General features: G+C 40.6%; 23 protein-coding genes, 1 long non-coding RNA gene and 1 other non-coding gene across 59 annotated transcripts in view; 13 read left to right on the top strand and 12 right to left on the bottom strand.

Moving 5' to 3' along the window:
- The window catches only part of cpdb (carboxypeptidase D, b), a 9,040-nt gene extending 179 nt beyond the window's left edge, over positions 1–8,861 (top strand). Inside the window, exons 1-21 of the mRNA XM_035526905.2 lie at positions 1–414; positions 595–842; positions 926–1,068; positions 1,470–1,636; positions 1,719–2,071; positions 2,309–2,500; positions 2,581–2,769; positions 2,853–2,935; positions 3,048–3,138; positions 3,645–3,790; positions 4,018–4,187; positions 4,575–4,850; positions 4,964–5,159; positions 5,787–5,925; positions 6,077–6,208; positions 6,455–6,550; positions 6,905–6,966; positions 7,684–7,815; positions 7,967–8,152; positions 8,312–8,408; positions 8,610–8,861. The exon at positions 1–414 is cut by the window's left edge and continues 179 nt beyond it. Coding sequence (XP_035382798.1) covers positions 1–414; positions 595–842; positions 926–1,068; positions 1,470–1,636; positions 1,719–2,071; positions 2,309–2,500; positions 2,581–2,769; positions 2,853–2,935; positions 3,048–3,138; positions 3,645–3,790; positions 4,018–4,187; positions 4,575–4,850; positions 4,964–5,159; positions 5,787–5,925; positions 6,077–6,208; positions 6,455–6,550; positions 6,905–6,966; positions 7,684–7,815; positions 7,967–8,152; positions 8,312–8,408; positions 8,610–8,821 — 3,724 coding nt within the window. The 3' untranslated portion in view covers positions 8,822–8,861. The remainder of the gene's footprint in view (positions 415–594; positions 843–925; positions 1,069–1,469; positions 1,637–1,718; positions 2,072–2,308; positions 2,501–2,580; positions 2,770–2,852; positions 2,936–3,047; positions 3,139–3,644; positions 3,791–4,017; positions 4,188–4,574; positions 4,851–4,963; positions 5,160–5,786; positions 5,926–6,076; positions 6,209–6,454; positions 6,551–6,904; positions 6,967–7,683; positions 7,816–7,966; positions 8,153–8,311; positions 8,409–8,609) is intronic.
- A 2,981-nt stretch (positions 8,862–11,842) lies between these two features.
- On the bottom strand, positions 11,843–21,213 carry trarg1b (trafficking regulator of GLUT4 (SLC2A4) 1b). The gene is made up of 4 exons (XM_027019398.3): positions 21,115–21,213; positions 13,721–16,351; positions 13,391–13,514; positions 11,843–13,255 (listed from the first exon to the last, which is right to left on the bottom strand). The coding sequence occupies exons 2-4, from the start codon at positions 14,102–14,104 to the stop codon at positions 13,248–13,250; spliced, it is 516 nt and encodes a 171-aa protein (XP_026875199.1). The 5' UTR covers positions 14,105–16,351; positions 21,115–21,213; the 3' UTR covers positions 11,843–13,247.
- A 10,295-nt stretch (positions 21,214–31,508) lies between these two features.
- Positions 31,509–33,617, top strand: LOC113583086 (uncharacterized). The gene is made up of 2 exons (XM_027019202.3): positions 31,509–32,077; positions 32,967–33,617. The coding sequence occupies exons 1-2, from the start codon at positions 31,876–31,878 to the stop codon at positions 33,347–33,349; spliced, it is 585 nt and encodes a 194-aa protein (XP_026875003.2). The 5' UTR covers positions 31,509–31,875; the 3' UTR covers positions 33,350–33,617.
- Positions 33,618–39,178: 5,561 nt separating this feature from the next.
- On the top strand, positions 39,179–42,964 carry ccdc92bb (coiled-coil domain containing 92Bb). Its single transcript, XM_027019290.3, has 5 exons — positions 39,179–39,481; positions 40,290–40,437; positions 40,762–40,809; positions 41,201–41,559; positions 41,845–42,964. Exons 2-5 carry the CDS (start codon positions 40,308–40,310, stop codon positions 42,172–42,174), a joined length of 867 nt encoding a protein of 288 aa, XP_026875091.2. The 5' UTR covers positions 39,179–39,481; positions 40,290–40,307; the 3' UTR covers positions 42,175–42,964.
- Positions 42,965–43,172: 208 nt separating this feature from the next.
- On the top strand, positions 43,173–57,006 carry cluhb (CLUH binding protein of NUMT mRNA b). Of its 6 annotated transcripts, XM_081719973.1 has the most exons (29): positions 43,173–43,484; positions 43,565–43,933; positions 44,201–44,324; positions 44,436–45,990; positions 46,415–46,584; positions 46,802–46,973; positions 47,302–47,445; positions 47,648–47,775; positions 48,037–48,191; positions 48,371–48,496; positions 48,626–48,773; positions 49,094–49,186; positions 49,354–49,748; positions 50,146–50,445; positions 51,807–51,847; positions 52,112–52,212; positions 52,380–52,532; positions 52,642–52,704; positions 52,845–53,089; positions 53,341–53,425; positions 53,719–53,872; positions 54,215–54,354; positions 54,486–54,566; positions 54,650–54,775; positions 55,204–55,346; positions 55,463–55,556; positions 55,879–56,013; positions 56,128–56,201; positions 56,392–57,006. In XM_081719973.1, exons 4-29 carry the CDS (start codon positions 44,460–44,462, stop codon positions 56,429–56,431), a joined length of 5,037 nt encoding a protein of 1,678 aa, XP_081576099.1. In that variant the 5' UTR covers positions 43,173–43,484; positions 43,565–43,933; positions 44,201–44,324; positions 44,436–44,459; the 3' UTR covers positions 56,432–57,006. The 6 variants fall into 6 exon arrangements, with proteins under 6 accessions (XP_081576099.1, XP_026875062.2, XP_026875078.2 ...); XM_027019261.3 differs by having other exon boundaries at positions 43,173–43,933; positions 44,222–44,324; XM_027019277.3 differs by having other exon boundaries at positions 43,173–43,933; positions 54,650–54,736; positions 55,225–55,346.
- A 6,762-nt stretch (positions 57,007–63,768) lies between these two features.
- Positions 63,769–77,390, top strand: pafah1b1b (platelet-activating factor acetylhydrolase 1b, regulatory subunit 1b). Its single transcript, XM_027018398.3, has 11 exons — positions 63,769–63,922; positions 68,122–68,403; positions 70,422–70,506; positions 70,716–70,790; positions 71,184–71,390; positions 72,532–72,700; positions 73,400–73,502; positions 73,845–74,073; positions 74,333–74,434; positions 74,606–74,762; positions 74,931–77,390. The coding sequence occupies exons 2-11, from the start codon at positions 68,372–68,374 to the stop codon at positions 75,002–75,004; spliced, it is 1,233 nt and encodes a 410-aa protein (XP_026874199.1). The 5' UTR covers positions 63,769–63,922; positions 68,122–68,371; the 3' UTR covers positions 75,005–77,390.
- Positions 77,391–83,900: 6,510 nt separating this feature from the next.
- mntb (MAX network transcriptional repressor b) lies at positions 83,901–99,114 on the top strand. Its single transcript, XM_035527378.2, has 6 exons — positions 83,901–84,194; positions 87,412–88,069; positions 88,387–88,428; positions 89,289–89,400; positions 95,666–95,858; positions 96,178–99,114. The coding sequence occupies exons 1-6, from the start codon at positions 84,122–84,124 to the stop codon at positions 96,849–96,851; spliced, it is 1,752 nt and encodes a 583-aa protein (XP_035383271.1). The 5' UTR covers positions 83,901–84,121; the 3' UTR covers positions 96,852–99,114.
- Positions 99,115–99,627: 513 nt separating this feature from the next.
- septin4a (septin 4a) lies at positions 99,628–105,503 on the bottom strand. Its single transcript, XM_035526906.1, is given in 16 exon segments — positions 99,628–99,687; positions 100,111–100,168; positions 100,170–100,193; positions 100,226–100,270; positions 100,272–100,380; positions 100,675–100,771; positions 102,287–102,335; positions 102,337–102,386; positions 102,516–102,636; positions 102,638–102,679; positions 102,826–102,946; positions 103,132–103,184; positions 103,186–103,210; positions 103,317–103,413; positions 105,234–105,320; positions 105,375–105,503. Coding segments are annotated over 16 exon segments (1,167 nt in total).
- A 3,561-nt stretch (positions 105,504–109,064) lies between these two features.
- Positions 109,065–118,475, bottom strand: limk1b (LIM domain kinase 1b). The gene is made up of 15 exons (XM_027018322.3): positions 118,149–118,475; positions 116,763–116,901; positions 114,147–114,256; positions 113,582–113,758; positions 113,374–113,479; positions 113,114–113,292; positions 112,703–112,892; positions 112,516–112,602; positions 112,230–112,361; positions 112,069–112,128; positions 111,797–111,862; positions 111,511–111,682; positions 111,351–111,406; positions 111,086–111,243; positions 109,065–110,996 (listed from the first exon to the last, which is right to left on the bottom strand). The coding sequence occupies exons 1-15, from the start codon at positions 118,190–118,192 to the stop codon at positions 110,813–110,815; spliced, it is 1,860 nt and encodes a 619-aa protein (XP_026874123.2). The 5' UTR covers positions 118,193–118,475; the 3' UTR covers positions 109,065–110,812.
- Positions 118,476–119,312: 837 nt separating this feature from the next.
- Positions 119,313–148,980, bottom strand: elnb (elastin b). 6 transcript variants are annotated; one of them, XM_027018285.3, is made up of 56 exons: positions 148,827–148,980; positions 146,536–146,736; positions 146,167–146,361; positions 146,003–146,029; positions 145,604–145,864; positions 145,138–145,164; positions 144,840–145,019; positions 144,224–144,253; positions 143,619–144,107; positions 143,296–143,322; positions 143,050–143,112; positions 142,398–142,760; positions 142,224–142,310; positions 142,078–142,125; positions 141,920–141,997; positions 141,757–141,834; positions 141,299–141,340; positions 140,861–141,211; positions 140,712–140,738; positions 135,338–135,502; positions 135,211–135,240; positions 134,832–134,999; positions 133,317–133,529; positions 132,835–132,864; positions 132,503–132,733; positions 132,093–132,227; positions 129,949–130,026; positions 129,681–129,767; positions 129,515–129,547; positions 129,223–129,330; positions 129,091–129,120; positions 128,873–128,974; positions 128,559–128,612; positions 128,325–128,348; positions 128,191–128,244; positions 127,959–128,042; positions 127,060–127,086; positions 126,887–126,913; positions 126,674–126,688; positions 126,462–126,491; positions 125,515–125,562; positions 124,991–125,338; positions 124,608–124,793; positions 124,322–124,366; positions 123,987–124,028; positions 123,668–123,829; positions 123,308–123,346; positions 123,051–123,209; positions 122,600–122,659; positions 121,831–121,959; positions 121,686–121,745; positions 121,443–121,484; positions 121,180–121,239; positions 120,956–121,012; positions 120,725–120,781; positions 119,313–120,597 (listed from the first exon to the last, which is right to left on the bottom strand). In XM_027018285.3, the coding sequence occupies exons 1-56, from the start codon at positions 148,900–148,902 to the stop codon at positions 120,551–120,553; spliced, it is 5,916 nt and encodes a 1,971-aa protein (XP_026874086.2). In that variant the 5' UTR covers positions 148,903–148,980; the 3' UTR covers positions 119,313–120,550. The 6 variants fall into 6 exon arrangements, 5 of the variants coding, with proteins under 5 accessions (XP_026874086.2, XP_026874095.2, XP_026874104.2 ...); XM_027018294.3 differs by having other exon boundaries at positions 129,681–129,764; XM_027018303.3 differs by lacking the exon at positions 132,835–132,864.
- Positions 148,981–156,682: 7,702 nt separating this feature from the next.
- Positions 156,683–158,777, bottom strand: LOC145659108 (uncharacterized). Its single transcript, XR_014125119.1, has 4 exons — positions 158,585–158,777; positions 157,893–157,968; positions 157,354–157,439; positions 156,683–157,196 (listed from the first exon to the last, which is right to left on the bottom strand). It is a non-coding gene; the product is annotated as an uncharacterized LOC145659108 (long non-coding RNA).
- A 2,385-nt stretch (positions 158,778–161,162) lies between these two features.
- mrps17 (mitochondrial ribosomal protein S17) lies at positions 161,163–164,768 on the top strand. 3 transcript variants are annotated; one of them, XM_027018704.3, is made up of 4 exons: positions 161,163–161,421; positions 161,523–161,670; positions 162,061–162,380; positions 164,440–164,768. In XM_027018704.3, the coding sequence occupies exons 2-3, from the start codon at positions 161,548–161,550 to the stop codon at positions 162,358–162,360; spliced, it is 423 nt and encodes a 140-aa protein (XP_026874505.1). In that variant the 5' UTR covers positions 161,163–161,421; positions 161,523–161,547; the 3' UTR covers positions 162,361–162,380; positions 164,440–164,768. The 3 variants fall into 3 exon arrangements, with proteins under 3 accessions (XP_026874505.1, XP_026874498.1, XP_081575661.1); XM_027018697.3 differs by lacking the exon at positions 164,440–164,768 and having other exon boundaries at positions 162,061–162,428; XM_081719535.1 differs by lacking the exon at positions 164,440–164,768 and having other exon boundaries at positions 161,163–161,670; positions 162,061–162,428.
- Positions 163,018–169,671, bottom strand: fam114a2 (family with sequence similarity 114 member A2). 2 transcript variants are annotated; one of them, XM_027018676.3, is made up of 14 exons: positions 169,414–169,671; positions 168,653–168,871; positions 168,202–168,301; positions 167,886–167,987; positions 167,535–167,635; positions 167,235–167,369; positions 166,905–167,060; positions 166,309–166,435; positions 166,081–166,166; positions 165,896–165,994; positions 164,462–164,601; positions 164,305–164,377; positions 164,088–164,141; positions 163,018–163,852 (listed from the first exon to the last, which is right to left on the bottom strand). In XM_027018676.3, exons 2-14 carry the CDS (start codon positions 168,836–168,838, stop codon positions 163,754–163,756), a joined length of 1,458 nt encoding a protein of 485 aa, XP_026874477.2. In that variant the 5' UTR covers positions 168,839–168,871; positions 169,414–169,671; the 3' UTR covers positions 163,018–163,753. The 2 variants fall into 2 exon arrangements, with proteins under 2 accessions (XP_026874477.2, XP_026874469.2); XM_027018668.3 differs by having other exon boundaries at positions 168,653–168,899; positions 169,414–169,670.
- Positions 169,672–170,086: 415 nt separating this feature from the next.
- pgrmc1 (progesterone receptor membrane component 1) lies at positions 170,087–172,247 on the top strand. The gene is made up of 3 exons (XM_027018153.3): positions 170,087–170,401; positions 171,105–171,260; positions 171,455–172,247. Exons 1-3 carry the CDS (start codon positions 170,110–170,112, stop codon positions 171,547–171,549), a joined length of 543 nt encoding a protein of 180 aa, XP_026873954.2. The 5' UTR covers positions 170,087–170,109; the 3' UTR covers positions 171,550–172,247.
- Positions 172,248–172,759: 512 nt separating this feature from the next.
- On the bottom strand, positions 172,760–172,873 carry trnal-caa (transfer RNA leucine (anticodon CAA)). The gene is made up of 2 exons: positions 172,836–172,873; positions 172,760–172,805 (listed from the first exon to the last, which is right to left on the bottom strand). It is a non-coding gene; the product is annotated as a tRNA-Leu (tRNA).
- A 294-nt stretch (positions 172,874–173,167) lies between these two features.
- On the top strand, positions 173,168–174,517 carry cox7b (cytochrome c oxidase subunit 7B). Its single transcript, XM_027018163.3, has 3 exons — positions 173,168–173,326; positions 174,037–174,161; positions 174,297–174,517. Exons 1-3 carry the CDS (start codon positions 173,290–173,292, stop codon positions 174,369–174,371), a joined length of 237 nt encoding a protein of 78 aa, XP_026873964.2. The 5' UTR covers positions 173,168–173,289; the 3' UTR covers positions 174,372–174,517.
- A 1,399-nt stretch (positions 174,518–175,916) lies between these two features.
- pgk1 (phosphoglycerate kinase 1) lies at positions 175,917–184,957 on the top strand. The gene is made up of 11 exons (XM_027018445.3): positions 175,917–176,072; positions 178,052–178,102; positions 178,212–178,367; positions 178,519–178,663; positions 180,459–180,562; positions 180,681–180,800; positions 182,179–182,293; positions 182,538–182,717; positions 182,834–183,011; positions 183,593–183,691; positions 184,309–184,957. The coding sequence occupies exons 1-11, from the start codon at positions 176,008–176,010 to the stop codon at positions 184,347–184,349; spliced, it is 1,254 nt and encodes a 417-aa protein (XP_026874246.1). The 5' UTR covers positions 175,917–176,007; the 3' UTR covers positions 184,350–184,957.
- Positions 184,958–185,829: 872 nt separating this feature from the next.
- amot (angiomotin) lies at positions 185,830–209,472 on the top strand. 11 transcript variants are annotated; one of them, XM_035527463.2, is made up of 13 exons: positions 185,830–185,932; positions 186,137–186,187; positions 196,444–196,587; positions 198,547–199,543; positions 200,701–201,214; positions 201,306–201,450; positions 203,088–203,180; positions 203,358–203,503; positions 204,820–204,969; positions 205,762–205,952; positions 207,219–207,592; positions 207,709–207,960; positions 208,223–209,472. In XM_035527463.2, exons 1-13 carry the CDS (start codon positions 185,845–185,847, stop codon positions 208,348–208,350), a joined length of 3,273 nt encoding a protein of 1,090 aa, XP_035383356.1. In that variant the 5' UTR covers positions 185,830–185,844; the 3' UTR covers positions 208,351–209,472. The 11 variants fall into 11 exon arrangements, with proteins under 11 accessions (XP_035383356.1, XP_081574813.1, XP_081574815.1 ...); XM_081718687.1 differs by lacking the exons at positions 185,830–185,932; positions 186,137–186,187 and adding exons at positions 187,206–187,559; positions 193,597–194,785; XM_081718689.1 differs by lacking the exons at positions 185,830–185,932; positions 186,137–186,187 and adding exons at positions 187,207–187,559; positions 193,597–194,653.
- Positions 209,473–211,209: 1,737 nt separating this feature from the next.
- LOC113582153 (transmembrane gamma-carboxyglutamic acid protein 3) lies at positions 211,210–215,826 on the bottom strand. Of its 7 annotated transcripts, none has more exons than XM_081718697.1 (8): positions 215,647–215,826; positions 214,747–214,875; positions 214,391–214,506; positions 213,883–213,977; positions 213,128–213,307; positions 212,714–212,779; positions 212,276–212,351; positions 211,210–212,012 (listed from the first exon to the last, which is right to left on the bottom strand). In XM_081718697.1, the coding sequence occupies exons 2-8, from the start codon at positions 214,859–214,861 to the stop codon at positions 211,881–211,883; spliced, it is 780 nt and encodes a 259-aa protein (XP_081574823.1). In that variant the 5' UTR covers positions 214,862–214,875; positions 215,647–215,826; the 3' UTR covers positions 211,210–211,880. The 7 variants fall into 7 exon arrangements, with proteins under 7 accessions (XP_081574823.1, XP_026873597.2, XP_026873605.2 ...); XM_027017796.3 differs by having other exon boundaries at positions 214,630–214,875; positions 215,647–215,825; XM_027017804.3 differs by having other exon boundaries at positions 214,660–214,875; positions 215,647–215,820.
- A 2,825-nt stretch (positions 215,827–218,651) lies between these two features.
- Positions 218,652–222,912, bottom strand: prrg3 (proline rich and Gla domain 3). Of its 2 annotated transcripts, none has more exons than XM_027019543.3 (4): positions 222,841–222,912; positions 221,808–221,848; positions 220,938–221,098; positions 218,652–220,701 (listed from the first exon to the last, which is right to left on the bottom strand). In XM_027019543.3, the coding sequence occupies exons 2-4, from the start codon at positions 221,815–221,817 to the stop codon at positions 220,156–220,158; spliced, it is 717 nt and encodes a 238-aa protein (XP_026875344.1). In that variant the 5' UTR covers positions 221,818–221,848; positions 222,841–222,912; the 3' UTR covers positions 218,652–220,155. The 2 variants fall into 2 exon arrangements, with proteins under 2 accessions (XP_026875344.1, XP_026875337.1); XM_027019536.3 differs by having other exon boundaries at positions 221,808–221,853; positions 222,841–222,906.
- Positions 222,913–224,013: 1,101 nt separating this feature from the next.
- ripply1 (ripply transcriptional repressor 1) lies at positions 224,014–226,488 on the bottom strand. The gene is made up of 4 exons (XM_027018231.3): positions 226,189–226,488; positions 225,827–225,905; positions 224,815–224,888; positions 224,014–224,619 (listed from the first exon to the last, which is right to left on the bottom strand). Exons 1-4 carry the CDS (start codon positions 226,290–226,292, stop codon positions 224,409–224,411), a joined length of 468 nt encoding a protein of 155 aa, XP_026874032.1. The 5' UTR covers positions 226,293–226,488; the 3' UTR covers positions 224,014–224,408.
- A 9,395-nt stretch (positions 226,489–235,883) lies between these two features.
- On the top strand, positions 235,884–236,992 carry cldn2 (claudin 2). The gene has a single exon (XM_027018218.3). The coding sequence runs from the start codon at positions 235,956–235,958 to the stop codon at positions 236,778–236,780; it is 825 nt and encodes a 274-aa protein (XP_026874019.1). The 5' UTR covers positions 235,884–235,955; the 3' UTR covers positions 236,781–236,992.
- Positions 236,993–237,895: 903 nt separating this feature from the next.
- Positions 237,896–245,566, bottom strand: rbm41 (RNA binding motif protein 41). Of its 3 annotated transcripts, none has more exons than XM_027018197.3 (8): positions 245,373–245,566; positions 244,018–244,105; positions 241,578–241,694; positions 240,728–240,929; positions 240,424–240,628; positions 239,729–240,237; positions 239,210–239,357; positions 237,896–238,161 (listed from the first exon to the last, which is right to left on the bottom strand). In XM_027018197.3, the coding sequence occupies exons 2-8, from the start codon at positions 244,023–244,025 to the stop codon at positions 237,992–237,994; spliced, it is 1,359 nt and encodes a 452-aa protein (XP_026873998.2). In that variant the 5' UTR covers positions 244,026–244,105; positions 245,373–245,566; the 3' UTR covers positions 237,896–237,991. The 3 variants fall into 3 exon arrangements, with proteins under 3 accessions (XP_026873998.2, XP_026874007.2, XP_026873990.2); XM_027018206.3 differs by having other exon boundaries at positions 244,018–244,086; XM_027018189.3 differs by lacking the exon at positions 245,373–245,566 and having other exon boundaries at positions 244,018–244,705.
- Positions 244,741–269,139, top strand: klf8 (Kruppel like factor 8). 3 transcript variants are annotated; one of them, XM_035526912.2, is made up of 6 exons: positions 244,741–245,011; positions 255,892–255,996; positions 260,483–260,948; positions 262,968–263,079; positions 265,549–265,691; positions 265,894–269,139. In XM_035526912.2, the coding sequence occupies exons 1-6, from the start codon at positions 244,985–244,987 to the stop codon at positions 266,073–266,075; spliced, it is 1,035 nt and encodes a 344-aa protein (XP_035382805.1). In that variant the 5' UTR covers positions 244,741–244,984; the 3' UTR covers positions 266,076–269,139. The 3 variants fall into 3 exon arrangements, with proteins under 3 accessions (XP_035382805.1, XP_035382808.1, XP_035382806.1); XM_035526915.2 differs by lacking the exon at positions 244,741–245,011 and adding an exon at positions 252,197–252,962; XM_035526913.2 differs by lacking the exon at positions 244,741–245,011 and adding an exon at positions 255,264–255,441.
- Positions 269,140–276,106: 6,967 nt separating this feature from the next.
- The window catches only part of klf5l (Kruppel like factor 5 like), a 10,479-nt gene continuing 4,949 nt past the window's right edge, over positions 276,107–281,636 (bottom strand). The window contains exons 3-4 of the mRNA XM_027019221.3: positions 281,622–281,636; positions 276,107–278,375 (exon numbers count right to left, since the gene is read on the bottom strand). The exon at positions 281,622–281,636 is cut by the window's right edge and continues 45 nt beyond it. Coding sequence (XP_026875022.1) covers positions 278,197–278,375; positions 281,622–281,636 — 194 coding nt within the window. The 3' untranslated portion in view covers positions 276,107–278,196. The remainder of the gene's footprint in view (positions 278,376–281,621) is intronic.

Raw genomic sequence — 281,636 nt, 5'->3', positions numbered from 1 at the left:
CATTGGAAAGTCGATTGAAGGCAGAGAACTTTGGGTCATGAGGGTGACAACTCACTCTATTATGGATGTGCCTGGAAAACCACGAGTCAGATATGTGGGGAACATGCATGGAGATGAGGCGGTATCCCGGCAGGTGTTGGTTTATTTAATTGAATATCTTTTAACTCAGTATGGAACTGATCCGAGAGTGACCGCACTGGTCAATTACACGGATATTTATATAATGCCTAGTATGAATCCTGACGGTTTTGAGAGGGCCATAGAGGGTGATTGTAAGGGTAACAGTGCGGGTCGAGATAATGCAAAACACGTCGATCTAAATCGAAGTTTTCCTGAGCAATTTGATGCCACAAGTACCTTGGCAAATGATGCACCTGAGATTACAGCTGTCATTAAATGGATTTTACAAAGAAAGTAGGTGTTTAATAATTGTTCTAAAACTATTTTTATTGTGTTTGCTCTGCACTACGTATGTCAATTTATGTCCTTGTTTTCAGATAGATGGGCTGTATGTACCAAGAATATTCATTCAGAAGAATTAATTTTTAATGCGTAATTTTCCTCTAATCTTCCAGTAATCCCTCTGTTTTTAAGATTTGTTCTCTCAGGGGACTTGCATGGAGGTTCTGTCTTGGCCAGCTACCCCTTTGATGACACCATTTCGCATATAATGCTAGGGGTGTACAGCCCAGCTGATGATGCTGCTCTCTTCCGCTATTTGGCACAGACCTATGCTCAAAACCACCCCATTATGAGAGAAGGCAGGGCTCAGTGTCCAGATGACCCAAATGAAAAGTTCAAAGATGGCATTACAAACAGAGCAGAGTCTTATGATGTGAAAGGTAAAGCGCAAGCATCTCCCAGATCCATTTGTTCCTGATGTCAATTTCCATCTAGATGTTGTAGACATTTATTTAAATTGCAGGAGGCATGCAATACTTCAGTTATCTCAGGGGAAACTGCTTTGAAGTCACTTTTGAGTTGAGCTGTTGCAAGTACCCATTGGCTTCAGATCTGTATACTGAGTGGAACAATAACAGGGAAGCCCTGCTCACATACATGGAGAAGGTGAGAAAAAGGCAGAAAAAGATAAGGATATAGCTCCTTACAGGTTTTGGATATCTGGTTCTTCATACATCAAACTTTTGTCATTGAATTATTAATGATTGGCTCTTTTTCATCTTTCAATCAAACTACTGTTACAGTGAAACTTTTTGCTATCTTTAAATAGTTTGCATAGTTTCAATAATGTTTCAATGATATCCACAGTATGTACAATATAAATATGCTGCTGAGTCATATGATTGATCACTATCTGTAAATAACTTCTAGGGTCTTATTAAAAAGAAAGTTGTTCAATACAGAGAGTAAGCATCTGTGGTGAACAACAGTATATGTGATGAAGATTTCCTGGTGCATGAACTTGTAAAGTTCATTGTTGACTGAGCTTTCATTGTTCCTTTTTTAAGGTACATATTGGCATTAGAGGTTATGTCATGACAAGTGCAGGAATAGGTCTGCCAGACTCGAACATCTCAGTCGCTGGGATAGACCACAGCATCACAACATGGATATTTGGCGATTACTATCGCTTGCTGCTGCCAGGAACATATAACATCACGGCCAGCTCTCCTGGGTGGTTATGCTATCATAATTGCTATCAAGCTGTGTCTGAATACTTTTAGTTATCTTAACTTTCAGTGGCGTGTCTTTCTCAGGTACCATTCAAAGACTGTACACAATGTGAAGGTTAATGAAGGCAGAGCCATGCTTCTTAACTTCATCCTGAAGGATTTGATTGAAGAGATGCCTTTGCTAGAGTCTCCCGCTAGTGCTATACCCACCACAGCAAGGCATCAAGTCCTCAGCAGCCAAGGGGTTTCCACCCTTCTGTCCAAAGTCCAGCAACATGACTCCAGTTATCACAGTTACTTGGACATGGAGCAGTTCCTGCATCGGATCAGCACAGTTCATTCTTCCGTTGCCCACTTCTACTCTATTGGCCAGTCGGTGCGGGGCAGAAAGCTCTATGTCATGGAGATTTCCACTAATCCTGGCACTGATCAGCCAGGTGCAATTTGCTGAACTCTGTTGCAGTAGGAAAAAAAAAATCTGCCCCTCAACATATAAATAATTAGCTGTTTTTTTTGTTTAAACAATAGTATGTTTTAAGATGTTTAAAACAAACTGCATGCCTCATAGTGTGGTATTCCCTTTGAGTAGAACAAAGCCAAAGCAAATTTGTTAAAGCTGAGCTGGTGATTTCTTTCTCTTTTCTTTTTTTTATTCGTTGGCCACTCTTAAACAGGTAAACCACAAGTCATGTTTGTGGGAAGTATGCATGGCAATGATGCTGTAGGTCGAGAGATTCTCTTGAACTTGGTGGAATACTTGTGCCTTAATTATGGCAACGAACCTTTAGTCACACAACTGGTGAACACCACAAGAGTTCACATATTGCCTTTCATGAACCCAGATGGCAATGAAGGAGCAGTAGACGGTAAATGAAAAAGAAATGGACAAAATTTGTTATTTTCCATATTCCTATAATTTAATTAAATTCCCTTCTATATTTTTTAGCTCAAAAATACTTTGCAGTAAATGAAGATCTGGGTGGAGGTATGAGATACAGCATTGATCAAAACACTGACTTGAACCTGAACTTCCCTGAACTTTCCTATGCAAGGGATTTTGTGCAACCCGAGACAACTGCAGTTATGAATTGGATCAAAGCTTATTCCTTTGCCCTGTCTGCTAGTATTCTTGGAGGTAAGTAATAGAATTAAAGTCTGAGTGCTTCACTTTTAACAGAAAATTCAGGCTCTCAACATGAAGCTTTTTATGATCTCTAGGAATGATTGGAATAAAATATCCTAATTCAGTTGGCTCCCTTGATGAGGCTGTATTTAAATCAATTACAAATGCATATTATATGGTAAGTGCTGAATTGGTGCCATCAGTGTCTGAGTGATAGCTGTGGACTAATTGACTTTCAGATGCATTTATTCTTCTTGATTTTTTTTTTTTTTTTTTTTTCCTCCTCCAAGGAAAACCCATATCTAGCGATTTCCCAGCCATGTCAGGAACCAAGGCCTTTAGACAGAAATTACATTAACCCTGACTTCTCAGCCCCCAAACGTAAGATCTTGTCATAATTTCTGCCAACATTTTGTAAACATTGTTTTATGGCCTCAGTGCTGATTGGAATTAAAACGGCGACAGCGTTACATTTAAATATGGTTTAGTTTTAATATGGTTTTTTGATTTATTGTGAATGGGTTATGCATGTTTTTAATAACTCTGTGGTGAGACCAAAGAAAAAATATTCAGCCTTGGACAATAACGCTCTGTTGAGTTGTATGGTTCAGAGGTGCGTTCTATTCAGGTACAGTAATTGTCTACTTTAGGCTTCTTGAGATCAAAACAAAACACTGATTAATGCATTGACACAACAACAAAAAAAACTGGGGGGGCGGGGTGTATGTATGTGTGGTTTTTTTATTTAATTATTTATTTTTAAATGTGTATATTTATTTATTTATTTATTTATTTATTTATTTATTTACTTATTATTTCATCATACATGGAGAAAGCTAATTTGAAAATTGACTATTTCTGTTTTTTACTCTTCTTCCCAGGATCAGGGATTGATCTGCAGACCTGGGCCTACCGTAACACAGATACTCTGGGAGTTAGCATTGGCATGAGCTGTGATCGGAGTCCACCAGCTGAAGACCTCCTTGCCTATTGGAAACAAAATCATAGGGCCTTGCTAAAATATATTCAGCAGGTTCTTCTATCTATAGACCTCCTATAATCCCCTCTCTCTCTTTCTCTCTCTCTGCCATCCTCAGAGGTTCACAGTAGAGTTTGTGTCATTGCATGAACATTCTGTGATTATAAATACCCTTGTTAGTCCTTTGTTGAAAAAAAAAAAGATTGCATGTTGCATCACTTTCTAATAGAAACTGTTCCTTTCCATTATTTTCCATCTTTAGAGCTGTTATTTCTTGTCAGGTTCATTTTTCTGTCAGGGGCAGAGTGACCGATATCCAGTCTGGTCAAGCCATTGCTAATGCTACCATAGTGGTGGAAGGCTCCAGGCACCAGGTCCATGCGACTAGCACAGGGCGATACTGGAGACTCATGGCACCTGGTATATACCAACTCCATGCCTTCGCTCCAGGGTGAGAATGAAAGTGCCTTAAATTTTTTTTAAACATATAGAGTATTCTTCATTTACAGCTCAGTTCCTTCCCTTTTTGTATTTGTATTACATTTTTTGTTGTGGCTTTAAACATGGTGATGCTGATCAGTTAACCTGTATTAACACTAGCAGAAGCAAGCCCTCATTTTTCATATCTTAATTACATTAGTGCTTCTGTGAAACATGAATCATAACTATGCTTAGCTGAGAGATCTGGGGGTGCTTCTCAGAAAATGTTAGATGCAGATGAGCTGTGAAACATATTCTCATTAATGCATTTTTTTTCCACTCTCACAGAACTTAAATGGATGGCCGGCCTTGATGTGTTCTGATTTCAGTGTGATCCATCACTGTATTTTCTCACCAGATATGCTGCATCCGTGATGACAGTAAGGGTGTTGGAGACTCAGGTTGAGCAGGTGGACTTCTGGCTCACTCAAGAGCAGCTCCTGCAGTCTGAAGGCCAGATGGAGGAAGAAGAGTTCAGGAAGCTGGTGGAAGGCCTGTCTTCTGCTCTTAGCCTTGAACAGTTGGTCCAAAGCCTTCTTCCAGCTGGGACGTTGCTTTACAGGAACTACAAGGAGCGGTCAGAGTTTCTGCGTGGACTTGCCCTGAGCTTTCCTCATATCACTCGTCTCTATGGGTAACAGTTTCTAAAGATAGGCATGACTTAACAAAAGCCAGCATGTTATACAAGAGCTTACAAAATACCCTGCATCTATCAATGTGTGAACAAACTGTTGTTCTTTGTACCAGTCTCGGTCACAGCTGGGAGTTCAGGACCATCTGGGCCCTGGAGATCTCTGGAAGTCCTGAGTCACTTCGGCCCACAGAGCCCAAGATGCGCTATGTGGCGGGTGTCCATGGTAACGCTGCTGCAGGCCCAGAGCTGCTTCTGGAGTTTGCCTCAGTTCTCTGCATAAACTATGGGTGGAATCCTACCATCACCAAGGTGGGCATCATGAGTCGGCACACCACCTCCCTTTTTTCCTCAATACTTCTTCGCAACTTTCTTTTTTTTTAGGCAATCGATTTTTATTTGTTGATTTTTACTCTCATCCTGCAGTTTTTGTCTTTTCATCTCTCTTGTTCTTCATGACATTACATTGTATAGTCTACAGTGTTTTTCCTAGAAAATATTAGTGGCTGGTATTTAGTTGCTGATTTGACAGCGGATTACAACAAAAAAATACATAAGATGGTTTGTTTTAAACCATTATTATATTAAAACCTTTACATATAGATCCCATTTTTAATTAAAACTTTTTAAAAATAGTTGAATCAAACACATACTACAAGGTTAGCCTCATTTTGCTAGCCATCTTAGAGTGGAGGAATAAGAAATGGAGGTCCACACAAGTGAACACTCAACATGGACAGCTGTTGGTGCTGTGCTGTTGTAGCAGTGTGCCTTTCTGTTTGCTGAGGAAAGAAATGGGGATGATGCGATTTCGTAGGCATGTGATCCAGATTACTGGGCATCCTGCCCCCTAATTCCTGTGGTAGGGGAACCACTACTGTATGCAGCATGAGCATATACATGGCTGAAATGAATTAATTCAGCCCTCTGGTCTTTAAGCTTATCGACAGGAGCAGGATCGTGATTGTGCCATGTGTGAATCCAGATGGGAGAGAGTTGGCCCAAGAGGGCAGGTGTTTCTCCACTGCAGGGCTTACCAATGCCCACAGCGTGGACCTCGACACAGACTTCCTTTATGGTCAGTCAGCACAATTCAAACTGTTTTTGTCATCTTAGGCTATAAAGGACATTTTTGTGTGTCTTTAAGCTTGCAGACCCAAATCAAAGGTTTATTGGACCTGAAAAGGGCTACACAGCATAGTAAACTACATTTCTGTAAATGTGTTTAGGAAACATTTCTGTGCAGCCAGAGACACATGCCATGATGGATTTGATAGAGGGAGGAGGCTTCACTCTGTCTGTAGTCTTGGAAGGAGGCTCTCTGATGGCCACTTATCCCTATGACAGACCCACCCAGGCTGGTAACTAAAAACAAAACCATAGCTAGCACATTTTCAGGCTTATTTAGTGTTACGTGGAGCACTGATACTGTTACACTTCCCACTGAACCACTAATCATGTTGATTCCAAATGTACCATGAAATGGGGAAAGGCATAACTTGCCAGTCTTTCCACTTGCAGGACAACAGTATTTTAAGTAATTTTGAAAGTTTTCATTTCAGCAAATGAAGATTAACAAAGTGTTTGTCTTTCTCGCATCTCTCTAGTACAAAATGAAGAAACGCTGAGATATTTGGCCTCTGTGTATGTCAGCAATCACCCTCTTATGCACTTAGGGTACATTGGATGCTCAGATGGACTAGGTAGGAATGAAAGTAATTTACACATCAACTCTGTGATGATGCTTAAGTATCTTAATATATCAATTTGAGAGGACATGATCTTCACTTCTGAAGAGCTTCAATGCAGTGCAAGTAGTATGAATGCTAGAAGCCATGATGGTATACTCAATATTGTGTACTGTACGTGAACAGCATAATCCATGATGTCAATCTATAGTGTGTGCTCAGTCTGAATGTCATAATCAATATTGTATGCTTAGGCTGAATACCACAATTCCTGTTGCCATAATAAATGATGTATGCTCAATCTGAATGTCATAATCCATGATGCCATAATCAGTTGTGTGTGCTTAGTCTGTTTGCCATAATCAACAGGGTCAGTCCCACAAGGGGTTCTGAGGGGTGCAGAGTTCAACAGTCACACAGGCAGCATGAAGGTACATTGGATGGGTATTCTTAACTCATGTCTCCCAAATGCAAGTCATGCCATATACAGTACATAAAATGTTATAAAACTCTGTTTCATATTACACTTAAATAGCTCATTAACATTTATTATAATTTGTATAAGTCTTTTTGTATTAGAATTGTTGTATTAGAATTGTATGTATTGAACACTGTGTAAACAATTTATACTCTGTAAACAAAGCAAGAACCTTCAGTGTAGTTGGTGCATGGTTACATTAGTTTACACAGACGAAGAATGCAAGTCCTCAAAAGGTAATCTTATATTCTGTATTTATTTACCAGGAAATAACTTCACTAATATTAGACATTAGCATTTAAATAAATATGTACTGATGATAAAAAAGGTAGGAATACAGGGAGTCAGGAGATGGTGGTGGTGAGAATATAGATCAGTCACAAAGGTGCTTGATTATATACAAAGATAACACTTCAGGTTTTAAAATTTTGATTAGCTACAACCAATCTACAGATATGGTTTGATGATGGTCTTATTGATAGACATTTTGCATAAGGGGGTCATCGCCTCATGAGGTCACTTAAAGTATTATTTCACTTTTAGTTTTAATCGTGAAATATTTTCTTGTGCTCTTCCCTAAGGGGAAGGAGAGTTGCTTCCAATAATGTCCTGTTGGTTCTGACATGTTTGTTGAAAATGTGATTCGTACATGTCTCTGCGGTGTTTGCAGGATTTTAGCATGGATGTGGACGCGTGTCCAGAGGTAACGGTGTACGTGGGCTGTTGTCTGTACCCACCTCTACAGCAGCTGCTCCCTCTCTGGACAGAGCACGCCATGCCTCTGTTTGCCATGCTGTTGGAGGTCAGCCCTATGGACACACAGCACTCTTTGAAATAGCCCTGCGTGCACATTAACTGTGTGACCTCCTATAGGGACACTATTTTTTTTTTTAATAGGTGTGGAGTTTCTCTCTCTTACCTTGTTTTTGTTTGTTTGTTTTTAATCTTGCCAGATTCATAAGGGGGTCAGCGGTGTGGTACAAGACAGGGAGGGCCAGCCAGTGGCCGGTGCTGTGGTTAGGGTGAACGGCTCTCTTCTGGTGCGCACGGACACACGTGGTTATTTCCACACGCTGCTGGCTCCAGGCACACACCAGCTTCAAGTCCAGGCTCCGGGCTTCCAGGAGCAGCTCACACAGGTCGGAGACTAAACCGTTTGTTGTGATTTCTGGTTTCTAAGTATAAGGCAGGTACCTCCAGTGCCCAGCAAATGGGAATAAACTATATGAACTATACTCTTTTTCTGTAACTCTGCTGGACCTGTACTGTGGTGCTCTGTTCTTTTGGCTCATCTTCAGGTGAATGTATCCTCTCATCAAATGGCAAGTCCTATCATGATCCAGTTCACTGCAAATAGTAGTCGCTTTGCCCAGAAAGTGGAGTTGGCTGCTGCTAGTAAGGACATTCAATAGCATAAAAATAACTTGTGCTCAGTGGTAATACACACTGAAATTGCACAGTTTGCATTTCTGTTCAAATCAATGTGAAATACTATCAACACAGCAATTTTATTTATTTATTTTATAAATGCCCTATTATCTTCAATTTATGATTATCCCAGAATGACTACATTGTGCCTTGTTTCTTTGCTGACAGTCTCAATAGCTACAGTGATCCTCTGCTCCTTGTTGGTCTGGCACTTCCGCTCCTCCAAGTTTAGACGAATCCGAGACCACGTTCGATGGCTGCATCGTCGACGAGATGACCTTCACCTGGAGGCTATTTTGTCAGAGAAGTCGCCCCTGCGTCGGGTGTTTCTGGAAGAGAGCGAGAGTGATGATGACACTTTCTACCTTGAGCACCACTGATGTGAATCTTATTAAAAATGTTAATTTACATCAATCTGAGTTAAACCACATATTTCTCCAGTTTTCTTGGTATGCTCAGTGTGTTTGATACAGTAATTAATTAAACAGAAGCTTTCTGTGCAATTTAATTTAACTTGTGTCTTCTGTGATTACAATTACTGCTGGTGATTTCAGTCCAGAAAAATAAGGTTTGTACATTAGCTATGTGCTGTCATGGACTAATTTCAGTGCAATTCAGTCTTATGTCCACTGTAGTACAGCAGGTGTCACTAAAGTGCCAATACCTCAGAGACAGGTTATTGAATAAGGCTTAGAGCTTTAGTGTTATTTCTTTGTAGGTTTGCTGGCCCAGACTTCCAAAGGATCGTAGTATAAAAACTGACCTAGGATCAAATTTCTTAAGTTATTTAAATGCTATAGTTTTAAATCACTATAGTTTTAAAAAATGCTACACTGATCCAGAAACTGCACTGCTAAGCTGAGGTGTTCTGTCTATAGAGAGGGGTGTTTCGATGTCTTGCTTTCTCTCATATTCATTTTTCTTCTTCCTCTGGAGAATTCTCTAACCTGCACAGCATCTCTTCTTTGTTCAGTTCTAATAACCAGAGCTGCTTTGGTGTGCTGTGAGAGGGCATAGCTCGCATAAGAGTCTACATACAGAAAGCCTTAGGAGAATAAGCACTGATTAAATCACCAATATATTATGGCACTGATTTAGCATAATTTAATTCCTTATATTTCAGCTTTTGATCACATTCAAAACTATAATTTCAGAATAAAGACACTTTGAAGTAATTTGACTGAAAGAAGGACAAAACAATTTGTCCAGTTTCTTACAGATATGCTGTGTTACCTGTACTGCGTTCTACAAATATATTTCGGGGTGAAGCACCCTTATGTTTCTGTGTAGCTTTCTAAGTGCAGACAGGAGCAAGATTAGGCTGGCGGGTGATCACCACAGTAACAGGATGTCCCAGTGGTGCTCTCTTCCAGTAAAGGTGAAGGATGAGGAAATGGTGGGGAGGGAGCAGGGATGTGTGTGTGTGTGTGTGTTCATGTGTCCGTGCATGCAGTTAGAAGTACTTACTATATGGTGAATCAGAGCAGTTATCTTTTTTTCTATACATTTGTACTTTTGTATGCTCACATATAGAGAGAGGAGAGACTCTAACTTCAACTATTTGTGCTACACACAAATAGTATCACAATTTTTGTTCCTTATGATATCATTTATGCTGCTCTTGCATCAACAATGATCTTGTGTAAAAAAAAAAAAGCTTTCCAGAAATCAATGTGTATAAGCTAACAGCTTTATGTAGCAATCTATTAAAAGGCCTCAGCACTGTGAGCATGATATCAAATGCTTGAACTGAGACACTGAAGCTGGCTTTTGTCTTCAGTCAAAATAGCATTTATGTGACAAGAACATGAAACCAGCATAGCGTAATATAACAGACAAGCAGAAGAATACACTTGTGAATACATGATAAAATGATGAATGCACACCCATACTTCCCTTCTCCTGGCTGAGGCTTTGTTCTCAGGAGGAGGATGCAGGAACAGTGTGCTATTGATTTCTAAACTTCATTTGAGCTGAGAAGGATCTACTCTGTGCCAAACCAGCTCACACTGCTCCATATAATTGAGCAGAGACCTGTAATTCAGTCACTGGTGTGGCAAATCAGGTTTTCTGCAATAATGTAGTTTTACATCGTTTAAACAGCCTGGTGATATACCTAAAATAGGATGACTTGATATGACTGGAAGGTTTAGCTACACTACTGAGATGGGTTGAAATGCCCACACTGGATTTATTAATGTGAAGATAATACTTGAAAGTAGTATTCAAAGAAAGATTATGTCCTGTGAGATGTAGTTCAGAGCTTTGAAAGCTTTTAGATTCAGCATAAAATAATTGTAAATTGGTTTTGTTTTAAGTCAGAATTGGTACTGAAGTGAAAGCCAATCCATGTGTCTCTGGTAACTATCAGCAAAGCCATTTATACCAAGGCAGATGCTTTTTTGCTCTCTTATGGCCCACATAAGCACTAGAAAAGATGAAGATTCTTTATAGATAGTGATGGATGAAATGCTCTGTGGTTCATGGAGATACTGCAAAATTCTGCCCTGTCATATAGTGATATTGACAAAAGAATGGAATATAAGGAAAGTTGCAGGACTGATTTCTATATTAAGCATCCAAGACCTCCCCCTAATTTCTCATATCCCTTTCCAAACTTACTGTTGTTAGCTCTTATTGCTATTTATTGCTTATTGCTTATTGTTTGGTCTCTTATATAGCATTAAGGCATTAAGTGAGGAGTATATCCACTGCATCCATAACCAGCCTTCTTGTGAGAGGCATATATTTCTCCTGACTGTACTGTGAATTTACTGACAAATCTCAGTCTTATGAATCCATTGCGTGCTTTGTGTATGGTCTGAAATTCACATCACCAACACAACACATCTTCTAACTGGGTCTCAGAATGCAATACCAATAAAAAATAATAATCACAACGATAATTTCTGTGATAATTGTGCAGCCCTAGCACACAGTTAGTGGTCATGATATTTGTGATTTCCGGTGAGAGAGTTCAGTTTTGCAATGCCACTGCCCTTCACTTTGAAACTAGTAACGACTAAATGCACAGACATATGAAAAGAGTGCACTTATGGAGACAGCTTATCGATTACTAGAGATGCCTCTGTCTCCTCTGATCTCTGTTTCTCAGAGCCTCCCTGAACTCTGCCTGTTTCCTTAGCTCTGGAAGGCTAATTGATACCAGAGCAGAAAGCCATTTAGTCTAATGTCTTCCCACCCCTACTCATGTGCACATTAGATAGGTTGTGCACATTCAGTGGTTGTTTGTAGCACATCTTGGATTGAATGCTAATCTGTGAGGGGTTTTTTTCTATTCATATCCTTAGATATGATTTACATTTATAATAAAAACAAAGATGCAACTTTAAGGCATAGTTACAATGAATACACTTAATCTATTAACCAGGCATGTTTACTTTAATTCAGGACATGCAAAGTGTTAATATGGCACCTTGTCTGTCAAGGTCACATTTGCACAGTGCATGGATATCAAACATACATAATGGCTTTCATGCATTTCAGACAATTCACTGCATACAATATGAACACCCCATTTGCATATATAATGATCAAAACTGAAAGGAGTCAACATTCAACTCCTTGTTAAGGAGGACTTTTTAAATGGCACAGGACTGTTTCACTGGAATGCTATGCCAAGGATGCGGACCAGCCACCTTCCTATTACTGAGCTCTTTAACATGTCAGCCTCCACATAATACATCATGATAATGCAATATGACCTTCTGATCTGTTTCAAAACAAAACAGAAACAAAACAAACAAACAAACAGTGATGACTGAGTTGGTCTTCGACCTTAACCACACTTTTGGCATTAGTCAGTTAGTCTTTAGTATTAAATTAATCTTAATTGAGTTATTTAAATACAATTAATGAATAGGTAAGTAAAAGATAACAATACTCTATTTCAATTTAGTGTGATCTTTGTATGCAGTTATACATTGTCTAAATAAAGGTTATAATGACACCTTTAAATATTACCATTGCAAGTCATTTTACAAGGAACTAATTCTACTAATAAAACTGCAACATGTGGATATTTTGTACAATATTAAAATAAATAATATTTAAAAATATTTCCCTCATGAGTTTTCAAAAGCAATATTTAAATGCATTGTTGCTTAAGCATTTTTTCAAGTGGGTTGTTTTTGAACATTTACATAAAAAATGAAAGATTATTAATTTAACTAGACCTATTTTAAGAAAAATAGTGCTTGAAATTATTTGAATTATTTTCTACCTTTTTAAAATTTATTTCAATATACAGAAGTAAATATGAATGAGGCCTAAAATATTTTTAAATGAGAAAATGTGAAAATATAAGGGAAAATTTTACTTCAGAATTATAGAAAGAAATGTTAATAACAAGTGCATATAGATTCAGTTTATATTTTATATCAATCTCTTTTTTGCTACAAATGCTTGTATTTTTTATTTCTATTTCTATTTTATTAAGTTTAATCAGCACAGTTCTACTCATGAGTGCATTTGGTCATATGATTATAAAATAATAAAGTTTGATAACACTGATCTTTATCAAGGTGTCAACACAGCCATGAAAATGAAACAAGATAGCCCTGAAGTAGACTTTCTCTGATACCTCAGAGAACACAAACTGAGGCACACCATGCATTAGAAATCCATATTGATAAGTGTATTCTGTGCATTGTCCAGAATATGACTTGATGCTTGACATCTGAATGATTTTTCCTTTAGGTTGAAGATTCTGCTACACCAGGTCACCTCTTCATAAGACTATTTAATGTCCAATAGATCCTCCATGGTGTTCTATACAACAAAATATCAACTCCCTAGGGAACACAATAAAGAGAAGGAAATGAGAGTACAAGGGACTTTGTTTGTTTGTTGTGTGTGTGTGTGTGTGTGTGTGTGTGTGTGTGTGTGTGTGTGTGTGTGTGTGTGTGTGTGTGTGTGTGTGTGTTTACCTGTGATCGCCAAATAAAGAATTACAATCAGACCCAAAGTAATCGCCATGATACTGAAGATCAATGCACGCCGTCCCAGTTTTTTTGCTCCCTCAAAATCATTTGCCTGTATCATGGAGCGTGACTGAATATCACAGATAGAGACAGATCATACATACCGACATAATTTAAGCGATACATAGAGATAAAGTACAGTATTAATAAGTTACAGATTTCAACTAACACTTCAGATATCCTAAGCCTACCATTATAGCAAAAATAAATGTAATTAAACAAATTTCAAATTGTTAGATTCTATTATTGTTGCGCTTAGGTTTCGAGCAAACTTACCACATGCGCAAAATAAAGCGCAAATATGTTCAGTGGAACGGAGGGACAAAAACATGAGATTAAGGCAAGCCACATAAAGCTTTGGGGTTCCGGCACGTTTGGTGCTGGTGATGACGCACGGCTAAAGCTGAGAGGAGACGGAGAGCGTGACGCCGTAGTTACATTTCCAGCAGATCTTGATCTAAATGGCGACCTGTGTCCATTCTGCTCCGCATTTAACGATTTCGCACTCCCCCTACGCGAGTCAGAAGTTTTGAACCCGTCTTTTGACTCTGTGGCTCTGACGCAAAGAAGTTTCTGAGTATCTCCAAATTCCCCCGACTGCGACGCACCAGTCTCGCCTAAGGTGCTTGTAGCAAAATTGGCATCGGTATTAATGGCCATTTCTTACAGATAACCGATAATAAAACAGCAAAAATATTTAGATCGGAACTGTTCTACATGAAACTTATGATGTAAATATTTTTAATTAATGCAGTCAAGCGCATAGGGGTTAGGGCGATGATTTCTTCCAGGAAATAGATCCAACTGCTTCATCAATATTTGAACAGACGTACATTTAGGAGAGGCTTTAAGCGGAGGGTAAATCTATGGTCAGATCTGAATGCTTTGTAGCGATCAATCAGTACATACTGAGTTCGCTTTAAACCATCCTTTCCAGCATCTTATTGGTGGAGTTACGCGCGTTAATTGACGTTATGAACGGGGCAAGGAGTTTGTTTTTAAGGAGCGAGCGCCCCTTTTTGCTTGTTTACACTAGGCCGTAAACTATTTTTTGACCGCACTCTTTCTGGAAGTCGTTCTCCTGAACAACGACGGACTGACATTTCAGCAGGAACAAGACAAGGTATTCGTAGTGTTTGTTTGTTTGTTTGTTTGTTTGTTTCAACTGACAGGAAGTATGTTATGCTTTTACAAAAGCAAGGTGTCAAGATTTAGGTGCAATAGACAACAAGTTAAACGGTAAGCAGTTTTATTTCCCAATAATAAGCAATTACGGTGCTTTTCATCTTTAAACTGATATGTGATAAGACCTGTATAAAGACATACTATCACTATTATAAGACAACTTTATTTAGCCTATATACTCTTTAAACTGTATTTGAACGGATCCACTATAAAGGAAGTTTTGAAAGGATTACTATGGGTTATATTAATTTTGCACCGGTCAATATTCCAAATGTTATGCTGCCTCTGACCATAAACGCGGTGCAGCGTACTGTATGTAACTGGTTTTCGTTACTGTGTATTATTGTTAATCAACGGTGCCCCCTCAAGGACACACCGCTACATTGCCCTGAACTCCATTAAACATGAGAACGTATTATTTCGAGAAACTTCTTGCTGCTATCTGTAGTTCTACTAACGAGAAAAAAAAACAGTTTATTCATTTTATTATTCCATTTTTAAACCACTGAAATTTTAAATAGTGTTAGTGATAAAATCAAGGTTTAAATATTGTACATTAAAAAAAATCAATTTTAAAATGCTACCTTACACATGCTTGACAAATTTCTCCAAGAGTTGTTAAAGTGGTATAAAAAGATGTTAAAGCAATTGTGGTGATCTTTGGTGTGTAATCAGACTGTCTGGGGCAGAGAATACTTGTCCTGGAATCCTCACCTACATTAACACAAATTTGTTTTTTAATCCCAGATATATAATCCCATCTATCCTGAAGGTCTTTCACTCCCCTTCTCCCATTCCTCTGATCTAATGGGGGTGTCTAATGTTAAATCATAATATCTCATATGTGTTAAATCATAATATGTCATAATAGTATTTTGCACATATCTTAAATTGCACTGTAACCTGCAAATTTATATGTAAAAATTTTCATTTTCAAAGGCAAGAAAAGTCAACAGAATTATAGGCAGGTGAGTAATATGAGACAGAGGCCTTTTTTTCAAGAAAGTTATTGGCTGCTGTATCTTATGGCAGCAGCAAAAATATTAGTTATAATTAACTATGTAGGTAGCTATTACTATAGCTATTACTATGCACATTTAATCTCTGAATCACAGGTCAACAAAGAAATCAAATATTTTATGGTGTGTAACAACACATAAAAACAAGTCTTTTTAAAGTTTTATTCCTGCAAAAACAGACAAAATACCCCACTCCAGTGTTTTACTTGCAGTTCACAGTGCACTCCAGCTCCCTTTCAAAAAATATAATTTACATTTTATGCATTTGGCAGATGCTTTTATCCAAAGCAACTTACAATTTTCAATCATGTTACAGAAGCAGGCAAGGGTAATTATTGGAGCTTTGCCCAAGAACTCTTATTGGTATAGAATTTGCCCACAACACCCCACAGGTGTTGCAGCATTGTTACCTACTACACTCTACCAACAACATGCGTAACGTTACATTTTCTCATCACATTTTTGAAATAGTTATTTTCAAACTGCCAAGAAAGCTCAGGCAAAACATACTAGTTTAGAGGGTAAACGCCTGAGATGGTTCCAGTTGTGAAGGGCCAATGCAGGGCAGAGCTGACCACAACAGTTCTTCAGCTGGCAGCTTTAGCACGGGGACAGGAACATAAAGTTTGCCAGAGAAGAACTGCTGTAGGTTAGCCAACAGTTCCATGCAGACTCACACTCTCCCTGGCTCCTGCCTGCACTCCTGGAGAAGGGGAGAGAAAAGGTGTCATGTTAGGTATAGTACGAAGGACGCAGACAGATCTAGTTCTGCTATGCTAACAATAGCAACTTGTGGTTTTCACCATCCTTCTAGATAACGCTTATGCTAGTATGGAGGATAGCATGAGTCTTCCGTGAACAAGAGGAATGCCTGCTGATGTAAGTCAGAGGAAGTCTGATCATGCTGGGAATGCTCAGTTCTTGCTGGGAGGAGCCTTACTAGTATGGGAGTGTAGGAGATTTTCCTGTATGGTTAGAGTAGTGAGGACTTAGATCGTTTCAAAAACACATAAGAACCTCACAGCTTAGCTATAAAACCACTGACTACATTAATATGGTTCCGGTGATTCTAAACTGCATTACTTGTATGCAATTACACAGATAATGTAGTTATTTAGCTAAGCCAGACAATATCCCTGCTCTTGCCCTGTAACAAATGTTATTCATCTGTCAAAATAATATGTATAGATAACCATTAATAAAGGACATCAATGTTCAGATACCAGGCATATGTTTATTTTCTGCTTTATATCCATCTGTTTTATTCTCATCACATACCTATGAGCCAGGAGCGACATATTATTTAGCAAAATACTTCGTCTATGAAAATACTGCAATGTTGATTAGAAGAGGACACGCAGTCTTACACGAGAGTGCCTCATTATACATGTGTGCCTGCCTGTTTGTGTGTGTGTGTGTGTGTGTGTGTGTGTGCCTGTTTGTGTTCTCAGCATGTATGTGACCATATTTCCATTGCCTTTACATCCTATTGTCATGGGCCTTTCTCTGACATTCCAAAGCCTGGGTGTGAGAAAGTGCCACAGGTGTGTTCACAGCCATCCCATATGACATGCTTTGATATTTAACAGGTGGAATGCAAAATTTTCAAATGCAAAATTGGCTTGAGAGACATGAGAAATCGTGACTCCCTAAATGCCAACAAACTAAAACGTAGGCCTCGCTTCCAGACACTTGCCTCTGACACTTATCTTATGCACAGACACCCAAGCTGATGCAAAAGAATCGTTATGACCCCCCCCATACACACACACACACACACACACACACACACACACACACACACACATTAAACTGTATTATCTTACAGTCTGTCTGTAAGCCAAAATAATGCCCTCCCTCCCTCCCTTTACTCAGGCGTATGGCTTAGGTCAAAATGCCCAGCATTCTTCCCATTCCTCCTGCACATGCTGGAAATTCCTCACACTCACTGTTTGCATAGAGCTTCCATTCGTTCTAGGAACTAAGGACCAACTCAAACCACACATTCCCCCTCTCTGCCACACCCTCCTCGCCACTGAAGGCCATCACTGTTTAGAAATAGTTTTTAAACACATTAAGTCTTCTTGCTGGTTAACCAGAAGGTCCAGAACAAGGACCCGGGCAAGTTCTGATCAGCATTCTTCTCCGGCGAACAAAAAGCTCTCTGCACTGACTGCACTGGTGGGTGAACACTATGTCTCGAACTTACAATCTGCACTGTGGTTGCAGTGCCATGTAGACCATCCTAATCTAACACGTGGCTGCCTCCCAACACACATTAATCAGTCCATCAAAGAAAGCAAATCGAATTTGCTGAATCATTTTATATTTACAGCCAGAGACAGGTCACCCTCCAAACCCCCCACCCCCACTAACTTATTTCCTCCTCGATGGTCCATTTGGTAATGATCTTCCGTTCCCTTACTCACTCCTCCCTTCCTTGGTGTAGACATGAATCAGCAGACTGCCGGGGGGGGGGGGGGGGGGGGGTAAGGCTGCCTGCGTCATCATCACCAGTGTTTACGAAAAGCACAGCAGCACAGCGCACAGTCTCAGACTGGCGCTATCTGGATCTGGCATTGAGTCACAAGTGTTACAGACTAACTGAGGCATTCATTAAACATACTTCAGAAAATCTTTCAGATGTGCATTATATCTCCTCAGGGGATGTATTCACAGAGGTAGGACATGGGGGCGCTCAGATTGTGTCCCAGTTTGATATGATTTTATAGTCCAGATTATGTATGATGCATATATGTCTGCAAACTCACAGCATATTTTCCTGATGTTAAAAAAATGTAAAAGTATTAATATGCATTATTTGAACTTTGTGTACATAAATCATGTACAACTATGTTAAAAATGTCAATATATTTCAGTATTGATAAAGCATGCAGAATAGCTGACATCAGTTTGGAGGGGAAATAATCAGCTCAGGAGCATAAATCGAGATTGTTCGAATACATAAACTGCGCTCTTCCATCTCAGTGCTCCTGTTGTGAGTCGACCTATTGATCTGGGGTGGCATATGGCTATGTGGAACACTGCAATGCGTGAGCCCAAATGAGGGAATACTGTGGTAAGAGAGCTAACTGCTAAATGCTAAATGGACAACTTGCTAGCTTTTAGCCACAATGATGCTAGCCCCATACCCTCGGTGGGAATTCAAAGAAAGCCCATTTCAAAGGAAAAGCTGGCAAGGTTTCACGCCTTGAGCCAGCGTGCAGGAGACGGTCACTGGCAGCCACGCCCAGAGCCGCTGCCAGTGCTGCAGGAGTGAGAGAAGGAGCGAGCGAGCAGAGAACGGAGCCAGCGTTCGGGGGCAGTGAAATGGAAGGGCGCCAAGACGTCCCCATCAATCCTCGCCATTTGAGGGAGATCACGACATCAGCTTGCCAGAGGCTGAATCACAGCAAGGACGTGACAATGCTGACTTACCATGGGTTCCACACAGGCCAATGACGCCAACACCCTGGTGTGGCTTTCTGTTCAACAGATGCTGTCCGGCTGCATCTCAAGAATGTGTGCATGTGGGTTGCCCTACATTGGTAAACCACCAGTGGGCCTTAGAAATTTGTTAACACAGAGCAAGGATGTCATCCTCTGAGGTGTTGCGTCTGGATTTTACTTGCATTTTGCTCGCCTTACAATTGCACCCATTTTATTTAAGAAAGCTGTAGGATACATATTTATGCATCACCTAAAATCAGGTTAAGGGGATTTTTGATTAAAAACCTCGTTCCTATGCACAGTTTATTCTTGATAAAACCTGAGCCACCTGTTCCTGCTCAGGCCCACTTGCTATTATGAGGTGAATCTCAGGCAGCTGATTAATTCCTGGCTGCTCAGTCTGGTGACCTAAGTCAGACAAGGCTGGGCTTGTGACGGAGCTAGTGGAAAGCAGGAGGGAGGATAGATAGCTGGTACTATAGTACTAGAGTGCTATAACCAACCCACTATGACTGCTTGGTCAGAAGGCTTTGGGTCTGAGTCGTGGAAAGTTCTACAAGATTTCGTATTACAATGGAACAGTTACACCCTAACTGTGTGAATGGCTCCTATTTAAAATTCTTACATATATGAAAAACCCTCATGAAAAGCGAATGAAGACAATATATGTACAGTTTATGTTTTTAAGCCTGAAGGATCTAGTTCCTCATACTGCAGGTCTATTGGGTAAAGAGGCTTTTATAGAGCTTGACAAATCTCCCCAAAATGTGGGATCGCTCGTCCTACATGTAGCAGGGCGTGGTCTTTAAGAATTCTACCCACAGTTAAAGGCTACTTTAAATGCAAGAAACGCTGTTAAAGAAAAAAAAAAAAAACAGGTTTAGTCCCACATCCGGAATTCAGTTTAAACATAACTTTCAGAAGGCTGGCATGAGGATTGAATTCGTATTGCAAAGGGACAAAAGAAACAGCATTTTGAACTGTGAACACGTAAAGCATTTCTCCCACATGTAGACAGACGTGATTACGTGATGGGGAAAAAAAAAGATCAGAGTGACGCGAATGAAAAATTATTCAAGGGATCACTGACATCTACGGTAGCCACATGATAACCATTTAAAGTTTGCATTGAATGTACATTTCAGTGTAACCTACCGGTCATGGTCTTCCTTTGGCATAGCTGTGATCCACTTACGGTACTCCTAACTTTGTAACGATATTCAGTGATACATTTTATTCCATCTGAACATTAGTAGACGACATTTTAAACAGCACTACGGCTTAAGGCCCCGACAACGGAGAATTGAAAGCAAGCCTCTAACAAAATGGCATTCCTCCTCGACGGACTACTAGATTGAGAGAATTACATAAGGACGTCCTCACCCGATTCTCCTAAACCAAATCAGGAAACATGGTTAAGCAGACACGTTGGCAACTGTGCAGCAATACAGTGAGCTAGCATTATTGCGCGAACTTTGCCTTCATATCAGCAGGCTCGATTCAGTCACGACTCCGTTATGTTACATTACATCTTAAGAAAGAAGACGAACAATAAGAACACCGATGTTTTAACTACCGCTTAATGTATAGTTTGCTCTTGGTATTGTATTAACCAAGCCTACTTCTAAGCAGGTTAGCTACTCCTGAACAGAGTTGGTAGGATACGTTTTGTGCCGTCTATTACTAGGCTATTTCTAAGTTTGATCACTATGTTAGAATCTAGATTATATAATGATTATCAGACTGATTACTGACTGTTTAAGAAATGAGCAAGGTCTACTCGAATGTCTACGTTTACCTTCAGCTGTCATGAGATCAGTCTGACTCGTTTACGAACGTTTTTTTTTCTTTCACCAACGCCCCACACGTATCGGCTCGATCCAGAGTAGGTTAAATGCCTCGCCTTTCCCAGAGGCACTAATCGGTCTTATTTCTAAACTGGGTAATGCGTAAAAGTATTTATTAGATCTACTAAAAACTGAGATTAATCAAAGTTGTTTTATCAGAAAACCTCACCTCACGGGCAGGCTGCTTCTTTATCGTCTCTCACTCTACCGGTGTCTCCGATCAGCTGGCAAGAGAGTGACGCGATTTGTAACAGCTGGCTATTGGTACTCCAACGTCAAAGGTTATGTATGACGATTGTATACCGTAGCGTCTGAAAGCCTACAGTTTTACCCAATGCCTAGCCTCTACTCCCAAGTAAAAGGGAGGGATGAAGCACTATTAACCAATTACAATATGTTCTTTTCAATGACGGTTCACTTCTACCCAATAAGATATGTGTAAAAGTTTCAGAACGCAAAGTTGTATTTGCTACCGATTTATAGCGTTTATGCTACCAAGCTGTAAAGGCCTAAACAAACGAAGAAATATAATGAGGCAATACTAAAATACATCTTGAAGGAACGCTTTTTAACCAGACAAGCAGGTCTTTAGACACTCCTCCTAGTAATGTCCCATAAGTATCATATTAACCTGAAGAGGATCCATGACATTTTCTTTCATAATGAGTCCAGAGTAGAGAAAAGAGTTGGAACTAATTCTACCCTGTAGCCTTATTAAATTCTCATGTAACCCATCTAGACCCTTTTAATTATTTGGAGGAATAAATGTCCTTATAATTGTCAATTTACAAATAGGCTTGTGTCTGCTTGAATACTGTATAGTGAAGTTATCGGGAAGTCTCTGTTATATAAGATTATATTTAATTTTATCATATGCCAGACAGATTTAATTTTCACAATAAATAGTCTATATGAGCTACATGAATAGAAGAGATGCTTAAAGTAAGACTGACAAAGTTATTTAAAGGAAGTAAGGCTTTAACATTTAAATGTATTTTAATAATCATTACAAAATCCTCGTAAATCACCACACATGAATTATTAACTGACATGTCACTGTAGCTCATTTATCTGGTTTTAAGACCATCTTAATTCAAGAGTAAAAGCCGAACTGCTTTTTTTGTGCCAAATGGGAAAGGATGATCATGCAGGCTCCAGCTTTTGCAAGATGCTTTATGTATAATTGCCAGCAGTGACATGCTCTGCAAGCAAAAGTCCCACCTGTTTAATCATTATAAACTATTTAATGTACCTCCTGTAAATGCAGGAAATACTGCCCTTACTTCATATTCATCCTTTGTTTGTTATTATATTATTTTGTAAACATTCTCTGTTTTGATTAAGTTCTAGTCATCTCAGACAGTAAAGCTCTAAATAAATTTCTGTAAAAACAAAACAAAACAAAAAACACACATATAGCCAGCACTTCATACTCATTGCATTCAGTCTCCCTATACTCCTCTGCGCTGGACAGCTAAACTTTGCCCATGGAGAAGAGACAATAAGATTGGGGGCATCCCCGTCCGAAACTCTGAGTGGGTAAATTTAGCCTGTCTCTTTACCATGGACTCCCCACAGGTTTAGCCCTCATCTCTCTGCTCCCCACTCTGCTTACAAAGCATTTGGCAGCAAAGGGAACTTCATGAAGGGACTAAGCTTAGTCATGATCACATCACTGCTCAACAGAAACCAAGACTGTCCACAGAAAGTGGAAAAGCAAATATGCAGCTTATCAAATAAGTTGTAAAGATCTGTCATTGAAACTTTTAAGTGTGTTCAGAACAAATTTTGTTCATTGATCTTGTGTCACTTCAGAGATCCCACAAACATAGTCACTAGCAGACTGTTGTAATTCAGATGCCCCCTCTTTGATAAAAATCTGTAGTATGTTTTCTGGATTTTCTCTTCCCATTTGCCTGCATAGATTTAAATGGTGTCTGTATACCGGACTGTAACCTTTATCACGGCTGCTAAATTTGGCTGCCTGGCACAAGTTATGTTTCAGCTCTCCTGATCCTGTTCTAAGTATAGGGTCAGTTTCCGAGCCAAATCAGATGTTATGTCAAAGGATTTAGCAGCATTTTTCATTGGAGTAAGAGAAATATCATTGGTCTGAGACAATCTTCAAGTCTTGGAACTACATATTTCATACTTAATGTTGTTCACTGAGCAACACACAGTCCCTAGCCACAATTGATATGAAAAATACCTAGATTTTACTTGCACTCAATAGTGCTTTATTAGGTACACCCATGTAATATATTCATTTTAAATTATAGACTTCATCTCATTTGCATGTACAAATCATCCGCCACTTCATATTTTGTTCATCATTAGTCAGTTGATTTGTGTGCTAGAATATACAAACACTGGTATTATGCTAGTGACCTGACATTGCTGTGGTTGTTGAGTGGGTATTACAAGTTTAGTAAAAGTTAGTAGTACAAGTTTATCAGGCAAAACAGTGTTACTTTTTGGAGTTGTTGTTGTATTTATACATGTCAGTGTTACTGCTGAGTTGAATATCCATCCAAAAGCAGTCTGGTGGTCAGAAATTGCGCATTTATAATGAACTAGAAAATGGCGGACATAAATGGGCTGCTGTCATGGTTGGCCAGCCAACAGCCAGGAGGGACACGCCCACTCCTGAGAGGAGCCGTACTTTATTTCTGCCGCGTTCCCAATCACCAAAATATTATTGCAATACACCAGTTTTCATAATTGACTCCACTATTTAGTCCTGCAGGTCCCGAGAGAGGACATTGACGGACTACTGCCGTGAGACTAGCTGCATATTCCACTGCTACAAGTATCTTTTGTTGTTTGTGGATTTTCGTTGGTTATTATTAGAATGGATAATAAAGAACACTTTACCTCAGACTTACCGTTTGCTTCATCTGTGTCGCCAGCGTCACAGCTGCACTACTCTAACTGGACACCTAAAGTAGTTTATGATATACTCGTGTTTCTAATAACACAAAAAAAAGTGTCTCAAGCAATAAAGTATATTCGTGTATTTGTGTGAATATACTACTAATATTGAAAGTAGTATATTTACATATACAAATATACAGGATATACAATACACTGCATTTACTATAGCAGGTGACATATTAAGGTAAGAAGTAATCAGGTCACAGCTTGTCACGGTTAGTTCCTCCCAGCTTCCATGTTCCATGTTTTCCCTGTCTTGTGTATTTGAGTTCCATGCCATAGTTTCGTTTTCTCCACCCCTCATTTGATTGCTCACACCTGTCCCTCGTTTCTACCTTGTTAAGTTCATGTCTTTAAACCATGTCTGAGGCCCTGTGTTTTTGCTGTTCATTGCATTTATGTGTTTGGTGAATGTTTTTGAAAGCCTGTATATGCATGTATTTGTTTGTACTTGTGTTTATGCTAGCCTTCGTGTTTCCCAGCCTTTGTTATAGCCTGCTTCCCCTGTTTGCCTTTGTGTGTTTTGTTTGTTTGAGCATGTATCCCCGTAATCTCCGTATTGGCTCAATGACCCTGGACTACCCTTAAGACTACGACTCTGGATTTGCCCTTAATAAATCTCGCTCTTCTCCGCACATGCATCCGCCTCCTTACTGCTCACCATTACAGAATGAACAACCTACTAAGAACACAGTGAGTGCGCACCTCTCTGGTCAGTGGTCACCTTGCTGTGAAGACCAGTTCTCTCAGCAAGACCACACTGGGTAGAATAACTCCTGTGGCACTACCACTCCCCTGGGTACAAGGAGTTCTTGATGTAAGTCCAAAAAGTCCACCAAGGTTAAACAAACATCAGACACTAAGGCTTCCGGTAAGTGCTTACACCATACGGATCTCAATACTAGCATTAAGGATGCACAGCGTGTAGGGCAGGACCTAGAGGGACTAGGAGATGCGCTTACTGCAGAAGTCTTTGACAGTGTTCATGTTTCTGGCATTGTAGGTGCCACTCAAGGAATGGATGTTGGGGCTATGGACCCACAGATATTTTATCAGGACTTGTTGAACTGGCTAAAGACTGGTGAGCATTGGTCTCTCCCTTCTGCTATGGGTCCTCCACATGAGTACAATGGGGAAGGTTCATTAGAGAGGTTCATATTACAGAGCAGGTTATATTTCCAATACCTCCTCTGTCCAGATCCTCCAGAATTCCTCAAGGTACATTTCTTGTTACAGTTTTTAGAGGGTAAAGCCTTACAGTGGGCAGACCTTCACATGACCCACAGGCCCAGAGAAGTGGGTACCTTGAAGGGGTTTTTTGGCCAGCTGAGGGCCAGGTTCTCAGGAGCTAGACCCAGAGACTCCCATGTAACTCAAACCAGCACGGTACCCCATTACCCAGCCTCACAGCTACCCAGACTACGGACTATTGTAGCACTAGTAAGCAAAAGCCACCAGCCCACAAGTGTGCTCTCTACCGGGCTGCTAGATCCTGTTACAGGCACCTCAGCCAGGAGGAGCAGCTTCGTACCCTGCTGCATGCTCGAGTCGTCTCCAGCAGTAGTTGCACCTCAGGACGGCCAGCCAGTCCCTGCCTCTGGCGTGGAGGACGCAGCCGAGCCAGTCCCTGCCTCCAGTGTGGAAGACGCCGCCCAGCCAGTCCCTGCCTCTGGTGTAAGAGACGCCCTCTGTCCTGATCTGGTTCCTGTTCCCGGCGTGAGAAACACCGTCCATCTTGATCCGGTTCCTGTTCCTGGTGTCAGAGACGCCACCGGTCCTGTTACCAGATCTGTTCCTGTGGCCAAGCCTCCAGACACCTCAGACCCACTGCCGCTGAATGCCGCAGCCACTCCTCTGGATCCACCGCCGCTGGACGCCACAGCCACACCTCCAGACCCGCTGCCGCTGACCGGTGCAGCCCCGCCTCCAGACCCGCCGCTGACTGCTGCACCCCCAGACCTGTCACTAACTGCTGCACTCCCGGACCTGCCGCAAAACGTCGCAGCAGTACCTCCGGACCAGTCTGATCCTACTTCTGATGCTAAGGACACCACACAGCTTGTTCCTCTTCCTGGAGTGGAAATAGCCAGGCCTGTTCCTATGCCTCGTGCCAGGCATGTTCCTGGAGTTGTTCATCATGACTCTCCTGTGCCCAAGGAGGCTGCTACTGGTGGACTCCCTGAGATGCTTAGGACTCCTCTGTTCCCTGATGCTGCTGTGCCAGCCCCCATGTCTGCCCCAGTGATTACTTCTCATGTTACCTCATCTCCTGTGTTGCCTGCTCCTGTTCCTGGTTTTGTCCATATTCCTGTTCATACGTCTATGTCTGTTTGTGTTACCATGCTTCAACTCGTTACCCTGCCTTGTGTACCCCTGCCTGTCCCAGTTCCTGTACCCATGCTGGTTCTATGTTTCATTCCTGTACCCATGTCAGTCTTAGTTCACATAATTTCCTGTCTTTGCTTCTGTCCCTGTACCCATTCCCACAGCTATGACCCAGTCCAGCAATTCTCCTCAAATCAAACCCTGCCTGTAGTCGTGCCCCAGGACCTGTCTCCACTCCTGTGTCTGCCTCTTGCTTTGTCTCAGCCCCTATGTCTACTTCTAGTGTTGGTCCTTCATTTGTACCTCTTTTTTCTGTTCTGGCTTCTGGTTTCTTTTCTGGTAACTCCGCTTTGGATTGTTTCGTGCTTCAGGAGCCATGGGTTAAAGGGGGCGTACTATCACACCTGCAGACCTGAGTGTTCCCCGTTTCCCTGGCAACCTAGTCACTTCCGGGTTTTCGTCTGTCTCTATGGTTCCCTGTCTCCTCCCCTTTATCCCCAGCTGTTCCTAGTTTGTCCCTAATTGTGGCCCTATGTTATCCTTGTTCCTGCATCTCTTGTTTGTCAGTCATTGTTTTGGTATATCTCACTAGATTTCCATTCCTTGTTCCTCTGTACTTTTCTTCCCTCATGCCATGTTTAGTTACCCTCTCTATCTATGTTACTTTCCCTATTCATGCTGGCCAGTTCTCTGCTGTTTGTTATACTTTCTGTGTTTTAGTCTGCGTTGTTTTTCCCGTGAGTATTCATCTAACTTATTCCACTCTGCTTTCCCATTTGGTGTTCTCTCATCTCTTCACTTTGTTTAGGTTTATCTTCCCCTTTTCATGTACACAAGTGTTGTCTGGTTTTCCTTTTTAGTTCTACCTACCTGTATTTCTGTTGGTTAATCATACGTAGCCCAGTTTTGTGTATTCCATACTAGTTAGTTATAGTCCTCATCGTTATTCTTCATTAGTCTTCCCTAAGCATTTGTCCCTTTTACCCAGTTCCCATACTCACCTTGTTAGCCTGTTATTCTTATGTTAACCTGTCTTTTTTTATTTTGTTCTGTGCTGGTGTGTTTGTTATTAATTTTATTATTCATTTATTCTATCCTGTCTGTCTGTCATTCACATTATGGCTTCCTCCATTAATTCTGTTCTTCATAACATCCAAGGCGCCGGCACTTAGCAAGTGTGCTCGCTCATCACCTCTCCATCGTTACACAGCTATTATAAAATTGGAATTTTTCCTTTTGCTTTTTCAGATTATTATCTGGCATAGATTCCAAATTGGAAAATGTCAACAATAACACATAAGACAACCAAATGATGACCGAGCCATTGTTGCAGAAGTGCATGTGCTTGGTGAAATGTCTCGTAATGGTGAAATGCCTGATATGCTCATGTAAACATAACATCTCCTACCAGGCAGGCAAGGAAGAGAAACAGGACCTGGGAGAAATCCGTGGGATCCTCAGGAGGAAGCTCATTTCTCTATGTGGGGCTGAAGGACACAGGAGACAAGCAAGAGAACAGGTCAGGAGACATGCAGCCTTCATTTCAAACCCATCTGGATTTCCAACACAGCTACAAGTGCAGAAGCACAGTGGCCACTTCACCTGCTTTAAAGAGGAGATAGACCATCATCTCCTATAGTCATGCAACATGGAAGGTCCTAGGCGAGTCCAGTGCCTTGATTAATCCAACTCAGCCCATCCTTGATTTTAAAAATAATGATCACAGGTGGGGGGAAGTACAGGCGAAGTCCAGGCAGCAAGAACCAGTTCAGCCCTAGGACCCAGTGGACTGCCCTACAAAGTGTGCAAGAGGTGTCCAAGAATCCTGCTCTGACTGTGGAACAATACACTGCACTTATGATGGTTATCTGGAATAGGGGAAGGTAGCCCAAGAGTGGAGATGTGGGAAAGGAGTGTGGATTCCTAAAGAGGAGAATTCGAGCAAGATTGAGCAGTTCAATACTATTTCAATGCTCAGCATCAAGGGGAAGATATTTTTCATTGTCACGGTGTGACACCTAAGTGCTTTCTGAATAATGGATACATTGACATCTGTTCAGAAGCTTGTGATCCCAAAATGACCCAGGATGCCTTGAACATACAGGAGTCATGAAACATCTTATCAGAGAGGCATGAGAAGAGGTGTCTTGACAATGCTGTGACTGGACCTCACCAGTGCATATGGATCCATATCACACGACTTGGTGGAGACAGCACTGGAACAACAGTGTTCCAAGTAAGGTCAGGGTAGTGGGAGCTCATTGGTTATGGTGTTTGACGTGTGCTCAGAAGGTTACCGGTTAAAATCCCATGACTGCCAAGTTATCACTGTTGCTGAGCAATGCCCTTAACCCTCAATTGCTCAAGTTGTATTCAAACATAATTGCAAGTTGCTTTGGATAAAAATGACCTCATTTTGGACTATTATCATAGTTTCAATCTAAGAGGGATCATCACTGGATGGATTATTTCAGTGATGCTCTTTTCCTTGGTCATAAACATGATGAACAAGTCAGCTGAGGTGGAATGCAGAGGCCTTCTGACAATGTGGTCTTACAGCCCCCCATCAGAGCCTTTATGATGATCTAACAGTTACAGTAACCTCAGTGACGGAAGGTGGATTCTCTAGGGTTTATAGAAGCTCATCACGTGAGCACAGATGTGCTTCAAGCCAAGTAAGTCCAGGTCCTTGGTGCTGAAGACAGGAAAAATGTCTCACCACTATTGTTTACATCTAGGAGGTACAAAGATTCCATCAGTCACAGAGAAGCCGATCAGGAGCCTCAGAAAGATCTTTGACAACACTCTGAAGGATGCTGCCTCCGTTAAGATAACAAGCCAAGAAATGGAGGCATGGTTGTCAGCAGTTGACAAGTCAGGGCTACCAGGAAAATTGAAAGCCTGGAACCATTAGCAGGGTTGAGGGGCTGTATGTAGGTCAAATGGTAAGTATAAATCAACAGGGAGCACAGACAACATAGGATCAGAGAATGGACCGGAAGATGTCCTGGTCTGAGATATGGCAGGTTGAGCTCTTCCACATAAAGTATTTAATACTACCCACTTATGACATGCTTCCCAGTCCCTATGACCTCTTTAGTATGGGAAAGGTCGCTGTACCAGCCTCTTGTGCCTCAGGAAAGGAACAGTGGAGCACATCCTTAGTTGTTGCTCCAAGGCACTATGTGAAAATTGGTACCATTGGCGGCATGACCACATGCTGAAGGCTATTGCTGATATCATCTGCAGTGCCAAAGACTGAGTCAATGCTTCCAATCATCAAATGCCAGCAGTGGTATTTGTCAAAGCTGGGGAGCAACCACAACCTCAGCCAAAGGCACCAGTAGGAACAGCACATGAATGGCAGACAAGGGTTGATCTTGGTAAGCAACACAGATTTAAAGAGAGCATTACAGAGACCATCCTGGCAGTAGACATTGTGTTGGTATTATAAACATTCAAACAGGTAGTTATACTGGTGCTCACTGTTGTAACATAGATCAATCATGAGAGAGTTGTAAATGCTGAGAAGAGCAAGATATATTAAGGATAAATACAGAATCACAGTCATTACCACAGTCCAAGGTCATAGAGCCAACATCCAGAGTCTGAGAAAACATAGTAAACACAAATACACAGCAACAGAAATTGGAAGCAGGCTATAACAAATAACACTATTTACATAAACAGGGGTATTCACAAATAACTATGATAAGCAAACATAACAAAGGTTAGGATAATATATGCAGCAAAAACACAACCGTGTTTTGAACAAAACAAAGGTTTGGATTCACAATGTCCAGCAACATGACTGAACAGGGTATATATACAAGTACTAATGAGAATTAAACAAGAGATAGGTGATACAAATGATACAGTGAAAACCAAAACAAGAACCAGAACAGGAACTTAGAAAATGAAACAATAACACGAGACAGAGAAACAATGGAGACAGGACACTAGGAATGGGCCAATCATGAAAACTATGTCCTGGTAAGAGAGGATGGATGAATCCAACAAAAGGAAATGAGCCAAGTACACAAGTATGACTTGGTGAACAAGTGCCACAGAAAGGGGTGGTGAAATCAGTGTAAGCCAAGAGAGGTGGGCTGCAGAGGATTAGATGCTCAGTCTCTGTGTAAATCCTACTGTCACTTGGGCATCACAGTCACACACAAGAGGAGGGCAATCAGGGCCAGCACAGAATCAGCAGAAAAGGATTCTAGATGGTTGTAGATCAAAAGGAATGATCCATGGGTGCATGCTACTGGGACACAAGCTGCGAATTGATTACTCCCGGCTGGGTTTCCTGGAAAATGGTGTATGATGTTTTTATAAGACCTGAAACACCCAGAGTGACTCTAGGGAATATCACTGGTGGTGTGTCTAAGTGTATCACTAGATGTATTTAAACTGTCCCCTCGTTTTGAAGGCAGTTTTGTGGGTATACAATTGGGTATTCAAAATATATATAACAATTTGGTGCTTTATAAAGGCACATCCTAAAGACATCCAATGTCAATTATATCATTTATATCTATTATATCATTGCCCCCCCCCCCCCCCCCCCCCAAGATACAGTTCATTTTCCTCTCATTAGGAAAGTCTGTGCACAAACCTATATGAAGGCCCTGCTAGGGAAAAACAAAATGGCTTTCATTAACAAATTAATAATCCTTAGCCAAATCCAGAAATTAGTCAATTCAAGTACAGCTTTATTTGAATTAAGGCTTTTCACTATTAGAATGTGACTAATGGCAAACCACTTAAAAGGTCTGAATTGTGCAGAAACTATAGGCTAAATTTAAAAATTGATGTTAGGCTACGTTCTGTTATGGCTTTCATGTATGTCAGTTGACTTGATTCTTATTTAGCCAACCAAAGAAACGATTACGGTTTTTAAGTGTAAGATAATACTTAAATTTAATAATAATTTAGCATTGAAATGTCTCATCTGATGCAAAACTTTAACTTAGTATTGAAAATGTTTTAAATCGCCATTACTTATATACTTCCCGATTGTTAATTATTTAAAAATCTTATTAAGTAACCTGACTTTAATTCAGTCTGATTATTGTGGTTCCTGTACTTAAACATTAGAAACCAGATTTGACTTGAATTATTAATCAGTAACATGTTAGTTCTATCTTCACGTTCACATAGTGATATCAAAAAACGTGATTTCATATAGCGTATTTAAAGCCGAGGATGCATGCAGCCCACCACGGCAGTAGCTTCCGTTTAAAGGTTTAAACCTGCAAATCTTCCAAAACAGCAGCATAGGAGGAGCTCGGTTACCATAGAGAGGCGTCCCTTTGTGCTTTTCGTTTCGACCCCGAGGACTCAGTCAATCGTCGACGAACAGTTTTTCACATACCGAACTTCAGGCAGCAGGATGACTTAGCATGAACTTCTTCAAAATCGTTTTAAATCTGGAAATTATTTTACAGCTCTGTATTTTTTAGGCTCTCGTGGGCCATTTAAACTTACTCTCCGTACCAAAACAACGAACGAACAAAGAAAAATTAGGGGTTGGAGAAGAGTAGCTTCTAGCAAGAGCATATTTTGTTATTAGTTCAGTAAATGTACTAAGGCTTTTGACCAATGGATTGATTAGCCTTTAAAACAACAATGAGGTAACACATAGTCACAATTTAAATGAATTCATACAATGGAAACTTTGGCAGTTCCCAGTAGGGTTTCTGAGCCCACAACGAATAACCTGCGTGCAGAGAATTCAACGAGGAAAGGTCATCGCATTGCACCCTTGACTGGGACTATTGTGAAAGAAAATAAAAAGAAGAGGAGAAACACAGCAAAAGGGAACAAGAAAAGATTACATGTTAGTACGCCATTAAACTCAGATGATTCAGGTTAGTAGCTTCTTATTTTAAAGTTTTGTTTTGTTTGGAACTTCACCCAATAAGTATTCGTCTGTAACAGATGCCTTAAGCTGTGATCATAATGCATTATGTCAGGCCTTGTTTATACTTGTATATAAGTATGTGTTATGTAGTAAAAATAATTTGAGTGTTTCATTGTTTTAATACAGATAGCTAGAAAAAAAATCTATTCTACGGTTAACTGCTGTACTGCAGTTAACCAAATAAACATCCCAGTTCTTGACTTTTACCCCAGTGTGTTCCTCGACCCTTTTTAATGGTTATGTTTAACCATTTGTTCCAATACTGGGTGAAAGCCTACAAACATTAGTGTGCCAGCTGAACTGCACCTGTTCAGGCTGATGTAGCCTACTCATGTATTCACAGATGTGCCTGTCCTTATATAAGGTACCACAAATCTGAGTCTATTTTAAAGGTTTTGTAAACTTTTAAGGGGGAATCCAGGAAATACTACAGGCTTAGCATAGAAGTGCCACATTTCACACCTCAGTGTCTGGTGAAACTCCCATCAGCAGGAAGTGAGAAGTACTCTGAGATAACAATGATTTGACATGAGTTTTTGTAGATATTTACTGGCTGGAAAAATCAGGATACTAAATTCTAGCACAGTTAGCCATAGTCTATAGTCCTTTTTGGATGGTGTGATGCTAGCAGCACAGATGAAGTGACAGGCAAGTCCGAGCTGAAGTGTTCTTTATTTTCCATTCTGACAATAACGAATGAATATGTTGGTGATTGGGAGCGTGGAAGAACAGAAGTACAGCCCCTCTCAGGAGTGGGCGTGTCCTTCCTGGCTGATGGCCAGCCAACCCTGACAGATGGTGGTTTAACCTGTAATGTTTGTTTCTCTGCATCCTAGAGAAACCTCAGGCAGACCAGTGGACCAATTCTAAGAAGAGCGGTAAACCAAATCCTGACAAAGGCAGCACCAAAGAGGGCGGTGCCAGGAAAAGCCACAAATCCAAATCCAAACCGCCTACAGTGGAGGAGGCCCCAGCACTGGCTACAGAGGACCAAGAACAACTGAGTAGCCATGCCAAGGAGAGTGTTAGGTGGGAAGGGGTTCTGGAGGATCCTGGTGCTGAAGCAGAGAGGCTGGAGATCTACCGAGCAAACCGGCGCAAGCGCTATATGGCCTCTAGACAGATGCTCTTAGAAAGCATCCAGGCAGGTTTAGGTCCAGACCCACATTCTAAGATAGGCAGCACACACAAGGTCGGGCCAGCAGCAAAGGTTTTGTAGTCCTGTGCTTGTCAGTTTTAACCTGTGATTTATAGAAATGTTTATTCCTATCAGTAACCACAGCCTCATGTAAAGTAAGCCTCTTTTCTAGTGTACCTCCAGTTTAATTTGCCACTAACTTTGTTTCAAACTACAACATGGCCCAACCCAGCTGCTCAACCCATTCAGAGGGAAATACTAAGCACCTGACAACCCTTGAGCAAGCAGACGCCTTAAACCTTCTCACCTAAAATTAGAATGTAGACATCACATGGCAGAGTGTGTGTGTGTGTGTTTATATATATATATATATATATATATATATATATATATATATATATATATATATATATATATATATATATATATATATATATATATATATATATATATATATATATATATAAAACTTATTGATAGTTAAAGCTTTAGGGATGGCATACCATTGGGTCCTCCGTAACATAATTTATTTTAAATTACTATTTTAAATGACTATTTGATACATGAAGCACTGAGGCAGTGTTCAACAGCTTGAGTTATTCTACTTCTTTTTGTGGTGACATGAGCAATGGTGCAGTGAACATGTCCATCCCAGATTTTCAATTACTGGCAGTTTGCCTTTTATTTCTGCTAACTCACCTACAACAATTCATCCTCAACAGTCTACAAGCACTGAAATACTTCACAATATGATTTCCTAGAGAAAAAAAAAATCTTTGTCAAATTTTGTGCGATTCTTTTTGAAAATGTCAGGTTTTGAAGCCCATTGTAGCAGTTAAAAAGATCAAGGATATTTCATATTTGGATCTGAGGTTGTTGGTTTTTTTCTATTTTGTTAGTAAATATTCTTTGTTTGTTTGAGACATCATGCTTATCAACAAGATTTATTTTCTGATCTGGGATCAGATTTTGTGTTTAGCCTACATTGATGTTTTGATGCAGCCTCGACACTGTGTAGAATTGTAGTAAAAACAGTAAAACTGTAAATATAAAAAGTGAGCACAAACTAGTTTGAAGTGGTGGGTAAATACTAGGAGCATAATCGATAACCTTTGCTTTAATACAATTTCAAAGTGTAAGGCAACAATTCAGTATATGGTGGTTTTTCACTACAATGTGATTTGACACAATTCCGCTGAGCAACATGACTGAGACATCTAATGAATAAAAACTACATTTCATGCATATTCTGTTTTCATAGGAAAACTTGATCTTATGATTAGATGGCAATACAAATCCATATTTAAAAACTCTCTAATACCATTGTAATTATGTGAGTGATGTTTTTCTTGAGAATGTCTCACTATGCAAAATAGAGCACCAGCTGTTTGCCTTGGATATATGGTGCACAAACTAATGTTCCTCTGTTCTTGTCACACTCACGGACCGGAGCGTCTCCCATTTCCCTGGCTTCCTGATCTCTTCCGTGTTTTCCAGTTTTTGCCTGTTTCCATGGTTTCCCTGTCTTGTGTGTTATTTTGGTTCCAGTCATCAATTTCATTTTCTCCTCCCCTCATTTGGTTTTCCACACCCATCATTGCTTTCACCTGCCCCTCGTTTTTAGTCTTGTTAAGTTCATGTATTTAAACCTTGTTCCTGCGTCTCATGTTGGTTGGTCATTGTCTATTACTATGTCTATGCCATTTTCTGCCTCTGCCTCGCTCGCTTCTGGTTACGCTGTGCTTGTTCTCTTTGTCCCAAGTTAAGTTGCTCACTCTGTTTACACTCACCTTTCTCCTGTTGTTTAGTTATCTCTCTCATTCTAGTTCCTATGCATTTTCTGTCTGTTCTCCAGTTTACGTTGCCATCCCAGTTTATGTTTGTCAAGTTTATTCTGTTCTCCTGTGCACTGTACGTTATATTGGTGCTTTTTTCTACATTGCTTTCATGATTTGTAATCGCCAGTCTTTGTCTAGTTTTCTTCCTCATCGCTTTTAGGTTCCATTCCCCTTGTTCAGTCATGCAAGTATTGTTTGGTTTTTAAATCTGTTTCCTGTATTTTAGTCTTCGTTATTGTTTCCCTCATTAAGTAGCCCAGTTCTATGTACGCCTTCCTTGTTTTTCTACCCTGTTTGTCTTAGTTTCATGCTTCATTATTTTCCTGTATGTCTTCCCTTAATATTTAGTTCCCTTATTTATCTAGTGTTCATCTTTACCTTGATTAACCTATTATCCTTTTGTTTGTTCCTGGGTTTTGTTCTGTATTGTGTTCTCCTGGTGTTTCCATTATTAAACATGTCTTTCATTTACGCTGCCCTGTGTATAGTTTTCATTATGGCTTCCCCTGTTTTAAATTCTGCCCGCTCTCATGTCCAAGGCAGTGGTACTTCGCACGTGTGTTCTTTCCCACATTACAGTTCTCAATAGAGCATCTGTGTTAAAATGCATTTAGACTAAATAGTTGTTCATAGTTTCACACCAGTATAAATAAACAACAGTGGCAATAAGAGCTCAACTGCAACTGTTACAGAGTGTCCAAGAAATACATCCTCAACCACACAGGGGGTACTTTTAAGATTACTGCTTAGCAGTTTTGGTATTTGGTGTTGTCTGAGTAACATTCAGCTATAAAGAAAGTGTCATTAATCAGTTTTATAGCAGCACAAAGTAATTAAAAGATATCTCTAGTTTTCACTTCCCTAGTTGCTCCCAACTGTTGTGTAAACTCAATCTGCTGACATAAATAATGTCTAATTTGGAATGCTGTACATGTCCTGAATACTGCTTAAACCAACTTGTGTACATAAGGATATACAGAAATTTGGAAGTATGGTGAGCTGGTGAGTAAATATGGGAGATAAAGGGTGCAATGAGAAACCACAAAATGGCATTCATTTAATTAAACAACTCGTAATTTAAACATGTTCTTTTTGTGTTCTCATTACACCCCATTCACTTCCAACTACTACCAGAATCCTTTGGTGATCTCAGAATAATTAAGCATCTCTTCCAAGATACTGCTTGGTGTTCACATAATCCCTTTTCCCCAACCTCACCATCACACACTCCAGTGGTCCACTCCACCCAGAGGTCTGGTCAGTGGTAATCTGTATTGTTATGTCACAGGTGCTTTTCTGCTCAGAGCCAGACAACTATCTAGCTACACCAGATTCATCATGTGTCGAAACACCACATTGACAGTCATTTTCTGATCAGAAAATTGCTAGTAACTTCATCCTTTTTTTTACTGAATTTTGTTTTTCAGTTAAGATGTGATATGATAATACTGCATATATGGGTGATAGGTTCTGTGAAGTTATGATAATGCCACATACATGTGTGCTAAATACGGTGCTGTGTACTTTCTGATTATGATGTTTATGAATTGTTTATTATACTGTTCCTGAATTTAACTACATTAAAAAATCATGTATGTGTTACATTCTGCAAAGTCCAGACTGCAGTAGCCTTTTGTACAGCTGTCCTCTAGTATTAGTTTTCGTCTAAGAACAAATGAAGGTAAAGCACTGAGGAGCCTGAGTAGCAGGAGAAGAGCATTCCGGAAGTGCATATCGCTGTCAGTGTTCATCAGGCACCAGCTTCAGCCGGCTCAAGCCATCTAACCCTAAAAAAAGAAAAGAAACATTCGAAGGAGCTCCCACTGGTAGTGGCCCTCCCTCATAATCACCTAAATTAAGCTGTGATGTGCTGGTCCATGTATTCTATAACCTATATATTTTCATCATGCTCAGCAAAAGGAGAGGCAGCACATCTATCATCTAACTCTGCCTCGTATGGTGTTTCAGACAGCTATTAATGGACACAAACACTTTCGTCTTGTGACGGGCTGGTGATGCAAGTGTCCTTGGCTCACTAAATCTGCTCTTGACTTTGTAAGCACTTTCCCTGCTGTTAACCTCTCATTCAGGAAACCTCATGGTCAAAGTTCAAGCCTGCTGCACCCCCCACCCTAGCACCACAAGAGGTAAATGTTAAAGATATCTGTTCTTATGGCATAAAAATCATTTTTGGTAAAATGTCATGAAAAGCACTGGCATTCTGCAGTTCAGCTAATTACTTACATTGATGGCATTTAGCTGATGTTTTTATCCATAGCGACTTACTATCATGACTGGACACAACTTGAATAATTGAGGGTTAAGGACCTTGCTCAGGGACCCAAAAGTGGCAATATGGTGGTGGTTTGGCTTGAACTGGCAACCTTCTAATTACAAGTCAAGTACCTTGTAGTAATTAATGCTCCCCTTTAAGACTTATTTACTTACTTGAGGTAAAATGCCAAGAACCTCATAGTCTATCCATACTAAGTCTGAATGCCCTTACTATACTCTGTATGTTATGGTAACAGATGATAGAGTCACATGCTGTTAACATCCTAAAAATGTTCAGAGGCAGTCAATGAGCAAAGGCAGGATTTGCATTCATATGTGACTATGGTTTTGCAGAAGGTTAACTGTAACTTGTAATAATAGTCAGTAGCCCCAGTTATAATGACAAAAATTCCATGTCCAAATAATGACTTTTAATATAAATAATTTAAATGAATAACATTTAAAGATAAATCCAGCAATAGTATAGCAACTGAAAGATATTTTTGAAATTAGCATTATTAGAGCATGAGTAGGTACATGTTTATATAGGATCACTTCATTTTGCTATTAATGATCTTATAGCTCTAATGGGAAGAAATAAAAGTTTTAGCTTAAAGCCTTTCCTACTTTATTAGTCACACCTGGGTGGGGGGGTGGGGGGGGGGCATTTTAAATCAAACTATGCCTTTATCCAAAGGACTGGCTATTCCTACATATCCAATGATCTTCACCAGCAGAGCGGTCCAGTAGAATGAAGTTGATGTACTGTAGGATGCAAATGTGTGTCTAAACTTTAGTAGTTCCATAGTTTGGAGTAGCACTAAATGATTTTCTCCCACAGTGGACAGTTCAGTATCTAGAATGGAAAGCAAGCCAGTGCCAGAGGATCAAAATGAATGGGATGGTATGTAGGGATCAGTCCCCTATATGTCATTTTTTTGTTTGTTTGTTTTTTTGTTTTTGTATGAGTGTAGCTGATTTGCTAAATGTTGAGGATTTTAGTGGGAATACCATAAAATAAGTAGATTCACTTATCAAGACAATGTGATGAATGCAGGGACTTCTGAATTTCTGAATTGTTAAAACTGAGAGAGGGATGTAGACAAGCAATGTTACTCAGGTGGAAGAATACTACGTTAGTAAAGAATATTACTTTAGTTAAGGAGGTAATATTTGTTTGGAAAGAGAGTGTAGGGTAACGTTACTAAGTGCTTTAAAGGGGACTATACATCTATATATTATGTATAAGAGGTTTAAGGTTTAAGATTAATTTTAGTTATTGATACTTTCAGACAAACAAAAATAATTTTAATTTGTCTTTTTTCCAGCCTGTGCTGGCAGAGAGCATTTTTTGAAAATCATAAATGCTTTTGTCCAAGCCAAAATTTTGTAAGAAGGTAACATGTAAGCTATAAATTATATCTATATAAATTGTATCACTTTCACTACACGTGCTGGGACGTGTGGTAATTAACTGGTGTAATTAAGTCAGTGTAAACTTTCTATATCATGTAATAAAGATATGATACAGATGGCTGTAGGAGATCTCATTTTCCTCCTGATGAATACGACTTAAATAGACGCCTTTTAGATCATTCAGTAGCATAACACTATTCAGGTGCTACCGGAATCCGTCGAAGAGTGAACTTTCAACCTAAAATCATAACCGCTATAAACCTGACCACTAGAGAGCAGTATGTCCCTGTCCAAGGTACTGAAATTATAGGGACACGATTTCTAAAAAAAAAAAAAAAGTAAACTAATGACACATTTTTGGCCTGTGTTTCAGTATCTGTGCTCGTCTAATATAAACATTCCTCTATAGGATCAACAGTCTATTTGACTGTCTTAGTTTCGAAAACAATTATTCAAACAACCTAGTTTGGATACCCCTGCACATTAGAGTAAATTATGGGGAGTGAATAGACTCTTTAACGAAATCGACCTAATTTGTCACTTCATCTCATTGGCTAAACGTGTCCGATCCTTAACATCATGGCAGAGAGCAAACCCTTTCCTGTCACGGCGCCTTGACGCGCCGTCCTGGCGGCGATGCTCTTGTCGAGAGCCGTCTTGCACCATTCATCTGTTCATCCAGATCGTAAGTAACGCTTTTCACAACATTGAAAAGCATTCTTTAACGTTTTGACCTCATTATTCAGTCGCACGTAAATCGTTATGAAAATGTCGATTTCTTATAACTTAATTATTGGAGTGCTTGAAAGACAAACTTCAGGTCACCTAGCATAGCTGCAAAGACATGCCATATTTGCGATTACATCACTGTCAACAAATGCGGCGCTCTTTGGATTATGCCAGAACTATAGGTTAGATAAAAGGAAATTAACTACATTGTTTGGATGATCGGGACGGGAAAGCTGAACGGTTGGATAAAAATTAACATCTTTAGAGAAGAATGTTGTAAATGAATCATAAGACAGCACTGGGTCAGAGTGTCATAAGAACGTGGACATAATTTGTGATTCTTGGTACCTTTGGCTAACGTTTACACAAGCATGTTTAAACGAAAGTGTAGAATTTGTGGCTACGTGGGTACTTCGAAATTGTGATGTTTATAAATGACTGCAGTTGTTACGCAGTTCCTATTCCTAGTTCACCATGCCCCGGCTGTAAAGATGACGTATCTAATGTTGCATTATACTTACACGTGGTTTCAAAAAACGAGGCATAAAGAAGTTGTTGTTTTTTTCCCTAGACTGTTACCGTATATGCTTAATCTTCTAAAAGTTAGATCTTCTAACGTGAAAATCGCAGCTTACTGTATGTATCCTGCATTTATATGGTACGGGAACTTGGTCAAGTAAAGGTGTTTATTTTCTATGCACATGGCACATTGTCACATGGCCTCCTGTATCTTGTATATTGAGATCCTCTACCCCTCTGTTTAGAGTAAACGTGGTGTTTCCATGGATACTGGCCCCCTAGCCCTTCAGGTGGAGAGTGTTGAGCGTAACATAGCATTCCTGCAAAAGGAGCATCAGCTCCTACTGACTGGCCTGCGCCTGGAGATCCGACACCTGAAGAAGCGATGTAACGGTCTGTCATTTCCTTTCCCATCACTCGTCCTCTCTGGGCAGCTGTGTCTGTTACTGGCGTCATGTACTTACATGTAACTGAATGTCAGTTCCATCATATGCAACATTGTGATGAAAGGCCTTGAACCTTGTGCGGCTCGTTGGTCTTTGTAGATGTGCTAGCAAGTTGGGGGGTAACATCTATAACTGCAGAAAGTTTTCTTTCAAATCAACCTCAGCACATTCCTTGCGCATCTTATCTAAAATGTGTAGCACACAAATCTAGCAGCAGGTTGTCACCTGTGCTGTTAGATTCTTTCATTTGTGTCCACCTCCCTCTGTGCAGATCTGAGCTGTGAGCTGAGCAAAAGACCTCCTGGAAGAAGTAGTGAAGGTGAGGACACAGCTTAAAACATTTTACAAACTATTTTACATACTGCACCAAGAATTCTGTTCTCATAATGACAGGTGATTGAGTCCAGAAACCCAGCTGTCTAGATGTAGTGGATGAATTGCATTGTCAAACTGGTGTGGGAAGATGGGAAGATTATTTAAAAGAAAGGAATGAATCTGGAAAGGAGCAAGAATGTGATTTGATGTAGAAAACAAAAGGAGATATTCAACAGTATGCATGGGCAGAGTCATATAAATCTTCTAATGAAATCACTACCACAGAGCTCTAATTACTGTACCTATGCAGGCTATGGACAAATATTGTACTTACATGAGTCACCTTGAACCCTCCTGTGAGTATTAAGAGTGTAATATTTCGGTATGTTGATCAGACATAGAAGCTGAGGAGGAGCAGATGCAAGCTCAGCTGCTGGAGACCGAACAGCGGCTGGCCGAGCAGGAGTGCACGCAGGCGGAGCTGAAGGCCAAACTGCGACTCAAGGGGGCGCAAGCGAGTGCCCTGCAGGTGCGACTGCGCGACGAGGAGCGCCGCTGCCTGGCCGAGCTGAAGCGGCGCGGCCACAAGATCACGGTGCTGGGCCGAGACTTACGCAGGCAGACCGACATCGCCGCCCAGCTCACCTTCAAGCTGCACTCGGCTCGCTTCCGCCTCTATCACCAGACTGAGGAAGACGAGGAGGAAGAAGAGGAGGAGGACAACGACAATGACAACAATGAAGGGGACATGCAGGTTAGAGAAAGCGCACAAACAATAAATACATTAATAAATACATGTATGACACAACTTGTAAGATTTTTTTTTTATTGCACATTGTCATAGGTCTCTACTTGACAGTAATATAAACATTTTAGCATTAACATTATTGTCATACCTCACTGTATCATTCGCTAGATACTATACTATCATACCTATCACTAGATACATTTATTTTGTGAAATAGCTGAACAGTAAAAAGTGCTTTCAGTCATTTTATTTCAAAGTCACTGTGCTCAAAAGCTATTGTTCTCTGCACAGGGGCCAAGCTGCTCAGCTAGCTCTCACCAGGCATCCCTTGTCAGAGCAGAAGCCAGACATCATAGTCACTCCTCAGTGAGGACAAGGCGGTCAGAACGAGCGAGGGAGTGTGTACCACAGGAAAGAGTGCTGGGACCAGAGGAGCCTCACCCCATGCCTGATCCTGCCCTCTTCCTATACCCCTTCAGACATAGGCTCCTCCCACTTCACATGTCACTGGGTGGCCACTGGAGGGAGGGGAACCTATCAGAGAGGTCAGACAGACAGTTAGGTAGACTAAGGACCCAATCACTGAGAGAGGATACTGGACCAGAGACTACAGAATTATAGGGAAACATTAGGGTAAATAAATCAATCATGCTTTTAAGAGAGTTATAAGTTACACTATTTTTCAACTCTGCAGTCTCTTATTCCAAAGTTAGTCTGCTAATGAAGACCATATCAACTGCCCAGCAAAACCAAAATTATTTCTAATCCTGCAATTCTTAGTACACCTCTGAATGTTAAATAGAAACAGCTAAGTATGTTGAGTCTTATTGCTGGTGGTCTCACTGGATGCAAAGAGTTGCTTAGTTATTTTTTGCTGCTGGCCAGTTGAGGGTGTCCACACTCACATGCATAACTAAGTAATTAGTGCTCCCTTCCAAGAGTGTTCAGCTATTCAGCCATGTTTGGAATGTTAACTGGCTGCATTTGTTAGTGAAAGCATGCTTCACCCTCCCAGCCTGGAAGCTGTTGTGTACAGGGAGAAATTGATGCAGTAGGGTTATAACTGGCAGAAAATGTAGTTAATGTCTTTAACCCTCCCCTCAGATAAAGACATTCTGGACTCTCTGACCTCACATAGTTCAAATGGAGAATGTTGATCTTCTGTTCGAGTAACGTGTAGACATAATTTATATGGTTTTCAGCTCAAAAAAAGAACCAGTGTGGAGTCTTAATAAAGTTGTCAGAATGCAAATAGATGCTGTAAAGGGAAACCCAAAACCTCACTCTGAGTTCACACTGTAAGTTTTTGTTGTTTTTCAGCTCGATGAGATATAGAACTATTAGAGCTATATGTCTTTACAACAACAGTGATGTGGTTTATTTAAGACAGAATAAAATCATATTTATGTTATCTCTTTGATTTGTGCCATTGTTTTGCCATTGTTTTGTTGTTTATTTTGTTCTGACAAAAGTGTAATGGAGCTAAACATTAACAACACTTGCTGGTTCATAACCACTGGTCTTTTGTAAAGGATTCTGGGACCCCAGAATATTACAGTTAAAAGATCTCCCACTGAAAAAGTGTGCCCTTGAATGCAAGCATACCCTTGAATGTGTGTGTGTGTGTGTGTGTGTGTGTGTGTGTGTGTGTGTGTGTGTGTGTGTGTGTGTGTGCGTGCGCGTGTGTGTGTGTGTGTGTGTGTGTGTGTGTGTGTGTGCATTCCGGGAGAAGGTAGAAATGACATAAAGACATTTCACATAAAATTTCATTCACCCTTTTTGCTTAGATTTATTGCATTGTTGCTTAAAAAACCTTACATATAACTGGAGCCTTGCTGGCTCAGCATTCTGCATTACTGCAGCGCTCTGTCATAGCAACCGCTCGGGAGCAGGCATGAGCCAGCAGTCAATTCAAAGGGGACAAAGAAGAGGTGTGTCTAACTCGAACCTCCCCCTTCTGCTTGATAAGCACATCGCATTAGCAGAACACTTACCCTGGCTATTTCTGCAGGCGATCACGCCGAACAAGCAACTGCACGTGGTGGATGTAATGAACTGGATCCAGGAGGTTATATCACATGGTCCAGTGCTTCTTTGAATGGTCACTGCCTGTGTCTGGAGATGAGGGATGAGAGGATTTTCACTGCTGGGAAAGAGAAATGGACTAGGGAAAGCACTGGGGCCCAGACTCCTCCTCCCTGGGAAAATGTGTGTGAGTGCCTGTGTGTAAAGGAGAGTGGAGAGCATGAGAGAAGTGCACAATGAAGGGCAGAAGAGGATACAATACGAGGTTGCATAACCTGAAAATAGTGCTCTGCTTTCTCATGCTACTGCAGATATCTGTGGACTCTTAAGAAGCCATGCTGAGGAACACACAATGGTGAGATCTGGTTAATTTTTTGTAGCACTGCTTGTAAGAATCTGCAGTTCTGTAGGTTTCTAGACCATGAAAATGAAAGTAGACCTATGATTAACTTTTTAAAGTCTGGTTGTGCCAGCCTACAGAAAGTTTTCATTTTTTGAAGAAACATTTACAACCTTGTGTATACTTCACAAGAACCTTCCAGATTTAAACCAACTTCTGTCTTACAGAATTTGTGCTCTACATGTAACAACATTCCAGTCATGTTTATGTTATTGCATACAGCCATGTGCTCTCAAACCTCAGAATTGATACATCAGCTGCTAGCTTGATCTGCTCTGCAATAGCTCCTCAGACACCAAGGAGAGCACAACTGTGAAGGACACACGCCAAAGGATTACAGTGATTGGTAGTGGATTAGAATCCTCAAATTAAATATTCACGTGATTAGCAAGATCTTTTTTAGTTCACATTCCGTGAACATAATACTAATTTCATGCTTGATGTCATAATTTTACAGATTGAGTAGTAATTCACTCACAACATGGGAAGTGTACTTCAGTGCTGTTACAGAGTGTCACATTTTATCTGGCACAAAGATGTTCCTGACCAGACTGAGGAAGGATCACCTCTTTTGTCATGGGAGAACAGTAACACCGAAAGCCTCTCTCCATCAAGAACTTCCACTGACATGCTGGATTCTCCTGCCCTGGACCAGGGCCACCTTCTTTACCCTGACATAGTCCTGAGCAGTAATCTTCGAGCTGCCCAGTACAGAGAAGGTGTAACCCAGCAACAGGAGCTCATGTTAGAGGCGAGAGGACAAAATCAATGGAGAAGAGAGGGGAAGGGTGAAAACCATGAAGAGCTTGCAGGAGAAGAGGACATAGAGGGAATGCCAAGCACAAATATCATTCAACAGGAGTTCCAGTATTTAGATAGAAATCAGTTATGCACCACTGAGAATGAATGGCCCTTACTGTCTTCCTTCCACTCATGGCCTACAGAGCAATCAAATATTGATAGTTCTACCTCTCAGACCCTGATATACACCCAAGGCCTGGGAACTGGCATTTGGAAGTCTTCCCTCTGTCAGGGTGCGCAGTTACTAGCACAGGGTTATGGGAGGAATGGACTTATTATTTCAGAGCCACAACCCACTGGTACCTCCAGCACGTCTTCACAGGGCAAAGTTGTGAAGGATGCTACAAAGACTACTTTTGATGCCACTCAGGCAGGAGAGATTGGGATTCATAATGAGCAGAGAGAACGAGGTGCCACCCAGTCAGCCAAGGGCATAGAACAGATAGAGCTAAACCTGGCACACAGGGACCCAAGTCTAGCACAAAAGGTACAAGGAATGGAACAAAGAGCAAAATGCATGCTGCAAGAAGTGCACAGTGTTGTTAGGCATGAAAAAAGGGTTGCATGTTCAGGCAAAAATGCAGCTCAGATAGATGAAAATACAGTAGTGAAAATGGACCTTGAGGACAGCAAACAGATGGAACATTGCTCAATTCAGATAGAATATAGAGAAGCACAACATAAAGTGAACATATCACAGCTAGATGAAGATGAAATGAAGAGTGAAACAATTATTATGGCTCGAGATAGGGAAAGTAGAGAACTAGATTTAGAACTTACAGACCAGGATACATTATCTGCAGAAGATGCCGTGCTAAATTTATCAAAGACAGACCAGCTTGGTTTAAAGTGGGAAACCACTCAGACAGGGGAAGACATTACACAGATGGCAAAAGCCATGAACCAGACGGGCAGGACATTAGCAGAGATGGAAGAGCCAGGGTTAGCAATACATCAAGACGTGATAGAACTAAGTTTTGTTCTAGAGGGAAAGAATGGCCCAAATTCAGATATGCTGCAGTTAGAACAAGCACAGGCTAAAGAAAATGTTGGCCAGACAGAAGGAAATGCAGTGCAGATCCAACAAGAGATAAATGCATCACTAAGACAGCAGGGTGCTAAGAAGACAGCCCTGGCCATGGACCAAGGCTCGGAACAGTTTACCCTGTTTGTGGTTGACAAGCTGTTCCTGGATACCCCAAATATGACAGGTGTGTAAAAGATAACAGAAAGAAATCTTATTGAATTTCCTTGCAAATATGTGGAAATGTTTGAAGACCTGGATAAAATATTATACATTATTAAAATATTATACAGAGATGTCTCAGAAGACATCAATATATTTGTATTTTAAAGTGTAACTAAATCAGTTAAATCATTTACAGGAAACGCATTTCTTTGCCTAAAAGAATATATTATATATATATAGTATTTGTGCAATTGGTAAAACAGGCACTTTTGTCACACCTTCAACTACCTTGCATTTTAGTTTATTACATCATCCTATACTACACTATGACATTTTGAAATAAATATTCTTCACAAAAATTACATGAGTATAAATATTTTATCCAAACCAATGGTTTACATCGTATTTCTCACTATGCATCATTTCTCCCGTTCACCTCATGCAAGGACTTGGGAATCTAGATCGTGCGCTTAGTGACCAAGAGATGTTGGAGCTGGACAGTTATGGTGACAAAGCACAGCAGGAGGATCCTGCTGCACTAGAACCAGATGCCTCTGATGACATGGGGTTCACAATCAAGATCCAAGCCCCTGGCATTGAGCCCACTGATTTCCAAGTAAAGGCTTTTTTCCTGTATAGAAATACCAGAGTAGCTGTACATTTTGTGTTAAATGATAAAACATCTATTATTCCCTTTTAGAATGCTTACAAGATAACTTAGCTAACCTGACCTAATGCAGCCTCATATCTAGTTACTTTCCAATGAAGAGTGCTTAATTGACAGAGAGAGCACTTCCTCTTATAATCAATTTGTTATTCTTCATGGCTTCCAGGTGTCACCTTTAGCAATGGTACAGGAAATCAAGCAGGTGTTGATGGACCACGAGGAGACGTGCCACCGTACCTGCTTCTCCCTGCAGTTAGAGGGGAACACACTGGATAACTTCAGCTACCTGAAGGCTATCACCAGCCTACAAGAGGGTTCACTGCTTAAGATAGTGGAAGGTACACTTCTAACATCTGACACCAATTTTCTCAGCTGGATTTTTTCTCTGCGCCTTTCTAAAAAAGTCCAAAGTGTCATAACTCATTTTATGTTCAGGGATACCATAAGCTAAATTAGTTGTATTATATAAATAACATTTTGGAGAAAATACTGAATTGAGGTATGCATTTTGCAACATTCAAAGCTGCAACAATAATAATGTTTTAATAACAAGATTCAGCTCTCCTAAGGGTAAGCTAGCACTGTGTTGGTTAACCAGCTATGTTCCAATAATACTACCTGATATGACTTACTAGTATGCTACCTTTGCTCCTATATACATTTCAGAGCCATATACAGTTCGAGAGCTTCGTATACATTTGCGCCACATCAGAGATCTGCTGAAGAGCATGGACCCCACAGATGCTTATAATGGTATGGAGGGTAGCTCATTGACGTTCCTCAGGTTCTTCAGTGAAGAACACATAGAAGGTGAGAAGAGCACAGTTATTGCAGCAGAATGTGCTCAAACCCTTTATGACAGCATAAGTTTTTATGGGCTTTAATCATCCTTCTCAGCATGCAGCGAGAACACATAAATATATTTCAGTTTGTTGATAATATTATAAAGGACTGGACCACTGATCAGTGGTTTTACTGTCTTGCCATTTTAAGCTATGCCTTCTTTTCTCAGAGAGCAGCAGGGTCAGTAAGAGGGGTGATGAGCTTAAACTATTCAACTGCAGCCCCCCGGAGTATATTCTCCCAGGAGCTAAAGAATGCTTACTTAGACCTCTGCAGCCTCAAACCAAGAACTTAAAGGTATGGGCTAATTAACTGGTTTAATTGACAAAGGATATCACCCTTGGCCGTTCAGTAAAATAAGTAAACTTAATTGTATTGGGCTCACTTTGGAGAAAATATCACACAATGGTGGCAAATCCAATATATAACTAACAAAGCATTTATTTGCTGTACACAATGTTGACTACATCAGTAGAATTGTGAAAAAATTGCCTATGTTGTCTTCATCTTGAAAGCTAAATTTTAAGTGCCATTGTGTCTGGGTGCTTATGTTGATAGCCCACTGAATGCCTGAAGGTCCTGACGACCAGTAACTGGAACCCTCCTCCAGGAAACAGAAAGATGCATGGCGATCTCATGTATCTTAACATTGTTACCATGGAAGACAGACACTTCAGCATTACAGCATCTACTCGGGGCTTTTACCTCAATCAGTTAGTAACCAAAGATTGTTATAAAAATCTCTTCAAATAAGGCTCCAGGTCTGGAAATTGAGCTTAATGAACAGAGACTGAAAAATTAAAAATGTGTTGAAAGACACATTATGCAACATTGCCTTATGTACCATCTTGTCATCTTATTGGTATGGATGATGGTGTTCTGTCTTTACTAGATCCACCACTTACAGATTCAACCCAAAGCCAGCAAATCCCAGTCTGCTTAGTCATTCTTTGATGGAGCTCCTGAGTCAGATCAGTCCAATTTTTAAGAAGAACCTCAGTGCTTTACTGAAGAAGAGGTAAATGGTTAATAAGTTAAACATATAATGTCAGTTTAGTGCTGTTTCATCTACATTAATAAGTTTATGAAAAGCTGTGGCTAACAGGATTTTTTTTTGGGGGGGGGGTTCTTTTTGGTTTCTTTTCAGAACATCTACGCATCCCTTTGAAAGGATAGCCACACCATTCCAGGTGTTCAGCTGGACTGCCCCAGCACTTGACCATGCCATGGACTGTGTTCGGGCTGAGGATGCCAGCCCCTCCTGTTTGGCCTATGAAGAACATGTGCCTGGACAGGTAAAGGTCTTTGAAGATTGCCCTCTAACTAAAACAATGTAATACAAAACACTTTGCTGGACTACAAATATCCACATGGTTGGGACACCAGTCAATGCTGAAATCCTTCCATGGTTTTTATGGAGAAAGGACTCTAAGCAGTGGTCTCAAGCTGTAAAATGCAGATATAAACATTGCTTTCATAACAGAGCAACAAGCTAGAAAATATTATTAAAATGTAAAGAATGTAATAGTTTGAAGCGTAATAATCAAAGTCATTGCTAAATTCCAAAGTTTGTAATGAATGCCTTTAATAAATATGTTAAATATGATAAATGCAGATTCGTGACTGGAATGAAGAGCTTCAAAGCACCAGAGAACTATCACGCAAGAGCCTGAAAGATCGTCTGTTGAGGGATAGGGCCATCTTTAAGGCAAGCATGTCCTTCTCACAGAATGTCTGTAGAAGCATGCTACTGTCGAATTAGGCTTCTTCATGCAAAGTAATATAAGTAATGCTATTTGTTTCCTAAGTAGCCCAGCAATCAGCTTTTTCAAACAGTTTATTCATAATCATAGTCCCATAACTGACTCTCCCTAGGCTAACAGTGACTTTGTGAGCATTGCCACAAAAGGTGCCATGGCGGTGGTCGATGGCGACGTGATGCCTATCAACCCTGGCGAAGAGCCGTGCAATCAGATGTACATTTGGAACAGCATCTTGTTCAGCTTGGGCTTTGACACACGTGAACACTATCAGGCATTGGGTGGTGAGGCCGCTGCCCATGCCGCCTCAGCCGTCGATCTATGTGGCGTTAGGGCATACAGCACAGTCGATGCAGATGGACTATATGTGCTTGGCACTGTGGTGGTGGACTACCGAGGTTACCGTGTCACCGCTCAGTCCATCGTTCCAGGCATTCTAGAGTGTGGCCAGGAGCAAGCTATGACCTATGGCTCCACTGACTTTGGAAAGACTGTCATCTCTGATGAAACGTAAGTTGGTTCATTAAGCTTTTACATACATCAGTGTTGGCTGTCTTAGATTTTAGATTCTTCAAAGTAGCCACCCTTAACTTTACTTTTAGCCTTGTCTGCTCTTGGTGTTCTTTTAACCAGTTTCATGAGGCAGCCATCTATGATACTTCTCCATCATAGTTTTCTTACATATGCTGAGCTAAATTCTTACATATGCTGAGCACTTGTAGGGTGAGGGACTAAACCTGTGAAGGAAATTATTTGCTGAGAGGGCATTTAATTTCATGATTTTTTTTATTTTATACATTTTTTTTTTTTTCCATTTTAGAAATCAATTGATGTACAGGTCATATATGGTTATGATTTCATAGGTTGTCAAACACAAAATAAAAGTAAGCACTCTAAATATCCCAAGGTACCTGAAGTTGTTGGAGAAACCCAGCAAACACCTGAGAGTGCAACGACACCATGTGCTTAATGAAGACAACATGGCTGTAGAGTTATGCTCCTCAGTGCAATGCAAGGGCATTGTGGGTAACGATGGCCGGCACTACATTCTGGACCTGCTGTTCACATTCCCGCCAGACCTCAACTTCTTGCCAGTGGAAGGGGAGGAGCTAAACCCTGAGTGCCAGCTGCTAGGTTTCCCACAGCAACACCCACATCGCTTAGCCTATCTGAGGCAAGAGATGACTGAGGCATTTGTGAAGCACAGGTGAATGTCTTTTATACATATTTATTATACACTGCCTGTATAATAGGTCACCACCTGGATTTAACTAAGCAAATAGGTAAAAGCCTCCCATTGCATAATTACTGCATGAGTGATTGTTTCAGGGGGCAACAAATTATTTAACCCTAACTGATGCAGTAAGTAGCTTCTCATTTGTTAAACAACCGTTGAAAGACACATCCTGTGGTCATGGAAAAGATGTTAATCTGTTTCAGAAGGGTCAAATTATTGGCATGCATCAAGCAGAGAAAACATCTAAGGAGACTGTTGGAACTACTAAAATCGGGTTAAGAACTGTCCAACGCATTATTATTAAGTGGAAGGACAGTGAGGAAACATCATCTTCGAGAAAGGAATGTGGTCGGAAAAAAATCTGGAATGATCGTGATCGGTGATCACTTAAACGTGTGATGAAATCAAATTGTAGAAAAACAACAGTAGAACTCAGGGATATGTTAAATAGTGAAAGTAAGAGCAGTTCCACATGCACAATGCAAAGAGAACTCAAGAGATTGGGAGTACAGAGCTGTGTAGCCTTAAGAAAACTACTTGTCAGTGAGGCTAACTGGCAAAAACGGCTTCAATTTGCTAGGGAGCATAAAGATTGGACTCTGGAGCAATCGAAAAAGGTCATGTGGTCTGATGAGTCCAGATTTACCCTGTCCTAGAGCGATGGGCACATCAGGGTAAGAAGAGAGGCGGCTGAAGTGATGCACCCATCATGCCTAGTGCCTACCATACAAGCCTATGGGGGTGTGAGCTAAAATACAAGTGTTATGATCTGGGGTTGCTGCAATTGGTCAAGTCTAGGTTCAGCAACATTATGTGCCCAAAGAATGAGGTCAGCTGACCACCTGAATATACTGAATGACCAGGTTATTCCATCAATGGATTTTTTCTTCCCTGATGGCACGGGCATATTCCAAGATGACTATGCCAGGATTCATCGGGCTCAAACTGTGAAAGAGTGGTTCAGGGAGCATGAGACATCATTTTCACACATGGATTGGCCACCACAGAGTCCAGACCTGAACCCCATTGAGAATCTTTTGGATGTGTTGGAGAAGACTTTGCGCAATGGTCCAAATCTCCCATCATCAATACAAGATCTTAGGGGAAATATTAATGCAACACTGGACAGAAATAAATGTTGTGACATTGCAGAAGCTTGTGGAAACAATGCCACAGCAAATGTGTGCCGTAATCAAAGCTAAAGGTGGTCCAAGGAAATATTAGAGTGTGTGACCTTTTTTTGGCCAGGCAGTGTACATGACACATGTTATGATCATTTGCCCCATTAGAAAATATGGTCATTTTGTCCTAACTATGTCCTCTTTCTTCAGAAACGCTGACATTTTCTTCAACCCTAACATTTTCTCACCAGGTATGTTGATTAGTGTATAGTTGATGACAGAATATTTCTTATTGTACAGTCAGCTGACACAAAAATGTGTATTGAAATAGGAAGCTCCATAAAACGTGTCCAGAATCAATACAATCATGAAGTAAAATTTGCATAAGTAGCGACATGAGACATACATAGTCTTATATTATTATGTTTTGAGGACCAAATAACATCTAGATAAAACCAGAATAATTGTCTATCTGCATATATCAGTCTTAGATCCAGAATATATTCATATTCCAGGTGTACGTTTTCCAGTGGAAAGCTCTAAGGACATCCAGGAACAGAAACAGCTTTTAAAGGATGCTGCAGCCTTTCTGATTTCCAACCAAATCCCTGCCTTAGTGAGTATTTTAATTTGGTCTGAATTGCACATGAATCCATTTTTTATTAACAATGATCATCTACAGTATGTTATACATATATAATGCTTGGTCTGAAGAGAGTCAGTGAACAGAGTGGGATATTTCCTAGATCTGATAGCTAATAGAACACTCATGTGGTCATACAGATTCAGAGTTGTCTTGATCACACTTCAATGCCCATGGATGGTGGCACACTGACCGAGGCTCTGCACCAACATGGCATTAATGTCCGATACCTGGGCACTGTGCTGGAGTATATTGAGAAGTCTCCCCAGAAACTCAGACTGGATCACATTTATGTGAGCCTGTCAGCAATTTCTGCTCTTCATTATGACTCATAATGTTTTCATGGCATATATGTTAAACATCTCTCAAAATGACAGTGACCACTAGATTATCTTCCTGCAGAGAACTGCACTGTGTGAACTGATCACCCGATGCACAAAACATCTGTTCAGGACATACTTACTAGTAAGCATCCAAGCAGTTTTAAGATTTTAGCCCTGAGATCCATAATGGTCAATGCATTCTTTAATGTATGTCTTTCGCATGCCTTTCAGACCTTTTTTAACTTAGTGCGGTAATATCATTTTTGCATATTCTGCTGTCAGGCGGTGGAGCCATCTGCCCTCTCTGCTTCAGTCAGCCATTTCCTCAACTGCTTCCTCAGCTCTTCACCTGATGGGCTGGGTCCCCAGCAGGTCGATGGACTAGCAGCCAAGCGCAGGAGCCGGAGGAGAAGGAGTCGCGGCTCCGTGGGGGGAGCCATGACCACATGGGCTGTCATGACCTCCAGTGACCTCTGGAGAACCATCCAGGCTGAGACTATGGAATACTATCATTACTGCCTGCCGTGGTGAGAGCTGTACTGACACCATTTTAAACAGTAGCTCATGAGTGTGCGCTCATAAAGTAGTGTGTGTTCACAGGGTCACGTAATATGTTTCCTCATTCTCATAATGTGTGATGTCTAGACCTGTTCTGAGCTACATTCCTCCAAATAAGTCTATTGATAGCCTGGGCACTCTGCCCTCTACAGCTATGTAATCTTCATGCATGGTTCATCTGTCACTTTCTTCAACATGATGTCTCATCTGTGTCTGGCAGCGGCAATGTAGAGCAGGCAGTGGGCAGGTGCGGTCTACAGAGATTAACCCTGCTCAGAGAGCATTCCATCAAAACTGGCATACAGGTAATACAACATCTGTCTGCCATTCATCTTACCAGCAAGACATGTTGACAGGTAATATTCTTTCTCTGGCAGCATGGTAACTCTTCTTCTCTACATCTACCCAAATGTTCCTGCTGCCCGGTCTGTCCCTACCACACACACACACACACACACACACACACACACACACACACACACACACACACACACACTCACTCACACACACACACACACACACACACACACACACACACACACACACACACACACACACCCGCGCACACACATGAACCCTTCTGCCCCACCCATTTCAGATGCTTATCAGAGAATACCACTTTGATGCTAAGCACAAACCAGTGTTCACTGAGGAAGACATCCTCAACATTTTTCCTGTATTGAAGCACATCAGCCCAAAGGCCAGTGATGGCCTCTGTCTCCTGCACTGTGGTCAGGCAAAGGTCCAGCAAGGTATGTATTAGAATTTACCATATATTTAATGGGATTATGCTTACCAAAATCCAAAATATATAATGCTAATTATTCATGTAATCTTTAAATCACTTATAATTGCATTTTCATGAATGAAAAAGGGAGTTATCAATATTGTTTTATGCATTCCACATATTGTGTTATTTCACAACTATTTCATCACTTTTTCACATACTTAAGATAAGAAAACATAAAAACACAAACTACATCTTTACTAAATATAAATCTGCAGGAAAGCACTGGGCTAATTATTATATTAGCACCTGATAATTATGCTACATACTCTATACCCAAACACTTTTTGTCTACACATCTCATCAGGTAGCTTGAAAGAGGGTTGTGAGCTGATCAGTCAGGCCCTGGGCCTGTTCACTAACGTGTACGGCGCTCTGCACCACGATGTCTGCACCTGTCTGCGCCTCCTGGGCCGCATTCACTACATCCTGGGCGAATATGCTGAGGTGTGGATCTGTCACTCTCTACTGCCTGACTCAAGGGTGTAGATCTGCATTATCTGTGGAATCTACAGCCCCCCACTCCCACCCCCCATGTGTTTTTTCCTGCTAGGCACTAACGTGTTTTTTCTCCCTAGGCACTAAGTCACCAGCAGAGGGCTGTACTGATCAGTGAGAGAGTGTTGGGAATAGAGCATCCTAACACCATAAGGGAGTATGTGAGTACTGGAGAACTTTTCTTTTGTATGGGGTATTTAGTTGCATGTAAGTACTACTAATTCCTATCTTCATTCATTTGTAGAAGCACCTGGGCCTCTACTGTTTTGCGGGTGGCCGAGCGGCTACTGCTGTGAGGCTGCTGTACCGGGCCCGCTATCTCATACTGCTGGTGTGTGGAGAGGATCACCCAGAAATGGCCCTACTGGATGTGTGTAATGATCTTAAGGGTCAAACTCTGTACAATAAATAAAAGCTTGTTTTCCAGACACAGATTCAGTCTAATCTTAGTCTTAAACTATATTGTCAAGACTGTGTGCTTCTAGTTAATAGCCTAGATTGCGCTTTTGTGCAGGAAAGTTTCTGGTGGCTGAAGAATGCAAAGTTTCTTTATAATGTAGAATTATGATGCTTATTCTATATTGTCGAAAAATATATTTAAAAAAATATTTTAATAAAAAATAGTGGAGCTGAAAGCAAAGCATAAAAGTGAAAATTCATTTAACATGACTTAGCAAGTAACCATTTTCCTCCATTTGTACAGTTAAACTGTATGTCAACTCTTCTGTGCAGTCATTGTCAGTGTATCAATGTGAGGCCCAAGTGTTGCTTAACTGTTTCAGTTTACCACTGTTTCAGAGTCCTCTCTCACCTGTTCAGAGTAAGATTGGCCTCATGCTGTACAGCATGTTGGAGTGTGACCTCGCCCTGAGCTTTCTGGGGAATGCCCTGGCCATGACTTCCAAATACCATGGGCCTACTTCCCTTAAACTGGCCCACAGGTGAGCAACAAATCAAGACAAACATGTTAACAGTCTGTCTAAGAAATATGCCAATGATGCCAATGATGTGTTGCTCATCTTCAACAAAAAGCTTCTCCTCTGATTGTCCTTTACAGTCATCACTTAATGGCAAAGGTGTTTGAGAGCAAAGGAGAGTTCCGTTCAGCTCTCAGGCATGAGAAGGAACGCTATATGATCTACAGGAACCAGGTGATCTCTTAGACAAACAAAATAACACAAAACTTTCCAATGACATGACATGATTAATTACTGTCTTGAAAGCACAGGATACATTTTCTTGCTTGAGTTTTTTCATGGAGCCTAATACTAAAAAGCTTCCACTGAATTCATTGAGTTCCAATGCTTCATTTAGTAGAAATGCTTCTCAATTGTAGTTGAACCCCAGATCCCCAATACTCCAGAATGATTTACCAAAGATCAGCCTCAAGATTCATCTTTATAAATCCTTGAGATTATGGGAATAATCTTTTTTTGGCATCAGCATCAGCATAATGATTGTTGTTTTCTACAGGTTGGAGAGTCACATGAGAAGACATGTGAGAGCTCAGAGTACTTGAAACACCTCACAAATCAGGCTGTGATTCTGCAGAGGACCATGAACATGATCTGCAAAAACAATTCGGAGGCCAGTATTGCTTCTCTCAAAGTGAGTACCACACTGTGTGTCTTTTTGTGTGGATGTTGTATACACATGTCTGCAATGTATGTGTATGTGTGCGCCTGTTCATTTACACTGCACTTGTCTTGGCAATCTCTGAAGCTGATTGCCCCAAGACGCCTCTGGATTATGGAGCAGCTAAATCTTGTAACTGGCATAGTCCTGATCCCCCTCAGGTAAGATATACTGAAGAAAACAAAGAATAGAAAACAATGTTACAGCATGCGAATGGTTGGTTTAAACTGCATTTGTTTATAACCCTTCTCTTCTGACTTCTGGCTTCTTTAATCTCCTTCTTGTTTTCCTACCAATCTCCTGGTCTCCAATGTGAACCTTTGTCTACTCTACACCTTGTTATCACTCAAGTAACAAGGACCTTGAAATTCTCAGAGCTGAGTCCCATTAAACAGATGCCTAAATATGAAGAGACTTTTTATTTGTCAGTCACCAATTACAGGAGCACAATTATCTTCTTATATAATGTTGGAAAACCAATATTCAATGTTGTACATTAAATGCAGTGCATTAGTGAAGAGCACTCAAGATCATAATGATGTCAAGAAGGAAAAGGATCTGATCTGATTTATGAATGAAATAAATGAGGGGAGAAATGATCTTGGATTACATTTCTTGAACAACTGCACATGTCCATGTTTGTAAAAGTCTAAAATGCAGTGGTTTTCATTTTCCCTTGTACAAATCTTAAAACAGCAAGTAAGGAAATTATTAGAAAGTTTCAAAGTTTGAAAAAAATGAATAATATTCTAAAATAATTAATAATGGATGCATAACTTTTAGCTATTGTCAAAAATATTGTCAAGAAATTTTTTGTGAACTATGTTTTTGGAGTATGCAATACTCGTTTGGATAAATGTGCATGTAGTGAGAGTTGTTTGCCTATTACAGGACAAAGACTTGAACATGCTATTGTGAAAAATGTTTTGTGAAAATTACTAATATAAATAAAGATTGATGCAACTGAATTACTGTAAATGTGCTATGATTGTGTTTATTTACTGGCACAAACAGACATACACACTTATAGATTTATAGAGTTCAGAGGGTTAGTTTAAAAATGTATTCTATTACAGATTACTGATTAAAATGTAGCTGTAGCCTAAGCAAAATGATTACTATATTAAAGTATATTAAAGTAATTACTATATTAAAATAACAATCTGATTATTTTCCATTACATTTGGATTTCATTAATCCACAAACCAACGGTTTTGGAATATTCTGGAACACTCTCGTTTGGCCACCAACAAGCTCCCACAAGTTCCTGTATTTTCTCTGTGCAGACTCATAAACAACTCAGCACATGTGCAGTTGTCCAATATGCATATAAACATGTACCATTCCCAGCATTGCCTTTATTACAAAATGCCCAGTCCTCACTCTCCAATCACATCCTGTATATACAGTCTAAGGTATAAACACCTGGCAATGCAGATCACTTAAGGATTCCACCATGTTTCTTAGCCAAACAGGTAGAGATGGGGGGGAGTAATGGGGCATTGGGAGGTGTCTCATAGTGGCTGAAAGGAGGTCAATGTAAACACAAAACAAGATTTGGAATACAGTTATTGATTTTCCAGAGCACCTAATACACAAGTGCTGATGCCAGTGATAGAACATTTTTTATGTTCTACACATTTCATAGATTATTTTCATTAGTAAGAAAAGAGGTAAAATTGATGACTGTACCTTAAATGACAGCAAAGAAATGCATGAATCCCACCAGAAAGATCTTGCAAATGCACATCTGTTTCCACTTACATATTGCAGGGGAATTAAGTAAAGGACTCAAAACCCATCCAAGGCAGGAACACAACGCATGGTAGCTGTTTGTCCACAATATATATAGGAGGGATGTTACCTTGTCATTTTAGTTCTAATATTTACATTTTTTACTAGCATAGAGTCTATAGAAGCAGTTGAACATAAAATTACTCTATTTATTATTCTGTTTTTCAGTCTTGCTGCTTACATGTTTGTGTGCTCATCTATGCTTTAGCATAACTCTTAACTGTAAAAGAACTAATTACTGGGAAATTTGCAGCAAGTAAGATTCCAACAGGTGTGATTTAAGCCAATGATTTCAATGCAGCAGTTTTCATGACTTTTTATATAAAAAAGTATGTACCTGCCTGCAGTATTTTCTTCTGTACATGCAATATAGTCTGTAAATTCATGTACATGCAATTTTGTCTGTACATGTAATTTTGTGGGCACATGTAATGTTATCTGTAGACATAATATACGTACATGTAATTTCGTCAGTAGACACAAGATCGTCTGTACATAAAATTTCATGTCTACATGTCTGTACATGAAATATATACACACAGTATCATCCGTACATGCAATATCATCTCTACAAATATTTTTGTCTGTACATGCAATGTCATCTGTACACATCACATTGTTTGTACATATAATTTCATGTGCACACACAATGTTATCTGTACATGCAGATTTGTCTGTACATGTAATTTCATGTGTACATGTAATGTCATCTGTACACATATCATCTAGAAATGTAATTTCTAGATTTCGTCTGTACATACTATGACATCTGCACACAGTTTTAAGTGTATACAAAATATCATCTGTACTCATAATTTCATGCGTACCTCCAATGTCATCTGTACAGGTAATTTCATCTGTACATGTAATTTTATGTGTACTGTACACACAATGTTGTCTGTACAAGCAATTTTGTCTGTACCTGTAATTTCATGTGTACATGTAATGCCATCTGTACACATATCTAGAAATATAATTTCAATTGTACATGAAATTTTGTCTGTACACATAATTTTGTGCATACACACAATGTCGTCTGTATGCATAATTTCATGTGTACACACAATTTCATCTGTACACACAATGTTGTCTGTACATGCAATGACATGTTTACATGAAGTTTCACATGTACACGTCACTGCATGTAATTTCGTCTATACGTGCAATATCACCCGTATATGCAATGTCATCTGTACACATAATTCTGTCTACATGCAATTTCGTCTGTACATGCAATTTCATCTGTACATGCAATTTTGGAATCTTAGGGAATGACCAATAAACATTTAAATTCTGTCAAATGAGTCCTCACTTATTGCGAACAAGAGAGTCAGTATCCAAGGGGGAAGAGGAAATAGAAGATTTTTATTGTCTCTTTTTAGCCTTATCCTTGTCCCTTTTATCCTTATTCTTGTGATAAGCACCAATCATTACCTTTCCCATTACCATGGAACTACCCCCACACCCCACCCCTCCACTCTTCTGGACTGCTCATAAAATACACCACTGTTTCTTTAAGTTTCTTACTGTTTCAGCATCTCTACACATAATTATCTTCAACCCAAGGTATGGGGATTTAAAAAACAAAACAAAACAGGCACATATATTTATCTTTAATTTCAACACAATGCCAGTCAGCTCGTATTCAGGCAGAGGTTAGATTCTGAGGTGAAAGAAGTATTTATATTTAATATTTATATTTAAATTATATTTAACCAAATATCCAACATTTTCCTCTATTAATGAATTGGTATTTTGTGACACATTTTATAGGATTTAATGCAACATGGTTGAAGTAGCACTTTTCAATGATTCCCCAATGGTCCATTCCACACAATGCTCAATAAACATAAGGCCTTTGGTTATATTTTAAGAGTACATAAATGTAAAAAATTGTTAACAACATTTATTATGTATCATTATTAATTTATTTGTTAATTGATTTATTTGGCTCTTGAGATTACTTTACCTGTACATTCAACTTAAACTTGTTTGTTCACCAAAGCTTAAATATATTTTTTAAGACAACAGGTTACCTCAACATTTTCTATATTAATCGAACTAATCCAGGCTTAAAATGTAATACAAAATATAGAAGAACAAAAATCCATGAGCAAGCATTCATAATAGGGCAACAGTACCAATAAAACATAGTCCAGATATCAGAGTCAGTGCAAAGGCTGAGAGTTCAGTCACAAGAAGACAACACAAAAGGGTAGGGCAGACAAGTCCAATAAAAACCACAATCCAAAGAAACGCAGACCAAAAACACAGAAAGGGTAGTCCAGATATAATGGAAGAATGCTCGGAATTAGAGTGTGGCATCTTCCACACTGGAGACAGGAACTGACTAGCTGGTGTCCTCATTGCTAGACAGGAATTAATTTCTGCTTTGTTTGTCTTTTTATTTGACTTTAATATTCATTTATTTTTTAAAGTAAAAAGAGAAATAAGAAAAGAAGAAGAAGAAGTGAACAGATACAGCTTGTGCTGGTTATATTTTACAGCCAAAGAGTAGATACTTTACATTAGTTGCGCTTTACATTAGTTTGTGATTCATGTAATTTTTTCTTAATTTTTAATCTTAAATATCTCCTGCACAGTATATGTTCATTCTGGGAAGGTGAGACTTAAGACAGTTTCTTCTTATGGTTTTTCTACTATCTCTGCTCTGTTGTATTTTTCATAAATAATACATAGTTGGCCCCTCCTATGTTGCCCTGTCTCTAAGGTTTCCCTGTCTCATGTCATGGGTTCATTTTTACCATTCTTGTTTCATTCCTTGTTTTGGTTTTCACCTTATTTGTATCACCTGTGCCTTGTTAGTCATCATTACCCTGTGTATTTAAAACCTGTGTTTTTTTTTTGTTGGTTTTTTTTTAAATTTTTTTTTTTTTTTTTTAAGTTTGCTGATTCCATTCTTGTATTCTCTGTAGTTGGATTTACTAAACCCTGCTGTGTTTGCTCTTTATTTATTTATTTATTTATTTATTTTCATCTCATCGTGTTTTACTTTCTGTTTGTCTCATCATGTTACCTGGCTCCCTCCATATTGGTAAACTGACCCTGGACTGTGACTACGACTCTGATTATGGATTTGCCCTTAATAAATCTCGCTCTTCTCAAAATATGCGTCCGCCACATGATCGCTCCAAGTTACGCTTCTTGTGTCAACTCTACATTAAGTTCTTTACCCCATTTATTTTTCATATATAATGTTGAGTAAGTTCTACATGCTATCAAAGACTAATAGACAGTGGACATATTTGTAGATGCCTTATATGTAGTCCTTATCACTTTCATTAATAGTTTCATTTAAATCCATGAGCTTTCTTTTTTATTTTTCTATTACAATAGTTTCTAAGACAAAGTTGTCTACCCAGATCTGAACAAATCCATCTTCAACTTACTAAAGTTTAAGTGGCAGGAAAAACTGTACAAGAACAGTATTAATGTGGACAGTGGTGAAGCCTGCTGGGGAAGGTACATGTTTATAAGTTTTACGCCTCCCCCGGTCTGTTCATGAGGTGCTTCAACCAACAGGTGAGGTGCCAAAAATGTATCAAACACTGAGTGTCACAACAAAAACACAACAAACTTTGTGTGTTATAGCAAAAAATCTGACTTTAAAAGCATGATGTTTCAGCCTACATTCAAGGTCTACATCAGATGTAACATACAGTTAGTGTTGCACTTTTGTCTTGAGCAGTGTTTGTTCATGACTCTACACAGGAGTTGGCTGTTGGCCAAATTCTGGCTGGCATTGTAAATACCAGTGTTATAAAACTGTCAGTTTATTGGTTAAAAAGTTGTCCAAAAGTAATGAAAAGTAAACAGATTACATTACTGCAATATAGTATTCCTTTGGATTAGGTTACAGATACATTGTTTAATACGTAATTAGGTTAAAAGCAGCTAAGAACATGCTGGTGAGGACTTAGAAGGCAGTCGTAGATAGACTGCACTTATGAGGAAAGGCTCAGTCTTTCTCAACTTGGACCCAGAGATTTTCTGATACAGTTCCTGTTCCCAACTTGTTCATGTCACCTACTGGTTCATACTTACCATCCGGCTTACACGTATCTTCTCAACCCTTCCTCTTACCTCCTCTTGTACCAGGTGATGCCTGCCCTTGCCATCAGTTTGGTTATCATGGGTTCATGTAAAGCAGCCATGCCCTGCTCTCCCTGATGGCACTATCTCTACCAGAGCTCTAGGTCACAGGCCTGATTTCACCTGGTTCATTGCATCCAATGAGGTTGTTGTAACTGCTAGATCATCCATAAACCCTGGGGGGGGGTGCAAACTTGGTCAGAGGGCCTCTGCATTCCACCTCAGATGACTTGTCCAGAATGTTCAAAGAGGATTACTGAAATGTTACATCAAGCATTGATCCTTTTTTTCAAGATGGTGCCATCTGAAAGCCAAATGAAGTCCCTGACCTTATTTGTGACATGTTGTTCCATTGCTGTCTCAGCTTGTGTGGGATAGAGCCATATGCATTGGTGAGGTCCATCCACAGTACTGTGAAGTCCTTTTCCTTTTCAGGTATCTCTATTTAGCTGTGTCATGACATCTGCATGTACAAGCTATCCTGGCACATGTGGGATCCCACCTTTCTGAAGATAAGTGTCAATGTACATGTTCTTCAGAAGGTACTTAATTAGGTGTTGAGTCATGACATTGAAAAATATCTCACTTTCGATATCTTGAACTGCTCAATCTTGCATGAATTCTCCTTGGGAATCCTGACACCTTCCCCACATCTCCATTGTTGGGCTACCTTCCCCTATACCAGATAACCATCATAAATTCAATGTATTGTTCAACAGTCAGAGCAGAAGTCTTGGATACCAGTTGCATACTTTGTAGGGTCCTAGGGCTGAATTGGCTCTTGCTGCCTGTATAACCGCCTGTACTGTTGTGTGCTGTTCATCTGGTTGTAGTTATTTTTAAACCTGCTAAGGACCAGGTTATTTTTTATTATGTCCTGATGTAAAACCATAGAATTCAAAGAGTGTGTACTTTGTTTTTTATGTGACTGTATAATGTCAATATATGTATTCCATTACTACCCAGCCCTGTTTATAGATATATCACAGTTATCACAAAACTGTGACAGGAACCAAGGATAAAAAGGTTAAACATGTCCTCTTCTAATTGGTACTAGACAGTGACTGAACAATAACAATATATTTCAACAAGCAATAACACTGGTTGTTACATACCATTAAGATGTATGACTCAGTTGCGATAATAATAAGATCTAGTCCAAGCAAATAATCACAAATAATATTAGGTTTTGGAACATGTCTTACAATATTTCAGAAATTCTATAAGAAATCTAAATGATGATGATCTGTTCTATCAGGATCAAATAAATTTAGGTCAGTTCTCTCCATATGGATGTGGAGTCCATAGGATTAAGGAGGTCCACGATCCAGAGGAGACAAGATGTAGAATATTTAGGTAAATGAAGAGATTGTTATTATGGATCTATCATGAAAGACATGGTGGGGCATGGTGTAATATGTTCTGTGTGTTCTCCCATCTCATAGCCTCCAAGCAAGGTCAACAATCCATATAGTCCATTAAGGGTATTGAGCTCATTTGATGCCAAACATTCATCACCTTTAAAGTTAACAGTGAGCTACAGCACATTTACATGATCTGTGTAAAAGGCTAACAGTCACAGAATCAGTGAGAGGCTATTCACACATATAGTAAAGCATGTAACATCATTATTTTTTCTATAATATCTATACTAAGCTTACAAGGAACACTCGCTTAATTCCTTTTATATACTCTTAAACATCTCTAACTCTGTTAGGGCCTAATCACAATATTTTTTCTGCGATGAAAGACTTGAAATTTTGTTGAGTTGGGCTTCTTAAGGCGGGCGCGCCACTCGACACATTGTGCGCGTGGCCGGCAACCATAGACGATTGCGGTGCAGTAATCAAGGAGGAGAAACAGGGTTGACCGAGCCGAGGAATCGGAAGTGACTTGCTGGAGAGATTATAGCTATTCATTTTACTTTTTGTCTAGCTGCGTTACCCGGTTAATAAGTGACACGTCATTTAGCAAGGTAAGAAGTATTAGATTTGGATGTTCATCTCAGTGTTTGGGGAAAGTGGCGATAAAATGCTTATCTATGTGGATACAAAATTTGCGCCGTATATCTCAAAATGGCGGCTAGGCCGTTAGAGTAAAAATAATAGGGTGTGAATTGCAATACTGATGCATCTTAATCTTGTCGTTTAGTCACAGAAATAATAATAATAATAATAATGTATGTGATGATTATAATCAGAACGCATTAACTAAATGAGTAACGTTTTTCGGACGCTATCGTAAGACCACCCGGCAACATTGGTTTATCGTACTTGCTAGCTAGCGTTTGCTTAGCTAGGTTAACTAACATGTTAGCCCACCAGTATCTCTGGTTAGCTAGCGAACTTAGCATGGTAGATAGCTAGTCATGTAACCTAGCCAGCTAGCTTGTTAAAGATGTTAGAGGACGTAGGGCTAGCTGTGCGTTTAGCTGTTTATTTTTGGCTCAGATTTGCTATAGTAATATGCTTGCGGACATTGTGACGACCTCAGAAGCTAATTGACCCAACTCCTGTGTCTGGCTGTAGCTTGGGTGTGCCTGTGATTTATTTATTTATTTATTTTTATTTATTTATTTATTTGTGTGTATGTATATGTATTTATTTAGAGCTGGGTCTATTTTTGGTACCCGGCTAACTGTCTGCTGTTGGTAAGCTGCCTAGCTAGCTAGCGTTAGCTAGCTAACCTAACTTGGCTATCCTAATAACTGAAGTTCGTCCTGGTAAGGTAGCAAGGGCGTGATTAGCAGGCCCGTTAGATCGATTATTTCCTTAGAATAACAGGTAGCTAGCTAGTTAACCTATATCTACCAGGTTTGTCATATGTCTACAATGTTTTAGCTATCTGTCTCTGTCAAACACACTTGCGGGCCAAAGAGATTGATATTTTGTGCTGGCACAGCCCAGTTTTTGAATAGTCAATAAAAATGTTACAAATGGTTAACACTGTCTTGCTAAGTATTGTGGTGACTGCATTTTGCGTATGCTGCTTTACTGGCTAAGCACAAATCTAAACTACTTTAGAATGCTCCGCCGTTTGAGCGAACCTTTAGTCTGACGGATATGTTTCCCAGGCAACAGTGTTCATAATGTGATTATACATTTAAGATATGTTGCTCGCAAGTCAGTGGTCTGGGCTCAAATTAGCCAACACACAAGAAGTAAAATTTTCTGTTAAATCATTTATATATATATATATATATATATATATATATATATATATATATATATATATATATATATATACACACACACACACACTTTTAACGCATTATCTTGACCTTGGCACAGTGACTAGGCCTAGACAAATCCAATAATATTGTTTAGAATGACAGTGTATTGGGTGAAGTCTTCGTTTAACCATGTGATCTTGCTTTCCAGAAAAACAAAACAACCGATGAGCTAAATTCTTTGTATAATAAATGACATATATGAGCATTCTTATATTTTCGTGTTGTTTCTCAACCTTAATATGTAAGGTTCCTTCCATGAATTACATCTTACATATTGCTGGTGGGTGTCCATCTAGCAATTTATTCTTCTGTGAATGTTAGTTTATGCTGTGACCCACTTTAATTTACTGCTCATTTCTGTCTCAGCCTTGCAGGCAAATGTACTTAAGAAAAAAAATTCAAGGCACCTTTTATGCCTGCTTCACAAAGTAAAGCCTGACCCGTGTTGGGCCTAATCTCCTCAACCCCATATGGGCACTTCAGACATGATGCAGTGAAATTGGTATTTCCAGCAGTTGCTCTTAAAAAAAAAAAAAAGTCAGGCATTTCTGGCTTTGAAAGGGTTTTGTTGGAGGTATATATTATATATTTTTATCTTGAAGCTCTTTTTTTTTTTTTTTTTTTCCCCTCAAGGAAGAGTCAGGATAAGGACTTGCACATTCAGCATCTTGATCACAAATCCATCCTCTTTATCCATGACATTACTCAAAATCGTGTTTCCTATGAATGTGTTGAAATTGGATAGATAAGCCTACCTCTGCTTAATACACGTGTGTGTGTGCGGGCGCGCGCGCGCACACAGGTATGCTCATTTCATTTTGGGCTATACATTATGCAAATCGATGAAGTAAAGAAATGCCTTTCATATTGCCTGAAATGGCACCAGCCCCTCTCATTTTATGCCAAATTGCATAGGCCCGAACAAAGCAGGTGCCATTGCAAAGCCAACTTTTAAGATTCAGCATGCTTCTTCTCCATCCAAATGAAGCTGTTGTCATCACGCTTAAGTCACCCAATTCATTTTTACATACGCACCAAGAATTGTCTCTGTATTCTGTTACAGAAACAAAAACAGACATATTGTGTTGTTGGATTCCCTCAGTTCCAAAACGTACATGTGCTGTTATAGTGGAGGCTGGTTTGCTGGCATTTAGCACACTGGCTGACATATGACCATGTTACGTTAGAGTGGTTGGAACATGGGATTCTGCTCCAGAGGCTCAGGCCACAGTTCAGTATTATCAAACAGCATGACTGATAATCAAACACTAAATACCGTGACATGCAAATAATTAGCACCTTTTATAATAGCCCAGGGAATGATGGGAAGCAAAATGAAGTGCTGCAGTGGTATAGCTTTCATACATTCCTAGCATGTTCATTTTCTGCTTGCATTTACCTTTAAACTATAAATAGTAACTATATGTGCCCTCAATTATGTCACACACAGTCCACTTGCATTCTGTTTCCCCTGTCCTGCATGCTAGGGAAGTATGGTAAATACCTTTGCCCTCCAAATGCATTTGCTCATCACTGCAGATCCCTATATGAAGCATCTCACTGAAGATTACCTGCATGCAAATTGAGTGGCAGGTGAAAGGGACATCGATGCTTCCCCCCTCTTAGTGTCCGACTGGCCCGGGGCATTAGGATTCTCAGCATGGCCAGCCTTGTCCCAGTCTAACCACTAAGCTGCAGGGAAAAAGGGCCCTGGAGCCCTTTCTCTCTCCACTGGCATAAACCGCATAGCTTTGCCTGCACTAGATAACGAAACGAAGCATACTTGTTCAAAGTTCACAGCCATGCTTTGTTAATGGAATTAAATATCAGCAATAAAGATTTACAGCTGCCAAATGATGTCATGCCTCATCGAAGGCTGTTGAGAATGGCCACAAGCACACAAACGGCTTTCACATAAAGAATGGAAACGAAGCTGACTGGCATTAGTGTCCACTGCCTAAGCATAGCTGCACAGATGCCGAGTGTAAGGAAGGTGTGAGGCTGGCGGAGAGTGACTGAAAGGTTGATGCGTTTTGCAGCTTGGGCAGTGGCCATTCTGTTTTCAGGCTTCATGCTATTTGTCCTCACTGCTGTTCCAGGCCGTAGCATAACCTGTTAGCTGGGTGTCCGAGTTGGTGCAGCTGTGTGGACATGTTCACAATCCGCCTCTTTTTTGGCCAGCCTTTAAATTATGAGGCACAATAACATTTGCTAGGCCTTCTTACAGGAGCTGGTTCAACATGAATGACTCTCTTGCTTAAGAGGCTTCCATGGCTCGTGTTGGATCCCCCCCCCCCCATCCAGGTTATACATGCATGTATGGGCTTATCTTATTTTATTTGTGGGAAAAATCTGTCATGTGGGCACATGGACTTTGGAATGGAGCATTACATTACATGTGGCTTTGTGCTTTGTCTGGCTGGCGAAGACAAGATTAGGTGTTTTTCACCTTCATCAAGCTGTTTCGTTGAGCACCCACCAGATTCAAGAGTATATTTCAGTCTGCCTGAGACCAGAAGGATTACAAAGACATGCCTCTGCCTTTTTGATCCCCTCTCACCAGATCACCCCACCACACTTCTGCCTATTCATCTGGAGGTCTGTTTTAGTGAACCCTCTGGATTATACAAGAGAATTTAAGGCACAGAGCCAGTCTGGCTGCTTTAGAAGGGCTACACACAGATGTGGTTGCAGGACCTTGCTCTTTGTGTCTTTGCTGTCAGAAGGGTACATGGGTCGTTCAGGTTGCATCGGGATACATGCTGCCAAACGAGCAAGTGGAATGTTGTAAAGAGATGAACTTAACCTTATCTTCTAATTAAACAAGTCTCAAGGATTCTTAACTGCTTTTTTACTGCATGTCATGGACATAATCAGCTGGCTAGAATCTTAATGATGAATGTTGTCTAATCTCCTCTTTCTTTCTCAATGTCCCTCTGTAGATGAAGGGAAGATCCCACTGCTGAACGTCTGTGCAGCTCTGCTCTGTTGTCTAGCATAAGTGCACCTGTCCTGAACCTGTGACTGGATCGCTGCAGGTGCCACTGACACGCCTTTTCCCCAGAGTGTGTCACTCCCTCCAGGTGTCTGTCCCATCTCATCCCATCCTACGAGGGCTCACCCAGTGTGCTGAGGACCATCCACAGGCTCCCAGCCCGGGGCAGAGACAGCGCCCCCACACACACCGCCACCATGGTGCTGTCACAGAGGCAACGAGATGAACTGTGAGTCTATATTCTTCATTCTCACAACCACCACACAGCCAGAACATTGTCAACGCATTAGGAATAGACCCATGTGGAAATCATGGGGACATGCTCATAATCAATATTTCTATATGTGTAATCACATCTTGATGCCTTTTAATTTATAAGCCCCAGCCAATCAATTATAACTTTGAGAGCTTGATCATATATTAACCTGAATGTATTGAACCATTTAATTTGGGTAAGCGAATGGAAGAAAAGTGGATTTTTAAAAATGTACAGAAACATCCATATCACCTTGCCCAGACTGGCTTCCAGACTAATTAGAACAAATCTCCACAGAATGTTCACAGCCCTGTCATCCTTGCTTCTCCTACTTGTAAGCTCTCGCACACCTGCTTAGCCGTTGGGTCGAGTGAAGAAATGTTTCCCGTGGACAACATGGGTGTCTGTGCCTCAGGGAGTGACATTCACTGGCTAGTTAGCTTTAATATTTCATAAAGCTTCATATGAGAGAGGTGCTCACTTAATTTTTGCATGAGCAGCTTGGTCTTTTGTTTGTGCTTCAGCCAGCAATAGTGGTAGTCCTTAAAACGAAAGAACAGGAAATTGAACCAAATTCCTTTATTTTTAGGTTGGTGTGTTTTTTTTTGTTTGTTTTGTTTTGTTTTTTGTTTTTTTTTTAATAGGGAAATCTTGTTTATTTTTAGATTTATTATTAAAAAAAATAAATAAACCTTATGTAGATCTGTCAGGTTTATTCCTTCAATTCCCCTCCACCAAGGTTACATTCTAAATAGTTTACTCAATTGTTCCTCTGTCCATTAGTTGTGTTTGATATTTTGAAGTCTGTTTTCCACATTTGCACTATTTTCTACTGGTTTGTTTATAATGTGTAATATATAAAAATAATAGCAACCTTGTAAGTTCCATATAATCTGAAATCTGAATCTGAAAATTGCACACCTTAACATTTCCTTTAAAAGGGGGATCAGATATTTTTCAGTATAGCAATACCTGATTATCTTTAATGTTCTGTTTATTTCTGGTATTCTGAGTGTTTGCTGCTTGCTTCATGGCTACTTGATGGCTGACTCACTCACTCACTCACTCACTCTCTCTCTCACACACGCACCCTCACTCACTCCCTCTAAAGGATCTGTTACCAGCACCAGGAAGAATCAGGAATTTAACCTGACCTCACTGTCTAAATTTAGCCATGTGGCCAGTTCATAAAATATTCACCGCCATCTCAAGAAGTGAAAAGCTCGTTTACTTAATGATGAAGTGCTGCACATCTGTGTGTGGCGCATGTGCATGTGTGTGTGCACACCTGCTGGTTGCTCCCTTGGTTTAGTTACGTTTCCCGCAGTGTCATCTGAGAACAGTTTCATCCACTAGCTGGTAACCATGACAACAAGTGCACTGTTCACCCCTCCCTCCTTTGCTTGGTTAGTCTAGTCTATATTTTTCAATCCATTTAGAGTAGGAGGGCTCAGCTTGCTAGTATTGTTTCTTCACACTATGGTTAGCTTTCAGAGGCTGGCTCAGAATGCTGATTTAGCACAGAGAGCCTGCCTGCTCTTTACATCCTTTGGCTCCCTTAAGATGTTTTCGTTCTCTCTGTTTGTGTGCACGTGTGTGTGCAAGCGTTATTCCCTGTTGGAACATTTTGTGCTTTGCATTTGGTTTGTTGTCTTTGAGCGACTCTGGTACTTCGTCAGCAGCTCAACATTAAAGGAAGACCTAACCTTTTGTATTCCTCGTCTACTAAATGTTTTTCATCTGTTCTCGGTTATTGCTCAGCTTAATCAGTCATTGTATTTCTCATGTGTTTTGTTTTATTTTGGTCTTGATAGACTATGGAGTTCTTTTGCAAGCATGTCAGCAGATAAAATGAGCCATTTTGCTTATTCTGTCATATTAACATCATAAAACAATGGTGCTATTTACTTAATTGTACAGGGACAATACAGGTTAAAGATTTTATTGTCTCTCGTTTAGTATGTGCTGAATCGAAGCTCTTGTAATTTCAGAAATCGAGCGATAGCGGACTACCTCCGTTCTAATGGCTATGAAGAGGCCTATTCTGTTTTTAAGAAGGAGGCAGAGTTAGATATGGTAAGACCTGTTTCTGTGACTTAAAGACCTGCTCTCTCTGAAACAAAGATTTATCCTTGTCTACTGAACATTCTTTCTACTCCACATTGTCTTTATCTGTATCCAGAAAACTAGTGTCTGCTGCTGGACATAAGTGACTATTCGCTGTCCTATTGCAGTTTCTGAAATTCTTATTACCACATTACCCTTTCTCTTATTTTGGTCTCCAGAATGAAGAATTAGATAAGAAGTATGCAGGTCTGTTGGAAAAGAAATGGACCTCAGTCATCAGATTACAAAAGAAGGTCAGTGTGCCTACATCAGGTTGAACTAGTTTATTTAGGCTCCAATGTAAGATTTGCTGTGTAAGCAATGCAAATGTTTCACATGTGGGTATTTTGTGAGCTTTTTTTTTGGTGATGTTTTTTTAAAGTATTGTTCAAGCATAATTTATAGGATGGTAATTAAATCACATTTACGGCATTTAGCAGACACTTTTATCCAGAGCGACTTACAAAAGTGCTTTGTCATTTACTCAGTTTTACTCATAATTTACTCATAAATTTAGTTAAGTATGTTTTAATTATCAATCTTGTTAAGTTGTAATGTTCAGGTTGCCCCAGGGTATCATGGTGCTTACATTGCAGATCCCACATTAATTCTGTTCAAAAGCTCATTGTCTTATATTGCTCACTAAGGTGATGGAGTTGGAGTCCAAGCTGAATGAGGCTAAAGAGGAGATCACTTTAGGAGGACCTGTGGGGCAGAAGAGAGACCCCAAAGAGTGGATCCCCCGCCCCCCAGAGAAATATGCGCTCAGTGGCCACAGGAGTCCTGTCACGCGTGTCATCTTTCACCCTGTGTTTAGTATCATGGTTTCTGCTTCAGAGGATGCCACCATCAAGGTGAGCATCCAGCGGTTCATGTCTGGTTGGGTTTTAGATATCATATCCTGTGACACAGCATGTTCAGGGTATTTGGGTGGGGGGTGTGTTAAAATTTTACCAGAAGAACGTGAATGTGTTCCCAGGTTTTTATGCTGAGTCACTTACCATCTCCATGGAGCTGCTGTGATGTGCTGGTTTCCCAGGGCAACAGCAGAGCAAGCACTTCTCTGGGCACCACACATGGCGCTCAGTGCTGCTTTTTTTCTGTTTATATTTTTTCCCTTGTTTTATTTATATAGCTCTTCTTCTTTTTTTTTTTCCTTGCTCTTTTTAGGATCCAAGTATCTCTTAAGACAGATCACTGCTGCTCTATTCATTTTCTACAAGCATCTATCTTGGAGCACCTCTGAGCCGTACCCGTGCCAGAGGCATCTTCACCTTCTTATTGTCTCTGTTGGATCTCGCTGACATTTCACAGCAAACAGCTAGCTAAGAACAGAGTGTCTGTCTTTTCCCAGGCTTTGAGGCAGTAATCTGTGATGCGCTTTTATCAATTGGATGTGTAATAATTGTAATTTAGGGGAAGAAGTTTAGTTCAGGACTGGGGAAAAATCTTTCCTATTCCTATTAGATTACCTGTATACCTAAGCTTGAAGCACTTTATAGGCTTGGGGCTCTGTTAGGTGTCTGACTTATAAAGGTCAACCAGCAGCCTTTTCATAGGAGCTGCCCTTTTTAATCCCTGGTTAGGAATACCCAAGTTTGATTGGTTGGTTGGACGTACTACCTGCAAAGGAAAAAGTCTGATTTGTGTGGTTCACTTGGGGAAAGCTGGTGAGTTTCTCACTGAAAGATGGTGATCCTGTGTTTCCACTGCAGCATTGCTGTTTGCCATTGTAATACAGTTACCTGGAATTAGTGAATCAGTGCTAGTAATAACTTCAGCTTCACTACCAGTGAATATGCTATTAGTATGTGTTCTGTGTTCTGGCCATTGCAGTGTTGTCATGGTTTGAATGCAGCTGTTTCAGCACTAGCTTCTTCCCAGCCATTTGCAGAAGTTCCCAGTAACAGTCTAATTGCATGTTTTGGTTAAAATGAACAACAGCGATCTTTCCTCTCGACTCAGGTCAAGGCCATTTTTGTCCTATTATTGCAGGTCTGGGACTATGAGGCAGGAGACTTTGAGCGCACTCTGAAGGGACACACGGACTCTGTGCAGGACATCTCCTTCGACCAGACTGGAAAGCTTTTGGCTTCCTGCTCAGCAGACATGACCATCAAACTCTGGGACTTCCAGGGCTTTGAGTGCATCAGGACCATGCATGGTGAGAGGACCACAATGGCATAAGGTGGTCAGGGGTACACTGTGAACCTGCAACCTTTGGTGTCTATCAGGGACATTAGCAGCAGGATCCACCACTGATAATTGGATTGGCTGATGATCAGCACATGGGTCTTTGCACATGAGTCCTTATGTGCTATGTCCCTGTAAAGATCAGTGGATTATATGGGTAGTCTGGGAATGAGATTGTTGAGGTTAGGATTAGCGAACTTGGAGACTTTCATCTCCCTCACCCAGTTAGATAACAAGGATCCCTGGTGAATTAAGATAAGGTAATTACTTTAACTGCACATAACTACAAGCCTTGCATGCTTTAGTGACACTAATTGATTTGTAGTGACATGCTGATATGTCACTTTTAGGGCAGAATGTTAAATCCAGTCTATTAAAGGTTTGGGGAAACATCCACACTTGCTCTTAAACAGCAAACACTCAATGCATATTGTGCCGGTGTTCTGGCATGTGTTTATCCAGGATATTTACTTCTACTGTGAATTTTCAGAAAGACAAAGTCATTATTGGAATTAAGAATTAAAATGAACATCCTTGGTGTTTATACTTCAGCATGTCAAATAATAGGCCACCAACTCATCCATGTTCCTTTTTAAGGTAAAGCTTTTGCAACTCTCTGACTTCCAAGCATTTCTTACTGAAGTTCCCCTTCCCCTCTTGTCTTACACAGGACATGATCACAATGTGTCCTCAGTTGCCATTATGCCCAATGGTGACCATATAGTGTCTGCCTCGAGGGATAAGACCATTAAAATGTGGGAGGTGGCCACTGGGTAAGTAGAGAAGGCTTTGTATGGTTAGGCCGGAACGAACAGCGAGCTAATTGTGTGCCTGAGCGAAGAGAACGATCATGTTGCTCTTCCTCCTGAGTCATGATGCAGCATGTCTAGGATGGCACAGATTTCAGTGGACCTTCACTTTTCTGCAGTTAGACCATCATTGTTAAGGCATCTTCACACTGGCATTCATGCTCATCTTTGCTTTTGTTTTTATATACTTTTGCTGTTCATAGTATATTTGTGTTAACATTTTAATGCATGTATGTAGTGAAGGCTGTTCTTACACAAGAGAGAGTCAACAGAAATGGTTTGTTTCCATGTATCTGACATGTGCAGCTACTGTGTGAAAACATTCACGGGCCACCGGGAGTGGGTGCGGATGGTGCGGCCCAACCAGGACGGTACACTGTTGGCCAGCTGCTCTAACGACCAGACGGTGCGTGTGTGGGTGACCGCCACCAAGGAGTGCAAGGCGGAGCTGCGGGAGCATGAGCACGTGGTGGAGTGCATCTCCTGGGCCCCAGACAGCGCCCACCCCACCATACTGGAGGCCACCGGCTCAGAGGTGCACAGCAGTCTCCTCCCTCCTTTAGGACACTTGATGAAAGTGCAGCTGTAAGAATTACTGCCACAGCATTTTGTAGAAATGCTTCATCGTAAGGCCTGATGAATGTTCTGTATTGTACTAGCAAAATAATATTTAAAGTACCGCAGTCTCACTGGTGTCTGATAACTGGGCGTGATGCAGCAGACATTTCTAGCGTTTTGAGAATTGCAATCATTGTTACTTTTTAACTCAAATTTTGGTCATGTGCTTTCTGTAGAACAAGAAGAGTGGTAAGCCTGGTCCCTTCCTGCTGTCGGGATCCCGAGACAAGACCATTAAGATGTGGGATGTCAGTACTGGCATGTGCCTTATGACACTGGTAATTTAACCTTGAATCCCTCGATCCTGGGTATTTCAGGTCAAAATATTATCATTTACAACATTTGTGTAAGGAGCTTGAAACTAGAATATTTACTGGCAACAAACTTGCATTTGACTTTAACATCATCTGAACTTCTTCTCAAACTCTCACTCACTCACGCTCATTCAGGTTGGCCATGATAACTGGGTGCGAGGGGTGCTCTTCCACCCAGGAGGGAAGTTCGTGGTGAGCTGTGCAGATGATAAGACCCTGCGCATCTGGGACTATAAAAATAAGCGCTGCATGAAGACCCTGAGTGCCCACGAACACTTTGTTACCTCTTTGGGTAAGATGCCATTGCCTAGTGATTTCAGGATGGCAAGAGGCCAGGGCTATGACCAATAGTCCCTTTCCAAATGACATTAAGCTGTGTGCTATAGTGTGGCATGGTGTTGCCTTTTTTCATGTTCTCATGGGTTTTACTCACAAACATCCTTCATCTTTTTCTTCACAGATTTCCACAAGACTTCCCCCTACGTGGTGACAGGAAGCGTAGATCAAACAGTCAAAGTGTGGGAATGTCGCTGATCTCCCCCCGTCCCACCCCTTGCCCCTCCCCATCTTTACCATCACTTTACCCCTCACCCTGACACTCACCCTTCAGGAAACATTCATCACCATGGCTACTATCCCATCCAGCACTCTTCTAATAACTATTGTCCTTTTATGTAAATTATTCTGGATGTAGTTTGAGCTTATTAAATGTTACACAAGACACCCTCAAAAGGAGTGAAAAAAAAAGTCATAAAAAGAAAAACAAGTATTCTTGCATGGTGATTCCAAAAACTTGTATTCTGTCAAAAAAAAAAATAATAATAATAATAAATAATTAAAAAAGGTGGGGGGGGGGGGTTACCATCGTCTAGAAGTTACCATAAGACTGAAAGGCACTAGCAGTGCTCAGGCATCGAGCATCTCGTTACAGAAGGCAGAATGATCCTGTCTGGGGAATTCAAGTACAGGGCACTTAAAGCGAGTCTCACTTTTCTTTTAAGTTTCTAGAGGGGAAACAAAAGGGGGTCAAGATTTTCCTTGAAATGTACAGCTTTGTGCTTCTGAGGGAATTGATGGTTACTGTAATTCTGATGGATTACTGATGTATGACCTTTATTTGCATAATTTGTTTTGTTTAAGAGGCCGATTACTTAAATGAAACGTCTGACTGTCGTTTGCCTCCTGCCCCAAAGGACCTACTCCAATAATGCATTTTAGGTGCTAAATGCTGCATAGTAGTCATAAAACCTAGAGTGAGGTGTGTGGTTGGTTTTTTTTTGGTTTTTAAATCAATATACAAAAATCTCTCACACTGCAAAGATTATCTAGCGCTTATCATGGGTGTAGAGACATGGGCCAGACATGCTCTCAGCGAAGTCTGCTTGTGTATTAGGTTTAAGATTGACATGCGCTACAGGCCATGAAGACCATTTTTAGCCATGGTCAGCATTGACAGGTTTAACACAATGTCTGCCTTGCTAACATGACTATGGCCTTGGTTTTTCCCCAAGACCCAATCATGTGCCAGTTAGTCTCTAACAACTGACAAGTGATTACATGGTGAGCATAATCATGGTGATGATATTAATGAGAAGACGAATCAACAGTATGACAGGGAACCGTCTTGTTTAAGTGCACTTGTTGAAGGAGGTACATGGTGTGTGTAAAGCAGGGTTTACATTTTGATTCTTTTGCCTTTCTCCATTTTCTACTGCTTGCGGGGAGCTGTTCTCTCTGCTCACTTCATCATTTCATTTTGTCATGATTATCCCCAGGAGAACATCTGTAAAGAAATGGTGCTTGTACCAAATGCGGTTATACATACTCACCTTTTTCTGGACTACATAATTAATCAAAGAAAGATGCCTACAGAGCCAGTGCATTCCACAACGTTTAAAAGAAGTCATATTATCTACATTACTATAGACAACCTCATAGCCGTTTTAGCAAATAAAACCATAACTATCAGCTAACTACAGTTTTCTAGTCATAGCATGTGTCTTCTGTAGAAGTTGTCAAAGCTCAGGCTGCCTACTGACAAACTCAACAGGTGTATGTGCCCCCTCAATATATGAAACACCTAAATGAAAACCGTGGTTTCATTAGTGTGATCATGGCACCATTCATTGTTTGTATTTTCTATGTATGTGTCAGCTGGGGGGGGGGGGAATCCGCTAAAAGTTCTGCCATTGAAGTAAGCTTTGTGACATTCAGTGGTACTGCTGTGTGTCACTGTATTGAATGAGCTATCTAGTAAAGCTCTCTTGAATCAGGGAGGTTGTTGAAACTGCAGATTTAATATCTCAGCCAGTAATTTCACTCTGATGGACCTGCAGAGTGGCTACCTGTAGTAATGGGAAGATGCCTCCAAGGTAGATCAACAAGTGCAATAACAATAGGCTGCTCTGTGTTAACTGTTGATGAACAGGTATGTATGCATGTGTCAAAACAAACATTTAGGAAAATTGACCTCTGTTGATACGGATTTAATGGAGGCAGCAATTAATGAACTGTTTGACATGAATATGAATACAAAATTAGTTATAGATAGGACGAAGAGACAGATTTTAGCAATCTAAGGGGTCATGTCAGTGGTGCACGTGGTTGTAACTTTTTTAATGGCAGTGGTGTAGGGCTAGCTGCGCTATTCCAAAACTATGTAGTATCAGTTGAAGTTGAAGGATATTAGAGCTTTTCTGTATGTGCAGTAGGGTTGTGCATCCAGTAAGCTCCAAGTTGAGTTTGCTTTCTATGCCTTGTTAATATACTGAAGCCCCTTGACGTAAAGAATTTCATTCTGCTTTTTGTGATCTTACTGTTCTCGCACACATGTACACACACAAAATATAAATTGTGTACCGATATATCTGGATGTCATTGTTTGCAACATAAGAGTAATAAAAATGTAAATATAAAGCAATCCTTTTGTGTCCTTGATTCATTTTAATAGTGTAAGATGATTCAAGGGTTCAGTTAATACCTTGTACTTTTGGGTTCACAGGCACAGTGGGATTTGTAAGTTGGGCTGTCCAAGTTATTTGGCTTTGTTTCATAGTGGAAACTGCCTTTTTATCTATTCAGACTAGATTTTTCTTTTTTCTGAAGCCTATTCTTCCATCATGTTTTTATTCCTTATAGTAATGTAGACCTGGTTCAATGATTAAAATAACATATAACTTGGACATTTGGTGCCAATTTAATGCCAATACAGATATCATCTATTTTTCACTGATGGATGAATTTCTTGATAATATGACTTGAACATTTCAATCATCTATATACAGTGGTGGGAATTAACAAAGTATGTGTACTGCATTACTTAAGTCATTTTTGAAAGATATATGTACCTGAATATTCCTACTTTTTATTTCTGCTCAGTACATTTTAAAAATAGGATTGTTACTCATTTTTCCCTTATTAATAATAATAAAAAAGGCACCTTATCAAGTGCTAATCGAAATCTAACTGGATGTGAAACCAGAGGGGGGTGTTGTATTTTTTTCTGGACCTTTTTTATTTCTTCATATGAAAACAGGAAACTCATTGTTATTATTATTATTATTGTTGTTGTTGTTTTTTCTCTACATCCACATTAATTCAATTATTGCTGTGGTTGCCTATCAAGATTTTGCTCTACAATAAAAAAAAAGTGTCATTTATATGATTTTGCAGATTATGCATGCATAATATAAACCATTATTTATGTGGAATGTTGTGTTGCTTACATCTAATTAACACTCAAACAATACTCAGAAATGTATTTAGAAACACTTTTAAATTAGTACTTTAGTATATCTAAGAGCATGTACTTCTATGTACTTGAGTAAAAAAAACCCTATACTTCAACTTTTAACAGAATATTTTTTACCAGAGTATTTGTACTTTTTCTTCAGTAAGAGACTTGTCTACTTCCTGCAGCAAACACACAAACAGTAGATACCTGTGCAATTCATGTTTAGTTCCTGTTTAGATACACACAGTGTTGATTTGATTTGGATGAGTGGTCACGTGATTCTCTGTGTCAGTCATCTGATCTGTCAACTGCTGTCTGTCCAGGAATGTGAACCACCGAACAAAAACATAAGATTGTATTACTTTTTCGTTTATTCAAAATTACAGCAACTGGCTTGCTGATTTCTCTGACAGGCAAATATATTTTTGCCTTGAACATCCCACTAAATGCACACCAATTTAATAAATGGAATGAATGGCTCTCAAATGTCCTTTGTCTAGACCACCATAGCAACAGTTCCCCTAGAAATTGTGTATGCTCTGATGTTCTGCATCTGTATTTACTTCCAACACCTACTGGCCACTGACAATGAACTTCATCATGCTCAAGGACCTTACTGATATGATATGGTTGTTATAGTTCTTTGTTTTATTTATAGAATATAGTTCTTTATTTTAGTTCTTTATTTTTATACTCTCTGTATTCCTATGAGACCATATGGACACGTAACAAGTGGTGATAGGGAGTGCTGAGAGTGAGAGTGAGAACACTGTCAACTGTATCATCAGGGACCCCCCCCCCCCCCCCCTCCTGCAGCCATGAACATAAATTAGCTACATTACATCTCTGATAAGGTGATGATGGGGTCATTTTGAACGATGTAGAGCAGGCACCATTTCTGCCTGAAAATGACAATCAAGTCAAAGCAAAGGGTCTGATGCTGCTGATAAAGACCAAAAGGGCAATGTATGTGGAGATGGGTCACAAGGCTAACATGTTTCCAATATGTATTGCTAATAATTATGATAAAGAACCAGCAGTGACAATGCTCAGACAAAAATGTGATGCAGCGTTTCATATAGTCTGAATGGCATCACCTGCAGCAAACACATACTAGTAATAGTTTGTGTATGTGTTCCCAGGGTTCTGTGTCCTGGCAACAGTAAGTGCGTCTGTATGTCTGCGTTTATGCAAAATCTGGTAATAATGCATCTAAAAAACAAAGTATGACATGACAGCATTCACAAATAAAAAGCAAACAAAAGCAAAATAAAAAGCAACTCAGCTTCAATAAAGGGTAACAACCAGGACTTTATTGGTTAAGCAAACAGGAAGTCATGTGTTCCAGTCCACCAAACATCCTGGTTCCAGTTCAAGTGAATTTTCAGTGCACAACTGAGAATGACTATTGTAGTACAATCTTGTATAAGTGAACATTAGAGATCTTGCATTAGCAAAATTAATCACTAAATACATTTGATCACTTGAGAAAGACATGTTTATACTATTTGAAATACAGATTAATTAGAACTCTTTTTTGTCCATAAAATCAAGCACAACACTTTTCTTGGTCAACAGGCTGAAAAATCCAAAATCCAGGGAAGTTTAGGTATATGCCATGTGTAATGCATACTTGAACTGTTATCTTAAAGAACTGTAACAACCATACCATATCAGTCCTTATGAGTCACATCACGTTGTAATTCAGGCATTTCATTGTTTCTCAGACTATCCACTCAGGCTTTGATTTAAACTCGTTAAGGTCTTCATAATTATCTGACTTGTTAAATAAGATGTGTTGGAGCAACTAAACTGTGTAACATACAGCTCTCCATGTCTTCAGTGAAATTGAACTCTTGTGCTCTAGTACATTAGAATAAAATATAACGCTAACAAATACGTACAAGGGTGTTGTAGGTTTGACCTGTGTGACAACTGATTTACCTTTTTACTTTATGCCAGGCCCCATATTTGTTTAGAATTATGTACACATATTATTAAGTTTAAACCTCACTAAAAAATGTCCAGAGTTAATAGCTTTTAAAAAAGAATCTTGGTTAGGAATTTGTGGTTAAATGCACATCAGAGATTAAAGCAAGCTGAGTGTAACGCTTCAGCTTCTACAACATAAGGCAATGTAGACCATTTACACTGCTTTTACACTGCTTTCACTCCAGTGAGCCTTTGACTGCACTAACATTCCTACTGGTGCAGTGTACAGTAAAAACCTTAAACCCTGCACATGCACGTGAGAACATGCTGTGTCCTTAGCACAGTGCATGTGGGCACAGACATTAGGAATTCCAGCACCCAGCTGTTAAGGGGTACCTCTACACAGCAAAGCAGTACCTTCTCCAACCATGACCTGAAAAGATATGTTTCTGTGTCGTTGTTTTGACTTGACATTGTCATATTACTGACTATTTGTACAGTATAAGTGACAGCTCAGATTTATAAATGAAATAATTTTGAAATAAAATAAAGATCACAATTACAAGAGATTGCATGTTTTTAGTGTAATGAAGACCAATAATATCCTGTTCTAATAATGTTTTGCTGGATTGAAAGCTTTGCTATTAGGTCAACTACCTGTTTAAAGTTTACAGTCAAAACGGAGTCAGACCGTACGTACACTGATCACAGATCTGCCCGATGATTGGCATAGTTGATTTCCTACTGCCATAGTGCTAATACATGTTTCTAATATGTATAGCTAAAATTTACGATAAAGAACCGGCAGTGACAGTGCTCAGACAAAAACGTGTTGCATAGTTACACAGTCTGGACGGCACTGACTACGGCAAACACACATTATAATTGCCTCTGCATCCAGGCATCAATTGATTAGCTGGGGCACACATATGTACGACTGTGCTCATTGGTTGTCCACAATGGGCGGGACTGGTAAGGTACTTACTTACGAAGCAGAGATAACATAAGGAAAGGTCTGCAACCTGCTCCCTCTAGTGGCTGCTTTCCTGCAGAAAGGAGTTGCATTACATCATCTACAGCAGTGCCACAGGCCACGACTGAGGTAGGCAGTCTTGCTCCTAGAGTGGGGTGTGTGGTCTTTTGTTCTAGCACTGCGCAGACAAATCTACATAGGTTTGATATGAGCATATTATTATTAACAACAACAACAACAACAATAACAATAACAAGAAGAAGAAGAAGAAGAAGAAGAAGAAGAAGAAGAAGAAGAAGAAGAAGAAAAGAAGATTTTTAATAAAATTTTACAATTATACAAAGCTTTGTTCAGGTTAGATTATAACTAAATTTCAGAATGACTGCTTTATGACAGAGTGTAAAGATATTGATTATTCATATAGATTAATTTTTTATTGACATGTCTAATAGAGACATTTCTTAATAAAGAACATTCATTATTTTTATTGATATATTTATTTAATACAACTGACAGAAATGCACTAATTCAGTGGATCATATTTTATGCTGCCTGGTGTTTATATAAATATAACTATATTATATTATATTTAACATTCTGACATACATGTTAAGGTCTGATTCCCTTCCAGAAAGATCAAAACATGCTCAATTTATGTTCAGACATGACTTCAGTTTTGCTAATGATAAAGTTCAGAATATATTTATGACTGATATTCAGTTTTTTCTTTGCATAGACCATTTGACACATGTGAAGGTGTGCACGAAGCAGACTGTTGGAAGTAGGTTTGGGCACTCTAGGAAGATACACATTTTAGAATTTACCACAAGAGGGAGCACTTGGGTATAAGATGGACTCACGCTTGAGACAAATAGCGCATTAAAACCAACTCCACAAGAGCATTTTGTGATTAAGTGCTGTTAGTGTATAGTATTTTCTTAGGACATTTAGTACACACCACCAAATTCCTAGGACCTGATTTCTTTTATCAAAAGAGCTTTCAGAGGAATAGTGACAACATTCCTCAAAATGCCATTCTTCCCCTGAACTATGGGCAGGTATGTATGCCTTTAAGAGGCAGAGGCAGTAATGGGGAAAGAACCAAATCATGACCAAGCAGAATACACACAACACAGCACAGTCAATGACCCCAGTTATCATGGACCTGTGCATTTCAGAGTGAGACACATATGTGTGCATTTGAACTCTTTTAGTATTTGTGTATACTTGTGTGAGAATGTTATGCTCTCTCTCTCTCTCTCTCTCTCTCTCTCTGTTTGTGTGTGTGTGTGTGTGTGTGTGTGCTCTACAGTGGCATCAGGGCTTACGCAGTTCCAAACCCAGTGCTGATTGGATAAGATGCTCTGACTGTTTCCTAGTCGCCCAGGGTTTTCCCTTCTGTAAACCTATCGCAGCCTGTTACCATGCCAGCACTCATTCATACAGATGGTCTGAATGATCTGACAGCACTACTACAGCACCTTAAACTCACAAATAACATATTAATTTCGTTTTACTCAGCCAAATGTACAATTCCCATTGTCTTATACCTGAACTGAACAACATTTCGCTGTATAATATATCAAACTAGGCAAAAGAACAGCCTTAGTCATATTCTTGTGTATGTCAGTATTAAAAAATGTTAGCCAACAATTCAGTTTGAATCAGCAACACTGTGCTTTTCCTGGAGTTGTTAAGCAACATTGTTCAAGCTGCATACATCACTCTGTGGACTTAACAGGTTGAATCAAAATTTGATACAGATATTTTATAAACCTTCCAGTGTTGTGTTATGTCCAACATCTCTAACTTGAAACACCAGACAAAGACAGAGATGACATAACTCAGCAGACATAGTTGGTTACAAACACATGTATTGCTTAATCTAAGATCTAAAGGTACAATAAATATTAACTTCTACTGTATATGCCACACACACATACACACACACACACACATCTACTTCCACTCAACCACAACCATGTGTGAGTGTGCTGTGGGAGTCTGAAAATGAGAGAGAGAGAGAGAGAGAGAGAGAGAGAGAGAGAGAGAGAGAGAGAGAGAGAGTAAACATTGTGAACTAAGATACTGGGCACTTAATTTCAGAGGAGATTGCCTGTAGGAAAGGGAATGTATACTAGATTTACCTCGTAACCAACTTTCGGAGCTTTTTTACTTCAAGTTGTTTTAAACATAGAAATAATGTCGAACGCCGAACTGTTTAAATACGTTATTTTTGACGCGAAAACATTGTATTTGTTGTTTTGATATACTGTAACTTTTGTTAGTCCTGAAAAATCTGATCTAGGCCTCGGCGTGGCTACCGGAGTACGTACTCAGAATGATTGTCATGTTTCAAGACAGCGAGGCAGACTCACGCGGTTGACATGCAAATGAGCCGCGCTTGGGCCTAGCGGGTGCCCATGTGGACAGACACCATGCCGTGTTGTTCTCTACGCCCATTGGTTCCCTCGCATCGACATGTTTTAATCATATGCAAATATACTGCAGGGAACGGCAGTGTCGAAAACACGGAAGCTGGATCCCTTGGAGACTGCACATATTACTCGCTTTATCATGCACATTTAATCAGGATAAAGACACTTGGAGTGGATATCATGCATGCACACCCAATTTCGCATTTTAAAAGAGGAGAACGACGCTGTAGTTTCCTTTTTAATGTTTGCATCTATGAGAAAACTCCCGATCCGGCTGTCTTTCGGGCGTTGTGCTTTGCCCTACTTTTTGATAGCTGGTAGTATTGGGGAGGAGTAGCAGTGAAGAGGGCGGATCGTGAATGCTATGCCTTCGACTTGTTGTGTTTTCTGTTACTCGCATCGCCATCTTGTTGCAAGTCAAGTAATGAATATCTGAGGATTTTCTGAAGAGCGTTGGATAGTTTATGACTCTCTTTGGACCCCTTTGTATTATAGTGCGATTGAGCAACTTCGGACACCGGCAACAGGGGCCCCGCTTGCATTTTTAAATAGACCGCATTGTATCGGTGTACGAAATGAGTATCGATACGCTGTTGGAGGCGGCTAGGTATCTGGAGTGGCAAGCCCAGCAACAACAGATTACACGTGGTAAGGCGGGAGGGGGAGTCTGCCTGGGTAATTGTTGATTTTGTAGACAATAATTAGGTACTGATGAATTAACAACCGGATTTGTTCCTGGTCAAATGATTTCGAAGCCGACAGAACAGTGCAGCACGTTGGACCTTCGTAAGGAAGTGCACGTTAAATGACATGCGGATCATGTCATTGTGAATGTCCAGTCTTTGTCTTGAAGTGTGATTGCCATTGTAATCTGCCGGGTGGTAAGGAGCGCGATTAGGGCATATTTTTCTTACTCGGTTTCCGGGTTAAATCCATTCTATATTTAGTCTGCTACTATGCGCGCTCAGTACCGCTGCGGTGGGTGGGTACATTCTTTCCCTGGCAGATTGTCTTGTATGGCGCGGACTCTTCTTTTTTCGGTCGATATTAATAAGCTTAGGTATTTTAACATAATTATTTGGGAAGTTATTGTGATTGTTTTATATTCTGAAGAGTCGGCACCTAGAATTAAAATCGATCCCTACTGATTGGTGGCTAAATTTGATCTCATTTGTATCCTAATTACCTATCTAAATAGTAAGCGAATGTCGTGCTGTCTGTGCGTTGGGCGGTGGCAACGGACCTGAGGCTTTTTTACATAATGACATTGCCGAGTAGATATCTCATGACTTTCAAGGCCATCTCGCTTTTTCTTTTATGATTTATCGGTGCAGGTTTATGCGCATTGTGTCCGATTATCGCAGGCATAGCTCCTAGTTTTAATACTTGCTTGCTATATTTCTAGTTCGACAGTTTTTATCGATAAAATCTGGGAGTCGGTTTTTTGTTTCATTCTCGAGATGACGTGTCAGTGAATCCACACCCCTAGCAAATACCGCGTGCTGAAAGACCGCCCCTGCTACCACGTGCGTGCCAGACACCCCCACCCTCCACTCCCACCCCCATGAAGACGGCCCACCGCCTGGCGCAGGTCACAACGGGGGAGAAACTAGGGCAACCCCCCCTCCCTTCAATGAAGAAGTTATATAATGTACTTTTTTTCGCGCAAGTCAAAGTAGGCTTTTTTTGGCTGTTATGAAATAATTTCTTTTTTCCTTCAAATGGAAATAACATGGAAATGAACTTCTCATTGTTCCTCTCCTGACATATCTCAGATTTGAGAATAATATCAGACCTCGTAGCAACCATCTGATGTAAACAAACAAATCACATTGCTCTAAAAGAGGGTGTATCAAAGGTGTGTGTCCCCACAAAACTAACCAGACAGGACTCTTCTAAAAATGTATAGAATAACCCTTCTGTATCTTTAGCAGAAGAGCTTATGCCTTTTTAGTTCGAGTGCATGCCAAACAATTTTTTATGGGCCTTGAACACCATTTGGACTTTGTTCCCTTGCAGAATATTTCAGTGGGATATTGGAGTTAATGAAGTTAAGATTGTGTGCTCCAGAGACTATTAAGGACTCTGTGGTGGTTATGTACTGGCCTGTGTTTCTGGTTGTGTTGAACCAGAACCACTCCAACAATTTGCTAGGAGACATCTGATGCACAATACTTAGTAATATCTGACTGAGCCAAACATTTATTAGCTCACAAATACAATCGTTCTGTATTTTGATAGCTGTCAATCAAAAGCACATAGGCCTTACAACATACATAATAAGATCTTCACCTATGTTTTCTATGTAATAGTCTGTGCTCTCTCACTTGTTTTCTTTTGAACATGCCATGGAGAAGGCTCTTAACTGATTGGGTCATCGCATCTCCTAGGCTGCATGCATCTGGGCCCATGCAGCCTCGCATGGGTGCCTTGCTTTGTTTGTGCTCCAGACTGTATGTGCGAGTAATTGCATGTGCTCTGGAGGGAGGGAGGGAGGGAGGGAGGGAGGGAGGGAAGTCAAATGGCTGTGTCCTGTTGGCACCTTTTTCCCTGACTCATAACAGTCTGTATAATCTATGTCAGGAGAGCAGGCTCTGCCGTGCCAGAAAGGCAGGGCTGGAAGAGTTGAGCCCTCCCCTCCAGTGCTCTGTGATCACAGCGCTGTTCGTCTGCTAAGCTCTTAGTTCTGAGCCTGTGTCCCTTTTGTAGAGAGGTCACTGATTCAGGCTCTGTCTGGGCCGTTTGATGTCTACCACCCGTGATCATTGTTTGCTGTGTGCTGTTACTTCGTTTTGCCTGTTCGAGTAAATGTGTGCATATGAGAGGGCCTTTTTTTCTTGTGTGAATGTCATATGACCCACGCCCAGTCCTTGTTACAGGTGCCTGAGTCTGTTTTGTGTTTCCTGGTTACACCTTTCCTCAGCACGGCCAATGGCTTGTTCCTTACGAGCGGCTGGATGCCCAAGAGGAGGAGGAGCCTTCTGAGCACGTTGCCTCGTTGCGGTCGCTCAGCTCCTAGCCTCACGAACAGACGAGGATTCCCATGTGCAAGTCTGTTGGTCTCCACGTGTCCATGGCAACCGCCGCCTGGCTGTGCCGGTTGTGGCTGCGTTACGGGCTCCCTGCGGCGGTGGGGGTGGAGTGGCTGTAGCAGTAATGACATCAGCTGAAAGACGGCAGCTGCAGTCCCCTCCCCCCTTTTTGTTTTCAACCCGCTGCACAAAAGCAGCAACCCTTGAGGTTTCAGGGACCCATCCTACCATACTGCCTCATCTGTCAGTCACAGTTAGCCAGCCAATGGAAGAGTCTGGTTGGGCTGCAGGCGAGGTGGTCTGGCTTGTCCTCAGATTCCCTTTGCTTCTCCCGTGGGCTGCTGGGTGACGTCAGCGCTCCAGTATTGGGGAGCAGGCCAGACCCGGACCAGGGCTTCTCTCTTAAAGAGACAGTGATGCAGTCAGACTCACAGCTCTCAGATCTCCTTTACCAAGATTAAAAGTCCTCACTGTGGTTAGCTGCCAACTGATTTGTCCTGCTGTACCTGTTTTAAAGTCAGATCATGGGAAGAGTTCTTGTTTCTGGCAGCGCTGGATTTTCAGTATTTCATGTCCTGGCAGAGGTCCATATGGTAATTTTATCTTAGAACTCATTGTTCCAAATCAGGTGGCATGGTTCAGTTTGCAGTCTGCTGCTTCATCTCAGTATCTGGGATTCCTTCCCAAATCTTGAAGCCAAGTTCAAGCAAAACTTTGATGTATCTCTCCCTTTCTATAGCAGCATGTAAAAATGAGTTAGATTTTTTTTTTTTTTTTTTATTCTAGCATGCAAAAATTAGTTTGATATTTTGATTTGATTTCTCTCTTTGCAGATGAGGAGGAGCGGCGAGAGAGAGCCCTCTGCTCCCTTGGGTCTGAGGTGAAGCGACCTGAGGTCACTGCCTTGCCTGTCCAGCCTGTGCACGTCAACCATGTGACCTGGGCTGACGAGACACGGGCGGAGCCCCACCGTCACAGACCCCACCCCCCAGCGCCGCCCCCTCCCATCCCTCCATCAGTCCCCATCACTGTCATCCCCTTCCCCATAGTCTCTACTAACCCTGCAGCACAGGCCCTCCACACCGCCTCCTCCATGACCCCCTTGGCAACAGCTCTGTCCCCCCAAACTGCCCCTCTGTTCAGCTCTGCAGTGAAGGATGCCTATTCTCCCCCCCAGCAGCACCAGCACCAGCAGCAGCAGCAGCAGCAGCAGCAGCAGCAACAACCACAGCAGCACCTGTTGACCCACATAAAGACGGAGGCTGGCCCTCCCCTGCCTCTCTCTGGGAGTAGCCCCAAACAACAGTCGCAGGCCTTGCTACAGCCATATCCGGCCCCTGTCATCACTGCCCAGCACCCAGCAACCAAGCATGCCCTGTTGCCTCAGCCTGCCCTGGCCCCACCCCAGGGCCAGGCCACACAACCAGCCAGACCCAATGGTGCAGCCTTGGAGGACGCCCGTGGCCTGGAGGGGAAGAGGCGACCTGGAGGGTAAGAACACTGCTTCTTAACATGCCTAATTATGTAATGGAATGACTTTTCACCCTTCTGAGCAGTCTGCTGATTTGATTTGGCATTTTTATTGATTTTTTTTTTTCTTTTAAAGTCTTAAAACGCAGCTCTTTGCAAAATGCTGTTAATGTGAGGGATGCAAATTAAAGAATGTTTTTAACTGAACTAATTGATGTTTGAGCATTTTAAAATATCCATGGAAAGGTATAAGAGTGACCAAGAGCGCATGTAGCGTGCCCACTGATCCTGGACAGCTTACATGTTTTAACCTAAATGCATCAATCCTGTACTTACAGAGCTGGAACCAGAGAGGTGCACAATAAGCTAGAAAAGAACAGGTAAGGGCACATTATTATTTGCCTCTTTATTTCTGTTTTATTTTGTTATACGCATTCTGCAACCAGCACTTATAAGAACAAAAAACAAATGCCTAATTGTCCTGTATAATACTCCGTATAATACATCAGTAATAAATGTCTTGTATAATACATCAGTCTGGTATTTAACCATATTAAAAAGGGTTTGAGGGAACTTCAAAAGAAATTATATAAAGATAACATTTTATACTTTTTATAGCTGATCTTGAATTATGGTTTCTTTTGAATGTGATAAAAAAGAGAAAGAGAGAAATGTAATTGATAAGCGTTAAGGCAACAAGGTAAGTTTGACTGGAAAATAATAGGCCTAAAGAAACTTTATGCCACATCAGGAGATATGCGTGTATATGTCTATACGTATTTTAATAGATCCCCAGTTATTTAACCAGAGATTCATTGTTTACCAGGCTAGCTTACCATTAAAAAATATAATGTCATGAATTATTTAATAATGATATGGAACATCTTTTTAACCCTTCTCTGTTCAAAGTACTTGGTCTGTGTTCTGTCTAGACACTCTTATCATGAATTAACCAGCCTACACTGTTCCATTTAACCCATTCTTGGAGCTAAACATAATGGTGGTGTGGGTGGAAGATATTCATAAATGAGCGAATTATAGAAATGCTATTACAGAACACAGAAGTAGCTTTGCAGGCATTTTTAGATGCCTTCTCTCTGTAACGGCAGCGTGCTGTGCACTGATATCTCCTCTCTGATACTGCCAAATGAACACAAGCAACGAATCACATTTTGCAATGGCGCAGTAAGGGCAAGGATGGCATTGATCTCTCATGACGCGCTCTGTGTGGCACCTGCAGGCGAGCACATCTGAAGGAATGCTTTGAAACCCTGAAGAGGAACGTTCCCAACGTGGATGAGAAGAAGACCTCCAATCTGAGCGTGCTCAGAAGTGCCCTGCGCTATATCCAGGTGAGGACTGGGTTGCCTTTTTGAGTGCTCTGAAGTCTCAAACACGTACACACACGGGTAGGGCGTGTTTGCCCTCCCAGATTGGTGGCGCTGTCATGTGACAGGGTAAAGGAGAGACCTACTTACTGGAAATTGGCTATGGTTCAGTTTAACAAAAGAGAGAGAAAAAGAAAATGAAATGAAGGTTGAAGTTAAGAGCAGTGGGGACAAAAAGGAGGAGTTGGAGTGAGGTTTTGGAGCTGTTATTGTAAAGCCTTGCTCTGGTCTCTGTGTTGACCCGAAATGTGTGTAAGGTAGCAGATTTGTGAGTTTCTGTTAATGTAATGCCCTTAGGTCAAGCATTTATGAAACTTCGATCTTGAATCGTCATTGGTGTGGACAGGATTGGATTAAGGAGGTTGTTGTTGTCGAAAGGTTAATGTTTAAAACGGCGGGTCAGAGTGGTGATCAAGGGTCAGATTGCTGGTGAACGATGCTTGACTGACCTGAACCGTCGGAGCTGAGATTTGATGGAAGACTGAATCCAAAAGGAAAAGAAAAAGGGAAAAAAAGATATTGGACTGATCAAGGGTGCAAACTTGCCAGATATGCTCAAGAACTGATTTTGCACCCACGGGCCTTCTCTTTCGTTTTGGAACTAGCCGCAGGATTGTGATTTTGGAGCCAGATTCATTTGAGGTCTCACATGTTCTCTCTCTATCTCTCTCTCGTTCTCCCTCCCACCCTCCCACACACTCTTGCACAGCAAGGGTGCTATTGGCAGAACAGTGCCATGGGCATATGTCTCCCTCGCCCACTTCCATTCTTGCAGGGAGACCTTGTCTAGTCATTATCTGTTATGTCACTTCATCCCTCTTTTCACCTTGCACCTGTCTGCCTCTTTGTATTTGGGGTTTATTGTAATGTCAGTATTTCTGTACACACCATGCTGCTTTGGTCATAAATAACAATGTTTTTTGTTTGTTTTTGTTTTTTCCATGAACGAGAGGAGGCTTTTTGGATCGATTAGCCTAATTATTCTCTGCTTCTTTGATTAAACTTAATCTTCTCATGGTTAGTGTAATGTAACTTAAAGTTGTTAGATGTACATTAATTAATAATATATTTTTTTTATTATTATTATTAAATAGATCTTAACAAATTAGATTTTTTTGTTTTTATAATGTGTCTCTTTTGATGTAATGCTTACAAGGGCCAAAAAACTGTTTGTAGTTTGGAGAATTTAGACCATGCACCAACACATGGAACATGGAATTCTCCCTTACTGGCACCAAGCCAGAGATTTTACTGCTTCCTCTCTCTCCCTCTCTCCCTCCTTCTCCCTTCAGCTCTTCCCTTGCTCGCTCGCTGCCTGCTCCCGAGGCCACGTGAGGAATGAGCACATGGAGAGCGCAAGCCTGTCGACGTCAGCTGCTTCTTTAGACAAGCCCCTCCCCTCCCCTCCCCTCCCCTCCCCTCCCACTTGCTTCCTCCCTCTGGCTGGGTCTGCCAGACACGGCGCACATGCTTGCTGGCTGAGAGCTACAGCCTTGTTAGGCACCGAGAGCACAGGGAGGACAGGGCCCAAAAGAACAGGGATAATGGCGCACCTGCATTTCAGCCATGGCGTGGTTCATCGTTGAGCCCTTTTTCCGCGTACCCCCCCCCCCCCCAACCTGAGCCCATCCACAACCCCCTCCCCCCCACAAATCGGTGTTGCTAAGGCGACAGCGTTAGGACATAACTCGTGGGCAGTGAACAGCGGGGAGTCCCTCTGCTTCTGCATGCCGACTCGCTGCTGATGTAATACACCCAGCCTGCCCTTCCTTGCGGTCAAGCCACCCGCCCTTGCCTTGGGTCAGTCGAATAATTGACGGAATTGACTGTCTCATGGTCACGCTGTGTCTCTGCATTCATTGTACTCATAATGCATTCTAAAGTGATAGCCCCACACAACCGGACTCTTTAGATGTTTGTTCCAGAACCATCGAGGATGCAGCTACGTCCTCTCACATCACTGTTAATGGCAGAGAGCTCTAAAGGACAGATCATTCATCGCTAAAGTGAAAGCGAGAGTGTAGGGGAGACTGTAATTACAGAGAAAGCACTTGGGGGGGGGGGGTGTTATAAAAGTAAAAGGGAGGGGGAGGTGTACGTGTGAGAGGCGTCAGAGTGGAACATGCCGGCAGTCGTGCAATCACATTGGCTCCGATCGCACTCGGTTCCGCCCCTGCCAAACTGCCGCCCCCACCCCCTCGCCACGCTGCTCCCTTTATGTTTCGTTGCCAGGGAGACTGTGGTGGGTTCCAGCTGTTGCCGTGGTGATATCCTGCGGGGACTCAAAGGAGGCTGTCTGCTCAGTGGCTTGGGCATTTTGCACGGGCAGAGTTGTGCATCCCTGGACACCAACACATCTCCTCTTTCTCGTCGTGTCTGTCCATCACTGCATGGACTGATGTATTATACTGAGGCTAGAAGCACTATCCATAACTAAAGCATCACTTTGTGATGGCATTGAGTCGTTCTTGAAACATGTTTTTTATTAATAAATAAAATATGGCTTACAGCAAGCCAATATCTCAAGGCTAAGGTATACTCTGACTAGCCCTGAAAAATTCATTTAAATTGTCTAATAAATAAGGAATACCAGGCTATATTCATGCATCATGTATTCATGTGTCATGTCTCATATATATATATATATACATATATATATATATATATATATATAATTGTGTGTGTGTGTGTGTGTGTATATATATATATATATATATATATATATATATATATATACGTATATGTATGTTTATATATATATATATATAATATATATAAACATACATATATATATACGTATATGTATGTTTATATATATATATATATAATATATATAAACATACATATATATATACGTATATGTATGTTTATATATATATATATATATATATATATATATATATATATATATATATATATATATATATATATATGTATATGTATGTTTATATATATATAATATATATAAACATACATATATATATATATATACATATATGTATATATGTATGTTTATTTATATATATATATGTGTGTGTGTGTGTGTGTGTGTATATATATATATATATATATATATATATATATATATATATATATATATACGTATATGTATGTATATATATATATATATACGTATATGTATGTTTATATATATATATATAATATATATATATATATATAATATATATATATACGTATATGTATGTATATATATATATATATATACGTATATGTATGTTTATATATATATATATAATATATATAAATATATATATATATATATATATATATATATATATATATATATATATATATATATATATATATATATAAACATACATATATGTATATATATGTGTGTGTGTGTGTGTGTGTGTGTGTTTATGTATATATGAGACACACACACTCGCCACCCAATTATTAGACACACCTACCTGGAAACGTATGTACCACTGTCATATGGGTGTTCCATTACTCTGGCCTGTCTGTTGCTATGTGCAATTTGTCAGCCACCCTCTTTCCTGTTCATCTCTGTAGCCATCCCCCAACTCATCAGGACCACTGCGGGATATTTTTGGGTGGCAAACCACCCAGCAGTGACGTGTAAAATCTCCAGCAACACTGCTGTGCGTGATGCATTCATACCAGCACAACACCCACTACCCTGTCACTGCTATACTACACTAACAACAGTTCACCACCAAATGCTATCCAGTAAGACATGGTCTCATGGTCAGACTCTGACCACTGAGGAAGAGTTAGAGGATTGTTATACTACTCTGTTTAATTTACATGAAATTCAATGTGAAACTGACTACTATCCAGAATGTTGTCCAATTGTGATCCTTGTGGTGTTTTCTGCATCTCTGCATTATGAAACTTTGCTAAACTGCTGTACTCAAGCTATGATCATATAGTGCTAAAGAGTCCTCTATTCCTGAAGCTCTTACTCATCAAATCATATGACAGTCCTGACCAAAGTGAATGCCCATTTTTAGGCAGTAGGGCAGGAAACACATCATGTGACATGATGGGAAAATAACTGTAGAACGACAGTCACTCCCACCTGGTTTTAAACCAAAACAGCCAATAGGATGAGATGAGCTGAATAATGCATCTCAACAAGTTTGATGAGTCAGAAATGGTAACTGCCTCGTGTGTTTTGTTGTTACATGCATTACTGGGCCCATGTACTGGTTTTGGGGTGTGCAAAATCCAGTCCAGCAGAGTCACACAGCTGGATGGTTGAAGGATTTCTGTGCCCCAAGACAGAAACCAAGATTTGCAGGATTGCAACATTCTAGATCTGGGACTGTTTCATATGTCACTATTCCAAAAAGCAAAACTCAGAAAATTGATCAAACTAATATGTGATTTGTTTGAGAATCAATCTTGTCCTTGGAGTCATGGGCTCTAACCACTACTTTTGATGTCGACCATTTTAGTCTCACCTGTTTTGGACCAGCTCGAGCCTTGATGTGATGAGCCAGTACTAAATTCACTCATTTCTTATACTGTGTCATTCCTTTAAACTGCACTGCACTGAAATAAATTGCATGTCACCAGAGGTAAGATCAGATACCTTTTGTTAAAGAATTTGGATACCCTTGCTACATTTTTGTATTCTCTCTATATAAACTCTTCTACCAGATTTAGTTTGAATCCCTTACTAATTTTTAATAGTGAAATGTGTTGTTTAATACATGAAGATGGGTTGTGTGTCCCTTTGTGTTTCTCATTTTGAGTTTCTGTGTGAAGGGAATTTAAGGTACATCCACCAGCTAGATGACTCCGTCTCACTAATCCCGGATCAGGCTCCACAAGGGTTCATGCATGCTGCACTCTCGAGTCAAGAGCAGCATCCAGCTACAATCTTGTTCCCCTTAAGATTATCAGTGTTATATTATTACATGCAAATGTAGACTGTACCTTCTGGAAACCATAAATGTACTTTTCTTCTCTGCATGTATTTCCTCTCTTTCTTCTTTTTGGCATGGATTGATCCAACCACCTCTCACCCCACTCCCACCCCCCGGGTCGTTGCCTTCCTGTCATCTTGTCCACCATTGTCCCATTCTAGGACACACTCACAGTCATGGCAATTGTGTAGGCTGCTCTGCTCTTTAGCCCTGGAGTAGTTTGGTGCCCACAAGCGGTCCTCTGGTCACTAGTGGCTGTGGCAGAGAACAGCAGTAGTAGCAGGCTGGAGGGGGAAGCAAGATGATAGACGTGTGTTTGGGCCATCACGTGTCCTGGGCTCAGGCAGATCAGGAAAGGTTGGGGGATGGCGGGGGGTGTTTAAGGTGAGGTTAAACAGCCTTTTCTGTTTTACTAAAAACATGCTCTAAAAACATTTTTTAAACATGCATCCATGGGACTGTTTCATGGTTATGTTTTGTTCACTTATTCTTTCTTCCTCTGCGGTTCTAAATGTGACCTGTAGTACTTTTTTTTTTCTCTCCAGCTCCATTTTCATAAACAATTTTTTGTCCTCATGTTATCATTTGACTTGAGTGGACATTGTTTTGTTCTTTGTTGCATCTTGGGGAAGGCCTTTCATAGACAGCAAAAATCAATAGGCCACGTGCCATAGTACCACTATCATGTTTTAATGCTCCACTGTCAGCTGACAGTGTAAAAGTGGGTCAGCAGACCTTTTAACCATGTGACTGTGTTTTTGCTCCTCCTCCCCTCTCTCACTCCCTACTGAGAGTCCACAGTGTTGAATCTTTAGTGCTATGTTAGAACATTAACCAAGAGGTTATGATTCATAGCTCAGAGATGACACACCCACCAGTGGTTGTAAGGTTTGCTGGCTTTCAGCTGAGAGAGTCATGTGGAACTAACTTGCAGAAGTGGTCAAGCAGGTTTTCTATGGATAAGCCTATTGGCTGAAAAAGGAGGCAGTGCATTTATTCTGTCTGGGCCATGCCTACTGTGCTACTGTTGATGGGAAAAGGAACAGCTTTTACATGTGCTTTTGTGTCAGAGAACTAAAAAGACTGTGGGGTTGGTGGGTAAACAGGACACATCACTACTAACTTGGAGGTGTACAACAAAAATAGCCATGCCTTCCCAGAGCATAGACGTGGTCTTTACTGTGGATTTGGACTGACTTACCAGAAGGATTGAATTCAAAAAGTGCTATATGTGTCATGAGGAAGTTTCCCATGAGCGTTGAACATTTGGGATGCTGAAAACACCTGTCCTGTCTCCGTCCTGGCCGCAGACACTGAAGCGTAAGGAGAAGGAGTACGAGCACGAAATGGAGCGGTTGGCACGCGAGAAGATCGCCACCCAGCAGAGGCTGGCTGAGCTGAAGAACGAGCTGAGCCAGGGCATGGATGTCATGGAGCTGGACCGCATCCTACGGCAGACAGCCCAGCCCGAGGACGACCAGGCCTCCACGTCGACGGCGTCAGGTACTCGTGCTGGCGAGCTAGGGCTGGGACAGTGTATTGGTTTAATGATGAACTGTCGTAACCTGTCAGAACTTATATAAGTTATTTATTATATATAATATAAGTCAGAACTTATGCATTATAATATATTATAATGTGGTTTGTGGAAATGACTTGCGTACATGCTCACACGTATAAATTCTAATGATAAATTCAGATGATGCATTTCATTATCTTGGAGTTCATACAAAATGGATAACACTATGCTGTATTAATCATGATCCTACTACATATTCAACTACTACATGTTATTGCATAAAGTCCTTTCTTCTTCCTATAGAAGGTGAAGACAACTTTGACCAGGATGTGGAGGATGACATCCTGCACTCCACTCACCCATCAGTCGGCAGATCCCAGCCGGCCCCCTCTGAGCCCCGTGCTCCAGTACCGCCAGCCTCTGCTCTCCCCTCTCACATCTCCATCCAGCAGAAGCCCTCAACCCCACCCTCTGCCCCCCCACCCCAGCCACAGGCGCCGGTGATGACCCCCCAGGCCATTGCCCCAGCACCGCCCCCGCCGGCCCACATTGTCTCCCCTCCTCAGCCCACAGTCATCGCCCACGCTTCTGTGTCACATGCATCCGTCATCCAGGCCGTCAACCACGTGCTGCCGGCCGGCTCCAAGCACTTAGCCCACATAGCGCCCTCTAGTCAGCCAATTGGACACATCACTGTGCACCCGGTCGCCCACCTACCCACTGCGCTCTACCCACAGTCAGTGGCCGTCTCTCAGCCAGCAATGGTGGGCCACATTACACACACACTTGCCCACCATCCACAGGCCCATGGCCAGATCAATGGCACAGCAGGGCAACCCCCGCAGGGGGCAGTGGTGGGTAAACCCACAGCCGTGGTGGCCCACCATCACGCTGGGCTGGTGGGGCAGACCGTGCTTAACCCAGTGACTATGGTAACCGTACCACCCTTTCCTGTGAGCACGCTTAAGCTAGCATGAGATAGAAATGCGGAAGGTAGACTGTGTGAAAGGTTGCTTGGAAGGTTGTAGGGTCTCCTGTGCATGAGGACCATGAGAAACAGCTTGATGGATCAGTCAGTACAGCACAGAACTTTATTGTTTTTGTGTGTGAAGACAAAATGTAAGAGGTATATCATTGTGAGAGTGCCTCCTGCCAAAGGTAATAATGGGAGTTTGAGTCTCGCTGACTTAAGTGTGGAGCTGTAAAAGGAGGGGACTTTCTTGTGTTTTGTTACAAAGACTGAATGAGTAATGTGTAATGCACTTGCAAGCTTAAAATCATGAAACCAGTTTTTAAACAAGTGAATGGAGTGCTAAAAATTGAAGCATTTGTTTCTCTGCCTCTCTGTCCCTTTTATCTGCTCCTCAGATTAAGTAATGTACTGAAACTTCTCAGGCACTTTTTCATCCAGTCACCAAAAAAGAAGAAAGGAAAAAAAGTAAAAACAAAGTGAAACAAAAACAAAACACAAAAGACCAGATTCACAGCACAGCGGAACTTCTGGCGTGTTGCATTTGTCATGTTATTGTCTCAGAAAATCTTAGTAATAACCAGACCTCAAACTGAGCAGATGTGTACATGATAAACATACAAGTGCCTAGCCCCTGGTCTAAGTCCAATGGCGCCCTCTGCTGCCTAAATATGGTTGAAGATCATTTTTCTGATATGAATATGTGACTGTAGCTGTAATGTCCTTTTATCAATGTTCTCTACAGACTGATTATTTCCAACTAGATGTCTGTACAGAGCAATGAAACACTCAGCAACCAGGAGAGCACTGACACATTCAGACTATATTCAGCAAATTATACGTTTGGCATTTATATGTACAAATTCCAGTGCTATAACTTATAAGAATTTCTTAAATATTACATCCTGTTGATTTAATTGTTATTAATCTTTAATATTGCATTAATCGGCTCCACAAAAATACAGATGCAATATAGCACTGGACTTGATATTGTTTAAATATATCAAAAATAATTCTTAAAAAAAAAAATTACTCACACAGGCAATCAATCTGATGTAGTTCTACTCATTGTACCATTTGTGTGGATGCCAGTATAGTGCGTATGTGAGAGCTTGCCCCTGTATTCTTTTCAGTTTTTTTTTTGTTTTTTTTTGGGGGGGGGGGTCTGTGTGGTTGTGGTTGTGGGTGTGGGTGTGGGTGTGTGTGCTCTCATTTGTATAACTTGAGAAAATTATTTTCTATGTTTGGATTTTATGCCTACATGGTAATCCTCTGTTAATTTTTCCACTTTAAATTAGTTCCTGTCTCCCTATATTTGCATCATGTTTTGCTCACCACTTAACATCCATGTAACACCCTTCATTATATGCTGCTTCCTTTCGGTCATTTCATAGTTTAACTTCCATAGTTCTTTAACTCTTGCAGTGATGGTTCCTCTGCCAAAATTCTGACCCAAGTTTTAATGTTGCGACTACGGCATGGGGAATGCTACCCTACTAAAGGTGGTACAATGCTGTGACGTAGTGTTTCATTGCTACGTACTATCGATTTCAGCCAGAACACTGTGATGCCCTGTTCTTAACTTCCAACTACTCCGACAAAAACGTGCAAATCTGAGGCTTTTGGTTTACATGCCTAGGTGAGAAAGATGACTGTATGCTTATGTCCACTTCAGCTGTGAAAACATTGCCCTATATTTGGTGACCCAGAGATACACAGAGATGTGCTCAGTAAAAAAAAACAAACAAACAAAAAACCCCAAAAAGAACCCCAATAGCAGCAACAAAAAATTTAATTAAGGGGAAAACGCATTTAAAAAATTAGCCTGACATTTGTAAAATTTAGTAGTGTTTTTGTTTCCTTTTTTAATATGTCTGTGTATGTGTATTATAAATGTGATGTATATGCACGCATTCACATATACGTCTGTATTTGAAGATTATGCTGTTGCCTGGTTTTGCATGTAGATTGCAATTTTTGTTTAACATTGAATCCCCCACCCCCTTAATCTTTTGGGACCATGTTTAATACTGTATGATGTGGTGGGGACCATTAGACCTCGTTCTACATTGATATTATATATAAATATATAAAAATCTGCATTTTCCCTATGGAGAAAGTTTAAGTTATATATCGCCTGTACATTTTGGGCTGCATTAAAATCTTAATTGTCCACCATGTTTAAAAGAAATAACAGTAATGTTGAAATATGCTAGATTAATTAAAAAACATAATGACTATTCATAATAAATCTTATGACATTTACAAGATTATTTGTACTGTGCTTTTTTTTTTTTTTTTTTTCTTTTTTTTTTTTACTTGACTACCCAAATTTATGGTTAACTTTTGTTCTTACTGACAGATCAACACTAGCATTACTAAATCCTATCATAGTTTTGTTCTATTAGGAACACAAAACTGGTCCCTAAACTAAAGCTATAACATTGTCCTGTACATGTATTTAGAAACAAAAGAGTAACACATAAACTGCAAAATAACATTACTTTCAGAGATTACTGCCAACAAAGTCTAGCAAAATCATCCAGAAATTCTTTTTCCAAACTAAGACAATTTTCAGGTTTTCTAAGACAATTCTGGGCCTAAGAAGCTAACACACATCTCTGAAATATGCATGTTAAAACCTTAAGTGTAATGTAACATGTTTATACTATAGGTAAATCAACTGCACTGCAGGATAATGGCTGAATGCTAACTCCTCTCCACTCTGTGAGGGAGGAGTGGACCTGGCGTGGCTGTGAGGCACCGTGCAGCCTGGCTCGCGTTCATTGGCCAGGCCCCAGCTGCTCCTGCAAGCGCCACAGCAACTCTTGTATTTGCCACAGCTGTAGGGAAAAGAGATCAGATTTAGTGAAAAAGGTGTAGAAAAAGTTCTGTAACAGCACTGGGGATAGCTCTATACTAACCAGAAGGATTTCAAACTGTGTATGTCTCACTGACTCATTTTCTGGATGCAGAATACATTTAACTCAAAACTTAAATACTATTCTTTGGGGCAAGATTCTCAACTCATCACTTAATTACCAGGGCTAATGGCTCTGTTAGAGCAGGAATGTCACCAAGGTGTGCTGACCCCAAACAGAATTGTGCACCTCCACTTTAGTCCACAATGGTCATAGGAGAGGTTCTAGTGCTATAGCACCGTGGCTGAAGATCCATGTACCACCTAGCACCAAACCCACAATGCTTTCAGTGTTACTCATTAGACCTAAGCTCTGAAGCCAAAAGAACTGAAATATTTTTGTTACCTCTGCATCTTTCTTCCAAATGTGGTGTTCCATCTCACTGTCTACAGGCACCAGAGGCACTTTCCTTCAGTTGGTTACACGGACTGGGGTTCAGTGGGGCTGCTTGTGTGCAGACCTACGTTTCCTCTCTCTGACTACCATGCGGGTAATGTTGTGGAGTGTGGTAGTTCTTGTAATGCGTCTCCTGAGTGACGTCCTTCAAGGCCTGCAAATGTGTGTGGACCAGCATGCTTCTCAGCTTCAGGAAGTCTGAGTGGGCAGGGTTTTCCACTGAAACAGCAGCAGATTCACACCACTAATTATGTAAAGCTATTCGTTTAAATATGAAATGATTGGATTCAATTGTCAGCAGCCTTTAAGCATAGTTTGGTGATCTCTTATGTGAAGCATATGGTATTGTCATTCTTATTCTTTGAATTTTGGGAACTGTTCCACTCAGAGACACTGTGGGTAAATATTCTGTGGAACATTGTGTGTTAGAGGCAGACAAAGCACTATGAGTCATGTAATACCAATACCATTAAAAGAGAATGCACAGGCAGGGAGGATAATAGGTCTGAGTACCTTCCACTACACCCCAGGGATTTGTGCGTCCACAAAATCTTCTGCCTTTGCTTTCCACTAGAATATTACTGCCAACCACAGCAAAAGGAATGCTGTCCTTTGGAAGAAAGAGCACTATATATTTAAACCAAAGCTTAGATAAATTATTTATAGAATTATTTTAGTTTGGTTTTTTTTTTAATATTACAGTATTTGCAAAAGGAACCTCTCAACATCTACAACGTAAAGATAGCTGCTTTGTTTGCTTTCTGAAATACCTGTGAACCTACATGTGTCTTTTAAAGCAATGTTAAAATGGTGGTAAATCAGTACATTTTCTTTGCGGCCTTTGAGTACAACGTCTTGCATATACATCTCTGCCCTACATAAACCAAAATCTTATGGCAAAATTATTGTAACTGTCGCAAATATAAGGCATCAGGCAACATATTCATACACATCTTACGTAGTTAATGACTGTGGTTTTTGCCACAAGTTTTGAGCCAGAATTGGTAATATTTTCTATAATTCTGCATTTTTATAAAAATTAGTAAGTCTTTGTTTAGTTTCAACAAACAAATTAAACAGAAAACTTTACAAAATCTGCAGAATTAACCTTTAAGGGCACCTTCAGTCAGAACATTAGTAAGAACATTTTTATTACAAGACATTTAAAGAAATTGGTTAGGAACTGTAACAGGATAGCAGGGGGAGATCAAACAGAGGGCGATTTCGGTAGTAATTATGGCAATAATGGAGATTTATTTTCCTCAAAAATCCAGTGAAAGGGGCATGATGCCATAAGCAGACAAAAAAAAATCAATTAAAAAAAAAAACAAAACCCAAGGAAAAAAACTTTTTAACCCAAAATAAGGCAACTTACGTGCTTCCAATTATGGCACTCAATCAACGCATCTCTCTCTTGGAATGCCGTTGGAATGCTCCAACGCCACTCCTTATATTTCATCTTTGCCCCTTAGACCAAACCATTCTAGATACATAATTTATTAAATTCATAATCTCTCCCCTATGGTTCAAAACAAAGGCTATCATTTAAAACATTTTCCCATTATCCAAAAATTCTCTTATTAAAATAAATATACCCATATCTAAACACAGAGCCATTAATCACAATTTTATCCTCCCCCTTTCTATTTGGAAAATTACCTGCTCCAATAACGTGAACCAAAACTACAACTCCCCCTCAATTCTGGGCACGACACTTAACTCGTCCCCTTACAACCGCTAATCAAAACAAAATAGGTACATGCTTTGAACCCAAACTCCCGTTACCTTATTATAATAAATATATCTATATCTACACATATACATTAACTCTAGTAGTTACCTACTCATGTACATTAACTCTAGTAGTTACCTACACATATACATTAACTCTAGTAGTTATCTGCACAGTCAGTTGGCCACTCTGAACAATGTAAAACAGTTACAATAACTTTACAAAACTCCAGCAAACGGCAGGTTTGTTCCCTCTGATAGCGGTGTAAGTAAAATAAAAGTCTTTCAGTCCCATGTATTGTCCACGTTATCCCTCTAACATTTGGCTCTGCTGTTTGTCCACATGGAACGGGCCAGAGTCTCGTTACAGGGACATTTCAATGATGCTACTAACTTTGAGCTGTTGGTCCTGGAATTTGAATTCCTCATCTTCATCTGAGTCACTCAGGAAACTTGTAGATTTTAATCCGAAGTCTCTCAAGCTCCTCTTGAATCTAGAAGGGACCAAATGCATAACAGACACTTGTGTTATGCCTTATGCCCGACAGCAACTGTCTCGAACTGATCTGCTATCAATCCAGCAGATCCACACAATTTATGATAATATTTAACCTATCGGACACACACCTTTTTTTTTTCTGTACTACTTCAAGTACTGTTAGGCAGTCAACTTTAGCCAGCACAGGCACAATGCTGACCTTCTTCTGTAGTGCCTTCATGAACTCCACATCAATAGGTAGACTACTGCTCAAACTGCTGGTCAATATAATCCACTACTGGCTTCCAGCTATCAAAAAACATAAAAAGAAAAAACAATCTTATAGCAGTTTCTTCTACTCTGAACAAGCATTCATCATATGAAGGCAAAAAAGATTAACTCTACTACCAGAAACCTGCTTATGGAGGCTTTACCTTGATTTGAGATTGTATTACCTTCCTGTGTTGTTGACAGCATCCCCAAATCCTGGTGTGTCCACAATACTGAGCTGCAGGACTCCTTTCTCCTCGATGCCTACTGTATGCCTGATGATTTCTATAGTCTTCATGATCCTCTCTATGAGCAGTGCAGATTCTCAGGTAAATATTAGCTAAAGTAGTCTAAGGTAACCACCTATTCCTAGTAAATATATTAGATCACTACCCAGATTGTCTCATATTGTTAATGTTATGTGACTAATTACCAAGTGATTTATCTAGATGTCCTAAATCTGCTCACTAAGATTACACATGGGGCCTTACCCTCAGCATTTAACATATTCCTGTCCTTGTACATGTCTGTCAGGAAAAGGCTGTGTGGACTTTCCTAAACCTGACTCCCCTAGAGTCAAAATATTGGGATAAGTGAGTTAGAGGAAGTACACTAATACATTACGTTCATAACCTTTTTAAGGCACAATATCAACTTTCAGATGCAGTAAGCTCACCACCAACCATAAGTGTAAATGTAAATCCCCTTTTCAATTATTTTCTGTGCACTTGGCTGGGAAGTATGGAAAAACCCACAAATTCCTTATTTTGAGCCTAAAAACAATAATAAGGTATCATTATGAAGTCATGGTCATTATGAGAACATCTTTACACAGCCTATGCCTGTTTTTTGTTTTGTTTTGTTTTGTTTTTTTGGGGGGGGGGGGGTTCTTCATATGGGGCGTATAAAGGTGGATATCCCAGAGAGAGAGCAGGCGCTGCCATCCAGCTCCCTGTTCAGGATCTTCTATAGATAAACTGGACCACTAATATATGAAGCAGACAATATGAGTGCAACTTTATCTTCTTGGGATTAATGACATTCAATTAATTGACAGCTATGCATTATTCTCTAGTTTATATTTCAAAAAATGAACTTCAGCAGATTTGAAACATCAATGTACTTTCTCCACTTCTCAATACTGCCTAAAGAGAGGGAAAAAAATTGAGAATAGCTGATCATTTGTAGTTTCTCTCAGGTCATGGAAAATAGGTGAATGACCAGGTTGCCTTCATGTACCAGTGGCCATACTGTGCCATGGGCGTTTACTTCACTCCAGTACAGCATTAACTAACTTGTAACCTGCATGCTCACCACATTCTCCCAGGAGGTGAGGACTTTTTGTACAATATACATTCATATACATATACATATTAAGAAAGTATCAGGATTAAAATGTACCATGTACAATCCACAAGAGTTGTCAATAAAATGAACCATTTTGGCTTTATATATTTAATACAAAATGTCAGATTTAGTTTAAGAGTATATACATCTATATTGGGTAAACCTTAGAGGAGACACAACTCTTTTTACACATGGTTGCTCCACTCTAGGAGACAAAAATATATAGTCTACTACAGGTTTCCAGCTGAGGGCAGATATGCAGAGGCTAGTTTCCCTTTTCAGACATATGTATGTATACACTTGGTATACACAAACATTCACATTTTATTTAATGGTGGTTAGAAAATCTGTTTGAATTTATTTAAAATGGTAATGTGAGCATCATTATCAACCAGACCACAATGACCACAGAAAAATCATTATCCACAGGCTATGTTTATAGTTCACTTTTTATAAGTCCATGGCAAAACTGCTGTAGCTGCAATATACTACTGTTTTCTGAAAGGTCTGACACAAAAGAAAAACAGTCAACATCTTATAAAATATCATTGTACTGCATACAGTAATGTACAATATCCCTTTAATTTGCAAAGATCAAATAAAAAGGCATTGGCCTTTAGATCGCTACATTAATTTAAACATGGTGAAATACCTGTTAGTGGGGTCAATAGCATCTGCAAAACCTGGAGTATCAACAATGTTGAGCTTTCCCTTTTCAACAATGATAACTGTCTTCTTAGTAATCGCTAGTCTGATGTATCCTGTCTGTGCAAGAATTAAATGTACGTTATAAACTTTCTAATCAGTGATATAATTTTTACACTGTGTTATCATTTTGGTTAGTCTCAGAGTGCTTACTTACCTTGAGCAATACTAACAGTCTGTCCTTGTACAGCTCTGTGAGGCACTCACTGTGAGGTACAGATCTGAGGCAGCAATTCCAAAAAGCAATTCCAATCAAATTTGCATTTTCTAATCATGTCCATTGTCATGGATGACTTAGCTAAGAGTTCCTAAACAGATGAGATAATGAATATTTGTCATTTATTTTTTATTTCACTGTAGGGTTATCTTAAAATAAGATCAAGTTGATTAATTACATATACATTTTTCAGTCTTCCTTGCTTATCTTTACCAAAATTTCTGAGGAGTACTGTATATGTTTTTGTTTATTAGAATTTGATGGAATTTCTGTTTATTTTCATTTTTTTTGAATGCGAGGACTTCTCTTTGTGTGAGATGGTACCTCCTGGGAGTCATATGGGTCGAAGCATGCCTAGGGGTTACTTGGTTGTGCAGGGCATGAGACAGGGTGGGTGTCACAATCAGACACCTACCCGCTGGACCCATCTGTGCACAGGCAAGGTGGACGAAAAGCGAAAGATGCCTGTGACTGGGCATCCACATCGTGTTCCGCTGCCTGAGTGGTACCATCAGGTGGACACTCTCTGAAGTTCACTTGTGACAGATGATGTGAAACTGGCAGACTGTCAGCAAAATAAAACTTATGATGCATGGCCTACCTCATCATCTTGATATAAAGAGGGGCAAAGACAAGAACTTAAATGAGCTATTGACTAAATAGAATTCAGAAAACAATTGTAAACACTGCTAAACTAAAATATATCTTACAGTAGTGAGATATCTTATTAGAAACATTATTATTATATAGCGATTAGCTATGCTAACGCTAGCTATATTTAATCTGTTGAGAATACATCAGTGAGCTACCGATCTAATTAGTCAACTAGCTAACAGGTACGTTAGCTAGCTAATCAGCTAATGCTATAAACGTTTCAGATCGATTTCCTCACTGAATATCTTTTTAAAAAAGCAAAAAAAGAGAGAAAGAAACACTGAATTACTCAAACACATTCAAACAAAAATTCCCCTTTCAGCTAAAATATTGTACTTAGAAAAGGTTTGCTAAAAACAAAATCGAACAAAAAACTTTATATTAAATGCTGTACTGGTTTTTCAGATCGCGTTTCATTTTTCGTGCTTGTAGCTAGCTATTACCCTACCTTTTAGCTCGATTTTGTGTTTGTGTCTAGAAAAAGCAGAACGGAATTAGCTTGCTAGCTAACCGAATGATCTGTTACGGGGAATACAGGAAATTAGAAAAATAGTAGTTTAGCTAAATACATTAGTGTGCATACTTGGTAATGTTAAATCTATTTAATTCATATCTTCTAACTCAGCCAAGTAACCAATCAACTAACAATACAATTAACACAGAAAAGATATCGCTAAGTAGCTAACGTTAGCTAGTTATGCTGACTAGCTGTGTGTAGCTAGTTAGGTAGCTTGCGTAGATAGCATTTTATATAGCTTTTCTAACGATCAACCTGTCAACTTATTGAATGTTTGTAAGGTGGTCTTTAGGGTAGCATATTACAATGGATATAAAGAAATACTTTGATAAATAGGAAATCCAAACTAAACTAGAATGATGGAGGGCTTTCCCTTGATGCTCTTGTAAGACTGGGCCTAGAAATCCTAGAAGTCTATCTGTTTGTGGATTATTTAAAAGACCAGTGACCCTGCTCCTATGTTGACTAAATAAAACCCTAGTACTTATTGTAGAGTATTGTTTATTGCACTGATGTTGACTGCTCCTATGTCGACTAACTCTAGTACTTATTGTTTATTGCACTGATTGTTGTCTGAGATAGAGCTTATGTATTTTGCACTTCTAGGCATCAACATTGATCCCTGTATTTCAAACATATTCTAGTTCAATGATATCTTGGACTCTAACCTACTATACTGGCTAGGATGTATTCTATGAGTAAATGACAAAGCACTTATGTAAGACCCTCTGGATAAGAGCGTCTGCTAAACACTGTAAATGTAAATATCTGGCACATGTGCTTCCTTCTTAAACTAGTAAGCAACTGCAATACAGTATATACTCCAGAAACTAAAACAGCTTAATACATGAAGTAAAACTACTCTAACAAAGTTAAATAGAAAATTTTAGAATGGCAATTCTATGTATAAGAGCACTAACTAACGAAATTATCTAATTTGTGAACAGAAACTACTTGGATACTGAAGCCTGGCTTAGTTCAGATGGAACAGCATCCTTGATTGAAACTGCTCCACAGAATTATGATTTTATCCATATGGTATGAGAAGGTAAGGAGGGAGTTTTTCTAGCTGTTGTTTTTTTTTCTTCCAATTTTGTAAATTACGAAAACAATGCAATTGGAATGGTTTCTTCTTTAGAATATCTAGCTGTTTTACTCAACAGTCAAAAATAATATTGCTAGTGGTTGTCTATCCTCTACCATACACACCCTCTTTTATACCAGAACTGTGTGAACTATTGTCCATCTGTGTAACTAATCATGGTAGAATTCTGACTGTTGATATTTACATATTAACATAAATGGAATTTTACATATTGCCATATCAGATCATCACTGTAATTTAGTATGTCTGCTTCTATTGATGCAAAAGAAAAAAATGGAAATGAATAAAAATGATATTTTAACACATCAACAGTGTCTGCTTTTTGTAATGCTCTACATAATAAACCTCCTTTATATGTTTTCTCAATAGTGCATAATTTGGTCATCAATTTTAACTATAAGATGAGATAGTTTTAGATAGTTTTGCACCAGAGAAAAAGTAAAGAACAAAGCAGAACTGCAGTCGAAGAAAACTAAACTAAATATTCACTATGACATTCTAAAAATTATATTAACATTTCTAAGAATACATTAAGATCAGAGAGACAGACATACTTTTTACATACATACAAATTTATAAATGACAACTGACACAACCCAGGAGTTTTATTTCTCTATTTGCACTTGGTTCCACTTCTGTTGGCTTTTAATCATCAGATGTCTTGCTTCAGGTGGTCACTAACACATGGGAGACCTGTGTATCCCCTGCCTGGGTTGTTGCCCCATTATAAAAACACTAAGACAGTGTTTTATAAGTATAGGTGAACATGTCTCAGATTATATATATGATATTCTCTGTGGTGTACCACAAGGCTCTGTACTTGGTCCGCCTGTATTCTCTTTGTATGTATTGCCACTCAGTCAGATCATTAAGAAGCATGGAATCAATTTTCATAGTTATTGCACAAAACGCAACTGTATCTATGTATATTTGTTGCACCAAACAATGTTGCTACTGTAGATAAGAAGGTAATAAGTCTGTTCAGCAGTGTTAGCTTGATGAATAGCATTTTTTTTATTTAATGAAGACCAGACAGAAATAATTGTAATTGATAGTGAAACAAGCAGGTCAAAAGACTTGGAAATCTGGTCTTAAGTTAAACCTTAAGTTAGGAATCTTGTGTAATTTTGTGTAATTTTGGACTTTGATTTAACTTTTAAAGCATATATTAATATTATTAAAACTACACCCTATCATTTATGGACTATAGCAGAAATGGGACCATCTGAAAGATGCTAAGAAATTGATCCATGCTTCTTTTTTTTTTTTCTCAACATGATTATTGTAATTGATTCGTGTAACTGAGTTGTTGTTGTTGCTCTTGTTATTATTATGACAGGGTCTATCCTAAACTCTGAATGTGTACTCCAAACATCAGTTTCATTCTAGCCTAGCACTTTAACTTGGCCCAGGCAACCAGTTAGCAGCAAGCAATAGAGGTGACTCCTTAACCGCCAAGTCCTGTGTCTAGATAAAAAGTCTATAAACCATTCGTTTCAGCAAATAGCAACCCTGTATCACAAGTTAAGAAATGTTTGTGAAAAAATGCCTCTGTTATGGTGGTACCTTTGACTCTGTATCCAATAAACAAAATGTGGCTTCTCTTCCCATACTAACTTTCACAACAAGACAATTCCCAACAAATTTATTCAGACATACTAAACTAAAATGAGAGCCCTGACCATTACTGCCAGAGGTCTGGTTTTTAACACCAGTGGGAGTAGGAACATTAGCTGTAGCCCTGACCAGCACTTCCAGATGTTGACCTGATGTAAGGGTGGCTGAGAATGTGGCCAGGCTGGTTACATTGCCTATAAATACATGGTTAATTTGAATGGAAGCGATAAGGTGTAATGATGAGCGGTAAGGAGGCATGTGCTGAGAGGAGCAAGATTTAATAGGGGCAAATCCAAAATCAGGGTTGTTTAGGCTGTTCAGGGTCATAGAGCCGACACGGAGAGTACGAGGAAACATTACAAAACAAAAACATACGAAGGCAAACTAGGAAACACAAAAACAACTATCAAACATTAATTCAAAATGAAACAAACAGTCAAACCTCCAAACTAACTAACAATGAACAGCAACGACCAAGGCACACAACAGGGTTTAAATACATCAACTCAAAACGAGGGACAGGTCTAAGCAATCAAACAATGTGAGGACAAAATGAAACTATGGAACGGAACTACCCATGACAGGGAAAACATGGAACATGGAAGGGATTGATTATGACATAAGGTGTTGGGATTGAAACTTGTCTACTACCTGAAAAAGGGAGTAGACACAGTAGGGGAATCATAATATTTTAAATAGCATTAAGCATAGCTTGCTGTTTATTAAGGCAAGGTTTTTTTTAATTATTATTATTCTACCAATTCATCCCTCTGCTGTACTGTGATGATGAATGTTTATTCTATGACCAAGCTGCACCCAGGTCAGAGTACATCTGAATTCTGGAATCCCGAGGATCCTTTCATTTAATGCCCTACATTATAAATCTATATGTGACGGTGGAGGCGAAGCAGGATGCAAAGACAAGCCGTGGTTCGTCAACACAATGACGAACTAACTCAAACAGGAAAACAGCACTATGTTACTGACAAACAAAACAAACAGCAACACTAAGTCTCATGGTAAAGTTTCACACAACGAAGTGTGTATACCATGGGGTCAAATGCCGACAACAATAAAACAAGGGTTTAAATATGTGGGCTAACAATGAACATAACTATAGACAGATGCGACAAGACCAATGAACAAGGTAGGCACATAGTGCTAGACACACACACATACAAACTGGGAGGAGCCTAGCAGGAGGGGGCCATGCCATGACAATATAAAAATGTTAATTGTTGAATGAATGCATACATAATTATTTATTTACTGCATTAATTTATTCCTGCATTTGTCCTACTTAGTCTAAGTAAAATGATTGTTGAAAGAATAGATTTGATATATCAACTAAAAGATTAAATTCTAGTAATATTAACCATTCTTACTGATCAGGCAAATGATAGTAAATAAAGATTGACAAATATAGATATTGTCCCTCTATATTTCAGGGAGTCAACAAAAGAAGTTGGTCATATTCTGAAAATCGGCAGAGTAGGTCTGCAAGGGTCCTATGGTATGTGAATAATTTGTAACAAAGTAGAAGAAAATATTGGTAGTTAAAATATTTGTGTTTAAAATAAATTATATATAACCATAAGCAACCTTTAAAAAAGCTTAAAATGCCACAGTGTAACTCAATGTATACGTCAAGTTGTATGCAAAGATTCACAGTATTTAATACTTAATGAGTACAAAGGCTAGACAAAATATAGGAGTACAATTATGCATCTCTAGGACACATTTAGGCCTGCTATTAACAGTTTTTGTTGTTAATTTTCAGTATTTGTCCCAACCTAAATAGTATTTAGACAAATTGATAGATTTGTTCACTTAGCACTGCCCACACCACTACAGCTATTGGCTGCTTCATTAAATGCCATTACTGTAGTGCTGTAGTATATGGCCAATATGTGGGTTCCAGATTGTACTGAAATTACTTTTTCCTTTTGAAAGTTTCCTTGTAAGGGTTCACAAGTTCTTCACATTGACGTCAGACATTCACAGCATAATTCACACTTGACTTGTCAGTGGTTTCTCGTTTTGTTCGGATGGCAAACTGTTAGCCTGATGAAGCTGGTCATGGTTTTCCCAGAAGGTTTGCTGCAGCTTATGCAGTTCTGACATTAGAGGAAGTCCAATGTCCAAATGCATAAGCAAATTCTCCAACCATTGTTCTAACGTTGCAAATATGGGACTAGGATAGCAAAAAATGACATAGATTACAAGAAGGTTTGGCTGAACATTTTGTACATTTTCTGGAAGAAAAATATTATTAAAACCCACCGTTTTTCAGTTTCCATGTCACAGCAAAGAGCTGCAATAGGAAAGAAAGCAAGGGGGCATTCTGAGGGATAGCAGCGCCCCAGGAATTCATTCACACCTAGGCCAAATTCCATAGTGCGAGGTAGATAGTCTGGATCTGCATATACTCGGCCAATAATCTGATGGAAACAAAAGTTTTTTGAGGTACAGGCAATGTGTGTGTGTGTGTGTGTATGTGCTTATATTGACTAAGAAAATTGTCTTAACTAGAATGTTAGTAGTGTACCTCACAGAGAATGATTCCAAAAGAGAAAATGTCAACTCGTTCATCATAGCTTATTCCTTAGAGATAAAACAGGAACAGTAATGAATTTGACTGTGTAGAATATGTTCAGTTTTAGTTTGAGGTTGCTTTTTTACAGCTTTTATACATCACAGTGCCTTACCTCGGATCATCTCTGGTGCCATCCAATATGGATTCCCCACCACTGTGTACCTTTTCTTTCTCTGAGGTTTCTTTAGCTTGAACATTTGTTCAGGACTAGAATTCTGTCTCTGGGATTTATCTTCCATTACAAGCTGGGACAACCCAAAATCAGCCACCACTACGCTCTGATTCTGTAAAGGTGGATCAAGACTTTAGAATTGAAACATTTCTAATAGGTTTGTGCTGTAGAAGGAGATAAATGATACTTTTAGTTTATAAGCTTCATTACTATTATGGGTTCTTACCTCTCTGACAAAACAGTTATGTGAGTTGAGATCACGATGGATAACATTCATGGAGTGCAGGTAGGCCTTTATTAAAGGAAACAGAGGATGAGAGGCATAGATTTGGTATGTTAATGATAGACACTGGTATCCGGATCCATATTGTCACGGCTACTGTCATGGCAATTTAACCATTCGACTTGTATGTTTTACATCATACAGCCTACTGATGTTTGGAAAATAAATCACATTATGTCTGACAATAATTTGGTGTATGGCTTTCTTATGCTTACCATTCCTGCAGAGATATCCTTTGCATAGCTTATTCTAAGACTCCAGGGATAATCGCTTCCCTAGTAGATATAAATAAAATTATATTTATTTATTTATATTGTGCCTTAAACTGTTTAATTTTAAACAGTATATGACAGAATTTGCATGAAAAAAATCTGACCATTTTCTGTATAGTTTCCCTTAGGGTCCCTCCTGGCACATACTCTGAGATGAAATTTACTCGCTTATCTTTGTAGAGGATGCCAATAAACTTCAGGACATTTGGATGATCCAGACAGCGCATCACTTTTACCTACAGCAACAGTAGTTCAAATTTAATTTAATCATTATTATTATTATTCACATTTATATAGCGCCTTTCTCAAATCCAAGGGTGCTTTAGAGACATAAATTTTGCAGCCCTTCTGAGAAATCAGTTGTAGGCAATAAATTACAGGGTCACAAACCTCCTTGAGAAATGTCTTCTGAGTCTCTTCATCAAAACGAAGAAGTTCTTTCATCACCATGACCTCACCTGTTTCCCGGTGTGTAACCTGGCAGACCAAATGTAGGAACAGCCTTTAATGTAACACTGTGCTGTGCTATCTTTTACCTTTACTCTGCTTTAAGACAATACAGCCAGTTCCTCCTTGCCTTGATGGCTTGTCCAAAGCAGCCCCTGCCTAGCACCTCCCCATAAATAAGGTCAGAGGGGCGGAAGATACGCTGGGTTTTGTCAGCAGGATCGACACGCAAAGACTCTGAACGATTAATGTCTCTTCTTTGAGAAAGCAGTGGAAAGTGGCGTTGTAAACATTGAGTTTTCTCAATGCTGCAGCTACGCCTAAAGGAAACCACAGAATATGAGTTGGTAAGTGAATGTTAGAGAAAGTTGACGTCAGTGATGAAGTGATACTGATCATTATAGGATGGTTACAAGTTCCACAGTTGCTTTCCTTAATTCAGTTGCTTAATTTAAATGTTTACTTTCCAACAACATGTTACCTACATTCTTGTAAAAGATTTTCATGGGGTGGACTGGTGTAATGACAGGTAAATTCATACAGAATGTTCCTGGGGCGGTGGAGGAGGCTGAGGCTCTGATTGGAGAAGTAATCTAATTTCCCCGTTTGATCTGACTCTTCCTCCAGCAGGTCAAATGGATCCTCCTTAGGGCAGCCATTAGGGTGGTGCTCAACAGTGAGTTTTAGGCTTGTCTCAATGTCGTGAATCACCAGGTCAATCTGTTATAGCATATAACAGGTGTTATCATTTGTCATTCTACCACGCAGCAGACTTTCACACAAAGTCATTGCACATCATACCTCGTCGAGCGGGATGTTCTTAACGGAGATTCCATTGATCTCAAGCACAGTGTCTCCAACATGAATCATTCCACTAATCTCAGGACTCATGTTGTTTGAATCTAATCTGTAATGGGATGGTAGTAAACAATTCAAAATAAGACAAGATGGTACAATTGTACTGGTGCGTAAAATTGTTGGGATGATGGCATGTATTGGGCAGACTCACTGAGATACTCTGACAATGGGGCTGTTTGCATTTATAGGGCACTGGTCCACCCTCAGAGAGAGACCTCTCCTGCTTTCTAGTGAAGGAGGGAATGAGACCAATGCTACTGTATGAGGGAGTGCGGAACATTCTTCCCCTGGATGCCTCACTGATGCAATCTTGTAGTAACACTGCCCACTGTAGGAGAGGCAAAGAAACTCAGCCAGTCATCAATATGGGGCAATATTTAGGATTTAAAATTTGTATCAAATTAGGGATTATCTGTCTGTTTTTCAGTGACACTAATATATAAAATTCTATGAAATTCAGTAATAATAATATCATACACACATTTTAGTACATGAGCTCAGTGTTTAAGGTTCTTGACTAGTAATCAGAAGGTTGCCAATTCAAACCCCACCACCGCCAAGTTTCCACTGTTTGAGCAAGGCCCTTAACCTTCAGTTGCTCAAGGTGTATTTAGTCATAATTGTAAATTGCTTTGTATAAAACGGTCAGCTAAATGTTGTAAATGTAAATATAATGGTAAAGTGATTCTTGACACTTTTTGGGTTGCTAAACTGACCAGTATAATTTGGAGTGCTCCACTAAGGTATATGAATCCCCATCTCCTATAAACATGCCACAGTTTTCACAGATGAAACATTCTGAATGGTACTTCTGTGTGCCAGCCACCTGCAGTGTGGAATCAGAAGACAAGAATAAGCAACTTAATCCATTTTATGTTCTATATAAATGCTAATTTCTATAAAAGGACATAAAGGAAGGAAGTGGGGGTCATGCACTTGGGAAGGGGAAAGGGCAGTGGTGACATCAGCACCGCTGATGCAAGATGCAACAGTACAATGAATGGAAGGAAGTGAGATCTCATGAGAGGAGGAGTGACTGTAATTTGAGATCTGTAAGAGAATTGGGTAACATGCAAACAATACTCTAATCTTCACAGCAAGATTAGGAAAATTTAATGGTCCACCCATTCAATTGTAAACAAATTATAGTGGTAAATTGACCCTGTAACTTAAATTCTTAAATAATCTTAGATAAACATATTGCTCTTTGAACCTCTGTAGGTTCCAGTTCATGCTATATACATATTCAAAAGGACTGAGTTGTTAATAATAAATAAAAACAGTACATATTACTAATAATATATTTGTAATGATAATATTGTGTTTTAATGCTTTTGTTTTAAAGGGTAATATTACAGCATTGAATTTTACTTGTGGTTTGCACAACTTTTAAAGCTGACTTGAACTTTTAAAGCTGACTTGAAAAGTGATTCACTGTCTATTACTGATTCTTATACTGTCTATTACATTCATTACAAATCTTAATATTAACTAATTGCACTTCAGATGATGTGACTTCATATCTGGGCAAGCTGATCTTTTAAAAAATATTTTGGGATCTTTGGGCAATTTGTACATGAGGGTCCCACTGTACATTGAATTATTGCAGCCAAACACAACACATTTTTTTTTTTGTCATTTTGCACATTTTTCATCACCTATAATTCAAGTTCTTGAGTTCCTGTCCACCATCTACGTCACACAGATGAGGTTTATTCTGAAGACAGTGGGCGAGGCAAAGCAACAACTTTTAAGATGTATTCCTTGAGCTGTATTTATGTGCTTGACACTTTCATATTAGCTGGTGGTTAGCTTTAGAGTATCTTGATCATACTTGACTGAATTAATAATAATGACCTTCAATCATGAAAGTGAGAATTAGTTTTTCATGCTAAACAGCAGGTTTGTGTCAACCAGAGAGAAGGCTCAAAAGATTTCTTTGTATATTGAAAGTGGTGTACACATGCAACTATGGTATAAAGCTACTCCTTTGACAGTAGTCAAGTAGCATTTAGTAGTAGTGGTAGAGTAGTAGTAGTAATTTTACAGCAGTCTGTCTTTTTAAAGCATTGTGTTCTTAATAAAATTAAGCACGTATGTGTGAAAACCATTTTAATCCTGGGTAGGACCCCCATGGATTCTACAAAGTGTTGGAAACATTCCTCTGAGATCTTAGTCCATGTTGAGATCATTGCATTATGTTTTGCTCTAGATTTGTCAGCTGTACATTCATGTTGTGAATTTCCCATTCTACCACAGCCTAATGGTGCTCTAATGGATTCCTATCTGTTGACTTGCGAGCCCACTGAATTACATCAAACTCACTGTCATGATTATGGAGCCAGTTTGAGCTGCTTTGTGTGGTGCTTTGTCATGCTGGAAGCAGATATTATAAAACTGTCAGCATAAGGGGATTCACATGGTCCATACTATGCTCTCACTCAGAATCTGTTTTTGGTTGACAAGAGTGAAACCAGATGTGGTCTTCTGCTGTTTTAGCACAACTACTCTAAGGTTTGACATGATGTACATACTTTCTGCTTACCATGGTTGTAAAGATACCATTCTTCTCTGACCTCTCTCATTAAAAAGGCATTTCTGCCCACAGAACTGCCACTCACAGGCTGCTTTTAATTGTTTTGTGTTTTGTTTTTTTTGTTTGTTTTTTTTGCACCATTCTGGGTATGCTCTAAAGAAAAAACCCAGGGTTCAACAGTTTCTGAAATACTCAAAATAGACCTTCTACCATCAAAGTCGCTGAGATCATGTTTTCTCCATGCTGAATGATGAATGTAAATGTTACCTGAAGCTCCTGATCCCTGTCTGCATGTTTTAATATACTACAATGCTCCCACATTACTGGCCAATTGGAAGCTTACACTGAATGAGCAAATGTGCAGGTGTTCCTAACGGAGTGGTGTGTATGAGGGTAAATATGTAATAAAATCTGTTTTTGGTGGAGTTAACATTCCCACCACTGCTAAAGCAGGTATGAGACACATTGCCTTTCATATTTTAAATTATGTTTAACCTTTTTAGCAAATAGTTTTAATGTACATTGAAAATGTGCACCCAGCATTTAATGTTTTCATTTCAGCATAGCAAAGCATGCAATAGTATGTGTATTTAACTTGTTCAAACACGAGCAAGGCTTTCAGGACGCAAAGACAGCAAGCCATCTCATTAAAAAAATAGCCTATGAATTTGGCCAGCAACCATTAAAACCCTTTAGAATGTCCCAGTATACTGATATACAATGGGATAAAAGGTAAGGCAGGGCGTGATTCACTCAGAGCTGTGAGGTAATGTAACTGCGCAGTGAATGCTCTCACCATAATTACGCCATTAGTGATGACGTCGGAGCAGCCGCGACACGGCTCCCCAAAGCGAGCCCAGTAGTCCTGCCTACAGAAGTACTGTCCATCCCTCTCATAGTACCAGTAAGAGAGAGCAGAGTTGCACTCGCAGCACCTTCCGGGGGTGAAGAAAGAAGCAGTAGTTTTAAGACAGTTATGCACTAAACATAATGTTGAAGGTCAGTTAAGGTTATAGAGGATACCACAAAGTAGGAACTTATATTAAAAGGAATTTAAAGTTTAATTCAGCTCATTTGAATAAGCAATATTACAAGCAGCAATATCAGAAACGTAGATACTTAGTTCAAATTTAAAGGTAACAGAGATTACTTCGAGAATAAATTCCCATCTCTGCAAGATGCAGAGAAGCAGATTCATGCTTTTGTTTCCTCGACTAGATTACAGCTATTCACTTGTTTATCAAAAACCACAAATGACAGACTGCAACCTTTTCAGAAATGCTGCAGCCAGGGTACTAACATACAAAAAAAGAGCACATATAACACCCATTTTAGCCTCATTACACTGGTTGCCTGTCGCATTTACAATTGATTTTAAAATTCTTTAAACTCTAGTTTATAAATGTTGTAATGGATTAGCACCTACATACATTTCAGAATGCCTGACAGAATATGTTCTAAATTGTGTTTTGAGTGCTGTTTTTATTGAATGTGCTATTCTTTTGTTCTATCCCTCAACCAAACACAATCCACATAATAAATAATCCCATATTATTTCTCCCACACAGTTTCTGTATGCCTTAGTCCTTCAAACTCTACCTCTTGAAGTAAAGTAGCCACAGTGAATTGAAAGATCTTTGTTTTAAATCTCATTTTAACTTGTTAAAAGTCATCTATCTCCTCCCATTTCTGCTTATCTGACATTAACATTCTTCAGGATTTCCTTCTGAAAAAAGTCATAACACAGACCTGAAAACGCTCTGTTTTTAAGATAAAGCTAAGGCTTGTTATCCGAGAACATTTGATGTAATCTCTGTTCTCTGCTACATTGTTGCCTCACAGTAGGAGTGCTGGAAAAAGAGGTGGGGGAAAATAGCCAAGCTAATATGTTTCATCTGTTTTCAATGTAAAACACATGTGAAATATATATTATTCTAAAGTTAAGATAGGACATATAGTAACAACTTCCAGAATATCACTCTCCTTATTTAAGTGTTTTGTGCACTTTTAAAAGCTAAAAGTGAAAGTATAAGATATTTCCCCTTTTTGGCATAGTGTATATTTAAACAGCATTTGTACATACAGTACACTTACAAACATTACAACAACATTCCTGCTCTGACATTCTTTAAACAATTAACATTAAACACATTCTAACAGGTTTAATCAGCACTCAACCTACCTTGCTTTTATTTTTCTCCTATAACCCAGGTCGTGGTGAGACATGTGAGTATTTCAGTAGTACAGCTGTTAGTCTGCTCTCTCTTCCTCTCTTGCTGTCTTTTCCTCTTCAGGGGAGGGGAGGGGAGAAAAGAAAAGCCCGGCTGTATGAAAACACATCTCCACAGTTCCAAATGTATCTGAATCCTTCAGACTATTCATACGCATCTACCTTCTTTACAATGTTGCCAGCATGTAAATCAAGGCAGCATGTGATTTTTTTCTCTCTTCTTTATGCACCTTGCCTGTAAAAATGAATCCACCACCGACCAATCCCCAGGTCTGCCTCTAACTTTAGCCTACCCCCTTTCCCAGGCTGCTTCAGTGAGCAGCATGAAATGACGACAAGTGGGATTGAGTTGCACTCCCACCTGATAATTGATAGCCTTCAGAGACCTTTGGAGCATATAGGGAGAACTCATTGCAAACCACTCAAAGGAATTCCACTCCAACTGGAACAAGTCTGATTGCCGCTGGACCTTTAACTACTCCCCATGCAAAGATTTTGATATGATGTAACCCAGGTCAGCGCTCTAGCAGTGGAGGCATTTAAGATTGGGTGGGGAGTGCTTTGACCAAAGCCCCCAATGACCCTAACAGTACTGACCTACTTATAGTTGAAGGGAAAAATGTTTTTCTTTGTTTATCTTTGTTTTCTTTGTTGTTTGCTTATCCAACTCGCCATCTCAGTTTCTTATTCACATATTCTAAGGATATTGTTATTCTTTTCCTCTTAGAATTTTATTTGTTTCTATTCCAATAAAATTAATTAGTTATACAAGGTCCTTTGAGATGCTGAAGGTATACAAATCATTACTGAAGAACTAGTTAAAAGTCCTTTAATCTTTCAGTTTCAGTTTACAGTGTCTATATTTATTCTTCAAGCACATAGCTGAGTTTTCAACCCAGATGATACTTTAGCAGGGTTTTTAAGACTTAACTGGCTTCTTTCAGTCTTGGGGGATGTTCAGGCACGTGTTCAGATCTACAGTAATGAACTAGCAAATCCCCATCTTATAACCCACTGCCTTGACTATGTAGCAGCATTAACCAAGCCAGGGGATAAAGATTTGGAGGAAGCACCATGATGAAATCCTTTAGGACATAAATGAAGAAAGACAAAAGATGATTTTGTAATTTATTTAATGAACTAAAAATAACGCATCATAAGAAATCTTGATGGTCATACATGAATTTCATGTTCAAGATGTGAAATTCAAAGTAAGAGCCACATAAAGTGAAAATCAAAAGGTAAACACTGCAAACCTGCTATTAACCGGCTGCATCGTCATTCTCTTGATCTCAGGTCACATTTGAATTGTAATTTCCACTTACACAAATACATCATTCACAAGTTTCAGAAAACACACACCCAGAGAATCACTTTAAGCTCCTGAAGTATAGTGAAAAACTTCTAATCCTCAGTTGTTCGGGAAATACGGTGCCAACATCAGAAAATACAATTTGCTACAGTAAGACTGTCCAAAAGGCAGAGTGTAAGTCTACATTTCTCTAACAGCACAGATGACAAAGCTCATCAACATGCACTCACGTAGAGGCCATTATAAGCCTGCCTTAGTAAGAAGAAAAGGGTGGTAGGCACCATCAAAAGAGAAGAAGCAAACAGTCACACTGTGCACAAATGATGAGAATCTTGGAACGTGATCTGTACCACTTGGTGTAAGCTCAATTGTGTATTACTCTTACAGATCTGCTTCAAGTAGCAGAGACCTGCTCCTAAGCAGTACTTCTGAATATGTAGCTGTGACTCTGAAATTGAGACTAAGCGCTAAGATGGAGCAGTGGTGATTGATGAGTCAGAAGAGCCACTGTTTTGTGTGGATCACAGTTCAGACCATCAGGAGTATCAGGTAAATATGTGCAAGTTTACTGCAATCCACCACAATTTTGTGTGATCTGGCCATTACACACCCAGCTAATTTACAGTGAAGCTACAGTGATAATTAAGGGACAGTGTTGTTACATGCCTTGACAGCATTGAACTAATGGATGACAGTGAACAGATCAGTTACCTCTTCTTCTGAAGTGCTGAAATAAAAACTAAACTGAAGTTAAAAAAAATAATTAAATAATGGCCTGGTGTGTAAATAAATAGGGCTTACATATAAATAAAAAAGGGCTTACATTGTGCCATGAGGGTATGGGTAAGAGCGCAATGTACAGCACCTTAGATCAAACTTTATCAAATATATGTGATGTGCTTCTTCTGAACCTCTGGACACACTTATGTTACAAAATGGGGTTTGTTGTTGTTTTTCTTTTCCCATGCTAGCAATGAAAAAGCACATCTGAGATAGGCAGTAGCACCACTTGTTCATGAGGTCACATCCCTTTTCAGGGTTCTCACTTCCTCCTCCTACCACAGTACTTGCCTCGGCATGCAGCACCCCCTGTGATCAAACACAGCTGAAGTAATTGCATGGAAACATTTTATGGGCTTCACAAATACACATTATGCATAGTAACATGAATTAGTATAGTATAGTATTACTATTAATATAGTAATGTGTATGATACCTCTGTATCCTCCAGCACTTAGATTACCCAGGAGAGCTGCATATTTGGCTGCTTTGGCTGTTAAAAAAAAGCATAAACAGGACAATAAATAGCAATCCATCAATCAATAAAGAACATAGTTCACTGAAATCTTCAGTGGATATAGCACAGTAAGAACTCCAGTCCTTTGAATTACAAGTACAAATTAACATGTAATTTAGGTACACCGTGTAAAATTGAGTCATGTCCTACATTGTTGAGGTGTAAGTGGTGCACTTCCAGCTCCACCTGGTCCAACTCCACCATAGCCTAATGTGGTAGACAAGTTTCATCAGTCAGTATAGCCTACATCTGTAACATGAGTTATGACCAAATCCTGGAAACAGAAGCTTTTTAGATGTTTGTTTTAAACTTGCTATGGCAGTAAATTAGCCCTTCTCAACAGAATCTCAGGGAGTGAATCTGATCCTCATTACCTGTAAATGGCTGCTGATAACTTCCTGGACCACCCACACCATGTCCAGGCACTGCACTCCCTGCAGGAGTAGCAAACACATCATTCCAACTTCATAGATATAATTTCAGCCCATTCACACACCTTCATAACGACAACTTCAAACTGAAGAAAGATGCAACAAATGTAATGTTTTGTATTAATCAAATGCCCCCATACTATATTTCCTGTTATAGTGTTTAACCCATGAAATAGGGAGAATGAGAAGAACGAATGTTGTCCTACCTGGCTGGTAACCTTGACCACCCAAGGCACTTGTGCCATAGGCTGTACAACAGGAAAAAAGAAGGAATGATTGGCATGTTTTCAGGATCTTTAGACTCACGCCTGCAATATTCCTGTATAGTGTTTACCACATTTATGTTTAAGTACATTGAGGTGTCACTATGAGTTATGGATCATTTGGGGGTATTTTGCTCAGCACCTATTTTGTTGTGTTATATTACACAGAAAATGGCCAAACAGCACCTGATTTCACAGGTATCCCAGCTCCTGCTCCCAGGCCTGCACTGCCTGGATACCTGAAACCTAAAAGCACACTATGAGTCCTTATCTCAAAGCAGTGATTTTACTGATGATCTGTTGGAAGAGTACTTGAGGCTATACAAAATACCTGCACCAGGTCCTGCTTGGCCAGCAGCACCTACTCCTTCTACACCTGTTAGTCCTCCACCTGCAGGGGCTCTTCCTAGAGCCCCACCTGTACCTCCACGTCCTCCTACTCCTCCCAAATCTCCAAATCCTAAAATAACAATGAACAGCGCTCTGAGAACCCAAATAATGATCATTATATAGTTAAGATGACAAGTAAAATTGTGGAGTTGTAGTTTTTTTGTATCAATTGTTTGTGCAGGTCAAAACACTGACACAATAATCTTACGATGTGAGAAATTAAAGTTGGTGTGATTTATCTTCATAATAACAGTAATTAAACTGATTTGTATTAATTAATTGATTTACTTTTTTCTACCAAAACTGTACTTGCATGTGAGATACTATTTGCATTCTAGCATCACACATTTTTAAATGCATTTCCTTAATTTATGTCTATTACTTATTTTATAAGAGGCCTCTCTGGGAACTATTTTGAGATCATTTAATGGTTAGCATAGTCTGTAGTTCTGTTGTTCCTAAGCATGTGGAATGTATGTACTTAGGTATCCTGTTTGAACAGGATATCCCTTGAACTGCTCGAGAATTTCATTGAGGTGTCACACATCAAACATTTAAGGAACACCAAGGTAGCTTTAGTTGTGAAATCGTACTTTAATTTGTCCATCTTCAAATTCACACAACAAAAACGTTTCAAAGTAAATATATTTCTGTCCACAGAAAAAGCATGATCACCATGGCGATTGTGTGGGTATTCAAACAAGCAGCACCTGATTTCCCAGGTTTTCTGGCTCCTGATGCGATTCCTGCTCCACCTGGGTATCCTAAACCTGAAAACAAAACACACTTTTCTATTCTACATATGATGGTATGATGTATGTCATATGAGTGACAGGATTTAGTTTGCAGTCCTAATGCTTGGGTCCCCTTGCTTTATGTTTTTCCTGCTATAACATACCTGTTCTATCTCATGGAGGTTGTAACAGTTAGCTGATGAGCTGGACCAAGGGAGTTAAATTATGAAAAACAGAAAAATATGCATAGGGCCCTAATGTATTAAGATTGGGAACCACTACCTTTTTAACCTTTGCCATTATGAGCATTATAAGCAAAGCCTTCAATTAAACATTATTACTTTTTTGTGGGACCTTATGTAAGTGAATGTTTACTGCAAGTATGGCTATAACTGTAATATATGCTTTAATTGTTGATATAATGTACCTCCACCTAGACCTCCTAGTCCACCTCCAATTCCTCCAATTCCTCCAATTCCACCAACTCCTCCTGGACCAGAATCAACACCTCCAGACCCTCCTCCTAGGCCCCCCACCCCACCAACTCCTCTTCCAGAGTCACCCAATGCTCCAGAAGCTCCATAGCCTGTTATCAGAAAAAAATAAGCAATTGTCTCATGACTAAATCACATTTGAATATTTTGCTTGCCCTACCATTAGCAAATAAAGCTCCTAATGACATACCTTTTGGTGGCTTTCCTGTTCCAGGGCCATATCCAAGATCTGTTTATACAAATAAGGCAGTAGGTTTAGATGGCATCAGAATGTGAGAACTTGTAAACAGTATAGACTACAAGCAAACATAACCATAAACTATAATTTGCCAGTTGTAGTCAGCAGCTTTAAATTTAACCACACTAAACTAAAGTCTTTCTTAGAAAGTGTTCTACACAGCATATTGTATTTGAAGATTCATTACTTTATTCTAATAATGTTTGAAAAAATGTTGATTGAATGAACTGTTAACAGGTTAACATTACATTTTCTTTAAAATAGTACAGCACTCTGCAAACTCACTGCCAGCTCCAGTTCCACTAGACCCACCTACTGTACCAGGACCACCTGGTCCTGTTCTGTAGCCACCAGTGGTACCCCCATAGCCACCAGGTCCTGTTCCATAACTGCCAGGCCCAGGGCCATAGCCGCCTGGTCCGCCACTTGGGCTTCCAAGGTCACTAAGCCCCCCACCTCCTCCAAAAAGCATCCCTAATGCCCCATAAGTGGAGACCAATAAATGTAACATTTATTTTAAAGGTATATGAAACATTCTGATCTTCACATTCAAAAAAGCATGATATGCAGACTGGGCTATGAATATTCATTATTTGGTTATGGGAGGGAAAAGATATAAGGATATCTATACCTCGTTTGCTGCCTACTGCGGCTCCACTTGGAAACCTTAGACCTGGAAAAAATATGAAAGGATAAGACCTGGGGGGCATTATGGGATAGGTAGATTCTTATTTGACTTATATGGGTCTGAGTGAACCTGTTTCATGAAATCATAAAAATATAAGAATATTTAAGAATATTCTCTAGAGCACACAAAGAGGAAATACCTTTTACCTTGTACATAAAAAGGTAGAGAGGGATCTGAAAATCTTAAGATTTTCAGATTCCTCTCTACCTTTTTATGTAATTCAGATGACATTTGAAAGTGATAATTTACTCTGAATAGAATCACAGCATGAAACATACCATTCACTGGCAGGATGCCACCAGCACCTAAACTTCCACCATAACCTAGAGTCAGCAAAGACAAAGCCTTCAAAAGTGTCCAAACTAACATGTGAATAGTTGTAATTCATAACTGAATTTTAAGACATAATTGAATTTTAACTTTAGAGACAAAAGTAAATAATTTGGTAAATTTTGTTTTAGTTTTATTTTAAATTACTTTTATTGAATTTTACAAGAGTTTTGCATCATCTTGTGAGTTTAAGTCCATTTAGTATTTCAGACTATTACTACTTAGTTTGTGTACTTTTGCTAGGTTTCTGAGATCCAGTTCCCATTCCTCCACCTCCCGGTAGGAAATTGCTACTTCCAGGCAAAAAGCCTGCTCCCATTGCCACTCCAGGCCCTCCTAGTCCACCTGGGCCCCCAGTGCCGCCAGTGCCGCCAGTGCCACCAGCACCCAAGATCCCCCCTCCCCCTGTGATACCATAACCTGAAACATCATGTTGAGAAGGAAAGTGAAAAAGAAAAGAAAATCATTATCTGACACATCACAAATAGCATTTTTAAAAATATGCAGATAATGCAGAAGAGAGTTTTAAGATTAACAAATTAATGACCTAACATATAATAATAATAATAATAATAATAATAATAATAATAATAATAATAATAATAATAATAACTAACCTTTAGGAGGTTTAATTGTTCCTGGCCTCGTGCTGGTGCCAACTCCATCCAGTCCTCCTCCAACCCCACCCGGTCCACCTCCAACTCCACTAGGTACTCCTCCAACCCCACCCGGTCCACCTCCAACTCCACTAGGTACTCCTCCAACCCCACCTGGTCCACCTCCAACTCCACCGGGTACTCCTACAACCCCACCCGGTCCACCTCTAAACCCACCAGGTACTCCTCCAACTCCAGTTTCACTCAGCCCTCCACCAATTCCACCTGGGCCTGCACCCACAACATCTGGTCCTTCCCCAATAGTGCCTGGAGTATCTCCACGCCCAGCTACAACACTACCTCCAGCACCTATGGTGCACACAGCAACAACACAGTACATTTTGTGGTATAACTCCAGCTAAGTACACATAAACAAAAATAAAGATCTTGCAAAAAGTACAATTTGATTTGTATGACTACTAAAAATAGTAGCTATGTTTCCAAGAATGTTGAAATGGTAACAATAGCAAGGGGCATTGGAATACCTGGAAGTTTCAATGGTTTGGCTCCTTGCAGACTATCAGCAAGTCCACCTATGCAAAACCACATCTGTTTCAATTATACCATATGGGATAATACTGGTTATATCCACTATTTTAAGACACTTTTTTTTTTTAACAAATAGACTGTTAGCTCTGCAAGTATACAGTATACTGCTTATATTCTGAAAATGTACTATAAAATATGTAAAATATTAATTTAATTTTTTAATTTACAAAGCATTAAACTATAATCTTATAGTAACAGTGAGAACAATGCCACTAAAATATTCTCTAATTAGTTATGTTTATTCAAGTGATTAAAAGATCATTAGAATCACCCTTGTGCCAAACTTTGTATAAAATAAACTTTGTGCCATGGGGAATAAATCAAATTATATTATATTTTTGATGCAGGTTACTTACAATAAATGTGATTAATTTTTGTCTCATTGATAGATCAATTGTTTTATGCACCAGTGGAAGATGTACATACATAAAAACTGGTTCAAAGGTTTCAGTGCTTCTATCTCTATTAATGTTCTGACATAGAAGAGAGAACCATGTAAACTCAAGAAAGCTAAAGGATGGCTTGTCTTTGTACTGATATAGTAAATTCGATGAACTGTGGAGCAGTGCAGAAACACTGAATGCACAGGCATCCTGCATTGTTCTCTGTGAATTAGTAAAGGTATGTTACACCACAAACATTCATCTAACACTCTTTACAGCACCTGCTCATGTCTCAGCTGGTGGACTGTGGGATATTCCACCCCTACCTGTGCCAGCATCACCAGTCCCAATGCCAGTCCCAGTGCCAGTCCCAAAGCCAGTGGTAATGCTTACACTAGTGCTGCCACCTTAACCAAGACTGTATCCCTACACCAACCCCTGATGAAAAGACCAAGGATTGAATATCTACTCTTCCACCTATGGAGTGTTGCACTACATACCGGCACCTGGCTGGCCTTGACCAGAACCCCCTGTAAATAAAACAAGTTACATAGTGTGTTCAGCTGGGACGAATATCATATAGGAGAAAAAAGTGACATGAATGAATACATGCAAGAAGATAATTGAGTGCATTGGATTCCCGTCACCTCCAGAGGGAGCTACAACACCTCCAGAATATTTTTTTTGGTATGTTTTTTAAACACAAACTCACCTGCACTTGTTCCATCTAACAAAACACAAGGAAAACCCATAATCAGTATATATGATATATACAATAATCTATACTTAAAAAATGCAACTAAACTAATGTATGGTTGACTGATATCTTAAAGACCTTTAGTAGGTTTTGGGTTCTTTATGTCTAACTACTGGCAACCATATAATTACAACATTTAAAAAGTTATGCAACACAAACCATACTTACCAATGGGTTGAACAATTCCAGCACCAACTGCAGAGAGAGATGGTGCAATCATATTGAAATTTCAGTCATTGCTTTCTGTGAAGTGGTACCCTTAAGTGATAAAATATTTTAATCCATTTTTAAAACTATATCTTGCATTACACTTTTTCTTCAGATTAAAGAAAAAATCTTACTTTCTGGTATAGGCACTCCTGTTCCACCTGTTGATGAAAAGGAGGTGGGTAAGGGTGACATTCACTGTCGTTCACATTCACTACCCCAGTTGGTGTGAAGTAGTAAACTTTCAGTTACAAACTTTCAGTTCGTAAACTTTCAGTTACAAACTTTCAGTTCGTAAACTTTCAGTTACAAACTTTCAGTTACAAACTTTCAGTTCGTAAACTTTCAGTTACAAATCTGGAATGGAAGCCACATCATCTAAAACATGAGAAAAGAGAAAAACGTCAATATTTAATCGGAAAGCTTGACATTTTTAAGTGTCTTTAAAATGTCAAGCTTCCCAATTAAATATTGATGTTTTTCTCTTTAAAATGTCAATCAAACTGTACTTTGAACATACATAGGATATCTCTCTTAAGATAACAATTGCTTCCAAGGGTTTTAAAGCCCATTATGCTCATTCTTAGTATCATTACAGTTGTGACTATAGGGACTATACATGATTTTGGAAGTGGCATTATGGAAAATGAACATGGCTTAACGAAACACCTGGGATCTGAATTCCTTCAAGTACTATGTGTTGCCCTTTAATTTGCCTTATAAAACCCTTTTCTGTTGTAACTGTGGCATCAGTTATTGAAGTTACGTTGTGTTTGCTTCCTTTTCCGTTTGAGCAATTGTTATGGGTTTCCTTTGTTTCACTACAGCCTTAGTTTTAAACTTGAATCCCTCTTTTTTCACGTTATTCTCACGTGAAATATTATATTTCAGCAGATCTTCATATCAGCGTTGAAGCATAGCTCCTACTGTTGCAGGATTACTATCATTCAAAACTTTTTTTCATGTACGTAATTAGTGAACAACATCCATGACTGAGGAACGTGGCTAAGCACACAGTGTTGCAATGAAGTACCTGGTTTTCCACCAGCTAAGATGGGTATTCCTGTCCCAGCAACCCCATCAAATCCATCAGTTTCAACAGGCCCACCACTAACTCCTATTATAAAAAATATAGGACACACATGGAGCTTCCAAAGTCCAAATCCAAACAATTAGAAAATGTTAGTTACTTTGTATTCACATGTTATATATCTTAAAATTTATGAAAAGATTCATTTTGGACAATGACTTCATTCTACTTTCACCTGTGCCACCTCCAATGGAGCTTCCAGATCCCTCAATTGCTCCTCCTTGTTCTCCTGTGTGATTGAGAAGTCTTTTCAAGTAATTTTTACAGTAGTATTAATTGAAGAGGGTTGGAAACAAAGGAAAAACTTACCCAGCTTGGGTGCTTTAGTACCACCTGTATACAAAACATAATTCATTAAATTCATAAAACATTAGACAACTGGTACAAGACTATTCAGTTTAACATTACTCCAATCCAATGTCTAAATATTAGCCTTAATATTATTATATTATTTTAGCAAATCAAATGAATTCTACTGAGAACTAAAACATTATCCTACTGAGAAATACAACAGCAGAGTACATTTTCAAGTTTGTTGCTAACCTGGTCTTTCTTCAGTGCCATTAGCTCCAGGAGCTGTTCCACCGTGTCGCACAACTTAAAAAAGAGTTGATAGAGCAAAAGAGACCAAGAGAGTCAGAATCACAACACTGAAGCATTTTCTTCTTTAAGCTTTGCCATGCCTTGCCTCTACTGGGCTGTAGACATTAACTCATAATGGTTACGTGTTATTATTTGCATGGACCTCAAGACAGTGTGTAGTTTACACCAACTAATAAGGGGATACAATTAGAATTCTTGTCAAACAACAATTAAGACCCATCACCAAGCTCATTATCCTTTATTAACAAGATTACCTCCATCAGCTCCAGTTCTATTTCCCTGGCCTGTGAATGTGGTTGGTGTACTGCCTGGAATCACTGCTCCTCCTAGTGTTCCTCCACTGACATCTGGTACTACTACGGTCAATTTTAAAACATATTGTTGCTAGGCTTCTATCCTGTATGAGACTGATATAGACAAAGTGAATTAAAAAAATTGCAACTGGTAGAAAAAAAGAAAAAAAAACATATACCATATTTATCTGCCTTGCTTCCTGTGGCTCCTGTCAAGCAAATGAATACATGATAATTTTCAAAAATATATTAAAGAATTTTACATTTTACAAAATCCATAAATTAACAAAGATAGATTGGTTCATTTTCACCTGCACCAGTAGTAATTCCAGTCCTTCCTCCCGTGGTTCCAACTCCAACAGCACCAAGTACTGAACCAGCTCCACCTAAAACACTGCCAATCCCACCACCTGGCTGACCTGATTGAAGCAGATATTTGGTAGTCAATAGCTGATAGATAACATATATGTTAATGTTAATGGATGAGTTTATTATTAAGGATAATATATGAGTTAATGTTATTAAAGATCTCTATCCAATCAGTCCTCATCCCTCTAACAATCTCTTTAACCAATCTTAGAGGTTCTGACAAAAGGTTTTTACCATATTTTGAGGGCTTTGCCCTGCCTCCATAGCCTGCATTTACAATCAAACAGAAGAGGATATTATGTTCTCTCACTCACTAATTTCAAAATGGATGACAAAGTATTCCTTTAACATTATTACTCACAAAAAAATCCACCTTTGCCCAATTTTTGCCCACACCTACCTCCATATCCTCCAAAGCCTGTGCCTGGCACACTGCCAGGGACTACACCAAGGCCAAGCCTACCTCCAAAGCTTCCAGGCACAACTGCTGAGTGAGACAAAATCAGCCTATGATCATTCTTTAGAAGAACACGTTATTAAACAATAAGACATGATTTAGCCTATGATTTGTAATAACAATGACTCTAATATAAACTTAAAAAAAAAAAAAAATTATAGCAAAAAAATCTGATGATCCTCTGCAGCTGGTTAAAAGATTTTCTGCTCACCACCCTGTCCAGTACTTCCTAGTGCTCCTGTTCCAGTGCCAGGTACTCCCCCTAACTGTTCCCCTGCTCCAGGTACACCTGAAGAGCAAAGGAACACAGCAAGATTATAGGGCCTGACTGACAAATTTTCCAAATAATCTTTAAAACACATCAAGTCATGCAAACATTTGTGAAACTTTCATGCCATTCATCTTAGTGAAATCCTACTGACTTTTTCAAGCAAAAAAAACAATTAATCTCAAATTCGATTCTGAAGCACCAATACAAGTGCTAGATTAAAAGTGTAAATTTGAAAGTGAAAGTGTAATTTGAAATAGGCTACCACAAGGATATTTTTATTTACTATGAAAACTAGTTACAAATACATAAGGCATAGAAATGTCAAATTTTATGCAAAAGTTTTTAGTTAGATTTTTTAATTATTACCTCAACCTTCTGAACATCAGTTACTGTTCAACCAATTTTTTTTAATGTAGCTGTTTCTGTGTCTTTGTCTGTTGTCTTTATACTATTGTTTTTTGGGTTATTTTTTTAATCACTGTACTAGAGAAGTAGCCTGAGACCGTTTCATTACACTACAACCCTATCTTGGTATAAAATTGAATTGAATTGAATTTGATCCTGTTTAATTTAAGACTTAATTTGTGTTTTGAAGCCTTTAAATGTACAGTACTGTGCAAAATAATCCTTTCAAACATACAAATAATAATTGTTTATTTTTATCAATGAGTGAGTGAACAAAAGAAAAATCTAAATCTAAATCAATATTTGGTGTTACCCTTTGCCTTCAAACCAGCATCAATTCTTATAGGTACACTTGCACAAAGTCAGGGATTTTGTAGGATTATAGTCAGATGTATGATCAACCAATTATACCAAACATGTGCTAATGATCATCAATTTCACATGTAGGTTGGAACACAGTGATTAACTGAAACATAAACAGCTGTGCAGGAGTCTTAAAACTTGGTGAGGAACAGCCAAATTCTACTACCAAGGTGAGGTTGTGGAAGACAGTTTCATGTCACAGGTCATACGCCATGGCAAGACTGAGCACAGCAACAAGACAGAAAGTAGTTATACTGCATCAGCAAGGGCTCTCCCAGACAAAGATTTCAAAGCAGACTGGGGTTTCAAGATGTGCTGTTCAAGCTCTTTTGAAGAAGCACAAAGAAATGGGCAACGTTGAGGTTGGTAGACGCAGTGGTCGGCCAAGGAAACACAGATGAAAAACACAACAAGCTTATTTCCCTTCGAAATCAGATGTCCAGCAGTGCCATCAGCTCAGAACTGGCAGAAACCAGCGGGATACAGGTACACCCATCTACTGTCCGGAGAAGTCTGGCCAGAAGTGGTCTTCATGGAAGAGTTGCAGCCAAAAAGCCATACCTCCGACATGGAAACAAGGTCAAGTGACTCAACAATGCACGAAAATATAGGATCTGTGCTGAGAAATATAGGCAGATACTTGTCCATCATGCTATTCCATCAGGGAGGCATATCATTGGCCCCGAATTTATTCTGCAGCAGGACAACGACCCCAAACATACAGCCAAGGTCAATAAGAACTATCTTCAGCATAAAGAACAAGAAGTCCTTGAAGTGATGGTATGGCCACCACAGAGCCCTGATCTCAACATCATCGAGTCTGTCTGGGATTATATGAAGAGACAGAAGGATTTGAAGAAACCTACATCCACAGAATATCTGTGGTTAGTTCTCCAAGATGTTTGGAACAACCTACCAGCCGAGTTCCTTCAAAAACTGTGTGCAAGTGTACCTAGACAAATTGATGCTGTTTTGAAGGCAAAGGGTGGTCACACCAAATATTGATTTGATTTAGATTTCTCTTCTGTTCATTCACTGCATTTTGTTAATTGATGAAAATAAACTATTAACACTTCCATTTTTGAAAGGATTCTTAGTTTACAGAATTTTTTCACTCCTGCCTAAAACATTTGACCAGTACTGTATGTTGAAAGACCTATCATATTTTATAGCTTTTGAGCCTGGTCCATATGCAATCCGAAACAAAACAGTTTACATTGAAGATCAATATGTTGATGAAGTAAGCAAGACTGAGTACTTAAATCTAAACAAATCCAACAATGTAATTGATGCCTTGGAACTAAACTTGGAAGTACCTCCAACACCTGTAGGCCCTCCTCTGGTTCCTATTCCTCCAGGTATGATACCCGCACCATATCCAGCCCCAGGACCCAGCTCAGTGCCTTGACTATATCCACCAGCAGGTCCAGCCCCAGTTCCAAATCCTGCTCCTAAATCATAACACCAACATGATCTCACAATTGCAAATTCATAATTTGCACAACCCAACATAAGAAAAGTTACTGTTTAAAGTACTATTCGGTACAAATTTCTACTGAGATCACACTACTACTAATAAAAAAAATTGTTTTAAGGGTCTTTGGTCCACTGGGATATGCTATGTTCAGGACATGAGATACGACCAATAAATGTAACTAGAAAACATGTTGGGCTGACAACAGCAAATCTAATTAAAACTGCATATATGTAAGGTTTACCACTTTACCTCCATAGACAGGGCCAAAGCCACCTCCTGGTACCAGTCCAGGGACAACACCACCACCGGGTACTCCTCCTAGACCAAATCCACCCATTGGTGCTCCTCCCATGCCAACTCCACCTGCTAGTGACACTCCAGTACCAGTTCCACCAGTTGGTACTCCTAGGCCTAATCCACCACCAACAACCCCTCCAGGCAGTCCTGTTCCAGCAGCCCCACCTGCTCCACTGAGGAGACCTTTAAGGAGCAAAACATAATTTACAAGCCACTATCAAAAGGAACAGTTCACTTGGCTTTAATTTCTTTCTGAAATTCCACATAATTTCATGCCCCTTTACCGTATTTGCGAGCTTTGGTTGCAGCATATCCTGTAATATAAGATGACCACATCAGCACACCAATAGGTTTTAGCTATAATTTGCACTTTATCACCCCATCCCAGTGCTTCTGAGACATCCATGTAGCAGCACTTCTTAAGTTTTAAGATTTCTTAAATCTTAAATAGGACTACTGCAAAGTTTTCTTAAACCAGTGTTCAATTCTACAGTACCTACCTATTATATATATATATATATATATATAAAGATTATTTGGAGTTATTAGTTTACAATGTTTACAGAACTCATGGTGTCTGTTTAAGGAAGCATTGATTCTTTGCACTGTACTAAACTTAGACATAAAGGTACACTAACTAGTCAGTTTTTCAGAACATTTATCACTTTATTTTGCATACTGAGAAGTACAGCTAAACAGTTATGCATTTTCTTTGACTGGAACATACACTGAATATTCTTAAAACATTCAACACAGGCTCATTTACCTCCTGGCCCAAGACCACCACCAGGCACTCCTCCAGGGCCAAGACCACCACTAGGCACTCCTCCAGGGCCAAGACCACCACCAGGCACTCCTCCAGGGCCAAGACTCCCACCAGGCACTCCTCCAGGGCCAAAACCCCCACTAGATACACCCCCAGGCCCAAGGCCATTGCTTGGTAGACTTCCAACTCCACCCAGGCCCCCAGCAGCACCTCCTGTTAAAAAGCCAGAAGATATTTTGAAGAGTATAAAGGAACATTTTGTCATCATTTATGTAATATTTTATAGATATTTTAAATAAAATCTCAAAAGCCTTAGTAGTTTTTTGAGCCATAGCCACGGGTCCATATTCTGCAAAATTATTTGGAAAAAAATTTTGTTTGAGTGCCCCTTTCCTGTCACACTATAAAAATGAAGTGTGAATAAATTAAACCTACATAAAGTGAATAAATTAAAGTGCCTTAAAATTTAAAATAGTAACTATCATGGTTTCCCCTCCTGTGGCATTATGGTTCCCACAGTGATGCCTAGCTACATGATCCTTGTTTATGTTTTGGTTCTGTTCTTGTTCCACCCACTGGTTCTGTATTCCCTACCTTATGTCATGGTATGGCCCCTTCTCTCAAATGTCTCCCTGTCTGTGTCTGTCTGTCTGTGTGTGTGTGTGTTCATTCGTCCATATGGCCATGCCCTCCCTGTGTTTCAAACCTGCTCCTTGTTGTGTATCCCTGTTGTGTATCATGTATATAAGTCTCGTGTTTAAGTGTGAATGTTTTTGATGTTTGAACCCTGTTAGCTTGTGATCCACGTAGTCATCCTTGTTTTGTGTTTCAATAAACGTGTCATTGTGTTGTACACGACTCGTCCCCATATCCTGCTCTGCCTCCTTGCATTACAAATTGTTCCCAGCTGTTCCTAGTTTCCCTTCATTACTCTGTCTATTTACACCCGTGTTCCTTGGTTCTTGTTACTGGTTGTTATCCTGTTACTTTGTTTGATGTTAGAAGTGCTATTCTATATTAGACCATCATGTACTAAGTTTGTCTGTGTTTCTTGTATTCTTGCCCTGCTTATGTCTTTAGTGTTTTCCTGTTTTTGTTTTTGGCCTTCTTGTTCTGTAGTTTGTTAGCATGAATTCAAGTTCTGTTTCTCTAATCACTGAGCCTTAAAGTAACAGCAACAGAACATTAACTTATTTTAAGTTCAATTATGTTAACAACAAATCACTTTTTACAGTTCAGTAACCTGTTGTCATTTATTGCAGTTAACTGCTACATAGCATTCCACCCCTCTTCTGAATGTTGATTCTGGTATTCTGTTCAGAAGACCATAAAATACCATACTACATGCAAGTTGTACTTTATCTACTGTAAATAGTTGTTCCTGTTAATTAGAGATATGAATAGATAGTGGACATATATCTGGTGACTACTAAGACTGTAGTAAGGATATAAACACAAAATAATCCCAAAGCTAAGTCAATTATATAACTTTTATAACATGAGATGAACTGATACCGCCAGCAGGAAGTCCTCCAACACGTAGACCACCTATTCCTCCAGCTCCAGGCAAGCCAGATGCTCCAAGCCCACTGCCAGGAAGACCGCCAATGCCATGTCCCACCCCAGGTACTGCTCCTGGAATTCCACCAGCACCTAATGCTCCACGAGGACCTCCAAGTTGACCTATAGATGACAATAACAACAATACATGAACTTTGTAATGTTCTGTAATGATACTTGTGGATTGATTTTAAACTAAAAATACAAATGTCATGTTGGTTCAGTAGGTACTATGTCCTAAATGGTATATGACAACAAAGACCTCTCAAAAATGAACATGATTTTATCACTAATATGCGCAATAATTAAACTACAGTGTGAAAGTGACTTTTACCATATTTCCTTGCTTTTGCTCCAGCATATCCTGAAACATGGAAATAAATAATTGACCACTATACACTTTTAAATCTTCTACTATAGTACATAGTTTGACAATGTGAACAATTTATTTAAAAAGCTACCTCCAGGACCTGCTCCAATCCCACCACTTTCAGTTCCAAGTCCAGAGCCAGGAAGTCCTCCAGCTCCAATTCCACCAATCCCAGAGCTAGGAAATCCACCAGCTCCAAGACTAGGGAGCCCACCTGCTCCAAGACCAGGGAACCCACCTGTTCCAATTCCAGAGGCTGAAAGACAATTAGCATTTGCAAACTGAAATTAAGTAATAACTTTAAACACTTTTTACGAGTAATTATAAACTTAAATTGCTTACATTTAATTCTGATTCACAGTTAGGATAACAAATCCATAATGGGGCTCAAACCCAAGTCAGATAGGTGATGACACCAACAGCTTACTGGGTGAACTATCACATTTCATGATGGTGGGCCCATGTGCAAAACAGTTAGATCTAAGAACAGGTAAAACAAGAGACGCCACGTTGACCTCTTGGTCAGGAAACATCGGCGGAGCATACCCAAATTGGAGGAGTGCCACAGGATGTTGTGGGCAAACTCCGCCCATAATAGGTGCTCAGACCAAGAGGATGGACAGGAAGAGGCCAGACAGCAGAGGGTGCGCTCTAAGTCCTGGTTAACCCTCTCAGTCTGGCCATTGGATTGGGAATGGAAGCCAGAGGACAAGCTGGTTTCTGCCCCCAAAAACCAACAAAAGGCCCCCCAGAACCGGCTAGTGAATTGAGGCCCACGGTCTGACTCGATGTCGCAAGGCAGCCCATGAAGACGGACAACCTGTGTAAGTAATAGTTTAGCTGCCTCTTTCACAGATGGCAGCTTTGGCAGTGAGAAGCGGCTGGCCTTGGAGAACCTGTACACGACCACCAAAATCACAGTTGCCCCTTGATGGGGGCAGCCCTGTGATAAAATCGAGTGACAGGTGAGACCAAGGGCACAAAGGGACAGCCAGTGGGTGCAACAGACCAGTGGGCCTTGTCCTAGGTTCCTTGCACTGAGTGCAGGTGCGACAGGAGTTCACAAATACTCGAACATCGGGTTCCATGCAGGGCCACGAAAATCACAGACAGAGAAACTCGAGCATCCGTGTTACTCCTGGGTGCACTGAAAAGGGGATGCATGTCCCCACTTGATGACCCGAGCTCTAACCACCTTGGGTACATACAACCGCCCCAGAAGGGCCTCCACCCGGTTCACTCTGGTTCAGCAAGGAGGGCCTGACGTACTGCATTCTCAACCCCCCGATGCGGGCCCTGGGGATAACGGTCAAGGGCGGAGCAGAAGGCAGCGAGGATTCCCACTGGTGGGAGAGGGCATCTGGTTTAGCATTCTTAGTGCTCAGCCGGTATGATAAAGTGATGTCAAACCGGGCAAAGAACAGTCCCCATCTGGCTTGGTGTGGATTAAGTTGCTTGGCTTGCTGTATGTAGGCCAAGTTCTTGTGGTCCATCCAGACCAGGAAGGGGTGTTTTGCCCCCTCCAGCCAGTGCCTCCACTCCTCAAGCATAAGCTCCACTGCCAGTAATTCGCCGTTGCCCATGTCGTAGTTCCTTTCTGCAGGGGACAGATGCTGAGAGAAGTAGGCACAGGGATGTAGTTTTTTTTGTCATGTCCTAACCGTTGGGACAGAACAGCACCAACACCCACCTCAGATGCGTCTACCTCAACAAGAAATGGAAGCTCTGCATCAGGGAGCTGAAGAATAGGAGCAGTGGTTAGATAGCGCTTTAGTTCCTCGAATGCCTGCTGGAGTTTGAAGGACCAGCAGAACCGACCAGATGCCTTCCTAGTCAATGCAATCAGTGGGGCTGCAACCGTGTTAAAGTTCCTAACGAACCTGCAGTAAAAATTCGTGAAGCCCAGGAAGCGTTGGACCAGACGCACCAAGATGGGTCTAGGCCAGTTCTCTACAGCCCGTAACTTGGCGGGGTCCATGCATAGCTTGTTGTGGGAGATGACAAATCACAAAAAGGAGATGGTTCATGCATGGAATATGGGCTTCTCCAGCATGTAGAAGAGATGGTTCTCGAGTAGAAACTGGAGGACCAGCCTAACATGGGTAAAGTTTGTCTACCATTTGGCTGTATATTAAAATGTTGTCCAAGTAGACGAACATGTATCTGTCAAGGGCTTACCTTAGGACCTTGTTGATGTACCGTTGGAAGATGGCAGGTGCGTTCATCAACTCAAATGGCATGACTATATATTTGTAGTGCCCAGAGGGGGTGATGAAGGTCGTCTTCCACTCATCTCCCTTTCGGATTCTAACTAAGTTGTAGGTGCTGCTCAGGTCCAGTTTAGTAAAAATGGAGGCCTGCTGCAGCGTCTCAAATGCTGAGGTCATGAAGGCCAATAGATAGCGGTCCTTGATGGTTATTTTGTTAAGGCCCTGGTAGTCTATACAGGGTCGTAGCTCGCCGTCTTTCTTCCCGACAAAGAAAAACCCCACACCAGCCAGGGAAGTAGATGGCCTGATGAACCCTAGGGCCAAGGACTCCTGTATTTATTGATCCATTGCCTGATGTTCGGGCCCCGAAAGGGAGAATAAGCAGCCTCTAGGGGGACTGGTGCCCAGGAAGAGGTTTATGGCCGTGTCATATGGCCGGTGGGGAGGCAAAAGTTGGGCCTTCTGTTTGATGAAGGCTTCCTTCAGGTCCCAGTATTCCTGGGGGACTCAAGACAGGTCTGGACTGTTGGGATTATGACCAGCTCCAGACTGAGGCTTGGGTGGCTGCAGGCAGGAGGTTTGACATGTCGAGCCCCAAGACAGCATCGAACGGCTCAGCCAGTCTACATGAGGATTATGTCGCTGAAGCCAGGGGTGCCCCAAGATCACTTGCAAGTTGGGAGTATGGATAATAAACAGCACAATCTGTTCGGTGTGTGGGCTGACTCGCAATGTGACTGGACGGGTTTGATGGCTAACAACCCCTGACTCAAGGGACCGGCCATCAATGGCAGTAATGGGTAGGGTCGTCCATTGGGACCAGCGACAGGGCTAACTTGTTGGCTAACCCAGCGTCGAGAAAGTTGCCCGCCACTCCCGAGTCCACAAATGCCTGGAGACACATTTCAGACATTCCCAAAGCAATTGTGGTACTTAGGAACAACTCTCGGGGAGGACTGGTTGAGTCCGTCAGAGGTCCTCCCTCCCCTGACGGACGTTGTCTTTTCCCCGGAACTCAGGACAAGCTGGGCGGAGATGATCCAAGAGGTCCTCCCTCCCCTGACAGACGTTGTCTTTTCCCCGGAGCTCAGGACAAGCTGGGCGGAGATGATCCAAGAGGTCCTCCCTCCCCTGACAGACGTTGTCTTTTCCCCGGAGCTCAGGACAAGCTGGGCGGAGATGATCCAAGAGGTCCTCCCTCCCCTGACAGACGTTGTCTTTTCCCCGGAGCTCAGGACACGCTGGGCGGAGATGATCCAAGAGGTCCTCCCTCCCCTGACAGACGTTGTCTTTTCCCCGGAGCTCAGGACAAGCTGGGCAGAGTTGATCCAAGAGGTCCTCCCTCCCCTGATGGACGTTGTCTTTTCCCCGGAGCTCAGGACAAGCTGGGCGGAGATGATCCAAGAGGTCCTCCCTCCCCTGACAGACGTTGTCTTTTCCCCGGAGCTCAGGACACGCTGGGCGGAGATGACCCAAGCTTCCACAGTACAGACACCTCCCTTCCTGCACCCGAGCGTCACGTCGGGAAAGGCGGGTGTGATCGAGTTCCATTGGCTGGGGTCTGGATTCCCCCTGCTTGTCAGGCACACGAACAGGGCTAAGGGTGCATGGAGCTCTGCAAGAGCCTCCAATGATCTCTGGTCTCCGTGCTCTGCGCCTCTCCCATACGCGATTGTCAAGTCACAACACCAGATCGATCAGGTCATCGAGAGAGGCAGGAGTATCTCGGTGGACCAGTGCATCTTTAAGGTCCTCACTGAGGCCCTGGTGGAAAGCAGCCATCAGTGCTGTGGGGTTCCATCCACTCTCGGCCGCCATAGTGTGAAATTCATTGGCATAATCAGCCACCGGTCTTTTCCTTTGACGTATATTAAGGAGACGGGAGGCTGTCTTCCCTCCAGTGACTGGCTGGTCAAAAGTCCGCTTGAGGGCAACAGTGAACTCTGCCCCAGTAGAACATACAACAGTTTGGTGCTCCCAGACCAGGGTGGCCCATGCCAGAGCCTGACCATTCAGAAGGGAGATGACCTTTGCTTGCTCTGTGGGGAACTGAGAGGTCTGCTGCTCGAAAGTAAGTGAGCATTGAAGGGGGAACCCCCTACAACTTCCTGCCTCATTGAAATCACCTTCATTATTATTATTATTATTATTGAAGGAAGCCTATTATTATTATCATTATTATTATCATTATTATCATTATTATTATTATTATTATTATTAATAATAATAATAATAATAATAATAATAATAATAATAATAATAACAGCAGAACTACTGTGGAACAACAGTAGAAGGTGGAACATAGTACTAAGTAAAGGGAAAAGTTTGCAGTTTAGTTATGAAAAAGGGCACAAAGTTTCAGAGTTTAGGAATCATGGCACTGAATGACCTGCCATCCACTTATCATCAGCTGTCTGATGCTTGAGAACCTGACTGTACCTTGAGGGTTGATGTCTGTGAGGATGAAGACACTAATTTACATGGGTTTTTAGCTATGAGACCAATGAAACAGAAGCTATAGTAATAAGTAAAGATTTGGGTAAAGTAATTTTAAGTAAAACTATTTTTAGCCTCTGGCATCTTAGGTAGAGGGCAAACAAAATGAAAAAAAAATTACATTTTAGTGAGTGAACTGATGTGGAACTGGTGTGCTTGAAGCATATGTGTAGGTTCAAATGTAAAAAGTAGAAAAAAACTCAATTCGGTATACTCTGATAAAGATAGCATTCATTCAGTCCTTTAAGATATTTGCTATCTGGGTGAGAGGTTTGTGAGATATAATGTGAGCCAAGCAATGGCTTTGTCAGCAATGCCAACTGTGGAGAGACAGGATGGAAAATTGTTTCACTGTATGAAAAGCAGTACTAATGTCAAGAAAATAATGTTAAGCACACCACTATCATCTGAAAGAAGGTCACTAATGACACTTTAAAAAACAATTGGGAAAGAGATTGGAAGGGTTAATTGATCTTATGTTCAGACAGAAAAACTTGTGCCTGTGTGCAAACCACACTTTTCACCAAATTTGCTGGGAAAGGATGACTTCAGATTGGCCTAAATTTACTATAAGATAATTGTTGGAGATTGCTGTAACAGCAGAAATTTTAAGAGCTGTATATGTATTTATCACATGAAAGATAGAATAAGAGATTTTTGATACACAGGCTTGGAAGAGGTGAGGTATGGGTAGAATCATTCAAGAGGAAGAGTGCAGAAAGAAGATGAAACTATACTGAAACATTTTATTTTCCTTACCATACTTCAGTGCTTTGGCTCCTGCTCCTAGTGGGAGTAAAAGTGGGACATCTGACATCAGGGACTTAGTTTATCCTGGTTTTTTTTCAAATGGTAAAGACTTTTATCAGTCTGCTACTAACATGTAGCAAACTACACCCTTAATTTACCTCCAGGATAGACACCACCAGCACCAGGATACAAGCCACTCCCTCCGGGTACACCTCCAACACTAGGTATGCTTCCAATTCCAGGTATTCCACCTACTCCAGGTACAGCACCAACACCTGGAATGCTACCTGCTCCAGGTACAGCACCCACACTAGGAATACCACCTGCTCCAGGTACAGCTCCAACACCAGGAATGCCACCTGCTCCTGGTACAGGACCAACACCAGGAACACCACGTGCTCCTGGTACAGCACCAACACCAGGAACACCCACTGTTCCGGGTACACTAGCAACTCCAGGTATACTGCCTACACCAAGTGCACCTCCAACACCAGGTATTCCACCAGCTCCTGTTGGGAAAATGAACAACTCTAGAAACACCACTGAGGCATAATAAGAGATGTATTCTTTCCTCACTCTTTCGGTTCTTCACTTACCATATTTAGCTATTTTAGCTTGAGACTTAGCTGAGCCAGATCCTGGAGTTGTAAAAAGAAATAATAATAAAAAAAGAAAACCAGACAAAATTTATTTATATAAAGTTCCAGATATATAAAGTTCAATACATTGAGTCTATTTTACTGTGTGTGACACAAACAGTTCTAAAAGGGCATCTTTCTTTTTCCAAGGAGGCATCAGCAGCATATGACAAATAAGGTTTCAAAATGTTAAGATACTGATGTTAAACCAGCCAACATTCCCACAGATAATTTCTGTGACAAAAAAAGAAAAGCAACCAAATTGATATGCCTTTTTCACACTTTGGATTGTAACAGCAGCTGTGGCTCAACTCCAGATTTTTACTTCAGAGAAGATACATGGATATTTTAATAGGCAGGTATTATCAAGACTGCAGCGTAATGCTAAATATTTGCTACTTTTGTTATTTTACTACCTCCAGACTTTGGTAAAATGAGTGGGTATCCACGAAATACCCCTGGTAACTGCTGTCGAACAAAGCCTCCCTGACCACCTGTTTAAAAATATTCAAAAGAAAAGACATCACATTTTATTCTGTTTTTGGAGAGCATTTCATATACATTGGTGGTAGTACTCACCACTGGCCCCAAGTGCACCTTGACCACCTGTCTGAGATCCCGTAGCTACACCTGGTAGTACTCCTAGGCCACCAAAACCTGCATAAGAAAAATCTAAGTATCTGTAAACTATTGTTAAATCTGTGAAATGTCATTAAGAATTTTAACAATGTACCCACCTTGTCCAGGGACAATACCACCCTGGTGCAGCCCAGGGATACCAATACCTAATTAAGTAAGATAATGAAACATTAATGAAACAACAAGCATATCTGTGCACTTATAAACTGTGATGCTAAATGAAGCATCTACATAACTATGTTACCTGGCACTGGTGCCTTTCCGATCTTGCCGATTTTACGCCCAGTGCTTGTTCCAGTACCAGGCAATCCAGACTGTGGTAGAACAGGTGCTAAAGGGCCAATAAGAAATTCAGTAAACACATTTCTTCATTTATTTCACAAGAAAATAGCACAAAAACCTTTTTTTTGAAAGCTACCTCCTGCAGGAACAAATGCAGCTCCACCTGGACCGACTCCAACTCCACCCGGACCGACTCCAGCTCCACCCGGTCCGACTCCAACTCCAACCGGACCGACTCCAGCTCCACCTTGGCCGACTCCAGCACCACCTAAACCAACTCCAACTCCACCTGGGCCGACTCCAGCTCCAGCTGGGCCGACTCCAGCTCCAGCAGGCATGATTCCAGAACCACCTGCACCAACTCCAGTGACACCATAACCAACTCCAGCAGCTCCAGGACTGACACTTTTGCCACCAGGAACAACTCCTACTCCACCAGAGCCAACCCCTGAACCACCAGGAACAAATCCAGCTCCACCAAGAGTTGTTCCTCCAGGTCCTAAAGTGGATTCATTTTATTGTGTTTTATTTGCTGTTTACAATACACATGAGCTATACACTGCAACTGAAACATTTGCCTTCTTGACAGACCACTAACATTCCCCACTACCCAAACCCCACTGCATTCAACTGTCAAACAGAACACCATGCAACTTCACTTTACAGTAAACTTATTATTAAGCATAAAAGCACTTATGTTTAAGCAGTCAAGCACAAAAACCAAACAACTAACCAATCAATCAAACAAAAATAAAACAACGACCCTTGTCTAAATTTGATATCACTACCTGCTTTTGGTGGTTTCTGTCCAACTCCAGAGTAAACACCTCCAGGGCTGCCCCCATAAACACCTGAAATTAACAAGTATAATTCACTTAAAAATAGATATGCAATAATGAAATCATGATTATTTCCACATAACCCAACTTACCATTGGATTAACAAAACCTATATTACCTATACCACTCAAAGTGCAACATATGTGATGAACAAAATGATCATGTTTTTTTTTTTTTCTGGGAATATAATCTCACCATATTTTCTGGGTTTAGCACCAGCTCCTGTGGAAGGATAAACATGGAAAAAAATATAAATAAGTCTTTGGACTTTTTTGTGTTATCCTGGACTGTTTCTGCTTTATAATAGACACCTCATGATATGTGAATATGGATATTGCTTGTGTAAAATATGAAATGGTCTAATAAAATTAAATCAAAAATCAAATAAAATCAAACATGTATTTTACAATTCACATTTGCTTGCCACATTGCTTTATTTAGGCAAAATTTGCCAGGATGGATGCTCAGTTAGACAATCTCTATTCATTATTTTTGTCTAAAATGTAAAAATCCCTTACCTCCTCCCACTCCTCTGGGGCCAAAGCCTAGACCAAGACCTCCTGGACCAGCCCCTCCCAGGCCAATTCCTCCTGGACCAAGTCCTCCTAAGCCTATTCCTCCTGGACTAAGCCCTCCTGGACCAACCCCTCTTAGGCCAATTCCTCCTGGACCAAGTCCTCCTAAGCCTATTCCTCCTGGACCAACTCCTCCTGGACCAACCCCTCCTAGGCCAATTCCTCCTGGACCAAGCCCTCCTAAGCCTATTCCTCCTGGACCAACTCCTCCTGGACCAACCCCTCCTAGGCCAATTCCTCCTGGACCAAGTCCTCCTAAGCCTATTCCTCCTGGACCAACTCCTCCTGGACTAACCCCTCCTAGGCCAATTCCTCCTGGACCAGCCCCTCCTAAACCAGGACCTCCTAGGCCAACTCCTGGTCTAAATCCTTGGACAGCTCCACCTGGAACAATTCCACCTGGGCTAAGACCACCTAAGCCACTATAACCACCTACAGAAGCAAATCAAGCACATGCAGACAAAAGTTATTAATTTTCATTTAAGTTTTTATTCTCTCTTTCAGTAATGTATTATGCTCTGAAATGAAAACATAATACATCTACCAACCTGGAGGTTTTGGAGGTTTTCCACCAACACCTAAAAAAGTTCAGCAAGTATGTAGTAATGAAATTGCTATTAAGGTATGCAATATTGATAGTAAAACTATAACTGTAAGGGTGAACATTGAAAAACCTTAAAGCCATGCTAGACTGTTTCAATTTAAATTATCATGACTTCAGCTGTGACCAATTTGGTCAGCTGTTTATTAAAATATGTCCACTATCTTTCAGACCAAACATTAAAGTTGTTTCCCATCATCAATTGAGCAATCTCATTCATACCTGTACTCCTTAGAATGTATTGCTACTTTGTAACTTGTAATTGGAATTCAATAAATATTGATCATTTAAGCTTTTGAAAATTCAAATAAATATATTTTAGGACAGGAAATATGCATTATAGCCATGATTGTTCAGATATTTACACATGTCATAAAGCCAATCTTTTATTTTGACTTACAATTCACAAACATTGTACATTCACTCCAGTTATATGTATAGGCATGCATATGCATTTCAGACTGAAATAAAGTATTAAAAGTACTAAATTGCAATAACAATGAGATTTATTTTACAGAAAATGTAATTTTGTCTTTGATGTCTAGAAAATCAGCATTTCTAACCTCTTCCAAATCCACTAGCCCCAAGACCAGGACTCATTCCTCCTGGAACAAGACCACTGGGACTCACTCCTCCTGGAACAAGTCCACCAGAACCCAATCCTCCTGCCCCAAGAGTGCCAGGCCCTCCAACACTAGGGACTAATCCACTAGCACCTAAGCCCATACCCCTGCCTCTATATCCTGGTAAGAAAAAAACAACAACAATAGATGTCTAAAGTATAATCATGGAATTCATGTTAACAATATTGCAATTTCCTATGAAGCCATCCATTTAATTGTTTTGTATTAGATATCTCACCTGTTTTAGGAGGCTTAACAGCAGCTCCTGGATAAAAAAAAATCAAAGATTTAGAAGATGAAATCTTGATGAGCAACAATAAACATATAGAAAGAAAATAATGGATGTGACATTACTGCCACTATGTAATCTCATTCTAAAAGCTATTGATAATGTTTATGATCGTACACACCTATAACAAATAATCCTATGTCCAAGAAAGATGTGTTGCTGCTATAGATGAAGACAGGTTTTACTCTCCATTTACGATTGGGAATAATGTCTGATTTACTTCTTTTCTGATTTAGTATTAAAAGAAATTAATTCAGCCCTTAATCTTCTTCCAGTTTCATACAAGACATCAAGAATATCCTTTCTCTGCTTAAAATGTCATTTACCCTCAATATTGAAGGTAGTGGATCAAGCAGAGCATGCAGATTTCATTGGCTGTTTAATTGTAATCATAAGTCTTATAAAGCAGTCTTACCTGCTCCGAGACCTCCAGTACTGGGATCAATAGCTATGCCTCCAGGTCCAAGTCTAATGGGACCAATGCCTCCAGGTCCAATTCCTCCAGGACCAATGCCTCCAGCACCTGTTCCTCCAATACCAATGCCTCCTGGACTAACACCTCCTGGACCAATGCCCTGAGGAGTAATACTTCCTGGTCCAAGTGCAGTACCCCCTGGACCAACTCCTGCAGATCCAGGGCTTGTACCCACACCACTAGGTCCAAACCCACCATATCCTGCAATATAATGTTAAGTGTTAATTGAGTGACAATGTAGTACAGGTAGTTGCTGATTAAGCCAACATCATCTCTGAACCTTAATATTATCATGATAAGTTGATAAACAAGAGAAAAAAATTTGTATTTGTTACAAACCTGATTTGGGGGGTTTTACATAAGAGCCTGTAGAAATGGATAAAATGAGTTCCAGAAAAAATGTAATGTTGACAAGCTTCTATCAAACACACATCAAAAATTTAAAAGATGTTTACTAAAATAAGTTTTTAAAAATATATGATAGTATATGAATTTCCACCAACCTTCTCTGAACCCTCCAGTACCAACACCTAGACCACCAGTCCCAAGACCTCCAGTTAATGGTCTACCTGCTCCAAGGCCTACACCATAACCACCAGGACCAAATCCTCCTGTACCAAAACCAGGGTCATATGCTCCAGTTGCAACTCCTGGCCCACTGCCTGCAGTACCAAGTCCAGTCCACACTCCACCAGGACCTAGAACACAGAATAATTTTAACCTTGAGGCACAATGAACATGGATAACAATTAAAATTCATTGTTCCAAACATCCTTAAATCAGTTAATTTAAGAAAATAAGAAATAGAATTATGCTGAGGATTCAAGACAATAAATGCAACATCATCTATTTCTTTTATATGAGATATCAACCTGCACCAGGTCCAGTGCCAACTCCTGGCCTCGTTCCTAGTCCAGGACCAATCCCTCCTAAACCAAGTCCTGTTCCAGGAACAATTCCAGCACCAAGACCAACTCCAGCTGGACCAACTCCAGCACCTTGTCCAGCTGCAGGTGCAATACCGGCACCTAGTCCAGCTCCAGCTCCTCCTCCTGCAGCTGGTATGAAGACTCCTTTAATATGAAGACAACAGCCATTCATAGGGACAGAATTGCTTGGTAAAATTTTGGGATCAAGTACTTGACTTGTAATTGAAAGGTTTCTGGTTCAAGCCCCACCACTGCCACTGTTGGGCCCCTGAGCATGGCCCTTAACCCTCAATTGCTCAAGCTGTACTCAGTCATAACTGTAAGTCGCTTTGGATAAAAGTGTCAGATAAATGTAAATGAGTCTAACACAATGTATAAATGTACATAAATGGCCAGCTTTGTATAATACACCAGAACTTCCACATGTAAATCTTATAGGTAATACCAACATACAGATTTAAATAGCTTATTAATACAAAAGGTCATTTTTAATACAGATCATCCAGTAAAAGAGTAACCTACATTATAGGTTACCTTGCTTATTTACCACAATCTCAACAGCCTTGGGAAAGGCAAGTCTTCCCAGTTACAGTATATGAGCCCATGAGACTTATCACATAGGTTGTCACTAGACACTGAGTAAAGAAGTGTCCACCAAATCCTGTTCCTCTTTCTACAAAGTTCAATTCCTGGCTATATCTAACAGCTACTGCACTCATGCAGGGTTTTCAGAAGGCTAAACTCTACACGGAATGCTGGACTATGGTGATACTTTCATCTTAGAGTTCTTCCTTAATATATGTAGATTAGCTGGATATCTCATCATATGTATAAACAATGTTTTGTTTTGGTTTTCTCTTTGTAAACTTTAATGTGTGATATATCACAAATGAGAAATATTAATTGGCTAATTACTGTGAATGCTCCACAACTCCATGCATAAATAAATGAGCTACAAATCATCAATAAAACATACATAATTTTAAAAAAACCTATTTAGATGAATGCAGCACACAGAAAATATTACATTTCTTAAAATTCAGGCTCACAGAATGCAAACAACACAGATGCAATATCAGTTTTGTGCACTTAGAATGTTAGGAACATTTATAATAGTTGATAGAAGTGCATTAATTAGACAACAACATTAAAAAACTGGTAAATAAATAGATGTCATCACAAATGGATTTGATATTAATGATTTTATTGCACATCACTCCACTGCTTCCATGTTCCATATGCTCCCTGCACTAGTTTCATGTAGTTTCCTGCATCAGATTTAAAAGCCCTGATGCTTTCCTACTAAGCCAAAAATGGACCTTCCCCTTCCTACATGAAATAAATAGTCTCACCCGCACTGAATCTCACATTCTTTGTGTCTCAAGTACAGCTCATCTTGAATGTCTTGAACCAGCATCCCCATTGTCTTTTTTGTACTTGTACCCATGTGGTGGAATGAACTTCTCTATACAGCAGAGTCCCGTGGGTCTTTGCAGACTGAACACTCACCTCTTCAAAAGACATTTAAATAATCCACTGGCACTTCAGTGGCACTTGGTTAATCATTAATCATACTAAATCACATATATGAACTGAAAAATATCTCCTGTGTATTTTACTAGCTTGGTCTAAGTTCATCTTTAGACTCGTGTTTAATGCACTAGCATAAGGATTACTTTTATGGAGACAACAAAGCACTTTTGTAAATTACCCTGGATAAAAGCATCTGCTAAATGCTGTAACTGTAAATGTAAATGTAAATGTAATAGCACAACCTTGGTCCAAACCCTGTGCTATAAATACCCAACAGAAAAACTAATTAACGGTTAGTCCTAATTTTACGATATTACAGAGACTGACCAAATGGAAGAAAAATACATTCACCACTAAATATTATATATATATATAGTATTTATATAGTTGTGGAGGGAAACATCTTACTTTTTAATTTCTTTAATTATCTAGGCTTATTAAAAAACCATATTCCTCTGCAGAAAAGTCCACTAATTAAATTATATTGCAATAACATTTTGCCACCAAAAGTATTATCTTACCTCAAGCACTTATGTCTGACATCTGAGATTAAATTAAGGAGTAAAAAAAACATGCACAGCCTGATATTACTGTAGATGCAATTTTTATAATGTAAACTACCAAAAGCCTTTTATTGGAGTAGTCATTGCCAGTACACTGTGAGTGATGACACTGCCACTGTGGAGCAGGACATGTCTTACCTCCTTGAAGTGAGGGTCTACACAGAACCAAAAGGACAAATCCAAATAAGAGCAGCACAGCCATCCCCCTTGCCATCCTGCTCTATAATAGCCCATTCCACTACAAACCTGGGGGTTTTATCCCCAAACAGCTCATCACTGTACACACCCATGTCTTGAAAAAGGAGGGAAATCGGGGGAGGGAGATGTGGGACATAGGGGGTGGTTTGGACAAACATAAGGACATGGACCACTAAGTAATTACAAGACCTAAGTCTGTGTTTTTACACTTTTTTCCTTACCCCGCCTTCTAGGTGCCCAAAACAGCTTGTCCTGGGGAGAGAGAGAGAGAGAGAGAGAGAGAGAGAGAGAGAGAGAGAGAGAGAGAGAGAGAGAGAGAGAGATGAAGACAGAGGAAAAGAAAGAGGGGGAAAGAGAGAGAGGGTGTGAGAGAAAGAGAAAGAAAAATGAAGAAGGCAGCATTTTACCCCACCAAAAGAAAGTGCCCTGTCTGCCAGATATTCTCACTTGTTTCCAAGAGCATTCCATTTCTCTTCTCTCTGTTGCTTTAGAAAAAAAACCAAAACAGTTTAGATAAGGCTAGTTTACATTTGCTTTTTTTTACTTGTAATACAGCCACATACAAGGTATACTGATAGCTACACAATATTGGTAACTCATCTTTTATCAACCCAAGTGACTTTGGCAGGATTCCAGTAATCTCACTTGTTTCCAAAGTGTCTGAGAAACACATGAAGTCATATCAGTAATAGATAAATAGTGAGTGTAACTTTCAGTCTAATAGATTACTGATGTTGAGCACACAGATTTGAGGTAAACCTGGATAAAACAACACAAACACTTTTTGCTTACAAGATTGTTATATGAGGTATTTTGTGTCAGGTGTCCTTAATAAATTTGTACTTTTAGTCAGGGGCCTAATACATACAAAAGAAGTCTTGGAAATTTCATAAATGAAGGCTGATTCTTTAGCAGTTGTTCTATTGTAAGTGTACTGCAATGTACAGGGATTAAAATCAGTTCCATTCAATGTATTTTTCAAATTGAGGTTTTCACTCTGGTATCACTGCCAGCTTTGCAAAGACTCCAAGGGGGTTTCCTGGAAAGGAACCGCATTCTTCCCTCCTTTAGTTAGGTTTTAGATTTTGATTGTCTAGCTCTCCTTGTTTGGGCTGCAAGCCCTTTGCCAAAACGTCTGCACAAGAGTACAAGTTTTAGGTTTTGGCAAGAATAAAGATTAGGTCATCACCTCACTGATAGTCATATTCTGAACTTGAATGTAAGAACATGTATACCTTAAATATGTGTGTGAGTGTGTGGCTGTCTGAGTATTTCTCACATAAACACCTGATTACACAAAAGATAAGTCATTGGGAAACTTTATATTATGCATGTTTTATATGTATGCATCCTAAGCCTAATATACTTCAGGAATAAACAGAAACTAGTACCATAACAGTGTAAAAAACAATTTATTTATTTATTTTTAAATCACATAGTTCTTACTTTGTGCTCAAACAAGCCATCTCTTGTCAGCCCTTCAGACAGATGGAAAACATCAGCATACCTTATTTGCACTATTACTGTGCTCATCAGACAACAATGTGCTTTAAGCAGAATCTGAATTTCTCTTTTTTTTGGGGGGGGGGGGGGGGTCGAGAATCTTAGCAGCTTGTGCAATTGCACCTTAAACAAAACTGCTTTTATATTTTGAATCTGCACAATCAACACATTGACTATTTTTTTGTTTGTTGGTTTCTGTGTTAGAAAATTTGCACATAGCAAATAGCCTATTGGCAAATAGCCTATTGGCTATAGAGCCAATTAAAAAAGATTTCACCATCACAAATGATCATACACTCATATCCAAAACCAGATGTTTTTAAAATAAGCTTCCAATAGACTCTTGTCTTGGTGATAACTGTTAGGTTAAGACAGTTATTCATCGGCCATTTACTGGACCGCTTCAGCCATTGTCTAAGGTCTTTTAATAAAGCTTTGGGTTGAACAACACTGTAATCCCTTAACCCTGAAATACCGTAATTGGACTTTTTTATTGCCTTGCTAGAAACATGGCTGAAAACATTTTTACATGTACAGTTTGATGGAGTAGCATAGTTATGTGATGAAATAACCAGGGAATAAAAACAGCATGTAAAAGGAGCTGCACAGCAGAGATATACATTTCTCTCCCAGGCAGATAAGCTGCAGCCAGTGTGTTCTGAGTAAGTCTGAGAAAAAAGTTTTGGAAATGTTGAGGAACTGGACCTCTGTGTAGATACAATTGTTATTAGAGTATAGCATATTATTGAGATGGAGACAGAAAGCTGGTTCTTTGGTCTGATGGTCAGAGCACATGTTTACCACCTGGAAGATCTGGGTTTTAGACTGGTTGTAGTTGTTGCCCTCAGCCTTTGAAACAAATGGTATCAGATGGTATTGTGAAGTCATCAGGAGTGTGCCTATGGTTAAAGGAACCTCCCCTACTGTGAGGGGATGGTGTGAAGCCCAGAGTGATCCCCTGGTGAGGGGCTGGGGTATGACCCTGGATGATGTGTGAGGTACACATGGAATGTGTGAAGTGCAGGAGTGTGCACTCTGAATGAGATAGCAGTGTGAGGAAACTGTCACTCAGGAAGTCAAGTGCGTGTTCTGTCTGCTGGCTCTTTGGTCTGGTGGTCAGAGCACATGTTTACCATCTGGAAGATGGTAACAATTATATTTATTATTCATTTGATGTATGTTTAAGAATTTAATTGTATCCTCTGATCCTCCTACCTAAATGTCTGCAAAAAAAAGGTTATAAATACTCAGCGAGGGCTGTTGCGATCTGTGTACTCCGATATCATTGCATGTCATATATCTATATTCCAGCTCTCATTCCTGGACACTGTCAAACCCTTGTGCCCCCCCAGATTCCCTCACTCTTAAACACACACACTTACAAACTCTGCTGTTGTGTGTCCAGCACTGTTCTCTGTTTGCCAGCTCAGAGAGGCATATCACAGTTATGCATAAAACTGCTGACTGAAAAGTGCCAATTTTTAGTTTACCTAACGTCTACCTTGCGTTTACCTAATGTCTGCTGCCTATATAAGGCCCTGCCTGCCTGTTTCAACTCCCAGAGACTCTTGGACCATTCAACAAGGCTAAGGTAGTGATTTGGATTTAAAAGGGATATCGATATTGGGTCTTAGGACCTCTTTAAATTAGATGGTGTATATGATCAATTTGTGAAAATGTGTCTGTGAAAGTCAGCCCACATGGATGAGCTAGTGTTGGGGCATCCTGTGGAAATAGGTGATATACAAGTGAATTAGCTAACTATTACAAACACTGATAAACAGACTGCTTGCTTACCAAAGGCAATGCAATCTATTGGAATCAGCCCTAACATCCGTTATCTTCTGCTTTGCATTGTTTCACCTGGATCCACTTCATTACCAGGGTAGCACTGGCCAAATTCAAATTGCTTTCATCAGGTGCATAAATGCAAAACACATAATTTGTTAGATAAATGGAATTTATTAGTGACCAATAATCATCAGGGTGACACTGGAAATTTTAATGCTATAAGTCAAACATAATTATATTGCTGCATGATTGTGCTGATTGGACCAATTAGGTCCCATTCCATGGAAAGCAGTAGAGGAGTTGAAACAGATTGTGTAGATTTTCTATAGTTCCGAATTAAAATCCGAACAGACTACACGTGTGTTCTGGGGGGCAAATTAACCCCAAAGAGTATAAAAAATGACAGCTGGATTAGGCATGATTTGATTTATTTGGTCTGCACCAGCAGCATGTTGTGAGTTTTATGAGGTAAACATTTTAGACCTCACAGTAAAAACAAATGTCAGTTTAGAGCAAGGTGTTACAGAATACTGTTCTCCTCACATAGTTCCTCATGTGAGGTGAGTGATGTTCTGTGAATTTATTAGCAATGGGTAATCTGGAATTCAAAAATTATCAAAATGCAATTTGAAAATGCCTCAGTTTGGGACTTCCAGAGTCTGGTGCAATAAAGTTCACATTGGAGTGTGCTCATTAAGAGAGGTCACAAAGCCAAGTTTTCGGCTTTGCTGCCGCATCGTGAAGACTACAATCTTTATGATAAACACAGCAAAAGCAGCTGTGGGACAGCCTTAAAACCAAGATGAAGGAGTCTTACATCAGATGAGTTATGTCATATGATGCCACCTATCATAAGCCCTCTTCTCATAACTCATTAGTCTGAACATGCTGGGGGTCAAAACAATAATATAACTATAACAATATCCTAAGCAAGTACAGTATGGAACTAGAGGTAAGTTAATTAAATATCATAAAAGCAGGCTTGAGAAAGTGAAAAAATCTGGGAAAAGGAAACATCTGCTCTAGATCCTCAAGTTGGACTGATTAGAGGGGTATCATTGAAGGATGGGAGACAATTTCACTTACATCATCAGTGCAGTATTATCTTTTTACCTTCTATTAATTTGTCAAGGGAAACCATTTTTTGGAAATAAAAAATAATCATTTCTGTCCATTCTTCCAGACATTTATTAATTGTTTGAAATATGAAGATTTTCTCCACCTCTTAGACCAAATCATTAGTCGCTATGTCTCTCGTTCAATTTTTTGGTAGGTTTGTTCAGTTAGACATCTCAGTGAATATGGACAGTCCAGGAACAATCTTTAAATGGCTAGTTTTTTATAAATGCTTCAGTCAAAAATAGTACTGGAGCTAGCAGTGCATAAAAGCAAGCATGATCTATTTAGTATGATAAAAAAGATCTTTGTAATGGGATTGCACAATTTGTTAGTGGTCGCATTAGTGTCCTGGATCATTGGTTCTTATATTATTAGAGGGGTTTTAGCAGATCCCTCTATTTGCTTTGACACTTTCCAAGGAATTTGAGGTCTACAGTGACAGGTGAACAAATACACGGTTGAAGACATAATTTGCAATTACTGTGGCCCAAAAAATTAGCTTAAAACTAATTTGGGAAACAATTAGTACAGGGCCACTTTGAAACCAGCCACCCACGTGCACTGATGGATGAAGTTCCCAACACAAAATGAGAATGAGAACAAAGGTCAGGCCAACTTTCTAAAGTGATTCAATGAGAGAAAGGTTTCTGCACCTCAGAGGACATAAATGTTTTGCAATACACACCCTTGAAGATGACAAATATAAAAGAATAATGTCAGGCTGATGCTTCACGAGGAGTAGGCAGCAGGGCAGGGATGGAAAGGGGAGTCAGCAGAATGCCGGTGAGATCACGCCACGCTCTTCCAGGAACCAGTGGCACCAGTAGGAAAAGGTCATCTCTGTTGAGAGGTTATCCCCTAGGAAAAGGTCATGCATGTTCAGAGGTGAGCCAGTAGTGATTCTAATCATAAAAAAGAGGACATGATGAAAAGTGAGAAATAATTGCATTTTTTGGCACTAGTCACTAGATGACCTCAAATGTGCACAATGAAGTTTTGGATAACTAAAAATAATCATAACAGTTTTGTCTATTTTATTTTATTTAACATTTATTCAAAAGGAGAATGGTTCAAATAATTTTGGTTAGCACCCTGAAAGGTTTTTTTTATGTTTCCAAACCCTAAAGACTAATTTAATCCATGTTAAGTTATTTGAAAAACAAATACTGTGTTAAAATATTGATAAAATATGACAATGTCAAAGTACTGACTAGTCAAAGCATGGCAGTCCTTGTTAACATACTGCACAAGAGTGCTTCTATATGTTCATGATTCCAGCTTTAATGCTTTACAACCACTTACTTTTTATGCACTCTACCGCTTATTTGACCTATGTCTTGGCTCTACACATTAACGTCATGACATAAACACCTGTCTTACATCACCATTAGCACTGACAGTCTAGCACCTTCAAAAAAAAGTCAAGCAAAACATAAGTAAGCCTTTCATACCATGGCATAAATCATACATATCAACCATGGTATCAAACATGAAGTGTGTGTTAAATATAGGCCTATTTCATGCCTGAGTCATGAGCACACTGTATATCCACAGCATCAATGCTCACAGACTTCACCACTGAGCAAACAATGCCTGGGGAATTTAATCAGTCAAAAACATAGAGCAGAGAGAGTGAAAAAACAAATGCTTGGTGTTCTCAGTCAAGGTTCTGGCTAATGACTGTACATTCTCTTTGGGGAACATACCTGCACTCTACCTCCTCACTTAGCAGAGATGTGGGGGGTGACGGGGAATAATAATAATTGAGCTTGCTGGGCAGCCAAGATCTTAGTGCTGCATTGTTGACTAGCAACACTTTTTATTAGTTTTATGTCACTGCACATGTTGTTCATGTGCATTGTCATAAATTGACAGGATGAGGGGGTGTTGTTTTGAATGCTGTTCAGCAATGCTATCCTTTTGATCAGCAGTTCATTAAACAGTGTGTTATTCTGTACTTCACACGAAGATCACATTTAGCACTGCATTGAAAGAATTTCCAAAGTAAGGACATAATACTGTTGGGTTAGACCTGTTTTGTTCAAAACCCAAATTTTAAGATGAAAAACAACAATGAGTTCCATAGTCACTTTAATAACTTTGCAAATAGGGATGAATTCAGTTGTAGCCTGAATGTTGATGTGCTTCAGTAATGATAATCACAAACAAAGAGCAGGAAATATTCAGCAGTTTAATGTAAGAATACTGTATGGAAGAAGAGCACTCTGTGTATGTAGCTGTATGCATTTTTAATATTAATTTGCAAGAATATTTGGCTAAGATGTAGATAATAAGATGTATATTTGGTCTCAATGTCTCAGTGTACTGCACACTTATCCAGTTTAACCTCTGTTCCAAAACATGTAACAAAGACTTTGAGACAATTTGATAGCATTTGATTCATTACAGATCCCCACAAACTTAAATACAAACTTTGATAGTAATAATTGTTGTGACAGCAACGATTACTCAATATGTCTCATAAAATACATGCCTTTACCCAGTAAACTGATCCAGCATTTAAGTTGCCTTTCCATCATACTTCAAGATATGGGTTAGCCTCAGCTGTGTTATCTACAGTCTGGACCAGGCCATTAGGATTACTTCACTGGTCTAAGATGAAAACGTTCATGGTATTTGAACAGGACTGTTGTTTTACTTGTGACATAACACTTGATTTGTCAGCGTTGCTGGTGTGAAACCCTTTCAAATGCTGGCTTTCTCTGGCTGTGGTAATGCTCACATCTGCCATATATGACACAGTGCTATGACTGAAACACAGGAGCTACTGTAAATGAACAACACTGGACAACCAGGGAAACGGCCTTAAATATAGAACATAGTCACACCTGCACACCACACATAAATTTTAAAGTGCCAAGCCACTGTGAGTGTAGCTGGTAATCAAATAAAACCAATGGACATTTAATGTAACATGCAGGTAGAGTTAGCAAAATGTAAGACAGAAAGGTACATTTCCATGTTAAGTAACCAATAACGTACAACTACATTGATTAACATCATACAGATAGATTTGGTTTTGAACAGGACATGACACAAAGGCTTATCTATTTTGTAACAACATGATTTTAAAATCACGTTAAAATGTGACATTTTAGAAAAAAATAAGACCCCCCCCCCAGCTTCACCACAGGCATTCTAGACTTAAGCCCCATCTGGCAAACTCTAAAATCTAATAATTCCTTGCCAGTGGAAAACAATGACTCCTTTGTTGCATGTGTCCATAATTCATTGCTTGAATGTCCTCACTCTGAGTTCTGTGTTATCAGTGAACCAGTGTTGAACTACATATATAAAAGGGCTCACCTGTCAGACAGAAAAGAGGACAAGGGTCTCCAGAGAGGAAGTATTTCAAGGGAAAACATTCACTTTATTGAATGTTGATGGAAAATATGGTTTATAGACAGAGAATGTGCCAAATATCTTCACATACACATTCTTTGTAGACTTTTTTATCCTATGAAGGTTAAATGGACCCTGAGCATCTGTAACAATTCAGAGATATTAGTGTGATGTTATGACCAAGTGTAAAGGAGTACTTTACTGGAAATGAATTATGGTATCCAAAAATAGCAGTGTAAGAGCCCCTACAACTCCACCATGTTTTGGCTCCAGGTGTGAAAAAATAAATCTGCCATACCACTACTCAATGCAATTAGAGCAATGAAAGTATGTCACTAGCCTCAGTTCAACAAACACTGAGTTGTCGATTTATTAAGTAATATGTTATGCGTCTTTTGGCCTTCAAAACAGCATTCACCCTTCGTTTGGGCATGCACCACAAGTGCCCAGCTGAGTGCAGAACTGAAGACCTGAAGAGGTGGACTTGTTCATGCCATTCCAATGGGTCAGTGGGTATGGGAGCAATCATGTGTTCTGAAAAACATACATAAAACCTCCATGACAGCTACATGGATTTATGTTGCTTGAGCAAATTCTGACTCTTTCACTAGCATGCAAAATGAACCTGGATTCATGCAACCAGGTGAATTGTTCCACTCAGCAGTCAAATGCCCTCTAGAGAAATACTTACTTGGTCATTGCTGTCAACACTGGTACCCTTCATGATTTTAAGATGTTGTAGTCAATTCATGACCACGTTCAAAAAAGTGATGCATTCTGCAAAGCAGTTTTAACTTTAGAAGCCTGGTTGTGGTAAACACAATGAAATGATTGTGAAAAGCCCAGGAATACAGCCATTTGAGACATGGTAGAAGTGGCCACCTAAAACTATCACACAACATTTAAAAACATTAAGGTCAGTTAAAAACTGACTAATTTATACCACACAACACAGTCATGTGACATATTACTTGTTGGACTGTATTACTTGCATTAAGGATGTGGGGTATACCAAAATCTATCAGAGGCCATGTCTTGTTTAACAGCTGGCAAGGACCACTGATTCCTTTATGATAACAGTGAGGCCAGGTGCCATGAAGGTTATGTATATCTAAGGCAGACCTATGATATAGTGTTTCAAGGCAAGGTCAGATAGTAAGTCACAAAAGATGACATCATAACCAATGAAATTTAAAAAGCAGAAAGTAGATATGTTTATATTCGACTCACCAAAATGATGCAATGTGAGTACCCATGACTTTCTGATATATAAGATCCCAAAAAAATCATCACAGTCATTTGAATTCTGTGGAAAAAAGGTTACAAATGACATAAAACATTAACCGTAAAGGTTAAACTTTAGAGCAGGACTGATCTGTTTTTTCTCAAATCATTTTTTAAAAACAAAAATTCAAGGCGCAAATCAGGGTGACTTAATTGCTTACGAGCATTAGTAATGTAATTTTTAGACTCAACAGACACACCACTTTGGTCACAACCATCCCCTGTGCACCACATCAGAACCTCCACTGGTTAGTGACAGCTTTCTAGTCTGTACCCTGAGACCTGGTTCTTGGACAAACAGTCTGATGAAAGCCAGACTAGGCTCCACGTCTGTGGCCACACGAGAGAGAAACCCATGGATCTGAGAGCATCTCTCTGTGATGTGTCCTCACAACACACCTCACTGCCTCCCAGCCTGTTAAATCCACTCTTAATGTGGTGTAGGCATGATCAGCATGCACCTTTTGGTCTTCATACATTTCATTTCATGGCTACCCGTTCCCTTCCAGGATATCAAGACTATGAGCTTGTCATTCTTGGCGGACATGCAGCCCAGCGGAAGGTCAAAGGAATGTTCAACATGATGTAGATCTACTTTGGTCAAGTTTTCAGGCCAATGCCCAAGGTAACCCACCTACCTGTATATGTTCCAGTGTACAATGTGTGTTTATGTCACTTCCCTGAAACAGATGAAGTCTTGTTGTTGAAAGTGTGACATAGAAGGAAACTTTCACAGTCCATGGCCCATGAGGTGATCTAAGTGAGAAAAATATTATTTAAGTAATTATTTAATGATTTATGCTACTCTATTTCCACACTGACCTCATGTTGTTTTGAGGAGACAATGACGTCACCTGGCAAAAGTCACCTGCTAAGACAGACATAAACAAATTCATAGATCATTTACTATCATATTTAGATTTAAATGTAATGTAACAGTGGATGCAAATCCATCGAATGGGCTATATTGACCAGTATACAAAAATACTTTGGTAAGAAATTTACAAAACGATATCATTCCACCATAAAGCAAGAACACATTTATATAAATATTGAACTAACTTCAAAGGATCCAGAAAACAACTGTTTTCAATGGGCTTTTAAATAAAATCACTTTATCTTTGTAAAAAAAAGTCTCATTCTCTTACCAGCAGTCTTTCAGATTCTCCTGACAGACGGGTGAAGCCCTAGCTCCCCTTTTTAATATGTGACAGAGAAAACCTGCACATTGTCACAACTGAAGCATCTTTAAAGGCCATGGACCAATCAATGAAAAACAAATACCAAAACATAGTAGAAGGGACAGTTAGCCCGAGGACTGTGATCTTCAGGACTGCACAAAATGCTTATGGTTCTACTTTGCATTTAAAATATTAAGGAAACTATGCTTTCCTAATCTAGGGACACTACGGTCATACAATAGGGCTTAATAAACAGGGTTCACAACATAACAAAAGCAGAAGAAGACAGCAATCATTGCAAATCACCACTGCATGCCAAAATTTGGTTTTTACTCTATGGGGCAAAAATTCGTAAACCATGTTAAAATCTTCAGTATAAAATAAACCAAGCTTTATGGAACTGCCATTTTCACACCAACATATAGGCTATGTTTAGCTGCCGGCTAGCTAACCTCTCCATTTCCTTATCCTACCTCTGCTTTCTTATCAGACATGTTACCTCTTTGCTGCCCTCTAACTAAAAGAACAACAGTTTGGTCACATTTGACAGACAGCCCCATGGGAGGGTGAAAATTCGAAGGAGTCAGCTATATAGAATGAATGAGCAGGGCAGTGGTAATCAAATCTTTAGTGCTAAGAGCTATCAGGAACTTTCAGATATCTCATAAATAGTATGATAACTGGTAGTTTAATCTATTGTGGTGTTTTAGGTTGTGTTTATGTATTAAAATTTGCTTAATAATATTGATAATTACACATAGGAAATAACCCATGACACCATTCATTTCTGACTAATGCTAGAGCCATGTCCATAGATAGACAATATGCTTTAAATTGTGATGGGCACATGAATACAGGATTGCAGCTCATATAAAATTTCATCCCACATGTCTAATTATGTAATTTATCTATTATTTATTGGTTGTATATGGTATTTTCTGAAAGGAGAAAACGATTTGAAACTGACGAAGATGTCGCGCTGTGCTAATAATCCCACTGCACTGCCTTAAATGGAAATCACATAGCAACAGACTATGTTCTGTGTGCTTCTGATTAATACCAGATTGTACTGTGTTGGCGCTTGTCCAATTCCCAACCAGGGATTACTTATGCTTGCTGCGTTGAACACCCATTAGAACATGGTATGACCTGTTACCTTATTTTAGACATATCTTATCTCTGTTTTATAAAGACCCTTGTGCATGCACCAGTTAGAAATGCAAGCCAAAAAGAGTAAGAGTTCGAATGTCCACAAAGAGCTTTGCTTGCAGAGCTTTGTTCTACGGTTTAATTTAAGACACTTCACTAACAGCTTTTGCAGATTTTCCACATCACACTGAGGAACATTTTAAAAAATGTAATTAGGTTACATTTAGGTTCCTGAGTCACTTTAACCCGTGCAGCTAGCTTTCATTTAACTGTCGGTCAGGGAGCCACAAAAATGCATGTTAATCAATATTTTGTTCTTCCTTAAACAAGATACATTTAAATGCATCCATACACACGCACAACTGAATGGAATGTGCGATAATGACCCTGTTCACTATGTACAATAATAAACCACTGTACAATAATGTTCATGATCATGTTCATGAACGTACAACACATGAGCAATACTTCTGCATTTTTAGTAAATGTGTAAAATCTTTTTGTTGTTGTTGTAATTTTCTACTATTTTACTGTCTGTCTTTCTTTTTTTTTATTACTACTATAAATATTTTTACTGCGTAAACGTCTAGCACGATCGGGCACTGCGTATTAAATTCCGCTGCACAGAACGATAATAAAGCATTCTAAACCCTTTTTACGTGAAGTCTGTTTTAAAGCTTGCAACTGGCCCATTTCTGTGTAAACAAATCCGAAGTGTGTAGAAATGAGAAGTTTCGGTCTGTTTTAATCTTACCATAAAGACATACTATACATAGTCGGCTACATCACTTATACATATGTCAAAGTTGCCAGTCTGCCAACCATTATTCGCAAAACACAAATACTTCAGAATTTGTTCTATTTGAGCACCCGTAGGCAGCGTCATCAATATTCGCACCTTGCCTTGACATTCACTGCGCAGTCTCCATGTGGAACTTTTCATTAACCTAGCTAACTGTTGACCTTTATCTTAGGTAGCTAATTATGTAAACGGGCTAAGATTATAAAACATTTGGCATTTTCGATAGTTAATACTGTAATGCGCCTATACTTTTGAACTCGTTTCAGTGTTAGAGTTGGTCATTTTGCAAACGGCTAGCTAGCTAGCATCACGACGGTTAATCGGGCATATTCTTTGAAGCGAAGTAGGTTTCACATTCCTGTTGTATTTAATTATATAACACATTTATCTGTAAAAAAAAAAAAAAAAAAAAAAGCTTAATATTTTTAAGTACGAATTTGTCAGTTTCAGGAAATTGGAAGTAGCTAAAATGTCTGTGAAACAAGCATCAGTCCATGCAAAATGGGTTATCGGCCGAGTCATTGGAACGAAGATGAGGAAGACAGCAAAGGTTCGGGTTACCAGACTAGTCCTAGACCCATATTTGCTCAAGGTACTTGAAACAGTTACACATTCAGAACGTACTGAGCAATGTGTTTATTGTAAGGGGATCTTTGTGCTACAATATTGGGACACTTCAAAATATGCTACTGAAGGGTTTTGGGTTTTTTGGTTTTTGTTTTTGGTTTTTTTTGTACTAGCAAATTCTTAGTTTAGAGCATAGAATTGATTAGTTTGCTTTAGGCTTTGCATCTTTCATAGATAACATCGTAAATACAAAAGTGCACTGCCTCAAATTTAAAATGCACAAAGTTTTTGTAGACAGCATTTGGAATATTAGGTTTTTTTGAAAGCCGTTCATGTGTATCCTTGAATTGTACTATAGTTGCAATGTATCGTTTGTAATGTGTCATTCTTATAAATTTATTTTTTTCACTCTCAGTTCTACAACAAAAGGAAGACCTACTTCGCCCATGATGCCTTGCAGCAGTGCACTGTTGGAGACGTTGTTTTATTGAAGGCATTACCAGAAAGGAGATCTAAACATGTGAAGCATGAACTGGCCGAGATAGTCTTTAAAGTCGGGGCAGTGATTGACCCCTTGACTGGAAAGAGAGTGGCTGGAGAGCGGTTTCTGGAGCCTCTCACAGGGTCCACAGAACAAAGAGAGACCTCTCTAACAGAAAAACTAGAACAGCTGAACATTTGTGCATCTTCATCACTCCCACAATCTGCCTCATAGTCCTGTGTATTTGTATCAAGGTATGAATGCATCTGTCACGCCAATTAAAGTAGTCAATTACTCTTAAAGTTTGTGTTTAGATGGGCTTTTAACTGAGCGTATAATGATGCTTCAGTTTATTTCATAGTATTGCATATCAGTTCTCAGAAGTCATTGGTATATTTACAGTCTGGCTTGTTTTTCCACTTAGCATTGCCCACATCAACTCTAAAATTGTCCCGTCTGGGTTATTAAAATGTTTTAATTATGGTAAAAGCAATTAACCATAAACAGAGGGACACTAAACATATTAATACATATTTTTGACTGATTAATCTTTTAATCTTCATTTGGTCCTAATACTTGTCTTAGACTAAGCACATACATAAAGTGACTTGTGAGCATATTTTACCTCTTTTATCAATGGTCAACTTCTAAACAGGACCTCTCTCAACCCAGCAGTGATGCTAAAGTGTAAAAACCCAAGCTTTGCCTGAGCTCAACAATACAACCATGCCTACTTCATTGGTGCTGATGCTGTATTATTGCTATGCATAGTATCGCAGCAGTTATTCCTGCTGCCATTGTATGCGGTACAATGCACCTATGGATGTACTTAAGTGGCTAATATAGGAACAAGATAGGTGTTTGTAATGAAGTAAATGATGAGCATAAAACAAAGCTTTAACTGCTAGCGTTGTTGGAAAAGAAACATGAAGCAATGCAGTAGCATTTTGCTGTAAAGCAACTGGATCAAATCACCTCTGGCCTAGTTGGTGTGAGATTTTACGGTAAATGAAGTAGAGGACTCTATGCCACTAATGCACAGATTTTACAACCTGCCTTTATGCAACATTTTTAACTCTTCTGAAAGTTTATTGTATCTAATCATAATATAGATACTAAAGAACCTTCACATAAGGTGTGTTACCAATAGATTACATTATATACTGACATACTGATTCTATTTAGTATTGAGTCAGTATGAAGAAATTACATGTCATACTAAAAAAACAATTCTTAGATACCATCTCATTATGGCTAAAATAATTAATACTGATTATGCTTTATGAATGCAATTTGAATGAACTGACATTTAGCAAAATGTCAAACAATAACAGTTGATAGTACATTGTTTCTAAGTGGTAGATTTCCCAATTAAATAAAAGTCTTTTTGTACATCAGAGGAAACAGCATTACATAGCTTTAATATTTAAAAATGTTTATAAAACCCCCATTAACACTCTAAAGGCAAAGTTATACCATACTGAATTTGCCTTAATGAACATATGCACTGCATAAACAAAAAGCATTTCTGAACCATTTGGGAAAATCTCCATTCACCTGTCTTGTATTGTACTTTCACTTATTGTTACCCAAATAGCTACTTGGCACATTAAAGAGGGCTGAATGGTCATTGGCCTGAGGCTGCAGTCCTCTGAATGAGAGACACCTCCAACACTGGTATTAAGAGCTGGAAGGCATCCTGGATATATGATGCACTGTTTGAAGCCTGGAAATAAAAAATTAAGTTAAAGGTTGCTGGTGTCAAATACAAAAATTTGTTAAATAAATACATAATCCAACTGCTACTCCCAATGGCAAAGCATCTGTTAAATAGATGCTTTAAAAAATATTCACATATAAATGTTTGGACAGTAGTATGTTGGTCTGATGTATTCCCTCATTTGACATTTAAAATTAAGAGGATGTAACCAGTTCTGAAAATGAAATTTGGTGAGACAAACCTCCAGGAAGACTCCAGTGATTAGTGGATTAAGGACCTCTCTATTTTCATTTGACTGTAATGAAAAGGTTATTTCTTTGATTCAATATATGGTAAGTCACACATGTACATCCAATGAGACAGTCCAACAACAGGTGGCATTATTTGTTGTTATCTTTAGAGTACAGAAAAATGCATGAATATTTACCAGACCAGATGAAGGCAATGAGCACACTTACCCCAATAGTTGTCAAACAAGCCGTGAACTTTTTGGACAGTAGTGTTATTTCCTTGCAGAGAACAATGGTGATTCTGAAAAAAGCACACACATAAGAGCACCATTTTTAACTTTTTATTTATTTATTTATTTTTAGCTGTTAAGTGGAAGAGACTTACTGTGAGAGGACTTTGGCCTGCTCCAGGGCAGTCACCTCCCCACTGCTGGAGTGAAGCAGCATTTCTGCCACCTTGTGGAACTGCTCAATGGATCTGGCTGTGAGCTCAGCCAGGCTGGTTATAGCAGACATGTGAGCATCCTACAGGGGGAGAGGCCTTCCATTAGGTGACGATAATATGAACTCATTCAGAATGATTTCCTGACAAAGATATTCATTTAGAGGCATTTTCAAGGCTTATTAATCTAAAAAGCCCACAGACACAGTAACTGATCTAAAACTAAAATAAAGCTCTCTCTCTCTCTTGCTCTCTCTCTTTTTTTTTTTTTTTTATATTTTGAACAGTAATGACACTGACCACCAGGGTTGGATAGTAACAGAATGCATCAGTTACAAAATCAGGATATAAAAAGATAACTATTCCATTATGATTACAGAAAAACATGCAGTAATTACATTACTGGTACAATTTTAAAAATATAGTGATTAGTAGGATACATTACACTTGAACGAGGATCACAGAGGTTCATGCCTTTCTTTCCTTTAATTAAGGCACACTTTGAAATTTGAGTCATAATAGCTTTTTGTTACTTGTGAGCATATAATTGTTTCATATAGACATTTATCGTGAAATGGGATTTTTTTCCCCCACTGTTGACAAGATTTTCATATGACTTTACATGTTAAATAGGAGCTATATAGATTAATTTTCTTTTGTGTTTATTTGAAGATAAATTGCAGAATACTGTAGTTAAAATAGCCAGTTATTTTCTAACATTTTAGTCATATTTTCTCACTGCATACACTACAGATATAATGCACTGAGAGTTTAAAGGTCATCCGAATCAAGACCTGCTTTGATAGGTATGCCCTTCTCAACCGAGTTCTGCACAATTTCTAACATGAGTTTTATCTTCTGCAATATATTTAAGTAGATCAGATGTGATCTATTGCAGAACAGTGTTTTTAGGTAGTATATCCCAACAAAACGCCACAGCTTTGTTCTCACTGATGGCAAAACCAACTACACCTGTCTGGAATGTTTACACTGTTGGAGCCTACTGATTTAACAAGAGTTAAAGAGCATAAGGATCAGGCATTCTGCATGAAAGGGCCTTCTTAGCAATTCTGGGCTGCAGGGGAAGGAACGATGTTTATATGGATAAATTGTATGCATGTCCTGAGTTGTTCATGAGTCTGCACAGAGAAAATACAAAAGCTTGTGGGACTCTTGGGTACGAGTGTTTTGAAACTCTTTGGCAGTTTATGGTTTAAAAAGTAATCAGATTATATTACTTTAATATAGTAATCCTTTGGATTAGGTTACATATTACATTTTAATCAGTAATATGTAACAGAGTATATTTTAAAGTAACTCTCCCAACCCTGTTGACCGCTGTGCTAATTAGAGGTATTTGAAGACAACATGCCATACCTCAATGGTGCATCTGGTCACTTCTGCATCCTGCACACTGCTCTGCTCTTCAGTTGGCAACTTCATGTCTGTGATGCGATCAAATGCATTCTTCCTGGCCTGAGGAGACATCTCACAGTATAAAGGACTTATATTCACACTGATAATAAACTAGTATTTTATAATTAAAAATGCCAATTTTGTACCTTGCCAAGCCTCTCTGCTGTTGATGATATGTGAAGCTTCTTAAGAGCATCGGTCAGTCCATTTACAAAGTTTTCACCATCATCCTCTAAAGGGAAAGCCATTTTAACATTTTCCATTAATTCAAAAATGAAAACAATGCAAAAATTGTGAAATTGCTTTAATTGTAGTTTTCATAAACCAGTTGTGAAAGTAAGAATACGTTATTCATTTTTTTTTTGTCTTTTTACCTTTCACCTCATCCACCTCCTCCTCCTCATCAAACTCCATGAGGGAGAAGGCCTCTCTGATCCGATCGAGTTCCTCTCTGAGCTGAGCCAGCTCCTCACCAGACAGAGTGGTCAGCACAGACTTTACCTGCACACAGCAGCCAAAATACAAAGAGCAGTGTCTATGGTGTTCATTCACTGTACCAGACAGGTACTGCATCATATTTTATTACAAATGTAATAAACCAATTAAATTTTATTATTATAAGGTATTTTTATTAGGTTTATTCAACAATTTGTTTGGGGTATTAAACATTCAGGAATTAATATCTTCTTTGCTTAAACATTTCTGTATTTTGGGTCAATAATAAGTCAAACCCCACCATCATCTTTGGCTTGCTCACATCTGTTAAGTTGCTTTGTGACAATGTAAGTTATATAAGTCCTATATGAATAAATTTGATTTGACATAAAAAGGGGGACAATACAAAAGCCAAACTCGTTTAAAACTACAAAGCAGGGTCATGAATGACATGCTAGGTACTGCTGTTGTACAAAAACCATTTCTCAATGGTAGCATTGTTTTGATTTTTTTCTCCATAATGGTTTGTTGCTACCTTTGCTTCGCTCTCCCTGGACAGGATTTCTAGAGCCTCTAGGTGTGACAGGCCCTGAAACTCATCAAACAACACCCCATAATGAGCCTTCTTCTCAGTTTCTAAGGTGACATTGGCTGTCTGTTGCTCCTCGTGCTCCTTTGCCTCCCGTAAAACCTTCACAAAAAACACACAAGCCCAAAAAAAAAAGTCACTTTCCCCAAACACCAAGCAATCCATTTTATGAACTCAGACACAGCTGTACAAAGGAGTATTTGTGATAACTGTAGTCAGTCAAGGTCAGTAATGTTCCATCACATCTCCACAACCACTGAGCATTGCTTAGCAAACCTGTGATAGTGTAGATGTTCTGCTCATGAGCCCTTTGGTTTTCTTAAAGCCAGGGTCTCCCTCAGCTATTACATCCATGGTCTTCTTCCCAATAAACTCCAGAGCGTCCAGGCCACCACTTATTACCGTTTTACCCTGCCCAACAGCAAGGAGGCAGACACAATGAGTAGATCGGCACTGAGACCAGAAAGAAACTCACAAAGGTTTCACTGTAGCTTTGTTCTCAAAACCAATACTGCAAAAGAGAGGGGAAAATTATTAGGCCTGCAGATTAACAGACAGAAATTAATGAGCTCTCACCGTATTCTGGACCACACTAGAGAGAGAGGAGAACATTCCCATGGCACCTCCCACTGCGTAACTGTCTCTCTCCCCCTTGTCAGCTTCACTACCAGATTGACCTGAGGTGAGACAGTAGTGTTAACCATCAAGACTAAATCAATCTGTTTCTTTCAGAGAAAGTCCACAGACAAATCTCATAAAACTTTAAAATGACACTGCATCTTGTTAGAGTAATTAAGTACAATGTGTCAGCAGGTTTAAATGCTGCTGAACAACTTTCTGAACACACACACACACACACAACAGTTTGTATGTTCCTTCTTATCAATATATTTGTAGTAATAGAAAAGACTGATAGGGATACATTACCATCTGCTTTCTCTTCCTCTTCCACTTGAGCAGCGAGATCCTCTGAACTGGGGATTCCCAGTGATGTCTCTGCCTTCTCGATGACCTGAGAAAGTCCCTGGCCTACATCCAAACAAAAACAAATGATTGATCTACACATTGTGTACATATTTCATTAATACACTGGTTCCCTCTTTCATCAGCATGGCTTTTGACCTTTTCAAGATTATGTTTACTTGCTTTTATTTGGGACAAATACAGTGTTTGCTATAAGCAGTGATATGTGCAGTTCTCAGAAATCAGATTGCACTATTACAGTAACTATGAAATGGCTTGCCTACTGTGGCCACAGTAGCTGTGGCAGTGGAAAGAAGAGATTTGCCCCAGTTTCCCCAGTAACCCCAACCACCTTGTGCTGTAGTCATCTGTGTGGCAGCCTACAGAGAGGACCGAGAACAAAAATCCAACAACTGATTCGTAATGCAGAAAGAAAATATCTACCCATACTGGCTAACCACAGCTAACCATAATAGTGGAAAACTTTTTAAAATCCATTTAAGATATTATCTCATTCTTAATTCCTGCAACTACATACCTTTCATAGCAGTTTTTTCTGTACTGAATAATTCACAGCAGTTGCTGCAGAAAATGTCATAATTGCTGAATAAGCCAGGACTTAAGGGGTTGGAGAAATATGTGATCAATATCAGATCAGTAAGGTTGTTTGACCTTTTGGATGCAACATGAGGCCTGCAACATGGATATCTGAACAGAAGAAACAAGTTTACCTCTGATGCATGTTCTGCTGGACTGCGTGTATCTGCAGCTTCATGAAATTCAGGTGGAGGTTTGCTCTCTGGTCTCCTCCTCGTCTTGCAAATAGGGGCTACGTCTGTGGACTTGTCACTTTCAATGTCAGCTGAAGAATCACCCTGTGTAGAAGATGATGGCATCTTGGGGTCCTGACCCTCCATGTTTTTGCCTGGGTCACTAGGTGAGTTTTCATTCTGTGACATTTTAAAACATACCAACCCCCTATAATAGACACACAAATGCATAGGTTCTCATTTCTCTATTTAGCACTTCATATGCATCACAGTAGTGATTCACCAAACTGCAAGATGGTTATAAGTGTACTTGGGATAAGTAGCTATCAAATAGACTCTGAAGTCAGTCGAACATCTGTATGCTTTGACTAGCAGCTACAATTATAAGTAATAACTGCTTATGAGCCATTATCAAATTTACATTAGTCTTCTGACTTAAAGGTGAGCAGAGAGTTCGTTGACATAACACTGTACTTAGTCAGGTAATCAGTTAGCTAGCTAGTTATATACAACTAATTATAGTCTAATTCAATGATTAACTTAGGACAAAGTTAGCTAGCTTGCTAGCTATCTTACTGTCAAACCAGTACACAATGCTAAGCATATCTACCTAGCTAAATAAGTAAATAGCTAGGTAGTTAGCTAGCTGTCTAACTAAAATACTGTTGTTTTTAATACTACAATAACAGTGATCAAACTGTTGGTAAACGATTAACTCTTACCTATGTCTGTGTCTACTGTCAGGCAACCCTCTACAAGCCACGTCACTGGACGTTTTTGCTACTAACCCTGATGCGATTTATTTTTCCTGCTTTATCTCTTCTTCGACGACAAGAACTCAAGCGTGCTGGCAACTACATTCCGCCACCAGTTGGTATGGAGCTGTGTGGCGAACGCACTCTACGTGCTTATGAGCGTAAACAATGTCTCATATATAATGTACAAAGTGACACAATGTTGCAAACGGCGTTTTCAGCTTTTTTTCTGATGAAAGATGTGTCAGTTTGGTGGTTCACGGTGTGAAAAATACGTTATTTTCTGAAACTCAATGACGATTATTCAACTCGCTGGTTCTTCGAACTGTTTTAATATAGACTCCCGTGCTCACGCTAGTTGTCTGTCCTATGTTCCATTCTTAACTTATATACGTTAAAAGATAATACTGGAAACATACGGACAGCTGTGTCCGTATGATTAACCCACCACAAACATTAGCTACAATTTCCCATGTTGCACATTTTTTGCAAAACAAACAAGCTCACAAAGTTTCAATACAGAGATGTCCAATCTAAACTACAGCACGCCCCACATGTCCCTTAAGAACCTGATTGGATAGCGCGATACAATCGCCTCTGTGATTGGTGCACTGATCGGCGTGCTCGATAAGCCTGTTTTGTCACGCAGAATCGGAAACAAAAATGGCTGAAGAGGTGGGTGATCAGAGTTCTCCTGGAATTCTTCAAGAAATCTTTACCTCGCCTTTGAACCTGAGTTTGCTATGCCTGTGTTTATTTCTCTTGTACAAAATATTTCGCGGAGATAAGCCCGCGGATTTTTCCGAAACTGAGGAACCGTTACCTAAATTAAAGAAGAGAGATTTCACATTGGCAGATCTAAAGCCGTACGATGGGAAGACAAATCCGAGAATCCTTATGGCTGTCAATGGGAAAGTATTTGATGTAACAAGAGGAAATAAGTTCTATGGTCCAGGTAAAATACTGCACAGTTTAAAAGTAAAATGGAACATGTGCTTTAAATTCGTCTTCTTGACTGAATTAAACCGTTTAGATTATGCAAGTTATGTAAGGGCAAGGAATGAAGGAAGAAAACACGTTTTAGCTACTTTCAAGTAACTTACTTTGCACATACACTTTGTTGTGTTTCTTTTTATGCCCAATACAGAATTTCGGCCACACCCCTTATTCCAGTCCAGTGGTACCTCCTGAAATATTTAACTCCTTTATGCAATCTATAACCCCTAACCCAGTGATCAGTAACCCACATGAGCCCTGAACTATCCGGTTCAGACTGCCTAAGTAAAAAATTACCTTTTTAGTAGAGTATTCTACTGAAGAGATTGTTAGTATTTCATGTCTTTTGTACACACTTTATGACTGAGTGTTTTCTAATTTTGGTGCATGACTAATAAGATAAATGATAGACCAAAGATCAGAGTCTGAACATATATTTGGGGATTTTTTTTTCCCCAGAACTGCATTCAATAAGTGGAAATGTCAACTCCTACCAATTTGTGTTTTGAATTAGTTTAAAGTGTATGAGTCTGGTTAACCAAACCTGAATTTTATCATCTTGTTCCAAATGAAACAACCTTTGCCTTATTATCAATGATAACAGCCTCCGACTGTTAAGACAGTAAACAGACTGAAGTCATTCCTGTGGTGTGTATTTCCAGAGGGCCCTTATGGGGTTTTTGCTGGCAGGGATGCTTCTAGGGGACTGGCTACATTCTGTCTGGATAAGGAGGCCTTGAGTGAGACACATGATGATCTTTCAGACCTCAATGCCATGCAGCAGGACAGCCTGAGCGAGTGGGAGACACAGTTCACACGTGAGTAAAAAGAACTACACTTCCAGTGTTGGGGCTCAATCACCATTTCCATTTATATGGACATAAATTCATCCATAAACTTTCTTATTGATATCCTGTGAAATACTCAAGCCCATCTATCCCTTGATTTATTGTTTTTTGTAATTGTCCATGGACAATACCATGTGTTTAATGTTCCAATACTTTCTGCACAGACAAATATGATTATGTTGGCAAACTGCTAAAGCCTGGAGAAGAGCCGACAGAGTACACAGACGATGAAGAAGTGAAAGACAAAAAGAAAGAGTAGGCCATGAGAAGCACACATATACCCAACTTTCTCTCGTCCGAACTTACTAGCATTTTTGGTTGGTCGTGAAAATAGAAAGTTCCAGTATACCTTACTTTTTCCTTATTTAACCTGTTTTGAGATTATCAACACAACTTTCAGTCTGCATATCTCTTAAGAAAAGTGTAGTGTATGTGACCATGACAGCAAATGTGATATGTGCCTTGGCTGATATGCAACATGCCGTTTTTCTGTTTTGATAGGTTGTTTGGTATTTTATCTAACAATTATGTTTAAGATACAAAGATTGTGGTACACTACATGCTACTTTGCAGTGTATTTGTAATGTTATATACTATACGGATCTACGTGAGTAGACAAAATGTAACATTCCAGGATTAGGACTTTTGGTACTGATAAGAGTGTCTGTCTGAAACAATTGGTTTGTACCTGAAAAAATACTGATTATTAAAGGAAATGTTTGTCCCTGTTTTTCAATGCAAAAACAAAAATTTAAATGTGCAGAATCACAATATACCATTATGTCAATGTTAGTCATTTTTCATGACCATACAAATAAAGTCCTCAACTTAAAATACTTGTTACAGGCACCAGCCTGTCTTTTTTATCACTGCACAGATAAATAGTAATCTGACCAGGTATAAAGATATAAAGTTGTTTTTATATATCTTTATGGGCATTAAATGCTGTGTCATTCATCTCCAGTCATTGAGCGATTACTATTTGTATACAGCGGTATATAATAATGACAAACATTTTTCAAGAATTTGTACTGTTTCCTTTTTTACTTTCATACCACTACATTTCAAAGAAAGTGTGTCAACTACTCATGCCATTACTTCCTGTGGTGTGCTAATACCGACACTCTGAAATTGAAGAAGAAAAAAAAAGATTGTCCTAAATACTTAAAAGAACATAATACAATTTTAAATTGAACCCAACCAATTATAGATAAAACTGTTTGACATGTTACACACATTAAAAACTAGAAAACTGCAGATGTACAACAACTAACAACAAATAAAAAACAACCACAAAATATGTAAGAGCTACTAAGCATCGAACATTTCATGACTAGTGATCAGGGTGATAACTCAAACATATGTTTGTTAGATTTTCAGAGATTAAATAAATAAATAAAAAAAAATGTACATATATTTGTTGAATACCTGTACATACGTTAATAACATATTTAAAAAAAACATGTTTGTGTCAGAAGTGGGATTCGAACCCACGCCTCCATTCGGAGACCAGAATACCCGCTTTTTCTACGGAAGGAAGCAAACCTTGAGTCTGGCGCCTTAGACCACTCGGCCATCCTGACACACATGAATGAACGGCAATACGCTAGCTAACATTAGGTAGCTAGCCAGCTGCTTTGTGAATGCTATAACGAGAGCATAGAGCCGACCTATTTTTGGAATACCATTTTTAAATAGCCTTTACTTATTTATTTTATTGATACTTGCATTTGTACTTTTCGTCGTAAAGATGAGACTGATTTTGTGAAAATCTTATAACATACACAAAAAACATTTATTTTCAGGGCATATTGCCATGACCATCATTTGAATGCGGTTCTCCGTATTATCCATGCTCCTTTAGCGCCCCCTAGCGTTTAAGAGCGCGCGAGTGAAATTTAATAGAGACGGATTTCCGGCCTATGCAATCTGCCATTTTGTTTTAGCTGCACCGTTCAAGGGTATTTGTATACGAGACTTGGCTAGCCAACTAACAAGCATGTATCGTTTCGCTAAAGCTGCTTTGAACATCACTGGTAAGATTACCTATGTTGTTTCGGTTTAGTTACGTTAAACGGCAGTTTTTTTAAAAAACTAAGGTCCAATGAGTGAAAACTGGCTTGTTTGCTAGTTCGCTCAGTTTTGTTGCAAATGTGTGCTACGCTTTCTAGCTAGCTAACCCTAACCAAGTTAATACAATTAACATCAGATCATAAGTCATTTGTTTACCTAGTAAATTTGTTCAGGATTACAAAGGCATTTGTTTTATTTTTACGTGCATTCACCGAATTTACTGAATACCTTTAATTGCTTCTTATATCTAATATCTTCCGGTAACCTTAACTAGCTGACGTTAGCAAAGATTGCATTAACATGGATTATCTCATGTTGGCCATCTTTTGCTAAATCAGTGATTTGTACTTTGTGAAATAGATATTCTAACTAGTTAGATAGCTAACGGTAGATAATTTTAACTTGTCCATGGAAAATAACTAAGTCTGCACCGACAAACGTTAGAATGTATAAGTTATGTTTAACTGGCTATTTGATGCATGATACTAGTATCCTCTTAAAAGTAATTAATTCATTGATGCTTTCCGCAAATGTTGACTAGTAGAAGTAATGGTGCCTCATTTGTAATCTTATGAAACAAAGCTCCCCTCTGTTAGTAAGGTCATTTGAGTCCTGCATGACATGGATAAATATCTTGAGAAATTGTGATATCAACAATGGGTTACCTTCACAGGTCGAAGTGCCCGTCAGGTGGCAGTACGACATGGGTCTTCAGATGCATCCAACGATTTTCATGCGAAATACGGCACGCCTTTGCTGATTGCTGGAGCAACATTTTGCGTTGCAGTCTGGGGCTATGTACGTTTTTATGGCGTGTCTAAGTCACTCAATTTCATTACAGATTTACTGGACTAATAGAGCTATTTGATATAGTTTCATACTTTCCCATGACGTCTTCAGTTTAACATTGAGTTATGATCATTCTACTTCCAGGTGGGCACATCAACTGGTATTACATGGAATCTGTCTCCTGTTGGCAAGGTCCAGCCCAAAGAGTGGAAGGACTAATGGACATGCCACCTTCAGGTTTCCCTCGTGAAAATGGAGAAAAGGATGTCCTTAAACATTCTGAACTCTACAGCCTTTCTCTACACTTAATCATTATTATTTGCATGGCATGCCTGTACAAATTATTAAATTAAATGTAAATACAATGATTTGTTCTGGTTTATTATGAAATGATTCAACATAAATGTGGCCCTAGTAGCGTAATATCTGTGGGTATGTTGTTACTTTTTTTATGTAACAGAAAACTACCAGTATTTTGCCTCACCTTGTATTATGCTGCTGTTTTATACATTTTTAATAGACCATTTTTGAGAGTACACCTGCAGATGTGCTTAAGTGCATCCAGACAAAAGTCAGTGATTGTGCAATACACTTTATGAAGGATTCCTAAGATACACGTTCATAACCCATGGTTTCTTCCTATTCTCTGTGTGTTCCATTAACGTATTCGGTAGTTATGCTTTCTCAACAGGAAACATTATATCCAAAAGATGTCGCTATGGTGCCTTTATGTAGAGTTCCAATACTGGCAAAGTAAGCCACGCCTCACTCGGCCTCGGGGGAATCCCTCCCGCCATGCTGAATGGCTTTTCTAAAGAGATGAGGGAAATTACTATCGCCACCTCTCAAACTCCGTTGTACCCGGGGAAAAAACTTACAGAATATTAGACTTCGGTTTGATGGGGCAAAATGCGTTTTGAAATTGTCGCAACCCCCAAACCTAAGTTATGGAGTTAAATAGACTTAGTAAAGCTAACTATAAACTCAAAAAATACACTGTCCCTTAAGGTTCAAAAGCCATGGTTTGATATAAGTGCAGTGTTTTAAAACTAAAGTCACTAACAAAACAGCTCTGACCTGTCGAAGTTAATCATGTCTATAACAACCAGTATTTTAATTACGTTGTTTTCCCCTATTCAGTAGATAGCAGAACAGTATGCTAATCAGCTAGCTAACATTGAATGACGCTAGCTATATATGGCAACAGACACACATCCATGTTTGTCAGTGTGTTCCGTTTTTAAAAACAGCATGTTGCCAGAATTCCTTTAGCAAGTAGCCACTTGTGTTTCGTTTGCATGTCGAAGTACGGTGAGGCAACGTGAGCAAGAAAATAGAACGGATTGAGTGCGTGTGGAGACTTTTATTAAAAGCCAGACCTAACAAGCTGTTACGGATTTTTGAGTGTTCAGAAACTTAATTCTGTTGGATCTCAGCATGTTCTATATTAGTATATTTTATTGTACACGACTCAAGACCTTTAATATATATATATATATATATATATATATATATATAATGTGTGTAAATAGCAAACAATCACATAGTTATAAACACAAAGAGGGTAAAGATATGTTTGCAACCATTTATAAACCCGGGAACCGTCACGTACCACGGCATGTGGAGCCGTAGTGAATGACAGCAATTGCGTCCAATAACTGATTCAAATGCCCAAACCCTTCCTCCACCAGCCCTCTTACGTCTCCGTTGACATGAACCAATAAACAGCATATTATCGCAAACAGGCCCGCCCACCTTGGATGAGTGAGCTTGAAGCTAAGGTCATTTTCATACGGGAACTACCCAGTGCTGAAGTCTGCAGAGAAGGGGGTAGCGCTGTCTATTAACGCCCACGATGTCTCTGTCGAACAAACTCACCTTGGACAAGGTGGATGTGAATGGAAAGCGCGTAGTTATGCGGTGAGGCTATTACTATTATTATTATTTTTTATATGGGCTATGTAAGAAGCACACAGTCCTCACTGTTCATCACTGTTACTGCCTTTTTAATATGGCGTTAAAATAACCTAGAATCCAAACTATGTTGAGCAATAAAGTCTCTCTGTGCAGTTAAATAGCTAACGTTGCAGGTAGCTACAGTAGTTTGACCTCTATTTAACTGTATCAGAATGAATAACGTTCCGTTTAACGTCTTGCACAGGAAGTACACGTCACGTATCCTGATTGAGCAATTTCCCTAAAAATACCATGCGTAGTTTGAATGAACCATCTTTTGGTTCCTTAAGATGCCGTAACCGTTTATGGATTAATCCATTAGTCCAGTTAATGGCAGATTTCATTCTGGACATAGAAAATCTTTCTGTATTGAGACTTGCGCAACTTGCACCCACTACTGGTTGTCGATAAAATTACACCGATTTTAACCACATACGACTGTCATCGCTTTAGTTTTTGTGATGGATGAAATGGGGGGGAAAAAAATGTTTCTCTCTCTCTTAAAAAAGGCTACGATTTTAAAAAGATATAGCTATATATAATGCTTAAATATTTATCAGTGATATACCCAGACATGGGGTTTGTGATATGCTGTTTGAATTTGTACTGTATATCAAATGCTACCATTTTCCTTGGGATTGTAATCATGCAAGTTTAATAAATGTCTAAAAATAACCTTGCCCATGCGGATAATACATAAATGGGCAGAGACGAACGAACCTAGCTAACAGTGCCCGTTAAGTATAGCCTTTAGATGTGGTCGTTTAAATAAATGAATAAATACATACATACATACATACATAAAAATAAATAAATAAACAGCCTGTCATCACGAAGCAGTGTTCAGCGTTTCCTAGGAAACGCTCTTTAATACTGTGCTTACGTAACATTAAGTTAAACGTTTTCCTCGAAGCTTAATAAAATGTTTAATTTAGACATTGGAACGGTCTTGTGAATGATGCGATCTTACCAACTATTTGACTTTTCTGAGGTGTATGTCCCTCCTAGAACCATAGACTTTGCTAACCATCAATTTTTTTCCGCCTGAGTGCATGAACAGGGACAACGTGGGGTAGGCTGCCGTAGCCTACGTGATATAACGAGTCCGTTGTGATGGGATCTGTGAGAACGTGCATGTACTAACGTGTGTGCTTGCATTAGCTCTTAGTGACACGTACTAATGGCAAGGGAATCTTCAGCATGGAGACGATGCATCATCTCTTTACTTGATTCATATTAATCAGACCTTGATCCAATTTAATGCCTCTGTATCCTGGAAATATTCTCTATAACTGAGAAACCGAATCACATCAAATGTAGCCCCATAAAATACCAGTGCTCAAGAGATGAGTCAGTGCAGTAGCACATTGCAGAGAGTATAACTGTGACTAAGATCACTACCATTTTCTGAGTTTAAGAATGTCTAAACCATGAGTAGCTGATTTCATGTGATGAGTAATAACTACCTGCGACTGTGCAGTGTGTGGAGCTTTTTAAAGTTCCATTAATAGGTTCCCTCTCTGTCCATTACGACATGCAGTAGTAATGTGCTGCACTAGTGTTGGAAAAGAAGGATTTGGTTTCGCAGTTGTTTAAAAAGACTTAGCATGTTACAAAGAGCACAAAAACACAAATGTAGAACAAAAGCAAAAGTCAAATGTGGTGTGTTTGGTGTTGGTTTGTTAATAGTATCTATTACTTCAGTAAGCCTTTGTTCTTAAGTTTCAGGCCATTAATAATGAACAATGTAGCAGCTTTTTAGAGACAGAGAAGTGTAGTTTTTTGTCATCAAATATTTTTCTCACTTGTTTTCTTGTATGAACTTGCTCTCAGTTCTTTCTTGTACTAATATTACTAATATTACTTTGTCTTTACCATTGCTATCACAGAATAAAACAGAATAATTTCAAAGTTTCCACAAAACATTGTTTACTCTCTCATAGGGTTGATTTCAATGTCCCCATGAAGGACAAATCAATCACAAACAACCAGAGGTAAACCACTGTATAAGCAACACTATTTTCATTGCTTTATCGTTCCATTTCATGTTATTTAGCTATGAAATAAGTGTTTCAGAGTCACAAATTTTAACACTCCATACAGGATCAAAGCTGCATTACCATCCATCCAGCACTGTTTGGACAATGGGGCCAAATCTGTGGTGCTAATGAGTCACTTGGGCCGGCCCGACGGTGTCCCAATGCCCAATAAGTACTCTCTGGAACCTGTAGCTGCAGAACTCAAGAGCCTGCTGGGCAAGTAAGTGAAGCATTGTTGTCCATCATGCTACAATACAATGCTGGAACTTCAATGCATGACAGAGCCGCATGGTGCCCACACCTCTATGATTGAAGTGTATTTTTGTCTTCAGCAGTATGTTTGTGGCTGTGCTGATTATATGCTTTTACAGAGATGTGAAATTCCTGAAGGACTGTGTTGGCCCGGACGTGGAAAGCACATGTGCCGACCCCCCAGTAGGTTCTATTATACTGCTGGAGAACCTGCGCTTCCATGTAGCTGAGGAGGGCAAGGGAAAAGATGCTGCGGGCAACAAGGTGAGTGGCAACGATGGAAGCTCTGAGTGTAGACAGGAAAAATACTTGATCATTGTCTGCATTCAGTCAGACTGAGTGTGGCGCAGTCTGCTCTGCTAAAGTATTTGAAATTGGAAGCATTTGGGACTGTAAGTAGAAAAGTAGGTTAGTATGGGAAAACAAGCCATTCTTGTCGGTGTAATTTAATGATCCTGGAAGCACTTGTAGTTTGTTTACTTGGATCCATATATCAAATATTTTATGTGCTCAAAACTATAGTCAGTTGTTTAAATATGAATTGTGAAGCTCAGTGTAAAAGTTTTTGTATAGAAAACAAAACTCATACTGCACATTATCAGTATCATTACTTTTGTCCACACAGCAGAGTCCCCCAGTCAAATTTACTATTATATAGCAGGAACAGTGAGCAGTGAGTCAGTTAGTGTTTACATGCATGTTAAAAGTATAATTACAATCAGATTAAGGTGATACCTAGATTATTACAGTTGTCATGGGAACATCCTAATTGGGTTACCTTAGTTAAATTAAAGTTAAAATCTGCATAAAAGCATAACCTGATTATGATTTCACATCGATCACTCAATTTATTGTGACGTGTATGCCCCTTTATCAGTGCTTTTTTTTTTTTTTTTTTTTTTTTTTTTTTTTTTTTTTTTTTTTTTTTTTTTTTTATGTTTTAAAAATCATGTTTTAATTCCTTAAATATACCTGATGCAGAAACAGCTGAACAAATACATTGCTGTAAGGTGTTAGAAACAAGGAACATAATGCAAACACACCTTGTCCAAAAGCAAATGGCATCCCTTCCATAACCCTAAACTATGGAGCAAGATAAATAACAGTTCAGGGCCTATTTCCTCAAAATATCTACATGTTAAGATAATCTTTAAATGTGAGAGAGAGAGTGTTCAGTGTAATATACGCTCTACAATCTAAATATGATATTTGTTTTATGATGTTTTTGGGAAACCCAGCGTAGATCACTTATGTCCTTGCATTTTAAGACACATGGATTCACTTTAATCTGAATACCTACAGCAATATCGGGTTGCTTAGTGTGGGTAAACACATATGGTTTGGAACATATTACTGTACATCTACCCACCCTTCCTTCTAAAAGCTGTATGGCTGGCCTTTTAACATTGCAGCCAGGTCACTGAGTCGGCCTTGGCCAAGCCTGTTGCTTTTCTGGTCTGCAGAGTCCCGGCTGGAATGCAGTGTGGGGAAGGAGAGATGTGGAGGACATGCAAGCAACCCACTGACCTTTCTGTTAATACTTGACCTTTTTGGGGGGGTGTCTTCATGATCAAATAGTAGAAGTCAACTTCGCTGGATGTTCTGCTGAGCAGGGGTCCCAAGCATTTCAAAAGCATGTGCATGACCTTTCACTCAACCAAGTTCAGGAGTCATGAACTTTAGTCATTTCAGTATAGAAGAAATCTGATTTGGGTTGAATTGTGGTCTCTGATTCTGTATCTTTAGTGTGAATGTGTGCTGTAAATCTGTGTTCTTCATGGGGTTTATTTCCCCTCTCAAAATCTAATTTGTCATTAGAATGGACAATTGTGCAGAAAAGATCAAAACAACCAGGCCTACCAAATGACCTGCCAAGCTCAGGTGCATCTTGTGCATCCTGGCCAAATACATTAGCATTTCTATTATGAGACTTCTTGTTAACCATCAATAGAAAGGTTACATTTAGGAGATACTTAACATTTTAAAGTCAGTGTTTTCACACTTGTCTGCACAACACAGTATTTGGGCATATAATGTTTCCTGTTTTTTTCCCCACCAGCTCAAAGCATCAGAGGAAGAAATTAAAGCTTTCCGGGCTTCCCTGTCCAAGCTGGGTGACGTCTATGTTAACGATGCCTTCGGAACAGCACACAGGGCACACAGGTACATTGTCAGCATTGTCATTATACTTGTTTTGACACAATCTTCCAACCAACCCAAAATGGGAACGTTAATAGGGTTAATGCAGTGTCTTTATCTTGATCACTGTCTTTTCTTTCAGCTCTATGGTAGGAGTGGACCTACCTCAGAAGGCTGCTGGCTTCTTGATGAAGAAGGAGCTGGACTACTTTGCCATGGCCTTGGAGAAACCTCAGAGACCATTTCTTGCCATTCTTGGAGGGTGAGGGTTTAAGAGCTGCATGCACACAGGAACGTGGTATAGGAGAGGAGAAATAGGAGTGGTTGATTTCTAACGTTACCTTTTAAGATAGAACCCTGTCAGAAGGGAAACCATGTTTTTTGGAACTAAATAAATGAAGGAATGGTGATTATTCAAGTGCAATGAAGGTATTATGGATCACTCAAATGCTGCTTTAAAAGGTGGACCTTTTTTAGTCTACTTTTAAAAATGTTAATAGGCTGATATATGGGCAAATGGTGGGAGTTTGTTCCATCATATGGGTGCAAGTACAGACAAGAGTTGGTGGTTACAGTTGTGCTGTGCTAGAGACACGAAGGGTGTGTTATTTATTCATATTAAGCTTTTAGCTTCTTCAGGTTCTTATTCTTAATTGCATTTTGCATTGATTTATTTTGCTTCAGATTTTGCTGCACTCCAGGCCAGTGAGGGTATGGTTTAAAAGTCTTCAAGTGCAGTAGCTCTGCTGACTGCTTTTATGCTAATGTAATGATACTGTCTGAGTGATGTGCTGTTTTCCAGACCCCCTGTCCTCTTTTTGCACTTGAAGAACTCTTGTGAAAGCACAGGAGTAGAGTGTTTTATCTTCTTATATAATATGGCGGCAAGTGTGACGGTGCCTATTTGTTGTGTCAAACCTAGTAATGTGCAGAGGCCTACCACTGCACAGCAATGTCGTTCAGTAACTGTCTCGTTTAGAAGAAGGCCAGAGTCTATACCACTGTTTTTGGGTTTTTTGTGCAACCTTATTTGCCTACAAGGACACTAGTTTTTTTACTAGAACCTGGCAAGCTTACAATCTCAATTTATTAGTGCTTCAATTTACAGTTAAACTCTATACAAAAATAGCAAGGGATAATTCTAGAATTGAGGTGTTTTGTTTTAAGAGAACAGGTCTCCAATGATTTTTGCAGGATTTGTACATATTAAGGCATACAATTGGCCTGTTTGTAATGTGCGACTCCAAGGTAACGAATCCCAGACATTTGCAAGGCTCAGGGGGTGGTGCTTGACATCTGGCTGCACTAGACTATTATCCAAATGCCTCTTCTGCTTTTTATCTCTGTGCCTTTGTGCCAAATGTGTATTGGTGGTTACTAATTTACTATGATGACTCCAGTGTTTTCCATTTTTGGCACCATTCTAGTGATGGGTTTTGCTGACAGGAGTGGCCCCGTTGATGACGTCTGCAACCAATGTGCACAGCACCCTCAGTTTATTTAGCCACTGACAAGCTATTATTTTGCTTTTACTTTACTTGCTCACTGTGTTCTTTCAGGCGTAGGTAACGCAATTACAGTAGTTAAACTGAGGGAATATGCCACACTCACTGGCTCACTGTTCTTTTTGGTCACTGCAGAGCCAAAGTCAAAGATAAGATCCAGCTGATTAACAATATGCTGGACAAGGTGGATGAGATGATCATTGGGGGTGGGATGGCTTTCACCTTCCTTAAGGTCCTCAACAACATGGAGGTAAGTGGACTGGTAGATGGGCTCTTCAGATGTAGCCTACCTTGCTTTGAAATTACTCAGAATTATTTTTTTTACTCAATGAGTGTCAGTGTGTGGTGTGTTGGTTTTTTTTTGTTTTTTTGTTTTCTATTTTATGAAATGCTGAATTGAATGAGTTTTTTTTCCTATACCTTTTATTTGATTAGCAAATGTTTTTTTATGTAAGCTGTTATGTCTAAATGTGAATCTGTGTATATTTGGACAGATTGGTACATCCCTGTATGATGAGGAGGGTGCGAAGATTGTGAAAGACCTGATGGCCAAGGCAGAGAAAAATGGTGTCAAGATCACCCTTCCTGTTGACTTTGTCACCGCAGACAAGTTTGACGAGAACGCTGCAACAGGGACAGCTAAGCTGGCCGATGGAATTCTGGCAGGCTGGATGGTAAGACAATTACTTCAGGGCCTGGTGTATCAGTCCAGCCTTGACTGAACTGAATAAGCAATGTTTATTCATTGTTGAAATTGTGAATTGGTTCCATTTTTTTTTGTCCTGCGCAGGGTCTGGACTGTGGACCCGAGAGCTCTAAAATCTATACAGAGGCTGTGAGAAGAGCCAAGCAGATTGTGTGGAATGGACCTGTGGGTGTGTTTGAGTGGGACAACTTTGCCTCTGGAACTAAGAACCTAATGGATAATGTTGTGGAGGCGACCAAAAATGGCTGCATCACCATTATTGGTAAGTACAGTGAGGAAGCTAACAATGTGTCTGAATTATTCAAGTTCAGATTTACATTTGAGTTTAAGATGCTCCTCAGTGAAGTTATTATTAAGGATGATGGGGCTTTATTTGCTAGTACTTTTATTAACTGTCATTGATGGGTAAGCCTCCATTTTTACTGAGTTTTCTAGTAACCACTAGGTGGCACTAGATTCTAGGTACCGCTATCCTGCTTCATTTGCAGGTATAAATTATTTATACCCAAATGGCTTCTGATTTGCAATAGAACAGTAATTGTACTGTTTCATAGTAGAAAATGTTGGATTGCCTAAGACAGTAATTAAAAGTCCTCACTAGGATTTTGTCCTAACTACCTGAATTTGTTAATTAGCTCAAACCAGAAGGTTGAATGGATGATTCAAAGTCTTGCATTGTGAACCTTTAACTCCTGAAGTAACTGCTGCTTTTATCACACTGAAGAGTGTTTTCCCTTCATTTGTAAACCAGTTCACTCATATAAAAGCATTGTTTCCCCTATCATTCGGTACTCTTTATCCACACTGAATGATGCTGAATAATGTCTTTGTGGCTAATGGTAGGTGGTGGAGACACTGCTACCTGCTGTGCCAAGTGGGACACAGAGGACAAGGTCAGCCACGTGAGTACAGGGGGCGGAGCCAGTCTGGAGCTTCTGGAGGGTGAGTTGCTTACTTCATTTCCTGTGTTGATGAAATGATGAGCTTAGTTTGGACCTCCTGTGGATAACTTGGAGTTAAAATGGTAAACAATGCTTCATGACATTGTGTGCCATGTCTGCCATTTTGAACTGTTTAGACAGTAGAGGGAACATTTTCTCTCTTTCTTTTTTCTCTCTTTTTAAAATTTATTTATCATAAGGAGTTTTACTGGTAGGACATCTTAAAGCATAATGCACCCTAACAGTTCCAGTAATGAACTTGTCTACGTTTTAATAAGTATCCTGAGACCATTTACGGCATTTAGCAGACACTCTTATCCAAGTTTCAAGTTTGGTTTATTTGTCGGATACATAGTCATACACAAACTTGAAACTTGATCCAGAGCGACTTAGAGTGCTTTGTCATTTACTCATAGAATATATCCTAGTACAGTACAGTAGGTTGGAGACCAACATACCAATGAACTAGAATACTGTAGAATACAGTGCTGATGCTGATACAATGCTGATACCTAGAAGTACAAAATACAATGATACCGTTGTTGCTTAGTCATTAATAACCAACATTGGCAATGCTTGACCACTTCAGTAATGGCTTTTGTTTTCCACCATCCACAGGGAAAGTGTTGCCTGGCGTGGATGCCCTCACCAGCTTATAAGCACCTGGCATCTCCTGCTAGAGTTGGGGTGCTCTACCCTGGAAAGGCTCTCGCTCCCTCTTGTTCACTTACTCAGCACTTGTTCAAAGCTATCAACTTTAAGGGATGCAAATGATGAATACCCACCTCTCTGCTGCACTGATGACCAGTGGTGTGCAGTGCTGGTCTCTCCACTGGTTCCCTTCACTTACTCCACTGCTTGTTCTTACTTACCCCATTACCTAATGGAAGACTCTTCTCACCCCAGTCTACAGACAGAGTCCTTCTGCTCAGTTTGCCACAAAGGAGAGTAATGTTGTTACTTGGTTTACATCTCATTTTAGGGAACTGGCCATTTGTTGCAACTGCTAAAGTGTTCGTGTATGTCTTTTGTCATCCTTGAATAACTGCTGTGTGTGATATAACTAGAGTTTATACTCAATACCTCTTCACATATGTTGAGACGGTATGTAAAACTGTAGACACTTTTCCCATTTCCCCTCATTGCACGTGTCATCCTGGTTCTGTGGCTTGTAAATTTTTCCCTAGTGGGGTCACATCGATGGGCTGATCAGTAGACCTGGAAAATTGTTTATGAAATATAAATAAAAGTTCAAACTAAACTAAAAGCAACTTTTGTCCTTGGATCTGTGTTTACTTTATATTCATGTATCTGTCTATGCTCCCAGTGTGAAATAATAGAAGTCATGGGGTCTTAATTTGCTGTTCAAAATACATAGCCTCTTGTGAGCTGTGAGGATGTTGGCTGGATAGTGAGTTGTTCTTTGTCATTGTACTCTGCGGACTCCATGTCCAGTGAGGGCTGTCGAAACTCCGCCCTCACCTGCTGAGGTGTGCGACTGTGACTGACAATAACGCATTCTTAACAGCTGGGAAGGGGGGAAAAGGTAGCACGTACTTGGATTGAACGCGTGAAAAGGTAAGATGTACATATTACTAAACTGAGAAGGTGGTGATGATCCGGGAAATGTATACACCGGTTGTGTACATTTTAAAGCATGGATAGGTCCATGTAGCGTGCTCGATTTATCGAGCACCTGGGCGCATGGCACAAAGACATCTGATTAATAAGCACATGCTGGGCCAAAGGCATCTTTGGTAACACTTGTCTGGATATGAAGTAAGCCTATTTGGTATATAAAGGAAAGTATTAAGGCTATTGATCTTTACTGGAGCACGCAGACGTTTTGGCACGATCATATCTTAAATGTATTGTGTATTAATAGTATGCTATCCAGTTCGCGCCGCCAAAGTTAACGTCTGTGAAAATGAGAACCATGTAGATCCTATGTCTAATATAAAAGCTTGTCATTTTCATGCAAAATGTGACACGTGAGGTCTGGGTAGGTATCCAGGAATCCAGGTATCCATTAGGAAGAACAGGCCTGTGAATACAATATGTTCTTTGATTCAAATAACAGTATGATCCCATCTGTCCCAAAACAACTTAAAAAGTTTTGTTATCCTGATGTAAAGTGAAAGCGCGAACGGAACCATGATTTCAGTGGAAGACTGGGAAACAGACGAAGTTTCAGAATGGATTAAGAATATTGGATTTCCTCATTATGCGCAGAGCTTTTTAGGTAAGCCATTACTATGCAGCCTACTGGAAGCTGTGGTAAATTGAATGAACACAGGAAAACTGTTAGTAAACCTGTTGTAACAGTAAACGCATGGGGGCACACGACTACCATAAAAGTTGCAAGCCTACTAACCTAGTCTTCTATAGGACTCCAAGTATGAGTAATCTGCACGTGCAAATTGACAGTGCTTTCATTTCTTCGCAGAAAATGGAGTTTCTGGACTGACGCTTTTGGAAATCACAGATTCACTCTTAGGTGATTTTTAAATTTCTTTTGCCTAAATGATTAGTCATATAGCCTCTATGTTTGTTTATTTATAGATGTTTTATTCTAATCATCTTCTGATAATTCAAATAGTGTGCGCGTATGTATTTATGCGCGATTTATTACGCATCTGTCGTTTCTTTTGTTATTTTTAAAATATATTTATGCATGATCTGTACGAATAGCCTACACATTCTTTGTTCAGAGAACTTTGGAAATATGCGTATCAGAGACTTGACATTAAATGTCATGTCCAAAATCGGCTTAAAGCCCTTATAAATTGTGGATCTGTGAGATAGTAGGTGCTCTTGTCATCTCCTTATTTGAGTGATTTTACAATGCTTATATATGTAGGTATTGTCACTGACAGTTATTTTAACTTTAACTGTAAGTATTTTAACTCAGATTGTGGAGCTGAATAACCGCTGAAATTCGCACGTCTCTGTCTCAGCATTTTGGACACAGATGACGAGGTGTAAATATAGAATCAGGGTTGTTCAGAAATTAAGTCTCGTGCTGTTGTGGATCAAGACTGTACACTAGTATACTTGAAGAATTTCCACACAAAAAAGTCAGGATCATATAGTAGATTACTTTCATGGACAGATTTTTTTTTGGGGGGGGGGGGGGGATTTAAAAGTTTACATAAACATTTCAAGCAAGACTATTTAAACATTTGAATAAATGGCACTTTTTCTTTGCCATGGTTTTGTACTACTCAGAATGCGGACACGTAGAATGATTTACTAGCACTACAGGAAAGTGCACAGAATTACTGTTCAAGCTGTTTATGAGATTCTGGAAGCAGTAACTGCTCTCTGGCAGTCTACTTCAGTAAGAGCGCCGACCTTCAAACGCACAAAAGCCTTTTGTCGTTTTTTATTTAATACTTGAGCGACATTTCTTAGGGCCAACGGAATAGTTGCGAACTCCCAGAAGGCGGGCTCTCTCAGCCCCTCAGATCTTTGAACTACCAAAAACCCTCCTACGAAAGGAGCTGAGGGTTTTACTATGACCGGTTTCGGGGCAATTTTGCAAGTGCTGCGACTTTACGGCTTGTGAAGGGGGCCGTCCTTCCCTACATTCTCTTCATAGCGCTTTTTAGGGCATACCAGATTCCATAACTTCTAGACAAACAAAAATGAAATGTGGAAGAAAGAACGTGCATTGTTGGGTGCAAGTGCATACAGTATTGGAATGTGCTTTCGGATTTATTTGAATTTGTCATAACTTTAAAAGCATCACCACAGCGTCGGGATAAACATATGCAGTCTTTAATGAATGTAAAATATATGGACGCATACAGCCGGCGCCAGCTGAAGCGGATCAGAAAACGAAACCTGGTGGTCAAGACTGTATAAAGGTAAATGGATGTAAAACCATGCTAAAGAATGATCTAAGAACATATTTAGGTTGATAAGTTCTTAAAACTACGCTATAGATTGCCCGTCGAACGTGGCCGCAGGTATTCTTTAGTCACCGATTTTGTAATGATGTAAAGCATTTTGTTATTTATTCTTTGACAACAATGACTCCGGTGTGTTTACTGTTTGACATCAAAAAGTGGTTCCAGAATACCAGTACATTTAGTTTAAAATAAAGACAACACCAGTATTGCTGGGTTGAAAATACTTCAACCTCCAAGCAGAAATCTTCCTCTGTTGCTAAAAGTCAAAATCTCATTGCATTTTGTTAACTAACTTACAGGGCAAGTAGGCTACTATAATCCATAACTAGTTTGACTAACACCATGACTCTATGTACAAAACTCTTATATTTTCCATTTTTCATGAAGCAGTAAACCTATGCAGTGGAATAAAAGGAAATGGGAGAAAAAAATACACATTTTATTCCTAAAACGTTTTCTCTCTTGAGTGACCTCAAGCAGTTGAAAGCAGTTAAGGCCTGTAAATGCTTTCTGATGAGATTTTTGTTAAATAGTTAACAGTGCTAAAGAGGGTATCGTTGCTGCTGCTGATGGATGTCACCGTGCTTCTGGGGAATGCCGTCAGAGTGGGTGAGGGTGTAAGCAGGCTGAACAGATACGCACCGTTACATAGGGCAAGAATGCAGTCATGTGTTACTGGAAATCAAAGCAAGAGATTAAATTTTGAGGCATGTTTAGAAGGCCTGAGTGCTTCTCTTTCTTGGGTGAAAGTGATGGGCCCTCCTCACAGCTCAAAGCAGAACCACAGCTGTTTTTATGATGATTTTATTGGATTCATTTCATGTTGGCTTAGTTCCTCATTTTAACTGTAAGCAGACTTTGTTGACCCATTGTTCCGTAGTTACCAGGGTAGCCATGGACATCATTGTAAGAAGTGCTTCTGGCAAAATCAGAAGTGAGCCACAGTTTTAGAATCTGCATGCGGTGCAGTCTGCCTTTTCCCTCTTCCTGTCGTTGGAACAGTGCACCAAGTAAGCTGCGGCTTTGTTTAGTTGTAGAGGTAGTGAATGTCCGCCAGAAAAGTGCCTAGCGGCGTTGACTCACAATGCAGGAATGTCATCTCTCTCTCTCTCCCCCTCTCCCCCTCTCCCCCTCCATCTCTCTTTCCACCCTTCCTTCCTCCTCTCTGTCGCACAGGGCCAAAGTTCTGCCTGCTGACTCAGCCTAGAAATCACCCAAATTACTTTTTTTCCACTGAGCTTTTGCAACACAAAAAGCCTGTACTCACTATTGAAGTTTTACAATGAGGCTGTGTTTTACCGAGGAGTGTACACAACTCAAAGCCATTTAAGAGACAGAACAACTGAATGAGAATCTTTCTTTGTGGTCCTGCACACACATGAAGCCACATGCTTCCAAAATATGCATTATTCAGATTTGCACTGAACTAAAAAATCAGACAAATTAGTCTCCCTGTATCTCACAAGCATTGTCTCTTTGACTTTATTGCTAATGCTGGCTTTAACTGGCAGCATGAAATCACCTGCACACTGAAGAGTATAGTATACTCCAGCAGGACTTTGTTGTAATCTTCCGACACAAAGTATTATTTACTGCAAAAGGAAGGAACTGTATAAAGACCTAGTGCTCATTAACAACATATTTGCCCAGGAGCCTGAGTAACCCAATGCTTCCCAAAAATTCATGCGGGTCAACGTGTGCCAATTTCTCTAATCCCCCCCACCCCTCAGGCAACACAGACAGACACCTCAGCGGTGGAATGTGTCACCATGTTTCAGACACAATCCTATGATGGGCGAGGTTCAGCATCATTCACACATCCCCACTAAAGCATTAATCATGTCTCAGGCAGGATGTGTCACTCCTGTGGAGGGTGCAGATTAACCCTGGTCTCAGAGTACTGAGGAGGTGATCCACTTTTGGACTTAGTCAACACATAACTTATGTGTGGCAAAGATAAGACTTAGAGTTTTTGTAATAAAGGTAAGTCACTTTTCCCACAGATTGTTTTTTTTTTTTTTTAACTGGGTCAGTTCAGCACACAATGGAACAACTTGCATATCTTTATAGATCTTTGTCCAAACATAAACTGTTGTTGTTGCTGTTCATTGTGTAGTTGAAAAGCTGGAGCTTCTCAGCCAACATACTTTTCCCATTGTCAAGGTGAAGGAGCCAAAACTGTCTCTCTCGCCTCATCCTTGTTTGGGGTGAGGGTTGCTTCATTTGGGACTGGGAGCATACAATGTGAAGCTACAGGATATAATGCATATCCAATCGCCACTGGGTTAATTGTCACTTGAATGGACAATTATACTTTCATAGGTCTCTGAAAATCTGGGCAAAGAGAGGGAGCAAGAAATTGGCACAGAACTGTAGTGACAGAGATGAAGCAGCAATCGCATCTCTCCACCACATGCTTTCCATTAAGGCTTTGGATGAGGGTGTGGGGGGAGGGGAAGCGGGGGTCTGAGAGGCAGTGAAGGGGGAAAGCACTGTGTTTCTGAATACTTGGGCCTATATCAGGGGCTTGTGGGGAGAGAAACCACATTATAGAAACCTTGTTGGATTTGGAGAGTGAAGGGAGAAAAGAAATAGAGGGAGTTACTTGGTGACTCATGCTGGGTTTTCTTTCTACCAGATTTGTGCATGGGTTTACAGAGTTTATTATTCCAGCGTCCTCTTAAAGACCTACATGTATTACACACTTTGACTAAAATTTTGGCTACTTTTTAAAATGTTTTTTTTCTTCAGAAGTTTAGGCTAATTCTTACAGCATTTTCTGAAAGATTGCAGATGAATTTGCCATTGTTAACCAACTCGTGACATTAACCTCAAGCAAAGAATGTGGAACACATCACATTCAACAAATATGCAGATTCAATCCCTGGAATAATTTAAACCACTGTAGTAAATCCATTGCCTATCTGAAACATTGTTTCTACAGATGTTGTCTTCTGCTTATTCTCAGCTAAGAACTTCCCCTCAAGTCCTGTGCATGTTTAATGGAATGCAATCCAATGAAATCAATCACAGTGAATTCGAAGTGCAAAGGACAGTAGAAGGGGAAAATGGATTATGGTGGAGAAGACACAGAGCAACAAACATGGAAATGGTGAGAGTAAGGGGGAGAGAGCAGTTTCTTGGCCTAAGTCTTTTCCAGTCTGGCAGTGTGAGACTCTCCCTGTGCTGGGAGTAATGGACACCAAGGAGACCATGCTGTACACTTTCTCCACGGTCCCAGCGCCAGACCTTTCCAGATTGGAATGTTGCATTTCCTGCTTGGTTCCCACCATGTGTTTCTCGGTTTCCTTTTTCTCCCCAGTATCTGTCTCCATATCTTTTCTTCTCCACCAGCCATTACTCAAGTGCAAGATATTTTTCCATTTTTGCTTTATCAGTTTCTTTTTTCTTTCTTTGCTCCATTTTGTTTTTAGCCTTTCACTTTGTATTCACACTTTTACACTTCCCAACACATTTTCTGTCTCCTTTATGCCTTCCTTATGACTTCCAGCTTGTAGTTCTCTTCTTTCCATTGGCTTTGTTAAATGCCCCATAATTCTCCTCTTCCATAGCCATCACAACCTGCGAAAAGCATAAAACAGTACTTGGTGTGTAAGAGAGCCCTCTGGAGTTCATTAAACCTCTGGAAGGCTCCACTGATGTTCCCCTGTTATGTAAACATTGCCTGTGAAAGGTGGGGGTGGCATTCCTCCTGTCAGGAGGTCACTCTCCGCCTCTGCAGGAGCTCCGTGAGGTCACGCATGTCTTCCGTCCCTCTCCTCTCACGTTCTCATGTCGGGAGGTTGTTGTGTCAGAACTCAAGGCCTCCTGGAATGCACCCCTGCTGCTCCTTAACGTTCAGCATTTTTGCCGTTGATGCCAGAGGCAAGGTGCATCGTTTCGCTTACGATTCAGGAAAAGAAGCAAGATGGGACAATGGAGCGGAAAATCCTGCCGGCCAACTTCATCCAGCTCTGAAAACTGAGATGAGTGGAACTAGAGGGGTGAGTTCTTGAAACCTCCCTCATTGAGTTACATATGCCAGCAGAATGAATGGAAAGCTTTTGGGACAATAGGCATAGATTGTGTACTTCAGGTTGTTAGAACTCTGTTCGCTCTCTCCAAATCCTTGTAGTGGTCATTAAAGTGAATGTTCATGTCTACATAAAAGTTTATATTTGATGCCAACACCAACAATATGATTTGTGTTACATCATTCTCCAGGTGCACAACTGTGTTGTATTTCAAGTCTTTCATTCTTGTATTTCAAGAATTCTCCCATGTGGGAGTATTGAAGAAAAGCATAATTTGCATTCATTATATTGAGTCACACAGTAATTAGTTCTTGAATCACTGCACTTCAAGATCACATTAAAAGAATGTTTCTCAAAAAAACATTCAGTGTTTTAAAGTAACTTAGGATTGTTTAGTTATTTACTTATATAAAATGTGGTGAAACTCTAGCAACCAGAACCTTCAACAGGGCATAGAATGAGAAAGCAAAATTGTTTTTAGAAACTTTAATATACAACATATGCAGCATAATCTTATAACTCACCTTGGATGCCACACTTATTTGTATGTTGAGTAATACCATGTGACTGCTTTCAACTGCAGTTGAACGCATACCCTTCAGTGTGTAAACAAGCAAGATAAGTTGAAAGATAATTGAAGTTGCTGCAGGCAGAATACTAGATATCAAGCCAATAGGTAAAAATGTACATGTCTGGTGAATCTGTACCATTCATAATTTACACAATATTAGGCTGTGATGTACAAGCCCAATCATAAACACAGCTCAATGACTAGACCATTATGAACCAAAATTGGATGTTGTTCAGTGCCCTTTGGAAGCCTACAGGTAATAAGTGTTTTTTTGGGTTTTTTTTATTCTAGTCCCGAAAAATCCACCAAAATTGTTTTAAAGCACAGAAAAATGAACAAAATATTTCTGTGGAAAATGCTGTTTTCCCTTCAAGTTAGTAACATGCTGTAATATTAGATGTGTTAGGACATGGTTGCAGTGACCAAAGGATGCATACACTCCTGGCACAGTTTCACTTTGATCACAGTCCTTGTCTCATCCAAGAGAACCACAGTAGCTCTGCGTTGCCTTCTTCCAGCCTTGAGTCTTATCTGCTCTCTTCATGGGTCAGGAAATGGAATCGGCTTCCTGACGGCACAGGCAGCCTGCAGTGCCTCAGGGAGATGGACCAGGAGTCAGGACTGCATTGTCAGGTGATGTTCAGGCATTGTTTGGCTGTGTTCCAGCACAAGGACTTTGCTGAGCCTACGCTGGGCCACATTCCTGCTGTATTACTAGAATAAACATTGTCGGCATGGGGCCCTGGGAAACTTGTGCTTGATTGGTAAATATTTACACAACTTAGAGCTCCATTCAGAACATACCGGACCTTCATGAAATCCAGGTTATTGTCCAACAAATAGAGTTTACCATTAGGATTTGCTACTAGAAAATTAAATAACTGACTGCAATCACTTTATGCAAACCATCACAAACCATGGCCCCAATTGGCCTTATTGTGTTAATAGGTTGTACTCAAAACAAGGGAATTAGTCAGGAATGTATGATTGTTGCTGAGTAATTATCATTCCTATTTGTCATAATACTTCTCAGACTGTCCTGAAGTGCATGAATTGTCCTTGTTTGTTCACGTTTACCAGTACAGAGTAACAATTTGATCTAAAAAGAAGGTATCTTTCTTTACTGTTTAAAAGTATCTAAATCTCTTGTCATGTCTGAGTTATTGCTTTTAAAGTCATGGGTTTTCCAGCGGAAGTAGCATGTCCTCTGTTCTTTTGCCTTTTGAACTTGTCTGGCAGAATGTGGCCCAGTCTTTTGGCACTCCTCCACTGCTCTGTCTGCTTGTGTGGCCCCTTTTCTTCATCTCATTCTCTCTCTTTCTTGTTCTTCCATTCTGCGCTCTCTCTCTATCTCTCTCTCTCCCTCTCTCTCTCTCTGTTCTGATAGGTTGAGCGTGGGCCAGGACTGGCCTACACCTGTGCCCAGCGCCTGAGTTGTTCTTGGCTCCACAGAGCAGCTCTTTGATGCAAGCGAGCAAGGGGTGGTTAGTGAGAATGTGAAGCTGGAATGACTAGTGGGTGTTTTCCAAAACAGGCCAGGTGCCTCTGAACTTCTTATCTGAGATCACCTCTGTCACCTGCCTTCTGATTGCTTTACCTTTCCTAGCAGGTGGAAAACTTATCTGGGGGAAGATGACTTGACCTGGAGAGCTTTATTTGTTCTATCTTCTGTATACCATGCTATATGCATAAACCCATAATGCTTGTGTCATGGGAAAAACTTTTTATTAACTTTTTTCTCTCCTTTTTAACATACATTTAAATTAAACACTACTCTGTAGGCCCTTAAGGATTTTTTTTTTTTTTTTACCAAAAGGAATAAAAAGTAAACTTGAAATATTGTATGTTTTATATTTTATTTAATTTATATTTATAAATATACATTTCAGGCTTGTTTGGCCAAATAAGTGGAGAAAGTGATCATTTTCAGTTTTGTTTGAGAGATACTAAAAGACCCTAAACTGTGCACTTGTGTCCAGGCTGCAAGGAGCAGGTTAAATGGATTGTGTGTGACCTGCTCATATTCATTGTGTGTCAACAAACTAGATTCATAAACTCTGTGTAAACAGAATCCTTACAGGAGGAAATTATAAGCGAGGTCATCATATATAGAACTGCTATTTTAAGTAAGCTTGAATTGTTCATTTTCAGTGTTTCTCAGACTAATGAGCTTTCTCTCACTAATTAAATTTCCCTATACTTAAAGAGAAGTGTTTGGAAAGGCTTTCGGCAGCAGTTGGAGAAGCAGGTTGGTATGAGGGTGTGGAGAGGCTCTTGGCTTCACTCCAGACTCACCTGTCCTCGCGGCCACACCTGGAGGAATGCGGCAGGTAGCGAAGCGCGCGGCTGTCAGCAGAACAGCAGCTAGGCGTGTGAAAGGAAGAGCGGCGCATTCATGCAGGGAGTTCAGCACTCACTCCTGACCGTTACGCGGAGTTTTCATGGTACATGGACGGCTTTGGCGAAAAGAATATTGACCATTTCTGAGTGCTATTTCCATTTGCTCTGCATTTTGCTTGCCTGTTCTACCTTGATTTGTTTTTCTTGCCATGGTAGATCGGATCTGTTTTTCAAAGGTGTGTAATTTCAACTTTAAGAGGTAAGATTGATAAAGTTGAAAATTCAGGTAGGCCTAATTGTTGTGAAATGTGGAAAATGGATAAATATAATGAATTGCCTCTTGAACACATGGCTCGAATTGCTGAAGCTAGTGCTTGTGAGTTTACGTGTGTGAGAGTGGCTGGGTATTTATTGATCTATTTGTGAGTGTAAAACAATTAAGTGAGTCTCTGGTTAAAGTCACAACTGCAAGTTGTCATAACACAGTCTTTGATCTTGTCACTGAAAGCACAGTTTCAGCTCCGCTTGGATAGATCTTTCCATCCATGTGTAGCAGACTGGTCGGGTGGCTGTCTGAACAGTTGGGAGGTAAATGGGTAAACATTCTCCATTTTTTGTTGTTTGCTACTCTGGAGTTGACACTCACCATGTCTTGGCCTGTACTTAAAATGTCAGTATGCAGTGTCACTAACATCTGTGGTGAATCTGCGTGGGTCAGAGCCTTTGGGAGCGCACGCAGGGAGACCTATCTGTGGTGTTGTTGGAATGTTGGATTCCACGAATTCACTCCAGGGCGCTTTGCCTGTGGAATAAACAGTTTATCTAAAGCAGGCAAGGAACTTCAAGTTCGAGCGTCAGCCGTCAGGGGTGTGGGGAGACGAGCCATCTGGGTGTCATGTTTCATCGGTTTGGGGGATGACAAGTCGTGATACTGCCTGATTAATTCTTGTGTTTGTGCATGCATCGGTGTGCACGCGCAGTTAAAAGATCTGTTGTGGTAATTGGGTAGGGAATGGAGGGACGCCTTGTCCCCCTTAAGCTGGTTGTGCGGTTAGGCCTCACAGGCTAAGGGATCCGTTTCTGTTGATGTTGAACGGCGACAGAACTCTGTACTTTCACAATGTCATCAGAGATTTACTATAGGAACTTGTTAATGGTAGAAGCAGTCAGACAGCCATGATTGGTCTCAACATGTGGTGCATGTCACCAGAAGAAAAGAAGTTTATTGACTTGGGGATCAGGCGAGATGAAGGGTGGGTTGTTTTTGGACTATAAATGTATCTTCTGGAACAGTTATTTTATCAAGAAAAGCTTCTTTTTCTTGATGTGTTTTCTTGAAATGTCAGTATCCCAAATGCTGTCAGAAAACTTTTTCCACTGATTCCCACTAAAATGTCTGTACAGTTTCACACAGTAGGCTGAGGGGAACACTGTTCCCATAGTGATTGCATTATTTTGCCTCAAATCCCCTTGAGTAATCCCATTTAAAACTATGCACATCCTCACATCCTGTGTTTGAATTTAGCATTTCTCTCACTGGCTAGTTTCTCTTCTTAACAACGGATCTGGAACCAGTCTTAACTTAACATGCCCCAGTCTTAACCATGAAAAGTCAAACGTTTTAACAGATCTCTGTTCAGAATGTAAGGGTGCTACCCCTCTACTGCCTGACCACACAGCTGCATGACCATGAAGGGGTGGGGAGTCGGGGTGGTGGGGGTGCACAAGGGCATTTCTTTTTAGTTCTGTCATGGCCAGGAAACAAACGTACTGCAAGCGCCGTATATTCCACATTCCTGAACCCCCACCCACTTCAGTAGTCCGAAAAGCCCCCCTGCTTTTATCTGGACCCCACCCCATTGTTCTAGCTGGTGAGAGTGCCTTCCTGTTGTAGAGTGGCTGGGCATTGGAGAGCTTGTGGACCGCCTGTGCATTTTGGAAAGCCTCGAGGAGCTTGTGGGGAGCAGTGTGCCAGGCCAGGGTCAGCGCCATGAGCAGCCAGTGTTAAGCCGAGACACCAACTACAGCAGCCACACAGGTAGGTAACTGGGGTGGGGGGGGGGGGGGGGTTGGGCTGGGGGCTGGTGGCACACGTCACCCGTTACAGAAGTAACAGGAGGGCTCAAGCAGGGTGCCCCACACAATTGACAGTAAGACTGCACATAAATAGGTTAGAGAAGCTCTGATAGCAACTGGTGCAGAGTTTATAATAGACACATATTGTATGTGATTCTTTAGGTACTGTTTGTTCACTGTATAATGCATAACTTTCTATAGCATATTCGAAGTGAATGTTCTGTCCGTACTTTCTGTTAGTATAATGGTACATGTTTTCACATTAATTTTTAGCTGTTTCATATCTGCAGAGTTTGACACCTTTTCCTTTTAGCTAAAACAATTCCATATTCAGTTTAATCATAGTATATCTTCATTGGGTATAGAACACAATAAATAGTAAATCTTTAGTGACTGTTACAAATAAAATATACAACCAGCCAATCAGTAACCAAATTGTAATACATGTAACAAAACAAAGCCTGTTTTGTTATACACATATAACTAATTGAACTAATGCTAACCCCTTTTTGTTTGTATTACAATACAGTTACAGTGTTATAAATGTTGACATGCTGTAAGTGCATGGGCTTAATATGGCATTTATTGTTTTAGTGATTCATCACTAGAAAATACAGTTTTTTGTTGCTTGTGTGAATGTTTTTACTCTTTAACACTGCCATATATCCATCGCAGATTGCTAGTAATGTTTTCTAGCCATTTTAACCCATAGAACTTTTAACTTTTGTAGTGTCATCATCTCTGTGGTTAGTTCTGAGGGGGAGGCGGGGGGGGGGGGGGGTGTAAGTTATTATGAAGTAGGTTTTTTTTTAACAGGGTGGGTGGGGCCAGAGACAGAGTGCAGCATTGTGAAATGCATTTTTTTCTCTTTGTCATTCTCTCCTTCTGCCTCTCTCTGTCTCTCTCTCCATTTTGATGCAAAGCAGCAATCTACCAATAACCCCCATTCTTGACTTACTGTACATTTTATTTATTTATTTATTTATTTGCCACAGATGTTTCGGAAAAAAGCCTCATCCTCCTTGAGAATGCGGAGAATATCTGAAAGCAATAGATGTAATAAGTTCCCCTTCACTACTTTGTAGATAGTTCATTAACCACTAGACTGCAAACTGTATGCAAAGGCAATTGATGAAACCATTCTGTCCTTAAACAGTGTCAGTACAAACGGAGGACTAGTGTTTATAATGCACTGATTCAACTTTATCCACATTTGTCTTTTTAAATTGCCTGGGATCTAGCTTTGCTTTATTTTGGTAGTTGAATGGATATGGCATTCAGACTGATAGAATGGTTTCATCTGATTGGCTTTGTATGCTTTAACCCCTCACTATAACTTTAAATTGCTGTGTGGAAAATGTAACAGTCTATGAGCTCACAATTTATAGGTTAGGTCAGTTTAGAATTTTGTATTTGGAAATAATATCAGATGTTCTGCACTGCATGTTTTAATGAGCAAGAATTTGTGTAAAGTTGTTCTGGTGTCTAAAGGGTCTGCTGGGTGGACTTCAGTGCCTTGACTCTGGGTATAATCACATTCAATCAGAATTTCACCAATCAAATGTGACTGTGCGGGGACTAAGGTTGTTTAAAATGAAGTGCATTAATTTATTGTGACTATGAACAACAAATGTCTCTTTTCAGCCTCTGAATGCATGTTAACTAAATTTGTGATGCATCACCCAGTTGTCAATGTGCGAAGACTTTGGGGCAGTTGGGGCCTAACTTTATTTTTGGGCATTAACCTTCTGAAGTCACAGAATTATTGCAAACCTTCTGGTTTTATTGCATTTCCATTTTCAATCAATGTTGGCTACATATAACAAGGACCTTCTGTTTTGTTGTCTTACTGTTACACATTTTCTTTGGCCTAGGCTTTGACCTGTACAGTGAACATTTTTGCCCTCGGTGCCTTTCCTAGGGGGCGTGGACCGGGGACGAAGCTCCTCCTTCCATGAGGTGGGCGGCCTGCGAGAGCCGGACATGAGGGCGGCGGCCTCCGTTTCCGAAGAGACTTCGGCCAGCGGAGGCAGCGGTGGAGGCCACACCGTCCTGCAGCGCCTCCTGCAGGAGCAGATGCGCTATGGCGAAGGACGGAACTACCTTGCCATGCAGCAGCAACAGCACCAGCAGCCGCCGCAGCCCCCGGCACCACCGCAGCAGCAGGGTCCTCTGAGTGGCTATCCGGGAGGCCCGGGAGACGAGCACTCCATGATCCCCCACATTGCAAGACAGGAGCCACAGGGCCAGGAGCTGCAGGCAGACAGCGGCATGGAGAAGCAGCTCAACCCCCGTGCAGGGGGCGGTGGGAGCGGCGGGGCAGGCTCCGGTGGTGGCTGCATCAGTGGCCCGAATCCTGAGGACCTGCCTTCTTACGAGGATGCCAAGGTGCAGTCGCAGTATTTCCGTGGTCAGCAGCCACAGCAGCCGCCACTGCCCACGACGGTGGGCGCTGCCTTCTACGTGACAGGCGTCAGCAGCCCCAAGGTGCGTCCACCTGAGGGCCGGCCCACCGTGCAACGGGTGAGTGCAGGCAAGGTGCACCAGGACGACGGCCTAAAGGACCTGAAGCAGGGTCACGTACGCTCACTCAGCGAGCGGCTCATGCAGCTCTCTCTAGCCACCAGTGGTGTCAAGGCCCATGCGCCCGTCACCAGTGCCCCACTCTCACCCCAGCTACCCCCACCCGGTCCCCCGGGCGACTACTACAAGCCAACAGGTCCCCAGCACAGGGGCCCACCACCAGACTACCCCTTCAAAGGCATGCCTTCCCCAGCCAAACAACAGCAGCACCACCACCAGCCGCAACTCCAGGAGCCGGGGCACTACTACTCCGAGCACCGCGCTGCAGGCCAGCAGGGCAGAGCCGAGGTGCCCCATGTCCGCTACCAGCCTCCACCCGAATATGGATCCTTCCGGTGAGTGTGCTAGGTGGGGAGCTTTAGAAAATCTCCCAGCTCTAAAGATGGAAAGAATTTCTCTCATTCCTAAAGTAAAGGTGGCGTCTTAGTTAGTACTGGTTTACAGTGCCTAAATGAAATGGAGAAAAGAAGACTGATATTTTTTTATGTAACTCCTAATATGAAAGTAAATGTTTCTGTATATTACAGCCAACCTTCCAAATGAGTAGTGAAAAGGAAAAATATTTAGAGGCAGTTTTGTTTTAAATAATCAACATTTCCCAATTCATACATGGGCGACTGTCATGTTATATTCCAGTGTTTCCTCGTCGTGGTCCTGGAGTTCCCCTGCACTGTTTCACTTGTTCTAACACGTTTTAGTCTCAAAAAAAGGTCTTTTTTATTGTTCAAATTTGACTTCACTAAAAGCATTTTCAGTATTTTTTTAAAAGAAAAAATATTGTAGACTGTATCATACAAAGAAAAATAATCACCCACAGGAAGTAGATAGGTTTTGTTTTGTAGGAATAAAAGCTGAACTTTGTTTTTGGAGAAGAACTTTCTTCTCCAAAACTAAGAAAATACAGTTTTGACTTGAGTCAAAACTATGTATTAAAAAAGTTTGATTAATGCACTTGGTCACCATCTGGGTTCTGTACAGTCCACAAGGGTACATTTTACACAGGGCCATGAAGTGGAAAAGGGCTTAATTCCCCTTTGAATGGCCCTTCCCTGTAGTGCTGGAACATGTTGTTGTGCATTGTAGGATGAGCCAGTTTTGCCTGTTTTCCTTCGATTCATTTACCTTAGAGCCTGTGTGGCATACTTAAAAATAATCCAATCCGAATTTTAGTAATCAACTACAAGTCACAGCATGACTGTTTCCTTATTACGTTCCATAAAAACAGTAATATTCACCTGAAAAATATTTTTCCACAAGACACTTGCTGAGTGTCACATTTAGCAACTCTTGTGGCTTTTTAGCCTGGACTCAAATCCGGCAGTGTTGCGCACCTATCTCTACACTAGTTATGTCCGCTATAACTCGACTATCTATTCAGTAGTCTGTTATTTTTAGTGTTACTGAGTTATTGCTGTAAGTGTAAAATAAGTTATAATGAGCACAAATTAACAAACCAATCTATGACTGGCTGCACTATTATTCTCATTTCCAGAAAGGAGAGCTCAGGCCATTCTCAGAGGCCCATCCATCATCACAGCCCCACCTCCTCTGTCACATCAGTGGGCTCACTGTCCCGTGCTCAGTCCTCCACTCTCAGTGGCATCATGGCCGCGTCACATCCTCAGCCATCCATGGCCCACCAGGGGGAGCCACCTTTCCCCATGGGACCCCGGAGTCCACAGGGTCCAGGCTCCCACCAGGTCGATCCTTATGGACCCAGTCCAAATCATCCTCCACCCCACCAGCGAGGCCATGGCTTTCCACATGATCCCTATGGCTCGGCCCCCAGAGGTTTCCACATGCAACAACACCAGTTTCACCCTCAGGGGCCCCAGCCACAGCCGCAAGGCCCAGGGCAGCACTACCCCCACCCCCACTCCCTCCAAGGCGACCCCTATGAGATGCTGGCCCGCGCCCGGCAGATGGTGGACATATTGACAGAGGAGAACCGGCAGCTCAAGCAGGAGATGGAGGCGTGTGGGGAGAAGGTGTCCAAGTTGCAGAAGGTAGAGGGCTCTTTTTCAGAGCCCCATCCAGTTTACATCAACAGCTCAATAAACAGCCTCACCACTGGCATAACATGTCCCTCCTCCACAGATGGAGACTGAGATCCAGCTGGTGTCTGAAGCCTATGAGAACCTGGCAAAGTCATCCTCCAAGAGGGAAGCCCTGGAGAAAACTATGAGGAACAAGCTGGAGCTGGAGGTGCGCAGGCTACATGATTTCAACAGGGATCTGAGAGGTGAGTTCCCTGAGCAGGCCTGCTGGCTGTGGCTGGGTTTCAGAGGGGGCTGTGGACACATGGTTTCACAAGGCAGCCTAGAGAACTGTGAAGTATCTGCTAAATTAAACTAGAAAATCAGATAAGAAAATACTGAATGGTTGCTCTGTAACCTTCTCCTGAAATTTGTTCCACTATTTCCATGTGATGCTCAAACCTTTTTTTGTCTTGTTTCCTTCAGACCTTTGATTTTTCTTCCAACATTTTGGTATAGAAACACTGTAGTGTTTTAATCTTTAACATAATGCCCCTAAAAGGTATGGCGTACAAGATCTAAAGCTGGTAGTTCAAAATGAAATAACAGGATGCCTTTGTCATCACTGATCATCATTGGCTAAAGCATGAATAAGCAGAAACCTACTGCAGCAGGAAATAACCTTGACTGAACTGGGACAGCACTGGCAAACAAAAATACGACATTATTTAAAAATAGCCAGTCTTTTGTTTCAAGCTAAATGTATTTTCTTGTATTTTTGTCAATAGTTACCATTTGAGTCTAGGTGTGTGTTAGAAATAGTAGCCGAATGTTTTATTTAGCATTTTGAGTCTTTTAAGGATTTTATTTTTTTTGTTTTTTAAAACATTCAATCCAAAGTAGAGGTATTCTTGCTTGGTAGCTCAGGGCCTGTGAGAGATGCAGAGCCAAGCTGAACGTGGCCACCTCTGCCATTCTGTCTCAGTGTTTTTTAGTGGAGCAGAAAACAGAAACCCCTGATTTATGGCATGAAGCCCAGACTCCAAGTCCACAGGGAGCCTCAAGAGTTTTACAGCAAAATCGCAGTGGAACCCCCCCCCCCCATCTCCTCACTTACTCTTGCCCTCTATTCTTCCTATCCATGTTCCTTATTCTTTCTGCTGTGCAGTCCAATAGACAGAGAAAAGGACACCCCTTTTTTAGAGCTCTGAATCCAAGTTTCCATTGCATATTATGAAAGTGGGAAGTTAAGGAGCAAGGTATTTTGGGTCTGGAATACTCGTCATATAGTCTAGTTGACTTAACATCGGGGGAAATATTGTTTTAACGTTTGGCCCATTTCCTTGATGAATGTTTCGCTATTGGGGGGGGGGGGGACCCAGCAACCCCTGTGGTATAATGGCTCTTTTATTTAATCTTATTTCCCCAGAACTTGAGAGCACTTAGTGAATTATGTCTTAGTCCACCCTATGGGAATCAGGCTCCTGTATAGTTATTGTTTGATTTTTGTTTTCCAAACAGCCCATTTGGCATTTGATGTGAGAAGATACCTAAAGAAAGCTTCAAAATGTTTGGCAAGAAAGGGGGCCATTAAATACGACTCCTGTAAACCATTCAAAAAGATACAGAACTCACGTATAATACCACTTTTATTACTGTAAGCTGATATTGATCAGTTATCAAGAGAACCTTCCTCTTTGTGGCTTCCCTGCCACCCTTCTTGCATTGCTGTAAAGTTTCTGCTGCTATCATTTTGACCTTCTTGAAGTGCTCTTCTTTCCACCATTCTATGGACATAATTCACCTGGAATAACCTCACAGTGCTGTTATTAAGGCTGCAAAGTGTATGTTGCATGTTGCCTTTTTTTTGGTCATCATTGAAGTGTTCCTCTTACGATTGCAGAGCGTATGGAGACGGCCAACAAGCAGCTAGCAGCCAAAGAGTGTGAAGGCACAGAGGACAACCGCAAAACCATCTCCCAACTCCTGGCTCAAAGTGAGTACCCCTTCCAAAACCCTTTTCCAGAGCAGGCTGGGGAGAAAGTACAGACTGTGGTCCACAGCTACATCGAGAGGCTTCAGCTCATAGGTTTGTTTTTCGAAGTCCTGCAAAAGCTTGAGCAACGCCACCTGAATTGAGCTGATTGCCTTCCGCTGTTTGGCTGCCCCTCAGACAAAGAGACTCAGCGGGAAAAGGAGAAACTTGAGATGGAGCTGAGCACGCTGCGCTCTACCAACGAGGACCAGCGCCGCCACATTGAGATCCGTGACCAGGCTCTGAACAACGCTCAGGCCAAAGTGGTCAAACTGGAGGAGGAGGTGAGCTCCTTTTAGCCATCGCTCATTCCAGTATGTTCCTGTGGCACAGGAGGCCACTGAACAGTGCGTTTACAGTTACGTCTGGGATTAATTATCGCCAGGTGCCTCCAAGGGCCCTGCCAGTGTACGTGTACGTTTGTTTGGTGGGAGCCCTCTTGTGGACAAGGTTTGCCTTCTAGCCAAAGGCTATGATGTCTGGTTCAGTTTAAAGCTGAAAAAGATCTGAGGAGCACACTGTGGAATCTAGGGTTTTTCTTCATTGCTGTGAGCATGCCTAACACTTTGCTGAGTCACAGGACCATGTGCAAGAGAGGCTTTTTGTTTGCAGTTATTCATACTGCATATGGCTTCTGGAATTTCAGTTCGTTGTTTCTCGGAAGGACCAAAACCCAATTTTTTTTTTCTACCATGCTGTGCTATAATACAAATTTCGGGCATAATGCTCCCTTTGCTGAAAGCTTTATTAAACTGACATATTTTTTGCAGCACAGTTTTAACCCTCATACCCTAAAGCTGACCACAATAGAACTTCAACTCGACCTTCCCCATGAACGTCAACTCTGAAGTCCTTCCCATCAGGTTTTTTTGATCTTCAGTCTCAAGTGAGCTGCTGGCCATGACCTTCGCAGAATCCAAACAACCTCAGAAAACTGCCTGCCAGCCTCAGCTAGGGCAGATAACAAGAGCGAGAGAGAAAACATACACACACACACATACATTAAGAGAAGGAGAAAGAAAGAAACCACCCAATTCAAGCAGTGAGCTTGAAGTGTCTGGGAGCATTTTGGAACAGTTGGAGTCTGTGGCATGGCTCCACTGTCTGGCTCCCAGATGGCCTTCTGGCCAGCGCTGAACAGGGCGCACACCCAGCCGTCCCAAAATGCACCAGCCTGTGCCACTTTTCTCCGGCCCTGTCACAAACGGCCGCTTGTTCCCGAAACAAAGCCTCTTGAGTTGTCTGCCATGAAAGGACTTGAAGATGTTTGAATTCTTAACTCCCCCCACCCACTCACTCACCCACCCAGCCAGCCAGCCAGCCATCAAGCCAGCACTGTCTAAATAGGAGCTGCATACTTGTCCCCGTTCTCCGGTTCCTCTGTGTTGCAGAGCCCTCTGAGCTAAATTGGGCCATTCATTTGGGTTACCATTATAGCTTCTGGTGGATTTGAAAGTCGTTTCTTTTTTGGGGGGCGGGGACCTGGAGGACACAAGGCGGTTATTGTAAGGTCGGTTATCCACTGAGGAGTGAGTGGTAGAGCTTACCTGTGTTCTCTGTGTTTATGTGTGTGTGTGTGTGTGTGTGTGTGTGTGTGTAGCTGAAGAAGAAGCAGGTCTACGTGGAGAAGGTGGAGCGGATGCAGCAGGCCCTGGCTCAGCTGCAGGCTGCCTGTGAGAAGAGAGAGCAGCTGGAGCACCGGCTCCGCACTCGCCTAGAGCGAGAGCTGGAGTCGCTCAGGATGCAGCAGGTAAGAGGCGTGCACGAGCCCCACACGTGCCAGTGAATATGCACTAGTCACTCATCAATAACCACAACCAGTTCTGTGCAGGGCATGTGCACTCGCTGAGGAGGTCAGTGCACAGGCTGGAATGTAAAGTATACTGCACGTGAACGTGGGTTATGCTACAGTTCTCTCCCATGCTCAGTAGCTGACATGGTGTGAATGTTAAACCATCTAGCAGGCATAGCAGAGGTTCAGCTGCGGTCAGTGGAAGCTACTTCTCCCATCTGAGATGTTCCTGCTCTCCTCTTCCACTCCATTCTTCCTTTGTGTTCAGTCCAAATGTCTGCCAGCATTTTTACATGACTCTTAATCTAGGGGAAAGGTTACCCAGTGTGTGTGAGAGAGGGGAAAAAATTGAAAGCAAGATACAGGAGGAAGAGTAAACAGCTGTGCTCTCTATTAGGGGCCCAGAAACTAACCATCCTCTGTAACGTTTGTACAGCATTCAAAACCTCGAAACCTAGAAGGGCTTTTATACAAGCAACTGAGTGATGGATACACCTTATATTAAAGAATAAACTTTGATGGACCAAAAAGATTCACAAGCTACATACTACTATGGCCAGTCTATGTATATGAAAATATTCAGTATATCATTGTTCTGCAGCATACAGCAAATGCATGTAACTCAAAACAAACACTACCATGTGCTCTTACACTTTTAATAACGTAGTTTTAAAAATTAGCTTACCTATGGTCAGTTGACCTAATACAGAGGCCTGGAGAACAGGACCTTAAGGCTCTCTTTCTCTGCAGAGGCAGGGCACCTCGCAGAACTCCATGGGCCCAGAGTACAGTACCACGGCCCTGATGGAGCACTTGCGAGAGAAGGAGGAACGGATCCTGGCCCTGGAGGCCGACATGACCAAATGGGAACAGAAGTACCTGGAGGAGAGTGTCATGAGACAGTTCGCCCTGGACGCAGCTGCCTCCGTGGCCACACAGAGGTACCTATGTGTGCACACATACAGCTGGCAATGGAAGCTGTGTGTGGGGTAGCTTGTTTGCATGCACATTATACACCCTGTGTGGTTGCGATCCGAGTAAGGTCTGTTTGAACAGGTGACATCCAAAAATTAGGTAGCTCTTGGTAAGGGTGTAATGCTATTCACAATTTCAGTTTTTATATGATTTTCAATACTCAGGTCAAGATTTGATTTGATGTTTTAGAATTTAATACTGCAGTGCTATTGATACAATACAGAAGCCTAGCCGCTTCATATAGAACCTTATATAGCAAAGATCCCTGTCAGAAGAGACTGTGAGTAGTATTGACAATACTTTTAAATTTAAATAACTGTTTGAACAAAACTTAAAAGTTGAAGTTTTGCTCAATTCAGTTGGAAAACAGAAACTGTCAACTTTCAAATGAGCTAATTATTAACCTTGCTAAGTTTCTGCTGACCTTGTGAAGGATGGTTAGGGCTTCCCTGCTTTTGACCTCAGCTTGCGCCCTGCTCTCAGATTCCTGATTGCTCACATTGGGTAGTAAACATAAAAAAAAAAAAAAAAGAATTTATTTTTAACAAAAAACGCTTCTAGTATCCACTTGCCCCTCTTTTTGTGCTATTTACCAGTCTGCTAATTTGCTATATCAGCAGAGGCAAACACAAAAAAACGCAAATTAATTAGCTAGGTTAGCTGACTAGCTCTTTTTCCAAATTAACAGCCATTTATGTAACCTAGCCAACAATCGCTCCTCTAATTACCTGTTTTTACTGAACCGCACAAACTGAGTTGTAGAATATTGACCTAACGTTAAGACATAGTTAAAATGTGTAGCGCAAACTAACGTTACTTTCCAATGCACATCTTCACCAGCTAGCTAGCTATCTACTAATGTAACTTCATAACATTAGACCAACAAGTTCAGTGACAGCGGGTAGATGCTCAATGAAATGTTACGTGTCGATTTTATCTAGATGGTTGACAAAAAAAAGTTGTTTGCTGGTCACATTTGCTCTGCATTCAAGTTCCTCAAGGTAGAAGGTGTGGTTAAATGTTTTGCAGTGAAATCAAAAGAATTATGTTTGCCAGTATTTCAAAATTCAGCCACTGAAGTGCTCTGAAGCGACAAGTGACAGGACAGGGGTATTTCTGGGACAGTCTGATTTCAACTGGTCCTGTGCCCCACCCCTGGATTTGGCAATTCTTGGGCATGAATTCTGTTAGTCTGGATTAAACGGACTGATCTCTTGCCTCCCTTCCCACAGGGACACATCTTCAACCACAATCAGCCATTCCCCCAGCAGCAGCTATGACACGTCAGTGGAGGCACGCATCCAGAAGGAAGAGGAGGAGATCCTCATGGCCAACCGCCGCTGCCTGGACATGGAGAGCCGCATCAAGAACCTGCATGCTCAGATCATCGAGAAGGATGCCATGATCAAGGTGCTGCACCAGCGCTCACGCAAGGAGCCTGGCACCAAGGCAGATGGCCCATCTGCCATGCGCCCCTCCAAGTCACTCATGTCCATTGCCACGGGTACGGGCAGCTCAGGCCTGCTGTCCCACTCGCTGGGCCTCAGTGGCAGCAGCCCCATCACTGAGGAGCGCCGGGAGGACCGCAGCTGGAAGGGCAGTCTGGGTAAGAGAATCCTGGCTGCTAGGAATGTTCATTGTGAGATTTGGTCAGTCAGACCCTGAGCTTTGTTTGGTTGCACACTGTTAAGCACCCTGCGTCCTTTCTGTCCGGCTCTGCAGGTGTGCTCCTGGGGCCGGAGTTCCGAGGCGACTCACTGAGGGCCGAGTCCATCTCTTCTTCTCCATCCCCGGTCCTGCCCTCCACCCCCATGCTAGCAGCCACCCACTCCAAGACGGGAAGCCGGGACAGCTGTACACAGACAGACAAGAACCAGGAGATGAGCAAGCCCAGCACACCGGCCCTGCAGAGCGTTGCCGCAAGCAACCGTATCAGCAGTCCCAGTCCTGTGTACATCCCTGACCGCATAGCAGGTAACACACAAGCCCATACATGTACATTTACATACAAACCTTGAACAGTTACATGCATTAGCTCCCTTTGTTGAGCATGGTTGGAATAGAAACCCCAAATGCCGCTTTGATTTTTAAAAAAAATGTTTTTAAATTTATTTTTGCCCATGTTACGGACAAGCCCAGTGACCCCAATACCAGAGCTGTTAGTTACATCTTTGTTAATATTTAAGACTTTTTATAGTAGGTATGTTGATAGCTTGTGCATTTTTTTTTCCAACAGATGTGCCAGTGTTCCACAGCAGTACTCTAGAGAGGAGAGCCCCAGTGCAGTCTCTCCCCCCCCAGCCCCCACCCCCACCAACACCCCAGCAGGATGTGGACAGCGAGATGGTGGAAATACTTATCTGAACCTTATAACACTCCTCACACACACACACACACACACACACACAGGTGAAGGATTCTTTATTTCTACCTGTTATGCTCTGTCAACACTTTGTTGGGGGATGCTAATGGTGTGGTGAAATGCACTACATTTTAGTGGTATTTTATCTTGTACAGAACAAAAACCTTACTATACCTTGTCATATACTATTTACTAACCTTTTTGTACAGTATTCTGTGGTGGCGTTTACATCCTCCAGAGTTTAGGACCAAATGTATGGCAACCCTTTTTTTTGCATTTATTGCACTACTTTTTCTTCCTTTTAGCTTTCAATATTTGACTAGTTTGTTTTTGTGTAGAACACATGTACCAATGTTACAAACATGGCACTTGAGTATATAATAGAACAGTGACTATTAGAACAATCATTACATGTAAATACTGTTTCCGAATACTGTAAGACACATGTAAGATAGCAGAACTGAATGTGAGGGGCCTGGCAAACTAAGCGGGGTACTCAGCATAGTACCACGGCATCAAAGAGGACTGGGACCAGCGGGGTCACCCTGCCACCCAGAACCTGGCACCGATGTGCAGCTGGAACAAGTCCCTGACCCAACTGGTTTGGGTATGTTTTTGGCCTGAGTGCATGGCAGGAGAGGATGGGGGTTCGGGATTCGGAGCAGCACTAGGAAGTGCCACTCGTTCTCAGAAGTCTTGCTGCTCCCCCTTCCTGAGAAGCACAACGCTCATGCACACGGACAGCTTGCTTCAAGCGTCATTGGTTTTGTGATGTCTCAAGCCATTTCAGACCTTTTTAAATGCAATGGTTACTATGAGTACATTGTCAGTATGAGTGGTGTAGTAAAATGTAGACATAGGTGTATTTCATTGTTTGGAGTTGAGTTTTCCAGGAACACATGATATACATTTCACCTTTGACCAAAGGTTACTGAAAAACATGTCTGAAAGCAAGATCTAAAAGTAGATTATGGTATGCTGTTGTATAAGTTCAATTTTCCTATAAAATTGGGCACAAAAACGGATCAACATTTATTGCATGTCAGTTCAGTCGTCTGCCAAACGAAACCAATACTGTGACACTAAATCAATATTAAATTACAAATATATAAATAAGAATTTTATTCAGTGGGCTGTTGGTGTGCTTTGAAGTTGCCTTAAAAAATCTGACCATCCTAATAATTATTCATATTCTTTTAACAACACTTGACAAATACAGGACCAAAGAAATGTGTGACTGACCTGTTCAGTTCTCTAGGACAAATATGACATGGCTATTTTATATTCTACAAATATCTGTAAGCACTGAAAACATACCATGAGTGTTTCATCTTTATTTTCAAAGTCAATTCTTTCTATTCTAATACTTTAGTATTCAAGAAGAAATACATTTCACCAACATTTTAAAATACCTCTCCTATATAGTGACTCAAAATACAAGTTTGGGGTATATTTTGAATAATCTTATGTAGTGCCTTGATTTTGTATGAACATAAGATCCCCTTGCCATGTTTCAAACATCCCCTGTAATGTTTAAATTTAGAGTCTCATTGTAACTGAATACATGATGACCTAGTTGTACAACCATTCACTGTAATTATCAATCACTGTCAAATGGGGATCTGGGAGCAACTACGAGAGTCTGTAACAAAATTGGGTGATCTTAAAAAAGGTTTTACCAATAACATTGAAAGAACTCAACCATCTGAGTCCCACAAAAGTGCACTTGCAGTCTGTATAATTCATATGGAGACAGGAACAGTTATCATCCTTGTTGGTTAATAAGCAAGCAGTGTTGTTTCTTATGTGGAGTAATGACTTCAGTGAGGAATTAATCAGTAAAAGGGGTCTTTGGCATGAAGTCTCAGAACCCATGTTCTGTATTACTCAATACTGGTACTTGACATTTCCTGCATAAAAATGCCTATTGGTTTACTATGTCATGTCATTTTGATAAGTTTTCCAAGTTTTAGGGTTTTTTTCTATTATTATTTATTTATTTCTCTCTGTTTTATAATCATTCCAGCACAAATATACCAACCACTATCAAAATGTGCCTCTCAGCCAGCTTTTAGAAACTCTTCTTAAAAAAACAATAATAAAACTTGCTACTAGGATATTTCCAGTATTTTTGTAAATCAAACTTTGTTTGGGCACAGAAATGGGACAACAGACCTAAGGGTTGCTGATTGAGCCTTGGGTGGGCCCAGCACCATTTAAAAAGTATGTATAGTATGTTTTAGCATCAGATTTCAAAATATAGGACTCAAGCCAAAACAATGTGGTTTTCATTAAAGCAAGTTTCTTACTTTTGTGTCATAGCAAAACCTTAATCACAATAACACTAACAATGATATTAGCTGCTACCACCTTAAATGGTGTAGGTCAGTATAAAGAATGTTCTGGTCATGGTGTCAGGGTATTACAGTACCCGAGGCTCCACCTAAGGTTCAGTCACTATATTATTAATCTTGATGGTCTTGCTACATTCTTTAATCAAAATAATGTTACGCAGAGCTTCAGAGGGTGAATGTGTTATAGTCCAGCTCAGGACAATCTAGGATCCAGGGAAATATGTCCCTCCCTTGTGAATCTTCAACTCTTTATAACGTCTGTCCCTTTTTGGGCCAGTGACAGCTATTCTGTTGTGCCGTGTAGTATCTGTCCCTTTTTCTGTGTTTCTTCAGATTTGCCTACCCCGGGCGAGGAATGTCCTTCAGTTTCTTAGTATGTTTCATCACAAATTGTGTATTCTAGTTGCTGCTTGACAATGTTATTACTGTACAATCATGAATAATTTTTTAATGAAATTATATTCTCTTTAATCAAATATATTTTGTTTTACAAAATTCATCTCAAAGTTTTCCTTTGCAATTTGACTTTATTTGGTTTATACTCCTGAATACGTTCCAAGTAACATTTTTTTCCTTGATAAAATTTAATTTAATTTAATTTTTCAATAAATAAATATACTGAGCAATTGTCTCATTTTTCTGACTGCGTGGCAGATAGGAATGTACCAACTTCAGAGTCTAGAATCCTACTTTATAAGAGTAAAGGTATTATGCTATATTACAAAAAAGTGTCCAACAAGTCACTATGGGGGGAAAGGGGCAAATAAATAAAAGGTAAACTTCATGCATTATGTTTTAAAAGACTTCTTTTTGAAACAGGCAAGATCTGATGTATGTTCCAGATTTTGTAGAACAATAATACAACCATGGCTTCTGAATAGTTGGACCATATTCAGATATTTTGATGTCACAACTATTATAGAACATTTTCTATGCAAGTGACTAATTTGCCCATTGTATTTTTTAAATACACATTTTTAAATTCATGCTTTTACAGTGGTTAGTGACAGAAATGCCTTACAACATCTTGGTGTCTTCTGCCTCAAACACAGCACGCAACCAAGCCCTTTATGTCCTAACGAAGTTCATGGTTTAATAGCTGGTAGCGGATGTGTTCTATTAGGTTTGTTTGAACAGACCATGGGGGCGTGGCTCAATGCCCAGAAAGCTTCGTGGGGTTATCTGCGTATCCACAGCCAGCCATTAAACAGGCACGCAGACACCAGCAGGGAAAAGAGCACCAGTTCAGTCTGCCTACGTTCAGCATTATGTCTCTCCAGTGCCACTATCCGCCTGCTCATCTTCACTACCTGAGAGAGTAACATGAAGAGAGGATTAACAGGAACTCACAGGATCGTTCACAAAACATCTGGTGTGCTCCAAGGGCATGCAAACTGGTGAGTTATTTCATTTGGCCACTACTTATGTCAAGTGTGGTGGAATGTAGTACCCTCTTCTGGTCACTTTGCATATGACAAGACCAAAAATAAGATGTCCCCTCACCATCCACCCACAGAATCTATTAGATCACCACAAGTCAAAAATCAAGTTCTGGGGGGTACTATGGACTCACCTGTCTTCGAAGCACGATGAACTCGACAGCGGTTCCGGCCTCCCCCTCAGGACCCAGGCAAGACTCCTGCATGGCACTGTGGGATGAACACAGGTCAACAGGGAGAGACTAACGCAGACTGGACCTTTACCACATACACATGCCTGCTAATGTTACTTCCAAATCTGTTCGAATTCAACTACCTTCTATCCCAGCAGACAACGTGAAGCAAAGAAAGATTAAAAATAAGACCAGCTTAGGAGTTGGGGAAGTAACAGAACAAAGGCATCTGAATGGTTCCATCCTCAGCTATGACAGGAGCCAGAGAACTAAGAAAAGCCGTCCCAATTTTCTGGCCATTAAAATCCACATAGCATGAAACGACATTAAATAAATCAACCAGCAACAAAACACCACATTCATCCAATTAATCAACAACAGAACATGAGCCACAGTCACCTTTTCTGGGCCCGGTCAGAGTGGACCTCAGCTGGCTGACGTGGAGGGCTGTCAGGGGAACTGAACCTTGAAACATAAGAGACAGACCATGGCCCACAATAATGGAATTATATTGAACTGGTATGGAAGTAAGACCTTTTTAAGAGTCCATGAGGACAACCTATGAGCTCTAGCAGACAAGGCAAGAAGGGTAACCAAGGTGCATATAGGTTGTGATGGATTGTTAGTGAGAGAGAAAGGATTCCTAATCCAGTGCTGGTGTTAAGCAGGTGTTTTGATGGCTCCAGTGAAACCAGATATGTGGAGTTAAAAAAAAAACAAAAAAACAAATGAAGTAAAAGCTTCAGGGTGACCGAGTACAGTCTTCATTCGCAGTGACTGATGTGGGAGGGGGCGGGGTTGGCAGTGCATCACCTGGAGGAGTATTTCTGACTGACAGTGTGGAGGATTCTCTGTGAGGCCTGCTGGCCCAGCTGCCTAGCCACCTGCAGCACACTCTGGGGGGACAGGAGGCTCTGTGGAACGGCAGGAAACCCAAGGGGTGTGGCCAGGGGAGTATCTGAGTGTGCAGTTGACGCCCTTCCAACACTTCGCCTACCACGGGCAGGTCAAGGGGGAGGGGCCACGGCCAAGATAAACCAGAGGAGTACCATTGTCAATCAAAGCATCTACAAAACACTACACAAAGTAACATAGAAAAACCCCTATCCATTCTGATGTCAGTGATGTATTCTTGGAACAGATTTCTCATTCATCTTATTTATGTGATGACAAAGGCCCAAAATTGTACTGAAGAGAGTACAATAATGCATGAAGCTCCCTGATTCCCTGGCCAAGTCCACAAAATACTGGCTAACTTTTGGATGGTAGTTAAACATCACCTGCCAGCATGTGCTTCAAAGGAGCAGTTTCACATCTTTGACCTAAAATGCGTCACTATAGCATACATAAGAAGCATTATGCATGTAGCAACATTTATTGCTGTGAAGGCTGCTCTGACTGCCTTCTGCCATGACTGCTGCTCCTTTCCCCCTAAAGTTTCCACTGCATGGGCATAAACACTAGATCAATACTGGTTCACTTGTATCTCACTAAAACAAATCTAGGGGATTTATAAAATAGGTTCACTGATAATTGCACTGCAGTTGCCTAATATGCTGTTTACTCACAAAGAAGAAGAATGCACTGCTTGTCTGGGCTGTGTGGGGGTTCTAGGTGGAGTTTTACCAAAGGCCTGGTCACTGTATGACCTCCGTAGTGGGCTCTGTGAACAATACAACAGAATGTTGCCACAAATTAAAGTAATTTCTCAACTTTTACAATGGCCACACTATACAGCCTAAAAACGACATTTTAATGAAAGATCAAACATCAGTTGCTAAAGTGAAACAATAAGGTCTGAACAATGTAACAGTCACCATATTTGTGGAATACAATGGACTAGCAGACAACCGTAGACAGCAAGCAAATATCAGCACTCACAATCACACTCTACTGATCATGAAACACTAGCTTTTTGTTTCCTGACACTACTGCAATTAAATCACAAACCAAAAACAAAAGAATCTTTATCTGGTGTTTTATCCAGTCTCCCTGTGGCCTAAGAGAATTAAAACAAGGACAGAATTAAGACAAAGTGAGGCCAAAGGGACATTTACTAACAGCTGGTGTCATTACCTGAACCTCCCTATGCCAGGCTCCATGCTGTACAATTTGCAGGTCCCATGATGACAAGTCATGGCCTGTAATGCTTTGTTTGGAGAAGAGGGGCTGCGGACTCAAGTCAGGAGCATCTATGATAAACATATTACTTTTTGGTACCTCATTAGTGGATAAACGGATATGTTTGACATGGATTAGCAGAAAAATATTCATGTTCAGGTTTTAACAAAATATTAGCTTTGTTAAAATCTAACTTTTAAATGCCTCCCTGCAAGTGCTGACACCTGTTAAAGCCAGTCTGTCTGGTACGTGCATGCTGTATACTGTAGGGGGATCCTCAGACGTTTGGTTCAGCTCGTCAGGTAGTATACCGTGTCCCACTCGCAGCCTCTCTGGCACCCTCATCCTCTGGTTGATGACTTCTGTGAAGTTTGAGTCGCGACCATACATCTGCGATCGTTCGCCCAAATATACCAGTGCGGCCATGACCGTCCAACAGGCTGTGAACCAGAAGCGATTATTATAGCCCGTTATTACTTTCTAAATACTGAACAGTACATTCGGTTGTTACTTTCGTCTGATTACAGAATATTCTGATTCTGATATCAAAATATCAACGATAAATGCTATTAGGTGGTCATAAGGTTAACGGTTCAGCAACTAAGTTAGCAAGCTAGCCGGCTAGCGTTAGTATCTTTGCGAATATGGTACTAGCTATAACAGTAACTACTTGAGCTTTATAGCCTACGACATCGGGCTAGGTTATATAGCTTAGTTAGCTAACTATACAGCTCTAGGTGGACAGAAATAAAAGCGTCGATAGAAACTATTGCTAGCTAGCTAGCTATATGTGGAATGTCAGCCAATATAAATTAAGGTTAGCAAATGTTATTAGGACATTCAGATTCTTCACATAACCTAGATAGCTAATCCTGTGGGACAGGACTGACGATTTAGTTATACAAGACGTTCAAATTCACCGTTTGTCCAGTTAAATGTGGGATCACATAATAAGGAAAAAGCGGAGCAAGCCACAAGCCATATAGCACAACTGACGCCTTTTCTAAGTTAGCGTTAGCTAGCTGCAGTAGAATGTAGATAAGGACAGGGTGACATTAAAAAAACAAATTAGCTGCACAAACGCCGGTATTTCGTGTTAGCATAGCTTCACCGACATTCCAATTTATACACATGTAAATGCTACCTAGCTAACGCAGGCTCAAATACTTTTCTAGCTGGTTTGCTAACTTCTCCAAACTAATTCAACAAACCTTCCAGTTCACGCCGAGAAATTGCATCACATGATAGTCAGCGTTAGCTAGTTAGGCTTCGCAGGAAAAGGGAGGGTCGAACTGCTTGACAAACCTCCAGTTTATAGGTAAAGTAATGCTAACAAACTAATTCGAGAATGGGAACCCCTGGTGTAAAATGATTACAGACAGAGAGTATGGTTCACTGGTTTAATATTCGCGAAGGATACAGTGCTTTCACGAACAGTAGCTAAATTTGGCACTTAGATTGTGAGGACAGAGAAACTGAAAGGGGGAAACTGTCGGGGGCATTTGACAGGAGCAAAATACCGATATTTTCAAACCACCAACCAAAGCAAGAATATCAGAAATAACCATAGCTTTTTGTGCATATAGGGTCCGTGACTTTGCCATGGCATAAATGGCGTGAGAGGAGAAAAATCATGAAAAAAGTAATGAAAGGGTATTTTGTAATAACTGTTCTCTAAGGAAACTCCAGTATTTTGAAGGTGCATTCACGACCATGAATATCAGATATAAAGGTCAACAACAGTGCAGAATGACAAGTAGCCTACGCGAATTGATAGATGTGGCGAAAGCTTTGCACTTTAGTCTGTCAACAAATCCGTCATCTTGCACATCCTATAAAGTATTCGCAACCACTATCTTGTTATACAATAATAATATCATATTCTTTACATCTTGTGCTATATATTTGCTTTTAAGACAGTCGAATTGCAAGCTCTTCAAATAAAATTGAGAGAGAAAGAGTGAGAGTGATTTTGGGGAAGACTCCAGCATCTTTCTGATTTTAGGCAATGAAATTGGTCAAATCAGTAGTCTTATAGCATGTGGTTCAGCTTCATTTTCTTTCGGTGAGCTTCACTGACCAGCTATAATGCTCTCATAAGCCCTGCGTTAAGCAGTCTAAGTTTAGCACATGATTGAATTATTTTTACCTTTTTATGTGAACAAGATAAAAGCATTCATAAGTTTGAAAAAAAGAATTCATACATCAATGGCTGGGAGTGCTATACACTTAAATGTAGGTTATCTAAATACGTAGCATATAGACATGATAAAATAGTAAAATAGTAAGTAGTCTATGGAATGGACATGTTAAAATATGGTCATATATTTTTATACAAGTTCACATAAACAAATGTACAGTTTTATATTACATAAATATGTATTACAATTTCAACAGTGCTTATGTTGATTTAAAAAGTGTTTAAATAGGTGTAACCAGCACATGAAGAGTCAAGATATATAGAACCTCACTAAAATGTTGACATGAAGCCTTAAAAATATAACAAATTAGTATGAATGATAAAATATAAACATGCAATTAGACTGATCAGAAAAACAAAAGCTGTAGCCTACATAAGTTCAGCAATTTCATAGATGACACATGTTTAAGTTGTGGGGGGAAAACTAGCTTTGGTGAAACATTCTATGTAGATAGGTGGGAATACACACACACACACACACACACACACATTCACATATTTGTCTCATTCTCCACAAAAAAAACAACAAACACACATGATGTGAGGTTATAGCTTATGTGTTGCACTTTAGTCACAACCCATAACCCCTTTGATGCATCACCGTTCCTTCAACGCTGAATGAAACAGGTGACATTAACTTAATTTCCAATGGTAAGCTTCAGCTCATTTACTCTTTATTCTTCTGAGAACAAAGGTGCAACCCCTGATCTTAGATCAGCAGTTTCAGCCATCAAACAACATGGTCTCAAGGACTTGGTGCCTGTGCTTGATCCTTCAATGTAAAATGGTTTGTTCAGAGCATTCTTTTCATTCTGTTCACCTGGGTCAGTTCAGAGGCTCAGGTGACATGACTGAAGGGTGAGTCAAAACCGCATCACCGTTGGCTCTAAAACAGCTGTGCCAGCCCTATCTTCATGCTCAAAGAGAGGTCAAAACTTCACAGCCTGAACACGCAAAGGCACAAGTCACATACCAACTAATAAATATATCTGGCATACTTTTCTCATTCTGGTTATCTGAAGGTCATATCGCAACGTATATTTAAAAAATAATTGCGGATCATTTCATGCTGTGCTCCAGTGGTATGTCCCAGTCTTTGGACAAGTGTCTTAACACGTTTGCTTGAAGGGGTGTTAACCATCAGGATTTGATTCCCAGATCACACGAACTGCATTAAGCGTTACTGTAATATTTCACACAATGACTTCTCATGTTCTGTAGATTTGTCTATTTAATTCAGTCTGCTAACGAGAAAGTGCCAAAAATCAGCATGGACACAGGTTTCAACGGTTGTTTGTCGTCCCGGTTTTGGAGGGCTTCGCGTTTGTACCTGATCAATAGCTAGCTATCGGTATTTAGTTGTATGCAAAACGGTAACTGAGTTTTAGTTCTCGAATCAAGTACGATAAATATCTCGGTGGAACAGATCGTCTCGTACCTCACCTACCGGCTAACCGCATAAAGTCTGCGCTATAAATGCTAGTCAGTTGGGATGTTTACAATGGTATGAAAATGCCAAGAAAAACGAATTCGCTTCTCACTGGTAATCATCCGTAATTCAATTTCTGTAAACTAAGCCAGACTTAAATAGAAGTAGGTGCCAAGTTTGGTGAGTAAACCATTCATTATATGATAGCTTTCAAAATCAAACAGGAACTCTCTGATAGCTAACTAGACAGATTAGTTTTAATTTTGTGTTAGAATTGTATGCGTCCATATCCTCCTTTTAGGGGTTATTTTCAAAGTGGAAAGTTCATTTAAATGTGAATAAGTCCAGATATGTAGCGGACTATTTGATATTTAGTAGTTAAATAAAACAAAACCTCAAAACCTGAGGAGAGTACACGTGAAGGGAAAAGTCCAATGGAGAATGCACTGCAAATGTTACTGCAACGTGTTGCAAGGCCAAACGCAACATCCAGCTTGAAACGAAATTTGTTGGACTGCAACGCAATAAGTGTGCAGTCGGTGTGATCCACGTATTCACCTACATAAGCACCATTTGAGTCACTGGGATAGACTGGCATCTGCTATACGTTTATTCACATGATTATATATTGTGCAGAATAATTTTCGCGCTATGTTATAAATGTAGTGCTCGGCTTCTACTCTGCAACACTGAGGAACACCATGTGTAATGACCTAATGTGATGTTCTTCTGTATCACTCAAAAACACAGCTTTCAATGCATAACCCCTTGACCCATTCCCCCATTGGTTGGCAGTGGGAAATTATTTACATATTTACTGCAAAGGCGGCAGTTCATTGGCTTAAACCTGAGCTGAAAAAACACTGTTCAAGCGCATGTTATGGACAGGCAATTTGGCTGATTCGTTAAGACTATAAGCCAAGGGTCATAGACAGTGTGTGAGGAACATAATGTGAGGACAAGCAGCATTTGTACTACATTATAGCACCTGGTGAGGTTGAAAGCCACATAATGCTTTATACAAATTCACACAGTTTGTTTTATGCCATTATAAAAAAGAGTAACAAAAGCTGTAAACAGTCAGAGAGCTGTAAATGGAGAAGGGGTGGGGGGAGTGGGGTCTATTAAGGGTCTGGAATGTTATATTATCCAGTAATTGTGCTCTCAGTGGGTTTTTGTGTATGGCGCAGACAAGCAGTTGCGTCTTGGAAAGTGTTGTATGAGCACAGTATTGGGAGTAAAATCTCATACATTTGGTGAGATCACTCAAAGCAAGAAACTGCTAAATAGACAGACAGACTGATTAACTATTCTATTGATTGTGACATGTGTTTAAGGCCTGTAACCAACTGTGTATTCAGGCAGAGTGAGCAATGGTGAGCTTAATAAAAATGTGCAGCAAAACCACATGCCTTACAAACCAAGAATATTTTCCACATGGTAGCACATTTTTCAAGTGCCATTGCTGGCACACAGTGCTCTCAAACAGCCCCTTTAGACATGTCAGAGATCTTCTGTTCCTCGTTTTATAAAACAGTTCAGATGACCCGTCTCCAGGTCATTTCTTTGTCTGAGTGCTTTTTGAAGATCTCCTTAGAAGTTTTACAGTTTTAATCCTGCATATAGTAAACTGGAGGGTGAGCACATTTGTCTCACTTCTTTTCACAGCTGTATCTTTCTCCTAGAAAAAAGAAAGGAAAAAAAGACTGGATTTGTAAGAAGCTTTGGGTATATAGTGGGGGTTGAAGGGATAGGAAGTGAGGGGTTAGAGTGTAGCAAGTTGATGCCAGGGTTCCGGAAGAGGGAAAAAGCAGTGAGTAGTCCCAGCCACAAAGCAAGTCTGACCTTCAAAAGATTTGAATTCAGGGGCACCACGTAACGACAACAACCACATCTCTTAGTGCAGCTCACACACTCCCACCAAGACCTTCGGCATCAGCCTGGGGCAACTCAAGAAGTCAAAAATGCAAGTAGCACACTCTGGCCTGACAGACCCAAACTGTGATGAGCACTTGGGAATTAGGGCATCTTCAGTTGCTTCCCATGCCTGGCAGCAAGCGACCCAGTTTCACATCTCTTGCATGCGCGGTTTCACTTTTCTTTAACGATCTCCTCGTACTTGGGTGGTGGATCGCTATAAGGGGCAGTGGTCTCGTCGCTACTGCTCTCCAAGTGGCCTGTCACTTCCTCGTAGGAGGGAGGAGGTGTGGCCCCTGACAAACGTGACGCCACGGACATGGAGGAGTCCTGGACATAAAGGCTGCGGCTGTTTGGAGCTTGCCCGCCATTCTGTGAGGAGTCTGGGGCCACACCACTACCTCTTTCCCCGCCGCCGACTACCACGCTGGGCCGCTCACTGGTGTGGGAAATCTCTGCGTGGGAGGGGCTATCACGGTGCACTAGGATTCTGGGAAGGCTGCGGGTGTTGCGGTTGGCCAGGTAGCGGTTCTGGGTGTACGCTGGGCGGCGGCGTGTGGCTTTCTGGAGCTGGCAGCGCCAAATGAGGAAGAGCGCGATGATGATGAGGAGGGCCACGCCCAGAAGAGGCACCACCATGTACACAGTGTCTGCGCGCTCTGAGCGAGATTCGTTATTGCTGTTCACTGCGTAGATACTACGTGTCTTCCAGAACTCCATCTAAAGGGAATATTGTATTTTTATGTGATTATATAGCTAATGATAATAAGGATAGAACATCAATCACTGGCAAATGCTTTACTGTTATTTGTCCAAAATATTTGACCCTGGCATATTAAACTTGCTTGCAAATTGATTTTGTCATAATTTAACTACAGAACTGCACTTAACATAGTCCATATTTTATGAGAGACTTCATTAGTTGGGAAAGATCGGAATCAAGCACCAGGACTTACTGTTTTTTCCTTGTTCTCGAACACTTCATTAGCCTCCTCGAAGCTGCAGCTCTCCTCCACACACTCCCTTTCAATGTTGCCCTGCCGAAACTCCTCGAGAAACCCATTAGCCCGTGGAAAGCGTTTGAGAAGAGAGTGTGCATCCTTCCCATTTACAAATTCTATGGTGGAGAGAGCAAGAGAGCAAGAGAAAGGTAGATAGACAGGTAAAGAACTGAGTTGAGGGCAGAGGTGATGTCAGAACCAGGGACAAGCAGACAGAATTGTTGAAATGTGGCAAAGCCCTGGAGACAGTGTGGTGTCATTGCCTTTGGGTGGTCAACCTTTTGTTGTTGTTGTTAGATTGGGTTTTGTTGGGGGGGGGGGGTACTTATTTGTGTACTCATTGGTGATGAAAACACTGGCCTTTCCATCCCCTTTCCTAGCCTGAGTGCATGTCATTCCCTTCTTCATGAATATCCATGTCCCATATAAATATGTATGTGAACTATTTAAACACTGAAGTAAGTGTAGCACAGCTAAAGGAAGGTCAAAGTGGCCCTGCCACCCATGACACACCATCCATCAGTTACAGGTTCATGAGATTAAACACATTCACCAATATATACTATACTGTTTTCTTTAATGCCAACTCTTTCCAGAAACCCTTAACCTACTTTTAAAGTCTTTAGCATTTCAGTACTGAAACCTGTCCAAAAATGTGCCTTGTCATCAAACCACATCGAAAGGGTTTTTTTAATGGCTAAAGTTGACTGTGTGTGTGTCCACTTGTGCATGCTCAAATGTAATGCCTGTGTATATGTGATATGTGTGATGTAGGTTGCATTCAGCCATGCAAGGTGGCATGTTGATGACATGCTAAGCACTCACCCGCTGCCATGCTCCCACTGGAGAACCTAGCCTAGGATATTCTGTACTGGGGAGAAAAAGATCTGTTTAAATAGTTACATGTATCATGCCTTATTGTGGTTTTCTACCTGTACTAATGTTCTGTTCAACCAGATTAAAATACAAACACAGGATTTCTTCTCCAAATTATATAGGTTTCATCTGAGTAAACATGCTCTTGAACATACTCGGATTCTTTCTTTCACACACAAATATAGAAAGAAATTGTGCAGTTGCCCTATGATGTATAATTTATTAAAGTGGCGTGACAGCACAAGAGAATGTCTTAGAAGCATTTATTACATACTGAAGTTTTTTATTTATCGATTTATCTCTTAACGGATACCACCTTTTATAGACGTATAACCGCTTGCACGTAAATATGCCGGAGGAGGGCGAGGGAGGATGTTTCCATAGAAACGGACCGGGGCAGACGTGTCGAAAGAGATGTGCTATCTAAATTTATATCACTCGAACCTACTAGAGAATACAGTATCACTATTACTGCCAGGATACGAGTTCATTGGCCAGTTTACCGCTTGCAATTCCAGCTTTATGATAGAGACGGACAATAGAAGATCAGCAACTTGTATCAAATTGGTTACAGTTGGCTAGGACTAAGGATCGAAACGTGCGAGGTTATTTGCCGCTCAACAATGTTTCCATAATTAATTTTGGTACCTATTGATTAAATTTTGTCGTAAAAGTGTAACAAAGGCAATAAGCACGTTGAAATAGAGGCGCAATTCGACACGTCTCACACATCTTAAATACCATCTTGCTACCATAGGCAAATAAAATATTCATTAACGCACGCAGTCAGCCTAAGAAGTAGACTCAGAAAACTCCTTTGGGCTGAGCGTTATATGCTGGTATCATATTTCGTACAAAATTATTGAGTTTCATTTCTTTGCTCCGCTTATTTCAGTCATCAACAGAAAACAAACAGAAGACTACACGTGTAGCTGGCATCTATAACTTACGTGGATACACATAGGAAAAATAAACCCCCTACCTTCCGCGCCGTTACGATTGCGGATCCATTCCATTCCTGTTTCTACCAAGGGAGCACCCACATGAGTCACACAGAACGTCTGACAGAGATCTAGATCGACCAATAAAAACTATGAGTTCCCTCTCCTTGCCCAATCAAATCTCTTGATTATTTTGGACGCTTAAAGTCATGCCTCTGGAATGGAAAAAATAAATAAATAAATAAATAAATAGATAAATAAATAAATATATATATATATATATATACACACACACACACACACACATCCTGGGTACTGCAGTCTACAAATAGATAAGAATATGGCACTTTCGCGTAATTTCAGAAAACAGCTAAAGAATTTTTACATGCCATCTGCGCTACATTTTCCTAGCAGTAATGTAGCGGACACCACAATCTTGGATTTTTATTACACGGAGTGTAAGATAACGGGGGTCTCATCCCATGCCACACCTTGTGTCAAAAGACTACATTTCCCTGAATCCAGTCCTCTTCACCGTTTCATCGCCTCAACTGATTTATTAGGTCACCGATGAACCTTATTTGTACGTCACATATAGTGGGAATAGTTTTCCTGTGGTAGTGCTATCTTATTTCATTGGATGACTATGAAAAGAGATGCTGGAAATTTTGTAGAGAGTAAAACTATGAAAAGCTCGATATTATGTAGCATGTAACAAAACCAAAACTTGAACACATGCTCAATAAAAATGCACAATAAATAAATAAAGGTCCTGGGTGTTACTGGACAAATTCTGTGTTCCATCGTTACTACACTGAATTGGCAGCACACGTACATTTGCAATAAAAACATTGAACATTTTCTCAGCAAAAATCTGGGTGAATGCATGAAAGATTCCGTTCCTTTGCACCCATTTTTGTCATGTGCAGATGCAGTATAACTAAGAACAGCAGGACTATCCTGTGACCTGACATCAGAGGAAAGAGCCAAATCTTTTAACCTCTGACATCCTCCACTCTCCTCTATTAGACCTGTTACGCCTAAAAACCAGACAGACGTGGAACAGGCCTTCCCAGGGAAAGCAGATAGGGTCAGCTAACATCAAAGAAACAATCATGATACCAGAGATAAAAAAGGAGAGGCACTTCTGATCAAACCCAAACTAGCAATGAAAAGAGAAAAATAAAAATAAAGAGTCAGAGTCTCTCTTTTTTGTACACATATAGTTTATTCTGTGTCAAATGCAAAAAGTAAAAAAATAGGACATAAATATATATGGATATATACAACATAAATTAGGGACATGGGGGAAAAAAGGACCCTGAGATTGGAAACAACACATTCATCCCAATGTGGGACTGTGTGATTGGCATTATTCAATTCCCAGAGGAAATTACAATGAGGAGGATAGTTAGAAGGACTTTTTTTTTTAATAGCATTGCATGAATTGAATTCCTGCTACAAGAAAAAAGAAAGATGCCCAAACCATGCAGCCTGTGGATGGCATGCCCTATCAAGAGGTTTCATCTGTGAAGAGATGGAGCAGACCTGCCAGAATGAGTGATAGGTCTTGGGTCTGCTGGAGGCTGTTATCATTAAGTCTGTGAATTCAGTTGGAGGTGGTGACATGGCCAAGGGGTTTGAGGCACTCTTTGTCATCTGCGTCCTCTTCTTCAGCCCAGTCATCCTGCTCCTCATCCTCATCCTCGCTGTCAGACTCATCATAGAAGCTGATGGTTGCCTGCACTGGGAAGTTCCTCAACAGTGCTTCGCCATCACTGTACAGGTAGTCATATGACTTGGACTTTGGCCAAAAAAGTCTGTGGCAACAACAGAGGGAATATTTAAAATAACATTAATTTGGGATGACAATAGACTTTACCTTCTCTGTTTGGCTATTAGCATAATTTAATATTCTCAAACTGTTACTTATTTCCTTTGACTGACTGTAGATTAAAGTTTTAGGCCCCTCCAAACACTGCAAACTTGTGTGTGCTAACTAAATGAGCACTGACCTGACAGGGTGCTGGAAAGACTGAGTTTTGCCATCTGCTGTTGTGTTACTTGGCACTGTAGCTCTGGAGTAAGGCTGTAAAGAGAGAGGAAAGAGGTGTAAGGGCTACATTCACAAAACACAAAACAAGTGAAAACATCCAACACAGCTTCCTTCCCAGCATTTATGGGGTGATATCAGCACCAGCTAAGAGGCTGTGCAACACCTCAGGCTTGGCTGTGACTTGGTGGGTGTCAGGCAAAGGGTGGGAATCCGGCCCAAATGCTCTCCCCAGAGCCCGAGGTGTCTACTTCAGTCTTGGCAGGCACACACTAGCTCTCTGGAAGCTATTCTCTCTACACCTCTGCACTGGGTGCCAACTCAGTCTTCCCGCTCAGCTTCAGACAGTGGTGCCATATGGCAGAGTGTCTCAGTGTTAAAGTTACTCTTTACCTCTGTCTGTCTGTCTGTCTGTCTGTCTGTCTGTCTGTCTCTCTCTCTCTCTCTCTCTCTCTCTCTCTCTCTCTCTCTCTCTTTCTCTCTCTCTCTCTCTCTCTCTCTCTCTTTCTCTCTCTCTCTCGCTCTCTCACTGAGTGGCACGGTGTCAACAAACAGCTTGACAGTCACACCTTCTCCTCCAGCATCCTGTTGCTAATGTGCACCACCTGCCTATCTCCTCAAAGCTCCTTGCAGGCTCCATGGGCTCACATTGCTTTTTTATAAACATTGCAGGTAAATGCACTGCTCATGTATTGGACATTTTTTTCCAGATAGAATTTCTTTTTAAAAATCTTCTAGGTTTTCAAATAGCTCAGCAGCCAACATGAACCATTCTTTCGTGGGGGCTACTAAATGTTTGAACATGAAGTCAAGGCTCACAATGCTTAATAAAGGTCATTTATTATTATAAAAAAAAAAAAAAGACAATCAAACTTCTTCTATAAATGTACTTACTATTAAAAATAACAGCAATGCATGCTGTTAAGACATGCAGTTATGATACTCATAACTACGACAATCATAGAAAAACTTACACAAGAGAGCTTGCGTCTTCGGCACCCAGTTTGCGCATCCTGACTGGACACGAGCCAGGGTCTCCACAGGACAGCGCGGCTGAAAACAAGGCACGAGCCAGGGTTGGTGTCAGACAAAAGCAGCTTTGGAATGTGGAATTTTAGATTTAACCTTGGGACAACGTACTTGGTTTATTAGCTGATATAATGACACAAAATTCAAATTCCCGTATTTAAATAAAAGCAGCATTTTGCTCGCTAAATCACGGGTACTGCATATCATTGTAGTGTCCACATACAGCACACGATTTGAAACTTAATGGAAGATCTCACTGGTTATTTCTTTGTCTGAAAAGCTTATTGATGTTTAGATTAAAGCTCACCTGCCGACGTGTGATTGTTGCATTCGAGAGTCTGTCGCAGCCGAGATAAAAGCCGGTGCCTTGCCGAAAGGCGTCTGGGTGGCGATGAGACAAGCAAAATTCATATTTCTTTCCTCTGGTAGTCCAAAATAGGAAACGAATGGATCCTCTAACGGATGGTCCGCTTAAGGTGGCTATTCACCTTTATAGTTCAGGCACGAAGAATCGTCGACTGCAAGTGAGTGAACGGAATGAATGGCGAGGAGTTGAATCCCGGGGTTTATAAAGAGCCAGAGCCGCAGGGGCGGGGTGGGACTGAATTATGGCGACAGAAGTTGGAGGAGTGAGCCCATCTGCCAAATGACTGAGGTGCTAAGGGCATTTTGGTGTGAAGGCTTCCCCAGTTGTACAAACAATGCGCCACAGCATGAGGGTGAGAAATCTGGTACCGTGAGGTTATTGCAATAACACAAAGGGGCAAACTTGGACACCATCTGCGAGAAGCACGACGGGGGTCTTGGATGCAGGAGAGGGGCCATATATAGTTAATTAACAGGTTTCCAACCCATAACTATGACTCATAATGATCAGATATACATTACCTAGAGAATAAAGAAATTGGAGGTAAACAAATAGTGATATTTACACATGACGTAAACATATTTATAGCTATAGGGATACATAGAATGGGTTTACGTTTGAGGAAATTCAGCAAATAATTCTAGATTAACTTAAAGTATCTGTATTCTTACACATCAAATATAAGTATAAAATGCACCAAAAACGCAATGGTGCATAAAATAATGCCGTATCGTCTATATCGTCTTTATGTGTACAAGCCTCTACTATATTGTTGCTCTTACAACTGATCTATGATCTGCTCTCTTACTTTTACACGTTGACAACCATTTTAAAGCATGTCTTTAAAACTGACCTTGGAACAGTCATTGCTCCTTCAGCTCGTGATCCGTATGCATGTTTTTGTTGAAGCACGCGTTCGCACTTCATCCCGTTAAGCCAGGTGCAAAATATCTCACTACACGAATTTAATGAACCTCTAATGGAGGCTTGATAGACTTTGTGGCTCCGTTTGGAAGAGCAAATTTGCGTGTCAGCACCACATTGGCCTCCTATAGGGCCAGCAAACAGACAAGCAGGCAAAAGGCGCAAACGGACTCGGTAAGAGCATGCTATCAATGGGCAAAACAGTCAGGATTCAAATATTAACGGAGGATAAACCAACATAAAAAAATAAGTTAATATAGTCTTCGGGTAATTATTTTTCCCATTTTAAAGAACACATATTTCGCTTTATGGTAATGTTCTATAACAATAAGTATCATAGAATAAGCTGAGCTTCGCCGGTGCTTGAAGTTTTTCTCGTAGATATGTAAAGCCTATATTATAGCTCTTAAGTACAAATTTGCCACTAGTGTGGATATATTTTATACCATGTAAAGCCGAAGGAAGAAATTAGCGTTTAGAAATGCATCGAGAACTCGTAGACTGGGTTCAATAATTTAACTTTAGATTTTATATGGGCCCTTCACGGTACACTGAACGGTACACTGTTGACGCATTATCTTGACCAAATGTCTAATCTCGAAATAACAAATCTAACGAAAACAACAGAAAGGAACGTTGTTTATTCTGTTCATTTGCGTCTGTGCCTTTGGGGGTAGACACAAGTTAACAAACGTATGTTTTCACGTTTGTTGAGCTTTGGAAACCCCCTGCCACTAGCCTCTCCTAAACCTTTTCTCCCCCGGAGTTTGGAATTTCAGTAATCACCAGCCTACTGGTCTTTCAGCTAATGATTTTTTAAAGTCAACACGAATCCTTAATTTAAAGCAACACTTCATACTATACGATAATTAGATAGGCATATTAATGAAATGCTGAAAGTTCTTTCTTTCTTTCTTTCTTTCTTTCTTTCTTTCTTTCTTTCTTTCTTTCTTTCTTTCTTTCTTTCTTTCTTTCTTTCTTTCTTTCTTTCTTTCTTTCTTTCTTTCTTTCTTTCTTTCTTTCTTTCTTTCTTTCTTTCTTTCTTCACAGAACATGTTCTTGTCTAGATTAACCAAAATGAACATTCTGCCACATAAGCAAGAATCATCACACCTGACACGTTTCACTGACTGTGGCTAGCAATAACCCTTTCCTTAAACAAAGACATACTTTTCTAGATTTCTAGACATAATTTTGCACTCAAGGTGCACTATTGATGGACATTGGCTTAAACATAATTCTAAATAGTTTTCACAAAAGCAATAGTATCTTATCCCTGGGAATGTTATCCAGATAAGAAACTGTTGACATAGCCTGCTGCTAAGCCTATGCTGCTGATTAGTTTGGAACCAACAATTAGTAGGAACAAATATCTTTCCAGTCTGCAGTGAAAGTTAATCTATTAAGAGTCTTGCTGAAGTACAGTACAGATAAAGTTATCGAATATTTGCCTTTATTTGGCGAAGTCTAACAGCTATTTTAGTTCATAAACTGTATAAATAATTCTGTTATGTCAAACTGTTGATATACTGATTATAATGATATAGACCCTGATTGCTCAAGACCAGTCAATCACAGATTCTTAATTTACTAACATTTGTCTGTGGTAATTTCATTTATTACTTGATGAAGTGTTGATTGAACTAACAGTAAGTTAATGGATTGTAATATGGTTGATATGGACAGGCCAAGCAAGTCTAGGAAGACTGTAAATAAACCAGTGAGATCAATTGCTGAAATGTGTTGGCTGATAGTTGGTAAACATGTGAAGTTACATAACAATTTATGTCATTTTATGCATTATTTGCACATATAAATAATATATGTGCTAATCAAAACTTTCTTACAAGTTGATTAATGTTACCATGTATCAAATTGGCCACATTCCTTTGTTTCTGTGCAGTGACCCTGCTAATCTGATTCCTCTTCACCAGGTCTCACACCTCTGCCCTCATTTGGGGAGGTGCAGAGGTGACACCAGCCCTCACACCTCCATAGGCACACTTCTCTCACCCTTTCTGCTCCTCTAGTCTCTCTGCTGGTACCCAGTTACACTCAGTACATGTAGAAGAATCTGCAGTATTGTTCCCATCCCAGCACATTTACATTTTGACATTTTGCTGAATGCACTGTTGTGTAGTTACCATATATGTATTAGTAGATGGATGCAGATAAATTAATTTAAAAATCCTGCTGGACATTGAATAATTTGACACAGGAGTTGTAGTCTTAGTAGTCAAACGTTCTAAAACTTTATTTGGTAATTTATGCTGAGATCTTACAAGTTAGTCAGTGCCTTTCTTCTTGACCAGTGGATGCTTGCCCCCTTATGCAGACATTCAAGGCAAGAGCCAAATGATCATCAGCACTGGGTGTCTGCTGCCTGCCAGGTTCTGCCCTCATCAGGACTCTCTACTTATCTCAATTATGTAATGTGCCAATGCAAGCATCCACAATTCAAAACCTTCATCTTTGACCTTACTTGTTGGCTGAAAAACAGAGTTAGTCTTGGGCTGAACAAGTGCAACTAGTTGGTGGATGACTTTGAAAACCTGGCTAAAAATTAGTTCATAACTGTGTTCAATGGAGTACTCACTGGATGCTGCATGCACAGAATGTGTTTATGGAACTGTGGTTATTTTCAGGGGCAGGGGTCAGTGGCATGGTGTGTAGGTGCTGATGTGGGAATGGTAGTCCTGGCTCCGCTACTCACCATGACCTAGACTAGGTGCCAGTAAAGAGAGAGTGTTTGGGGAATGTGAGGGCCGGTGTCACCTCAACACCTCCTCAGATAAGAAGAGGAGTGTGAAGGGCACTGGGACTATCTGGGTTGTTTTCATGTATCTGTGCCCATTAATAAACATCAAAACCATTTGTATAAAAGAAAATAAGATACATTGTAATTATATTTAATACAATATCTAAAGCAGGGGTGATCAAGTGTGGTTCTGGAGATCTTTTGTCCTGCATAATTTAGTGCCAACCCAAATCTAACTCACCTGATTCCCTTATCATGACCTTCAGAAACATTCAAATTTTAGAGCCAGGTGAAAGATGTGTTGAAATAGGATGTAACTACATTTTGTAGGGTGGTAGATCTCCAGGATTGGACCTGGATACCCCTGTCCTAAGGGTTATCTATAGATGTACAATGATGTTTAAACAAATTTAGTCTCAAACAAGAGGCAGCTTTGAGGGATACCATTTAAACTCCACATTGGCCTAAAATTACATATGAAGTGACTTTGCCAATAGCATCTTACTAGGTGTAAACCACTTAAATTTCTCATGCAAGAAAAGAGTTAAATTTAGTGATAGTGCCCCCACTGTTCAGTGAGTGAAAGCTTTCCCCACAACATCATTTTTTCTCCCCTCGTGGATGAGAACGCAGAGAAACTCCACAACGGTGTTTTCATTTCACAAGTGCACTAAAGAGTTATTTTATAGCAAAGTGCATAAAAGGGTCAGAAGAGTACTTAGAGCTCTTATCCTAAAAGTTATCACAAGTTATCACCTTGTTGAAGTAGTATACAGCCATTTCCGAGTCTAGCCATGACTGGTTCTTTTGGACAGGTTTCTTTTGTGAGTCGAATGCCATTTCAGATCCAGCAAGACAGAGAGATATATGATGAGCCAGTGAAGTCGTGAACTTGTTGGTTCTGCACAATATAGCTCCAAAGACGACAGGAGCCTTAAGAAAGAGACAAGGATTGACAGGGTTTTTTTTGTTGTTTATTTTTTTTACTGGACATAAACACACACGTAGTTAAAAGGGACTGAACTTAAAAGGTGTACATAAGAAAGAATAAGACTACCCAGGTAGCAACTTTTATTTTGTTTATTCCCCCTTTTTAGGCCTGAATTGTATTTGTACAGTTTGCTATTGTTGTGGAAATACATTTACTAAATCCAGATTTGCCTCCTTGTTGTTTAAACCCTCCTATCGAACATAGGAAAGGCCCATTGAGGTTTACTCACCTTAACTGATGTAACTTCCATCACTACACTACGGTTACATAGGCATTACCACTAGCACAGTAGCATGGTTTACACAATAGAGTACAGTATCAGTGAAAAGGCTAATAATAAAATGTGCCAAACAGTGGCAAAGATATACATATACTCTTTTTTTCTTTTTTTTTCTTTACAAATGTTGGTCACTTTGATATTTTGAGTTATAAGTTACGACACCATAACAAAACACGCTATTAAGATATTACTAAAATTCTGCCGAAACACATCTCAGAAGTGGGAATTTACCTTAAATGAAGAATTTCTTCCTGCTTAGCACTGTGTTCTGTCCAGCTATCTCACTCTCCCTTATTGTTTAGCAAGTAGTTGTGAATATCTTGGTTGAAAGCAGTTAATCAACTGTTGCCTCTAAACCAAAGATTATAAAGTGACTCCCACCATTTTAAACATGTAGATTTCCATATTGCTGTAGCTAACAGTGGTAGGTACAGGTTTCAGTTAGAACTAATATTCCATATGAGGTCAGTAAGAGGTCAGTGTTTGTGTCCAGGTCAGAGTGTCTAGGTGCAGGGGTGGGAACAATACTGTAGATTCTTCTGCATGTACTGAGTGTAACTGGGTGCCATTAGAGAGACTAGAGGAGCAGAGAGGTGAAAGAAGTGTGTCTATAGAGGTGTGAGGGCTGGTGTCATCAATGCACCTCTCCAAATGAGGGCAGAGGTGTGAAACCTGGTATAGAGGAATGCGTTTGGCTGGGTCACTGCATGGGGAAGCTCTGGACACTAAGCCTGGACACTATGAGATCACACAGGAGTCTAAGAGAGAAATAGTGATGAAATATTGTTAAAACAAATTTGAGATGAGCTAAGGACCCTAGTGTTGGTAGGTTTGAATTCCAGCTGTACCGTCTACTGTCTGTAGCCAAGGGTACATGAGGGAAAAGGTGACAATGTTCCCATTACAAGAAGACGGATAGTAGGGTCAGTCTCTCTTACACTTATAAAACATATAAGCCGGTAAGGCATTGATTTTGTGCCTTTGCAGAGTAATGAAGAAGCAAAGATTTAGTGCTCTCCTCTAAGGACACTTTCACTGTGACCAAGCTGTACTGGTTAATATTTTTGAAAACAAGCATAGGAGGCTTCATACACATATATAAAGTGAAAGTGTTTGTGGGGACCTTCACAGAGCTGTTGTAGAAAGGGGCAGAAATACTGTATTGACTAAGTTAACTGGTTAAACAATAATACATAGCATAGCATACATGCCACTTTAATAGACATAGTGAAAGCATATAAGGTGAGTAACTGCAGGTCTATGCACAGGTCAGTAAGAGGTCAGTGTTTGTGTCCAGGTCAGAGTGTCTAGGTGCAGGGGTGGGAACAATACTGTAGATTCTTCTACATGTACTGAGTGTAACTTCATGCTATTAGAGAGACTAGAGGAGCAGAGAGGGTGAGAGAAGTGTGTCTATGGAGGTGTGAGAGCTGGTGTCACTCCTGCACCTCCCCAAAAGAGGGCAGAGGTGTGAGATCTGGTGAAGAGGAATGAGTTTGCCCAGGTCACTGCAAGGAGAAGCCCTGGACACTGAGATTATCAGTATTTGAAAGCCAGATTATAAGAAGAGGTTGGTCTCAACATCAGGAGCCATTTGTCAGGTATTTAGTTCCAGCATTAATCTAACACTCGTGATCCAGTTACTCAAAACCTTCAAGTGTCTTGGAATTTTACAGTCAGATTATGGTTAGTAACAATCTACATATGAGGATGCCAATCATGCACTTCCACAGCCTAAAGTGGGTTGTTTAAGAGACTCATCATTACTTAATTTATTTGGTATCGTTCCTATCTTTACTACACATATAGAGAATAGTTCAACAAGAGGTCATTGTATGTGTGTCCAGGTCAGAGTGCCTAGGTGTTGGGGTGGGAACTGTATCTTACTGCAGACTCAGCTACATAGACTGTGGTACATGTAGCACAGTCTCAGATGGTGAGACAAGTGTGCCTAGGTGTGAGGGCTGGTGTTGTCTCTACACCTCCACAAATGAGAGCTGAGGTGTGAGACCTGGTGAAGAAGGGCAGGATTGGCTATGTCACTGAACAGATCACCACTGAATCCTGAAACCATAAGGTCACACAGGGGACTGAGGTCAGATGAAAAAATATTCTAGTATTGGTACCCAGTGCGACATAATGTTCTGTTTGACCTTGATATGACTAATTTTCCCGAAGCAAAAGTATTTTCACCATTAGGATCTAATTTCTTCAGGACGCCAGTCAGTATATATGGGTTTCAAACACCCAGAAAGCTCACAGACTACATTGTATTGTACATTTCCCTCATTTACATTTCATATAGGTCTGTTAGGAATATGTAATATGACATGTGGAGCAGAGTCTAAAGCCCTTTCCAGCTCTGGGAAGGTTCCAACTTTCCAGCTTCCAAAACTTTAGTCCCACCCCTAATCTAAGATGACCGGGTCTCCTTGAATATTTGAGCTATGCTTAGTATCTCAAGTTTACTACCAAACTATACAGCAGACCCCAAGACATCCCACAATTTTTTCAGTGACATCTCCTATTTATTATTCATAAAATGTTAAAGAGCTCAAAAGGAGAAGCCTTGGGAGTAGCTAAGATCTTTAACAAAGAGCACAGTACAACCAGCATATTGTGTATTTTAAAAATTGTATTCATGTAAAGATGTTGCTTATTCTCATTACAACAACCAACTAAAGTTCAGTAGAAGCAGCCCAGTACTATTTAAACTTCACCCATAGCAACGTCACTGTAAAAGAGGGTTAGTTTTCTTGGAAAAAAGGGGATCATTTTGATGCAAAACAGTCCTTGTTGTAGGCACACACATAAAGTAAGAGCATATGTACCTTTGTGTTAGGGTCAAAGGTAACACATAACACACATAGGTGCTGATGTGGGAATTCTGGTTGGGACTTTCAGGCCATGCTGTAGTGTGTCTCTCAGCACCTCTGCCCTCATTTGCGGAGGCGTAGGGACGACACCATCCCTCACACCTCCATAGGCACACTTCTCTCACCCTTACTGTTCTTCCACTCTTTCTGTTGGCACCTCCATCCCTGTGTGTGAGGTCAAGATCACTATTCCCACAGCAGCACCTACCCACACTGCCTCTAATCCAGAGCCAACCCAAACATATAATTACTAACTGACTACATTTTGACTCACTCGCAGCTATATTATGAACAATCATATTTCAGGGTTACAAACCCAAACACTACAGGTTCACTAGCAATGGGGTCTAAAATATCTAACTATGTTATACAAGTGTAATATAGTTACATTACAGAAATAGAATTATACCTACCATAATGGACAACTCAAATGTATATTATGTGAAATAAAATATTTCATTATCACCAATAATTTGACTTTTCTAAGACTTTCTATATTTTGTGAATACTTGCATAATCATGCAGATTCTGACAAGTTAACTAAATAGCATTAACTAATGCATATAGAATATGCATTTTGTATTAATACATTGAACAACAGCAACCTCTAGAGACAAGAAACCTAACAAGTGAGGTTGATTAAGTTTAGTGTGTGTTGATCCAAAAAACTGAACTTTGACCAACTTCCCTTTTATTTGTAGATGGGGGACTTACCAGTTTAATTTTATTTGCATGAGCTGAGATTATGAGTTACAGCACCAAGAAAACATGTCAAATATACGGATGCAGTATATGAAGGGTTGTGCATAAAAGTTTGTTGGTCAGATCATTCAGATGCTGGATTACATTTTAATCTCATTACTGCATTGGTGACATGTGAGCAGAGATTTGGCTATATTAGGATCAAGTCTAAACCAGCCCAAACTATGCAGGCTCACATGCACACCCTGCCTGGAACCATGACTGTCCTAGCAACAGAATGCTACTTATCATCATTCTGTATCAAACTAAGAGAATTATATTACATTGGTAAGTGTGTGTCTGTGTGTATACATGAGATAGAGATAAGAAGATAAGAGGCGAAATGTGCTTGTTTTTGTTTTTTGTCACATTTACAATAAAAAATACATAGCAGTTAAAAGAGTGAACAAAGTCTTTTGGTTGGTTAGTTACATATATTTTATAATGGATATTACAATCTAACAGCAGCATTGTACTTGTATTCCACTTTGTTGTTACATGTTACTCCATTTCATTGTATTTTATTGTAGCCTATTCATTTTATGTCAAACTATCTATTTCACTTATAAGTGAAATGCATCTTGTATTATTACAGTGGTAATAAGCCCCTTTCTTCTGTTCATTAATGAAATCACAGAATATCAATAAAACTTTTAGCTCTTCAAATTATGAAATTGTCTGGATAATATTCTTCAGTTACTTTACCGGAGTTTCATTTTTCCCCAAATGGTCAAAATTATATTTTATTATTTTTAGGACAAAGAGGAAGAAACCCGTCACCCTCCTGTGGCTGACCTCGTCCTCTCCTCTGTGGCCTTGGCTTTGGCATGGTAGCAAAGGTGAATCTTTAACTCATGCTACTGTGTCTGAGTGATACGTGGACTGTGGAAACATTCAGTATTTAGACACTGAAGTGAGAGTAGGAACACGCACACAGAGAACACACATACCATCACCTATAGAGAGAGCAACACTTAGACCTCCATTCTTTTTTTAAAAACATTTTTTGTTTTCTTGTCTTTTGAGTCTTTAGCAGATCAAGAAGGTAGCTAGCTAAGTCATTATCCATTTTCAGTGAGCAGACTTTGTGTTACACTGTGAGGGTGCACTTTGCTGCATACGGTGCACTGCTTGACGATGGCCACAGCTGCACTGGAGATTATGGGCTTCTTCCTGGGCATTCTGGGTATGATTGGGAACTTGGCGGCCACCCTGCTGCCTTACTGGGAAACCTCTGCACACATTGGCTCCAACATAGTCACTGCCATCGACAGCACGAAGGGCCTGTGGATGGAATGTGTCCACCAGAGCACCAGTGTCTTCCAGTGTGAGACCTACAGCACCATCCTTGGCCTGCGGGCTGACTTGCAGGCGGCCCGGGCGATGATGGTTATCGCTATCATCCTCTCCATCATGGCCTGCATGGTGTCCAGTGTGGGGATGCAGTGTACTGTGTGCATGGATGGATCCATGGCTAAGACCAAGGTGGCTGGACTGGGAGGGGGCCTCTTCCTGGCAGCTGGCTTCTTGTCCCTCATCCCTGTGTCCTGGAAGACTCATGAAGTGGTGCAGAACTTCTACCACATCAACATGCCCGAGGGCTTCAAGTTTGAGATTGGCAGCTGCCTGTATGTAGGCCTGGCTTCCTCTATTCTGTCTCTAATAGGGGGAGGCCTACTGAGCACGTCCTGCTGCGACGACCCAGATAGGAATCGGCTTTTCAGGCGCCATGGTGGTGGGTACCCATACCCCGACCGCACGGGTACCAGCGGCGTGGCCCGTGGGGGCACTCACTCTGTGCCCTACCGCCCGACTGGCATCACCCTGAACCCAACCAGCAAGACCCAGACCCTGGCCAGCCAGATAAGCACAAGCAGCCACTCCACGGCTGCTGCTCACGGCTCGAGGAAACCAGCACAGCAGAATCCAGCAGCCGGCTATGACGTTACAGGGTATGTCTGAAGACTTGTTCGTCTATGGTTCATTTCTGTTGCTCTTTTGCACCACTACATAAAATAGACTATAGTGGCTAAGTTGGAGTGACTGTAAAAATATGTTTCTGTCAGTGACAATGTAGGGCACAGACAACTGGATATCTAGAGGAAAAGTGGGCAATTTTTCTCTCCCCCTTTACAAAGCACAACATTGTCACATTTTATGCTGAATGCTTTAAAATAAACAAAATGTGTCTCTAAATGAAAGAAATCAGTACCTCTCAGTTCAACTGTGCAACTGTGCTTGGGACTTCTCTGTGTAAATACACAGAACTGATGTTACCCAATGCCTATTTGGCTGTTAAACAAGTATCTGTAAGAAAGATAACTAAATGTTTTTTGACTTCAGAAATGTTATATAACAAAAATATAAATGCAGGATTTTTTTTTTAACACTGTGTATTTTGTATGAATACATACAGTATTTGACAGATTGTGTTGTAAGTTTAGTTTTTTGTTTTTTTTTTGGGATGCTACTAATAAAGGAGATTAAAAAATCACAATACACATGGTTTTGGAGCTACATTAAAACACTACAATGCTAAATTACCTTGTTTGCTTAAAGTTTAAATGCATGAATTATGCAACATCATATATCCATGTTGTAGAGTGATGCCATATTATTATGACACTGATATAAAACTTTTGCAAAGATTACAGCAAAGTCAGTGTTAAACATCGCAAAAGCGTAACTCTGTATTATTCTAATTCTCGGTCTAAAACATTCCCAACAATCAACAGCCCATTATCACAGTTAGCATTGTAAGGTAAATGCCTGACATTACTAGATTGCGAAGCACAGCACAGAAATCAGTTGCATTGATTTTAGATTAGTGATTCCGTGAGAAAAAACGTTACTGTAAACACTGCAGTGTATTTTTTTTTTCCTGTTGCTCAAGCACAGCAACGACTTCCCTGTTCTCGGTAGTCACTACACTGTGCTGAGCTCAAGGCCATAAGACAGATGGATTTTAGTGACCTCTGCTGGTAAATGAGAAAACACCACTTAAAACTAAACCACAAATAAATCTTACCTCACTGAGTTCCCGAGATCATTTGCAGAAAGATGCTGACATATTTCCATATCTACATAACATATTTTATTTAGACAAATAACAACATTTATGGCATTTTACTCACTGGTAATTTCTGAATGATGAATGAAATGCTTTAGAGAGCTTAGTCCTTGCAGAGTTCCACAGACCCTTGTACTGTAGTTATACTAGTGTTCCTACAACAGTTCCCACTGTTTGGATCTTTCCTCTCTCGTCCAAACTCAATCACAAGAGGCTTGTCCAGCAGCCTGTACCCATTCAACATTTCCAAGGCTGCCTGTGCAGTTTCTATATCTGCAAAACAAGAGACAATTAAGGGTTAGGCTTACTATGGAAGATTAAGTTACTAAATCAGAAACTGCAAAATATCTGTTGAAATCCAATGCTCCTTTCCTGTAGGTTTGTTTAAATTATGTGCATTTATAATACCACAGCTAAAAGCAAACAGTTACACATACATTACTGTTTTGTGTTAAATTTTGGCATGCAGTGAAATACAGCATTCAAAAATTACATTTCTGAAATGAGCATTTTTTGCCACTTTGTGATTTATACTTCCAAATCCAAACACCTATTGCACTTCACTTCCACACAGAAAAAAGTGAGACACATATGTGAATGCAATGCACACCACTGCAGATCCAATTTAAGAGTATGCATCATTTTTTTCACTGAAAAACATCTTGTTTAGGAGCGTAAATGGACATGAATGCACTGCCTTGCATTCATGCGTGTGAATTTTGGGGAAAGCTAAATGCAACAGCTACTCGGAATTCATTCAGAGTACTGCATTTCCAAATGGCATTAAAAGTAAATTCAGTGCACACCGAGGACCAATTCTGGGCTTGTTTTTGGGAAGGGGCTCATTTTTGCTGCTTTTCTGTCATACAGAAGTATTCCATCTGAACTATGGCTTGATCGAGAAATACCATACATCACTTTTCTGTGCTCAGATTTGCAAAATGTTAGGCACTAGGTTAATCCATTTACTTGTTTTTTCCTTGGATACAAACACACAGGAGTTGAAGAACAGTGTTTTTGGATACATACATTTCACTGTGCAGGTACACATGCAAACAAGGAGCCCTTCATGGATGAGACACCTTTTAGCCATGTAGGCCAGTGATTGATGTTCGTTTTTTTTCTTTTTTTTGCTGTGCTCTCAGTACAAGAACTTGCTCCACAGTGGTAAGCTTATTACAGTAACCCTGCTCCAGTCCTTGCTCCCCTTCCCCAAGCTGACTGCTTCATTCAAAACATCCACAATTGCAGAGCTTGACACCTAAAAAGATTCCTTCATTTGAAGGTCAGTGTTAGTATGGTGATGGCCACCCTCTCCTACCAGAGAATGTGATGAAAGCCTGGCCCTTAAGTCTTCCGGTGAGTAGGCGGTACAGTATCGGCTTTGCTTCACCCTTCTGAAACCTGGAGAAGAGGGACACCAGCTGGGCTAGAGATGCCCGAAGACTCATGTTCTTCACACACAGCACCTGTGCAGACACCAGTCCAGTGACATATGGGAATCACGACAGATGTTTCACGAGATGCAGTGACTCTAAAGGAACCATGCACCTCGGAACATGCTCATACTGGTAATATATACAAATTAGTACAAAGTTGATACAGTCACTAACTTAGCAAAACTTTGGAACACCAGAGGCAAGATCACAAAACAACTGCTGCCAGCACAGACTCTGTGCACTTTTTCAGTGAGCTAATTAGCAACTGCAAAATGCAGAGCTACTATAAATTTGAAAGATGTAATATAAAAAGAACAATAACTAAAAAAACAAACTAACTTGCTTTCATATATAATTCAGTGCTTTAAATACAGACACACACACAAAATACAAAAACCTACACTGGATGGCTCTCCACGCTGGTAGTTCCGAAAACGTGAAATTCTCCTGATTCCCTCCTCCGTCTCCCGATTGTTTGCAATCTCCTCATTGGAAATCTCCTCTATCCTACCACTGACTGTCATTGGACTATCCTGACCCTGCCCAGAAAAAGCAGTAAGATGTCCAATAGGCTGGTTTACTGCTATTTTTTGTGAAATAGCCAATCTGCTGCACTTCCCTTGATTTAGGGAGTGTGTCTGGGTATTCATGTTGATAGCTGTTTGAAGCTCATGACTAGACGATGAAGTGGTAGTACAGTCCTCAAAAGCACATGATTGATCAGGGTCTGTGCCTTTAAGTGTTGACTGTTTATGACTGATATCTGTATGTGAAAAATCAGGTCTAATCGAAGGTACAGGTTCAGCGGAGACCACCAAGTCTTTCTGCTGGTCTTTGAGGAAATCTCTATATAATGTATCCACTGGTTTACAGGATGTTGCCCCCTGCTGGTCATTTTGTGAATCTTCCTCTACAAATAAGACAATAAGAAAAAAAAAACAAATCCCAAACATAGTCAATACCAAATAATAATAATAATTTATCATCTTATCATCTTACAATATTAAATCATCTTATAAATGACCTCCTAGGGCATTATAAAAATCAACTAGAAAGAAAAGCTGTACATCATGGTGGCTTGTATGGTTTATCCAACCTTGATGGTAAAGGGCGGTAAGAAAGCTGCAGCGGTCATTGCCATGGAAAAGCGCCCTTTCAATCTCCATCTCTCGGCGAGAAAGGGCTCGGCTGGCTGAGAAGCGCTGGGGGCGCGTGAGCAGCTCTGCCCGTGCTGCCATCTTGTCCCGGATCACCTGTAGCCGCTCGTCCCGCGCATCAGGAGCCGCGCTCACTCCCCGACTCTACGAGGAGAGGAGACGACAGATGACAAACATAAGACTGGATCTCTTGGTGCTTAATGTACAGCTAGAAAAAAACTATTAATGCTAGCAGCAACCAACCCTCTCCCCACTTTTGGACTGGTCCCTGCTCCTCCACAGTTCGATTTCTGTGTCGGTGAGGCCCAGCTCTCTCAGGCTGGCCAGCTCCTGCTCTCCATCCTGCAGGGCTTGAAACTGGGCGAGGCTTCGCACGCCTGCTGCCTGTTTCCCAAAGGGCTTGTACAGCGTGGCTGGAGCGAAACATTTCTTCTTTGCTACACAACTGGGGGGGGGGGGGGCACAGGGAAAGGATATCTGTAGGTATACATCCAGCATGCTATCATACATGCATGTGAACACCATAGAAACACAGAGTTTGGGTGTTTCTGTAAAATACAGACATCAATGAGCAGTTGTGAAAGTAATTTCCTATATTCTCTGTCATTTTATGAAAGCATGTCATTCAGCATGTTGCTGTTGATGGAGCCGCTTGTTCTGAACTTGTCATGTGTTATATGTTGTGCATACATGATGGGACTTTTGTACTGCTATTACACATAATGCAGTTTACTCTGGGTTTACAGGTAATGGGACACATTGGGTCCCATCACATTACCTATTTGGGAGTGATCAATTTCTCTCAGTGATTTTCACATGATAAACCCACAGTCTGAGACGTCGTCTTATACAATCAACTCAACCTGATATTTCCCATCGGAGTGTCTTTCCTTGGCGACATGCTTAAAGAGCAAAGTCCTAAACAAGCATGGTCGCTCCTTGTGCTCCAGCCGTTCAGGCAACTTCTGAGTGTCAGGGAACACTCCCTAAGCTCCCCACTGTGAGAAAATCCCCTCTGCCTCTGAGTGTTATTGCAAGAGTTCTGATTCTACACTGTGTGGGCCTAGTTATGTGGCAGCAACGCTCGAGATACCGGTCAATGTTGACGTCTGTGTGAAGCTGCTGGAGCAGCAGACTGTGAAGCTGCCTCTGGCCCTCCGTTTCCTGCTCCTCGGGGATGGGGCCATCGTCACAAACATGACGGGCAACCCTGTGGAGGGAACCGCCAGCATTAGAATATTTCCGTATGAATGTGGATCGTATGGGACTGCGGGAATACGACGTATGGGACTGAGGGAACCTGTTGGTGTTTTGAATAGGCAACACTAAAGACCTCACTAAAGGAGTAACAGGGTGTGGCTAATTGCCTATGACATTAAAAGGGCTGCACATTCAAAAGCAACTTGTCAAAATACAATTCAATTTATTTCAGGTTTAGTCAGTTTTAGAAGCCTAATTTATACTGCATTCAAATGTTACACAGATATTTGCATTTAGTATAGTTTGGTATGTGTTATTCAGTCATTACCTAACAACAGGGGAAAAAAGCAGTACATTAAATAGATGGGAGTTGACTGGGACATTGCCCGCCTCACCCTTCTTCAAAACGTTCACACCCACTAACTAACTGACAGTTTAACAGGATCACTTCAAGTACTGACTTGTTGATTTTAAAATCACTGGTCATGTTTATACATGGTAGCAGTAATATGTATTTAGTAGTATTGTAAGCTTGACTATAGGTTAAAATCTTCTTAGGTAAAATTTATCTTTGCCTTAGCTAACCATGCTAACATGGATCTGTTAATGAAGTAAGCAAGTAGTATAATAAATTAAGAAAATAACCTAGCAAGAAATGTCCTGTGGGATGCAAGAACATTATTCCAGAAACAGGTCCTAAAGTTATAGATTTCAGTGTTTACAATAGTGGAACAATAAGACTCATGTTCAGTCTGAATTCTAGCCCAGCAAACACCTAAAAAAGCAAATATGGGTTTGCCTCCTGACTTTCAAGATGCTATGTATCCACCCAACAAGATTGCATAAAGGTAATGACTTGTTAGTGAACAAAAAAAATAAAAAATCCCACATAAACAAACATAAACAAACACTACATATGATATGTACATCACGTACATTTCCAGGAACAAAAATGCTCAAAGTAAGCATTTTGAGTAATGCAGGTCTCACAGAATTCTACATATATTTGCTTCACTTTTAATTGGTAAACTTTGCCCTATACTCCATAGTGTTTTGAGCCACCTGTTCCCTTATTCCTAAGAAAATGTACCTGTGTGCTATTAATAAATGAGACTAGGAGCAGGTGCATCACTTTCCAGCAGTTCAGTATCTGAACTATCATAATCTTAAAACATAATGGCCCACCAGAGTGTTTAAGAAGTGACAATATAATTAAACAGTATTATTAATCAAAGCACAATTAATGAGTGCAAGATGTCCAAACAAATATTTGTGTTAGAGATTAGCCAAGAAAAGTACTGCTGTGAAAACCTCGCTGTACTGATTCAAAAGCTCACTGGCATTGTTTTATTCATGACTTCAGAAGGTGTGATCAGCTATGCCGAAGAGCATGTTTCAGGGTGTCAGTCATGTTTGTATACAAATACATGCTTTGAATAAATCGCTAAAATCAGCACTGAATAATTTAAATATAAAAATGGAATGATACATTATTGTCAGTCATTGTCTTCTTTATACATGTAAAGTTATACACAACATAGATCTTTGCTGTTTAAATGTTCAGCAAAAAATATTTTTGTTATAGACAATTCAATTTTAAGTAATCCAGATGAACAGGACATCCACTGTCGATTTTATATTACATTTACACTGCTCCTCAAAGAATAGCCAGCAATTTTTAATGCCTCATTAACTACTGATTAGGCTAAATGCTTGTAAATATGGTTGGCTGTCATACGAAGAATAAATTCTAGCTGTCAAGAATAATTTTCGGTAAAAGCAATGACCATCAGGAGCTTACACCTTCTCCTGCGCAGTGTAGGAATCAGGCTTAATATGGTTTCTGACTAATATGGTAGCCAGCATAATGCAAACGTGCGAAACATTTACTGTGATTTACTTAACCACACAGGTTAAGAAGCTCTTCAAATAGCTAACCCAAGTCTTCGTTGTTGAGTCTGAAGACCGCGGTACTCAAACACTTCTATAACACAATGTCCTATTTTTTTTCAACAGTGTTTCCTAAAAGTGCCGTACTGTTAAGATAATCTTAAACAATACAGCGTGCTCAGTTTAATACTTGCTCTGCCACACAGAGGCGACCTTTTTATGATACCTGAGGAAACCCGGCCCAGTTCAGTTCTTGTTCTTACTAACTTTAACCAAGATAGCAAGGTAGCCAGCTTTGTTGTTTTCGCTAGGTTGGTAAACTGATGCGCACAATAACGGTTTTTAGATATTACTACGACGTAGCAGCAAATTAAAACGATCGTTCCAGCATTTTATCAGGAAGTAACAGGTTAAGCAATCGAGATTAAATGTTTATTCCTTACCGCTTCATGTCTGCAAAAACAGATGTACTTCCTGTTTTAGCGGAAGTGTTCTTTTTCAAACAAAGGCGCCTGGGATGTGTAGTCAAAGCTAGTTTAGAATGAGTCATAATTGTTAAAAAGCTTTAAAACAACATTTGTGAACCGAAGAGTAGTCGTATTTACTTTAATACACCTTTTATTCTTAAAATATATTCCTCAAACCGAGCGCGCTTGAAAGTTAAATGGAACAACCTCTTAACCCTTGGATAGTCTAATGAAACGGAATACTCACTCATTGCTTCCCCACAATGGAAGCAATGAGTGAGTATTGTAATATTGTAGCTTTTCCCCCACTGCGCTTAACTTACAATGAGGAGAAATTAGTTTATATGAAGCTGAATGTGTGGGAGTGATACGTTCTTAGCACAGAAAAATACATCTGACATTTGTGTTTTCGGTACACAGGTGTACGAAAGTTCTAATGCAGTCAAGAAGAAAAGAACATCCGGTACATCTTGACGTCATTAGGTGAGGTGATAGGGTGTGTACAACAACTGTGTACCGAAAATGGCGATGATTTTGAAAAACTGTTATCATGCAAAGGCTGACTTGGGCAAGGTTAGGCGCTGTTGCTGGTTCGAGCTACTCTGCAGCTGGCTGCACAGCCTCTGATTGACACAGTTGAGGGGTGGGGACGCAGGGTGGGGTCAGAAGCAGGGAGAGGCGGAGGAGAGACGGAGAGCTTGAGCCCAACCCTGAACACGGCAACAACACACACCGAAAGACGCTAGGGGAAGGAAAGAGGATTTTCGACGCCGAGGATATGATTTATAAGACTCGCTAAGGCAACGACCACTACTTTATTTTTCCAATTTATCTGAAAGGTGAAAACTGCCATCAAGATTACTGTTATTCAAATATACCCCGCCCGAGCGACCCCCCCCTTCCACTCCACCCCTTTTACCACTGCACCCGCTTAGCTACCGAGATGCACACGGAGACCCGTAATAAGAAAGTAAGTATTTTTTATCCGCTATTGATTTTTTCTTATCCGGAAACTAGTCGCTGCGTTTCAGACGAGTTGAGATCTGGAAGTGTCTACGCAAAATTCTGCGCTGCAGAATTGTGTCAACAAGCGAACTGTATGCTCTTACTACAGGCAGCTGAACACTTTGCTAGCTAGCTGCGAGCCCAAATTAGCAGGCGAGGCAGTAAGGTAGCCGTTAGCTTAGCAAGTGAGCTTCATTATACGTTAGTGTTAGCTCAGCAAGAGGCGAACCTTAGCTGCTAGGTGACTAGCGCAGTAACGCTACCGTTGCTAGCTAACGTACTACACTCTCTTCGCCTATTCGCTCTGATCGGTGTTAGCCAAGTACCTCCTGCGTAAAGTTAGAGAACGGCGAAGTCGTATCCAAAGTACTCATTTTTATGAAAACCGGTGTCATCGAATTGTGCGGCTACGTTAACGTTTGAATAAGTTTTGTTCCGCCCGTCCGTCTGATCCCCATCCTTTCATTATCGGTGCGGGTTTTAAGTGGTCAGTGCAAGGCAGGAAGGAAATACAGCGAATGCAGCTAGCTAGTAAGACACCATCTTAGTTTCTTAAAGTGACAGGAACCGTAGATGGAAATATTCATGTCTAGTGTGCGAGCAGTTGCTCTCCACTACTCCTTTTATATTTGAACGTCGACTTGCTAACGTCCTTCTTGAGCACGCATCCTCTCATTTCCTGTAATTGGTTGCTTAAACAGAAGTTTGTGCATGATTTACAGTCTGCAAAATGGCACGTGCGGACTACATTAAAAGTCACGACTGTCGCGTTTCAGCTGTCATAGGTGTGTCATAGTTTGGATGAGCACCACATTCTTAGTACTTGTCGTGCTACATGTCTTAAGTGAACAGGATATATTGCAACTGTAGCCTGCATATGTGCATTATTATTTATGAACAAAAGTTACTAGCGAAACCACATTTATCTTAACCCAACTTCTATTGTGCGAAACACAAGTAAGGCAGGGCCGTGCGCCATAACAACAAAACAACTATTTATATTGTTACCTGAGTAAGTACGACACCCTTAGCCCTGTGACATAGATTAGCTCTAGTGTAAATGTGTACGGGAGGCCTAGGTGCCGCTGCAGCAGGGCCTGACGCTGGCAGAGCCAGCTAGGCGAGCGTGCCGACGCGTTGCCATTGGAAGAGCATCGAATGTTTGGATCTGGGCGTGCCAGAGCAGCTGGCAATCAATCATTAACTAAGACTGTGGACAAACTTTGTTCAAACTGGTTAAACACTCAGCACCCGGCCAGCGGTCCCAGCCCTTGGATGTTGTCAGGGAGATATTGCAGGGATCGACATGACCTGGGGTTAGCAAGGGCTTGTTATGGAGGGGGAGACTGCTTTTAGGCATTGAGACAGTTGGGGTCTGTCACTGTCCTAGAGTGGACGGTTATTTTTAGGAGCTGGTACCATGTCCACAGTACACTCACTCTGGGTGTGACTGAGGTCATGTTTTTTTTTTTTTTTTTCTTGGAGGGTTGTAGAGATGGTGACTGAAGGCTTAACTACACCTTCGTTCTCCCTCCCTTGCTTGGTTTTCTGTTCTTTTTGTTTACCTTTTTTTTCAGTATCTCTACCACACCCATATATTATACTGGAGCTTAGTTGTTGGACATATGAACAAATTATTTCAGTGGTAACCTCAGTGGTTAAGGTACTTGACTTGTAATCGGAAGGTTGCTGGTTCAAGCCCCACCACTGCCAAGTTGCCACTGTTGGCCCCCTGAGCAAGGCCCTCAGTTGCTCAAGTTGGACTCAGTCATAATTGTAAGTCACTTTGGATAAAAGCATCAGCTAAATGCCATAAATGTACATGTAAATGCTGGTTCTCTTTGATGGTGCTAGTTAAGTAGGCCCAACTTATCTGATGGCCAAGCCATTTCAACATAGGGTTTCTCAGTAGACCTGACTATGTACTCTTAGACCTTTACCCCTTTTTAAATGCTTATTGTATGTCTGCCTTTTCAGTGACTGTATGCGTAATTATATAATCAGGCTAACAGGAAACCTAATGCACTGGGCTGTCAGGTTTCAAGCTTTTTTTCCCTGAGACAGAACTTTCAAAATGTGTGAAAACCTGGCCTTCTTTTTATGATCTGGTAATGCCAAGTCATAAAAGATAAAAGGTGTTCGCACATAGTCAAGTTTAAAACCTTTTTACTTCCATGCAATGGCTGACCTGGAGTCAGGTTTTACACCTGAAAATCTAAACTTACTTTCCATGGCGAGAGGCCACACTCTGTGCTCAGAAAGGAGACTGCATCAGGCCTCAGACTGTCATAGTGAAAATGACGCAATACTTTTCAGTGAAAGCTGGTTTTGTGTCTAGCAGTCGTAATCCAATGCTGAACGCCTCAGTGAAGATTCTCTCTGGCTCAGTTGAGGCTGTGGGATTGATTGATTGTCACCTTAAGAAATCTCAAAGAATGACCTCATCACAAAACAAATTAAATGACATCTTTGGAGGTCTGTCAGCTCGAGAAACATGGCAACTTGATTTGCTCTTCTGCTGCAGTAACGGAAACTTTGGGGACGGTTGTCGGTTTCCTCCGCTCTCTTGCTCTCTCTCTCCACTGCCAACTGCCTCATCGTTCCACTCTCTGTTTCTTGTCATTGTGGTTTCCCTCAAATGTCAGAGGTGTCTTCTTCCTTTTTTATACTGTCATTCTTGCCTTGCTGACCTCCCTAAACTCAATATGTAGTCTTCATTGTGCGCTCTCGCCCACCTCAGCCCTACCTGCCCTGTTTTGAGGGTTTTGGCTTGCTGTTTTGCCATAGAGATATCCAGGACTGTGTCCCCTGAAATCTTGTATTGCAGATTCCCTAGTAAACCTTCATGGGTGGTATGATTAATTGCATTTGCCTGTTATCACTATAGCCATTTATACAACACACTACTTGTGAACTTGCACACTCACTGCAGTGAATAACAGGTATCATGGGTCTGTGACCGATATGAGACGGTGCCAGTGAGTGGCAAGCAAGCAGTCTGACAGATGCTCCCATGAAGTACTCCGTGATTGTCCTTCGATATGAGCCATTAATAGTACTGAATGATAACAGTTCTGCCTTTAGTCTCATACGTGTAGACCCCCACCCCCCGGAAGCATGCAAGATTGCACACGTGGTTCTATATGTGGGCAAGTGTCACATTGCCACCCTTCCTCAACATTTGAGCTTTTGTTCTATAAACCAGCCAACAGAAAACACACCTGATATGAGTCAGTTGAAGGGGCCAACCCAAGTGCCTGAAAATTGCATAATGAACACAAGTTGCAAAATGAAACCAAAAGTACGTTTTGTCTGTGAAGAAAAGTGGAGGCCTCCATAGCCAAATGGTGGCCATGTTCAAGTCAAAACAAACAAATAAACAAAAAAACCCCCACATTCCAGTGTTTTTGTTTTTGTAATGGTGGCGGTTTATACATATGACCTACTTCAGTGGAAACGTCTCCTTGTGACGCCTGTGGTTGCTTATAGAGTGAAGTATGGCTGGAGGAGGAACAGACTAGCATGAGGCACATGTGATTGTGGAGCATTTACTTTGTAGGTTCTGCCTGAGGAGAGGTGTGGGTGTGTATATGTTGAGGTTTTCAGGAGCATACTTTCAGGAGGGTGGAGGGAGTGTAAGGGAGGGAGAGGATAAACTGAGTTTGCTGTTTTGTGGCTTAAAGTAAGTGTGGTGTGTTGTGAAATAAATTTTATATATATAAAATTTTTGTTTAGTTTTTTTTTTTTGTTTTTTTTTACTGGTGTTGGAATGGGTGGAGGTGGGCTTTGCAAGGAGAAGACCTGAAGGCCTTCAGATGTGTGTGTGTGTGTGTGTGTGTGTGTGTGTGTTGCAGGGGGCTGTGAGGATATTGTCCATGTCTCCCCAGATTAGAGGCGATGTGACAGAATGACCCCCTACCATTGCAGCACAATCATTAACCAGGGAAAGAATCTCGTCCCCATAGCAACCCCTGCAGTTCTGCCAAACTGGCTGCAATGAAAAAAAAAAATGGGAGCGGAGGTGGAGGGGGTGGGGTGCTCAAGGGTGGAGAGGGTGTGTCTGAATGTGTGTGTGTGTGTGTGTGTGTGTGTGTGTGTGTGTGTGTGTGTGTGTGTGTGTGTGTGTGTGTGTGTGTGTGTGTGTGTGTGTGTGGCAATTGGCGTTGGATGCAGGGAACAGCCCTCAGCTCAGTTTGTGAGGCCAAGCGAGTTGGTAATCTAGATACAAATCCCATATGTGTAGCCTCGACAAGTGAGTGCCAGTTATATTCTCAAGCTTGGTGTAAAAGCCAGAAATACCAAAAATGGTATCATTCACTGCCACTGTTGTTCCATGGAAATAGAATAGAACTATGTACTCAGGTGTGCACTCAGGGAATAGCAGCCTGTGCCTCTATGCCTCTAAGGCTGACATCACCAGGTCTTGCTCACTCGCGCTCGCTCTCTATCTCTTGCTCACTCTTTGAGGTTGGTTCAGCTGCAGTCCCCTTCGAGAGAGAGAGAGAGAGAGAATGAGAAACTTCCTTCCTGTCTCTGGTGTTAAACTGCTTCACAGTCAGCAAAGGCCTTGCCAAAAGAAACTGCTTTTATTAATTGTGACATCTAGACTTTTTGATTACATCGATATTTGAGGGAATTTTTCCTTTTGTGGGTGCAGAACACAAAGTAAAAAAAAAAAAAAAAGAATATTAAAGATTGTGTAGGAATTCTTTAAAGAAGTTTTGTTTGCTCAAAGTAATAGGCTAGTAGGCCTACATAAACTTAGCATGTTATGGGTGTGTTTGTGTGTGTGTGTGTGTGTGTGTGAGAGAGAGAGGGGGAGAGGGCGGGACGGACAGGAGGCCTGTGGGAAGTAGCAGCAGGGCTTGCGTCAGTAGGGTGTGGTGAGATAAGAGCTTGCTGTCTCTGCTGTGGTGACTGTGCCAGCCATTTGGGAGACACTCCTAGGCGTGTATGTGTGGGGTGTGGGTGTGCGTGTGTGCAGTGTGCTATCATTTGTGTCCATAAAACTGTTGACTTCCAGCTGTCATCTGGGGCTCTGTTAAGTTTTGAAGTATGCTGCCCCAGAGCTGGCATGACTTTAGTGCATACGTGACAAACCGAAACAACATACTGCCTCCATCCCGTGAGCCTTCTGTGCCCTGTCTGTCCGTGTGAGTCGGCACAAACAGGACTCCGTGACCTTGGACTTTGTGAGTTAGGGTCCTGTCTTTGTTGGCTTAGCTTCACACATCATCCCACTCTCTCTCTCTCCCTCACACTCTCCCTCACTCTCTCCCTCCCTCCCTCTGTCTCTCACTCTCTTTTTTTTTTTTTTCTCTCTCTCAGGCACACACACGCACACACGCTCATCTCCCAGACCAACAGGCTGTTATGTATTTCTTGCCGGACTTTTTCTCTCCCACAGAGGTCACACCCTGCTAAAGAGGAAGGGTGGAGTTGTCAGAGGAGCTCTTGCCTCGCTGTGTTTTGTGCATGCTGTGCGGAGAAAGAAAGAGTGAGAGAGACTTCAATTTACATGGTCAAGGAGAGATCAGGGTGAGACCTGCCACCACAGACAGTCAAAGTATTGAAACTGGAGGGAGCTCGTTGTGTGGTACGCCGAGGCCCTGCAAAAACGAGTGCAGAGGCACTCAGACTGCAAAGACAGGTCAACAGCACACATGCAGGTGTTTTATGTAGAGGGATTGGTGATTCAACCCCATAGGCTTTAATGGAGATGGCTCAAGTAGGGGCCAGCATTTTGACTTCAGGCTACTGAACTGAGCCATGCCAGCATCTTTGTATAGAGAGAAGAGCGTAATCGAATTGCAGGACCCTGGACGTCTCGGAGAGATACAGGTGCGTGAAAGCAGCAGGACAAAATTTGGTCGCAAACCAACCCGGCAAATTCTGGTAGCCAGGAGTGCATATGTTATGTGTACCACCAGTCATAGGAGAAGAAAGTCAGACATGATGAGAGACTACAGGGAGATAACCAGAAAAAGAGACCAGCAGTAACAAGGGGACATAATGTAGAGGGGGTCACTATGAGGTGGTCCTTGTACCTTTAAGAGAGTAATGCAAAACTCCAGAGGGGGAGCAAGTCCTTGCTTCACCGCCTTCTGCTCTGGTCTAGTGTGTGTGTGTGTGTGTGTGTGTGTGTTTGTCACTAACCCCTCTGCCTCATCCTGCTTTCTTCCTCTCACACCACCACACAGCTGTGACCTTACATGTGTATCCCCTCTCTCACTCTCTATATCTCTTTTTCTGGTTATTCTCTCTCTCTTTCTGCCCCCCCCCCCCCATTCTCCCACCCTCCCCCCTTTCTCGCCCTCATTCTCTTGGACTGTTGGCGCGTTGGCTACACAGAGGGGACGTGGTGACGGCGCAGGCTGGTACACGGAACAAGATGTGCCCCAGGGCCCAACAGCCTGCATTAAAGTGACGCCACCCTGACATATTTAAACAACACGAACGCATGCGCACGCGTGTGCAAACTCCCCCGCTCCTCCCCGGACCGCCCTGTACAGCACCGCCAGGGACTCCGCTTGCTAATCCCAACAGCATGCGGACACGTTTCTGCCCCGCTGGCCAGCCCGCGTTTGCCAGAGTCCGGACTGCTCCGCTTTTTGGCTGACGGTCCCCGTGTGCCTTATTTGGTGGTGCGCTTCATTGCAGGGGCAGCACCAGGGAAAGTGATGGCCAAAATAAATCTACTTAATCGTCAGTCGCATTGCTACGTTCCCAACGCATGTCGTTCGCGGTGCTTGCATGTAAATATGGATACCAAGTTGCAACGGGACTGCTTAAAGTTCTAGAAAGTGGCTGTGGGACTTCATGCCATGAGTCTGTTTTGATTTATTGTTTAATTGAGATGCGGACAGATATAATATCTTGATATGCAGGTGAAGGCGGGTTTTGTTACCATGGCCCAGGTTCTAAAGGGCAGGCTTTTCGTAGGGCAAGTTACGATATAAATGATGGCCTTTGTGGACTTGATGGAAGCAGTCAGAAAGGTTTATACAGGTGCAGGTGCATTAATGTGCATTTACATACCCACTTCAGTCGGACAAGATAGCCGTAGGGTCAAATGTGGCGAATTTAGGTAAAGTAAATTTTTGAAGAAATGCAGGCTTTTGTGTGAATGTTACAGTCACAGACAGAGTACCTTTATGTAGTTTGTGCACAGTAGTCAGCTGTGACTTTCCGGCTGTTTGTGGCCTGTGTTTGTCTGTGTGCGCTGATAGGTCTCCTTGTCCTCTTCTCTCTGTCCAGCACCCCACCCCCTTTTCCACTGGCATCAACTTGCGGAGAGGCTGCATTGTTGACCCCCACCCTACTCCACCCTACCCTTCATGTCAAGCCCCCCACTCTGGTACCCCTCTCACCCCTTGTAATCCTCCCACCAAATTCCGCTCCGCCCTCTGGACAGTGGGAGGGGTTTGTGCAGAATTTGGTTTGACTTGTGTCCCACAGAAGGGTTATGGAAAATGGGTATGGGGGGTGGTTAAAAGTCCCCCTTCTCCCCTCATCTGTAAAACCGGATGGGGGTTGGGGAGGGTCCACTCAGAGCCTGAGCCAGTGTAAAACTTGCTCGCCAGCTCAGGTTACGTGATTGTGCAATGTGCCGTTTTAACCACCCACACACATGCAGTGCCCTTCGAAGTTGACGCTCACACACTCTCGGGGCCGCATGTGGTATGAGTTTAGCTTCTTCTGCTTTCGTTAGGCCTCACGCACCTCGCTCTGCAGGGAAGCAGCCGCTATTGCCCAGCGCGGCCACTTTATCTGCGACTGTCGGTTCTGAAGCCCTGCCCACCTGCCCGTTGAGGAGAAATGGGACTTGTCAAAGCTGGAAATCCCCTGAAGTTCTTGGGAGCGGCCCCCTTGGGCTTGCAGAGGGCCATGCTGGGCCTTGCAGCTGACTTCACCACGTAAGTGGAGCTGTGCTTCCTAGTCCCCGGATGGGTGTTGGGACTGGCGTCCATTTCCCAAAAGGTTCTAGAACCCAGTTCTTTTCACGTGCCCCATGACCGAAGACTTTTAACCTGAAGTTTAACCCCAGAAGGGCTACTACTTGGAACGCGTCTCAAATGCAAGACCTGTTTCCGTATAGCAGGTCAAATCGCACAAAGCACAGATTGCACATACCTATTCCTCTGGTATCTATCAAGAAATGAAGAAATGTAGCTGTGCAACTTGAGCGCTGAGTCAGGACAAATCGGGTCCAGCCAATATTGACCGGGCATTTGTGTCCTACCCCAGGCAAAGACAGGATTTATGGCTGTCGGTCAAGCCTGTTCTCATGCTGAACGGGACTGATTGGATTGGCTTCTCTCAGGGTGCCGAGTCTGTGCCTAATCGCATCGTTTTTGGGTTGTTGTTTTTTTTTTTTTGCGAAATTCAGAGCGGAGCGGTTTGAGACGAATGCTCGCCACTCTGGTCATCAAAAGATAATTGTGTCTTTCGCAGCCATCGCTCACGAGGTGCCCTTTGGGTGAACCTCAGTGAGTACTGGAGGTCAGATGCTGACCTTAGAAGTATTCTCATAAGTAGACATTCTCATAATCGCAAAATGCTCATCAATCAGCTCTTCAGTAGATTAATACCTTTCATGCACCAAGTGGATTCAGTTTCTGCCACTGGGTATCGCTATCCTGCCATCGTTTTGTACATTGCAGTAGATATTTAATGCAGCCTCAATGGGGAAACTTTATAATACAGTTTCACATTTATGTTTTCTTGTTTTGGGGATATCTGGCCTGCCTTTGCTACACATCTTTTTGGTCAATGATCGACAGCGGTATAGATGAAAGACACTGTGGATGAGCTAAAGCACTTGTACTGAAATCCTTGTGACTTCAGCATCCCTATCCCTTGCTGACCTTTGAAACAGTTAATATTCAATCAATGGATATATGAGTTTTTGAACAGTTATTCCTGCTTATGTCTTTAATGTAATCAGCTGGGCCTCAGTGGGCAAAGGGCAAAAATCATGTAAGCAATATGAGGGATGAAATGGCTTTTATTAAGAAATTGTTCACTTTGAACTTCCCCGGAGTTGATTCTGTATATCAGACCTAAGGTGGGGGTTACAACTCCTAAAGACAGGCAATTAAGCACAGGCATCAATTATTGTGTGTGTGTGCATGTGTGCATGTGTGTGTGTGCGTGTGCGTGTGCGTGTGCGTGTGCGTGTGCGTGTGTGTGTGTGTGTGTGTGTGTGTGTGTGTGTGTGTGATGTCATGTCCGTGGGAATGAATGAGAATGGGTCAGAAGAGTGTGGTGAGCATTGCTGTCCCAGGTGGTCACTACCCATGGTCCACTGGGGCAGGGGCTTACTGCCACGGGGGCATGGGAGCGACAGAGTGGAGTGAGGAAGCCATGACCCAGATTGTGATCTCTCTCTCTCTCTCTCTCTCTCTCTCTCTCTCTCTCTCTAATCCCTTCCGTGGCTATTCTCCAAAGTGAGAACCCCCCCACACCCCTACTGTGTGACTTCCTGCTGGCGAGTAGAGGGGCTAGAGTCACACCCACCCCGCCCTCCTTTATTTCTTAAACTACCCACAGTGCAAGCTCCCTGGGGAGTTCTCTCTCTATCTCTCGCTCACACACACACAAACGTATAAACAACAACACATCTGTGCGTGTGCACATACACAGGCTATTTCACTCACACATTTTAAACAACAGAAGGTTGATCAGTTGGTCTCAGGAGAAAGAGGCTTCTACTTCAGATACACTTTAAAGAGCACTCACACACTTTCAGTACCTCAGTAAAGCATGTTTAGAACACAAGTACAGAAGTACCTTTTCCAATGTCATTTACATTGCTTTCCAGTTAATTTTAATACAGCTTTTCAATACCCTTAATATCAGAAATCAGTATGGGTGTATTTGTCTCTCTCTCTCTCTCTCTGTGTGTGTGTGTGTGTGTGTGTGTGTGTGTGTGTGTGTGTGTGTGTGTGTGTGTGTGTGTGTGTGTGTGTGTGTGTGTGTGTGTGTGTGTGTGTGTGTGAGAGAGAGAGAGAGGTTAGGGGGAGGGGCACACTCAGTGCAGCCACACCCCGGCTGATTGGGGGCCACACCTCTGTGTGGAATCTACTGCAGCTGGGTCACATGGCCCCTGGCACCCACCCCCATGCCTAAGCATTACCACATTGTGCTCTCTCTCTCTCTCTCTCTCCTTCCTCGCCCTTAAAGAACTGGGTGTGACTGTGCTGCGCTGAGAGAGGGAGGATACACAGGATTGCTGACTACTCCTCCCTGCTCCTGTTTCGGTTGCTCTCTCTTTCTTTCCTTGCCTTTCTTCAGTCTCCTCCAGTCTCAGGGCCTGGCCCAGGACACAGTTTGTCCTCTTTATTTTCAATGTTAGTCAGGATTTCTACATTCAGTTCAAATAGCTTGTGAAAGGTAACTGTTGACCTTCTCTGCTCTGCTTTTCTCCTTTCAGAGCTTCCCATCTTGTCAGCATTTTTCTTTTTAATTTGTCTGCCTCCGTATCTCTTCTGTGCTGTCGTGTAGTACGACATCTTCCCTCTCTGTTTTTTTTTGTTTTGTTTTGTTTTTTTTTTGTCGTAGAGATCTCTGTGTGTTCTCCTCAATCCTCCTCCAGTTCTCCATGACTTTTCTTTCTTGATGTGTGTCTTCCTTCTGGACTCAGACTAACTTCTCTCGTTGGGGGTTTCTCGCTGTAACTTTTCCACTACGTCGCCCCTTGCTTTGCCTCCTGTTGGATTAGCATATAGGTAACCCACGAGTTGACAGTTCGGTGGTGGTGGTGGTGGGGGGGGGTGTTGTCCGTGTCTCCGACCACCCTGACTAGCATGTGGCTAACTGTGCTCCTGCTCCTCTTGTCTCCAGTGCCAGTCAAGTCCTGAGAAACCCAACGCTGCCACCGCAGAGCCCACCAACAAGATGCCATCCATACAGATCAAGCCGGAGCCAGAGGAGGTGGCGTGCACGGTGGTGAGTGGCTTTTTGTGTGCGTGTTTGTTTGTGCGTGCGTGCGTGCATGGTGGGGGGTTGGGGAGCTGGGATGAATGGAAGAGGTGGGCGGGGAAGGAGCGGTGGCAGGAGAGGCGTGGTGGCCATGTCATGGAGAATGAAGTGGCTTTCAGAGGTTTACTAAAACATAGCGCAGTTGGCCTTCCTCCAAGCGACTAAGCTTTTTAGGATTTCAAAATATAATAATTTGAAATATGTTTTTTTTTGTTTGTTGTCCCCCCCCCCCTCTGGTTTTGGTTTCATTAGTGATCCGAGTCTCTTCGCACCAGCTGGGTGGCTGAGCACTGTAGCCCCTCTTATAGCCCTGCAGCTAATGGCCATATATGCAAATTCAACACGTAACCGTGTCAACGCCCAACCAAACGGGCACGTCCCTCTTCAGAAAAGCAGCGGGTGTCCACTTTATAACAGAGGGTGTCCCCTTTACCGCAGTGGGTGTCCCCTTAGTTGCAGTGGGTGTCCCCTTGTACCACAGAGAGTCCTTTTTACCATACAGGGTGTCCCCTTTACTGTTTTTTCCACATTGAGAACGCCAGTCGTCTTCCCCAAGAAGTCATTTCCATAGTGGAGAGGCCCGCAATGATTTGTCCAGAGGGGCGGCTGAGGAGAGGAACCAGAGCTGCTCTTGTAATCATTTACACACGGCCCGTTTGGACTGCTGTGCCTTCAGTGGTCCTCATTGCATAACGACGACTGCCATTTGGTGGAGTTTAACCGTTTGGGAGGTACATGGATGTTACTTTTGCTTTAGCCTTGTGAGGAAATGTGAAACTGAGTAAATGATTAACAAAGGCACTTTTGTACTGCGAGTGAGAGTGCTTCTGTAACTCCAAGCCTATTGACTGTCTTCATAATGAGCGAGATGATCCGACTGCCTCATAATTTGCCTCAGCCTTGACTCAAGCATGTGTACGCGGTTCTCTTTGTCTCCTCCATTCAGTACCTTTCTGTTTCTAACCCTTTCTATCTGGTTCGTTCCAAGTCTCAGCTAGGCCCTAATAGGATATATCGAGGGAGGCTTCCGTTCTGCTGTAGTCATGGCAACGGGGCTCTGGCGGGAGTTGGAAAGGCTGTGATGTAGCCTGCCCACACCCCTCCTTCTATACACACACGTGTGCGCACACACACACATGCACACTCCTCAATCTAACCCACCTCCCCACAACAATTCCACTCCCACACTATGCACTCACTTTGCTGAGAGACACACTGAAGACTGCATACCTGCAGGGGCACGTACACACCCACACCCACACCCACACACCACCAGCAACCATGTGCACACTCATACACCCTACATTCTCAGTACATATGCTTATATGCACATAGGAAGTCTAGACCTGCCAGGAGCATTCATGCACCAAACACATGTTCCACACTCCCTTTGTCCTCTTCATCATTCTTACATTTGTGTATACACACACACACACACACACACACACACACACACGTGTGCACACACAAATTAAATCCTCTGTTTTTCTTTCTCTTTTCTAAAATTGGTCAACAACTGTCATCAATTACAATGACCTGATCAGAGGCTATGACAGATGATACTGCCCCATGGTATTGCTGGATTGCAATAAGACCTGCCATCCGTTGGCTGCTTGAATAGTTGTGGCCGGGCTGCCACACCCTCTTTCCAGTGGGTGGGGCTCCAGGCCCTGGCATTAGTATCTCCCTCAGCTGCTGCTCCCTCCCCCTCCCCCTCTCAGCTCACAGTGCGTATTGCTGTTTCGGTGCCCCGCCCCACAGACGCCACGCGAGCAGACGGGCTCGACTGTCACAGGGACGCCGTGGCTCAGGCTCAGCCAAAGCCAGTTCGACACGACCGGTGTGGTTCTCGCCATGGGCCAGCTGCCGCCTGCCCAGCAGCGTTGGTTCCATAGCAGAGGGGAGGAAGAACAACAAGGGGAGAGATGGAAAGACCGAGCATGTGGACAGTGATGTTGTTGAGTGCTAAAAACGCCCTCAACAACATCAACTTCAGTCACAGAACTCGTCAGGGACAAAGTTTTCACAGGCTGGTGGTTGAACAGCTGGATTCTGATCTTTCAGATGAGCTGGAGAGTTTGACCCAAACTCGGCTCCTCATCTTAACTGCTCAGTGCTTCTTCTCTATCTGAGCTACTTCACACTTCACACTTCGTGGCTCTTTTCAATGGCCTCATTCATTTATAAAATATTCATATAAAATCGCTAAAACCTCCAGTCTGTAGACACACATCCAACAAGCCCTATTAATGGTGTTCAATGTTTATAATTGACAACATTTTTTACAGTAACGCATACGATTAATAATCTAATTCTTGGGCCTATTTTTGTTCCCTCTCTGTAACTCAGTTTAGTAGGCAGTTACAGAATGTGAACTTGTCCCTCTTCTCCCTAAATAACCCATTAATGGTCAGTGAAAAGGTCAATGGAGTGCCCTGTTGAGCTCTGTCGTTCTTAATACAGCTAGAAGGAGTGGATTCCTTTTATTTTATTGCAGGATCTGACAGCAGTTGAAGTGGTACCAAGACCTACCACCCCACCCCACCCTGGGTTCCTTTCCCTCTCTGATTTGCTTTGCAGTGCAGTGTAAGGGAGGTGAGGTGTAGGGAGGTGGGGCAGCTGTGTGGTGTAAGGGAGGTGTGGTGTTTGAGAGGCAGCTCTGGAGGAATGCCCCGCTCTTTCCCGCAAGCCGCCTTTAGTTAAAGAAACCAACCCCCCCTACACACCCCGTAGACCCCAGCCACACTGAACGCTCATCGTGTTCCCATGCAGAACTGTAGAGATCCACAAACCAGTTGATATTGGGTAACATTGTGTGAGCGAAAGAGAGACTTGAATATATCTGAAGATGGCTCTTAGAGGGAAGATGATTCCTACTGTGTGCTTCCACATGCGTCGTTCATGCGGCGCTTGAGCACACCTCCATGAGAGCTCACCATACCCTGCCACATCCTAAGATCTCCACATCCAGGAGACTGAGCCCTCTGTGGGTTAATCCACGCTTGCCTTGGCCTTATTGCACCGCTCCGATCGAGTCGTCAATTTCTTCGGCTCCTGGATGCCAGCGCCTATTGAACAAACGCAGTTAATGCCGTACACAGCTGGCTGATAATCAGGTCACTTATTGATGTGTTTCTCTTACGACTGACTGATTCGTGCGCGGGGAGGAAATCCAGAGCAGGGTGGCCGGGGAGAGAGGTCCTGGAGCAAAGGGGTGGAGCAGAGGAAGGGTGGGGATCGAAAGAGAGTGAGGTGACAGGGTGGAGGAGCGGAAAGTGGGAGAGAGAGCAAGCTGGGGGGGGGGGCAGGAATGAGGGAGCGAGGGGGGAAAAATGAGTCAGCTGATACCTCCCAGTTTCCATGGCAACTGGAGGCCTTCCCACCCACTCCTTTTTTTTGCTCTCTCTCTCTCTCTCTCTCTGCCTGTCTCTCTTTTTCTTTTTCCTCTCCCTCTCCCTGCCTGTTCCCGCTCTCCTGCATCCTGTCCCTCCCAGCAACCTAGCCTCAACCGCGTGACCTCTTTGTCCATAGGCTGCCCATGAGGGGAATTAAGCGACTCGGGTTGTTTTGTTTTATCCACTTTCCGCCTCTCGCTGCACTCGTTCCATCTCTGCCTGTGGGTTCCACGGGCCTGTGCCATGTCGCCGGGGCAATGCCACGTGAGAACGTGAGCACTAACTCCTTGTTAGCACATGCAGCTCTGACGGGCCCCACGAGCATCAGCGGCCTTTATGCCAGTCTGTATTATGCTTGGCAGTGGTTCACCGTTTACTCACACAGGGCTCAGGCTCTGAGAAGCACCCTTACTTTGCTTAGCCTGTGCTTGACAAAGTGTTGCTTTTCATTGACTTAATAAGATTTGGTAATATTGCTGAAGGTGCTTGTGAGTTTTGGACTCTGGGCCCTCCTAAGGAAAACTGCTCTGCTCGAAGGGTGTTGGAAGTGGAGCGTACATACATGCCCACAGAATTGGCCTGTTCTCTATATCTGCATTTATATATGCGAACTTGTCTGTCTGTGTGTGTGTGTGTGCGTGTGTGTGTGCGCGCGTGTACGTTTGGGCCGGGCTCAGTTGGACACTTGCCAGGTCCAGGCCTGCTCCTCTGCTGTGTAGACAACCCATCAGGGCAGCCATTGTTTCTAGGCTGCAGGAGCTGCAGCACAGCTGAGAGTGGAGCTCTTAGGCCCACATAGCTCGCCCTCTCTTCTCTACCGCTGCGCCTTCCGTCTTCCTTTTCCGCTCACTCCTCCGCGTCTACTGTCCGGCGCTGCTTCGGCTCGGTCGCTTTCGCTTTGGCTTCTGCTTTCTGTTCCATTTCTCTTCTGTTTTATTTCCTCATTTTGCTGGCTCTTCCGTTTCTGTTCCCCCCCCCCCCCCAAGTTCTCCATGTCCTCCTATTGACCTTTTGTTTTGTCCCTGTTTCTCTCCCAACCCCCCCCCCCCTTCTCACAGAAGGAGGAGCCCACAGACTGCTCAGAGCCTGCTGACCTCAAGCTCAAGGCCTCACCCCCTCCCTTGTGCGTCGCCACCGCCCACCCGCCTGACGCCGATCAGACTGAACCAGTGGACCTTTCACTCAACAAGCCCCGCCCCTCTCTGCCCGTGGCTGCCGCCCCAGCCATGCCAGCCAACCCGCCCGCCCCTGGAAGCCTGACGGCCACCAGCACGACCATCCCGGCCGTGCTGTCGCCAGGTTCCATCCTGGCTTCCACGCAGGGCGTAGGTGGCCAGCAGATCCTCCACGTTATCCACACCATCCCCTCTGTCAACATGCCCAGCAAGGTGGGCCAGCTGCAGACCATCCCCGTGGTGGTGCAGTCACTGCCCGTGGTCTACACGGCCATGCCCACCGATGGCATGGCTGCCGCTGCTATCACTGTCCCCCTCATCGGCAGCGACGGACGCTCTGAAGGGTCAGGTGAGGAGCCCCGCTCTCCGCTTTCCCACCAGGCGGCCGACGGCACGCGTGCAGGGAGATCTGGGGTTATAGAAGGGCTGAAGTCTTTAAACCTGCATGAGTCATCAGTTCTGGTACTAAGAGGGTTGGGAACTACAGCCTAGACTTTTCATTTTTTGTTCATGCAGCTAACCTCACCAAAGGGCTTGATCATTGGCCAATAAGTTGATTCAGTCTAAATTAAAGTAAAAGAATCACAATCGCAGCGGCTCCACCCCATGTCTGGTACACATGGTTCAGTTGTTCTGAGGCTGCCTTATGATGCCTGACACTGACTCGGGCCAGGAGAGTGTTTGTGAGTGCTGCTTGTCTCACAGAGAGCTCCTCCACCCTGCTGCCCTGCCCCTCTTTCCATCCGGCAGCGCCCAGTACGTCCTTATCACGTTATCAGTGCACATACACACGCTCTCACACAAATATGTGGGAACATGCATGCAAATGACTAAAAGCTTTTAATGGCAGGTGGTTTAGTGACGCCCACAGTGCCGTGTCGGTTAGAGCTGCGTTGACCCATTTTACTTGACTTTTTTTTTTTTCTTCCTATGCTTTCTGCATTGTTTCCACGTAGTAACACTGAGTGGGGTAAAAAACAAACAAACATATGACGTGTTTAAAGGTCCTCAACTTTGGCATTCGGCTGACTCCAAACATTTGAAGGACAGATTTTAAATAATTGCTCTCATTTAACTATAGTTATTAGAATATTAAAAGTAAAAACTAATATCTGAGAATGACTAGATCTATAATACTAAAGTTTTGAGTTAAAAAAAAAAAAGGTTTCTTCAAAGTCTTAAGCTAGGATGCCTCCCCGCCAGGCTAGAATGGTTTGGTCTGCCTTAGGCCTTTTTCTTCTCGGTGCCCTTTTGACTTCACAGCTTTCCACTCCACTCCATAAAGAGGCCAAGGAGGAAACGGAGCCTAATGATGAAAAATAAGAGAATGCAGAGAAGAATAAAGAGAAATGAAAATGAACAAACTACACAAGGCGCACAGGCAAACTCTGGACTGTCATTTGAAAGAGAAAAGAATGTTCTCCGTTTGTAAAATGTGTGTTGTAGTCCTCAGTCCTGAGGCAGGGAGGGGTCTTCTCTGGGTAATGGAGTTCAGATGCTTTTATTTGGCCTTTGGTTATGACTCATTTGAGCTGAGTGAAATGTCATGGGCTAAACGTAAATACGTAGCATGGCGAATTATGATTTTTGGGTGGGGCTCAACTTTTAAAATCCCTTATAAAGAGGATTAGTTTCTCCTGCAGCAATCTGCATTTAGAATGCACCACTCACACACGCACATACCCACACCTATTGAGATCGCTAATATTTAGATACCGAGGTGATGAGTTGCTTTGCCTTTGAATGGTGAGGGGCGGGGGATGGGCGTGTCCAGCCAGGGGTCACCACTCTGAACAATGGACTGTACCCTTCCCCCTTTTCATTGGGGGAAAAGATCAACTCTGAACAGTGTGGAACTTCTCCTGAGCTTTTCCCACCGCCGGGTTGTTGCCACATAGAGAGCTCAGCCCACAACCTGGCCGGCTGCGCCTAGTTTATCCAGCATGCTGGGGGTTCGTTTGGGTCCTCTCTGTCTGTCCATCTTTCTCCTGCCGGCTGGTGGACGTGCTCGACGAAGGCGCTGCATGCCACGACCACGCCCGGTTTTAACGAGAACCTCGCACCGGCTCCCCTGAGTGCGAGGCGGGAAGGGGTGGCGTCATGTCTTAGGAGCGATGTTGTTTGTCTTAAGTAAGTGGAGAGGGGAGAGTTCTGTTTCTCCAGGTTTGGCTAAAGGGGTCTCCCAGAGTGCAGCCTCTCCACGCCCAGTTCAGAGCCGGGCTGGCTCACTTTAACGAGGGACTTAACACAGACTTGAGAGGCTTCATGTTGTTTAGCACCATATGTTGGGGCTAATGGTGGTAAAATGGCTAAAATTCTTGTCTTTGTGTGTGTGTGTGTGTGTGTGTGTGTGTGTGCGTGTGCGCAGTGCGAATTAAGCCTGGCTCAACCTCTCCAGTAGAGTACCAGAGTGACAGTGATGCAGAGAGCGGCACTGAGTCTGGATCAGCCTCCTTCAGAACACAGGGCATGGACAACAGGTGAGCGTGTGTGTGTACTTGTGTAGGGCATCTCTCTGCATCTGGGATTCTCTGCTTGGGGTGTCCGTATCTAGAGTCCCATAGAAATGGCATGGCTGCATCACTGCTGTGGACACTTACATAACCCCCAGCGTGCTGGAACACAGCACCACTGCTCTGCTCTGCTAGGGCTATGAGCTGGCTGTCTGTAGTTTGTGTGTGTGATTGTGTGTGTTGCTGGGCAGGGTTCTCTCCAAACTGGGTGTAAACAAGGTTATGTAACTCAGTTTGCCGTCACACCTCCTTATAAATGCTTTGTAACAGGGACTAATGGTGGGGAAAAGGAGAGAAAGACAAGAACGGAGGGAGTGGAGGACATGAAGACAGGATGGAGGACTGAAAAACCTACTTTTGCCAGCGTGCTGAATTGTGTGATTGGAGATTGTGTGGGTGGGTGGGTGGGAGTGTGGGAGAGAGACAGAAGGAGAGAGGGAGAGACAGATGGAAAGAAACTAAGAGAATGGTGAGTTACGGAAAAGGGAGTGAACTAGTTGGCAGGCAGGGAGGGGAGAGGCAAGACTGGGAGGGGAGAGACAGAGAAGGAGGAAGGAAAGGGGGAGAGAAAGAGACAGTCTGAAAAAATGGGGGGAGGGGTAGTTGGAGTGGGAAAGGGAGAGCGATCAGCATTGGACTGGAAGTACTCCAGCTGAATGGAATTTAGGTTTTCATATTCTTTAGCGCCCTCTTGTGGTGGGCTATGATTATTACAGCAAGGGGTGCATTGCATTTGGATGACCATAACTACCTATTGTCCCTTCAGAGCAGTAGTTAATTCACTATGTTAAAAAAAGACTATATTAAAAAGCTGCCTGAAAAATCCCATTTTTAAAAGTCACAACAGTGGAAGATCTGAAGTTTTACATGGGACACCAAAGGTTGTTAGTGAGTTTTGATTGGGTTACATGTGTGTGCAGGTTTACAAAGTTACTAAAACTGACTTAGTTTTTCCCATTGCCTGTGCAATTTGTACATCAAATCAAGATTCACTCAGTCTGCATGGGCTGTTTCCCCTCATTTTTTGAGATGAATTTATCAACAGCTCAGAGGTTACGAAGTTAAGGGAACTAACAATTTATCTAACAAGTCATTGTGTGTGAAAGAAGCCCCACATGTAGTTATAGTTGTGTCATGTAAAATTTGTTTATGCAGTGAGGTTACACAGTGTGGCGTGCTGAATAGGGTAGATGGGGTTGCCTGGGGAGTTGGAGATCCACCACAGAGCCCAAATCTGAGGAATGATGCCTTTGGAGCTTTTGAAGATGACTGGCATGACCGTTTTAACATGTCTTATCCAGGATTGGTCTAATCCTACATTAAATTCCAAACAGCAGCATAAGTTTTTCTCAAAAATGTCCAGACTGAGGCTTTTAAAGTTCTCTTTTCAGCACTGACTCCTCAGTTACCAACCTAATTATGGCTGTCATTTACACCTCAGTATACATTTATGACGCAACGTCAGTTTCGAAGTGGTTCATTGATATGGTACATTGATAAAGGTGTGACCTTATGTAGGTTGTCAGTGTTCTCACTTTCCCTTGTAGCCTGTTGCTTTGACTCAAGATGAAGCACACTTAGTGTTGGCTAATAGATTCTGTCTAAGTATACAAAAACACATCATGATGTCACATGAGTGGGCAGTCATGCTTCTTCCTGTCACCTCCCAGTACGTAATGGGATGCGTCATGTACATGCAGTGAGAGAATGCTGCATTGATTCTGACTGGAAAGTTGCTCTGGAACATGGGTGACTTCAGCAGATGTCTGACAGCAGAGCTAGGTAGTCTTCTCAAAATACCAGTACTGGTCCATGTTTTTATACCAACCATGCTGGATTGATTAATCAGTCTTAATCAGACTGAGGTTAGCTGATTTAAGCCAGTGCAAGCAGGTGTGCTGAATGAAAACCTGCAACTTCACTGGCTCTTTGTAGATAAGGTTGCCTACTCCTGGCTTAGGTGTATGGTGCCCAATATTCAACTGCCAAGATAGCTTCAGACCTTCCATGGTTAGCATTTATTGTCTGAGTCATAAGGAGCTGTAAAAGTGTCTGGAAAGAAAAAAATAAAGCCTAGGAAAGACATATTTTGGGTAACGGAAAATCTGCTTTACTATCTTATCTGTCATCAATGCAGTCAGATGATTAGCAGAAAGTTCTACCACCTTATATAGACTTTTATCACTCTTGTTACATAAGTGCAGGGTTTCCATTAAAGCTTTGGACTGATTACCTGAACTCTAACTGTGTGAGGGAATGACCAAGTCAGACAACCATCCCGAAAGTTGTCACAGTTAAACAGGAGCTGAAGCTGGTATTGGGGAGATGTAATGTGTTATGGTGTGTTTAGGCTGGAATGTCTCTGCAGAATCTGAGTCATGGAATGTCTGTCTGTGATGCCTACATCAGCGCCATTTCTCCTACCATTCTCTCTAGTTTAAGCACAGATGTCGATATCCAAGCAGACCCTGATTCACCTGACATGAAGAGGAGGCGTGTGCACATGTGCGATTACGACGGCTGTAACAAAGTGTACACCAAGAGCTCCCATCTGAAAGCCCATCGTAGGATACACACAGGTTTGCCTTCTTTAAGAAAGTCTTTAAGGGGATGCCAGTGCCAATGACCAAAAGGGAATAAAAGCCAATGAGAAAGGTGGTGAAAGCTGAAACAATTCACACTATTGGCAATTAGCATTGTTCAGTTGAACTCTCTCTTTTAATATGAAATTATGTAATCTATACCAAGTTGCCAAAAGACCATTTCCCTTGTCTTAAACAGGTGAGAAGCCCTACCAATGCACATGGGAAGGCTGCACTTGGCGCTTTGCCCGCTCTGATGAGCTCACACGGCACTTCCGAAAGCATACGGGCATCAAACCCTTCCGCTGCACCGACTGTGACCGCAGTTTCTCTCGCTCCGACCACCTGGCTCTCCATCGGCGGCGCCATGTCATGATGTGAGCCCAACTCTGTGGCTCCGCCCCCAGCCTCTTTGCCCTTCCCCCGATCCCCCAAGAGGGACTGAACTACGAAGCTGTCCTTCCCTTCCTCAGATCCGGATATGAACGTTTTTGTTTGAAGATGGTGCCGAGGACGGCTCAAGTCTTTGGGGTCAACCTCCCTTGTCAGTACATGCCTGCAGTTGTCTGCCATGCTTCAAGAAGCCACAGTCCGCCCATCCGTCTGTCACTCATGCCCAGATAATGCCCTCTCGATGCTTGCTTTGAAGGCAGTCTCTCAAGACAAGACTACAGGGAAGCCAAACCAGTGAAATGCACTGCTATAAACTGAGACTGAAGGGTAGAAGCTGCCCTGACTCTGAACATGGTGAACCCGCTATTCTTACAAAGCAGGGCCAGACGAAAGGAAAGGGCCTTAAGAAGAGAATGGAGACATTGAGTTCTGAGTGGTTTGGTCATTTTAAGAAGACAGAAAATAAGTCTTCAAGTTGTCTTTATTTTCATTTGTTTTGTATGTTTTACCTGAAATCTTTAGTTGTCCTACATTGGTATGCATGAGCTAGTTCAGTGTGTAGTGGTGTTTGTATGACTGTGTGGCTATAATTTCATGTAGAGTGCTTTTTCTTTCAAAGACAGTTGTGTCCTGCCCCTGTTTGCTGTCATTTTATGAACAAAAGGTGTAAGGGGTTCGCTGTTCTGTCTGTTCTGTTTATCAACCAACTACCCCAAACCGCCTGAGAGGTAGAGCTAACAAGACTGTGAATTTGTTTTTTTGTTTTTTTTTTTTAGTAGAATTCCGTTTCCTTCATAGTGTCAGTCACAACTGTAACCTGGCTAACAAGCCATAATGTTCTGCTGTAGCAGTAGGCTACATAGACCAAACATCCTGGGCACTCACTTTGAAGTTGTCAGCATACGTATTTAAAGAAGGGCCTGTGACTTTGTGCTGATCGTACGGTGTGACTATTAATTATGACAGTTTTTTGTGCTCTAATTGGCTTTTTCTTTTGGTCCTTTGGTATATTATGTTCATTTTCATGAAGAGACAGATCAAGGTCTCATCCCTTGCAAAATATGTACAGTAAATCCTATTGTGGGGGGGTTAATTGAACTATATATATTTGGCTTAACAGTATTCTTTTTAGTTGTTGTTGTTTCAAAAACCTTTTTTGTTTCTGCCAAATTTGGCATTTAATAGAGATAATATTTGATGGATGTACTTTGTCTAACCTTCAAATTGATGAGGATGTGAAAAATGTTTAGTCACACATGTGATGCTCACAGGGAATACGGGAGCTCAATAAGCCTCTGTGTGTGTGTAAAAGAGTATGTTTGTGTGTTTTTAAAGAAGACATAATCAAATTTTTAAGAGTAAAAGTGTGTGGAAGGCACATATTGTTACTTCTAGCCCGTCAGAGCCTTAATTGAAGTAAAAGTGCAACTTAGTTTTGCACATCTGGCTTCTGGAGTTCCTCAGGGTTCTAGGTTGGGACCCCTAGTGAAGTGAGGCACCCTTAAAAACATATTTGCACCTAGATCAATGGTAACCATGTCTTAAATTATCAGTTTTACCTTCAGCCCTAGCTTCTTTTTATTATGCAAAACTACTCAGACCTTACCCCTCATTGTTTTCCATACTGTTTGATGGGGGATCATGTTGAGCACAGTCCACGCCGATCAGTTCAGAGAGGCTGTTTTGACCTTCTCTGTGTCCCCTCATGCTAGCAGTCATAACCATGGTCATTATTTCAACTGCTAGCAGTTTATGAAGAGTGTGTTATGCCTTTTTGAGAAGCTATAAACAACGCTTGTTTGATTCCAGCCTTCAAGAGTTGACTGCATGTCTGCAAAAAGTGGCACGATCTTTGGTCCGGAGAGCAATGCAATCTTCAGACTTTCTATCATTTTCTTGCTTCAACTCTAAAATGTTACTAAGCACATCTTTGTAGAAAAGTATATGCATTTGATTGCGATTCCTTCTTTTTTAAACTGTTCATAAGCATACAGACAATTATGAATAAAGAATAAATGTACATACTGTATATAATCAAAGTTCTGAATAAACGTAACGGGTGGATTTCTATTTTTAACACTGACTAGACAATGTGAAATATTTCTTTTTTCCTTAGTTGGTTCTATGATGTGCTCCTTTTTAAAATTCCTTTTTTTAAATCTTCTAAGTTCCTGATGTGTTGTCCTCCTGTGTTGCATGGAGAGTCAGATTTTTCATTGTGAAAGTGGTGAGCATGTGTGTTGGTTCCCTGACAAACTTGGGCTGTGAGCACTGATAATCCATGAAATCTAGAATACAGTTTGGCATTACATGTGCAACTAGAGCCACTTCTTGCACGTACATGGCTTATACCTGACTTTATACATTTACATTCTCTGGATGCACACTGTAATAAGATACGCAGTGAATTCTTGATCTTTTGTATGGAATCCTCAGTTCATATACAAAATTATGTGCATTGTGTCACTTCTGTCACACACATGCCCTCATCGACCTCAAGTAGTAACTAAGTGGTTGTTTTTTATTCTAAATTGACAAATGGTGCCACAATATTCCATTCACCTATATTTAGTTTGTAAAATTTGTCCCATGACAACAACCACATCTTTTCAAGCATGTTTACTCATTTTCATCTTTGATAAGTTAAACAAAAATCCTAATGTCAAACTAGAATGAAAAAATAAATATATATATATATATATATATATATATATATATATATATATATAAATAGGGGTTGTGTGAGTGTATGTGTGAAAGCGTGCTTATAAATCCAAATCATCTTTTAAAAAAGTCAAACTCGTAGGTATTTTATATTGAATGCAGTAACTTATGGGCCAGTACTATATTACTCAGTGCAATGCAGTTATCATTATAATAAAACAAGTAATTAAATGTTATTTCTTTTGTATTTGTACAGAACAAATGTGTAAAGATCAGTGAGGCAAACAAGCTTTTTGATACTGTGAGAAATGGTGTTAAAAGTCAGTTTCCCCCTGTACAGTTGTGATTACCCACTCCTTTTATAGAATAAAATGTTTTTGGTGCAGGTTGCTGTCTTTTCATTTGTATCTTATTTTTTGAACCCTATTTCAAATAACCATTATGTTTTCTGCAAGAGCTCTTGCTGATACAGATTTATCAATGTCTTTTAAAGTGTAATGATTTAATCAGGTCAAATAAAAATAGCAACAAAGAGTGAAATATTGATTATATCAGGCTACAGGACATACGATGCTATTAGTAAATATGTTAAGTAAATTTAGTTTTATTAAGTTTAACTCTTAAAGGATATCCCCCTCCTTTCACAGTAACGACCACAAGAGGGGGCGTTATGTTCACTTGTGTCACCGAAAATTCAGCTTTTGCGAATACGAGTCTTAAATTGTGCTCTACTGATTTAGTTCCAGTTAACTTAAGGCTTTTTGCACTGTTAGCTTATTTGTATGTTCTTGAATGCTGTTGAGTTGGGAAAGTCTTGACCCCTGCAGTGCTGTTTACTTTTTTTTTCTTCCAATTATGTATATTTTGACTAAATTGTTACTGTTACCTGTCACAAGTTACTGTTTTCTGTATTTGATTCTAAATGTAGATACAGGCTATGTTCTCAACCTGTAGAGTTTTTAATAATAATAATAATAATAATAATCATAAGAAGAAGAAGGAAAAAATAGAAACATGTGGCTCTTAGTTTGTACAGAAATGGCACTTTGCCATTGTTGTTCATTAAGGTTTATTGTCCTGAGGAAAAAAAAAACCTCCACAAACAAATAAAATAAAAACACAAACAAGAAAACCACAATTGTTTTAAAAGTGCCAGCAAACTGGGGCATGTCCAAACACAGTCTTTAAAACATCTGCTCTGACCGTAGGAGAATGATTAATACATTATTATATGTTGTGATATTAAACGTTTAAGCAGTTTAGTTAATCAGCTGAGTATCTTGCAATTTTGATACACTTATGGAGTTCTTTGACAAATGCATGACAATCCAGATATCTACATATGTTAAAAGTAAAAAAAAAATAAAAAAAAATTGAACTATACCTCATGCAAGTCCAGTGACCCTGCTGTTCAAGGCTTACCAGGTTCAAAGTGCTTTTTTACGTTCATTTTGAAAATGCATAAGTATTTCTTTGCTCCTTAAAACAGTGTCTTTCTCTGTGCACCGAAGTTCATCTAATATTGCATCACGGGGAAAAACAAGGCAAGTTATAACTGGATTCTCACATTGTAGTAATCACTTAAGAGGACATAGGAATGCACAGTGAGCCTAACTTTCAGGAGATAGCATAAAGAGTTTTGATCGCTCTGCTTAGATAGTAATACCAGGGCTAAGGCGCTCACATTTCTAATGGCCACATATGTTCATTCAATGGCAAAAAGACGTGTGTGTGCCCTGACAAACATGATCTGTGAGAATCAAAGTATGCAAGTGGAGTGGCAGTTTCACACTTGAAGAATGAACTCTGCCCCCTCTCCTATCCAGAGCATCTATTTCACGTATAGCTACAAGTAACGAAGCTGTTTATCTATGTTTAACAATAGTGTTGTCATTGTTAAATGAGGCATTTTCACTCACTTACTGACTGTGTTCCTTTGTTGGAACATGCATGTGTAAAGAGTCTCGCTTGCCTTCATTTGAGTATTGCTGAATGGGCGACAGGTTAGCCACATGCATTGTTAGCTATATTGCTACTTGTCTCAACTTTCATGTCAATTATTGAATGAATGAATGCATAGATTAGCTAGCTAGCTAGCTATGTTTAGCTCATATTTTAATCTTTATGAATGGATGCAATGATATCTTGGGACATTTGTAATACTGGTCGTATTTATCTCAACCATTATGCCATTTACATTCATGAGTGAATGCATGTTTTAAATATACCATGATACCTAGCTATCTAGTCATTTTTCTTATGGAAAAAGGAACCGTATCTGGTCTCAGGAGTCCGGAATGGCGTGGAACAATTTGACATGGCCTTAATAGGTGTTTGGCCCTACAATGGAACAGAGGCTTAAGTGTTCGTTATTTTTCAGGGTGGCATGCAATGATATATGAAGACGATAGATGAAGCATATTACATGACGCATTTTTGCCATAGAACGTCTTTCAAAACACATGGTCACTTATGATAAGTATTACTAATGCTGCATTTTGCAGTTGCATCTAGATCAACCCAAAGATCAACCCAAAATTTGCTTTTAACCTAGCTAGCTAATTCACCTAAGTTCCTTGTCGTAGCTAATCTTGCATGAGGACTATGATAAAATTGAAAAGGAAAAAAAAGAAAGAATGAAAAACACAGTTTGAGTGCAGCATTATGCTAAATGTCACGAAATTCTTTTCTGTGCTCACAACTTTCACATTTAAGCTAATGTGTAAAGTGGGACGTTTACACATGTGAAATGGTAAAACGTGCATGTTTATATTTTTCGCCTTGTATTTTTGTGCACGAAATGTTAAAAACATGTGCATTTATGTTTTGCGCCATGTGTTTTTTCGCCTTCTAAGTTTTGGCATGAAAATTACACCATATTACATTAGCTACTTCAAGTTAGCTAATCGGAAACCACACTCGGAGGTTGGTTGCTGGAAGCTGACTAAATCAAACTTTACAAGAACAAACTGTCTTGCAGCCTTTTCGATTATTACTGTGTTTGTAAGTAGCAGACAAGCGATATTAATCGTTACAGTAGCTCCATGTAGATGGGAAGCTTTTACCGTTTAGGTTGTGCAGAGATGCACATACGCTACATTTACTACATCTTAAGGAGCTAACGTTTTGAACAAATTGTACGTTTAAGATTTGCTTTAAAATTATAATTTTCTTAATTGAGTACACGTGGAGATGAAAAAATGTGATTTAATATTCACGTATATTATTCCATTTAAAAACATTTAACTAAATACACATTTCTAGATGGGTCCGTAGAAAAGACAACAACCCAGCAGCAGGAGAGGTATCTGCACCTTTATGTGAGGAGGAAAAGGAGAATTACTGCTAGAGTCCTACAAAATGATCTCCAGTGGGCAACTGGTGTGCATGTTTCTGACCAAACTGTCAGAAACTGACTGAGGGTGGCATGAGGGCCCAGTGTCCTCTAGTGGGACTTTGTTCACAGCCCATCACCATGCAGCTCAATTGGGATTCTCCAGAGAATATTTGAATTGGTAAGTCCACTACTGGCACAGCATTCTCTTCACAGGTTCACCCTGAACACATGTGAAAGATGTGAAAGAGTCTGGAGATGCTGTGGTGAGTGTTATGCTGCCTGCAACATCATCCAGCAAGACCAGTTTGGCAGTGCATCAGCGATGGTCTGGGGAGGCATATCCTGGGAGGGTCACAGAAATCTCCATGTGATAGCCAGTGGTACCCTGACAGCTGTTTGGTACTGGGATTAAATCCCCAGAGCCGTTGTCCGACCTTACACTGGTGCAGTGAGACCTAGACAGGACAATGCCCAGCCTCATGTGGCCAAAGTGTGTAGGCAGTTCCTGGATGATGAAGGCACTGATGTCATTGACTGGCCCACACACTCTACAGATCTGAATCCAATTGAAAACCTCTAGGAAGTTAAGTATCAGTGCATCGAAGGCCACCAAATTGCACCACAGAGTGTCCAGGAGCTCACTAATGCCCTGATCCAGGTTTGGGAGGACATCCCTCAGGACACCATTCTCTGTCTCATTAGGAGCATGCCCAAATGTGGTCGGGAGTGCATACAGGCATGTGGGGGTCATACACACTACTGAGTCACATTTTTAGTTTGCTGTGATGAAATTCACGCAAACTAGTTCAGCCTATGATTTCAATTTTTTACTTTTATTTTTTCAGCATGATTTTGAATACAGCCTTCAGTGGGTTGATGATTTTTGCTCCATTGACCATCGTTACATAATTTTGTTTTCAGCGAAGTACAAAATTTATATCTAAAGATTTTCAAATTTAATCTTTCATTCCTTGAGATCGAGATGTTTGATTTTTTTGAGCAGTGTAATATATAATAATATATTGTAACCCTTTATATAGCTGGCTGTTGTTGTTTTTCCAACTTGTGAGCTGGTCTTTGAAGTGCATGGGGTAGGGTAATCAGAGTTTTATGATGTTGTATTGGTAACATGCACAAAACCTGTATTGATCTCTCTTTTGCTCACTCACTCACTCGCTGAGTAGTGTATATATTGGAACCCACAAGTATCTGGTCAGGGTTAGGGTCCGACCACCAACATGCATAGTTGTTTAGCTAAATAACATTGCTAGCTGACCCATATAGCTACTAGACTGTCTTACTAATTGTTTGCAGTGTAAATTGCATGAAAAGTAAACTATTTAGTCATCTTGGGCTGCTGTAATTATTTATCATAGATATAATATGCAAATGAGCATATGAGCATATTGTTGTGTGCTGTGAGCATCCTTACCAAGCCTGCATGAGTATTCTGGGTCTTTTGAAAAATCACATCATTCATGTGACCTAATAAATAAATTTGGCCATAATAATGGCTCCATCCTATGGATCCACCAGTATGTTTTACTAGAGTCCAAAGAGTATTGCAATTGGAATGCGTAGCTGTAGTATCGCAATGTCATATTTTGACCATATTGTGCAACCCCATATCCAGAGTGTTTCTACAAATTATGGTAATCACAAAGTAATCTCCAAATCCACTTTGATGCTTTTTATACTTATATGTACAATATCTGTCTGATATAGAGTAGATAATACATATGGCATGGTAAATTATCTTAGCTAACTAGTTCGACATCTTGCAATTGGTGTAATACTAATACCACCATATATACTTTCAGATTCCATCCAATTCAGAAAAATTACTACCTTATGTCTGACATGGGAGAAAAAAAAATCCAGAGTAATGAGCAAATCAACCTTAAACAACATTGTGTCCTTACCTCATCCATTACCTTCAGATGTTATTTATGTGGTGTTAAATGGATCTTAAATGCATTGGAACCTAATTTGAAATTGGCAACAAGACATTCTATTATAATTCATTTGAAGAGAAATTATGGTTTGGACATATTTGATTTGGTGTGTCTTTTTGCTGACTAAATCAGACTGATTTTGCAGTCCAATTTTGATAATTACATGCTTAGGTAATAATTTAAATGAGCACTTTTATTTCTACTTGAATCATTATTTTAAAGTAACAGTACACTTTTTGGTTACTGACATCTGAGATTGTAGTAGTTGAATCATTTTAGTTGAATCAGTTTAGCTACATTTTTTTCTGTAGAATATGTTAGAGTAGCTTAGCTAAATAGCATACATTCTAAAGTTGCATGACCAATACTGTCCACGTCTTGGCAAACTTTGTGTTTTATGAAAATATTCAGCAAATTCCTAGTTTGATTTTCAAACTACACATTAAAAGAGTTTTTAACACATGCTAAAAAGTGTCAAGTAACAGAAAGAATTAACCAGGAGTTTAATAAATGGTACCATGCAGTTGCACTGTGAGCCATTTTCATATAATACTCTCATTGGATGGAGTAGTATTGGAGTGATCTTTGAGTGATCTTTGCTCCTTAAAAATATTGATGTGTCATTTGTGAATGAGTTGACTCGGAATCAGTTCTTATGAAGTGAACAATGGAAGCAGACTTGTAAAGAACCAATTTTCTTCTTTTTTTTAGACAAGTAAAATAGTAAGGTTCTGTAACTCACTAGCTTGAAGTACATCCACTGCCTCAGCGTTGTATGCATATCTGATTTTAGATTTAGATCCTAGTCTTGCAATAATAGTGAAACAAATTATTTAAATCTGAATTATTATAGAAATGCTAGAAATGGCATTGAGGTACACTAAGAGTTAATACAGACATCCTAAAGGAATCAACAGCTCTATATCAAATATCTGTAAATCGAACACCTCATGATCTAATTACACACAGATCTTTGTCAGGAAAGCATTTGTAATGAAAGGAAAAAACAAGATTTTCCTAGACTCTCAAGAGGATGTGTATATCAGCCAGTCGTGTCTTGCGCTGCTTGAGGATGAAGAACCTGAGGCTGCTGGTTCAGGAATGGAATACTGCACATTCATAAACTGCATGGATGCTTTTTATAGTCTCATCTAATTACACCCTGATTTAACATATAATCAAATCTGTGATTCAGTTACATCTCTAAAGAAAGATCCATGATGTGTTGAATACATAAAGTTATATAATTGCTAATGTTGGAAAGTTTAATCATCACACACTGCAAATAAATGGATGTGAACTGACTGATACAGCTCACCAAAGGAGTCATTCAGCTATTTTCTACTTTCAACTAACTGGTTAAACAAAAGCTTAATCTGAAACAAACAAACAAAATATTTAGACATGCATATTTATGAGTCCACTGCAGTCGGTGGAGAGAATTTATCATTGAATCCTCACATTGCTGAAAGTTTTAAACTTTCTCCTGAGATACCTAGGATAAGGTACTCACATTTCTTACTGGCAATACATATTCACTCATGGGGAGGTAATAAATCCAAGGGTGTATTGCAGTGTTCATGCACTGGTATTTTTGTCAATTGTACACATGCTACAGTATATCCCTATAACAACAAGGGTGGTTCCCCATTTGAGTAATCATCTTATATTCTTTGGTATTGTTTGGGGGATCTCATCAGTAAATGATTTTGGCAGACAGTGTAATTATTATTTTCAGTGTCAGCTAAGCCCTGTCCCACCCAGTTGTATTATTTTCAAACTGCTTCTATTTTTCTCTTTGAGCAAGGCATTTGAACCGGTTCTCAGTTTTAAGGTTCTCATGCCCAGATGAGAAAGTCAAGAATGCTTTATATTTGTTTCATTTAATTTTAAATATTTATTAACTGGACTATTTCAATACATTTGATTATTGCTTATTTTAAATAAAATTAAATTATAGCATTATTTCACGACTCAACAATGATGACAGTAGAATAACCCCACCAGATCAACAAATACCATAAACCTGAACAGATATGTTTTAAAACTGAAGTCAAGGTTAAGGTAATAATTAACTTAAGTTGGTTTCTACTTAAAAGCAATCAATCAATCTTTTAATATCTTACCAAGTTTGCTAGGAAACTCCTGAAAGACAATGCCAATTCATTTGAAAAATAATAGGCATTAAGAAGCCTAAACAAAGAACTTTATTGTGTTAGTTCCAAGGAAATGTTATCCCTTTTAGATTTCTTGACACCACTGAACATGGCTAATAAGGAAATGTTAAATTGTAAGGGAATGAACTTTACAAATACACATGCTAGAAAATAAAGGCATTGATATTAAATTTTTTAAATTTGTTTTTATTTTAAAGATTTTCTGTATTCAAGCAAGAAAATACAAAATGATTTTTGTTGGTCTTGCACTAACAGTTGACAAACATGGACCATACATACCCATTCAAAACAACTCCCATTTGTTCATAATAAAAACAAAATCATCTTAAGAGAAAAACATATTTACAGGTTACTTAGATTAACTACAGTATGTACAGTACCTCTTGGTACATTAGCGTTCCTTCCATACAGCAAATGATGGAAATTTACACAGGCACGCAGAGAACTTTTACTCATGAGCAGGAAGTGCTTACAATCTGCTGTCAGAAAAAGTGAGTAGAGACCAATAGTTGTCTCTGAGGCACACCTATTAAAGGCAGGTGTAGTCAAATTTTAATGAAATTCCATACAGGAATGGTTTGTTCTTTGTTATTGGCGAGAGTTAACTGTGACAGTCCCAAGTCGCTAAATCATAGTCCTATATTTTCCACAAACTTACAAGAGTTTAATAAAATCTCACTGGAAAGTAAAATACTGTACCAGGGAAATTTTCTCATAGCCTACACTAGCAACAACTGTCCAAATGTATCCCTGCTTTATTAACTAATCTATATATTTGTCCATTCCCAATAAAATGTTTGTAATAATTTGGCACAAATATTTTCAATAGGTTCCATGGGCTTTCACATGCTTTCACACAGTGCTGTTTTGCCAATAATTGGTGTAGGTGTGTTCATCATCACAAAAGAGCTATGTGCAGGATTATTTATTAGGCCATATAGATAAACGAGGCTAACAAATCTTTTTCTTTTTTTTTTTTAATGTACTTGCAATCTCACAGCTGCTTCTGTGGTCATGCACTTTTGGGCAGATATGTGAGTTTATTTAATGTGAGCTTTGTAACTCTAGGAAACTGAGTTTGGTCAGAAAAATGCTGTCACCCTGTTTTAGTTTAGTTTAGTTTTCTTTAAAAATGATGATTTTTAAAACATTGTCAATTATTTACACCAGCTTCCTGGACACATTTTAAAGAAAGAATTCAAGGAAACAGGCCTCATTTGTCTGTATAACTAGTTGGATTAAATCCTGTACCCAGTTCCTATAGCATACAGGGAGAAAAGCTGTCATGCTGGTGATTGAATAGAGTGATACTTTTGTTACTCAAGCTACCCATAAAAAGGTTTGTTTCCATGGATACAGACCTATGAGAAAAACAAACATTACTCAATGCTGTATCATAACTCCTTTGCAAACAAGTTAAGATATAAAAAAGATGGGGGGGGGGGGGGGGTGAGAGCTCCAATATAAATAGCGCAGGCTAGACTTCACTGTCAAACTGAACAATGACCTAACCTGCTTATTATTTGGGGACAATCCACTGAAACATGATCAAGTTACGAGGGAAGCCTTTACAAACCAATCAATGCATGAAGTAATCTCTTTCATGAACCTGAACATTTACACTCTAGAATAGTACTGATATGTCTCAGACAAAATGGAAAGAATGAGGTCAGCTATAGATTTAAACACATTCTTTGTATAATACATAGAGCACTCACATTCAAACATACAGTATATACAGTTGCACATCTACATGTAATAAACCTTTTCTGTAGGTGACAGTCGAAAGGGTGTTCCGTCCTCTAAGGAAATGTAGCCTACTAGTTCTAGAGCTAATGGTGGTCAGACGGAATTGGCAGCTCTTTCGTAGCTAAAGACAGTTTGTTCTTTGATGAGGAGAATTATATACTTATTACAAATATTATAAAAGGTAAAAAAAAAAAAAAAAAAAAAAAAAAAAAAAAGGATCAAAAGTCTTAGTTTTGGTGGCGCTTCATGTGCAGTGCCAAGTGGTCCGAGCGCGAGAAGCATCGGTTACACGCGACACATTTGAAAGGCTTAGCTCCCGTGTGCTTCCGGTAGTGCCTCGTGAGCTCGTCTGAACGCGCGAAACGCCAGTCGCATCCTTCCCAGGTGCAGCGGTACGGCTTCTCACCTGAAAAACAAGCATTCGTTTGAGAGCAGACCGCGTGTGACAGCCATACTTTACATATCTATTTGTTGTCTTTATTTAGCAGACGTTAAGGCCTCTCTCGTGGAAAAAAAATATTTAAAAGGCGAGAGGAAAAGCCCTCCTCCCAAAACAAAGTACTGAGCCGTTCAATCATAGGGGCTTTTGAAAATAAAAACGGGATTTCCCACAATTTTTCTAGAACATAAACGATTTGGCCCATCTCCACTCATTCAAACGTAGCAACACGCCCAAAAAGCTTCTTAAATTAATCGCGATTGCATTGTTTAGGCCCAATTTGAATGCACAAAAAGTGCAGATTGCATTTTTGAATGCCACTCGGAAAAGTGTCATGGCAGTAAATGTGTTTGTGTTTGTTTTGAGAGCAGTAGTCTACACCTCATTTGTGTAAACAACAAAGTCATTTACATGGATGATAAGATGTTTAATGGCATAATTTGCTATATCTATGTCTTTACGTAATGTCAATACATTAATTATGAATTATAGAGCATTAACTGAACATTGGAACAGGACATGGCAGCATAGAAAATAAGAGCAAGGCCTACTAAGTGTCTAGGTGTGGCAGTACCTCTTACACTATCTCTATTGCTATATTTAAAGAGGTGCCATATTAATCATTGCATACTCATTATTTACTCTTAGGTTGTATATGACAGAATTCATGCAACTGTTTGACCTTTCCTCAGATTACAAGTAGTGTGTTCACCTACAGCGAAGAGTGCTGTTTTCTGTTGTGTTATCCATAAATATTAGCAACTTTTTCTGTACTCCGGTCATGTGGATTGGAACAGTGTATTATGTGATTCCATGAATTTATTATCATAGGCATCTGAGTATTGACATTATGTTATAACATCTGAAGAGTATACATGAATGTGTTGCATCAGTTCTTCATCAAAGTAAATGGAAAAGGCAGGTGAACCGAGAGGGTCAAGTGCTCATGTGAGCAGTGACAGACCAAGCCAACCTCTCTAGACCCATGCGTCTGGTGTTAGCAGGTGTGTTTGTTTAAGCCCTGGACCTGCTCATGGGGTCAAAAGCATTAACTCTGCCCTCTCTTTCATTGCAAAACATACAAACTGACTTCAAGAGGAACTGCTATGAAACAAATGCAACAAACTCTTGATGAACTAAAGTACTTAGAGGCCAGCGGAAAAGCTGGAGATTTGAGGAAAAAAAAACCCCCTGATACTGTTCCTTTGACCTTTCAGCCTGTGGAAACTGGGATTTTAAAAGGACAAGTTTAGAGAAACAATGGTGTGGTATTATTTGGTTAGGTTGTGCAACGGTTGATTTCTTATCACCAAAGCATTTTACTGCTCTTACACACAGGCAGATGCATGCATGTGTACAAGTGTGATGCAGATCAAACAGACATTTAAAACACAGAAGTGGGATAGTAAAGGCATTGTCAGAAATTCAGGTGTATTCTAAAGCTATATTAGGTTTACTCAGAGATGTTGTCACTTTTATGAATGTCTGGGTATGAATGTCTTGTTTCTTAACAAGTAGAAGCAGCACACAGTTACACAGATACACTAGGGTTGTTAGCAGTGGCTCCAGTTTGGGGATGGTGGGCACCAGTCTAAGTCATCAAGATAATATAGTTCTCTGAACAAACAACACAGTCCTCGAAAAAATTATTAAAAGAGTCGTCATGGCCAAAGCTATGACAACTCTTATCATGCTGCTATGAAAATAGCTGTAACTACTTCAACTCTAACATTTACTCTGTTAAGCTGGGCCAAAATTAGCTTTGAGAGCAGTGGATAACAGAGTGATAACTTTGTATTTAGGGTATATTTATCTTAGTATCCTGGAACCACACCGTGCTCCTTGAACAGTATTCCTGCTAAGATTGACCTGATGCATCTATTGTCAACCTGTTTCAGCATTAAACTCATTTGTATTATCAGCATTGAATGTTCTTCACCTCTAAAAGCATTTTTGATCAGTAACATGACAGGGTTGAAACCTAACAAGGGCTCTTGAAACTGAAACCTGAAGGATGTCTGCAAAAGTGAGTAGACATGGGGTTGAAAGGTGAGCCAATCTTTTGTATGATCACATGCTGAAGGACAAGCCTCACAAGTAACCAACAAGAACATTTCACCAGGTCCCCAGTTGAGCTATACTCACCCCTGGAAAGATCTGTAGATCTGCTACAATTTCATTGAGGATTTGGGTGGGGTAGAGTCTGATGAGGTCAGCACTGAGTGTCCAGACATGCCTGGCTATCAGCATTAAAGTCCAACCTCAAGATTATAAGATTATTTGTGCCACAGATAATTTTCTCTAATTAGATAGACTGTCTGACTCAGCAAAGCAATGTGTGCTACATTCTGGATAATGAACAACGTGTTTCATCATTTAGCAGTAATTTGTGATTTGCGTTTGGGTGCTCAATGAAGGCAGTTTAACTTTATTTTGGACAATCCACAGTCCAGCAGATCCAGGAAATGCAAACACCTTCTTATATCAAGGTTAAGTGTCACCTTGTCCAATACAAACAGGAACATACCAAGTCATTGACGCAGTCTTCTTGAAAACTTTGACACTGGACCTCTGTTTCTGTCATTAGGAATAACAATGCAACAGTCCCTTAGGGTAAAAGGGAATCCCTCCACACCAACTCCTAATTCCACCAGAGATGGGTGACAGAGTGACAATAAGATGGGAGGTGCTTTCATAATCTTCCACATCACAAACTGGCATTTTGGCCTTACTAGTTGCTAGACTCCCTTCTTTCATGCTGAAGCCATTTCTGCTTTACTGGCATGGGGGTGGGTGGGGGGTGTTTAGTCTCAGCCTGAGAAGCAGTGGGACTGCTAGGTTTCATCTTACGCAGAGCTGAGCTCAGTGAAACTACGGCTCTCTTTCACTCCTCCCCCCTCAGGGCAGGCACAGAAAAAGCAGGCGGAACAGGTTTTTCCTCCACCACTCGGCGATTTCCCCCTTGGGGAAGCGTGCAAGACTTGTACGGGCATGCACGCACAGTGTGGATAAAAGTGAGAAATGAGAGTCAATTCATCCCACCCCTCCACCCTTGCCCCCTCATTCTTTTTTCTTCGCTGTTTCCCCCAGGCTCTCTTTTCTGTTGGTGCATCTGAGGGCTTTGTGTTGCTGGTACATTGCATGCGGTCAGGCAGTTACAACTGCCTGGAACCCAGCTATTCAGGTTTGTGTGTGGTGCTTTCTGTTTCTTACCTGTATGTGTCCTTT

This window comes from Electrophorus electricus, chromosome 8 (genome assembly GCF_041902795.1).
Source record: "Electrophorus electricus isolate QZ-2024a chromosome 8, ASM4190279v1, whole genome shotgun sequence".
Taxonomy (NCBI): domain Eukaryota; kingdom Metazoa; phylum Chordata; class Actinopteri; order Gymnotiformes; family Gymnotidae; genus Electrophorus; species Electrophorus electricus.
Note: the sequence above shows the minus strand (reverse complement) of the source record. Positions and strands in the feature narration are given on the sequence as shown.

What these genes read in the sequence shown, in the direction of transcription:
- mntb (XM_035527378.2), top strand. Translation starts at nt 84,122, where the DNA reads ATGAGTATCGATACGCTGTTGGAGGCGGCTAGGTATCTGGAGTGGCAA. An exon ending in AATAAGCTAGAAAAGAACAG is followed by an intron (nt 88,429 to 89,288) that starts GTAAGGGCACAT and finishes TGGCACCTGCAG; the next exon opens with GCGAGCACATCTGAAGGAAT. An exon ending in CTCCACGTCGACGGCGTCAG is followed by an intron (nt 95,859 to 96,177) that starts GTACTCGTGCTG and finishes TTCTTCCTATAG; the next exon opens with AAGGTGAAGACAACTTTGAC.
- klf8 (XM_035526912.2), top strand. Translation starts at nt 244,985, where the DNA reads ATGCACACGGAGACCCGTAATAAGAAA. An exon ending in CGGAGACCCGTAATAAGAAA is followed by an intron (nt 245,012 to 255,891) that starts GTAAGTATTTTT and finishes TCTTGTCTCCAG; the next exon opens with TGCCAGTCAAGTCCTGAGAA. An exon ending in CCATCGTAGGATACACACAG is followed by an intron (nt 265,692 to 265,893) that starts GTTTGCCTTCTT and finishes TGTCTTAAACAG; the next exon opens with GTGAGAAGCCCTACCAATGC.
- prrg3 (XM_027019543.3), bottom strand. An exon ending in TCGAGAACAAGGAAAAAACA is followed by an intron (nt 220,702 to 220,937) that starts GTAAGTCCTGGT and finishes TATTCCCTTTAG; the next exon opens with ATGGAGTTCTGGAAGACACG.
- ripply1 (XM_027018231.3), bottom strand. Translation starts at nt 226,292, where the DNA reads ATGAATTTTGCTTGTCTCATCGCCACCCAGACGCCTTTCGGCAAGGCA. An exon ending in GAAGACGCAAGCTCTCTTGT is followed by an intron (nt 224,889 to 225,826) that starts GTAAGTTTTTCT and finishes CTCTCTTTACAG; the next exon opens with CCTTACTCCAGAGCTACAGT. An exon ending in TCTTTCCAGCACCCTGTCAG is followed by an intron (nt 224,620 to 224,814) that starts GTCAGTGCTCAT and finishes TTGTTGCCACAG; the next exon opens with ACTTTTTTGGCCAAAGTCCA.
- elnb (XM_027018285.3), bottom strand. Translation starts at nt 148,902, where the DNA reads ATGGCAAGGGGGATGGCTGTGCTGCTCTTATTTGGATTTGTCCTTTTG. An exon ending in AAGCAAGGCAGATAAATATG is followed by an intron (nt 128,975 to 129,090) that starts GTATATGTTTTT and finishes AATTGACCGTAG; the next exon opens with TAGTACCAGATGTCAGTGGA. An exon ending in AAGTGCTGGAGGATACAGAG is followed by an intron (nt 120,598 to 120,724) that starts GTATCATACACA and finishes GTTTGATCACAG; the next exon opens with GGGGTGCTGCATGCCGAGGC.
- rbm41 (XM_027018189.3), bottom strand. Translation starts at nt 244,124, where the DNA reads ATGACTCATTCTAAACTAGCTTTGACTACACATCCCAGGCGCCTTTGT. An exon ending in AGTCCAAAAGTGGGGAGAGG is followed by an intron (nt 240,629 to 240,727) that starts GTTGGTTGCTGC and finishes CTCTCCTCGTAG; the next exon opens with AGTCGGGGAGTGAGCGCGGC. An exon ending in GGCTTTCATCACATTCTCTG is followed by an intron (nt 238,162 to 239,209) that starts GTAGGAGAGGGT and finishes CTTGTTTTGCAG; the next exon opens with ATATAGAAACTGCACAGGCA.
- trarg1b (XM_027019398.3), bottom strand. Translation starts at nt 14,104, where the DNA reads ATGGCCATTAATACCGATGCCAATTTTGCTACAAGCACCTTAGGCGAG. An exon ending in CGCTTTATTTTGCGCATGTG is followed by an intron (nt 13,515 to 13,720) that starts GTAAGTTTGCTC and finishes TGTGATATTCAG; the next exon opens with TCACGCTCCATGATACAGGC.
- limk1b (XM_027018322.3), bottom strand. Translation starts at nt 118,192, where the DNA reads ATGTCTCACCACGACCTGGGTTATAGGAGAAAAATAAAAGCAAG. An exon ending in GAGCACTCCAAATTATACTG is followed by an intron (nt 113,759 to 114,146) that starts GTCAGTTTAGCA and finishes CCTCTCCTACAG; the next exon opens with TGGGCAGTGTTACTACAAGA. An exon ending in AGAAGACATTTCTCAAGGAG is followed by an intron (nt 112,362 to 112,515) that starts GTTTGTGACCCT and finishes CTGTTGCTGTAG; the next exon opens with GTAAAAGTGATGCGCTGTCT.
- cluhb (XM_081719973.1), top strand. Translation starts at nt 44,460, where the DNA reads ATGGGAAGTGTACTTCAGTGCTGTTACAGAGTGTCACATTTTATCTGG. An exon ending in AGTGCTTTACTGAAGAAGAG is followed by an intron (nt 48,497 to 48,625) that starts GTAAATGGTTAA and finishes GTTTCTTTTCAG; the next exon opens with AACATCTACGCATCCCTTTG. An exon ending in ACTGTCATCTCTGATGAAAC is followed by an intron (nt 49,749 to 50,145) that starts GTAAGTTGGTTC and finishes AAATATCCCAAG; the next exon opens with GTACCTGAAGTTGTTGGAGA.
- amot (XM_081718687.1), top strand. Translation starts at nt 194,605, where the DNA reads ATGCAGGGAGTTCAGCACTCACTCCTGACCGTTACGCGGAGTTTTCAT. An exon ending in GCCTCCGTGGCCACACAGAG is followed by an intron (nt 205,953 to 207,218) that starts GTACCTATGTGT and finishes CCCTTCCCACAG; the next exon opens with GGACACATCTTCAACCACAA. An exon ending in CATCCCTGACCGCATAGCAG is followed by an intron (nt 207,961 to 208,222) that starts GTAACACACAAG and finishes TTTTTCCAACAG; the next exon opens with ATGTGCCAGTGTTCCACAGC.
- cox7b (XM_027018163.3), top strand. Translation starts at nt 173,290, where the DNA reads ATGTATCGTTTCGCTAAAGCTGCTTTGAACATCACTG. An exon ending in AGCTGCTTTGAACATCACTG is followed by an intron (nt 173,327 to 174,036) that starts GTAAGATTACCT and finishes TTACCTTCACAG; the next exon opens with GTCGAAGTGCCCGTCAGGTG. An exon ending in GCGTTGCAGTCTGGGGCTAT is followed by an intron (nt 174,162 to 174,296) that starts GTACGTTTTTAT and finishes TTCTACTTCCAG; the next exon opens with GTGGGCACATCAACTGGTAT.
- LOC113582153 (XM_027017796.3), bottom strand. Translation starts at nt 214,861, where the DNA reads ATGGCCGCACTGGTATATTTGGGCGAACGATCGCAGATGTATGGTCGC. An exon ending in CCTGGCATAGGGAGGTTCAG is followed by an intron (nt 213,978 to 214,390) that starts GTAATGACACCA and finishes TATTGTTCACAG; the next exon opens with AGCCCACTACGGAGGTCATA. An exon ending in AGTCAGAAATACTCCTCCAG is followed by an intron (nt 212,780 to 213,127) that starts GTGATGCACTGC and finishes TTATGTTTCAAG; the next exon opens with GTTCAGTTCCCCTGACAGCC.
- pafah1b1b (XM_027018398.3), top strand. Translation starts at nt 68,372, where the DNA reads ATGGTGCTGTCACAGAGGCAACGAGATGAACT. An exon ending in CAGAGGCAACGAGATGAACT is followed by an intron (nt 68,404 to 70,421) that starts GTGAGTCTATAT and finishes TTGTAATTTCAG; the next exon opens with AAATCGAGCGATAGCGGACT. An exon ending in AGGAGGCAGAGTTAGATATG is followed by an intron (nt 70,507 to 70,715) that starts GTAAGACCTGTT and finishes TTTGGTCTCCAG; the next exon opens with AATGAAGAATTAGATAAGAA.
- pgrmc1 (XM_027018153.3), top strand. Translation starts at nt 170,110, where the DNA reads ATGGCTGAAGAGGTGGGTGATCAGAGTTCTCCTGGAATTCTTCAAGAA. An exon ending in AAATAAGTTCTATGGTCCAG is followed by an intron (nt 170,402 to 171,104) that starts GTAAAATACTGC and finishes GTGTATTTCCAG; the next exon opens with AGGGCCCTTATGGGGTTTTT. An exon ending in GTGGGAGACACAGTTCACAC is followed by an intron (nt 171,261 to 171,454) that starts GTGAGTAAAAAG and finishes CTTTCTGCACAG; the next exon opens with ACAAATATGATTATGTTGGC.
- ccdc92bb (XM_027019290.3), top strand. Translation starts at nt 40,308, where the DNA reads ATGGATACTGGCCCCCTAGCCCTTCAGGTGGAGAGTGTTGAGCGTAAC. An exon ending in CCTGAAGAAGCGATGTAACG is followed by an intron (nt 40,438 to 40,761) that starts GTCTGTCATTTC and finishes CCCTCTGTGCAG; the next exon opens with ATCTGAGCTGTGAGCTGAGC. An exon ending in TCCTGGAAGAAGTAGTGAAG is followed by an intron (nt 40,810 to 41,200) that starts GTGAGGACACAG and finishes TATGTTGATCAG; the next exon opens with ACATAGAAGCTGAGGAGGAG.
- mrps17 (XM_027018704.3), top strand. Translation starts at nt 161,548, where the DNA reads ATGTCTGTGAAACAAGCATCAGTCCATGCAAAATGGGTTATCGGCCGA. An exon ending in TAGACCCATATTTGCTCAAG is followed by an intron (nt 161,671 to 162,060) that starts GTACTTGAAACA and finishes TTTCACTCTCAG; the next exon opens with TTCTACAACAAAAGGAAGAC.
- fam114a2 (XM_027018668.3), bottom strand. Translation starts at nt 168,880, where the DNA reads ATGTCACAGAATGAAAACTCACCTAGTGACCCAGGCAAAAACATGGAG. An exon ending in AGCTACTGTGGCCACAGTAG is followed by an intron (nt 167,988 to 168,201) that starts GCAAGCCATTTC and finishes GTTTGGATGTAG; the next exon opens with GCCAGGGACTTTCTCAGGTC. An exon ending in TGACCAGATGCACCATTGAG is followed by an intron (nt 164,602 to 165,895) that starts GTATGGCATGTT and finishes CTCCCCCTGTAG; the next exon opens with GATGCTCACATGTCTGCTAT.
- LOC113583086 (XM_027019202.3), top strand. Translation starts at nt 31,876, where the DNA reads ATGGAAACTTTGGCAGTTCCCAGTAGGGTTTCTGAGCCCACAACGAAT. An exon ending in ATTAAACTCAGATGATTCAG is followed by an intron (nt 32,078 to 32,966) that starts GTTAGTAGCTTC and finishes TCTGCATCCTAG; the next exon opens with AGAAACCTCAGGCAGACCAG.
- cldn2 (XM_027018218.3), top strand. Translation starts at nt 235,956, where the DNA reads ATGGCCACAGCTGCACTGGAGATTATGGGCTTCTTCCTGGGCATTCTG.
- pgk1 (XM_027018445.3), top strand. Translation starts at nt 176,008, where the DNA reads ATGTCTCTGTCGAACAAACTCACCTTGGACAAGGTGGATGTGAATGGA. An exon ending in AGGTCCTCAACAACATGGAG is followed by an intron (nt 182,294 to 182,537) that starts GTAAGTGGACTG and finishes ATATTTGGACAG; the next exon opens with ATTGGTACATCCCTGTATGA. An exon ending in GAATTCTGGCAGGCTGGATG is followed by an intron (nt 182,718 to 182,833) that starts GTAAGACAATTA and finishes TGTCCTGCGCAG; the next exon opens with GGTCTGGACTGTGGACCCGA.